The sequence below is a fragment of the Schistocerca nitens genome, chromosome 1 (assembly GCF_023898315.1).
Source record: "Schistocerca nitens isolate TAMUIC-IGC-003100 chromosome 1, iqSchNite1.1, whole genome shotgun sequence".
Taxonomy (NCBI): Eukaryota; Metazoa; Arthropoda; class Insecta; order Orthoptera; family Acrididae; genus Schistocerca; species Schistocerca nitens.
Window position 1 is genome coordinate 1,169,324,964 of NC_064614.1, and position 288,358 is coordinate 1,169,613,321.

Genomic DNA, 288,358 nt, shown 5'->3' on the forward strand with positions numbered 1-288,358 from the left:
GTCAATCATTTCGGCGGCTGAGGCTGCCATCCCCCGCTCTATTGGACTCCCTGGAAGGAAGGCTGTACCTTGGTGGTCGTCGGAGATTGCTAAGGCTATTCGCGACCGTAGAGACCCTCATCGCCTTTAAGAGGTTCCGTGCCTTGGCCCATCATCTTATTGCATGGCGTAAGCAGGAGTGCTGGGAGAGGTATGTCTCATGCTTGGGCTCCCGTGTCTCCCCCTCGCTCGTGTGGTCCAGGATCCGGCGGGTTTATGGATACCAGACCCCTATGAGTGTCCCTGGGATCTCCTTGGACGGCACTGTCTGCACGGACGCTGCCGCCATTGCTGAACACCTTGCTGCGCACTTTGCTAAGAGCTCTGCGACTGCAACTTATCCCCCCGCCTTTTGCTCTCTAAAGGAGCGAGCCGAGCAGACGCCGATATCATTCCACACGCGTCGTTCTGAAAAATACAATGCTCCTTTCAGCGAGAGGGAATTCCTCGCTGATCTCGCCGATTGCCCTGATACAGCACCAGGACCAGACTGCATCCACGCACAGATGCTGAAGCATCTCTCCAGGGACTACCAGAGACACATCCTCACCATCTTTAACCGCATTTGGAGCGAGGGCGTGTTCCCGTCGCAATGGCGAGAGGGTGTTATTGTCCCCATCTTGAAGCCCGGTGCGGACCCACTGGCGGTGGACAGCTATCGTCCCATTACCCTCACCAACGTTTTGTGCAAATTGCTCGAACGTATGGTGGGGCGGCCTTTGTGTTGGGTCCTTGAGTCACGCGGTCTCCTCGCTCCATCGCAGGGTGGCTTCCGTTTGGGCCGGTCTGCAGCGGACAATTTGGTGTGGCTGGAATCTGCTATCCGTATGGCCTTTGCCCGACGTCAGCATCTCGTTGCTGTATTTTTTGATCTGCGGAAGGCGTATGACACCACATGGAGGCGTAACATCCGTGCTACGTTGCATGAGTGGGGTCTTCGTGGTCAGCTCCTGGCTTTTCTTCAAACCTTTTTATTGCGCCGCTCTTTCCGGGTGCAAGTGGGTGCCGCCTCTAGTTCATCTTACATACAGGAAAATGGGTTCCCGCAGGGCTCGGTGTTGAGCGTCTCCTTATTTCTAGTGGCCATTAATGGTCTGGCTGCAGCCGTGGGGTCGTTGGTGTCTCCTTCTTTGTATGCCGACGACTTCTGCATTTCATTTAACTCCACGACTACGGGAGTCGCCGAACGCAGGCTGCAAGTAGCAGTTCGCAAGGCAGCATCATGGGCTCTGACACATGGTTTTCAGTTCTCTGCAGCCAAGACTCGAGTTATGCACTTCTGCAGGCGTCGGACGGTCCACCCTCATCCTGAACTTTACCTCGACGGTCTCCTGCTTGAAGTGGTGGACACTTGCCGCTTCTTCAGAGTCGTCTTTGATGCCCGGCTCACATGGGTTCGTCATATTACTCAGCTGAAGCAAAAGTGCTGGCGGCACCACAGCGCCCACCGCTACCTCAGCCACACATCTTGGGGTGCGGATCGCTGCACGCTGTTGCGATTATACAGAGCCCTTGTGCAGTCAAGGCTTGATTATGGGAGCCTGGCCTATGGGTCTGCATCACCCGCAGTGTTGAAGTTGTTAGACCCCATACACCACTGTGGGGTTCGGCTTGCAACTGGCGTTTTTTGTACAAGCCCCGTGGGTAGTCTACTGGTGGAGGCCGGGGTTCCCCCGCTGCGTATTCGCCGCCATCGACTGCTCGCCGACTATGCTGTCCACGTGCATTGCTCGCCGGGCCATCCCAATCGTCGCCTGCTTTTCCCTGCCATGGTCCTCCATATGCCCGAAAGGCGACCTCGGTCTGGGCTTTCCATAGCTGTCCGTGTCCAGTCCCTGCTGTCGGAACTGGGGTCATACCCTCTTCGGCCTCCCTTCCGGGTCCGTGCACCTACGCCTCCCTGGTGTTTGCCCCGGCCGTCCGTTTGTCTGGACTTGGCACAGGGACCCAAGGACTCATTTCCGCCTGTGGCCCTCCGTCGCCGTTTTCTTGCGCTCCTCGCCTCATTTTCGGGCTGTGAGACTGTCTACACTGATGGTTGCCTGGTTGATGGTCGCACTGCCTACGCTTTCGCTCACGCTGCCCATGTTGAGCAGCGGTCCTTGCTGGCTGGCTGCAGTATTTTTACTGCAGAGCTGGTGGCCATATTGCGCGCTCTTGAGCATATGCGCTCCTGCTCAGGTACGTCCATCGTCATCTGCAGTGACTCCCTGAGCAGCCTCCAGGCCATCGACCGCTGCTATGCCTCTTCTCCTCCGGTGTCCCCTATTCGGGAGTCTGTTTTCGCCATTACCCGCTCTGGTCGTTCGGTGTCTTTATTTGGACGCCAGGTCACGTTGGCATCCCGGTGAGCGAACGTGTTGACAGGCTGGCCAAAGGGGCGATCGACGCCCCAGCTTTGGAGATCGGCCTCACGCCTCGCAATCAGCAGTTGGTGTTGCGCCGCAAGGTGCTTGGGATGTGGGCTGATGAGTGGCGTGGCCTGACATCCCTGAATAAGCTGCGGGCTGTTAAGGAGACGACTGATGTGTGGCGGTCCTCCTTACGGGTCTCTCGTAAGGAGTCTGTTGTCCTGTGCCGGCTGCGCATTGGGCACACATGGATGACGCACGGCCACCTATTGCGACGTGAGGGCACACCTTTATGTCGCTGCGGCTCCGTTTTGACAGTGGTCCACATTTTATTAGACTGTCCACTTTTAGTTGTGCTCAGGCAGTCGTTCCCACTGCCTGACTCGCTCCCTGCCCTTTTAACAGATGACTCTGCTATGGCTGACTTAGTTTTACGTTTTCTTCGGGCAGGGGTCTTTTATCATTTCATCTGAGTGTTTCTGTTTTATTTGTTTGTTTTGTGTTGATTCTGGCCTTTGGCCTACGGTTTTAAACTCAGTTTTTAATGTGTTTTCGGTGGTTGGCTTTTCCTGTTTTTGTTGTTCCTATGGTCGGCCAACCACCGTCGCACTCTGTGTGATTTTATTTTGTTTTGTCTGGTCCTTATCTACGTTTCTTTTGTTCTGTGTAATCTGTCTCCTATTCTGTTGAACATATTTTATTCTCTGTGGGTATTTTTTTAGCATTTTGAAAAAAGGGACCGATGACATCTGCAGTTTGGTCCCTTTCATCCCTAAACCAACCAACCAACCAACCAACCAACAGGGTCCGTGCACCTACGCCTCCCTGGTGTTTGCCCCGGCCGTCCATTTGTCTGGACTTGGCACAGGGACCCAAGGACTTGGTTCCCCCTGTGGCCCTCTGTCGCCGTTTTCTTGCGCTCCTCGCCTCATTTTCGGGCTGTGAGACTGATTGCCGGCTGGCTTCAGTATTTTTACTGCAGAGCTGGTGGCCATATTGCGCGCTCTTGAGCATATGCGTTTCTGCTCAGGTACGTCCATCGTCATCTGCAGTGACTCCCTGAGGAGCCTCCAGGCCATCGACCGCTGCTATACCTCTTCTCCTCTGGTGTCCTCTATTCAGGAGTCTGTTCCTGCCATTACCCGTTCTGGTCGTTCGGTGGTCTTTGGACGCCAGGTCACGTTGGCATCCCGGGGAACGAACGTGTTGACAGGCTGGCCAAAGGGGCGATCGACGCCCCAGCTTTGGAGATCGGCCTCACGGCTCGCGATCAGCAGCTGGTATTGTGCCGTCATGTGCTTGGGATGTGGACTGCTGACTGGCGTGGCATGACATCCCCGAATAAACTGCGGGCTGTCAAGGAGACGACCGATGTGTAGCGCTCCTCCCTGCGGGCTTGTCGCAGGGACTCTGTCATCCTATGTCGGCTCCGCATCGACCATACCTACCTGACGCACGGCCATCTTTTGCGTCAGGAGGATCCCCCCCTGTGTCGGTGTGGGTCCCGGCTGATGGTCGCCCACATTTTGTTGGAGTGACCCCGACTGCACACCCTCCGGCAGTCTTTTAATCTCCCGGGCACTTTGCCTTTGGTTTTAAGCGACGATGCCTCCATGGCTGATGACGTTTTAAATTTTATTCATGGTAGTCCTTTTTATGGTTCCATTTAGGGAAGTCCAGCACCTTTCCCTTTCTGTGTCTTTTGTCCTTGTGTCTGTCAATATTTGTTGCTGTTTTGGTGTGTCGTCGGATGGTTGACTCTTTCCCTTTTCTTTGTTCTCGTGGTCAGTCAACCAGTCTCCCCCCCCCCCTGCGGGTTCGGGGATAAGAATAGGCCCGCGGTATTCCTGCCTGTCGTAAGAGGCGACTAAAAGGAGTCTCAAATGTTTCGGCCTTAACGTGATGGTCCCCTCTCGGGTTTGACCTCCATCTTTCTAAATTATTCCGAAGAGTGAGCCAATTGGGGAAGGGCGCCTTACATGGTGCACTGTATCCGTCGTGCAATTAGACCTTTAGCCGGCTTTCTCGTCGTTGCAATGGTGTCCCGCTCGTTTTCGATCTCTTGGGCGATTACCATGCAGCACTCTGCAGTGTTTCTTTTAACTGCGACGACGAACTTGGACAGTTTTGCACCTAAGATCCAGCACGGTAGCCAGTCCGTTGTGGTGGGGCCGCCATGTACCCTCTTGGTTGTAGCCCCCTGACAACACAGGGATCGCTCTACTGAAGCCTGCGCCGTTAACTCCCCACGTATGCCAAGGAGTAGATGCCCATCTCCTTGGGGCATCAGGACTCCCGGAAATGGCCGTCCTGCCAGGAGGCTATTGCTGCGGCTGGGTGGCGCCCGTGGGGAAGGCCCTTGGTCGGAGTAGGTGGCATCAGGGCGGATGACCCGCAATGAAGCGTGGTACATCATCTCTCGCTGGTGGGCCTCCACCAGCAGTCTCTAAGCGATCGAGGTCTAACCTCAACGGGAAGAAATTTGATCAGAGATCGTTTCCCTCCCTAGCTACTCCATGGGAGGAACGTCTTGCTAAAGAAGGCAGTGGAGAATATTCACCCCGGTACCTCGTGTGTACGCGGGTTGATGGAGAATCGTTTATGTCAACCAAGCCCCAGTTTTTTGTGGAGCATTTAGAGGACAAGTTCGGGGAGGTGGAGGGCTTGTCCAAAATGCGCTCTGGGTCGGTTCTCATCAAAACAGCATCCTCTGCCCAGTCACGGAGGTTGCTCACTTGTGACAAGTTGGGTGATGTTTCCGTCACCATCACTCCCCATAAAAGTTTAAACATGGTCCAGGGTATTATATTCCACAGGGATCTTCTTCTGCAGTCCGACGACGAACTACGCGCCAACCTAGAACGACGAGGTGTTCACTTCATCCGGCGCGTCCATCGGGGTCCGAGGGATAACCAGGTAGCCACCGGTGCCTTCATCTTGGCCTTTGAGGGTGATGTCTTACCCGAAAAGGTTAAGGTGATGTTTTACCGTTGTGATGTGAAGCCGTATATCCCTCCTCCGATGCGGTGTTTTAAATGTTGGAAGTTCGGGCACATGTCATCTCGGTGTACTTCCAGCATCACGTGTCGGGATTGTGGACGTCCTTCGCATCCTGATACTCCATGTGCCCCGCCTCCTATCTGTGTTAACTGCGGAGAACACCATTCCCCCTGCTCGCCGGACTGTAGTATCTTCCAGAAAGAACGGAAGATAATGGAATATAAAACCCTGGACCGCCTGACGTACTCTGAGGCTCGGCGGAAATATGAGAGATTCCATCTTGTGCCAATGACGTCAACGTACGCCTCTGCTGCTACGACGGTACTTCCATCTCCTGTATCGTCCCATACGGTTGGTTCTATGACTGGTCAGCATCCAAAACCCCCCTTGCTTGTGGGGGGCACTTGACACCCTGTTGCTCCTGCTCCATCTTCTCCAGGAGCAACACCCTCAAAACCATCGGGGACATCAGCTCCCCCTTCCCAGCCGGAGAAGCGTAAGACTTCTTCGGCTACTCTCGCCAGGAAGGGATCCCTTGGGGACCTCCCTTCGCAAGTCCCGACCAGTGGAAAAGTGGACGCCCGCAAGGGCTTGAAACAACCGCCATTCCCTGGTCGTCGGGCCTCGCGGTCGTCGTCTGTCCCTGAGACTGACCCAGTGTAGCCTATGAAGCCTGAGCCACCGAAGGCACAGCGCGACAAGCTGAAAAAGAAGAAAGTCCCCAAGACCAACGATGTTGCGGTGGCACCCATCCCACCGCTTCCTACAAGCTCTGCCTCTGAAGACGAGGTGGAGATTCTGGCGTCCGCTGAGGACCTCGCTCTTGCCGGTCCCTCGGACGCAATGGATGGCATTTGCACGGGTGCTCCATCGGAGGCAGCAGGTGACCCAGCGGCGTAATCTGCCTTCCCAGTCCCGTCACGTCTTTCCCAGCCATGGACAACACCATCCTCCAGTGGAACTGCAGTGGTTTCTTCCACCATCTAGCTGAGCTCCGCCAACTTATCAGCCTTCACCCTTTCTTTTGCATTGCTCTCCAGGAAACTTGGTTTCCAGCAATGCGAACCCCCGCCCTCCGTGGCTATCGGGGTTATTATAAGAACCGAGCAGCTTATGAAAGGGTGTCTGGTGGCGTCTGCATATATGTCCTTCACACTCTGCACAGCGAGTCTGTCCCTCTCCAGTCGCCTTTAGAGGCTGTCGCTGTACGCGTGTGGACGCCACTGGCTGTTACCGTCTGCAGTCTTTACATTCCACCGGATGGTGATGTCTCGCAGCAAGGCCTGGCTGCACTGGTCGCCCAATTGCCGCCACCTTTCTTGCTATTGGGCGACTTCAACGCCCATAACCCTCTGTGGGGTGGGTCAGTGGCAACAGGTCGAGGCGCCATCGTTGAGCATTTATTGTCGCAGCTCGATCTCTCGCTGTTAAATGATGGTGCCTTCACACACTTCAGTGTGGCGCATGGCACCTACTCCGCCATTGACCTTTCCATCTGTAGCCCTCGCCTCTTACCGTCTGTCCAATGGAGTGTGCATGACGACCTGTGTGGTAGTGACCACTTTCCGATCTTTTTGTCACTACCACAGCGCCACTCTTCTGGGCGCCCTAGCAGATGGGCTATGAATAAGGCTGACTGGGACTTGTTCTCCTCCACTGCCGCTTTTGAGCCTCTCTCTACTGATGACATTGATGCGGTGGTTCAATCGGTTACCACCGGCATCGCTACTGCCGCCGAAGAAGCCATTCCCCGTTCCTCTGGGTCCCCTCGGCGGCGGACTGTGCCTTGGTGGTCGCCTGAGATCGCTGAAGCGATTAAAGGTCGCCGGCGGGTGCTCCAGCGTCACAAGCGACATCCCTCCATCGACCACCTTATCGCCTTCAAACGGTTGCGTGCGCGGGACCGCCTCCTTATCCGCCAAGGCAAGAAGGAGTGCTGGGAGCGGTATGTATCCACCATTGGCCTCCATGTCAGTCCATCGCAGGTCTGGGCCAAGATTCGACGCGTCTACGGCCATCGGAACCCTGCCAGCGTCCCTGCGCTCTCACTGAATGGAGCAGTTTGTACTGACTCCGACGTCATTGCAAATCGCTTAGCAGAGCATTTTGCTATGAGTTCCGCCTCTGCGAATTACCCCCAGGCCTTCCGCTCCATTAAAGAGCGGATGGAACGTCGGAGCCTTTCGTTTCGCACCAACCACCCAGAATCTTACAATGTTCAATTTAGTGAGTGGGAATTTCGCAGTGCCCTAGCTGCTTGCCCTGATACCGCTCCTGGGCCAGATGGCATCCACTGTCAGATGCTGAAACACCTTTCAGTGGACTGCCAGCGGCGCCTTCTCAATCTTTACAACCGTCTTTGGGTCGAGGGGGAGTTTCCGTCGCAATGGCGGGAAGGCATTGTCATCCCCGTTTTGAAACCTGGAACGAACCCTCTGGTGGTGGACAGCTACCGTCCCATTAGCCTCACCAACGTTCTTTGCAAGTTGCTTGAACGGATGGTGAGCCGGCGCTTGAATTGGGTACTGGAGTCTCGGGGCCTTCTGGCTCCGTCCCAGGGTGGGTTCCGTAAAGGCCGCTCCGCCACCGACAATATGGTGAGCCTGGAGTCGGACATCCGTACTGCCTTTGGCCGCCGTCTGCACCTGGTCGCTGTCTTTTTCGTCATGCGGAAGGCGTACGATACGACATGGCGTCATCACATCCTTTCTACACTTCGTGGATAGGGTCTTCAGGGTCCTCTGCCGATTTTTATCCGTAATTTTCTGTCGTGTCGTACCTTCCGCGTGCAAGTCGCGGCCTCGTATAGTTCCTCCCACGTCCAGAAGAACGGTGTGCCACATGGTTCTGTTTTAAGTGTCTGTCTGTTTTTAATAGCCATTAACGGGCTTGCTGCGGCCGTGGGAACTTCTGTCTCCGCTTCCCTGTATGCTGACGACTTTTGCCTTTACTACAGCTCTACTGGCATTGTAGCTGTTGAACGTCAGCTACAGGGCGCTATCCGTAAGGCGCAGTCTTGGGCTGTAGCGCATGGGTTTCAGTTTTCGGCAGCCAAGACCAGCGTTATGCATTTCTGCCGGCGCCGAACAGTCCATCCTGACCCGCAGCTTTATCTTGCCGACGAACTGCTTGCTGTGGTGGAGACCCACAGGTTTTTGGGGGTGGTTTTCGATGCCCGGTTGACTTGGCTGCCTCATATCCGGCAGCTCAAACAGGCATGTTGGCGGCATCTCAATGCTCTGCGCTGTTTGAGCCACACCCGCTGGGGCGCCGACCGCTCTACCCTGTTACGGCTCTACCAGGCGCTCATCCAGTCCCGCCTGGATTATGGGAGCCTGGCTTATGGCTCAGCATCCCCATCTGCGTTACGGGTGCTGGACCCAATTCTCCACAGCGGGATATGCCTTGCCACTGGTGCTTTCCGCACCAGCCCTGTGGACAGCGTACTAGTGGGGGCAGGTGTACCTCAACTGCGGTTCCGACGCCAACGTTTGCTGGCCGCTTATACTGCCCATGTTCTAAGCTCGCCCGGGCATCCTAACTATCCTCTCCTGTTCCCGCGATCGGTCGTCTGTCTGCCAGAACGTCGGCCCCGGTCTGGTTGTACAATAGCGGTCCGCGTCAAAGAGCTTCTCTCTGGGCTTCGGGTTTTCACTGTTCCACCTCCTTTCCGGGCTACTTTGCATACACCCCCATGGTGTGTTCGTCGCCCTTGCCTTCGGCTCGACTTGGCACAGTGCCCGAAGGACTCAGTCCCTCCAGAGGCCTTCCGCCGCCGCTTTCATTCCATCCTGGCCAGGTATCAGGGCTCTGGCATTGTTTACACCGACGGCTCGATGGTTGCTGGTCGAGTCGGTTATGCGCTATCTCTAGGGGACCATTCCGAACAACGTTCCTTGCCGGATGGCTGCAGCGTTTACACTGCTGAGCTGGTCGCCATCTTTCGTGCCCTAGAGCATATCCGCTCCTGCTCAGGTGAGTCCTTCGTTATCTGTAGCGATTCCATGAGCGGTTTACGAGCTCTCGACCAGTGTTTTCCTCGTTCTCGTCTGGTGCTGGCTATCCATGAGTTTCTGCATACTCTTGCCCGTAGCGGCCGCTCTGTGGTCTTTGTGTGGACCCCCGGTCATGTCGGTATCCCGGGTAACGAACATGTTGACCGCCTGGCGAAAGAGGCCACCAGTAAGCCATCTCTGGACGTTGGCCTCCCAGAGACTGATTTGCGGGCAGTCTTCCGCCGCAAAATCTTGGCGCTATGGGACGATGAATGGCGCGAACTGACAACGCGCAATAAACTCCGTGATGTCAAGGAGACGACGGCTGTGTGGCGGTCATCCCTGCGAGCCACTCACAGGGACTCAGTAGTTCTTTGCCGGCTCCGCATTGGCCACTCCCGGCTGACACACAGTTATTTACTGCGCCGGGAGGACCCTCCTCTATGTCGATGTGGGGCTGCTTTGACAGTGGCCCACATTTTGATGGCCTGCCCCCTTTTAGCTGTGGTCAGGCAGACATTTGCGCTGCCTGATACGCTCCCTGCCCTTTTAACAGACGACTCCACTATGGCTGACTTAGTTTTACGTTTTATTCGAGCAGGGGGATTTTATCATTTGATCTGAGTGTTTCTGTTTTATTTTATTGTTTTGTGTTGATTCTGGCCTTTGGCCTATGATTTTAAACTGAGTTTTTTAATGTGTTTCTCAGTGGTTGACTTTTCCTTTTTTATTTCTATGGTCGGCCAACCACCGTCACAATCTGTGTGGTTTTAGTTCGTTTTGTCTTGTCTTTGTCTGAGTTTCTCTTGTTCTGTTTCGTCTGTGTTCTATTCTGTTCCTCGTTTTTATTCTCTGTGGGTGTTCTTTGTCTTTGGAAAAAGGGACCGATGACCGTAGCAGTCTGGTCCCTTTGATCCCCCAAAACAACCAACCAATCACACAGGTTTTGGGGGGTGGTTTTCGATGCCCGGTTGACTTGGCGGCCTCATATTCGGCAGCTCAAACAGGCGTGTTGGCGGCATCTCAATGCACTGCGATGTTTGAGCCACACCCGCTGGGGTGCCGACCGCTCTACCCTGTTACGGCTCTACCAGGCGTTAATCCAGTCCCGTCTGGATTATGGGTGCCTGGCATATGGCTCAGCATCCCCGTCTGCGTTGCGGGTGCTGGACCCAATTCTCCACAGCGGGATACGCCTTGCCACTGGTGCTTTCCGCACCAGCCCTGTGGACAGCTTACTAGTGGAGGCAGGTGTCCCTCCACTGCGGTTCCGACGCCAACAATTACTGGCTGCCTATGCTGCCCATGTTTTTAGCTTGCCCGGGCATCCAAATTACCGTGTCCTGTTCCCGCAGTCAGTCGTCCATCTGCCAGAACGTCGGCCCCGGTCGGGTTGTCCGATCGCCGTACGCGTCAAGGAGCTTCTCTCCGGGCTTGGGCTTGTCCCTGTTCCACCTCCTTTCCGGGCACCTCTGCGTACACCCCCGTGCTGCGTTCCTCGCCCTTGGCTTCGGCTAGACTTGGCACAGGGCTCGAAGGACTCAGTCCCTCCAGAGGCCTTCCGCCGCCGCTTTTATTCCATCCTGGCCACGTATCAGGGCTCCGGCATTGTTTACACCGACGGCTCGATGGTTGCTGGTCGAATCGGTTATGCGCTCACTCTAGGGGACCATTCCGCATAACATTCCTTGCCGGCTGGCTGCAGCGTTTACACTGCTGAGCTGGTCGCCATCTTTCGAGCCCTATATACGCTCCTGCTCAGGTGAGACCTTCGTTATCTGTAGCGATTCCCTGAGCAGTTTACGAGCTCTCGACCAGTGTTTTCCTCGTTCCCGTCTGGTGGTGGCTATCCAGGAGTCCCTGTATACTCTTGGCCGTTGCGGCCGCTCTGTGGTCTTTGTTTCGACCCCAGGCCATGTTGGGATCCCCGGGAATGAGAATGTTGACCGTCTGGCGAAAGAGGCCACAAATACATCATCTCTTGATGTTGGCCTCCCAGAGACTGATTTGCGGGCAGTCTTCCGCCGCAAAATTTTGGCGCTATGGGCCGATGAATGGCGCGACCTGACGACGCGCAATAAAGTCCGTGCTGTCAAGGAGTCGACGGCTGTGTGGCGGTCATCCCTGCGAGCCACTCGCAGGGACTCAGTAGTTCTTTGCCGGCTCTGCATTGGCCACTCCCGGCTGACACACAGTTATTTACTGCGCCGGGAGGACCCTCCTCTATGTCGCTGTGGGGCGGCTTTGACAGTGGCTCACATTTTGATGGTCTGCCCCCTATTAGCTGTGGTCAGGCAGACATTTAGGCTGCCTGATACGCTCCCTGCCCTTTTAACAGACGACTCCGCAATGGCTGACTTAGTTTTACGTTTTATTCGGGCAGGGGGCTTTTATCATTTAATCTGAATGTTTCTATTTTATGTTATTGTTTTGTGTTTATTCTGGCCTTTGGCCTATGTTTTTAAACTGATTTTTAACGTGTTTCTAAGTGGTTGGCTTTTCCTTTTTTTATTTCTATGGTCGGTCAACCACCGTTACACTCTGTGTGGTTTTAGTTCGATTTGTCTTGTCTTTGTCTCAGTTTCTCTTGTTCTGTATCGTCTGTGTTCTATTCTGTTCCTCGTTTTTATTCTCTGTGGCTGTTCTTTGTCTTTGGAAAAAGGGACCGATGACCGTAGCAGTCTGGTCCCTTTGATCCCCCAAACCAACCAACCACGAGGACGCCATTAGTCAGAATTCCACGTTCATATCAAGTATACCCAAATAGAAGCTTCCATTGTGTAGCGCGCGCCTGTCCTGTTGAGTAGACCCTCAGAAATCCACAGTCCAGCAGTTTGTCCTCAGAACTCATGATATATGCTACAAGGACAGCCTACCCACTGATATGCAGCACCTGAAGGAAACCTTCCAGAAGAATGGCTACACTGAAACGTTGATTACATGGGCTCTCACGATGAGCAAGAAGGAGCAGAAGGACCTTGAGGAAGAAGAGGATAACAAGGACTTGGCGTTCGTCCCATATGCAGGGCCACCCACGGCAAAGATTGCCAGGATACTGTAGAAGAACAAGGTCAACACCATCTTCCATCCTCCAGTAAAAATCACGAAAAACCTGGGCTCAATGAAGGACAACTTGCGTCTAAGAAGACCGGATGTCTACAGCATTTCCTCTGAATCTGGAGGAAGATATATCTGTCAGACGCAGCGTTAAATCACACAACGCATCTCTGAACATGTGAGAAGTGTTCACCTCGGACAAAAGGAAACATCCGCGATAGTGAAGCGCAGCCTCAATGAAGAACATACGTTTTAATTTCAACAAACCAAGATGTTGTGTAGAACTAAGCGTTTCTGGAAGTCTATTATTTAATCATTAAGGAGGCAGTGGAGATACGAGTCAGAGGGACGCAGCATTAGGAAAAATACGACTAGAGCGCATCGATGGAGGCAGAACGATGGCGGGTGTTGGAGTAAGCAGGCCGCACCGAGACGAGACGCCATGACCCAGGGGCCGACCCCCTCCCCCACACCCCCCGTTCCCCGCACCGCCGAACACCTAATTGTCCCGGCAGGTGCCGACGATGCTAGGAAGCCCATTGGTCCAGCGTCTATAAAAACGCGGACGAGACGTGAACCCGATACTTCGCCTGATGATGGCAAGTAAGAATGTTGCTGAAACGTTACTAGAAAACGACACATTAACTCGGCTAACAACCCGAAAAGATTTTATCATGCATATTGATCTACCTTCATAGCTACTGGCAGTTTTCATAATGGCTAATAAATGTCATTTTTTTCCTCCACTGCTGTTGGTATGAACATCAGATTATTTATGAAGAATTTCTTTAGCGAATATGTGCATTGTGTTGGTGCCGTTAAAATGTCTAAATTCTTGAAGAGGTGGCTAAATTGTGACATACCGTTTCCACAAACCGCTTTTCGGAAGCCGATACTTTTTTTCGGAGAGATGAGTTAACCGATTAAGGAATCACTTACAACAGTATTGTGACAAAATATGAAAAGATTGTCAGGAGGTTGATTTGTTTGTTTCCAAGATTACAATTATACGAAGAGCAAAAGTAGCTGAATATATACTCCTGGAAATGGAAAAAAGAACACATTGACACCGGTGTGTCAGACCCACCATACTTGCTCCGGACACTGCGAGAGGGCTGTACAAGCGATGATCACACGCACGGCACAGCGGACACACCAGGAACCGCGGTGTTGGCCGTCGAATGGCGCTAGCTGCGCAGCATTTGTGCACCGCCGCCGTCAGTGTCAGCCAGTTTGCCGTGGCATACGGAGCTCCATCGCAGTCTTTAGCACTGGTAGCATGCCGCGACAGCGTGGACGTGAACCGTATGTGCAGTTGACGGACTTTGAGCGAGGGCGTATAGTGGGCATGCGGGAGGCCGGGTGGACGTACCGCCGAATTGCTCAACACGTGGGGCGTGAGGTCTCCACAGTACATCGATGTTGTCGCCAGTGGTCGGCGGAAGGTGCACGTGCCCGTCGACCTGGGACCGGACCGCAGCGACGCACGGATGCACGCCAAGACCGTAGGATCCTACGCAGTGCCGTAGGGGACCGCACCGCCACTTCCCAGCAAATTAGGGACACTGTTGCTCCTGGGGTATCGGCGAGGACCATTCGCAACCGTCTCCATGAAGCTGGGCTACGGTCCCGCACACCGTTAGGCCGTCTTCCGCTCACGCCCCAACATCGTGCAGCCCGCCTCCAGTGGTGTCGCGACAGGCGTGAATGGAGGGACGAATGGAGACGTGTCGTCTTCAGCGATGAGAGTCGCTTCTGCCTTGGTGCCAATGATGGTCGTATGCGTGTTTGGCGCCGTGCAGGTGAGCGCCACAATCAGGACTGCATACGACCGAGGCACACAGGGCCAACACCCGGCATCATGGTGTGGGGAGCGATCTCCTACACTGGCCGTACACCACTAGTGATCGTCGAGGGGACACTGAATAGTGCACGGTACATCCAAACCGTCATCGAACCCATCGTTCTACCATTCCTAGACCGGCAAGGGAACTTGCTGTTCCAACAGGACAATGCACGTCCGCCTGTATCCCGTGCCACCCAACGTGCTCTGGAAGGTGTATATCAACTACCCTGGCCAGCAAGATCTCCGGATCTGTCCCCCATTGAGCATGTTTCGGACTGGATGAAGCGTCGTCTCACGCGGTCTGCACGTCCAGCACGAACGCTGGTCCAACTGAGGCGCCAGGTGGAAATGGCATGGCAAGCCGTTCCACAGGACTACATCCAGCATCTCTACGATCGTCTCCATGGGAGAATAGCAGCCCGCATTGCTGCGAAAGGTGGATATACACTGCACTAGTGCCGACATTGTGCATGCTCTGTTGCCTGTGTCTATGTGCCTGTGGTTCTGTCAGTGTGATCATGTGATGTATCTGACCCCAGGAATGTGTCAATAAAGTTTCCCCTTCCTGGGACAATGAATTCACGGTGTTCTTATTTCAATTTCCAGGAGTGTAGTTGTTTGAGCAGTCAGTAACATGTTCCATCCAGTCAAAATTCTCATCTGTGTGTACACCCAAATATTTGTAACATTCTTACTGACTCCGTGTGCTACATCAGTTGTTTGTACGAATCTATTAATATATAGTACTAAGTAGAGCATGTTTGCTGAAGATTTAGGGAGAGCTTGTAACCTCTTCCTTCATAATCGCCCTAATGGTTTGCGATACAACTAACAGTGATCGCATATGTCTGACGAAATTTTCCAGTGAGTACGGCTATCGTTACCGAAGGAAAATAACACCAGTCAGTTGGAGGAAACCTTACTACAGATTCTTCTGAAGGAAGAATCTATTGTAAACTTAAACTAAATTTTGATGATAATTTTGAAATGGTTGGAATATAGTGCAATTGCTCACATACCAACAAAAAGGGGAAAAGGATACAACGTGGTATGTAATACAAAACATGTTGATAATACAGAGAAAACACTGATCATTTAAAAAAGGGGTAATTACGCGGTCGCCTGCCCTCTAGGGTAATGAATCTCCAGAATCTTAAGAATGGAAACGGCAAATAAATTCAAGCAAATAATCACTGGCGTGTCATTAGAAGGTTCTCACGCTTTTCCTCAACACAACAGTTCATGAGAAAAAACATGAGTAAGAAAACATTGGCTCTGGAGTTACTTATTCTGAAATACTAAATTTGAAAAGTAAAGTTAAATGGAGTTAGTAATAAATAAGTGGCTTATCTTAAACTTTGTAAGGAAAAAAATTACTTTTAGTACACTCAGAGTAACGTAACGCAAAATTTAGAAAAAGGCAAGGAATTTTCTTTTTAGTATTGAAAGATTGAAGTGAATTTACGTCAAGCAAATGAACAACTGAATTTACTTTGAAAATAACAACAATTAGATACACACCAACACGCCAATGTCACTCGCTAAGCATATTACAGAATAACTGAAATTGCGCACTCTTAATTTGTGCTGTATCTTTAGTTATTAGTTTTGCCAGTGAAATTTTACGTTACTTTAAGTGAATGAAGTTGCTTCCAGAAGATTTACGCTTTAATCTCAATTTCTCGTTATAGTCGTACTTCTTCAAATTAGTTGACGACAGTCTGATCAAAGAAATAAATTTGGAATAAATTTTGAAAATTGTACTAATAATTAAGTCTTAACTGGAAGTTCTGCCTCAGGTTAATCAGTTCTTCATTGATACTACTTCAGGTCAACAAATTTACGTACACCTAACAGCTGGTTGGAATTAGGAAAAGCTAAACAGTAAGCGTTGGTGTGATGTATGCTAACTATCTTAAATGGTCCATTATAAATTAATTTAAATTTTGAACTTTTATTGTCAGTCTCGCTTGTTTTCTCGTTGGCTTCAACGAGAACGAGGTCGCCAGTAGCAAATTTAGCAAACAGCCCTTCCCGTCATGATGCCGTATTCGCTCATCATCTTTCTTTTTCATTAGATTTCGTAAACGTTCTTTCATGACCTCAGTGTCAATACTAACTCGCGGAGGTAAATCAGTTATAGCTTCCACCAAACTCTTACACTTGTGGTCTAATACGATTTCCTCCAGTGTGAATCCTGTAGATTCGTGCATCAAACCGTTCACAATATTTTCAAATGCGTTTATCTATTTGCCTTTTGTGGTGACAATACGTTCCCATATTTCTGTTAAACGAATCTCATCAGGAAAAGTAACTGTGTGAATGAGTTGGTACCGACTACTCACATCACCGTCTGTTTCATTAAAACTCACACTAATTTCAGCTTTATCTTTGGAAATAAACATCATTGTTTTATTGTTGCAGTCAGTTACTGCGTGGTATTTCAATAACCAGTCTAAGCCCATTATTATCTCGGTGCTAAAATCTGGCATGACGATAAATTCATGTTCAAATTGTTCCCCTTGAATTTCGGAACAGCCAAATATTTGATTGGCTATAGGTTTGCTGCTCTTTCCGGTTGCACCGATTATTTTAACTCACATTACGTGCCTTACTACTACTCCTGGTCTTTCCTTTAACAAATCGAAAGATTTTCGGAACATAGCACTTATCCTTGCCCCGGTATCTATTAAAATGTGCATTTTTAGGCCTTGCACGTTGATGGGCAGCTTAATTTGCCTACACTTATGTGTGTCTAATTCACAGTTTTCAAATAACGAGTCCTTGTACACGTCAAGGTCGTTCCATAAAAACCTGTCCGGCTGCGATACCAATAGTGGTTTATCTTGTGGTTTTTCACTTTTCTGTTCTCTGACATTCATTATTTCTGTCCTCTTGTCCTGCGATTGTTGAAGCTCTTTTGACCCCAGCACTAAAAACCCTTTTATCAGTTTCATCGAATAACGAACTTTGTGTTACCAACAATTTGCTAACTGTCAAGACAGTTAAATTTTCTTCAGAAAGGTGGCTATCATCTTCGAAATTGCTTGGAGGAATGGGCTCTGTTTCTGCTTCTAATTCTTCTCCTGCGCTCACTCAAACCATACCACTTTCTATTGACTGTATGACGTCAGCCTTAAACACATAGATGTCGTAGGGTGGCGGTCAATTAGTCCTATCCCGTCATCATCAGCAAACTCGTCTTGCCTCTCTTCAGATATTTCGCCTGTGTTTTCTTTAGGACCAGCATCGTTGGGGTTGGCTACTTCAATTATTACATTTGGGCAAGCTTGCCTCTTCGGTACAGAGCTTTCATGCAGGTTGAAGAGGGAGAAATTTTGTTCGCTCTCCCATCAGCACATCTCCCATATAATCGTCTGTAGTTCTTCAGGTCGTCGCGTATACGACCGAACTGACCTAGCCACACCTCCTCGCGTTCCACGTTGCCCTGCGCGATAGCGGAAGTTTTATCCAATATCGGCTTCTTTAATTCTGCTGGCGAATCACGGTGCACTGGAGCCTGCATAGGTCAGCGTCCGCCTCTTCCTCGTTGACTGGTATTATACTTTCATCATTATTATAGACAGTGGTCACTTAGTCGACTGCTTGTTCATCTTCAATTATTGTTATTGCGGGTGCGTTAGTCAAAAAAATGGTTCAAATGGCTCTGAGCACTATGGGACTCAACTGCTGAGGTCATTAGTCCCCTAGAACTTAGAACTAGTTAAACCTAACTAACCTAAGGACATCACAAACATCCATGCCCGAGGCAGGATTCGAACCTGCAACCGTAGCGGTCGTGCGGTTCCAGACTGCAGCGCGTTTAACCGCACGGCCACTTCGGCCGGCGATTAAGTACGACAGACCCATTTCTATCCAGATGTCGCAACTGCTGATTTTGCTCCTGCCTGCAACCAGTCTGCTGAGAACCACGTACCACTTTAAAATGATACTGGCGTCTGTCATTTGCACTATTGTTGTTCCCCCTATAACTGTTTCTGTTATAATGGTGTGAGTTATTAATACCATGGTGGTCGTTACCATTATTGCCGTGGTTATTGTTATTATAGATTTTGGTGTTATGGTAATTGTTGCTATTAACACAACTCTTAAAATTTCCGCGATTATTCCGCCAATTCTCCTCATCTTCCACCTTTTCTAAGAATGCGGTAATTGTTCTGTAACTACTCCCTCTGCACCTCTTGGAGTCATCTGGAAGCTTCTTCCACAATTCCCAGACAATGTCCGATTCAGTTCGTTGATTACTCAAATATACTAATTTGTGGATACAGTTTTTACAAAATTCTTTCTTTGATTGGTGTGATTTCGTAGCGTCAAAACACTATGGCACGAACTCTCGCGGCTCGATCTCCTATTTCTACCCTTGCCAATATTCTTTCAAGAACGCGTTGTTAAATTCTTGAAAGCACATGTTCACAATAACAAGGTTTCAGCACCATCACTTAGCCTTGCCTTCTTGCACGTCGGTTACAGCGTTAATTTTACTCTTGTCCATCTAAGATTCCGGCAATACCCTTTCGAATTTTGAATGAAGTTGGTAGCGTGCAATCCATCCTGTTTTTTGAGGGGACCGAACAATCCCCTTCGCTAAGATTTCAGTGTTATGTGCATGGCATGACACATAGTGCTGTTTTATAGTTCGGTAACTTTTGTAACTACTTGACAAGTGGCAGTGGAAAACATTTCCACTTCCCATTTCTCCTGTTCACATTTAGTCAGCTGTTTCTTCACTGTAGTATCTATGTCTGATACTAAAAGTTAGGAAATTCGTAGCCTTTTCCCTATCGTCTTTACGCGCTAATTCTACCTTTTCAATTAATTTATTTTCAGTAACTGAATGAACAGTGTGTTTCAGTTTCTGTTCAATTCTCTGTACCTCCATCTCGAAACGCCTATTTATGCTTCCTATTTTTAACTGTACCTTTGTCATATCCTACTTTAGATTACTGATTTCTTTATTCATGGCAATTATATCTTTCTTGATTTCACCTACTTTCGTGTTAACAACTTCAGTACCACTGCTCACGATATTGATTGCTTTGGATTGCACATTAATTAATTCGAATTGAGGTTTTATTGATTCTGATTGAGCTTTAATTGATTCGGACTGAGCACCAATTTTAGGAGTAATTGATTTGGACAGAGCATTAATTGTACTGATCAATATGTTCAACAAATGGTTTATATTTCCAGCTATTTTTGGTTTTGACTCTAACTATGGCTCTTTCTTAACAGTTTCGTCCTATCCACCGTCACTGGATTAAGTTTTGATATTTATTCCGACTTCTGTAGCATCTGTCAATGTCAGGGATTCCATTATCCTGTTTTCATGTCTCTCAGCAGTAACGTCTGTGATGCTAGCCACTGGTTCCTCATCAATGGGTTCTGCTGCCAGTGTTCCCCTTTACTCTACCGACTGTTCCCTAGTAATTACAACCTAATTATAATTTCATTAGTATCCATCATGTTGCCTGTTTTACTGATTAATGCAAATTTAGATATTTTGTGGCTTATTTCCCCTATTTACAGCTGCTCTGCATGAGCATCTTTATTCGTAATGGAAGGATTTAATTCGCTACGAATCTGCCCAGAGCAAAATTCGTGCCAAGAACATAACCAAATTCATACTGTCCCGTCACTAACATAGCCATGGGTAACATCCCTTTTCCGAATCGGCCTAGTGGGCTGCGATGTAACTGACCATGATTGCATATGTATAATGAAATTATGTAGAGTGTAAGACCATCGTTACCGAAAGAAAATGACACTGATTAGTTGGAGGAAGATGTAGAACTGAGCCATTAAAGGAATAATCTATTCTAAACATAAGCTAAATACTAATGATAATTTTCAAATGTGTGAGATTACTCACTTACCACACAGGGGGGAAAAGAGTACCACATAATATTTAATACAACAAATATCGATAATACAAAGAAAACACTGCTTAAATAGGAGGGAGATAATCAAACTGCGCCAGTCTGCTACAGCAATGAATCTCCAGGATCTTAAGAAAGGTAACGGCAAAGAAAGATCCTAGACTGGCGCGAACGTACCAGCGCACCGTGTCTGCGGGAGCGCCCAACAAACACCTCCGCACTCTTCCATGACTCAAGCTGCTCTCCTTCCTCTCTGCTCTCAACGTGACAGAGACTCTCCGTACACAAAGATAAACAATGGCAAAGGTACTGCCATTTCGTCGTTGCTATCGATACACTAAATAAAGTTCCATTATCTCTTACACAGCAATTTACAATATTTTCATTGCAATGACAATTATATACAGTCTGAAATAAATACTCTAATATATCGATTACATGTTAAATAGAATTTCTATAATAAAGCCTACAGAATTAAAAGTACAGTACAAGTTATCATCGGATATTAAACGGCGAAAATTTTGGATAGCGCAGAAGGTATTTTATCTGCATTTTCGGTGTTACAAGATCATTTTCAGAAAATCAGTTAATAATTCTTTCAAAAAGATCATTAACAATCTCTTCTTTTGCTTTCTCCGTAATGAAATTGGTTATAACACTGGTAATGTCTTAAGAAGTACAAATTCTGTTTCATGACTGTCAAGTGGAAGGTGATTCACATATATAGGATGTAGGAATCACCCAAAACTGAAGATAAGGGGACTTATTTCGTGATCTCTCTCCAGTAGATAAAATTTTCTCTCCTTCCAACAATTGTTGTTTTCTGTTTGTTAAGTATGATTCAAAACAGTTATTGGTAAAACCATTACTTCCGTAAAACTCAACTAATGTACACAATTAAACACATTGGAAAGTTCACTGAAGATACCGACTCAGGTTACTTTACTATTTAAGGCCTTTAATATTTACTGAGTGAGTGTATAGACAGAATTCCCTACTTGAATCCAAACTGTAATGTACTGCTACTAGTTTAATGAGAAAAATGTCTTGAGTACGCTAATTCTTCAAATATGTTTGGAACAGACGTCAGTAAGGAAATTGTCCAGTTATTATTTAAGGGTTGTTGTAAAGAGGTTCGGCATTTGCATATTTTAATCTGTCTGCACAAATTTCCTGTATCAGTGTTTGATTACATGCTTCACAAAGGACATTACTTATCCTGTTCAAACATTTTTCGTTTAAAATTTTATCGACGCCATATGAGATTTTCCTTTTTTGGAATTTTTTGTCTTCTGTTCTTTTCAGTGAAGGATGTTGGTTTTATTTCCAGTTTCTTATAGTTTTGAGGAATGGCATTTTTAATGCATTCTCTTGCTTCTTCAAATGAAACATTTACCCCTATTTTAGTTGCTATATGTTGAAATCGATGTCATTTAGATTAATTTTTATGGTGTCTTGTACACTGACTTGTTCCTTGTCTCCCGTTTCACAATATGGCATATAGTTTTAATCTAATTATCTGTGCTATTAGTTTTTGTCAGGACGTGCGTATTTATGGACATAACAAGAAGAAATGAGAATAGTGAGAGAGCAAACAGGGCATGCATTGCTTACATCAAGATGTCTACTGGTATCAAACATTGCAAACGTTGGCCTTAATCTGAGGAATACATTTATGAGAATGTACGTTTGGAGCACACGTTTAATGGAGATATATGATGGAAACCGAAAAACAGAATCAATGCATCTGAGGTGTGGTGCTATAGAAGAAAGTTCAAAATTCGTTAGCGTGATAAGGTAAGGTAACAGAAGATTCTGCACAGAATCTCCAAGGAGAGGAAAATATGGAGACCTTTACAAAAATAATAGACAGGATGATGGGTTATATATTAAGATTGAAATAATAACATTTATGTTACCTGATGGAGCTATAGAGAATGTAAACTATGGGATGAAAGAAATTGGAATATATGCAACAATTATTGAGGACATTGGTTGCAGGCCCTTCTTAGAGACAAACATTTGGCACCGAAGAGGAAATTTTGGCTCACTGCAATAAAACCACGGAGAAGACTGATGACCAAAAAACAAAAATGCATAGATGCCTTTTTAAAGACTTGTTGCCTTCCAGTAACTATCTTCGCCTACTTCAGTGAATACAATATGTATGTGATATAAACCTGCCAGGAAAAGAAAGTTATCACTACAGAAAGTATTTAGATGCATATTTCTGTTTATCTTTGCAATCCAAGGCCGCTACACAAGTTGTACTGAAGGACTGCTTTACTTTTGTCTTCTGGTACTGGTCAATGATACAGGTTACCCCAAAATTTTGGGAAAAAAAAACAAGAACCTCTTCCTTAATGTACAGGGTGGTCTAAAATTTCCGTTACAAACTACTTGGTCTTGTAGAGGGAAGTGAGTACATAACATTTTGAATAAGAATACTTGTACGGAAACCTACTGTTTTCATTCCACGACGGTTTAAGTTGAGATGTTTAACTTATCCACTTCTGCTTAAAGACCTGAACTAGGACCGAGCGAGGTGGCGCAGTGGCTAGCACAATGGACTCGCATTCAGGACGACGGTTCAATCCCGTGTCCGGCCATCCTGATTTGGGTTTTCCGTAATTTCCCTAAATCGCTACAGGCAAATTCCGGGATGGTTCCTAATCCGATGAGACCGATGACTTCGCTGTCTCGTCTCCTCCCCACCCCCTCCCTCCCGAAACAACCAAACCAACTAAACTAGGCGTAACGCACTACAGATATTAGGTAAAAATTCGAAAGGAAACACAAGGAAACATCCATTTATCGTGAAGCACAACTATTTGTATTAACACTTCAACATTACGTGTTTACATTACTCCAACACAAAAAAGAACCCAGCATACCGTACGTAGAGAACAATACTGATGCGTTTCAACAGCGCCTCGATTTCGCGACCATGCTCGTTGTTAACACACACTGTACCTACTAAGCGTCTTCTGGTACTCACTTCCCATCCCAAGTGGGGTCTCTTCAGTTTCTAGTGCAGCGGCTAGTACCCGTGTCAGCAGATCTTCCTCTGTCTCTACAGGAGACTCGTAAATTAAACTTCGCAAGGCAGACGGTAGGTGACGTCATGTGGCCGCCTCACGTAATACACGTCATCCAGTGTACCATATCGCATGCCAGGACAAGCAACTCTGCGACTTTTATCTTGCCCTCAGCAGAGGTGGATGCATTACACGTCTGAATTGAAACCGTCGTAGAACGGTTCCTATTCAACATATTATGTACTCACTCCCCTCTACAAGTCCTGGAAGTTTGTAACGGGAATTTCCGTACACCTGCCCCCAGGGGCTCAGCATTCATTTGCTGGGTACGGGCTTGGCGACCCCGGGGTGCCTGAGCTGGGGACTGGTAAGCGCCGCCAGTCCCCTGTCACCGTAACCTCTGAGCATACTTCAGCGACCACCGTGCGGCGCGGCGGTGGAACGTTGTGTGTCTCAGGGAATGGGGATCTTGGCTTGACCGCCCGGATCGCGAGGATGGAATAAACCTCTATAAAAAACCCCTCAACCTCACGGTGTGCTGCTCGCCGATGAGATGCATGGCTGTTGAGGTGGAACAGTCGATAGCGGGCAACCTCTGGGGAACCTGCCGCACCTCAGTTGTATAAGGCTTACCTAGGCACGCGAGGCTCTGTCTAGGTGGACTTGTAGTTCCCTAGCTGCTCGTGGGACCGCGATGGATCCTTCGAAATCTTCTTTTCTTCCTCCCAGCGGAAAGGGTGGGCCGCTGGAAGGTTCTGACACCCAGTCTCGTAAGAGGGCCCGTGCAGTCAGTCCCCGTGACTCCGGCGCTTCTTTACAAAGTCCAGTCTTAGGTAACAGAATGCATTCTTGTGATCCGAATGTGTTTCTCATTGTGAAACGGAAGGAGGGTAGTTTCGAGAAGGTTTCGCCCTTCTATATACAAAAGGGATTGGAGGGAATCTGTGGCTCCTTAAAAAATGTGAAGCGCTTACGTAATGGGACCTTGCTAGTGGAAACTTCCACTTCCCAGCAAGCGACTAAACTTCAGTCAGCTGAATGCCTTGGAGAGTATGCCATAGACACTGAACTGCACAGCACCTTGAACTACAGCAAAGGTGTTGTGACGTGCCGGGATCTAGTTGACATTCCCAAGGAAGAACTGCAACGTGAGTGGGCTCCGGCAGGTATCGTTGATGTTCAACATATCATGAGGAGGGTTGATGGCAATCTTGTCAAATCCGACTCCTTTATTCTAACCTTCAGTAGCACGAAACTTCCTGAACATGTGAAAGCTGGCTTTCTTCGCCTTAGTGTGAGGTCGTATTTCCCGACCCCAATGCGCTGTTTCAAATGCCAGCGTTTTGGGCATACCACCTTAGGATGCAAAGGCGACGCGACTTGTGGCAACTGCGGTAAAGCTGCTCATGACGGAGTTGGTTGTTCCTCTCCAGCCAAATGTATCAATTGCTCTGGGAACCACCCTGTTTGGAGTAGGGACTGCCGAATATTTTTAGAGGAACGCAAAGTCCAGGAAATTAAAACGACTAAGCGTATCCCCTATGGTGAGGCCAAGAAGATCTTTAAGTCGATGCAACCTCCCAAATTTGCTACAGCTTTTGCCTCCCTGGTTCAGAAGCCTACTCCAAAAGTCGATGCCTCCATGCAGACAGAGGTGGTGAGTGTTGGCACTAATACATGCAGCTGTCAGTGCACTTGCAACGCAGCCAGTGTTTCAGAGCCAGTAGCCCCTATTTGAATGGCAGACAAAGGTACAGTGGCGAACTTGGGCCAGCCACTGACGCCTCCGACAGCTGAGGATGTTCCGAAGACCAGTACAGCAATTCCCCCTCCCACATCAGCTCCCCCAAAGCCCACCAAACCGCAGAAAGCTCCCATACAGCAGCAACAGCGGGTCAAATCCCGTACTAAACCATCTGACCATGCAGATGTGGTTTTCCGTGAGGCTTCCTCTGACTCTTCCCCAGAGTTGATGGAATCCGATGTATGTGTGGGGAAATCATCTCGCCCCACGCCTGCCCCTCCACCTGCTGCAGTCTCCCCGCCCCGTCGGAGAGACAGGATGAAGGTGCTACCCCCATCATAGATGGCTCCCATACTTCAGTGGAACTTGCAAGGGTTCACGACGCATGTGGAGGAACTTCGTCTACTATCGCAGGGTAGACCACTGTGTCTCTGTCACCAGGAGACGTATTTCCATCCATCATACTCCCCTGAGATACGAGGCTATACACTCCACAAAAAGGACGACCTGCGTGGAGAGAGAGCTAGAGGAGGCGTCGGTATTTTCGTCGGGACGGACTACCACTCCTCGCCTCTCTCACTTACGACGACTCTACAGGCCGTCGCTGTGTCTGTGCACGTGCGTCATCCATTGACTGTCTGTTCACTTTACTTGCCCCCACATGATGCTCTTGATGACGCGGCCCTCACCGACCATCTTACACAGCTCCCCCAGCCATTCATTATTTGTGGTGATTTTAATGCCCACAATGTGCTTTGGGGCTCTGCAATTACCTGCCCCAGGGGTAGAGCGATTGAGAGGCTTCTCCTGTCCTCCTGTGCCAACTTGCTCAATGGAGGACGGAGTACTCATTTCTGCACGGCGACCGGATCGTTCTCTGTCATTGATCTCTCGCTTTGCTCTCCAGCTCTTGCCGCCAGTGCTCACTGGGAAGTGGTTGCTGACTTGCACGGCAGTGATCATTTCCCAATCTGGATTCACCTGCCAGATGGCGTGGGGCCCGAAAGGAGACCACCACGATGGTTGCTCAGTGGAGCTGACTGGACACTTTATAGCCAGTTGGCCCAATTCGAACACTGTGCGAATGTTGAGGTGTGGGTGGATCATACTACCAAAACGGTCCACCACGCCGCTGCAGCATCCATTCCACAGTCCATAGGCCACCGGAAAAGGCCACCTGTGCCTTGGGGGAGTGACGAATGCCGCTCTGCAATCAGGACCAGGCGTGCGGCTCTGCGTCGGTTCAAATGTCGGACGACTGCTGAAAATCTTGCAGCCTTTCGGGTGGCGAGGGCAAGATGTGGCCGCATTATTCGTGAGAGTAAGAAGAGGTCGTGGCAAAAGTTCCTGAACACCATTAATCGTTCCACCAAAAGTTCCATTGTGTGGGAGACCATCAGGAGAATTTCTGGCAGAGGAGGGAGGTGCCCCATAGCTGCTGTAATGAATAACGGCACTCTCCACACAGATCCGCGAGACATTGCCCAGACTATGGCAGCATATTTTGCGGCAGTTACTGCCACAACCAGTCAGGATCCAGGTTTCCAGCGCCATAGAGCGGTTGCTGAGAGGTGTAGTCTGAACTTCCAGTCCACCTCTCATGAAGTTTACAACTGCCCTTTTTCTATGTGGGAGCTGGATTCTGCATTGTCTGGAGCTCGTGACACATCCCTGGTCACGACAGGATCCATTACAGTATGCTATGGCACCTCACAATGCGCAACAGAGAACTCCTCCTCGCACTTTTTAATGACATTTGGGCGTCGAGTCACTTTCCTGACGCGTGGCGTGAGGCAGTTTTAATCCCTTTTTTAAAACCTGGGAAAGACCGCACGAGCCCAAGTAGCTACCGTAGTATTGCCCTCACTAGTTGCATAGGGAAGACCTTGGAGCGGATGGTCAACCGCCGCCTTGTCTGGATGTTAGAATCCCGGCAACTCCTTAGTCGCTTTCAGTGTGGGTTCAGGAGGTTTCGTTCCACCTTCGATAACCTTGCCCTCCTGGAGGCGGCTATACAACAAGCTTTCCTTCGCCGTCATCACCTTATAGGTGTATTTTTCGACATCGAGAAGGCCTACGATACCACTTGGAGGCGTCTCATCCTGGAGCAGCTTCACGAATGGGGTTTTCGTGGTTGTCTTCCTCTTTTTATTCAGTCTTTCCTCTCGCCACGATATTTTAGATACCGAATTGGTGACGTCCTGTCTGATCGCTTTGAGCAGGAGAATGGTGTCCCTCAGGGTAGCGTTTTAAGTGTGACTCTCCTTGCCATCGCTATTAATAGCATTACGTCCATAGTGAAACGTCCTGTCCAGTGTTCTTTGTTTGTGGATGATTTCTCTTTGTTCTGCTCTTCTTCAAGCCTTGCAACGACAACTCGTCAGTTGCAACTTACGATTAGGCGTTTGGATGACTGGGCGCTGAAGAGTGGATTTAAGTTTTCCACCGAGAAGTCTGTATGTGTTCTTTTTAACCGTTCTCGTTCGATTTTCACCTTTCCTGAGTTGCGCTTGGGGGACACTATTCTATCTTTTAAAGACACGGTGAGATTTCTGGGGCTCATTTTTGATTCGAGGCTCACGTGGTTACCTCATCTTAAAGACCTGAAACGGCGGTCGCTTCAGGCTTTAAGTATTTTAAAATGTCTTAGACACAGTACATGGGGAGCTGACAGGACTTGTCTGCTCCAGTTTTACAGGGCGTTTGTGCGATCTCGGCTCGATTATGGGTGCACGGTGTATGGGTCCGCGAGGCCTTCTTACTTAAAGATTTTGGACGTGGTGCACCATGAAGGGCTTCGGTTGGCCACTGGGGCATTCCGAACTAGCCCCATACCAATCCTCTATGCAGAGGCTGGTGAACCGCCACTTCATATGCGGCGACGGCTACTTACGGTACGCCAGGCGTATAAAACTTTGTCCACACCATACACCCCTGCATACCATACCGTTGCTCAGCCTTCTCTGGCACGGTTATTTCATAACCGGCAACGTGCGACTTGGCCCTATGGGATTCGCGCACAGGATGGCCTCGCTGCAATGTCTATGGCTGGTCTTCGTGTTTTACGTCGCGGTTGGAGCAGATCTCCCCCTTGGCTCCTCCGGAGACCCAAACTTATTTTAGATTTGACTCGTTTTAAGAAGGATGGCACGCCAGATTTTACATTCCAGTCACTGTTTTTTAATATTTTAGATGTGCATCACGGTTTCACTGTCGTTTACACTGATGGCTCCAAACAGGAGAATTTCCTTGGCTGTTCTGTGGTGTTCCCTGATAATGTTACCCGGATTCGCCTCCCTGCTGAATATACCGTTTTCGCAGCGGAGCTCCACGCGATCCTGAAGGCACTGGAGCAGATGAATCGTGTTCGGGGCGATCGATTTCTTCTCTGCTCCGATTCTCTTAGTGCCTTACAATCACTGCAGAACCTATACCCGACTGAGGAGATGGTCCAGCTGATACATGGCCAACTGTACTTGCTCCACCAGCGGGGTAAAGAGGTATCCTTCTGCTGGGTGCCTGGTCATGTCGGCATATGGGGCAATGAACAGGCTGATCGGGCTGCCAAGGAGGCCTGCAGAGAGCAGGATGTGGTCCAGTGTCCTATCCCCTTGCAGTCAGTCATTGCTGCACTCCACAGGAAGAGCATGGAGTTGTGGGAGGACGAATGGCTGGCGGTGACGGCCAATAAACTGCGGTCGGTAAAGTCAACCACTCGGCCGTGGCGTTCCTCCTGCCGGTTGCTCAGGCCGGACGAGGTGGCCCTCACCCGTCTTCGGATCGGGCACTGTCCTCTGACGCATAGCTATTTATTACGGCGGGAGGATCCTCCGTTTTGTGATGCCTGTGGTGTGCACATCTCTGTCTGGCACATTTTAACAGACTGCATTTTATACCGTGATGCAAGGGCAGAAGCACAAGTTGATGGGGATCTGCCTTGGGTTTTAGCAAACGATGAGACGTGTGTGTCTAGGGTTTTTAAGTTTTGTGATGTGTCTGGACTCCGGCCTAAACCTTTAGGCTGGAGGTTTTAGTGTATTGCAGAGTGGCTGACTCCTCCCTTTTTTTCCTTGCGGTCAGCCAGCCACTTCCATCTGCTACATTGTTTTAGCTCCCTCTCTCATTTTCTTCCTGTGTTGTCCATGTTTTACTGCTGACGCCCTGCTTCATCCCACGCTTCGGTGTGGGTGAGCACATATTTTCCGATGATTGTTCCCCGTGTTTTATGTTCCGTTTTATGTAAATGTTCTGAGCTTTTTTCCTTGACACCCGTCTCACTATGACACTGCACGGGCGCTGAAGACCTTGCTGTCGTGCGCCCACACAACCCCTCTACTACTACTACTACTTCCGTACACCCTCTGTAGGCCCCTCCTTTCTCCATGTTATTTTATAGGGGGTAGTCAAATCAAAACGTGGCTGATGAAGGAAAATAAACCGTTTATTATTTCAAAGTTATCACTACAACTGTTGATACATGCATCCCACTGTCATACCAGACGCTCAGGGCCTTCGTGGAAATATGTCGACAATTGCCTACGGAAACATGATTGTCCCAATTGTGAACCTCTCCGTCTGAAGGAAATCAACAGCCACATATGTGTTTCTTCGAGGCTCCAAAAATTTGGCAAACGCACGGGGAGATATCGAGGCTTTCTGAGATGGTACAGAAGAGTAGATGTATCGATGTGAGGGTAACGGACCCTCGTCTGTAAACGACCAAGTCGATAGTTATAACCAATAACTCTGCTTCCCATATCTTGGGGTGAAGTAAGATGGACTAAACACAAACAATTGTAAAGTATACATGGGCTCTAAAATGCTTACTTTAACAGCTATGAGCACCTGTTCAGTAGAAAAGATGTGTTTCACAAACTCGATGATGCACACGTGTTCATAGCTCTTAAGGTATGCACTTCAGAGCTCATGTTTACTGGACATTTTTTTCTCGATTTGGACCATGCTACAGCCGCTCAAAGTATGGAAACCAAAGAGCTTGCAGTAGAAGAGATTCACTGTCAAAGATATCACATGGATTTACACATGACACTTTCGGCTCAGATTGATACATTTACCCTTCTCCATCATCCCTGGAAGTTTTTAACATCATCACGGAAATACTCTGTATAGAAGGATCACATACAGCTATCAACGGAGAACACGCGTATGGAGATTACTAAGTACAAATTTTCTGTATTTGCTCCTTGACTGCACTCTGTAATAATGCTCGCTTTTTAAGAACTTTTCAGTGTTTCCTTCTGCAGTTTTCAGCCTGTAGTCCTTGTCCATGACCGTATTGTATTAATGAGCTTCAAAGCTATTTAATACGTTGTTTTTTTTTTTTCAAACCAGCCAAGTCTGTCAGAAGAAAACATGTAGTCTGATCGTTGTTTCATAAGCATTTGTAACAAAATTGCCTTAGAAAAGCTGTTGATATTTTACTCAAAGATGTGATTTCATATACAAACATACCAGGAATTTTGATTAAGTTAAATGTGTTGATTAATGGTTTGCATCACTGCCAATTGTTTGTTCCCTTTATATGAATTACGATTTTTTTTTCTGCAGCTTCAGAACACTGAGAAAATATAGTTTTCATCATCCAAACAGAATATGCGAAAACTGATATAATATATCCGTGATAAACAATTTTCTTAACAAATAGATCAGTTACATCATTTAGAACTCTCATTGTAACGGCAACCCAGCGAAAAATCTACAGTGTACCCAAAATAACCTTTCTATACGAGGCTGGGCCCACATATCTTCCATATGGTCCCAGTCTCTCCCCATGCATTTCCATAGTTCTAAAGCCCTTGATTTAGATGAAGAGGTACAATAATGTTTCCGTACACAACTTCAGAGATTTTTCGAAGAAGGCACTGATAGCCTTGTCTCACAATGGGATAAGTGCTTTACAGTACTTCTGAAATAATAATTCGGTTTACTTACTTTTTTCCGTCAGCCTCGTTTTCATTTGAATGCACGTTACAGATATCGAGTTAGCGAAGGTTTATGAGAAAACGATGTCTCTGAAGGTAGTGTTTTAAGTATAATCTCTTTTTAATAGCTATAGGTATCATTTCGTCTACAGTAAATAGTCCTGCTAACTGCTTTTTCTTTGTGAACGACTTTTCAGTTTTCATTTCATATTCCACTCTTGAGGCAAGTATCCACCAGTTGCAGATGCCTATTAAGAGACAGGGAGAGTGGAAACAAAATACAGATATCAGTTCCCGTCAGAATATAATGTATGTGTGTTGTTTGTTAATCTATATCGTATTCTTGTCCATCTTCCAGAACTTAAATTGAGAGAGTCCGTTTTACACATTTCAAATTGCCGGTGAGTTAATTGAGCCTCAATCTCGATCAGAAGTGCCACTATTGAGAGACTTAAGACCTGCAACCTTCAAAGCTCTTAATATTTTAAAGCGTGGTATACAACCAATATGCGGAACAGACTGAAATGTCTGCTCCAGTTTCGTAGAGTATTTAATTAGTCCCGCTTTACTGTGAATCTACAGTGTACAGGTCTGCTAGACCATTATACCGTAAGGTATTGACTCTATCATGAGGGCATGTGGTTTTCAAGACTAGCGCCAAAGCTGCCGAGCCACCACGTCCAACCAGATGGCAGCTGTCATTGTCTGACAAGCATACAAACGTATAAAAGTGTTCCACACCCTGTGCGCCAACATATTATACCCATCCTCTTCCACCAATGGAGCCTTTTTCAATAGTCGTAAGCGAGCAACGAGACCATCTGAGACGCGTATAAAGAAGCCAGTGTGGGCAATATTAAAGCTTTTCGCCACGGGTGGAGTAAATCATCACCTGGCTTGTTTAGGGATCCCACAGCTCTTCGTAATTACTCTACTTTTGTTAAACAAGGAACACTCTGCAAGTGATTTTTAGATATATGTTTAGTAAAGTTTTAAACGAGCAGAACAGTATTGTGACTGTGTACACAAATGGGCCACATCAAACAGAAGCCTTCGGTGGCTAAAACCACCTACCAGATGTGTTCATAGTCTACCATACTGAGCTGTGCGGGTTTCTAAAGGCATTGAAGCAGATAAGACGCGTAGAGGTGAACGTGTTTTCCTGTCTGCTCCGGTTCCCATAACATTCTGTAGGTTCTACAAAAATTTGTCATTACTGAAGAGGCTTCCCAGAAAATACAAGGGGCTTTTCAGTCGCTACTACAACGTGGAAAAGTGGTGGTAAGCTGCTGGGTGCACGTGCATGTGGGAGTAAAGTGAAACGAGATAGCTGATATAGTATTGAAGAAGACCTGTTGGAGTGACAGAGTTGAACAATGGGCCTTTCTCCTACAGTCTGTGAACTTGCTCTTGGACCAGAAGATCATGTATAAACGGCTGGAAGAGTGGCTGGAGATGAATAACAACAAACTGTGAGCTAGGGAGCCTGCTATCTGCGTGTGGCGTTCCTCTTCCCAGTCACAAAGTTTGAACGAAGTCCTGCACACTCGTCTTCATGTATGACACAGCCCATATGCATGACTTTTTGCTCCAGCCAGAGAAACTCTCCATTTGTGAAATTCTTCTGAGTTGTCCACAGTATAACCTTCTGATGAAGTTATAATGCGTTCCACAGTGGCGATCGGCCAACCTCAGTTTCTGCTATGTCATTTCACACTGATGACTGCACAGCAGAAATAAAATAAGAGAAATTGTGTCCACTATATAGGGTTATTTTAATTAAAGTTGAACTTTCAAACCGCTGTAGAGATGCACCGTTGGTAAGAATGACGTCAAATTGCAACGGAACATTTTTGGAGTAGGGGGAAAACGTATGGTAGAAGAAAAATAAAGAGTTACAAAATGTAGCAATAGACGGCGTTTGTGACGTCTCGTTTGGTCTCGGCTCGATGGTGATTGTTGTCCCAGAATAGATGACGTGGAACGGAGGTCCGTCGATCACCATAACACCAATCTGTAACTATTATAAAAACAAACTACTCGCGTGGTTTGGTTGTTTTCCAGATACTATCTGTCAAAACTGATATCAACGTCTCGATGGAGCAGCATGCCGGAGTCTGAGCGCCGCCCTTGCTTGTAATTAAAGCAATGGTGTTCGATGTCTGTCGATCTTCTCCACTTATAAATATACCGACTGCACCATTCCATAACGCGATGCCTCCCTTGATCTAAAACGATAACCAAAAGTCCTTTGGTTGTTCGCGACAGACTTTTCAGTTCACGCGAACTTGCTGACTTTAGTTATAATGCCCAGTTTGAGAACGGGTATTCAAACGATGAAAATATAAAGTCTTGAATCATCAATCGATCACCCAAGCCCATGTCGCATCATGATTTTTGCGAAGATATTGAGTTGTTAATTATTCTTCCGTCGTCAGGGCGTCGGTACGTCGCGTATTCTACAACTACACGACGTAATTCCAGAGATAACATATCCTTGAGCAATATTCAGAATGCGTTGTATTTCGGTGTAAACTTATTGCTGTTTACAATTAAATTGTGACTGAATCACTTTTCACTTTTATGTTATCCGAAGAATCAGTTAATTCCACAAATACATTTTAAATGTCAATTAAATGATGTATGCGACACGAAGAATTAAAGTTGAATTAAAGTTTATTGTTCTATTTATTTTACACTGAACACACACACCGATTTTTCATTCAGGGAATTGCGTCTGTTAACATCAGCAATTCTGACTTTGTCGATAGCTTCTGACAACACGGCGCAATTGTAAGTTCTTCGTGATTGCGTTTATCTGTTGCCTACTCAAGTCTAATAATTCAGCTTATGTCGGCGATCAGTCTCTTTCTGTGTCCTTTCATGTTTGTGACTATTAAGTATCACGAAGGCTACGTCCTATAAAAAATCAGCTATCACACGAGTTATTTTAATGTCACATATATCAACTATCCCGTAATCTGTCTAAACGGTATGGATGGTTTTACTTCAGTCCGACTTCTAATACTTCAAACCGTAAAACTTTTAAACCTCAGATCGGTTTTAAAACAATCTAGTAGCGCTTAACATGCGTACTACTATTGCAAGAGGACACTAGAGAATTGAAGTTAACATCTCCATTGCCTTGTTACATTGTAGTCACAGCGAACTTAGAGCTCGATACGTCTACAACTCTCTTCTAGGATAAATTATGTCTGGTCAATTTATGATTTGGGCTTTAAGCTTCTCTAAATAAAATTTTTTAAATTATTTCTTTAAAGTTTCTGTTTCTTATCGTGTGGTAATCTTTCATTCAGTCCTTTCTTTGTGATAAGGATTAGTATTTACATAACAACCGTCAAGAGTGTAAACCCCCCTGCGGGTTCGGGGGTAAGAATAGGCCCGCGGTATTCCTGCCTGTCGTAAGAGGCGACTAAAAGGAGTCTCAACTGTTGCGGCCTTTAATGTGATGGTCCCCATTAGAAGTACGAGACTTATGGGGAAGGACACCTTACGTGGTGCACCATCAGTCCTCTGTGCCCTAAGACCTTAGCACTCTTTATCGTCTTGGCGTCGTAACTGCACACTCCATCCCTCATTTTGGGCATACACACCTGATGGATTGTGTAAGTTACGCCCTTAGTGCGTCACCATCTGCACCCAAGATCACTATAGACTACCCATGACACCCAAAATCCAGCACGGTAGCCAGCCCATTGTGGTGGGGTCGTCATGTACCCTCTAGGTTGTAGCCCCCTGACAACACAGGGATCGTACTGCCGATGCCTGAGCTGACACCTCCCCATGTAAGCCAAGGAGTAGATGCCCGTCTCTCTGGGGCATCAGGACTCCCGGCAACGGCCATGCTGCCAGGTGGCCTTTGCTGTGGCTGGGTGGCGCCCATGGGGAGAGCCCCTGGTCGGAGTGGATGGCATCGGGGCGGATGCCCCGCAATGAAGCGGGTGAAATCTCAATCTGGTGGTCGCCCGGCCGCCAATGTCTCTAAGCATGGTAAGGTGGAATTTAACGCTGTGACATATAACCCGAAATAGTTCCCTTCCCTAGCCACACCATGGGTGGAACGTAGGGCTGCAGACAGACAGGAGCCATATTCGCTGCGATACCTTGTGTGCAGCAGAACCGATGGGGATTCGTTTTTGGGGACTAAGCCTCTTTTCTTTGTGCACAATCTCGAAGATAAGTTTGGGGAAGTGGCGTCTCTTTCCAAAATGAGGAGCGGGGCCATTCTGATACAAGCAGCTTCATCTGCACAGTCCCAGGCATTACTCGCCTGTGTGAAGCTAGGTAACATTCCCGTTACTGTCACTCCCCATGTCCTTAAATTTGGACCAGGGGATTATTTTTCATAAAGATCTTCTGCTACAGTCTGATGACGAGCTACGTGAGAACCTGGCACGGCGAGGTGTACACTTTGTCCGTCGTGTCTTTAGGGGGCCAAAGGAAAATAGGGTCGCTACCGGTGCCTTCATCCTGGCCTTTGAGGGCGACTTCTTGCCTGAGAAAGTCAAGATCATGATCTACCGGTGCAATGTCAAGCCCTATGTCCCGCCCCCTATGCGATGCTTCCATTGCTGGAAATTCGGACACATGTCCAGGTGCACTGCCGGCCCCACGTGTCGTGATTGTGGACGACCTCTGCATCCTAATGCTCCATGTGCTCCGCCTCCCACCTGTGTTAACTGAAGGGAGCATCCTTCTCCCTGCTCACCAGACTGTGCAGTCTATCAACGAGAGCGGAAGACATAAGAAATTAAGACCTTTGACTGTCTAACTTACCAAGAGGCAAAGAAGAAGCTAGAACGACTCAACCCCACACCTATGTTGAGGAGTTATGCTACCGTCACACTGCCCCACCGGCTCCTGCAAAGACTCCCTTCTCTGTTGGCCCACAGAGAAATCAAGTAACGTCTGCCCCACCGCTGGGACAGGCCACTCTCTCTTCCACTACTCCCGAAACACCCAATTTGGGAGCAGTGCGTCCCAAGCAACCGGGGACGTCAGTCCCCACCTCTCAGCCGGAGCGGCGACAGCCCTCTCCGGCTCCTCAGCCAGGGAAGCGACAGCTCTCTCCGGCTGCTCAGCCGGAGACGCAACAGCCTACTCCGGCCTCACTTGTTTGGAAGGGATCCCTTGGGGGAGTCCCTTCCAAGGAATTTCCCAGTGTCTCAGAAGACACTAGCCAGTGGCTGAAGAAGCCACCGGCTGCTGGTCGAAGGGCTTCACGCTCTTCCTCTGTTCCTGATAATGCGTCAGGAAAGCCCTCCCAGCATGCCTACCCTCCTCCCAAAGACAAGAGAGAGAAGAGGAAGCTCTCCAAGGAGGATAAGGACCCAGTGGTTCCCGCACCAACGCTTCCTGTCAGCTCAGCCTCTGAGGATGAGGTCGAGCTCTTTGCGTCCCCTGATGACCTGGATCTCGCCGTCTCCTCAGAAACGATGGCCGTAGCGATGTCCGTCACTCAGTCGGTGGCAGCATGTGACCCTGCAAAGTAATTTGCCTTTTCAGTGCCTGAATGCCCCTACAGGACACGCTCTGTACAATCCTCCAGTGGAATTGTGGCGGTTATTTTAGCCATCTACCTGCGCTACGTCAGCTTCTAAGCATGACACCTGCTTTATGGATTGCTCTCCAGGAAACCTGGTTCCCGGCAATGTGGACCCCTGTCCTCCGTGGATACAGGGGTTATTACTGCAACCGTAGCACTTACAATTGTGTGTCAGGTGGAGCCTGCGTGTATGTCCTTACCTCTGTATATAGTGCTCCTGTGCCCCTTCAAACATCATTGGAAGCTGTGGCTGTCCGCGTAAGGACTACCCAGGACATAACCGTCTGCAGTATCTATCTCCCTCCAGGTGGTACAGTCTCCCTGACCGAATTGGCTGCACTTGTCGCCCAACTTCCCACGCCTTTTCTTCTCCTTGGGGATTTTAACGCCCACAACCCCCTGTGGGGTGGATCGAAGATTACTGGCCGAGGCAGAGATGTCGAGAATCTCATCTCCCAACTCGACCTCTGCCTCTTAAACACTGGCGCCGCCACACATTTCAGTGTGGCGCATGGCACGTTCTCGGCCATAGATCTGTCATTGTGCAGCCCAGGGCTTGTCTCATCGGTCCACTGGAGAGTCCACGAGGACTTGTGTGGTAGTGACCATTTTCCGATCTTCCTTTCACTACCACAGTGTCGCTCCCTTGCACGCTCGCCTAGATGGGCATTTAGCAAGGCAAACTGGGAAACATTCTCCTCTGCTGCCACTGTTGAATCTCTCCCCCACGGTACTATCGATGTGGCGGTTGAGACACTGACTGCAGCGATTGTTTCCGCTGCGGAACGTACCATTCCTCGTTCATTAGGGTGCCCCCGGCGAAAGTCAGTGCCTTGGTAGTCTCCGGAGGTCGCTGAAGCCATTATAGAACGTCGGAGGGCTCTTCAGCGACAGAAGCGGCACCCGCCTTTGGAGAACCTCATTTTCTTCAAACGTCTCAGTGCTCAGGCACGCCGGCTCATCAAGAGGCGGAAACAGGAGTGCTGGGAGAGGTATGTTTCCACCATTGGTTCCCGTACTTCACCCTCCCAGGTGTGGATGAAGATTCGGCGCATCTTTGGATTGCAGCACTGTACAGGTGTCCCAGGACTTACCATCAACGGGGCGCTATCCACCGATGCCGATGCAATCGCCGAGCATTTCGCACGGCACTACGTTCGGGCCTCTGCGTCGGGGAATCATCCGCCCGCGTTTCGCGCGCTAAAACGCCGGGAGGAACGCAAACGGCTTTCTTTTGCTTCTCGCCACCCTGAGGCGTATAACGCCCCATTTAGTTTGTGGGAACTCCAAAGCGCCCTTTCACAGTGCTCCGATACAGCCTCTGGGCCAGATGGCACCCACAATCAGATGCTCAAACATCTGTCCCGGACTGTCAGTGATGTGTTCTTGCCATCTTCAACCGCATATGGGGCGATGGTGTCTTTCCGTCGCAGTGGCAAGAGAGTACCATCGTTCCGGTGCTGAAGCCTGGTAAGGACCCACTTAATATGGATAGCTATCGGCCCATCAGCTTGACAAACTGTGCAAGCTCTTGGAACGTATGGTGAGTCGACGGCTGTGTTGGCTGCTCGAGTCTCGGGGTCATCTGGCTCCGTGCCAGAGCGGCTTCCATCAGGGCTGTTCCACCGCCGATACTTTGGTCTTCCTTGAGTCTGCAACCCGCACTGCTTTTTCCAGACGCCAACACCTCGTCTCCGTCTTTTTCGATCTCTCCAGAGCATATGACACGACGTGGCGGCACCATATTCTCGCCACGTTGCATGGGTGGGGTCGCCGGGGCTCTCTCCCAATTTTAATTCAGAATTTTTTATCTGTTCGTACATTCCGCGTTTTAATTGGCACATCCCATAGTTCACTTCATATCCAGGAGAACGGCGTTCCACAGAGATCCGTATTGAGCGTGCCTCTTTTCCTTGTGGCCATTAATGGCCTTGCAGCGGCAGTAGGTTCGTCTGTCTCACCCACGTTATATGCTGACGATTTCTGCATCTTTTTCAGCTCCTCCACCATTGGTGTTGCAGAACGTCGGTTGCAGGGAGCCATACGCAAGGCGCAGGCGTGGGTCCTCGCCCATGGGTTTCAGTTTTACCCTGAGAAGACTTGTGTTATGCACTTTTGTCGGCGTCGAACTGCCCATCCCCACCCTGAGCTCTATCTTCAGGATGCCATGCTCAGGGTTGTTGACACTTACCGTTTTCTGGGATTGCCGTTCGATGCCCAGCTTACTGGGCTTCCACATATTCGTCAGCTCAAGCGTCAGTGCTGGCAGCATCTGAATGCCCTCCGCGAACACAACTTGGGGTGCAGATCGTAACACGCTGCTGCAGCTCTACAAAGCCCTTGTGCTGTCCCGACTGGATTATGGGAGTGTGGCGCATGGCTCAGCGTCGCCCTCAGCGTTGCAACTGCTGGACCCCGTTCACCACTGTGGGGTTCGACAGGCGACAGGAGCATTTCGCACCAGTCATGTTAATAGCCTGCTTGCTGAGGCTGACATTCCTCCGCTTCGCGTTCGGCGTCAACAACTGTTAGCCCTCTATGCTGCTCACGTCCGTTGTTCGCCCTGTCACCCTAACTACCGTCTCCTTTTCGCTAATGCAGCAGTCCATACCCCACATCGGCGGCCGCGGTCAGGCCATACAATTGGGATCCGCGTTAGGTCACTCCTTAGTGAACTCGAGTGTTTGCCTCTTCCATCTGCTTTTCAGGTCCACCCACATACACCACCTTGGTGTATTCGTCGGCCGCAACTTCGGCTGGACCTCTCACGATGGCAAAAGTATTCAGTTCCTTCTGCAGTCTTGCGCCGCCATTTTCTTGCTCTCCTCGACGCATCCCGAGACTTGGAGGCTATCTATACAGATGGCTCGATGGTTGATGGCCGTGTGGGGTACGCTTACGCTCATGCGGACTATGTCGACCAGCGCTCCTTGCCGGACGGCTGCAGTGTTTACACCGCAGAGCTAACAGCCATTTTTCGTGCCCTTGAGCGTATTCGTACCAGCACTGGAGAGTCTTTTGTCATTTGCAGTGACTCTGTCAGTAGTCTACAGGCTCTTGACCAGTGCTACCCACGCCATCCCATTGTTGTTGCCATCCAGGAGTCCGTTCATGCTCTTGAACAGCGGGGACGTTCGGTGGTGTTCATATGGACCCCGGGACACGTTGGGATAGCGGGAAACGAACTCGCCGACAAGTTAGCTAAAGAAGCTACCCGCAAACTGCCGTTGGAGATCGGCCTCCCGGCCACTGATCTCCGATCGGTGTTACGCCGTCGGGTCCTTGGGATGTGGGCAGACGAATGGCGCACTCTGTCTGTCCCGAACAAGCTGCGGCGCGTCAAGGAGACCACGACCGTGTGGGGTTCCTCGATGCGGGCCTCTCGCAGGGATTCTGTTATTCTCTGTAGGCTCCGCATTGGTCACTCTTGGCTGATGCATGGTCATCTGCTGCGTCGAGAGGACCCCCCTCATTGTCGCTGTGGTGCAACCATGACGGTGACCCATCTGTTGTTGGAATGTCCTCTTTCAACCGCTCTCAGACGTGCTTTTAATCTCCAGGGTGATTTATCCTCTCTTTTAGGTGACAATGTCTCTATGGAAGATCGGGTTTTAAGTTTTATTCGCGCAAGCGGCTTTTATAGGTCCATTTAATTTTATTACATCACCCTCTTTTGAGCTGTATCTTTTAATTAGTTTTGTGTTGTAATTCGACTCCATCCATATCTTTTATGCTGGAGGTTTTAACGTGTTGCAGAGTGGCTGGCTCTTCCTATTATTTTCGTGGTCAGCCAGCCACAGTCCTCTGCTGTGCAGTTTTAATTCCTTCTGCCTTTGTTCTCTTTGTTGGTTTTGTTGCTGTGCTCCATTTTCCGTGTTGTTTTACCATTGACCATGGGGCTTTTCTTCCCCCGGAATTTTTATTTCAGTGCTTCGCCTGACTGGTGGAAAGTTTCACTGTGCTCTGTGTTTTTATGAAACAAGGGACCGATGACCTATGCAGTTTGGTCCCTTTAATTCTCAAACCAACCAACCATCAAGAGGGTAAATTTTGTTGTCAGTAGCTGTCATCACTATCTATGACTGATTTTTCTATTTCTTTTTACAACAAAAGGGTGTTAATTATGGGTTCTATAATTGGGTTGTTACACGTTGTAAGCATCATAATTTAATAGTGGTCGGCTTCAAATGACAAATGAATTATACAACAATGCCTAATGTGTACGTTTGACGTTAAACAAACTGTTCTACTCAGTGTAGATGGGTGTACACGTGTGATACGGTTAATTACGTAAGCCAATCCATCACGCAAGGTCACATCACATCGGATGGGAAAAAATGTTTTTCCTTTTTTTTCGTCCTGAGGTCAAATGCCGCATATAAATCATGACTCACCTCGGTTTTGAAACGTCCTAAGGCCAAAACCCGCATAAAAAGCATCAGTCACGTCGGTTTTTAATTGTCCTGAGGTCAAAAACCGCCTAAAAAGCATCAATGATATCGGTTTTTAAATGTCTTGAGTCCTGAAACCACATAAAATGCATGAGTCAAAATCAAATCGGATTATTAATTGGCCCAAAACATGTTTAATATTCTGTCCACTGCTTCCTGCAAGAAGTTGATATTGAGAAACAGCATCTTCCACAACTGGTCGAAGTGTTTCCGGGGTCACAATCAGAATGTGTTGCGCAATGGCTGCCTTCAGTGTACCTAAGTTTGCAATCGGAACACTGAAAAAAACATCTTTCAGATAGTCCCACAGCCAGAGGTCTCACGGATTAAGATCAGGTGATCGGGATGGCCAGGCTGTAGAGAAATGGCGGCTGATAATTCTAACATTTCCGAAATTGTACTTAACTGGATTTTCAGTGTGTGGAGGTGCGCCATCGTGCAAAAAAATGAGCCCACCCACTCATCCACGCTGTTTGAGAGCTGGAACGACGTGGTAGCGCCAAAGAGATTCATAGCGCTTACCAGTGACTGTACAGGTAACAGGACCGGAAGCACCTGTCTCCTCGAAAAAATATGGCCCTATGATAAATGTTGCCGTAAACCTGCACCACACAGAGACCTTTTCTGGATAATCTGGTACTGGTTGATTTGAGTGTGGATTTTCCATTGCCCATATTAGACAGTTCTGTGCATTGACATACCATATCAGATGGAAGTGGGCTTGGTCTGTCCACAAAATCTTCCAATGCCATTCATTGTCCACTTCCTACGAGCAAGAAATTCTAAACCAAAGCTCTCTCTTACTGGCGGGACAACAGTAGGTCAACAGCAAGCAACTCGTGCTCATGGGTTATTTCTAATGGATAGCAAAGATGGTTGTTTCGTAGGATGTTACCTACCGTGCTCATGGGTATGTCAATGTTCGGGCAAATCTCCGTGCACTACACGTTTGCACATCACCACTCGTCTCCTCCTGCATTGCTGTAGCCACTGCTTGCACTGACGTTGAATCAATTCGTTTCCTCCCTCTACCAGGTTGCACACCAAAGAAAAAAAAACTTTTCGAATTCCCGCAGACCCACGGCAGTCATCGGAACAACGCCTTTTTTCAAGCACTTCAGTGTCCAGAACTTCTGCAGAGCGATGTGTAATACACATCTCCAAGCAGAGTGCGATCCTGTATTGAGACAGTCGTAGCGAACGTCGCAGACGTGAAAGGAGGAAAAGCCGTGTACCCAGCGTGTCTATATCAACTTCAATGTCTCCTGCGCATGATAAGTGTTTTCACTGACGCATTCAGACACATACAGAGCCATGTATTGATCAGTTTTCCCACTTTCCCCCTTTTCCCCTTTCCCCCTTCTCTTATTATATTCTTTAGCAATTTGACGTCATTCTGAGCATGGGGTTATTTTTACAAAGTTTTAAAAGCTTAACTTAATTATAATCACCCTGTACATACACCTGTCGTTCTAAGTGATATTAATAACACTCACAAAGAAGCCTAGTGACAAAATTTCCACTCGACTTCTTTCTCTTCATTCATACGCAGAGTAGTGTCAATAGCATGTATTAATGGGGCCAAATGTGGTTGTTGGTGAGGTAGTATAATCTTCTGGAAACCAAACAGCGGAGTTACTCAATTAGAGAATCAGTCAACTCATCAACAGGTGGGAGACATACGTCTTTTATATTCTTGTAGTGGTAATAATTTTAACTTTATGAGCAATAGCCACATGCAGTGAGGCCTGGAAGTTTATTAAATAAAACAGCAGTGTGAAGATTAATGGTTTCAATTAGAAATTGCTTAAATCTTGCATCCTTTCATAATCGTTGGTAAATTTGTGCATTTTTAAGAACAACCATGTATGTACACAAGTACTCTTGAAAATTGTAGATCCTGTTAGAATTTCTTGGAAACTGTTGCCTCATTATTGTTGTATAATCTTTGAATCCTAAGCTGTGGAGTTCTTGCTGAAGATTTCTTCTTCACATTGTATGCACCTATGAGCAAGAACTGGAAGAAGACCTCACCAGGAGGCAGAAAAAACACAGCTGAACATTGTGCAATAATATTTCAGTAGCAAGACACAAAAACTCTTAACATTAATTGTTATATGACATACACATAGGTATTGTATTTTGGTACTACATCTCATATAATAACAGACACTCCTTAGATTGTGTTGTATAATTTAGGACACATACTTAGTACATTTTAAAACAAGGAGTCCATTGATAATACATACTTTTAAAAGAGTTGCTTCAATCCCATTCCTGAAAAAATAAGGAAAGCAATATACATATATAAAGTCAACAACTTGTGTATTAAGTAAATATGAACATACAAACATAAATGGTAAATGTACATGAGAATAATATACACTGCCGACTAAAATGGAGAATCCAAAGGACATGATATGACGTGGGTATTAAGTAAATATCAATATAAAAACATAAATGGTAAATGAACGTGAGAATAATATACACTGCCCAACAAAAGTCCAGGATCCAGAAAACATGATATGATGTCCCTGTAACTGTGTAGAGTACACAACAACAGTAGCTATGTACATCATTTAGAGTTGCAATTTTCTGTGGCAGGTAGAATGGTCAACAGAGTTCATTAGTGTTGTTCGTGTTTGGTGTTGTTACCTGTTGTGGGAGGTATACAAGGGGCGAGAAAAGCGTCAGACGTCGAGTGGCCACTGTGTTTGCAACAACACACCATTGTCCAGGCATAACAACCCGTGAACATGCAGGCGAGCAAGCTACCTATGAGATACTGCTGACAGGTCTGGAGTATTACTCCCCCCAGGGGCTCAGCATTCATTTGCTGAGTACGGGCATGGCGACCCCGGGGTCCTGAGCTGGGGACTGGTCGGCGCCGCCAGTCTCCTGTCCCCGTAACCCCCGGACATGCTTCAGCGACCACCGTATGGCGCGGCGGTGGAATGTTGTGTGCTGCGGGGAATGGTAATCTTGGCTTGACCGCCTGGATTGCGAGGAAGGACAACCTCTATAAAAACCCCTCAATCTTCCGGTGTGCTCCGCGCCTATGAGATGCATGGCTGTTGAGGTGGAACAGTCGCAAGCGGGAAACCTCTGGGGCACCTGCCACACCCCAGTTGTATAAGGCTTACTCAGGCACGCGGGGCTCTGTCTGAGCGGACCTTTAGTTCCCTAGCTGCTCGTGGGACCGCAATGGACCCTTCGACCTCTACATTTCCCCCTACCAGTGGCTTGGGTGGGCCACTGGTAGGAAAACACACACCATCGAAGAAGCGACTTCGTGCTGCGAGTCCTCCAGCGCCTAGTGTTGATCGAGATTTATCAGACTGTCGTAACAGAGCACATGCTGATAATCAGAATGTGTTTTTGATTATTAAACGGAAGGAGGGTAGCTTTGAGAGGGTTTCTCCCTTTTACATCCACAAGCGTCTTGAGGGAATTGCAGGAACACTTAAATCTGTGAAGCGACTGCGCAATGGGACTCTGTTAGTTGAGACATCTAGTTCCCGTCAAGTCACTTCTCTTCGGAAGGCAACCTGTCTCGGTGAGTACGCTGTCGAGACCGAGCTCCACTCCACTCTGAACTACAGTAAGGGTGTTGTGACATGTCGGGACTTGGTGGATATCCCCACAGACGAGTTAAAATCTGAATGGGCTGATGAAGGTATTGTTGACGTGCAGCACATTATGAAACGAGTCGATGGGAACCTAATCAAATCCGACTCGTTTATTCTCACGTTCAGTTGCCCACGACTCCCAGAGCATGTTAAAGCGGGGTTCTTACGTGTACCAGTAAGGCCATATTTCCCCAACCCAATGCGCTGTTTTAAATGTCAGCGCTTTGGGCATATTACGTTGGGGTGCAATGGGATAGCCACTTGTGGTAAATGTGGTCAGCCTGCCCATGAAGGAGCCGATTGTTCATCGCCTGTGAAGTGCGTGAATTGCTCTGGGAGTCACCCTGTCTGGAGCCGGGTCTGCCCCATCTATCTCGACGAACGGAAGATCCAGGAGATCAAAACATCTAAGCGTATCCCCTATGGTGAGGCCAAGAAGCTCTTTAAGGCCATGCAACCTCCTGTGTTTACGACATCTTTCGCTTCCGCTCTGAAAAAACCGGTACAAATGGCCACTGTTGCTACGCAAACGGAGGTTGCTAGTGTTAGCACTAATACCTGCGTTTGCCAGTGCACTTGTGCTGCTGCGGTTGTTTTGCAACCTGCGGCTCTCCCCGCAACGTCGGACAAGGCCGTGGTTGCTGACATTGGGGTACTTCCTGCCTCTTCCCATATCGCGCCTTCTGCCCAGGCGGGTACAGCTCCACCTGCTGCCAAGGCTCTGCCTTCTAAGCCCCCCAAGACAAAGACGTCGAAGGTGAAGGTTTTGCCACCTGAGGAGACTGGTCAGGGTCGGTCCGATGACGAGGCCATCGTACTGTCTGACATCTCCCGTGGGTCGTCATCGGAGCTGATGGACATTGATGTCGACCGGGGGGGGATCTTCTCGCCCCAGGAATAAATCTCTGGCCAGTACGGGCTCTCCTCCAAAACACGGAGGCAGGGTGAAAGTTCAGCCACCCTGATCACTGGCTCCCATATTACAGTGGAACCTGAATGGGTTCAGGACGCATGTGGCCGAATTACACCTCCTTGTACGAGAGTGCCCTTTGTGCTTATGCCTCCAAGAGACACATTTTCGGGCCACTGATGCTCCTTCTTTACGGGGCTATTCCGTATATCGGAAAGATGATCTGATGAGGGAAAGGGCAAAGGGTGGTGTAGCGGTTTTTGTCCGTGACGTGCACCCCTCATCTGAGCTCCCTCTCGTTACAGACTTGCAAGCAGTTGCAGTTGATGTTCTTGTGGGTCGGAAGCTCACAGTCTGTTCACTTTACTTACCACCTCAGGATGCGATAGACTCTGAGGCTCTCACAGACCTTATTAGCCAACTCCCCCGCCCATTTCTTCTTCTGGGGGACTTCAATGCTCATAATGTCTTATGGGGCTCTTCGACTACTTGCCCCAGGGGTCGCATTCTGGAAAACCTCATGATGTCTGAAGAACTGTGCATCCTCAACTCTGGTGCTCCCACTCATTTCTGTACTGCTTCTGGGTCATCATCAGCTATTGACCTTTCCTTTTGCTCTCCAGCACTCGTGGATTCTGCTCTGTGGGAGGTTGCTGCAGACCTCCATTCTAGTGACCACTTCCCCCTTTGGATTCGCCTCCTGGCTGAGGCTGTGGCATTATCAGTGCCGCCCCGGTGGCACCTCTGCAGAGCTGACTGGACATTCAGCCAACTGGCTGTTTTGGAACATCGTGCCAGCGTCCACGAATGGGTAGATCATGTTACAGCCGTGATCTCCCATGCTACTGAATTGTCAATCCCACGGTCATTCGGTCATCCCAAGAGGCGTCCTGTCCCTTGGTGGACCACTGAGTGCCGCTCAGCCATCCGAGCCCGCCGTGCAGCTCTGCGCCGCTTCAAGTGCCGTCCCTCAGCTGACAATCTTGCGGCCTTTCGGGTGGCAAGGGCCCAAGCGCGGCGAGTGATTAAAGAGAGCAAACGACGGTCATGGCAGTCGTTCTTGAACTCCATCTCCCGTTCCACTAATTCTACGAAAGTATGGGAAGCCATCAGGAGGCTTTCCGGGAAACTCGGCCAGCTACCTGTCACAGCATTGCTGCATCAGGGAAGTCTCCTCACGGCGCCGAAAGACATTGCCCAGACACTGGCTATGCATTTTGCGGAATCTACCGCTACTGTTAACTGTGATCCAGCTTTCTGCCGCTACCGCACTGCCATCGAGAGGGGTCACTTGGACTTCCGGTCTCCAAATTCTGAACCCTACAACTGCCCCTTCACAATGTGGGAACTGGATTCGGCGCTGTCTGAGGCTCATGATACTGCGCCTGGCCATGATCAAATCCGGTACAGCATGCTGCAGCACTTGTTACTGCCTTCCAAGGAAGTTCTCCTGATTTTTTTAAATATGATATGGTTATCTGGCACGTACCCTGACTCGTGGAGGGAGGCGATTTTGATCCCCCTCCTCAAACCGGGGAAGGACCGAACGCATCCCAGTAGTTATCGGAGTATTGCTTTGACGAGCTGTGTCGGGAAGACGTTGGAACGCATGGTCAACCGTCGCCTGGTTTGGCTGATCGAGACCAGGCAGCTCCTTAGCCCCTCTCAGTGTGGCTTTCGGAGATGTCGTTCCACTATCGACAACTTGACCCTGCTTGAGGCGGCCATCCAGCAGGCCTTCCTGCGTAACCAGCATTGTCTAGGTGTCTTCTTTGACATTCATAAGGCGTATGACACTACTTGGCGCCGCCATATCCTCCATCAACTCCATGAGTGGGGCTTTCGTGGCCGTCTCCCCATCTTCATTCGGTCCTTTCTTTCCCACCGCCTCTTTCGATATAGGGTTGGCAATGTGCTATCTGATTTGTATGTGCAGGAGAATGGTGTTCCTCAGGGAAGCGTTTTAAGTGTCACCCTCTTTGCCGTCGCCATTAACAGTATCACGTCCACTGTCCGGAGTCCTGCCCAATGCTCCTTGTTTGTGGACGATTTTGCTGTTTTCTGTTCTTCCTCCAGTCTTGTCACTGCTAGTCGGCAGTTGCAGCTTACGATACAGCGATTAGAGGCATGGACTGCGAAGACGGGTTTTACCTTTTCTGCAGACAAATGTGTGTGTGTTCACTTTAATTGTTCTCGACGTCTTTTTACCTCCCCTGAATTGCGTCTGAGGGACACCATTCTTCCTTTTAGAGACACTGTGAGGTTCCAGGGCCTCACTTTTGATTCCAAGTTGTCGTGGTTGCCACACCTTAAAGACCTCAAGGTGCGGGCCCTGAAAGCACTGAATATTTTGAAGTGTCTGAGCCATCGGTCCTGGGGAGCAGATCGGGCGCGTCTGCTGCAGTTTTATAGGGCTTTCGTCCGATCGCGTCTTGACTATGGTTGCACCGTGTATGGGTCAGCAAGGCCTTCGTATCTGAAGATTCTTGACGCAGTACACCATGAGGGTATCAGGCTGGCCACTGGTGCCTTCCGTACCAGTCCCATCCCCAGCCTGTGTGCTGAGGCAGGGGAACCGCCGCTCGCCATGCGGCGGAAACTCCTCATAGTGCGACGGGTGTGTCACTTCCTTGCCTGTCCTACCTCCCCTGCGTACCCTATCGTTGCCCGACCGCCTATGGAACGTCTCTTTTCCAGTCGTCCCAGGGCAACGAGACCATTTGGGATTCGTGCCAAGCATTTGCTTGCGTTCCTTGGTGTCGAGCGTGTGGCCCCGCAACGACAAGGTTTTACTCGCCTGCCTCCCTGGTTGCTCCAGAGGCCCAGCGTCCTTTTAGAATTGTCGGAGTACCAGAGGAGCTGCACTCATGCGTTTGTTTTTACCTCCTTATTTTATGATATTTTAACCCAGCATCCCGACCATGTACCAGTATTTACGGATGGCTCTAAACAGGGGGACTCTGTTGGTTGTGCTGTTGTTTTTCCTCATCGAGTCGTCAAGTTACGGCTTCCTGCGGCGTTTACAATCTTTGATGCCGAATTGTTTGCAATCTTGCGGGCATTGGAGCAGATGAGATGTGTTCCCAGTCTTAAGTTCCTCATCTGTTCTGACTCCCTGAGTGCCCTTCAGACCATGCAACACTTGTACCCAGCGGATACGGTCGTCCACAACATCCATGATGTCCTACTCCACCTGCAACGGCAGGGGAAGGAGGTTTCCTTCTGCTGGGTGCCGGGGCACGTGGGTATTAGGGGAAACGAACTGGCGGATGTGGCTGCCAAAGATGCATGTTCCCTCCCTCACGTGGTTGCATGTGCCGTCCCCCTCCGTGCTGTTACCTCCCTCCTGCGTTTTCGCGTTCTGCGTCAGTGGGAAGAGGAGTGGCTGGCAGTCGGTGAAAATAAGCTGCGTCTGGTCAAGGCCACCACGCGGCCATGGCGTACGTCCTACCAGTCATGCAGGCGGGATGAGGTTCTCCTCACTCGCCTCCGCATCGGGCACAGTCCCTTCACGCATGGTTTTTTACTCTGGCGGAAGGACACCCCAATCTGCAGTGCTTGTGGCGTCCAGATTACTGTCCGCCACATTTTACTTGACTGTGTTTTATTCTCTGACCAGAGGGCGGCGGTTTCTTTGCCCCCGGATTTGCCCTCTATTTTACAAGATGACGCAACGACCGTAGTTAAGGTCTTACGGTTTTGTGTCCTGTCCAATTTGTTGCCTCGGATTTTAGGGAGAGGGTTTTAATGTGCTGCTAGGTGACTGGCTCACTCAGGTTTTAGGTAAGAGGTCAGCCAGTCACGATTACCTCTGTATGTGAGGATTTGAAACTGCGTCACATCTGTGTCTTTTAGCAGTTCTCCTTGTTCGCTGTCCGTCTTAGTCCCTTCACTGCATGTGTTCCTGTTTTTATGCGTTTGGGCGCTGATGACCCCGCTGTTTAGCGCCCGTAAACCTCAAACACACATACTCTGGAGTATTACTGCCACGTCAGTTCACCACAGTAGCCAGTTTATATTGTTGATTCCATGGCCCTTCACTGCACTTTCTTTGCAACAGTGACTGAAGGTGGGAGCCTGTCACAAAGAACTGGGCAGAGCAAGCACAAATACTCGCCAGTCCTCGACAATTGCTGACATCAGCACTTAGTCAGCACCATCTGAAAGTTACATTTGGGCTGCGCAGCTTCAGTATGTAGCTGCATCAACTGCCACTGGTAGTTCACAAGCCACTGCTAGGCATAATAGTTTCAGGGCTACAACCAATGCCACTAAGAGGGGTCCAACTTACGGACGACTACAAGGAGTCCCAGGTTCAAAACCTGTTGATACCACATGGCTGACCTAATGCTGGAGTTTGTGGCTGCCCACCAAAGGTGCCTCCCGGCTGCCAGATGTACGATATCTTTCATCTGCAAAGCCATACCGGACACAGTCACTTCACTGAAACAGCCACCAGCCACACCCCTGAAAGTCCACACTCCCAAAAGCAGAGCTCCCCATTATTTGCTGGACTGACGTAGCAACTACTGTCTGGGAGTCTACAAGCACTAGTGGACGATGCCCTCATCCTCTGTACCAGTGTCGCACTGAATAGAGAATGTTATTCTGCATGCTAGGAGCTAAAGCGCATTTTAATTCTCGAAACGAGGGCAAATCTCGTCTCAACCTGCTGCACTGACACGATGTCTGGCTTTAAACACCATGTCTCAGACATCTCGTCCTCAGTGTACCGTCATTCCGTGCACGTCACCGATACCGGTGGAATGATGGTCTCACTGGTCACAGGTTAACTGTGTTGGTGAACGGTGATGTGCTGTTTGCTGCCTGTTTGAGCACTACATCCGCATGCTAGCTGTGGGTGGACCTCATACGTCTATGGTGCCGCCACCGACGAGTCACCGCCGTGACTGGTTGGTAGAAGATGCTGTCCTACTGGGTCTGGTTTGAACTGACTGATTGCACACTGCCATCTCCCACTTGCCTGCTGGACGTCTGAATACCACCTCCTGGCTCTACATGCACTGGGTTCCTCTTCTGCTTTCATGAATGTTGCAATGAGGAAGACGCCGTGTTTGCAGGTCTAAGCACACGCCTGCCCTCAGGGGCGCTGAGGCCTGCCACATCCCAAGAGTCACGCGTCCAGCCACCACCCACTGCTGTCCACTACCGCAACCCGTGCTGCCTCTCCGTCAACCAGTGCACCTGACCTGGCACAAGCTATGCAAGCTACCAGACTTTTGTGTCTAGCATTCCTCACTGAGACCTGAGCGAGCAGCCTACTTTGCATCCTGGTGCTCCACAAGACAATATACAATGTAGTGATCACATTGTAAGATGTCGTGGTCTCCTGACCTTTATTATTTACATATTCTGCCCACACAATCATATTCCGCTCATCCCCCCTGCGGGTTCGGGGGTTAGAATAGGCCCGCGGTATTCCTGCCTGTCGTAAGAGGCGACTAAAAGGAGTCTCACATGTTTCGGCGTTATATGATGGTCCCCTCTCGGGTTTGACCTCCATCTTTCTAAATTATTCCGAAGAGCGAGCCAATTGGGGAAGGGCGCCTTACATGGTGCGCTGTATCCGTCGTGCGTTTAGACCTTTAGCCGGCTTTTTCGTCGTTGCACTGGTGTCCCGCTCGTTTTCCATCTCTTGGGCGAGGATACGTCCCTGGGTGCGATTCCCACGCTGCAATCTGCAGTGTTTCTTTTACCTGCGACGACGACCTTGGACAGTTTTGCACCTAAGATCCAGCACGGTAGCCAGCCCGTTGTGGTGGGGCCGCCATGTACCCTCTTGGTTGTAGCCCCCTGACAACACAGGGATCGCTCTACTGATGCCTGCGCCGTTAACTCCCCACGTATGCCAAGGAGTAGATGCCCATCTCCTTGGGGCATCAGGACTCCCGGCAATGGCCGTCCTGCCAGTTGGCTATTGCTGCGGCTGGGTGGCGCCCGTGGGGAGGGCCCTTGGTCGGAGTAGGTGGCATCAGGGCGGATGACCCGCAATGAAGCGTGGTGCATCATCTCTCGCTGGTGGGCCTCCACCAGCAGTCTCTAAGCGATCGAGGTCTAACCTCAACGGCAGGAAGTACGAACCACGATCATTTCCCTCCCTGGCCACTCCATGGGAGGAACGTATGGCAAAAGAAGTCGGTGGAGACTATTCCCCCCGGTTCCTTGTGTGTACGCGAGTTGATGGGGAATCGTTTATGTCAACCAAGCCCCAGTTTTTTGTGGAGCATTTAGAGGACAAGATCGGGGAGGTGGAGGGCTTGTCCAAGATGCGCTGTGGGTCTGTGCTCATCCAAACGGCATCCTCTGCCCAGTCACGGCGGTTGCTCAATTGTGACAAGTTGGGGGATATTTCAGTTAGCATCACGCCGCATAAGAGTCTCAACATGGTCCAGGGTATTATATTCCACAGGGATCTTCTTCTGCAGGCCGACGATGAATTACGCGCCAACCTCGAACGACGAGGTGTTCACTTCGTCCGGCGCGTCCATCGGGGTCCGAGGGATAATCAGGTAGCCACCGGTGCCTTCATCTTGGCCTTTGAGGGTGATGTATTACCCAAAAAGGTTTAGGTGATGGTTTACCGTTGTGATGTGAAGCCATATCCCTCCTCCGATGCGGTGTTTTAAATGCTGGAAGTTCGGGCACATGTCATCTCGCTGTACTTCCAGCATCACGTGTCGGGATTGTGGACGTCCTTCGCATCCTGATACTCCATGTGCCCCGCCTCCCATCTGTGTTAACTGCGGAGAACACCATTCCCCCTGCTCGCCGGACTGTCGGATCTTCCAGAAGGAAAGGAAGATAATGGGATATAAGACCCTGGACCGCCTGACCTACACCGAGGCAAGGCGGAAGTTTGAACGGCTACATCCTGTGCCCATGCCGTCCACCTATGCTGCTGCTGCAACTCCTGTTCGAACCTCTTCAGTGTCGTCCCCAACAGTTCGGACTCAGCTCTGTCAGAATTCACCGGCCCCCTTGGTTGTGGGGGGCACTTCACTCCCTGTTGCTCCTGCTCCATCTACTTCAGGAGCAACACCACCACAATCACCAGGGACATCTGTTCCCCCTTCCAGCGTCACAAGCGACATCCCTCCATAGACCACCTTATCGCCTTCAAACGGCTGCGTGCGCGGGCCCGCCTCCTTATCCGCCAAGGCAAGAAGGATTGCTGGGAGCAGTATATGTCCACCATTGGTCCCCATGTCACTCCATCGCAGGTCTGGGCCAAGATTCGACGCGTCTTCGGCTATCGGACCTCTGCCAGCGTCCTTGCGCTCTCCCTGAATGGAGCAGTTTGTACTGACTCCGACGTCATTGCAAACCGCTTAGCAGAGCATTTCGCTATGAGTTCCGATTCTGCGAATTACCCCCAGGCCTTCCGCTCCATTAAAGGGCGGATGGAACGTCGGAGCCTTTCTTTTCTTACCCACACTTCTGAATCCTACAATGCTCCATTCAGTGAGTGGGAAATTTCACACTGCCCTTGCCGCTTGCCCTGATACCGCTCCCGGGCCAGATCGCATCCACTGTCAGAAGCTGAAACACCTTTCAGTGGACTGCAAGCGACGCCTCCTCGACCTTTACAACCGTCTCTGGGTCGAGGGTGAGTTTCCGTTGCAATGGCGGGAAAGCATTGTCATCTCCGTTTTGAAACCGGGCAAGAGCCGTTTGGAGGGGGACAGCTACCGCCCCATTAGCCTCACCAACGTTCTTTCCAAGCTTCTCGAACGGATGGTGAGCCAGCGCTTCAATTGGGTACTTGAGTCTCGGGGCTTTCTGGCTCCGTCTCAGGGTGTGTTCCGTAAAGGCCGCTCCGCCGCCGACAATCTGGTGAGCCTGGAGTCGGCCATCCGTACTGCCTTTGCCCGCCGTCAGCACATGGTCGCTGTCTTTTTCGACATGCGTAAGGCGTACGATACGACATGGCGTCATCACATCCTTTCTACGCTTCATGAATGGGGTCTTCGGGGCCCTCTGCCGATCTTTATCCGCAATTTCCTGTCGTATCGTACCTTCCGCGTGCAAGTCGCGGCCTCGTATAGTTAGTTCCTCCCACGTCCAGGAGAACGGCGTGCCACAGGGTTCTGTTTTAAGTGTCTGCCTGTTTTTAATAGCCACTAACGGGCTCGCTGAGGCCGTAGGAAATTCTGTCTCCGATTCCCTGTTTGCTGACGACTTCTGCCTTTACTACACCTCTACTGGCATTCCAGCTGTTGAACGTCAGTTACAGGGCGCTATCCGCAAGGCGCAGTCTTGGGCTGTAGCTCATGGGTTCCATTTTTCGGCAGCCAAGACCTGCGTTATGCATTTCTGCCGCCGACGTACTGTCCACCCGGAGCCGCGGCTTTATCTTGCCGGCGAACTTCTTTCAGTAGTTGAATCACACAGGTTTTTGGGGGTGGTTTTCAATGCCCGGTTGACTTGGCTGCCTCACATTCGGCAGCTTAAACAGGCGTGTTGGCGGCATCTAAACGCTCTGAGATGCTTGGGCCACACCCGCTGGGGCGCCGACCGATCTACCGTGTTGCGGCTCTACCAGGCGTTAATTCAGTCTCGTCTGGAATATGGGAGCCTGGCTTATGGCTCAGCATCCCCATCTGCGTTGCGGGTGCTGACCCAATTCTCCACAGCGGGATACGCCTTGCCACTGGTTCTTTCCGCACCAGCCCTGTGGACAGCATACTAGTGGAGGCAGATGTCCCTCCACTGCAGTTCCGACACCAACAATTACTGGCTGCTTGTGCTGCCCATGTTTTTAGCTTGCCTGGGCATTCAAATTACCGTGTCCTGTTCCCGCAGTCAGTCGACCATCTGCCAGAACGTCGGCCCCGGTCGGGTTGTCCGATCGCCGTACGCGTCAAAGATTTCCTCTCTGGGCTTGGGTTTTTCCCTGTTCCACCTCCTTCCCGGGCACCTCTGCGCACGCCCCCATGGTGTTTTCCTCGCCCTTGCCTTCGGCTAGACTTGGCACAGGGCCCAAAGTACTCAGTCCCTCCAGAGGCCTTCCGCCGCCGCTTTTATTCCATCCTGGCCACGTATCACGGCTCTGGCATTGTTTACACTGACGGCTCGATGGTTGCTGGTCGAGTCGGTTATGCGCTCACTCTTGGGGACCATTCCGAACAACGTTCCTTGCCGGCTGGCTGCAGCGTTTACATTGCTGAGCTGGTCGCCATCTTTCGTGCCCTAGAGTATATCCGCTCCTGCTCAGGTGAGTCCTTCGGTATCTGTAGCGATTCCCTGAGCGGTTTACGAGCTCTCGGCCAGTGTTTTCCTCGTTCTCTGCTGGTGATGGCTATCCATGAGTCCCTGCATATCTTGCGCGTTGCGGCCGCTCTGTGTGTGGACCCCTGGTCATGTCTCCCCCTGCGGGTTCGGGGGTAAGAATAGGCCCGCGGTATTCCTGCCTGTCGTAAGAGGCGACTAAAAGGAGTCTCAAATGTTTCGGCCTTAATGTGATGGTCCCCATTAGGGTTTGACCTCCATTTTTCCAAATTCCACAGAAGTACGAGCCTTTTGGGGAAGGACACCTTACGTGGTGCACCATCAGTCCTCTGTGCCCTACGGCCTTGGCACTCTTGATCGTCTTGGCGTCGTCACTGCACCTTCCATTCGTCATTTTGTGGATACCCCCCTGATGGATTGTGTACGTAACGCCCTTAGTGCGCCACCATCAGCACCCACGATCACTATGGACTACCCATGGCACCCAAAATCCAGCACGGTAGCCAGCCCGTTGTGGTGGGGTCGTCATGTACCCTCTAGGTTGTAGCCCCCTGACAACACAGGGATCGTACTGCCGATGCCTGAGCTGACACCTCCCCACGTAAGCCAAGGAGTCTATGCTCGTCTCTCTGGGGCATCAGGACTCCCGGCAACGGCCATCCTGCCAGGTGGCCTTTGCTGTGGCTGGGTGGCGCCCGTGGGGAGAGCCCCTGGTCGGAGTGGGTGGCATCGGGGCGGATGCCCCGCAATGAAGCGGGTGAAATCTCAATCTGGTGGTCGCCCGTCCGCCAATGTCTCTAAGCGTGGTAAGACAGACTTTAATGCTGTGACCTATAACCCGAAATCGTTCCCTTCCCTAGCCACACCATGGGAGGAACGTCGGGCTGCAGACAGACAGGAGCCGTATTCGCCACGATACCTTGTATGCAGCAGAACTGATGGGGATTCGTTTTTGGGAACTAAGCCTCTTTTCTTTGTGCACAATCTCGAAGATAAGTTCGGGGAAGTGGCGTCTCTTTCCAAAATGAGGAGCGGGGCCATTCTGATACAAGCAGCTTCATCTGCACAGTCCCAGGCATTACTCGCCTGTGAGAAGCTTGGTGACATCCCCGTTACTGTCACTCCCCATAAGTCCTTAAATTTGGTCCAGGAGATTATTTTTCATAAAGATCTTCTGCTACAGTCTGATGACGAGCTACGGGAGAACCTGGCACGACGAGGTGTGCACTTTGTCCGTCGTGTCTTTAGGGGGCCCAAGGATAATAGGGTCGCTACCGGTGCCTTCATCTTGGCCTTTGAGGGTGACTGCTTGCTGAGAAGGTCAAGGTCATGATCTACCGGTGCGATGTCAAGCCCTATGTCCCGCCCTCTATGCGATGCCTCCAGTGTTGGAAGTTCGGACATATGTCCTCCAGATGCACTGCCAGCCCCACGTGTCGTGATTGTGGACGACCTTCCCATCCTAATGCTCCATGTGCTCCGCCTCCCACCTGCGTTAACTGTGGGGAGCATCATTCTCCCTGCTCGCCAGACTGTGCAGTCTATCAACGAGAGCGGAAGATCCAAGAAATTAAGACCTTGGACCGTTTAACTTACCAAGAGGCAAAGAAGAAGCTGGAACGACTCAACCCCACACCTCTGTTGAGGAGTTATGCTACCGTCACACTGCCGCCACCAGCTCCTGCACAGACTCCCTTCTCCGTTGGCCCACAGAGAAATCCAGTAACGTCTGCCCCACCGCTGGGACAGGCCACTCTCTCTTCCACTGCTCCCAAAGCTCCCAGTTTTGGAGCAGTGCGCCCCAAGCAACCGGGGACGTCAGTCCCCACCTCTCAGCCGGAGCGGCGACAGCCCTCTCCGGCTCCTCAGCCGGGGAAGAGACAGCTCTCTCCGGCTGCTCAGCCAGAGACGCAACAGCCTCCTCCGGCCTCACTTGTTCGGAAGGGATCCCTTGGGGGAGTCCCTTCCACGGACTTCTCCAGTGTCTCACAAGACACTAGCCAGTGGCTGAAGCAGCCACCAGCTGCTGGTCGAAGGGCTTCACGCTCTTCCTCTGTTCCTGATAATGCATCAGGAAAGCCCTCCCAGCATGCCAACCCTCCTCCCAAAGACAAGAGAGAGAAGAGGAAGCTCTCCAAGAAGGATAAGGACCCAGTGGTTCCCGCACCAACGCTTCCTGTCAGCTCAGCCTCTGAGGATGAGGTCGAGCTCTTTGCGTCCCCTGATGACCTGGATCTCGCCGTCTCCTCAGAAACGATGGCCGTAGTGATGTCCGTCACTCAGTCGGTGGCAGCATGTGACCCTGCAAAGTAATTTGCCTTTTCAGTGCCTGAATGCCCCTACAGGACACGCTCTGTACAATCCTCCAGTGGAATTGTGGCGGTTATTTTAGCCATCTACCTGAGCTACGTCAGCTTCTAAGCATGACACCTGCTTTATGCATTGCCCTCCAGGAAACCTGGTTCCCGGCAATGCGGACCCCTGTCCTCCGTGGATACCGGCGTATTACTGCAACCGTAGCACTTACAATTGTGTGTCAGGTGGAGCCTGCGTGTATGTCCTTACCTCTGTATATAGTGCTCCTGTGCCCCTTCAAACATCATTGGAAGCTGTGGCTGTCCAGCCAGGTGGTACAGTCTCCCTGACCGAATTGGCTGCACTTGTCGCCCAACTTCCCACGCCTTTTCTTCTCCTTGGGGGTTTTAACGCCCACAATCCCCTGTGGGGTGGATCGAAGATTACTGGCCGAGGCAGAGATGTCGAGAATCTCATCTCCCAACTCGACCTCTGCCTCTTAAACACTGGCGCCGCCACACATTTCAGTGTGGCGCATGGCACGTTCTCGGCCATAGATCTGTCATTGTGCAGCCCAGGGCTTGTCTCATCGGTCCACTGGAGAGTCCACGAGGACTTGTGTGGTAGTGACCATTTTCCGATCTTCCTTTCACTACCACAGCGTCGCTCCCTTGCACGCTCGCCTAGATGGGCATTTAGCAAGGCAAACTGGGACACGTTCTCCTCTGCTGCCACTGTTGAATCTCTCTCCCATGGTACCATCGATGTGGCGGTTGAGACACTGACTGCAGCGATTGTTTCCGCTGCGGAAAGTACCATTCCTCGTTCGGTAGGGTGCCCCCGGCGAAAGTCGGTGCCTTGGTGGTCTCCAGAGGTCGCTGACGCCATTAAAGAACGTCGGCGAGCTCTTCAGCGACATAAGCGGCACCCGTCTTTGGAGAACCTCATTTTATTCAAACGTCTCCGTGCTCAGGTACGGAGGCTTATCAAACGGCGGAAACAGGAGTGCTGGGAGAGGTACGTTTCCAACATTGGTTCCCGTACTTCCCCCTCCCAGGTGTGGATGAAGATTCGGCGCATCTTTGGATTGCAGTACTCTACAGGTGTCCCAGGGCTTACCATCAACGGGGCGATATCCACCGATGCCGATGCAATCGCCGAGCATTTCGCACAGCACTATGTTCGGGCCTCTGCGTCGGGGAATTACCCGCCTGCGTTTCGCGCGCTCAAACGCCGGGAGGAAGGCAAACGGCTTTCTTTCACTTCTCGCCACCCTGAGGCGTACAACGCCCCATTTAGTTTGTGGGAACTCCAGAGCGCCCTGGCACAGTGCCCCGATACAGCCTCTGGGCCAGATGGCATCCACAATCAGATGCTCAAACACCTTTCCCCGGACTGTCAGCGGTGTGTTCTTGCCCTCTTCAACCGCATGTGGGGCGATGGTGTCTTTCCGTCGCAGTGGCGGGAGAGTACCGTCATTCCGGTGCTGAAGCCTGGTAAGGACCCGCTTACTGTGGATAGTTATCGGCCCATCAGCTTAACAAATACTCTGTGCAAGCTGCTGGAACGCATGGTGAGTCGACGGCTGTGTTGGCTGCTCGAGTCTCAGGGTCTTCTGGCTCCGTGCCAGAGCGGCTTCCGTCAGGGCCGTTCCACCGCCGATACTTTGGTCTTCCTTGAGTCTGCAACCCGCACTGCTTTTTCCAGGCGCCAACACCTCGTCTCCGTCTTTTTCGATCTCTCCAGAGTATATGACACGACGTGGCGGCACCATATTCTCGCCACGTTGCACGGGTGGGGTCTCCGGAGGTCTCTCCCCATTTTTATTCAGAATTTTTTATCCGTTCGGACATTCCGCGTTTAGAACGTCGGTTGCAGGGAGCCATCCGCAAGGCGCAGGCGTGGGTCCTCGCCCATGGGTTTCAGTTTTCCCCTGCGAAGACTTGTGTTATGCACTTTTGTCGGCGTCGAACTGTCCATCCCCACCCTGAGCTGTATCTTCGGGATGCCCTCCGCTGCCTGAGCAACACAACTTGGGGTGCAGATCGTAACACGCTGCTGCAGCCCTACAAAGCCCTTGTGCTGTCCCGGCTTGATTATGGGAGTGTGGCGTATAGCTCGGCGTCGCCCTCGGCGTTGCAACTGCTGGACCCCGTTCACCACTGTGAGGTTCGACAGGCGACAGGAGCATTGCGCACCAGTTCTGTTAATAGCCTACTTGCTGAGGCTGGGGTTCCTCCGCTCCACATTCGGCGTCAACAACTCTTAGCCAACTATGCTGCCCACGTCCGTTGTTCTCCCCGTCACCCTAACTACCGTCTCCTTTTCGCCGATGCGGCAGTCCATATCCCACACCGGCGACCTTGATCGGGCCTCACAATTGGGATCCGTGTTCGGTCACTCCTTAGTGAACTCGAGTGTTTGCCTCTTCCATCTGCTTTTCAGGTCCACCCACATACACCACCTTGGTGTCTTCGTCGGCCACAGCTTCGGCTGGAACTTTCCCGATGGCCAAAAGATTCAGTTCCTCCTGCGGTCTTGCGCCGCCAATTCCTTGCTCTCCTAGGCGCTTTCCATGACTCGGAGGTTCTCTATACCGATGGCTCGATGGTTGATGGCCGTGTGGGGTACGCTTATGCTCATGCGGACTATGTAGACCAGCGCTCCTTGCCGGAAGGCTGCAGTGTTTACACCGCAGCGCTAACAGCCATTTTTCGTGCCCTTGAGCATATTCCTACCAGCACTGGCGAGTCTTTTGTCATTTGCAGTGACTCTCTCAGTAGTCTACAGGCTCTTGACCAGTGCTACCCACGCCATCCCATTGTTGTTGCCATCCAGGAGTCCGTTCATGGTCTTGAACAGCGTGGACGTTCAGTGGTGTTCATATGCACCCCGGGACACGTTGGGATAGCGGGAAACGAACACGCCGACAAGTTAGCTAAAGACGCTACCCGCAAACTGCCGTTGGAGATCGGCCTCCCGGCAACTGATCTCCGATCGGTGTTATGCCGTCGGGTCCTTGGGATGTGGGCAGTCGAATGGCGCACTCTGTCTGCCCCCAACAAGTTGCGCCAGGTCAAGGAGACAACGACTGTGTGGGGTTCCTCCATGCGGGCCTCTCGCAGGGATTCTGTTGTTCTGTGTAGGCTCCGCATTGGCCACTCTTGGCTGACGCATGGTCATCTGCTGCGTCGAGAGGACCCCCCTCCTTGTCGCTGTGGTGCAAATATGACGGTGGCCCACATATTGTTGGACTGTCCTCTTTTAACCGCCATCAGGCGATCTTTTAATCTCCTGGGTGATTTAACATCTCTTTTGGGTGACGATGTCTCTATGGCAGATCGTGTTTTAAGTTTTATTCGAGCAAGTGGCTTTTATAGGTCCCTCTAATTTTATTGCGTGACCCTCTTGTGTACTGTATCTTTTACTTCGTTTTGTGTTGTAATTCGACTCCACCCTAATCTTTTAGGCTGGTGGTTTTAACGTGTTGCAGAGTGGCTGGCTCATCCTATTATTTTCGTGATCAGCCAGCCACAGTCCTCTGCTGTGCAGTTTTAATTCCTTCTGCCTTTCTTCTCTATGTTGTTTTTGTTGCTGTGCTCCGTTTTCCATGTTTCTTTATTATTGACCTTGGGGATTTTCTTCCCCTGGGATTTTTATCTTCTGCTTCGAATGCTTATGGATGGTTTCCCTGTGCTCTGTGTGTTTATGAAACAAGGGACCGATGACCTTTGTAGTTTGGTCCCTTTAATCCTCAAACCAGCCAACCAACCAACCAACCTGGTCATGTCGGTATCCCGGGCAATGAACGTGTTGACCGCCTGGCCAAACATGCCACCAGTGAACCCACCCTGGACATTGGCCTCCCGGAGACTGATTTGCGGGCAGTCTTCCGCCGCGAACTTCTCTCGCTTTGGGACACTGAATGGCGCAATCTGCCCACGGCCAACAAACTCCGTTCTCTCAAGGCGACGACTCGTGTTCGGCAGTCATCCATGCGAGCCACTCGCAGAGATTCAGTTGCTCTTTGTCGGCTCCGCATTGGCCACACCCGACTGTCTCACAGTTATTTATTGCGTCTTGAGGACCCGCCTCTCTGTCGCTATCTGGCGGCTTTGACGGTGGTGCACATTTTATTAACTTGTCCGCTTTTAACTGTGCTCAGGCAGACATTTGCGCTGCCTGATACGCTCCCTGCCCGTTTACTAGATGACTCTGCTATGGTGGACTTAGTTTTGTGTTTTATTCGGGCAGGGGGTTTTTATAGTTCAATCTGAGTGTTTATGTTTTTTAGTGTTGATTCTGGCTTTTAGCCTCTGATTTTAAACTGAGTTTTTAATGTGTTCTTGGTGGTTGGCTTTTCCTCTTTTTTTCTCTATGGTCGGCCAACCACCGTCACTCTCTGTGTGTTTTAATTTGTTTTGTCTGATCTCTGTCGGAGTCTTTCTCGTCCTGTGTCGTCTGACGTCTTTTCTGCTGTTCGTTTTTATTCTCTTTGGGCGGTTTTAATTTTTTGGAAAAAGGGACCAATGATCATCGCAGTCTGGTCCCTTTAAGCCCACAAACCAACCAACCAACCTTCTTTGTTTTGTGGTATTATATTTGTATTGGACTTTGGTGGTTTATCAGATATTATTGTGAGTCATAGTTTATTTTTGATATGTAGGGAACATTTTTTGTAGAAGGAAGAGGTATTGGCGGGCATTCCTTCCCACTAGCTGCCGTATATACAGGGAACCCTCAAAGAATAATTCTGTCGGTGAAGCTACTTCACGTCATCGGAGAAGTGCGAATTGCAGTCTTCAACCAGCCAATGAACTCCCGAGTGTTGTCTTCCAAACAAACACATGTATTGCTGACAAGTCGTCACTAGACACTGTGACTAACCTACAAGGTACGGAAAGTTAGACACGGGATTTATGGCTGCAAGAACTATTCAGGGAGTCATACACGAAGGCACAGAAAGAAGAGAATAACAGCAAACTGCATGATCTGCAACTTTCGCATGCCAAGTTCAGAGCTCATTTGATTCTATTGACGGACGTAGTACTTAAAAGGAGGAAACGGATCAACCCACGTGGGACCTTGTTAAAAAACTTAATTGGGACCGCGAACGAAGAAGATTTGCAGGAACTGAATAATGTGATAAGTGAAGTGCAAGAAAAAGTAGAAGAAGTGGAAACCTCGGTGGAGTGGGATACCACTCAGTTAATGAACCTGGAAAGTAACCTGCTGAAAAATACTAGTCATACGGGAGGTGGGTGAAGAACGCACAGAATATGTGCGCAATACAGTAGCGAAAGCCAATTATAACCCGGCAGTCATTCAGAGACGTTTGAGTACCTGAGACGAGAAGATGACTATCGCTAGAATGTTACGGATACCGTCAGGTAGTATTATCGACCTTTGACTTCAGAATGTTGGAGTATGAAAAGCTCAGAACAGTGAACAATTAAGGTCGGCGTTGATGGCTTCTGAACCATTACGTAAACTTTAACATGCAGTCTAAGTGACATAAAGGAGTTTAGTGCTGTTTTATAGTATAGGCACCGTCGAGGGTATAACACGTAAGGCGAGATTACTGATAGCAATCCGAATTCCGTTAGTAAATCGAAACACATCAATACTACATCATTAATCCATGCCCGATGAAGTGGGAAACCATACGTAAATGGGTGAATCTATTGAACGAAGACTAATTAATAATTACGGAATGAGACGATAATGGATTTGCAGGAGTGTAAAATAGGGAGTGTTACCATTCGTCCAACTATGACAGTGCGAAAAGATACACGTTCACGCGAAGTATAACTGTTCAGAGGTGAACATGACACCGCGAAAAGGCACTGAGAAGTATCGGAACCTACACCACTTTTCCAGCAAGTAGGAACCCACTAAATTTATTCAGTCTGTTCGCTAGAATCTGTTGTTGTCAGTTGTTACGCAAATGAGAAACCTAGGGACAGGGACAGGATGGAACTAGAGAACAGTGGTCTATTGATCGAGGGCACGACTTGTGATGCAGCAGAGAGTAATAATTGCTTACCTTTATCCGTTTTAGGCACGGGCATTATTAAGTTGTCAACACCAATGCTGTAGTCGCCAGAAACAACTTTCAGTATCCTCCATATTAAGAATCTAACTTTATTTAATGACTCCGGAATTCAGGACTTCTACACTCTATCGATGAGCTAATTCCATATGAAAAAGGGACGTATTACTACGGAACCGATGTTCACTTATATTCAGAATTTTGAAGATCAGCTTCGTCTAAACGTTATTACTAACAGTGTTTCTGCTACTAGAATGGCCGTGTTTCCTATAGCGACTTGTATGCTGTATCTACGTTTGAGGCGTAAAGCTCCATTCCTTCACTGCTATCTTCATATCAGATCCGCATAGCATGCCTTGACAACATATGTAAACAATAAGAACTAGATTACCTTGCCGAAATACGTTTTATCAGATTATACTAATTGCACCGTAAAATTAGATTTTATGGAACAGAGTGATTACAAGCAGTAAAAACCACTCTCGTGAGTTTATAAACAACAGTTGCTAAATATAAACTCAAAATTTCGGGCGAATTTTTTGAAGAAGGCAGATTGTTGCACAGCAGTCCTAATAATATTCGTAGCTTTTGCTCTACGCAGACGGTAAATAAACCGAGACCAGCTCAGACTGTGCGTGACAATCATAATCGAGAGCACGCAAAGAGTAACAGTACTTCAAAATCAGGGCACTCCCCGTACCTGATTGTAGCACAGCAAGCATATCTGTACCATCGAGAGCAAGCGCTGCTGTATGACAGCGCACTGAACGAACTTCCGAGAACTGTACCAGTAGTAACATCCAACATACGAGCTCCACCGCTCCAAGGCGTTCTAGTACTGACGAGAAACGCAGAGGCAGGGAAAACCGTCCGCACTTGAAACACTATGGTGTTGACAGGACCACTGACTCCTCGGGTTTTGCGAGGGAAAATGGACTCTTAGCTTGCTACAGTTACTGGTCATCTAGTCTGCATCACTGACTACGACGGAAAGGCCGACTCGCTAGTTACTGGTGAACTCTGCTGGAGAACTGTGATGTGCTCCTTGCACCCCGTTTGAATACTTTAACCCTGAGCCTGCAACCTGCTGCCTGCAGGTAAGCCTCACCGCTCCGTGCTGCCACTGACGACGGGTCACCGGGATGCCGGAATGCCGGGATGCCGACCTGCTGAGCCTTCCTCTTGCACAACTTCTAACCGACTGACTGCAAACTGCCAGCTTCAGCTTGCTCGGAGGGCGCCTGAGTGCCGCCTCCCTAACTGTACATGTATCGGCTTCCTGGTTGTACGCTGTGTGTGCTGAGGTAGCCCTGGACTTCTTGCAGGAAGATGCTGTCCTATCTCTAGTGTTCAAGGCGTTCTGTTTTTCTCGGAATGTGGGTGTATTATTTCTTGATTATAACTCTACCCCTGTTAGCTGAAGGCGTTTCCTAAATGTCGGGGACCCGTCCAACGTCCCACCCAAATGTTTGAGGTGTCAACAAAACTGCAGATTTTGGTCGTGGAAGATTACCTTCAGTTCTTTGGTTTCTGTTCTGTTGGTTAGGTGGAACAAACTGACTTTTATTTTGTTAGCGTTTACGCAGTCTTTTTATTTCGTATTAATGGGCAAACTTTTATACATGGTTCTCTAGCGTTTGTTCACCTTCTTCAGACGTGTTGCTTTGAGTCTCTATCGCAAGATCGTCCACGTATCTGAGCTATACAGATTCATTGGTGACTATTTCGCTGGTGTAAAACTTAAATAAAACTTGGTCGAAACCGAGCCCTGTCTATGATGTAAGATTTACTTGTAGTTTCTATGTTAACCTTAAAAGAACGGTGTTTCAACATGTTTTCCATTATTGCTGTGATCGTTGATCTTGGAGCGTTATGATTTAGCTGATACAATCGTCCATTGTCAGACGGGGATGCTGTTTTGAGGCAGCGATCAGTTCTCCCTGTTTTTGACATTTGTATGCGAAGCTGATGAGCTAAGGATATCCAACTCTCAAACGTTCACCCTTGATGTCAGGGTAATTTATATGGATGCCATTTTGGGGGACAACGCATTATGGGAGATTGTAACCGAGTGGGAGAAAGACGACTGGAGACAGAGGAGGTGATTGTGGCGTCCCTTCGCATTGGCAGTACTTTTCCTGAACTGGACACCATATTATACATTACATGTGAAGATTATGAATTCATTTTGATGTTTTGTATACATCTTGTTAGATGATAGGTACAGTAAATAAATGTTACACAGATTTGTTGCACCATCAAAATTGTTGGCAACTTGCAAATTTGGAGGGGGCGAGAAACTCATGACTCATTTATTCATAAATGTTGCCGATAACCACTGTTCTCGCGACAGGTACAGTATTTGACTTAAACGTGTTGAACATGGTGCCATCTTCGATTACAATTGGGGTGGCTCTAGGCTTCACCTTCGACAACGTCAACCCGCAACGCATCAGGTTTTCGTCAGCTAAACCCCTGTGTTCAGGCTGGTTTCCTCAGTGTCCGGCTCAGCCTCCAGTGAGTCATGCAATAACCAACCAGAGGGCGCAGAAGACAGCAACAGGGTCGCCCCAGATATGCATCTCTTGCTGCATCCACCGCAACTTCCATAGCGAATAGGAAAATTGAAACATTCCACCGCGCGAGTATATCTGCCCACGTAGAGCCGGCTAGAGCCAGTTCCGGTTTCGCCAGCCAGTGACTGATGTAACATCTCCGTTTGGACACTACCTTGGATCACTTTCATCACCGGGAAGGCTGCACTCCTGCGACCTGTGTTCGAAGCCTTGGTGTTCAGCGCCATGAACAATTCACGCTGCTTGTGAGATGTGTTTTGAAGATAAGCCTTTTCATTGATCAAAAGAACTTAATCTACGCTCTCAAGAATCTATTATCATTTCGATGAAGAACAAGTATTTGTGACGAACTTTTCCTTCACATTACTAAGAAGAATTTCTGGAGAACGTTTATTTTCTTTTGTTGTACTGTGCCAGAAACAGCCGACTATTCATATTAGGAGGTTACATGTTCAAATAAACAAAGTTTAATTACATGTACCTGTGAACTTGCGGAAGTATTCAGTGTGAGGAATACCTCAGCTGGCGATGGGGTATTTCAAAGACATTCATGCGACCGTTCCAGATACTGGTTTAGTGTCTTCGTCACAGTAGCTACTGACGAGTTGGTAGACATTAATCACCCAACGCTGTGTACCAACGAACTGCTCCTGGAGAATCTCACGCGAGTCTCACATTCAGCGCTGGAATTTGAAGTACGTGTGGATCTGAGTCACTTCTCAGCCCTCAGCTTCCAGTCGCCGCCACCGTCGTTTCGTGAGTTTGGCCGCAACGTGGGACCTTGGTCCTGTTACATAGCATGGATGAAGTGACATATCCTTGTGTGCAGAATAACAGGTGATACGCAGCATTGCTCCTGTCTCCTGGTAAATGCTGTCCCTCTATCTATCAGTTGATCCAGCAATTATATCCAGAGACTGACCCAGACTCTCTTTCCTATGCGGTGATAAAATCCAACCTTTAGGACTATTTTGCATTTCAGGTTCATGTGGCAGTCACGCACCCATAGTTATTTCAATGTCACAAACTGCCCAGTGAGTCTTATATGGATTGGATCACGCAGCTGCAGGGGCTATCAAGTGACAGTCGCTTCTAGTGCGCAAACGCTCATTGCAAACATTCCTGTGCCTCTTCACTGGTGTGGGACATAGTGTTAATACACTCCATTCATTCGTGTGGAACGTCTAACTGATTTTATGTCAAATACTCTCAATGCAGCACAACAGCATTATAGTCAGATCAAAAAGGGAGTTTTAGCTATCATCTTTGGCATAAAGAAATTTCATAACTAAGTCTATGACCGGGCATTCACTCTCGTAATGCATCATAAGCCCCTATCATTCTGCTCAAGTCTTCAGCACCAGTTCCCACAAATATGGCAAACTAGCGGCAATACTTGTCTCTCTTTCATTCCAGTTACTCTTACAGGATAAAATTTCAGCCAACCACGCAGGATGTTAATGCGGTCCCACATTCCTGGTTACCAGTACTGCAAGATCCAATGTTTCCCACTCATCCTAAAGTGTGCTTCCACCTGAACTCTAACACAGAAACTGCCATCTCACAGCTCTCTTTGAATTTGGACCTCATCCAATGGCAATATTCAGCAGCCCTATCTCTGACACGTATTGTGGCACAGCCAGTGGGGCTGGCTAAACAAAAGCACAGCCTTGGTACACACAGATCTACTGGTATTCTGGGCACGTTGGCAGGGCTTCTCTTCATGGGATGGCATATTTCTGGTACAGGGAAACAATGGTCGCACTTAGGTGGTCATTCCTGGGGACCTCCACACTTTAGTTGTTACACAGGCACTACTGGGGGTCTTCCTGACAAAGCGATTGGTCAGGCCACGTGTATACTGGTGGGTCATGTGTGCCACCATCAGTGGCACGGTTACAGCCTTCCCTAGTTGTCAATGCAAGCAAGCGACTCCAATGTGCTAATGCTTTCCTAAGCCAAGACATTCGCCCCTCGTCCTGTCTCCAACTCCACTTTTCCGGATTCTTCCTCAGTTGCTGGCATGAGGCTTTCGTTTGTCTCCCATATTCAGACCGTTAAGGCTCTGACACACAGTTTGGCCCTGAAAGGACTCCCAAAAACCATTATAACCGACAATGTCCCACAGTTTATGTCCTCCGGTATTTCCTTCTTTTGGGCTTACCATGATAATTCTTTGATCCCTTTGCTCCTTTTCGCACAGCTTTAACTAGTGTGGCCAAACGTTTTGTTCAGGCTTTTAAAAAGAAGTGTCCAAAATCTGCCATCACCACTCCTTGTATGTGGTGCTCACCCAGTCCCTAATATCATACAGAGCCACCCCACAGGATAGGTCTTCACCTGTGGAGAGCTTTCATGGCTGACCTTTTCAATCTTTGCTGCTCATCCTTCACTCTCACTACATCGCACAGGTTCACGCCCCAAGATCCTAACTGGGCTATGAATTTTGTCCATGGACAATCATGGGGGCTTTCCACTACCTTCCTCTGCCTACTTGGCTGTGACATGCTCCTGGTTACTCTACTGGATGGCACCCAGTGCCACAAGCAACCCAAACATATCTGCCTTAACCGTAGTTCCATTCCTCCACCACAGTCTCTTACAACAATCTATGCTCCAGATACATAGTAGTGAGAGTGCGTTAGTAACGTTAGAAGTGAGAGGATTAGAAACGATAAATAGGCTGCGTCCGCCTCCTTGTAATTTTTTTAAATGTCTGATTTCTACCAACTTAGATATTTTCAAATTTGCACCTTGGATTTCGGTGATTGCAGCACCACCGCTATCTCGGATTTGTGTGTTCACCACAATGGCCATCTTGCAGTTTTCAATTTTCCATGAGCGCTATCTTGACTTTTTCGCAACTGTATTGCAAACTAGTGGCGGGAGATAGAACTATGGTCTGGCGTATCCGTAGCATACTAATGTCATCGTACTACTTTTGCCAATGAATTCTTACAGGAATTGTCTCCGCCGCACTTTGTACAAATCTAATTCCCACGACTGTGATCACATTTCCTTCAGTTGTCATGCGTGTAGACTTTTGCCACTTTGAATAAGCAGAGTGCTGTCCACATTGTACCATCATGGAGACTGTCTACAGTTAGCAGCTATGTGGCTATGACGTGGTTTGGTATCTGACTATGTAAGTGTCAGGCCACAGACGCAAATGTCAGCGATTTGGCCCCAGTCAGGACTCTCAACTCTGTCTCATACTACTTATTTTCCCACTAGAAGTAATGTGATCAGGTAGATAAAGCTAAGCTTCAACTTGATTTGGAATCCATGTTAACCGCAAGGTGCCCCATAAGTGGTTGGCTAACTCAGAGGAAGGCAGCTCCAGAATGGTGCTAAGGGCTGTGCTATTCAAACCAAGCTACAAGTAGAGGAGAGCATTGTACAAGCGAGTGAAACACAGATAATAGAAAATTACGATTCAAAATAATCATTCTGCAAAAGTCAGTCGCCTATTGTACCTCTATTTCAGAACTGCAGTCCTGCTAACTGGACCATAGATTTAAGCAAAGTAGGCGAGCTCTAGGAATTCTGGATAAGTGTTATTAACGTTTAAAAACCTCCAGAGAGGCGGAGATAATGCTGAGACAAGCGATTCAATATGAGACCCATGGGGCTGCCAGTGTAAGGAAATATCTCAAAAGTGGATGACAAATGTTTAACTTTTGACGTTAAAAGACGGTGATGCCTTTTAGGCAGGCCACTGCTGTGCTTATACCCGTCAGGCCATCCTGGCGGCCGGCCTTATTCCGCTAGAGGCCAAGCAAGAGGGTGGGAGTGCCGTGGCTGAATGCGAAATGACACTTCTTTATAAACTGATGGCGCCGGGCATCCTGGCATCGGCCTAACCGCTTTATTAGTGAGTGGACGTGGTGTGTGGGAGCCTGGTGTCCTTATCCCGTGTGTGGGTCCAGGTAGAGTGGCGTTGCTCTGGTGCCTGGCTGTTGTGTTTATTACAAGAACAGCGTACCCTACCCGACGGAAATACGAATATCTCCGCATGTGACGTCTCTTAGATGCCACTGCGCCTCGCCAGAACGGCACCGACCAAATCGTTTTATGAACGAGATTGAGCTTGTTTTCACCATGAAGTTTCCCTCATCCTGTGAAATGCGCCGGGGGTTTCGTTACAGGACATCCAGGCATTGTTTACTGTTTGTTTCGGAGAGGTGAAAGTGTACTGCACTGCACCGATTGGTTGAGGAAGATCGGGTCTCTTGCTAGAAAACATGATTGGCGTGGTAACCACTGGTGGACCATGATAGTTTTATTCTACAATATTGGGGGGAACGGCTGTTTTTTTGGAAGGTTTTGAGTAAAAGAGAGAAGCAGGGACTTGCTTCTCGATGGTTGCTTAGTACAGTCCCTAGAGCTCTTCCGTTTATAGGGAGAGAGCACTTTGTTGTAAAGACGTCCGTACACCTGGGCGAAACTTTATATTTTCGTGGATGTGAGACAATCACCGGCTGACATGGAGTCATCTTCCACGGTACGACACTTCAGCAGTGCCCGCATGCAGACGACAGTGTCTCGTCTTTCACTGATTTTGTCGGTAACGTTGCGCATCTTTGGCAAATTCAGAAGCTTATCAATCATTTTTACGACTATCTTTCTTCATACCAGCATTGTACTCGCAGTAGTCACCTGTCAGATTTAGTTGGGGCTTACATGCAGGTCTTCCGCATGTGGGCTCAATTTTCAAATCTTGCGTTTTGTGGGTGGCATTTCTTTGCAATGCTTTAGACAATTACGTGTTTACCCTGAGACCAAATTTATTATTTTATGTGTCGGTCTCATAGTGTCCGCTGATTCATTGTAAAATACAGTAGAGCAGAGAGCTAACATATTGAATCACAAGTAAATTAGTGTAAGCTTCCTAAGTATGCCGCTACCAGTAAGTAACTCACAATTTCCGTACTAAATAAAGTCTTTCAACAACAAAAATAAGGAATAAAAGGAAATGAATATAAACAGTTTTACCTTGGTTACAGGGAGGACCATAATTTTGTAGCTTCTACTTTTACAACAGGTCACAACAACAAAAGGTGTTCGAAATTTTCATCGCTCCCTCGGATGCAAGTATTATTACATTGCTCAATCCTCCCTTCACACACACGCCCAAAAATACCCTACGTCATCTGGCGACGTCACATGTTTTACATTTGTCATCTGTTTTTGGTTTATTTGCCGACATTTGCGGCACTATGTTTCTTACTGTAAACCACTTGTCGTAGGGTCATCTGCGCCGCCTCGGGGACTTTTTTAAACGTTAATGAGACTCTGGAGCTACATGGACCTTGAACCCTAAAATGAATGACTTTTAACTCTGCATACACATGACCAATTTTATGATCACTTCTAGAGCCTCCAGCCTGCTAAAGATTGTGGGTGGCAATTTCCTGTTTACATTAATACATGTACAATATACTGACTTCTCAAGGGTGCCTCATTCACTCATAGAAGCAGTACTAGCCTTATGACCAGAAATAATCATTAAATTTGAACTCAAGTTGCAAATTCAGACAAAAGGTGAAATTACAAACCCAATGACCGCAGTCACGGTCGATTGAGTCGAGAAACGTAAAACGCGAATTTGCCCTGTTAAATCAATTTTTCTGGACATTGTAGACCCCAAGGATAAGTTGAAAAAGTATAGGACTGTGGGATGGTGATGTCAGAATAATTTTATGATTCCCATAAAGTAAATAATTAAGACACTTTCAAGATGACGTAGACTGTTAAAAGACGACAAAAGCTTTTATTTCTCAAATTTTCTCCATGGTCACGCTGACACAGAAGGACACAGTTTTTTTCTCTGCCCTCGAGTTGGCGCCACAATCTAATACCCAGTCTCAGAGCTGAGATGGCGCTCTGTCCGCCACCCACCATAAGGAGGAGCGGCAGAGGTCAGCGCAGTCCAGTCTCCCCGTGAGGTTTGCTGCACAACTGTGTTTCAGGTGTGCAGGCCGTCCAGCCAGGTATCGAAGCTAGCGGAGATCTGATCACCAGCCCGCCGTTTGGCAGTTTCTCGGCACGTCCGCTCCATGTTGACGATCGCGAAGCCTGGAGCGGAAATCTGCTGCCGTCTTAACCTACGGGATATTATGAACTCCCTTACCTTGCAGTCAGCCACACTGATCTTAACTGCGGTATCCATTTGGTCGCACGGTGAGAACACATACCTGATTACCGCGGGTACCGTGACAACGTGCACCCTTTGAAGTCTGCGCTTCGACCTGAGAACAAACAGCACTCAGTGGCGACGTAGCCAATCTTTCCACGCGTTTCATTCTTTGCAGCGAGTTTCGGTTACTCTCACAGTCGACCAATTTTACGCCGATGCACCCACAGACAGACATCAGTAGTGATCTCTATGTTTGCTGGACGTAAACTATCTGTCCTACACAAAAGACCATATTATATTTTTCAGTGAGCTAATTATTCAAGTGTCGTTTTCCTAAGCCACTTAATTTGAACACTAGAATGATTTTCTCAAAAATAGTCTGTCCCATTTATTTCTCTGTTTTTCATAGAGCTGATCACTCACTTTCATTGGTATTGACGTTTATGGGAGCCTACACCGTAACCTGCATCGGTTTTAATTCTCTGGAGTTCAGCAAGGGGTTTGTCTTGAATTTCATATGTAATTACTTTCAATGTGATATAAAGTGTGAACGTAGAATTGAGCTTTCGACATACCGCTGTGGATCTCACAATGGTCCGCATCGATCCGACACCATGCGTGCTCACATTTTTTTGCTTTTTGTTTTTGAGTCATTGGTTTTCTGACTGGTTTTGTGCGGCCACCACGAATTCCTCTCCTCTGCCAACCCCTTCGCCCCAGACTAGCACTTGAAACCTACTTCCTCAATTATTTGCTGGATGTATTAAAATATCTGTGTTCCTTTACCGTTTTTGCCCACTACAGCTGCCTCTAGTACCGTAGAAGCCATTTCCTCATGTCTTCACAGATGCCCTATCATGCTGCTCCTTCTCCTTGTCAGTCTTTTCCACATGTTCCTTTCCTCTCCGATTTTTGCGCAATAGGTCTTCATTCCTTGACTTATCAGTCGTAGTAATGAGAACAGTGAGAAACGTAGCATCAAAACTGGTTGACACGAAGTAGCTAATTTTCTACATTCCTCTTTAGCACACCTCAGTTGCTTCGAATCTCTTCTGTTGAGGTTTTCCCACAGTCCATGTTTCACTATCATACAATTCTGTGCACTAAACATACATTATCCGAAATTTCTTGCTCAGATTGAAGCCTATGTCTAATACACTCCTGGAAATGGAAAAAAGAACACATTGACACCGGTGTGTCAGTCCCACCATACTTGCTCGGGACACTGCGAGAGGGCTGTACAAGCAATGATCACACACACGGCACAGCGGACACACCAGGAACCGCGGTGTTGGCCGTCGAATGGCGCTAGCTGCGCAGCATTTGTGCACCGCCGCCGTCAGTGTCAGCCAGTTTGCCGTGGCATACGGAGCTCCATCGCAGTCTTTAACACTGGTAGCATGCCGCGACAGCGTGGACGTGAACCGTATGTGCAGTTTACGGACTTTTAGCGAGGGCGTATAGTGGGCATGCGGGAGGCCGGGTGGACGTACCGCCGAATTGCTCAACACGTGGGCGTGCGGTCTCCACAGTACATCGATGTTGTCGCCAGTGGTCGGCGGAAGGTGCACGTGCCCGTCGACCTGGGACCGGACCGCAGCGACGCACGGATGCACGCCAAGACCGTAGGATCCTACGCAGTGCCGTAGGGGACCGCACCGCCACTTCCCAGCAAATTAGGGACACTGTTGCTCCTGGGGTATCGGCGAGGACCATTCGCAACCGTCTCCATGAAGCTGGGCTACGGTCCCGCACACCGTTAGGCCGTCTTCCGCTCACGCCCCAACATCGTGCAGCCCACCTCCAGTGGTGTCGCGACAGGCGTGAATGGAGGGACGAATGGAGACGTGTCGTCTTCAGCGATGAGAGTCGCTTCTGCCTTGGTGCCAATGATGGTCGTATGAGTGTTTGGCGCCGTGCAGGTGAGCGCCACAATCAGGACTGCATACGACCGAGGCACACAGGGCCAACACCCGGCATCATGGTGTGGGGAGCGATCTCCTACACTGGCCGTACACCACTAGTGATCGTCGAGGGGACACTGAATAGTGCACGGTACATCCAAACCGTCATCGAACCCATCGTTCTACCATTCCTAGACCGGCAAGGGAACTTGCTGTTCCAACAGGACAATGCACGTCCGCATGTATCCCGTGCCACCCAACGTGCTCTAGAAGGTGTAAGTCAACTACCCTGGCCAGCAAGATCTCCGGATCTGTCCCCCATTGAGCATGTTTGGGACTGGATGAAGCGTCGTCTCACGCGGTCTGCACGTCCAGCACGAACGCTGGTCCAACTGAGGCGCCAGGTGGAAATGGCATGGCAAGCCGTTCCACAGGACTACATCCAGCATCTCTACGATCGTCTCCATGGGAGAATAGCAGCCTGCATTGCTGCGAAAGGTGGATATACACTGTACTAGTGCCGACATTGTGCATGCTCTGTTGCCTGTGTCTATGTGCCTGTGGTTCTGTCAGTGTGATCATGTGATGTATCTGACCCCAGGAATGTGTCAATAAAGTTTCCCCTTCCTGGGAATTCACGGTGTTCTTATTTCAATATCCAGGAGTGTACTATCACACTTCTCTTGGACAGGAATGCCTTTTTTTCCAGTGCTAGTCTGCCTTTCGTGTCCTCCTTGTTCCATCCGATATTGTTTATTTTGCTGCCTACGTAGCAGAATTCCTTAACTTCATGTACTTCGTGTCCATCAGTTTTGATGCCAAGTTTCTCACTGTTCTCATTTCTACTACTTCTCATTACTTTCCTCTTCCTTCGATTTCTCTCAATCCATATTCCGTATCCATTAGATTATTCATTCCAACCAGCATATCATTAATTCTTCTTCCCTTTCACTTAGAATAGCAATATCGTCGGTGAGTCGTATCATTAATATCCTTCCCCCTTAAATTTTAATCCTACTCCGGAACCTTTCTTTTATTTCCATCATTGCTTCTTCTAAGTACAGATTGAACAGTAGGCGCGAGAGGCTGCATCCCTGTCTTACACCCTTTTTAATCCGAGCACTTTGTTCTTCGCCACCCCCGTTTGTTATTCTCTTTTGGCTCTTGTACATATTATATATTACCCGTCTCCCTCTGTTGTTTACCCGTACCTTTATCACAATTTCGAACATCTTTTAGCGTTTCACATTGCCGAATGCCGTTTCCAGGTTGAGAAATCCTATGAACATGTCTTGATTTTTCTTTAGTCTTCCCTCCATTATCAACAGCAACGTCAGAATTCCCTCTCTTGTGTCGTCACCTTTCCTTAATCAAACCGATGATCATCTAAGAGATCCTCAATGTCTCTTCCATTCTTCTCTACATTATTCGAGTCATCTACATGTCTGCATGAGCTGTTAAGCTGATTGTGTTATAATTCTCGTATTTGTCAGCTCTTGTAGTCTAAGGGAATGAGTGGATGACATTTTTCAAAATGTCAGATTGTATGTTGCCAGACTCGTCCAATCCACACACCAACGTGAATAGACGTTTCGTTGCCACTTCGCCCTTTGATTTTAGAAATTCTGATAGAATGTTATCTATCCTTTCTGCCTTATTAAGTCCTTAAAAGCTCTTGTAAATACTGGATCCCCCATCTCTTCGCTATCTACTCATGTTTCTTCTTCTATCACGTCAGACGAATTTTCTCCCTCATAGAGGCCTTCACTATACTCTTTCCTCCTACCTGCTCTCTCCTCTGCATTCAACAGTGGAATTCCCGTTGCACTCTTAATGTTACGACCCTTGCTTTTAATTTCACGGAAGGTGTTCTTCACTTGCCTTTTTGCTGAATCAGTCCTCTCGACTACGAATTTTTTTCGATTTCTTCACATTTTTCATGCAGCCATTTCATTGTAGCTTCCCTGCACTTCCTATTCATTTCATTCTCAGTGACTTGTATTTCTATACTCCTGATTTTCCTTGAACATTTTTGTAGTTCCTTCTTTCATCGATCAACTGGAGTATTTCTTCTGTTACTCACGGTTCCTTCGCAGTTACCTTCTTTGTACCTATGTTTCTCTTTTGAAATTCTGTGATTGCACTTTTTATAAATGTCCATTCCTCCTCAACTGTACTGCCTATTGAGCTATTCCTCAGTGCTGTATCTACAGCCTTAGAGAACTTCAAGAGTATATCTCGTCAGTTCGTAGTATCAATCCGTTGTACTTCTGTATCCCACTTCTTTGCGTATTAACTTTTCCTGACTATTTTATTGAACTTCAGCCTACTCTTCATCGCTACTACCTTGTGAGCTGAGTCTATATCAGTCATGGGTAAGCCTTACTATCCAGTATCTGATTTCGGAATCTCTGTCTGACCATGATGTAATCTAACTGAAACTTCCCATATCGATTTCCAAGAATATCTCCTGCTCTTGTGGTTCTTAAACAGAGTATTCATATACATATAATAAAAGGTGCCGTGAAGTGGAAACTAATAGGATTGGGGTGGTGCTAAGAATAAGTGACATGGAAATTGCACCTCACCAAACATTGTGAACAGGATTATAATCTACCTACGAAATGAAACAATAGGCAGATTAATTCCTCTCATTTTTAAATTTCCCTGAAGATATGTCCATAAATAAGAGATTTTGAAATGAGGTATGTGATCTCAGTAAGTGCAGTGAATCGAAAACTATTACTGACGAGGGACAGTACTAACGTAATACACGAACGTCCCAGCAAAGGCTGGATAATTTAGGTGAGTGTGATAAATCCGCAATCTACTAACGATTTGTGGACAGAGAAATTAAAGGTGGACATACAGCAATTGCTTGAATTCACCAGAAGAATGGAAAAGTACAACGTGCAAATAACGTCACTGGCCGATTCAAAAATGAGCCTTCAGTCACTCGAGAAAAGCATAAAAGCCTACAGACGTTCTGTAATTGTCATACCTTCCTTTCCCAGGCTGCCATTTCTCACCATATTCTGCTCTCAGCTGATTGTAATGTTGCGAGTACGTGTCAACTGGTGGCGTATGTCTCCCCCACAACTGCATGTACGGTTCCCTCCCCTGTTTCCTTACGTGTCTCCAGTCGAAGCGTTCGCTACCAGCACTGAGTTGTCTCTCATCTCTCTACATAACGGCTCTAGTCTATGTGCCCGCATCTCGTGGTCGTGCGGTAGCGTTCTTGCTTCCCACGCCCGGGTTCTCGGGTTCGATTCCCGGCGGGGTCAGGGATTTTCACTGCCTCGTGATGGCTGGGTGTTGTGTGCTGTCCTTAGGTTAGTTAGGTTTAAGTAGTTCTAAGTTCTAGGGGACTTATGACCACAGCAGTTGAGTCCCATAGTGCTCAGAGCCGTTTGAACCATTTTTTCTAGTCTATGTCTCCTGTCAATGGTATTTTGTCCCCTCTAAGCCAAAGTTTTACAGAGCCAACCTACCGTTTCATTCCCTCCCAGGTACATATTTCGTACACAGTTATGATAAATCAGTCCCACTCTTCGCGAAAGTTATACATTTTACGCAAGACGCAGGTCTCCACGTCTTCATTTCTCGGAGACTGCCGTTCTCGTCTATTTTTCTAAGTTTGACCAATGATGACCCGTCTCACAACTTTTTACACAATAGGGTGTTCACCCGAGCCAAAGCAGTGCCAAAAAGTTGGCCCAGTGCTTTACAAGGAAATAATTTTTAACACTATGCAGCTTCATTGAATCTCATAATACACAGACTACTCCTTGCACAGCGTTCTCAAAAGGCGAACATTTCGCTCAAAACCAGGTTCCTTTGAAATGTGTTTGTTTAGATGTCACTGCTTGTAAAAACTATTATTCTGCTCAAGCATATTAGACGACTTCGGTGGAGCAGTCCAGTAGCCCATATGGCACAGGGCGCAAAGATGACAGAACGCAGCGCCCAGAGGCCAAGCTAGAACAATACTTAGGTTGTGGCGTGTGCCTGCCATCATCAGACGCTTCGCCTCACCCCACTCTTTCAGTCTGGAATCGAGCGACCGCTACGGTCGCAGGTTCGATTCCTGCTTCGGGCATGGATGTGTGTGAGGTCCTTAGGTTAGTTAGGTTTAAGTAGTTCTGATTTCTAGGGGACTGATGACCTCAGATGTTAAGTACCATAGTGCGCAGAGCCATTTGAACCATTTCACGCCACTCTCTTGCTCTTCTCTGAGAGGAGCCTGACTGGACATCAAGTCACTGCTGCCCCCCTCTCTCCAGACCATGGCTCATCTTGGACCCAGTTAACCTATAGGAAATATCAGATGAAATAAAACCACAAGGATAGATAAGGAATTCATGTGAAAGTCGATGGATAATTTTGTACATCATTGCCTTTATTTACTACAAGCGTTATATATTCTAACAACTTGTACGAATATAATGCAATTAGTAACGTTAAATAAATTATGAACTGATGCTTATCAAAGGCAACCTCAAATATTGGAAAGAATCACTTAAAACCCCCGAGCCTTAGAAAAACATACCACTCAGTATATGTTAAATTAATTTTCAGTTTAGATTTGAGGTAACAAGCCAGTCCATTAAACGTCAACACAGCTCACACCATCATGGACCCATCATCAGCTTGCACAGTTGACAACTTGGATCCATGGCTTCGTGAGGTCTGCACCACATTCGAACCCTAACATCAGCTCATCGGTACTCTTGTGGCCAGGCTACGGTTTTCCGGTCTCGGAGGGTCAGACCGATATGGCCAAGAGCCCAGGAGAGATGCAGCAGGCGATGTTGTGCTGTTACCAAAGGCACTCGCGTCCGTCGTAGCCCTTAACACCATATATCTCTACAGTGCCCTAACGCATACGTTCATCCCACGTCCCAAACTGATGCATATCTACGGTTACTTCACGCAGTGTTGCTTGTCTGTTAGCACTGACGACGCTACGCAAACGCCACTGGTGTCGGTCGTTAAGTGAAGGCAGCTGGAGGCTGCGTTGTCCGTAGTGAGAGGTAAGGCCTGAAATTTCACGCTTGGGATCTCAGAATATTGAATTCCCTAACGATTTCCGAGATGGAGTGACCCATGCGACTAGCTCCAACTAGCATACTTACGCCATCTGCACATGTGCATATCCCCTATCCCATGACTTTCGTCACATCAGTGAAGAGTACAGCTATGTATTCAGATTTATTTTTCGTCTTTTGTTGACTTTAACTATGCTCACATATATAACTTAATCAGATTTAGTTAAATTAACTACCTGTACTTGGCATAAAAGTGTAATCGTCTCCTTTCTAGACACACTATATGTCATCATTTTCGATGTAACCAGTACCTGTTGTTATGTGTGTTAGCGTCATTCATTTTCCACGAGATGCTGAAAGCCGTTTCATGAGCAAGTGAATAATGATTTGGAGAATTTGAAGGAGGTGCTTCCTGTTTAGTAGTTTGCAAAATTAAGCTGTTGAATGCAGAAGCAGTAAGAACATTCAGAATTTAGTGACAAGTGAGTTATATTTTCCACAAACTGTGAACGAAGTGTGCTCTTGGGATCACAAGTGCGTCAGAAATTAGTTTCTCACCTTAGATATATCCAGCTTCGTTGACACTGCCAATCGCCATTACACAGATCACTTTTTCTCCATCCTTCACACTCTTTAAATATGCTTTGTACTTCCCGTAAGAAAGCATGACGAAGTGTTTTAATCTGATACCTCGTGGCATTAATCCATGGAAGTAGTAGGTCCCCTGAGAACAGAAAAAGTTCTATAATTACACGACACAAATTTCCTGACTCATTCAAAATTTTGAGACGTATTAAAACTCCATGTAGGAGTATTTAATGACGGGAAGAGAAATGCTACAGTCGAAGCAGAAAAATTCGCATACGTTCCTCATCCAGAGTCCAACAGGAAAGCGGGAAACCAGGTGCCTCAGTCCTCATTCCTCCTCCCTCATCAAAAATGTAGGCATAAGAACATATTCGAGCTCTTTTAACACAGAACATTGTAATTCCTTTTCCCGGTTCCTCTTTATAGTTAAGCTTTCATACTCAGCATCTCCCTCTGACTGCTGCTGTCTTTTTTATGCCTCTCTCCCACCGCATTCTTATTCTCTTTTTCATTGACAGTTTATCCCACTGCCAGTGCCCCTCTCTCACTTACACTGTCTCCTTTTGTCGGTTTCTTCCCACTTCCATTCACCACACCTCAACAGGTAAAAAATTCCGGGGCTCCAACTTACTTCTCTCGTATTTCCATGTGGTTAAAATTTCGGTCTAAAATGCTCCCTCTCCTATACCAAAGTGTTAAAATTCGCCGGTCTGTCAGGGCGCAGACCCTCAAAGGCTATGTATGATGTCCACTCATCCGTGTTTTTCAGCTACATTGACTCCTATCTCTTTTACTCCCACTGTTTCTATCTCTTTCTCTTTTACTTCCACTGTCTCTCACTGTCCATCAACATCTTCTCTCTCTCTCTTTGACTTGCACTGCAATCCATATCTCTTTTCGAAACTTCGTGGCAGATTAAAACTGTGTGCCGGACCGAGACTCGAACTCGGGACCTACTCCTTTCGCTGGCAAGTGCTCTACCAACTGAGCTACCCAAGGACGATCACGCCCCGTCATCACAGCTCTACTCCTGCCAGTACCTCGTCTCCTACCTTCCAAACTTTATAGAAGCTCTCCTGCGAGGGTTTCAGGCTTTACCGTTCGTTCAAAAGAAATCACTGTCACTTAGCTGATAATGTCTCGAGTAAAGTATTACATATATGATACGGGTTCAGTCACGTATGCAATATATCACTATCGAAAGCTGTATTCCCAAATGTTATTTTCAAACCATTTTAGAAGCACCTCGAAAGCGCTAGAAAGGATTATGTACGCAGAAAGCATAACAAACCATTTTCAAATTACTAAAGTAACGCTTAATTTATGTTTCGATGTGCTCTCTGAGAGAACTTGCTCTTTTTCAATTCATTAATCAGAATATATAAAATAAAAATGGAAAAAGAAAACAAATTTTGAACTGATTTTGACTGCGCCTTGTCAAAAACATTTGACTGTGCAGGCCATAGCACTCCCGGTCTTCCATCATCTCTACTTCAAAGGATGCAGAGTGATGCATTAAGAGACCCAGGATACGTCCTGAACTATACAGCATCTGGAGAATGGGTAGCGTTCAGCAGAGGTGAACCACAGAGATCTGCATTGGGTACACACTTATTCTTGCTGCAAAGAATGTTCCGTCATTATATACGCAAGAAACAGAAACGGTTATCTCCGACAATACAAGTATTATAATCGAGTCTAGAGAAAAAAACTCACTATCCGCAAGGTAAACAAAATTTTTCTCTCAACTTAATAAAAATTGTCAGTAAAGAGAATGTCACATAAGTTAGATAAATACAGCACATGCAATTTTGTGTGTAGAAGACCTGACCTTGCCCTTAGAATTTAATACATGAGGGTAAATCAGTAACTAGAAGAGACTGTTCTTAATTCGTAAGTATTTAAATTGACAAAGACCTGTACTGGAAGTTACTTGCTGCAGACCTGCTTAATCGTCTAAGCTATGGAAGTTATAAGTTACAGTTAAAGAATAATACTACTTACAAAAACATAAAACTAGAAGGAGAAATGTCTTACACTACCTATCACTCAGCCTTATTATAACACAGAAGGGAGTAAAGTATTCCACAGCAAAAATCTTTCATCACCTGCCCAGTAACGTAAAGAAGTCAACAGATTATAAAATTAGCTTCAGACACAAACTTAAATTACATCTGTTTGAAAAATTCTTCTCTCTCTCTCTCTCTCTCTCTCTCTGCGCGCGCACGCGTGTGTGTGTGTGGGGGGGGGGGGTGGGGGGTGTTTGTATGTGTGTGTGTATGCATATGAGAGATAGAAAGAGAGAGAGAGAGAGAGAGAGATAAACAGAATGCAAAAAAGTGTGAATATCCTAAGACAATAATGTACGTCGTCAGCATGTTCTCGTGGTCTTCAATGAGAAAATGTAAAACAATTATAAATATTATAATTATAAATATATGTTATATAATGACTTCATGGCTAGAGGGCGCACTTATGAATCACAGGGAGTTAAAATAATTACACTAAACTCTGATGACTAGATTTTGTTACGTTGAATTCAAGACAGGTGACACGAACTTCAGATGGTACAAACAGGCTTTGAGTGAAAGTGCTTTTTTCTGTTGGTATCCCTTCTCTACTTTAAAGTTGTCACCAACAATTTAGTAATTTGTATTTGTTTGTGACGCAAGTGGCATACTGGAGTTACTTAGTCCTCGTACAATTCCACAAAGTATACTATTAAATAAAATTACGTGCAGCTTTTCTATATGTGATAGTATGCTACATTCTATGAAATAATATGTTGCTTCCCTCATATTTTTCAAGCTTGTGTAAAGACTCTCAGTTCAGTGTACTGCTGTAATACTTGCCGGAGACACTGGCTTCTGTTTGATACCTATTTTCTCGAAAGTATATTCAAAGACATTGGGCAAGTTAGTCTTCAGGTATTCGAATGGTTTGGAGAATTGCAGGCGGTAGTCAAAATTCCATCCACCAGTACTGCCCCATTTGTATGTCGTCACCTCCATCTGCAACAATAACACAGCAAATCATCAGAGAATGTTACATGAACACTTTCTGGAAGTAGGCCACTACGAGACAGTTTTCGAGAAAATTTAGTGGAATCGTGTAGAACAATTGGTGTGCTTCTAAACGTACAACAGTTTGTGTGAAATCAAAAAGAAAGTAGTGGATTTCCAGGTGTTGTATCTGTCACTTAGCGATCAGAAATGATTTCTATTTCAATCATACATTTTTAACCATTGCAAAGAAAATTGTACACTATTCTGCAATTTCTATTATTTCTAGGCATTCATCAGAATGATAAAGTTGGAATGATAATTACCAGATTTCGAGCTCGAAGTTGCAGAGAAAACCTATTTTACTCTGTACAGATATACAATTCAATAATATAAAGCCCCTCCCCAACTGACAGCAGCATTTGTTAAATGCCTAAAGAAATAAAGATCTATTGACTTCGTACTGCAGGAGATGATAAGGGGTAGCGTTATTTCTGCAGGTACAGAGCTCAGGGAAATGGAGAACGGTTGTATTATACATCATTCAATAATATCCAACAGGTCGATTACATATGAGTCAGCTCGTATATAGAAAGAAGTTTAAGCGAAATAAAACAGATGACTAAATTCGACAATAATGTCTATTTAATCAATATTAGACTGTAACAATACCAGAAATTTTGTATTATATACAAATGTATTACTTTTCGTAATCCTTGCGAAAATTTGCAGAACGAACCGTTGAGCAATAAAAATGTTCTTTAAGCTAACGTACAGGTCACACACATCACATGTATAGCATTTGCGATGTACTTTTAAAGAAATTTCGTCATTTCTTTGATTCTTTCCGTTTTATTACATACAAATACATCATATCTTATTGTTAGATGCTTTAATACCGTACTAGAATTATAGACATTTCAATGGTTACCGCTCTAAAGTCCAATATGTATTGTTTGTTAGGATTGGGGAGAATTTCGTACGTCGATGAGGTTAACATTACAGGGAAACAGCTGCCTAAGCAGTCTGCCACTGTGTCAGCGAAAGATATTTACCAGGATATATTTCACACATTCTTTTGAGTCCTTTAATACATGTTCCGCTAAGCCTTCTCATACTGTACTACTTCTAATTATTTATTTCTGTCAACCTTCACCATTTTGCATGTGGGTATCTGAACATGACTGTCTGAGAGATGATTAAGTTTCCGATATAGAATGTCATTTTTCATTAGGAATGTTCGTATAAAAATACCAGCTGAACACCTGGGACTGATGCCCTCAGAAGTTAATTCCCATAGTGTTCAGAGCCATTTCAACCATTTGACCTCCTGGAATCAGCCAGCTACGTGTTTATTACAGTTCTGTTACTCCATGCCCTCTTTCTTCCTCTCTCTGTTGAGCTCTTCCTTCGCCTTCACTGTGTCCATACCCCCGGCCCCTCCCTGTATCCAACTGCTACTCCCATGTCTCTCTCTCTGCCTGCCCCCCCCCCTCCCCCAATCTGTTCATGTGTTACCGCCCCATCTTTCTGACCATTTGCTTCTCCCCCTCTATCGATACTTGCTTTCCGCTCCTCCCATATCTTCCTCCCTTCTCTAAGTACAGCTCCTCCTGCCCCTCTGTCTCCTCCTCAACCCACCTCTAGTCAAAATCCTCCTGTCCGTCTCTCTGTCCATTATCTCCTCTGTTTCTCTGTCCATCTCCTCCTCTTTCCTTTCACTCTCCATCTCCTCCTCCCCCTCTCTCTAGCCTACTCCTCCTCCACAGTCTTCATCCAACTCCTTCCTTTCTCTGTCCACCACCCCATTACCCTCTCTCTACCCATCTCTTCATCTCCCTTTATCCATATTCCCCTCACCTTCTCACTGACCATCTCCGCCTCGCCCATATCTATGATCATCTTCCAGCTTTCCCCTCTCTTTCTGGCCATCTCTTCCACCCCCTTTTCTTTGAACGTTATCCTCACATTATTCCTGCCCAGATAGTAAGTTTGGCTCATTCAGTCCAAGGGGTTAGCAGCAAAAATTTTTACCTGCAGCTTTGCCTGCATCCTTAAATGTCACATATTTAACAAATTTAAAACATGCAGGGTGACCCAAAAATCCGTTAACATTCGAAAATTCAATATTTCATGGAATAACGCATGTGGGGATGTAATAGTTGATACATAAGCTTGAAATGACGTGGGGTCTCATTGAAACCAAGAAAAGTGCGCAAGATGACCAACAGACCGCGCTTCATATGATGCAAAAGAAGTTCAATAAGTCACCTGTCGTTCATTAAGGATACCTGTAGTCGAAGAACAAAGTTGTGAACAGCACTGTACAACATATCCATTAAGTATGGTGAGAGACTGCCGTCGGATGTTGTCTGCTGGCATCCCTAACGAGGTTGACCGATCGCTGTAGACTTGAGGCCTCAGGTAATCCCACTATCAATAATCACACGGATTGAGGTTTGGGGAACTGGGAGACCAAGCACGATGGAAGTTGCGACTCAGCACGCGATCCCCGCCAAACGACGTGAGCAAGTTGTGTTTCATATGTGTATCAATAAGGGATGCCCCAGCCTGCATATATGTCGTATCTTCCAGCTAGCCTTTATCAGCCTATCTATGGATGACGCAATTTTACAACATACTGGCGTACCTCGCACACATCACGCTGACATTTAAAAGTAACATCACACATTTCCTAGAAGAAAAAGGGTCCGATCACCATTTATGTGGTAAATCCACACCACAGCGTGACTTTTTCGTCACTCAGTGGGTTTCCATGACAATTCTAGGATTTTCCGTCGCCCGGATTCTATAGTTCTGATTGTTGCCTGACCCTCGGTGTATGAAAGAAGTTTCGCCGGTCCATTACACGTCAGACTACCAATCGTCAACGTCCCCCTTTTCTTGAAGCGTTCACATCGCAAATACTCGCTGCTTCACAAAATAGTTGACTAAAGAGTTCATGATGACGCTACATTTTGTACGAATAGCAGCGGATGGTATGCCTCAGTGTTCTCCAAACAGTAGTGCGTGGAATGCCGGTGTTAATCCACTAGAGTCTCCACTTCTTTCTAATCGAGCAGCAGTAGTGACAGCGTCTGATCGCCCGTTACGGGGCCGATCGTCTTAACAGCTCGAATTCTCGAGCTTCTTGATCATTTTCTTCGCTACGACACTTCTCATGCGACCTTTACCAGTTCGAAAATCTTCTTATGGCGATAGAATTATAAAGCTGCAGTTGCGTATTCTCCATTCTGATAGTAAACCTTCACTAACAGTGCCTTTTCTGGTGAGGTCAACATGTCGCATTTGCTGGCACGTCTGACCCCCTCTCTCACTACAGCTTATATTATACACGCATTTCTTGCGGTGTCACTGACATGTTACTCTGCAGCGCCATGCGTTGGCCGGTTTTAGCACTCGTCTTCAGTTTTAATAAAACCTCATGTCATTTTACGCATGTGTGACAAGTTTCACCACTCTACCTAAGTTATTCCATAAATTTGTGCACTTTCAAATTAACGGACTTTCTGGTCACTCTGTATATGTACACATATTTCACATATATTTAACATATTTCATTATATATTTATACATATATTTCACTCATATCTCTAACGAATTTTACCATGCAGTTTCGTTTGAATGCAGCTCAAGGTTTATGGCTTCACATCTTCAGAACAGTGTGTCGGACAACGACAGTATTTTCCAGATTAAGTCCTGTGGCACTTGTGGACGCTGTCTGTGAAATGTTCCGTGAATCGAGTGAGTGGTAAAGCAGTAACAAATCGAATTATCAGCATGATTGGGAAATTTTTGATTTATCTGAGTGTTAATGACTTCATATATACTGAACTATGTGTTATTTTGCAGTTATGTTGAGTGGTATATGTGAAAATAGTGTTGGCAATAGAGTTGTTGGTCAAGAAACAAGAAATTAAAAGCTCATGCCAGATGAAGCAGTTTTACTGCATTAATAAAATAATGTATACGCGATAAACTTTTTTTCCTTTCATCAGTTTTTTGGGGGACGAGTGAGCGAGAAAACATCTCGGAAAGGTTTGAAGGTATGTACAATGATTGTTTAAAGTCAGCGAGTGCACCCATTCTCAAATGATGGCTGAATATAATCAGGCTATTCATAAGTTATGAATTATGCTTCTTTTACACCCCCTCCCCGATCCCACAGCTTTGAGAGACAAGAGGTTGTTAAGCACACAGTGGTTCTTCATAGTCTGTAATGGATATGTGTAAGAAGTTTGAATAAAACTGATACAGTGGTTTGGAAGGACATGTGTACACGCACATATACATACATACAGTTTTATAATACTCTCTAAGACAAAGAAAAGGACGCTCCAGGTACCACAAAGGAATTATTCGAATAGGAGGGAAATCGGTAGATGTTATTTACATGTACAGAAATACAAACAATTGCTATTTGACAATAAATGTATAATTTATTCAACTGAACGTGTTTCACAAATTGAAAAAGTCAATAATGCGTTGGTCCACCTCTGGACTTTGTGAATTCAGTTATTCGGTATGGCATCGATTGATAGAGTTGTTGGGTGTCCTCCTGAGGAATATGGTCCCAGATTCTGTTCGACTGACTCGTTAAATCGTCAAAATCGTGAAATGGTTGGAGGCCCCTGAACGTAATGTTCCAGACGTTCTCATTTGAGGAGAGACACGACGACCTTGCTGGGCAAGGAAGGGTCTGGCAAGCACTGAGAAAAGAAGTAGATACTCTCACTGTGTTAATATGTAGGCACTGGATAACTTTCCATGAAGAGCGACAAAACGGGACGTAGAAAGTCGTCGACGTACCGCTGCGCTGTAATAGTGTAGCGCGTGACAACCGAAGAGGTCCTGCTGTGAAAACAAATGACATCCTAGACCATCACTCCTGGTTGTCGGGTCATATGGAGCGCGACAGTAAGGCTGGTGTCCCACTACTGTGTGGGGCTTCTCCAGGGACATCTTCGGACTGGAGTCTCAGTGACTGGAGCAGAATTGTCTTCAGTGACTGATTGCCTCTGTCGATATCTTTTATGGCACAGTAGGTCAACTTGAAGAACAGATAGCTTCAGCTGTGCTGACCCCGTTAACTAGCGACTGGACAGTGTTGGGATACCAACCTGATTGTTGCCTATGATATGGACCGACAATAAGGAACGATGGTCTGAGGTGGCAACCCTTCCATAGCAGGACCTGTTGGGCTGTCACTGGCGGCATACTTACAGCTAATCGGTATGTGGACGATATTCTACGCCCTGTTCTGTTGCCCCACTAGCAATCCATACTAGGCTTATATTTCAGCAAAATAATGCCCGACCCCACATGGCTAGAGCTTCTATTGCTTTTCTTCATGCTTGCTAAACCCTATTTGGGCTGTCAAGGTTGCTAGATCTTTCCCCAACTGAGATCGTTTGGAACATTATGAGCATGGACCTCCAAACACCTAAGGATTTTGACGATCTACCACGTCTTTTGGACAATTTAGCGAGAAATCCCTCAGGAGGACATCCAACAAACGTATCAGTGTTAGGGAAGCTGAATAACTGCTTGCAGAAGGGCCACAGGCGGACCAGTGCATCTGTGAAGCTCTTTTTCTTGAATTAATCAACAATTTTTTTTCTGAAATTGGAATCATTTGGTTATTTGTATATGTGCGACGTATCAATTTATGTCCTATTCGGATATCCTTCTTCGTTTCTTTTTTGTCTGGCTTCTCTTTTTCCGTTTTCCAAGAGATATGCTGCTGCTGACAAATCTGGTTTCGTATTACTGCGGCCAGTTAGATGATATGTTATAGCAACGGACTCTAGTATAACGCTGGATTGCATGAATTCTAAAAAGTTTAACCTCTGTTTAGTGTTACCTCACTGTGTTTGCGACAATAACTGCATATCCAATTATCGCAGCCCAGCCAACAGATTCACACGGAATGAATTACTGTGAAGTGTGTCTAAATGAGCCTCTTCATCATTTTGTTTTACATTTGTCTGGCCACAAGGTATATTACCTTTATTTTATCAAACATCTTACTAAGAATTTTGGTAATTATCGGAGTCCCACGCGCATATTCAGTTATTCAGTACATCTACTTGCAATATGTTAGTATATACATCCTTTCCTCCTCTCATTTAATGAATGAAAAGCGTGAATGAGAGTGTAGAAGATAAATTTTACTATCTAGTCTGCTATGTGGCAGAATAGCCAACCCTATAAAGCACGTATCAGGTAGCAAAGAGATTTCTGTTCGCCTTGGACAAAGTTCTTGTAGAGTTTGGCACCACACAGTAGGGAGCCGTCTGGTGGTGGTGGTGGTGGTGGTGATTAGTGTTTAACGTCCCGTCGACAACGAGGTCATTAGAGACGGAGCGCAAGCTCGGGTTAGGGAAGGATTGGGAAGGAAATCGGCCGTGCCCTTTCAAAGGAACCATCCCGACATTTGCCTGAAACGATTTAGGGAAATCACGGAAAACCTAAATCAGGATGGCCGGAGACAGGATTGAACCGTCGTCCTCCCGAATGCGAGTCCAGTGTGCTAACCACTGCGCCACCTCGCTCGGTAGCCCTCTGGGCACTTCCGGAAGAATGGAACGCGTGGGATCCAAAAGAATTCCCTTGACAGTGTTCTGGGAGACGCGAGACGAGCCAATCCAACTAAGTGTAAGTGTGTTGATTCAGTATCTTATTTTTGTAGATTTCAGCTAAAGTCAAAATTACCGTCTTGCTCTCATCGCTTATCGCCTCTTTAGAGGTATACGGAATTTTCCTTGCTAATTTCGGAACATTATGAGCAGTTGCATTTAGCCACGCATGCAAGCCATTGTTCTGCTCTACCTCTGTTCAGACATGTGGAGTCGTGATGCATCTTCTTAGTTCAGTCTGATTTACTTCGTTGTTGATCTCGCGAGAGTACAGATTTCTGAAACTTCGCTAATTTAGATTTCAGTTCGTTGTCTAGTTTCCATGTGTCTTTGTCGTCTCGGTACATGTTAAATACGGATCTGACAGCCTTAAATTCGCAGATCGTGTCTCACAGTAACACACCTCTTCAATTAGCTTCACTATTCTGAATTCTAGCACTCATTTTACCCAGAATTTGCGTATGTGACGATCACGTGTTCGAGGTTTATGAGACTCGGTAAAGGTCATTTTTACTCAATCTCCTGGTAAAACTTCCAAATTAGTTTCAGAACCTCTTCTATGGTGCAACTAATAAGAATTTATTTTTATCGGTGAATTCTTGTTCACTTCCTTTGTGCATTCAAGCCTAGGGAACGACCGTTTCCCAACCACTATCATACTAGTGAAGTTTTTCATTACTCTTATATTTGTCCTGAATTTCTATTACATTGTCGCCGATGAAAGATTCCTCTGGCACCCCCATAATTAATAATTAATGACAAATTGTAGTGGGTTCACGAAGACGCAGTTGTAAATGTTTCTTTGTAGTTCAGCCGAGAGTGTTATGGAGAACAGCAACCATCACTCATTTATTAGTTGTTTAGCTTATTGTTTTGTTCAGCTGTCCTTGAATACAGGTGATGTTTTTGCCAGAGCGCATGCTTACGTATTCCCACGCAGACGTCGGTTTTAGTCCTCCTGCTATCCATTCTGCAACAGATAAATATGGCCAATTTATTTATTTAATATTTATTTAACTGTCTTAATTATGCAGAACACACAGCTGTGGTACTGACGCTCTGCCGCTGTCGACAAATTTTGTGGCTGCGTCGTTAATGAATGTATCGAGAATCATGTAAGGGATCCGTCGACAAGTCGTGATTGCAGCTTCAGGCATATTAGGCAATGATAGCCCGATTTCTGATTAAGAAGACGAACGAGATAAGCTGCTCTCATGGCGGGGAAGCTGCGGCGCACATCTCCACCACGAACTGAGCACGAATACAGCTAGCCGTAGGGCTGGGGAGAGCAGGCGTGTAGTGCAAGACCGCCACGCATACGACTGCGGAAAGCATGTGTGGTCCACTCTTCAAGCTGACCAGCTGTCTCACAAATAAGTTTCAACGGAGAACACAGGACACTGCGCAGCTTTGGTGTTCTTATACATCGAACTTGTCTTCGATAAATTATGGTAAAATGACCTACACCACAAGCTTGCTACCATGGGCCTACGAACCAAAACGGTCACAATAATTAAACTGCAAAACACAAATCATACATACAGTGTTGATGTCGATGACCAAAAGAATCCTGCACAACTCAGGAAGCAGTCTCCCAAGATACTATAGTTTTACTTCGTTCATTATATGTAGCACATTTAGCCAATTGACAACGAACAGCACACTGGACTCGCTCGGGAGGACGACGGTTCAATCCCGCGTCCGGCCATCCTGATTTAGGTTTTCCGTGATTTCCCTAAATCGTTCCTGGCTAATGCCGAAATGGTTCCTTTGAAAGGGCACGGCCGACTTCCTTCCCCGTCCTTCCTTAATGCGATGAGACCGATGACCTCGCTGTCTCGTCTCCTCCACCAAACAACCAAACCAAACCACCAACGAACGCAGCGCCGTTATCCTTAGAAGCGATAGAAATAGCAAACGGCAGCTGGGAATTGGCCTCGATCTCGTAAAAACTTGAAAAATGCCCTCAGGGGCGCAGCATTCGTTAGCTGGGAACAGGCTAAGCGACCTGGAATTCCTCAGCTGGTACTGGTGAGCGCCGCCAGTACTCTGTCACCATAAGCTCTGGAAGTGCTTCAGCGACCAGGATGCAGCACATTGGTGGAACGTCGGGTGTCACAGGGAATGAGGACCTTGGCTTAACCGCACAGATAGCGACCACGGTAAAACTTCTATAAAAAAACTTCAGTCTGAAGATGTGCTGTGTGTCGGTGAGAAGCAAGGCTGTTACGATGGAACATTCATTAGCGGCCAACCTTGTGGGGATCCCCCTGCGGGTTCGGGGGTTAGAATAGGCCCGCGGTATTCCTGCCTGTCGTAAGAGGCGACTAAAAGGAGTCTCACATGTTTCGGCCTTATGTGATGGTCCCCTCTCGGGTTCGACCTCCATCTTTCTAAATTTTTCCGAAGAGCGAGCCAATTGGGGAAGGGCGCCTTACGTGGTGCACTGTATCCGTCATGCATTGAGACCTTTAGCCGGCTTTTTCGTCGTTGCAATGGTGTCCCGCTCGTTTTCCATCTCTTGGGCGAGGATACGTCCCTGGGTACGATTACCACGCTGCACACTGCAGTGTTGCTTTTAACTGCGACGACGACCTTGGACAGTTTTGCACCTAACATCCAGCATGGTAGCCAGTCCGTTGTGGTGGGGCCGCCGTGTACCCTCTTGATTGTAGCCCACTGACAACACAGGGATCGCTCTACTGATGCCTGCGCCGTTAACTCCCCACATATGCCAAGGACTAGATGCCCATCTCCTTGGGGCATCAGGACTCCCGGCAATGGCCGTCCTGCCAGGTGGCTATTGCTGCGGCTGGGTGGCGCCCGTGGGGAGGGCCCTTGGTCGGAGTAGGTGGCATCAGGGCGGATGACCAGCAATGAAGCGTGGTACATCATCTCTCGCTGGTGGTCCTCCACCAGCAGTCTCTAAGCGATCGAGGTCTAACCTCAACGGCAGGAAATACGAACCACGATCATTTCCCTCCCTGGCCACTCCATGGGAGGAATGTATGGCAAAAGAAGGCAGTGGAGACTACTCACCCCGGTTCCTTGTGTGTACGCGAGTTGATGGGGAATCGTTTATGTCAATCAAGCCCCAATTTTTTTGTGGAGCATTTAGAGGACAAGTTCGGGGAGGTGGAGGGCTTGTCCAAGATGCGCTCTGGTTCTGTGCTCATCCAAACGGCATCCTATGCCCAGTCACGGAGGTTGCTCAATTGTGACAAGTTGGGGGATGTTTCAGTTAGCATCACGCCGCATAAGAGTCTCAACATGGTCCAGGGTATTATATTCCACAGGGATTTCTTCTGCAGTCCGACGATGAATTACGCGCCAACCTCGAACGACGAGGTGTTCACTTCGTCCGGCGCGTCCATCGGGGTCCGAGGGATAATCAGGTGGCCACCGGTGCCTTCATCTTGGCCTTTGAAGGTGATGTCTTACCCGAAAAGGTTAAGGTGATGGTGTACCTTTGTGATGTGAAGCCATATATCCCTTCTCCGATGCGGTGTTTTAAATGCTGGAAGTACGGGCACATGTCATCTCGCTGTACTTCCAGCATCACATGTCGGGATTGTGGACGTCCTTCACATCCTGATACTCCAAGTGCCCCGCCTCCTATCTGTGTTAACTGCGGAGACCACCATTCCCCCTGCTCGCCGGACTGTAGGATCTTCCAGAAAGAAAGGAAGATAATGGAATATAAGACTCTGGACCGCCTGACCTACACCGAGGCAAGGCGGAAATATGAGCGGCTACATCCCGTGCCCATGACATCCACCTATGCCGCTGCTGCAACAGCGGTTCGATCCTCTCCCGTGTCGTCACGTACTGTTGCCTCTCAGCTATGTCACAATGAACCGGCCCCCTTGGTTGTGGAGGGCACTTCCCCCTCTGTTGCTCCATCTACTCCAGGAGCAACACCACCCCAACCATCGGGGACATTCGTCCCCCCTTCCCAGCCGGAGACGCGTGAGGCTTCTTCGGCAACTCTAGCCAGGAAGGGGTCCCTTGGGGCCCTCCCTTCCCAGGCTTTGCCCACTGTCAAAGCGGACACCCGCAAAGTTTTGAAACAACAACCGGTCGCTGGTCATAGGTCATCACGGTCGTCGTCCATCCCTGAGACTGATCCAGTGGGGCCCTCCCAGCCAGACCCTCGAAAGGCACAGCGTGCGAAGCAGTTGAAAAAAAAAGGCTCCCAAGCATCCTGCCATTGCGGTGGCACCTGTCCCACTGCCACCTTCAAACTCTGCGTCTGAGGTGGAGATACTGGCGTCCGCTGAGGACCTCGATCTCGCCAGTCCCTCCGACGCCATGGAAAGCACTAGCACAGGTGCTCAATTGGAGGCAGCAGGTGACCCAGCGGCGTAATCTGCCTTCCCCGTCCCGTCACGCCTTTCCCAGCCATGGCCAATACCATCCTCCAGTGGAACTGCAGCGGTTTCTTCCACCATCTAGCTGAGCTCCGACAACTTATCAGCCTTCACCCTTTCTTCTGCATTGCTCTCCAGGAAACTCGGTTTCCAGCAATGCGAACCCCCGCCCTCCGTGGCTATCGGGGTTATTATAAGAACCGAGCAGCTTATGAAAGGGTGTCTGGTGGCATCTGCATATATGTCCTTCACACTATGCACAGCGAGTCTGTCCCTCTCCAGACGCCTTTAGAGGCTGTCGCTGTACGGGTGTGGACGCCACAGGCTGTTACCGTCTGCAGTCTTTACCTTCCACCGGATGGTGATGTCTCGCAGCATGTCCTGGCTGCACTGGTTGCCCAATTGCCGCCACCTTTCTTGCTATTGGGCGACTTCAACGCCCATAACCCTCTGTGGGGTGGGTCAGTGGCAACAGGTCGAGGCGCCATCGTTGAGCATTTATTGTCGCAGCTCGATCTCTCGCTGTTAAATGATGGTGCCTTCACACACTTCAGTGTGGCGCATGGCACCTACTCCGCCATTGACCTTTCCATCTGTAGCCCTCGCCTCTTACCGTCTCTCCAATGGAGTGTGCATGACGACCTATGTGGTAGTGACCACTTTCCGATCTTTCTGTCACTACCACAGCGTCACTCTTCTGGGCGCCCTAGCAGATAAGCTATGAATAAGGCTGATTGGGACTTGTTCTCCTCCACTGCCGCTATTGAGCCTCTCTCTACTGATGACATTGATGCGGTGGTTACATCGGTCACCACCGGCATCGTTACTGCCGCCGAATCTGCCATTCCCCGTTCTTCTGGGTCCCCTCGGCGGAGGGCTGTGCCTTGGTGGTCGCCTGAGATCGCTCAAGCGATTAAAGATCGCCGGCGGGCGCTCCAGCGTCACAAGCGACATCCCTCCACAGACCACCTTATCGCCCTCAAGCGGCTGCGTGCGCGGGCCCGCCTCCTTATCCGCCAGGGCAAGAAGGAGTGCTGGGAGCGGTATGTGTCCACCATTGGCCTCCATGTCACTCCATCGCAGGTCTGGGCCAAGATTCGACGCGTCTACGGCTATCGGACCCCTGTCAGCGTCCCTGCGCTCTCACTGAATGGCGCAGTTTGTACTAACTCCGACGTCATTGCAAACCGCTTGGCAGAGCATTTTGCTATGAGTTCCGCTTCTGCGAATTACCCCCAGGCCTTCCGCTCCATTAAAGAGCGGATGGAACGTCGGAACCTTTCTTTTCTCACAAACACTTCTGAATCCTACAATGCTCCATTCAGTGAGTGGGAATTTCACAGTGCCCTTGCCGCTTGCCCTGATACCGCTCCCGGGCCCGATCGCATCCACTGTCAGATGCTGGAACATCTTTCAGTGTACTGCAAGCGACGCCTCCTCGACCTTTTCAACCGTCTCTGGGTCGAGGGTGAGTTTCCGTCGCAATGGCGGGAGGGCATTGTCATCCCCGTTTTGAAACCGGGCAAGAGCCCTTTGGAGGTGGACAGCTACTGCCCCATTAGCCTCACCAACGTTCTTTGCAAGCTTCTCGAACGGATGGTGAGCCGGCGCTTGAATTGGGTACTGGAGACTCGGGGCCTTCTGGCTCCGTCTCAGGGTGGGTTCCGTAAAGGCCGCTCGGCCGCCGACAATCTGGTGAGCCTAGAGTCGGCCATCCGTACTGCCTTTGCCCGCCGTCAGCACCTGGTCGCTGTCTTTTTCGACATGCGGAAGGCATACGATACGAAATAGCGTCATCACATCCTTTCTACGCTTCATGGATGGGGTCTTCGGGGCCCTCTGCCGATTTTTATCTGCAATTTCCCGTCGTATCGTACCTTCCGCGTGCAAGTCGCAGCCTCCTATAGTTCCTCCCACGTCCAGGAGAACGGCGTGCCACAGGGTTCTGTTTTAAGTGTCTGCCTGTTTTTAATAGCCATTAACGGGCTCGCTGCGGCCGTGGGAAATTCTGTCTCCGCTTCTCTGTATGCTGACGACTTCTGCCTTTACTACAGCTCTATTGGCATTGCAGCTGCTGAACGTCAGCTACCGGGCGCAATCCGCAAGGCGCAGTCTTGGGCTGCAGCGCATTGTATTCAGTTTTCGGCTGCCAAAACCCGCGTTATACATTTCTGCCGGCGCTGAATGGTCCATCCTGAGCCGCGGCTTTCTCTTCACAACGAACGTCTTGCTGTGGTGGAGACCCACAGGTTTTTGGGGGTGGTTTTCGATGCCCGGTTGACTTGGCTGCCTCATATCCGGCAGCTCAAACAGGCGTGTTGGCGGCATCTAAACGCTCTGAGATGCTTGAGCCACACCCGCTGGGGCGCCGACCGATCTACCCTGTTGCGGCTCTACCAGGCGTTAATCCAGTCCCGTCTGGATTATGGGAGCCTGGCTTATGGCTCAGCATCCCCATCTGCGTTACGGGTGCTGGACCCAATTCTCCACAGCGGGATACGCCTTGCCACTGGTGCTTTCCGCACCAGCCCTGTGGACAGCGTACTAGTGGAGGCAGGTGTCCCTCCACTGCGGTTACGACGCCAGCGTTTGCTGGCCGCTTATGCTGCCCATGTTCTATGCTTGCCCGGGCATCCAAACTATCGTCTCCTGTTCCCGCGATCGGTCGTCCATCTGCCAGAACGTCGGCCCCGGTCTGGTAGTACAATCGTGGTCCGCGTCAAAGAGCTTCTCTCTGGGCTTCAGGTTTTCACTGTTCCACCTCCTTTCCGGGCCACTTTGCATACACCCCGATGGTGTGTTCCTCGCCCTTGCCTTCGGCTCGGCACAGGGCCCGAAGGACTCAGTCCCTCCAGAGGCCTTCCGCCGCCGCTTTTATTCCATCCTGGCCACGTATCAGGGCTCTGGCATTGTTTACACTGACGGTTCGATGGTTGCTGGTCGTGTCGTGTATGCGTTCACTCTAGGGGACCATTCCGAACAACGTTCCTTGCAGGATGGCTGCAGCGTTTACACTGCTGAGCTGGTCGCCATCTTTCGTGCCCTAAAGTATATCCGCTCCTGCTCAGGTGAGTCCTTCGTTATCTGTAGCGATTCCCTGAGCGGTTTACGAGCTCTCGACCAGTGTTTCCCTCGTTCTTGTCTGGTGATGGCTATCCAAGAGTCCCTGCATACTCTTGCCCGTTGCGGCCGCTCTGTGGTCTTTGTGTGGTTCGCCGGTCATGTTGGTATCCCGGGCAATGAACATGCTGACCGCCTGGCGAAAGAGGCCACGAGTAAATCATCTCTGGATGTTGGCCTCCCAGAGACTGATTTGCGGGCAGTCCTCCGCCGAAAAGTTGTTGCGCTTTGGGACGCTGAATGGCGCAATCTGACCACGCCCAACAAACTCCGTCCAATCAAGGCGACGACGACTGTGTGGCGGTCGTCCATGCGGGTCTCCCGCAAGGAGACTATTGTCCTCTGCCGGCTGCGCATTGGGCACAGTCGGCTGACGCACGGCCACTTATTACGCCGTGAGGACGCACCTCTATGTCGCTGCTGCTCCGTTTTATCTGTGGTCCATATTTTATTGGAGTGACCGCTTTTTGATGTGCTCAGGCAGTCGTTCGCACTGCCTGACACGGTCCCTGCCCTTTTATCTGATGACTCTGCTATGGCTGACTTAGTTTTACGTTTTATTCGGGCAGGGGGTTTTTATCATTTAATCTAAGTGTTTCTGTTTTATCTTATTGTTTTGTGTTGATTCTGGCCTTTGGCCTCCGGTTTTAAACTGATTTTTTAATGTGTTTTAAGTGGTTGGCTTTTCCTTTTTTTATTTCTATGGTCGGCCAACCACCGTCACACTCTGTGTGATTTTAGTTCGTTTTGTCTGGTCTTTGTCTCAGTTTCTCTTGTTCTGTTTCGTCTGTGCTCTATACTGTTACTCGTTTTTCTTCTCTGTGGGTGTTTTTAGTACTTGGAAAAAGGGACCGATGACCGTAGCAGTCTGGTCCCTTTAATCCCACAAACCAACCAACCAACCTTGTGGGGAGCTGCCGCATCATAGATGTGTAAGGCTTAGCTAGGCACCTGCTGCTCTATCCGGGTTGACCACCTAGTTGCTCATGGGACTAAGTTCGACACTTTGAAATTTTCCGCTTCTCCGAGGGCAATGGGTGGACCCTTGGTAGGTACCAACAAGCTTGTTACGTCCAGAAGGGTTTAGAGGGAATTTCATGTACGTTAATATCTGTTTAGGTATTGCATAATGGGACACTGTTGGTTGAAACCCTGAGTTCCCAACAAAAGAAAAACCTACAGAAACTCACCAAAATCCATGGTGAATGTGTCACTGAAACTGAACTCCATGACACCTTCAAATACAGTGTTGTGATGTGCAGGGATATGGTGGACATTCCCAAAAACGGATGTAAAGTTGAATGGGTCCAAGAATGCAGCGTTGACTTCCAAAACCCAATGAAAAATGTGGATGTGGATCTAGTTAATTGAGGCTCGCTTATACTTACTTTTAACAGTACAAAATTTCCAGAGCATGTCAAAACAGGTTTCCCTAACCTAAGCATGCGGCCTTGTGTCCCCAACCTCATGCGATGTTTCAAATGCCAGCGTTTTTGGCGTACTACTTTTGTGTGTCAGGAAGAGGCCACTTGTGCCAATATGGTGAGGCTGCCCACGAAGGAGTCGCTTGTTCACCTCCTTTGAAGTGTGTGAATTGCTATGGGATCACCCTGCCAAGAGTAGGGACTGCAGAGTATGTCTTGACGAATGGAAGATGTAAGAGCTTGAATGGTGAGGCGAAAAATATTTATGAAATCACGCTGCTTTCAACATTCGCTACCCGTTTTGCTCCTGCTCTTGAACAGCCTGTTCAGACGGAGGTTGCTGGTGTCAGAACTACAGTCTACACTTTTATGTCTCCAGCCTTGTCATCAAATACGGAGTGTCTATGAATCCTTCGTACTCGGTTTGCTAGACAATCAAATCGAACAAGTCATGTTAATGAGTTTTATTGCAAAATTCAAAGAGACAATACTTAACTTTTCAATCACACTGATGTGTCGCAAGAAAAGGGCGACATACAAAATAAGCAACTTTCTTCATCATAAACAATTCCAAGCCTGTGCTACTTAGGTAGTACAAGCAAAGTAACTAGTGTCGATGCTGCTATAGAACTCGCTAATCTTGAAACTACTGTTCAACTGGAGCGTCAACAGTAGGTCGCGACGCTTATGTCCTCTTCACGTAGGGGCCGCTGCTGTTGCGTTGTCGTCCTGGGGAGGGGTCTGTCTGTGTGCCATTGGCTGACATCTTCTCACAGCCATCTCTTCTCTATCGTTCGCGACTGGTGTGCCGGTGCTTGACTGTACACTGCAGCATAAACAGCATAAGAAGGTCTTTGACAGCCTGCAGCAATGTTTCCAGCTTGCAACTACAGAGTGCCATCACCTGCAAGCGAAAACAGTAGCCATCTACAGAGCTGACATCACTAAGACGTTTCCATAGAGACATTTACAAAATTATGCTACCTGGTCTGCTGCAGTTACTTCAAAGCGCATACCTTCCATATGATCAATAGAGAAACCCATGATTACCAATGTTGCAGAGCTCTGTCGCTCTCCAAAGGTTCAGTGTGGGTCACTATCTAGTACTGCCACTACGACTTCAGTTGTTGTGGCTCCAAAAACTCCTCATGCAAAAAGATGCTAAGCCAAAAGCAAAACATAAATCGCTGACAAGTTATCTGACGACGTCAGCTTCAATCTGTCTGATGTTCTCACAATCCTTATTTAGAGCCGATGGACCTCGATGTTGACCTCATTTCGCGTCAAGACTGAGACTACACCCACTACAGGCTCCTCTCCCAAGGTGGGAAGACTGGATTAAAATGCTACCCAAGTGATAAATGGCTCCTATACTACAGTGGAACATTAATGGATCCAGGACATATGTGTGAAAAACTGAAACTCCGAGCACATGAACGCCCTCTGTGTTCGTAGCAAATGCAGTTTAAAGCGTCTAATGCCCCTTTACTGCAGCCTTATAGCCTTCATTAAGATGACCTGATTGGGGAGATGGCCGACGGGTTTCTATGTTTGTCAATAATACACACACGTCCTATGCACTCGCCCTGGTTGTTAACCTGCAAGCAATTTTGGAGGATCACTGTTTATACGATCTATTTACTTCAACAAAATGCAACAGACTCTACAGTTCTACTAGAACAACTCCCCTACAATTCCTCCTACTGGGAGGCTTCAATGCCCATATTGTATAGTGATGTTCGACCTCTTCTCTCCCCCTGGGTCTATTTTTAGAGAGCCTCATGACATCTCACAAGTTGTGCATCCTCAACACAGGCATTCCCACTATTTCTATGCTGTTAATGGGTCCTACTCAGCCATCAGCCTCTCTGCCTGTTCTCCAACTCATGGCCTATGTTCAGTGGGAAGTCACTGGTGACTATAATTCCAGTGACCATACTGGATGGATCTCTCTCTGAAAGGACCCAGTCATGATCGATAATCAGCAGAGCTGACTGGACGCTGTTCAGCTCGCTGACTGTGTTTAAATGGGGCAACAGCATCCAGGAGCGGGTCGATCCCATCACATGAGTGACCTACCATACAGCTAACGTCTCCACCCCAAAGTCTTCAGGTCACCATCGGAGGCAACCAGCTGCTTGGTGGATTGTGATGTGTGCCCTTTAGTAGTCTGGCTCAAAGTGTGGCTCTGCCATGGTTTAAATGCCGCCCAACGGCCCAAAATCTCGCAGCCTTTCGAGTGGGAAGGGACAAGGCTCAATGCATCATCAAGGAGAACCAGAAAAGTTTATGCAAAGAGTTCCTGGGTCCTATAAAGCGTTCCACTTGATCTAAAAACGTATGAGAAACCATCAGGACGATTTACACTTAAACACAGTCGTATACTAATACCAGTAGTAATGAAACAAGGTTGTCTCGAAACAACACCCACAGAGAAAGGCCACTTCCCAAACTCGTAGATAGAGGCAGGTTTGATAACTACTCCTTACATCAGATAAGGATTCACAGCAGTGGATGGAGCTCACCTTAATGAGCTGTATAGCTATCCATAATCCAGTCTGGATGTCGGAGATCAGGCAACTTCTTAGTCGCTCTCAGTATGGATTCATAGTTAGATCCACTGCTGACGATCTGCACTGATAGAGATGGTTGTCCAGCAGGCTTTCCTACGTAGACATCACTATCTCGGTGCATTTTTTGTCAGTAAGGCGTAAAATGTACAACACTACTTGGAGACACAGTATTCTAGGTCATCTCCAACTATGGAGCTTCCATAATCACCTCTCTATCTTTATCTGGTCCTTCCCGTCTAACTGATTTTTTTGTGTCCTGAGAGGGTGACGAGCTGTCATGTGTTTTTGAGCAGAAGAATGGTGTTCCTCAATTCAGTGTTTTAAGTGTTACCGTCTTTACAGTAGCTATAAACGCCATCACATCTACGGTAGAGAGTCCTGTACAATGCTGCTCATTTTTGGACAATTTTGCGGTTTTCTGTTGATCCTCCAGTGATGCAACGGCGACTAGTCAGTTGCGTAATAGGATGACCGGAGCGGGTGACATGGTCGGGGCGACATGCTGATACGCGCAGCCCAGGGAACGCGACGCCTTGCTCGATCAGCGGCAGGTGGTAGGAGGTTAGCAGGACGAGGCCTGGCCTATCTTGCCTCCTGCAGACGCTGCGGCTCGTGATGACGCCAGGAGTCGCCGGTGCAGCAGCGGGCACCGCCCTCTGCCGGCTGGTCCTCGGGGACAGCGTCACTGATGACGACGACGTAACAGCGACTGAACGCCCAATCGGTCGAACCGATGCCAACGCCCATCTCTGATGCGCTTAAATAGTGCAGACCGCTGCTGAATCTGCCGGTTACGCGGCGCTGTGTTTATTAGAATGTTCTCGATGAGTTGGCTAACGCAACCGCGCCACACGTGGCCCGCGCCTGCGTAATTCTGCTAATGCTGCTTTCTGGCTGTTGATGGCTGCTGCGCACGTACACACATACCGACGCTCGTTGCCAAACTGTGTCACCTGCAGAACGCGACGGCCAGCCTTCGTCCGCCGTCTGCCGTGAGGCTGGCACATCGCGCACTGAAACACACTAAATCCAATTTCGCACCATATTTCCTTAAAATAACCCCTTGTCCTCTACAGTTGCTCCCTCGTACGAAAAGAATTCGTCCCCGAATTCAACCAAAAAGTCAAAACAACTACAGTTCACTTCACAAACACCACAAAATGCGATTGATTCACTATTTACACTGATTTCATTCACCCCTATGCTCCGTTTAACCTTTGTTCATAAACATTACTCAGTGTTCTGCTGCAGTGCCTCACAACTATTCAGTGATTTTGTCTGGACCCTTAGGATAAAGGTTGGAAGTGGCGGGATTTGGGCTACCTTCCTGTTGAGCCGATAGTACACTAATCCTATGACAAAGATAAAAATACAGGTGGCGGTGGTTGATGATCCAATAACTAGAGAGCGTTGCTTATGCTCATTACGGTACTCATGCACTAGTTGAAAAAGATGTTCCATAGTTATACGTCCATCCTGAGCTGCTAGCATCCGGTCCAAAGAGGCGAGCAAAGTCGGGTCTAACGCGCTATTCAAAAGAGTGACATTATCTTTCGTGACGAATAGCACCGGTTGGTTGGGCACATAGATCAATGTGCGTGTTATATTCATGATAGTAGCTCCAGTAACCATGGCTGGTAAACGGAAAGTTGGCCCTGAAATGTCACACTGTGTGCCGTTAATTAATAGTCCCTGCCCCTGCAATTCTATCCTTTGCGTACTCCCTTGCTTACCTGCTCGTAACAAACGCAAATAACGACTGTGTTTTCCATTGCTGAAGATACCGAATGTGGAACCACTTGCTGAAAGAACTGCACCGTGCCTGCTATAATTTCCTGAGGGCACTCCGCGACTGGTTCTTGAGAGCGGAATAGAGAATAGTCAGAAGATTTGGGAACAGCGTGTAACAATTTCGCGGGGCGGATGGTAACTGGAACTGTTCAACAACGCAGCAAGTCTTGTGCAGTGAGGAACACATGAGCTTGTCTGTTACATGCCACTAACAGTATTTCCCGTACGGTTAATTGTACGAATTTCTGCAAAATTTCCCACTTCACTGGATACGTATGCAAGGCGTAACATTCAAATTTACAATCCTTACATGTTAATGGTATTATGATATGAATTCTCAGCAGGGCCCCCGTCCGCGTACTGGTAACAGTGGCCATTTTGTAGTACAGAGATAAGTGTTCGTCAGTAGTTCCATGGATGCTGGCAATTCCGATTGAACTCTCCGTAATCCTTCCCAAAGTTGTTCCAAAGGTAACAGTACCGGGGATAGGTACCCACACATTGCGTGCAACAAAGCCTCCTGTAGTTTCGTGGCTTCTATGCATGCTTCCGTAATACTATCAGCAAGAAAACGGAGCAGCTTAGCGATTATCAGCTGTGAATCGATGTTATCCAACCGGTACTTGATTATACTCAAGTCGTGATTGGTTGTGTCGGCTGTGGCCTTAATGTGGGACATCAAGGTCGCGGCCAAAGCTCGTATTGTTAACTACATCTTTCTAAAAGCTCTCTAATTGGGTTGTGTGAAGATATAGCATTCCCTGGTTGCTATTCACATTATCCTGTACCTGCCGTAGCGTATCATTAATACTTTTAATATCTTCCGCGTCAGCGGTGCCAAAAACAGTCTTCAGGATACCGCCACCAGCGTCTAACCGTCCTCTTTTCCTATGAATGTGCGGGATTAGCCCTGCACTTAGCCGCAACTGAGCTTGAAAGCGTGCAAAAGCTGATCGTAGTAGGTGATATTCCCCCTGTGTCATTAAACCTTGACTGATTAGCCACCATGGAATGAAGCTCATTAAATGTATCCTCTAATTTACAGATTTCGTCTTCAGCCGCCCAAATATTACAGTCCACCCTTAAGGTCTATTGGTGTCCCGACATAATTACGTCCACTTGCCGCGAAAACAAAACACCACTTGATATAGGACGTACCTTCAAGGCTTACCAGAACGTCACGCCTCCTGAGAAACACAAGGAAAACAACTCACATTAGCTCTTCCATTTTATGCGTGGCCTAAGAGCATAATAGCATGTCTGATCACTTCCACAATTAACTTGGTTCTCTTGTTTATCTACTCCTTTCTTATTATTTTTCTTATATTCATCTTTCTCTCCACTAGAAGTTACTGCAGACAATGAATGAAGTTCCTCAAAATTCCCTTGAAAGGCCTGATTCGGCTCACATGCACAATAGTAGGGCGAGTTGGAAGCTGTAATTTTACGTTCACCTGCGATGTCATCTCGATCACCTGGAAAGGACCTTGATAACGGGATACACATTTTTTCGTTTTGCCTTTTGGCACACACAGATTATTCATCATCACCCATTGTCCTACATGATATTTGGGTAAAGCCGCCTTTCTATTGTGAGCTTTGTCCTGTCTCTCTAACGCTTTAGTGTTCATTTTTTTCACCTGCCAGCAGACTGTTTTCAACTTTGTGGATAAATCTTTAACAGCCGAAATATCTGTTCCTGTTGAGGCATCTTCTGACCGAACAGTGCTTCATACGGAGACAATCCTGTACTTTCATGCACTTTTGAGTTACACGCCACGGTTACAAACGCCAATAGGGTATCACACTTGTTGTGTTGTGAATTTACATAATAACTTAACATCTTACCTATTGTGCGATGAACTCTCTCGGTCCGACCATTAGCCTGTGGGTGTAACGTGTTCATTCTCAATTTCTTTACATGCAACAACTTGCATAGCTGTTTCGTCAAATCAGACATAAAGTTTGTCCCCTGATCTCTAATTATAGTTTCAGGTGTACCGAATTTTAATATCCATTGATGTACCATGGCGTTAGCCACTGTTTCAGCTCACTGGTACGGAATAGCTGTCATAGACACATAGCGCGGAAAATTAACTATTATTGTTAAAACATAGCGATTGCCCACTGGTGTTCGCAGAAATGGTCCTAAGACGTCTAAGCCAAGTAATTGAAAATGTCTATCTGCATCCTGTAGTCGTCGCAACACAATTTTCTGGTGATTCATTCCGCCCGTTGAGCACACAGAATGCAATTCTTTATGTACTGATAGACATCTTGACTACGCGTTGACCACCAATAACTCTGTGCTACCCTCCTTTCCATTGCTCATCGACCCGAATGACCAGAAAACGTTGAATCATTTGCTTGCCTTATAATGCCGCTTCGCAATTTTTCTGGTACGACTATGCGTGGACTGTTCCTACTTTTATGGTACAATATCCCGTCTTCCACGATGAACTGTCGCTGCGAGGTGAATCATTGACAGTCTGTGTCAGCGGTTTGTGCCTCCTCCCATTCGTTCTCATTTATTCTTGTGCATTCCATGGCGCATACTTTACGACTCGGACCATCCACGTTTCCGTGCGATTTACCCAGTCGATGAATCACTTCAAAATCGTATTCACTAAGACGCAAAGCCCACTTAATTAATCTACTGGTTGGGTCTTTGAGCCCTAACAGCCACTTAAGTGCTGCATGGTCAGTAATCACCTTGAAACATCGTCCATACAAATAACACCGGAAATAGGTTATTCCGAAAATTTATGCCAATAACTCCTTCTCAGTTGATGAGTAATTTTTTTCTGCATTGTTTAGCTGTCTGGAAGCATATGCTATCGGTTGTTCCTTCCCATCTATTACCTGGGATAATAAAATACCCAAAGCAAAATTGCTAGAGTCACAAGATAATATAAGCTGTTTACTAAAATCTGGTAAACCCAAAACTGGACTAGATGTTAAGAAATATTTTAACTTTTGAAAAGCCTCTTCGCATTCTGCTGACCAGTGAAATTTTGCTCCCTCCTTCAACAACTGTGTGAGGGGTCTTCCAATTTCCGCAAATTTTGGAATATACCTCCTGTAAAATTTGCCGAGACCTAAATAAGACTGCAACTCTTATATTTTTGTAGGTGTCGAAAAATTCATTACCACCTCTACAAGTTTTGGATCCGTGCGGACACCCCCCTGTCCTATAATATGACCTAAATAACGGACTTCTTGCAACAAAAAATGACATTTTTCCATACGAAGAGTTAACTGCGCTGCTTTCAGACGATCGAAAACTTCGCGCAAACGGCGCACATCTTCTTGCACTTCCTTTGAGAAAACAATTATGTTGTCCAAATATACCATACACTGATTAGGTTTCAGCCCTCGTGACACGCTATGTAGTAACCGGAGCATTTTTGAGTCCGAAAGGCAGTCGCCAATACTGAAAATGACCTGTCTTTGGTCGGTCTTCTGGGGCGACCTCCAACTGGTGGTACCCACCTCGGAGATCCAAGGTCGTGAAGTACCGACACTGACCCAAATTATCCAGAGATTCAGTGATATTAGGCATTGGGTATGCATCCAATACAGTTTCTTGATTCAGAAAATCATGATCACAACAAAAACGATATGCCTTACCCCCATCTGGTGAATTTTTACCCACTATTACTACAGGAGCGGACCAGGGACTACTGCTGGTTTCTATTATCCCATCCCTAAGCAGTTGATTAGTAAATTCTTCCATGACAGGCTGTAAACTTTGTGGAACACGATATGGACGTTTATACACCGGTGCTTCATTCCCAGCGGGGATGTAATGCTGAACTAACGGTGATGTGTCGGCAGCTGGGCCAACACCTTGTAGATAGAGGTGGCTAAAAAGGCACGCTAGACTAACGCAGACGGGCGTGAAGTACTGGAACAGGATACGTAATTAATGCTATGAAGAAAAGTACGTAGCTGGTATAATACTTATCTTTAATCAATCATTGTGGTACATCGCACAAAGGAGACTTTAATTACAATCACTGTAAGGCTAATGGCGCCTTGCTAGTTCGTAGCCATTAACTTAGCTGAAGGCTATTCTGTCTCTCGGCTAATGAGAGAGAAAGGCTTCGTACGTCTAGTCGCTAGCTCTGTCGTCCGTACAACTGGGCTGAGTTCTAGTCAGTCTCTCGAGACCTGCCTTGTGGTGGCGATAGGTTTGCGATCACACAGTGGCGACACGGGGGTCCGACATGTACTACAGGACCGCGGCCGATTTAAGCTACCACCTAGCACGTGTGGTGTCTGGCTGTGACACCAAATTCCTCCCCCGCAAATCGGCGAACGGTCGTGAGATAAGGCTTCCGTCCGCCGTGGGGAGGACCCCATGTTGACGTATGTGATGAGGTGGGGAGCCTAACAACAGGCGAGGCTGTGCCACCCACACCCAGCCATTCGGTCCGAGGGGAGCTAGGAAACGCCTGAAAACCTAGTCCAGGGTGCACGTCAACATGCGGTGTATGCGCCCGTAAAGAGACAGGAGGGGCCGAAGGGTCGACCTCCATGTGGTCGGAGAATCCGACGCGCGATGACGACATCTGGTCCGGAGCTGGCAAGAGTTCCATGGCGGAGGACAGCTGGTCACGGGAAGCGATCGGCGGCGCGTGACCCAGGGAGGCGCGTGGCGGCTGCAGCGAAGCGTCCACTGCGGGCGGCGCCGGAGGCGGCTGCGGCGGCTGCGGCGGCTGCGGCGGCTGTGGCGGCTGCGGCGGCGGCGCGACGCCATGAGGCAAAACGGAAGGCAGCGTCGGTAACACCTGGGGATGAGGCGAGCCAGTAGATGGGTCCCCAGGGTGCTGACCTGACGGCTCCGTCGCGGAAAGCAGACGGGGAGCGGCAGAACCCGGGCGACGACAGAGGCGCAGCTGATTGAGATGCCGACGCACCTCACCAGAGGCCCCCAAAACCAAATACATCGCGCGGCCGAGGCAGCGAAGAATGCGCCCTGCGAGCCAACGCCGTGAACCGCGATAGGTGCGATAGAAGACAACGTCGCCAGGAGCAAAAGCAGGAGTCTGCCGCTGCACAGGAACCTGATGCGGCGGATGCAGCAAAGCCATCAAGGTACGATGAGAACGACCATGGAGCAACTCAGCCGGCGAGCGACCATCGCGGGGCTGAGAGCGATACGAGGACAAAAAGAGCAATAATGCGTCCTCCTGAGAATGTGACTCTTTCAATTTCAACATCTGTGACTTGAAAGTCCGGACCAATCGTTCCGCGGCACCGTTTGACTGAGGCGAAAACGGCGCGGACGTCAGATGTTGAATACCATTGGCCTTGCAGAAGGACTGAAATTCTGCGGACATGAATTGTGGGCCATTGTCGGAAACAATAGTCTGCGGAAGACCTTCAATGCAAAAGATAGCAGACAAGGCTTGGATTGCGGCAGAAGACGTCGTGGAAGACATCCGGACAACAAAAGGAAAATTACTGAAAGCATCGACCACAACCAACCATCGAGCATTCCAGAATGGACCAGCAAAATCGATGTGCAAGCGTTGCCAAGGGGAAGTGGCTTTCGGCCATGCAAGGAATTTCCGCGGCGGTGCGGATTGTTGTTCGGCACACGCCACGCAAGAGGAGCACATATTCGTAATCGCAGCATCGATTCCGAACCAAGTACAGTGCTGACGAGCAAGTTGTTTCGTACACACTATACCCCAATGTCCGTGGTGAAGAAGCCGTAAGACAGAGGACTGTAACGAACGTGGGACCACGACTCGGGACTGATCATTATCAGAACGCAACAACAAAACACCACGTCGTACAAAAAGTCTCTCCTTGTGAGCAAAAAATGGGCGAACCAGCGGATCCTCGATCCGTGACTTGGACAAGGGCCATTGCGTAGCAACAAAACGCAAAACGGGAGCAAGGACAGGGTCAGCAGCCGTGGCTGCAGCGACACGACGAAAATCAATCGGAAACGATGCGACCACGTCATCGGTTTCCGCATCAATGAACATGCAAGCAAGTTCGGAAGAATCGAATGCTTTATCCTCAGCAACAGGCAAACGGGACAACGCATCAGCGTTTCCGTGCTTAGCAGTGGACCGATACAAGATATCGTAGCGGTACTGCGAGAGGAAAAGAGACCAGCGAATGAATTTCTGCGCCGTACGCGGAGGTACCGGCTTGTTCGGATGAAAAAGCGATGTCAAAGGTTTGTGGTCCGTGATGATGGTAAAGTGACGACCATACAAGAAATCGTGAAACTTAGTAACACCAAACACGAGAGCTAAAGCCTCTTTCTCTATCTGTGAATAATTTCTTTGCGCAGATGAGAGCAATTTTGACGCAAAGGCAATAGGGCGATCATGCGATCCATCTTTGTGCGCAAGCACAGCACCGATCCCGAAATCCGATGCATCTACCATCAACAAAAGGGGTTTCTGGGGATCGAACGGCGTAAGGCAAGTATGTGAAAGCAACGCCGAATTCAACTGGCGAAAGGCGCGTTCGCATTCCGTCGTCCAGACGAACGGAACACCTTTACGGCGTAAGCGATGAAGCGGAGCTGAAATGGAAGAGGCATGGGGAACATATTTATGGTAGTAATTAATTTTCCCCAACGCACTTTGCAGCTGTTTCAAGTTCTGCGGTGACGGCAAATCCTGTATGGCACGGAGGTGCTCTGGACTCGGATGTATTCCTTGGGCATTGAGGACATGGCCCAGGTAGGGTAAATCCCGAGCAAAAAACACACATTTGTCCTTCCTCAAGCGAAGACCATTTTGTCGCAAGACCTGAAATAATGTTCGGAGATTTTGCAAATGTTCGGCTTCTGTCTTTCCGGAGATCACAATATCGTCCAGATAGTTCGCAGCAGTAGGGACCGACGCACAAATACTTTGTAAATATTGCTGAAACAATGCAGGGGCGGATGCACACCCGAAAGGCAGTCTTTTGAAGCGATACAAGCCAAGATGCGTGTTTACCACCAAGACGCGCTGGGATTCTTCGTCCACAGGTATTTGCAAGTACGCATCTGCTAGGTCCAACTTTGAAAAATATTTTCCCGGGCACAGTTTGTCAAAAATATCTTCCGGGCGGGGCAAAGGAAAAGTAGCAGTTACTAGTTGTGGATTCACAGTTGCTTTGAAGTCCACACAAAGTCTCAATTTTCTGGAAGGTTTTGGCAAAATTACTAAGGGTGAGGCCCAGAGAGAAGCCTGCACACGTTCAATTACACCTTGAGATTCTAATTCGTTTAATGTTCTTGCGATCTCAGCACGCAATGCGTGGGGAACATTGCGAGCCCTGAAAAACTTCGGTTGCGTGTTTGCGTTCAGTTCCAAATGTGCTTCATAGTTCTTAGCGCAACCAAGGCCCGGTGCAAAAATTTCCACAAATTCTTCACATAGACTAGAAACACTGGCGGAAGGCACAGTCTGAATCACTGAGAGGACCTGATTTACTATAGACAAATTAAACAACTGAAATAAATCAAAACCAAACAAGTTCACTGCAGTAGAAGAACGAAGAACGTAAAATGACACAAGTTTTGTTTGTCCCTTGTATGTTGCAAGAAGGCTGCACTGTCCTAACACTGGTATTTTCTGGCCTGAGTAACTATTGAGCTGAACATTTGCGGCACGCAACGGAGGTTTGCCCAGTTGGTTGTACGTGTCGTGATTGAGCAATGAAACTGCAGCTCCGGTATCGAGCTGGAATGGTATCACTTTGCCTGCAAAGTCTAAGTCGACAAAAAGTTTATTGTCCTGCTGACGACAAAAGCGACTGTGTTGTGCAACTGGAACAGACACTGGGACAGAATCACGTGCGACGTGAAGGGACTTCCGTCGACGTCGACGCACACTTTTTGGGGAATGAACACTGTCACCGGACGGGGTGGAATGAACTACATGAATATCCATGGGCGAAGGTTCACGAGCCTGAGTTTCCTTGGTTCGATTCCGGCGCGAAGCAAAGGGCCTGGAATTGGTGTGAGTGTCTGATCTGAGCTTTTTCTGGCAAACACTTTGGACATGTCCTTTCTTATGACAGTAAAAGCAAATAGCTTGGCGTGACGGGCAATTTTCACGCGAATGTCGAGTTGCACACCGCGGGCACGATTTCACTGCATTAGCTTGCTTACGCGGCGCACGTGTGTGCGAGCTAGGCGGCCGCCGCGCTGACGGGCGCGAGGGACGCTGAGCGTCCCGTGCAGCGGGCCCGGCGGGCCGGTTAATGTGCCACACTGCCAGCGAAGTTGCAAATGAGTCCTGAGCAAAGTCAAGTGTGTCTTGCCTATCCAATATGTCTATCACTTGTTGAAGGGAGGGATTAACTAGTTTCAAAATCTGTTCCCGTATGCGAACATCAGAAACGTTCTGTGCTATTGCATCACGCACCATAGTATCTGAATAAGGAAGTCTACATTCGCATTCAAATGCACACTCCCTAGTAAGTCCTTGCAATGTCGCAACCCACTCCCTATTAGTCTGACCGGCCGTACGTTTTGTACGAAAGAACGTATACCTTTTTGCAACGACATTTACTGTTTCCTTGAAATAGGCATCTAAAGCAGACAAAAGTTCTTCGTAGGACAGAATTGCTACATCGCGCCGGGGAAACAACTTCACTATCACACGGTAGGTGGACACACCGACACAAGAAAGCAAAAACGGCTGCCACTCATTACCTTGAATTCTGTAGGCGGCGAGGTGGAAGGCGAATTGACGGGACCACTCTTGCCAGGACTCGTGGGTTGCATCAAAGGGTCTGAATTGAGATGCAACAGCATGTTGTGGCTGCGGTAGTGATGAAGCGGCGGCGGCCGCATCGGTGTGCAGCGCACGTTGACCCTGGACGAGCTGTCCAAGAGCATCCAATAACGCCTGCGTCTGCTGATTCTGCAAGCGATAAATTTCGGACAGTACATCTGGAGATTGTGGCGAAGGCATGACACATATAAATTAGGGCAAAGGAAAACACAAGATCCTTTGTAGACTCGTCGCCATGTGATGTGTCGGCAGCTGGGCCAACACCTTGTAGATAGAGGTGGCTAAAAAGGCACGCTAGACTAACGCAGACGGGCGTGAAGTACTGGAACAGGATACGTAATTAATGCTATGAAGAAAAGTACGTAGCTGGTATAATACTTATCTTTAATCAATCATTGTGGTACATCGCACAAAGGAGACTTTAATTACAATCACTGTAAGGCTAATGGCGCCTTGCTAGTTCGTAGCCATTAACTTAGCTGAAGGCTATTCTGTCTCTCCGCTAATGAGAGAGAAAGGCTTCGTACGTCTAGTCGCTAGCTCTGTCGTCCGTACAACTGGGCTGAGTTCGAGTCAGTCTCTCGAGACCTGCCTTGTGGTGGCGCTAGGTTTGCGATCACACAGTGGCGACACGGGGGTCCGACATGTACTACAGGACCGCGGCCGATTTAAGCTACCACCTAGCACGTGTGGTATCTGGCTGTGACACCACAAACGGTGTGGCGGGCAGTGGACCATGAGAATTAAATAAGTCTTTATATTCACTTAATTTTATCCAGCGGCTCATTCTCAGACAAGGGTTTAACGACACACAACGAATTTACCGGCACGTTATCTCAAACATCTGTCCAGATTATTTTCCATGTACCCTTCGGTATAGTATCCTGCGTGTTAACCCTAAGGACCTTGTAGGAAGTTTAGGTGGCCCACGCGACGTCTGGGCGGTTCCTTGCGACAATAATGGTTTTTCGGCCGCAGAACCTACGCGAAATTGTATTCCATCCAGTTCTACTGTACGCCGTTCCAGGTTAACTTTTGCGTGATGCGTAGCCAGGAACTCCAATCCGAGTACGACATCATAGCTGCTGCCAACAACTGGGAGAACTTCTACCTTCACCTGGAAGTTCCTCATTTCCACTTGGAAGTTTAACAGGGCTGATCCGAGTGACTTCACCTGTCCCCCACCCACGCCAATTAACGCCCAGCGTGGTGGTTTTAATTTTACTTTACCAAGTACATTTCTACTCGCCGTGGATACCTGAGACCCGGTATCCAATAAAAATTTGCACGGTCTGCCCCTCACCAAGCTGACCAGAAAAAAGTTTGCCACTGATTCTGCACTAGCATTAATGCTTAGCAGGGGTGTTGCACAGTGGACACACCACCCCTGCCTCGTTTAACTGAGGGGAGTGAGGCCCATCTTATGGTTTCCTATCATGTTTCTGCCAGGAGCCATTGCAATTACGCTCCCGATGACCCCAACATCTGCATTTCCTGCACTGCACTTCCTTGCAATCGCATCTGATGTGTCCCATCTGACCACATCTGAATCATTTTATTTCTGCATTAAATACTGCTTTCCTTTCAGATGTCTTTGTTACTGCTTCAACATCCTCTTACGCCACAGCGATTCCGACTGCCTCATTGAGAGTCGTAGGGAATTCCATCGTAATCTTGAGGGAGGTTTCGGGTTGTATTCCCCACAAAAATGCGTCTAGTGCCCTCTGCTCAGCTTCCTGCAGAATGGCTTCATTGACCCTATCGGAATCCATTAGCTCATAGGTATTAACATTAATTTTTCGAATTCGATCTACAAATGCTTCTATTGATTCCCTATTCCTTTGATACACTCGATTCAATTGTTCCCGATAATATCTAGATATATTTTTCCTCCGATACCTTTCCAGCAACCCTTTTTTGAATACTTCAACTGTCCGAGCATTCCTTAATTCTTCATGGCATGTAACGTACGCTCTGGCATCCCCAGTTACTTTCAACTTAGCCACATGCAAAAGTGTTTCTGCACCCCAATTTCCCAATTTAGCGGTCGTGCTAAGGTTCTCAATAAAATCATAACATCCTCCCCAGCTTTTCCTGAGAAAGGGGTGACCAAAGACGCAGCGTTAGTGTCAAGAATTATTGCATTAACATGAAACCGTTCCTTGCTCGCTTCTTTAAACCGAGCAAGATCTATCTTTAATTCAGACACTCACTCAAGTAGCTGCTGAATAGCCACCTCGGCTGACACAGCCTGCTCCATCACTACCAGCTATCGAATCAAGACTACAGTAAGCCCAGAAAGAAGAACAGGTTCAGACAAACCACCAAACGAAAAATTGGCACTTACTAGTCATGTTGCAGAAGTGGCTGATCCATTGTTGCCCTTCTCATGTGCCACATATCCTCGTCGATTACCAGCCATAATTTCCTCCAAATCCAGGGAGAAGACCATTACTGTCACCAATTGTAACAGGAGTGTGTGATGCACATGTTGCCCGACTGACACCACTTGTAATAGGATGATCGGAGCGGGTGTCGTGGTCGGGGTTGTAGGGCGTGGCTGGGTAGAAGAAGGAGGCTGTTTTTAGCAGTCTTCCTCTTTATTGTTGGTTCTTCCAATACATTTTCCGGTAGCTCAGCCCCACCGCTTGTGTCGTGGTGGAGATGTACGGATGCGGGCAGCCCAGGGAACAAAACGCCATGCTCAGTCAATGGCTGCGCAGGCAGTAGGAGGTTAGCAGCACGACATCCAGCCTAGCTCGCCTCCTGCAGACGCTGCGGCTCGTGAAGACGCCGCGAGTCTCTGGTGCAGCAGCAGTCAACGCCCTCTGGCATGTGGTCCTCAGGGACAGCGTCAATGATGACGACGACGTAACAGCGACCGAACGCCCAATTGGTCCAACCGATGCCAATGCCCACCTCTGATGCCCTTAAATATTGCAGACCGATGTTGAATCCGCTGGTTACGCGGCGCCCTGTTTATTAGAATGTTCTCGATGAGTTGGCTAACGCAACCGCACCACACGCAGGCCGCGCCTGCGTAATTCTGTTAATGCTGCATTCTGGCTGTTGATGGCTACCACGCACATACACACATAACGATGCTCGTTGCAAAACTGTCACACCGGCCAGCCTTCATGTGCCATCTACCGTGAGGCTGGCGCATCGCGCACTAAAACATACTAAATCTAATTTCGCACCATATTTCCTAAAAAGAACCCCTTATCCTCTACAGCTGCAACTTACAATGTAGAGCCAATCATTTTACCTCGAAACTCTTCCATTGGTCTGTGTTTGCATGACAACTATAAATGGGTAGTTAATCTACCTTGAGACGAAACATTTTTGTTTTTATTCATTGTATTCTGATTCCAGACTAGTTTCAGCGAAAATACCGCTACCATAATGGTTTTTTTTTCTTATTTAAAGATATGCAAAAATTTCTTCGTTATAAACATTTAAAACTTTATGACACATGCTTCGTTTAGTTTCAGATATAGTGTTCTGTGAATAGTTTCATAATATCTCATTTAATTTTTACCACAAAATGGTTATTACATTTGTCGCCGTTATTTACGGCACATTTTATTAATGCTTTTGTGCAAACATGGACTAGTGGACGAGTTTCGAGATAAAATGATTGTTTCTATGCCATGCCAGTCATCGCCAGTGAAGTTTTTCAACAAGCGTAAGGGAACAACGTGCAAACTGCATCAGGCATGAAAATCATGAACAACAGAATCTGCTCAGGGAAAGCATTGTTCGTTATAATACTGTAACAGTTCTGACGCTAAATGTAACACTTCTGTCACTAAATGTAACTGAGTTTTCTCTTTTGATGCTAGTCAGTTGTCAGGATGAGCATTACTGCAATGGGCATTTAATTCTAAAGCATTATGTCAGGGTGAGAATCCTAAATAAATTAAGTTTTCTCTCTTAACAACATGTGGGCAGGGTGGGTTCTTCCTTGGCTCGGGTATGAGGTAGAATGAAACAGTATTTTTACATAAGATAACTTTTATTGAAAGTTTGTACAACTGCTTCCTTACTCGATGTTCTGGCTCAGAGAGCGGCAGCTGTGTCGTTTGCGAAGCCTTTTGCTGCAGCAGCGGCGGCGTCTGATTACGCCTGGCGGTGTGTATCTCATGTCGCCGTCTCACCCAGTTGACTGGAGACGCGCCTCGTGCGGTGGCCCGTTTAATTATTGAGACCGAAGTCGTGCATCGGATGGTGATACCTTGGATGTGACGTCCCTCCCCCTACGGGTTCGGGGGTTAGAAATGGCCCGCGGTATTCCTGCCTGTCGTAAGAGGCGACTAAAAGGTGCCTCAAACGTTTCGGCCTAATGTGATGGTCCCCTAAGGGGTTTGACCACTACCTTTCCAAATTTTCTGTTAGTGCGTACCATTTGAGGAACGACACCTTACGTGGTGTATTATACACTCCCGGAAATTGTAATAAGAACACCGTGAATTCATTGTCCCAGGAAGGGGAAACTTTATTGACACATTCCTGGGGTCAGATACATCACATGATCACACTGACAGAACCACAGGCACATAGACACAGGCAACAGAGCATGCACAATGTCGGCACTAGTACAGTGTATATCCACCTTTCGCAGCAATGCGGGCTGCTATTCTCCCATGGAGACGATCGTAGAGATGCTGGATGTAGTCCTGTGGAACGGCGTACCATGCCATTTCCACCTGGCGCCTCGGTTGGACCAGCGTTCGTGCTGGACGTGCAGACCGCGTGAGACGACGCTTCATCCAGTCCCAAACATGCTCAATGTGGGATAGATCCGGAGATCTTGCTGGCCAGGGTAGTTGACTTACACCTTCTAGAGCACGTTGGGTGGCACGGGATACATGCGGACGTGCATTGTCCTGTTGGAACAGCAAGTTCCCTTGCCGGTCTAGGAATGGTAGAACGATGGGTTCGATGACGGTTTGGATGTACCGTGCACTATTCAGTGTCCCCTCGACGATCACCAGTGGTGTACGGCCAGTGTAGGAGATCGCTCCCCACACCATGATGCCGGGTGTTGGCCCTGTGTGCCTCGGTCGTATGCAGTCCTGATTGTGGCGCTCACCTGCACGGCGCCAAACAAGCATACGACCATCATTGGCACCAAGGCAGAAGCGACTCTCATCGCTGAAGACTACACGTCTCCATTCGTCCCTCCATTCACGCCTGTCGCGACACCAGTGGAGGCGGGCTGCACGATGTTGGGGCGTGAGCGGAAGACGGCCTAACGGTGTGCGGGACCGTAGCCCAGCTTCATGGAGACGGTTGCGAATGGTCCTCGCCGATACCCCAGGAGCAACAGTGTCCCTAATTTGCTGGGAAGTTGCGGTGCGGTCCCCTACGGCACTGCGTAGGATCCTACGGTCTTGGCGTGCATCCGTGCGTCGCTGCGATCCGGTCCCAGGTCGACGGGCACGTGCACCTTCCGCCGACCACTGGCGACAACATCGATGTACTGTGGAGACCTCACGCCCCACGTGTTGAGCAATTCGGCGGTACGTCCACCCGGCCTCCTGCATGCCCACTATACGCCCTCGCTCAAAGTCCGTCAACTGCACATACGGTTCACGTCCACGCTGTCGCGGCATGCTACCAGTGTTAAAGACTGCGATGGAGCTCCGTATGCCACGGCAAACTGGCTGACACTGACGGCGACGGTGCACAAATGCTGCGCAGCTAGCGCCATTCGACGGCCAACACCGCGGTTGCTGGTGTATCCGCTGTGCCTTGCGTGTGATCATTGCTTGTACAGCCCTCTCGCAGTGTCCGGAGCAAGTATGGTGGGTCTGACACACCGGTGTCAATGTGTTCTTTTTTCCATTTCCAGGAGTGTATATCCATCTTGCCGTAAGATCTGGCACAAACGATATTGTCATGGAGTTGGACTTCCATCGAGCTTCCGGCCACATCGGCTGCAGTGTGTTCCGGGTAGCATACATTCCCTCCATTGTGCACTTCCATCTTTGCCCTCGTGATGCACATGGATATATCGACACACGACATCCAGCACGGTAGCCAGTCCGTTGTGGTGGGGTCGTCATGTACCCTCTTGGTGGTAGCCCCCTGACTACACAGGGATCGCACTGCTGATGCCTGAGCTGCTACCTCCTCACATATGCCGAGGAGTAGATGCCTATCCCTCTGGGGCATCGGGACTCCCAGCAAAGGCCATCCTGCCAGGTGGTCTTTGCTATGGCTGTGTGGCGCCCGTGGGGAGAGCCCCTGGTCAGAGTGAGTGGCATCAGGGCGGATGACCCGCAATGAAGCGTGGTACATCATCTCTCGCTGGTGGGCCTCCACCAGCAGTCTCTAAGCGATCGAGGTCTAACCTCAACGGCAAGCAATTCAATCCAAGATCATTTCCCTCCCTGGCTACTCCATGGGAGGAACGCATGGCTAAAGGCAGCAGTGGAGATTATTCACCCCGGTACCTTGTCTGTACACAGGTTGATGGTGAATCTTTTATGCCATTCAAGCCTCAGTTTTTTGTGGAGTATTTAGAGGACAAGTTCGGGGAGGTGGAGGGCTTGTCCAAAATGCGCTCTGGGTCTTCTCTCATCAAAACAGCATCCTCTGCCCAGTCGCGGATGTTGCTCACTTGTGACAAGTTGGGCGATGTTTCCGTCACCATCATTCCCCATAAAAATTTAAACATGGTCCAGGGTATTATCTTCCACAGGGATCTTCTTCTATGGTCCGACAATGGACTACGCACCAACCTAGAACGACGAGGTGTTAACTTCGTCCGGCGCGTCCATCGGGGTCCGAGGGATAATTAGGGGGCCACCGGTGCCTTCATCTATGCTTTTGATGTTGATGTCTTACCCGAAAAGGTTAAGGTGATGGTTTACTGCTGTGACGTGAAACCATATATCCCTCCTCCGATGCGGTGTTTAAAACGCTGGAAGCTCGGGCACATGTCACCCCGCTGTACTTCCGGCATCACGTGTAGAGATTGTGGACGTCTTTCGCTTCCCAATACACCATGTGCCCCGCCTCCTATCTGTGTTAACTGTGGAGAACACCATTTCCCCAGCTTGCCGGACTGTAGGATATTCCAGAAAGAAAGGAAGATAATGGAATATAAGACCCTGGACCGACAGACCTACCCCAAGGCTAGGCGGAAATATGAGCGGTTACATCCTGTGCCAATGCCGACAAGTTATACCGCTGCTGCAACACCAGTACAATCCACTTCCATGTCGTCACGTACAGTTTCCTCTCAGCTATGTCAGACTTCACCGGCCCCCTTGATTGTGGGGGGAACTTCACTCCCTGTTGCTCCGGCTCCATCTACTTCCGGAGCACCACCACCCCAATCTTCGGGGATATCTGTTCCCCCTTTCCCGCCAGAGAAGCGTGGGCCTTCTTCAGCTCCTCTAGCCTGGAAGGGGTCCCTTGGGGCCCTCCCATCCCAGGCTTTGCCCAGTGCCAAAGCGGACACTCGCAAATTTCTGAAGGATCCACCGGTCGCTGGTCGTAGGGCCTCCTGGTCGTCGTCCGTCCCTGAGACTGACCCAGTGAGGCCCTCCCAGCCAGATCCACGAAAGGCACAGCGCGCAACGCAGACGAAGAAAAAGGCTCCCAAGCGTCCTGATCTTGCGGTGGCACCTGTCCCACCTCAACCTTCCAACTCTATGTCTGGGGATGAGGTGGAGATTCTGGTGTCCGCTGAGGACCTGGATCTCGCCAGTCCCTGAGACGCGATGGATAGCTGTTGCACAGGTAGTGACTCGGTAGCAGCAGGGGCCCAGGAGGCGTAATCTACCTCCCCAGTCCCTTCATGCCTTCCTCAGCCTGTGGAACTGCAGCGGTTTCTTCCACCATCTAGCTGAGCTCTGACAACTTATCAGCCCTCAATCTTTCTTCTGCATTGCTATTCAGGAAACTTCGTTTCCAGCAATGCAAACCCCCACCCTTCGTGGCTATCGGGGTTATTATAAGAACCGGGCAGCTTATGAAAGGGTGTCTGGTGGCGTCTGCATATATGTCCTTAACTCTCTTCACAGCGAGTCTGTCCCTCTACAAACACATTTAGAGGAGTGTGCATGACGACCTGTGTGGTAGTGACCACTTTCCGATCTTTCTGTCACTGCCACACCGTTTTTCCTCTGGGCAGCCTTGCGTGTAGCCACTGAATAAGGCTGACTGGGACTTGTTTTCCTCCACTCCACAGTCTTGGGCTGTAGCGCATGGTTTTCAGTTTTCGGCTGTCAAGACCCACGTTATGCATTTCTGCCGGCGCCGAACGGTCCATCCTGAGCCGCGGCTTTATCTTGACGACGAACTTCTTGCTGTGATGGAGACCCACAGGTTTTTGGGTGTAGTTTTTGATGCCCAGTTGACTTGGCTGCCTCATATTTGGCAGCTTAAACAGGCGTCTTGGAGGCATCTAAATGCTCTGAGATGCTTGAGCCACACCAGCTGCTGCGCCGACCGATCTACCCTGTTACGGCTCTACCAGGCGTTATTCCAGTCCTATCTGGATAATGGGAGCCTGGCTTATGACTCAGATTCCCCATCTGCGTTGTGGGTGCTGGACCCAATACGACACAGCGGGATACGACTTGCCATTGGTCCCTACCGGACCAGCCCTGTGGACAGCATACTTGTGGAGGCAGATGTCCCTCCACTGCGATTAAGGCACCAACATTTACTGGCCGCTTATGCTGCCCATGTTTTTAGCTTGCCCAGGCATCCTAACTATCGTCTACTATTCCCAGAGTCGCACGTCCATCTTCCAGAACATCGGCGCAGGGCTGTATGTACGATCGCGGACCGCGTCCAGGAGCTTCCCTCCAGGCTTGGGGCTTTACCTCTTCCGCCTCCTCCTTTCAGGGCACCTCTGCGTACACCCCCGTGGTGTGTGACTCCCCTCGCCTTCAGCTGGTATTGGCACAGGGCCCAAAGGACTCATTCCCTCCGGAGGCCTTCCGCCGCCGCTTTCCTTCCCTCCTCGCAACGTATCAGGGCTCTGGAATTGTTTACACTGATAGCTCGATGGTTGCTCGTCGTGTCGGTTATGCGCTAACTCTAGGGGACCATTCCGAACAACGTTCATTGCAGGCTGGCTGCAGCGTTTACACTGCTGAGCTGGTCGCCATCTATCGTACCCTAGAGTATCTCCACTCCTGCTCAGGTGAGTCCTTCGTAATCTGTAGCGATTCCCTGAGCGGTTTACGAGCTCTCGACCAGTGTTTCCCGCGTTCTCGTCTGGTGTGGCTGTCGACGAGTCCCTGCATACTTTTGCCCATTGCGGCCGCTCTGTGGTCTTTGTGTGGACCCCCGGTCTTGTTGGTATCCCGGGCAATGAACATGTTGACCGCCTGGCGAAAGAGGCCACCAGCAAACCACCTCTAGACATTGGCCTCCCAGATACCGATTTGCGAGCAGTCCTCCGCCGACAAATTTTCTCGCTTTGGACGCTGAGTGACGCGATCTACCCACGCCCAATAAACTCCGTGTTATAAAGGAGACAACGTCTGTGTGGCATTCCTCCATGCGAGCTCCTCGCAGCGACTCCATTGTCCTTTGTCGGCTCCATATTGGCCACACCCGGCTGACCCACGGGTATTTACAGCGTCGTGAGGACCCGCCTCTATGTCGATGCGGGTCTGCTTTGACAGTGGTCCACATTTTGTTGGAATGTCCACTTTTAAGTGTGCTCAGGCAGACGTTTGCGCTGCCTGATACGTTCCCTGCCCTTTTAACTGATAACTCTGCCATGGCATGCTTAGTTTTACGTTTTATTCGGGCGGGGGTTTTTATAGTTTAATCTGAGTGTTTGTTATGTTCTTTTGTGTTGATTCTGGCCTTTGACCTACGATTTTAATCTGAGTTGTGTTTCTCGGTGGTTGGCTTTTCCTTTTTTGTTCCTATGGTCGGCCAACCGCCGTCACACTCTGTGTGATTTTAGTTCGTCTTGTCTGGTCTTTGTCTAAGTTTCTCTTGTTCTGTGTCGTCTGTGATCTATTCTGTTAATCGTTTTTATTCTCTGTGGGTGTTTTTAGTATTTGGAAAAAGGGATGGATGACCGTAGCAGTCTGGTCCCTTTAATCCCACAAACCAACCAACCAATTTGGTGCCTCTGTGTATGATGTAGTCTCTTCTTGAATGACGGTCTTCAGCACCGAAACTGACTGAAAACAACTGCTACTCTTCTCTTCTTTCTTCGTCTGTCGGGCCCACTGCGTCTCGCGTATTTATTCACTTCAGTTCACTAGAGGTGAACGACTTCACGGTCATTGCCTCTTCTGTCACGTTGTAAAGCTTCTTGAAGAATCTTCTTAACGTCGGTCATTGGCTCTTGGAATGTAGGTGATGGCCTATGCTGACATGTGCCAACTGAGAAACACGTGAGCCAGTCGGCCGATGCCATGAGGGCTGAATCGACAGCGTCCGCTTATGTGGGGAGGGCGATGGCTTCTGAACTTGCTGACTGCACGGTCATTGTCTCTTCTGCTCTGCTGCTCTGCCCACTCTTCTAAACTAAGTTTTTCATTTATTTTCTAATTTCTACTTCACTTTGATTTCACTAATTTCTTTACTTATCTTAAGTACCACTCAACATTCCTCCACTCTTCAGAGAAATTCACCCTCGAATTTACCACTCAACGTTCCTCCACTCTTCACACAGCTAAAACACTACCACAAGCAATGAAAACTCTCGACTTAGACGATTACGCATGCTTCACATTAAGTATGTTGAAAATACTTTATCACTTTACTAAAGCACTGTACGCTCATGAATCACATAGTTCACACATAAATCGTTGTAATAAGTGTACCAAATCTTGATGACAATGATTAAACAAAATACATTTTTCACTTAGAAAATTACTTAGCAACACCTGTTTAATCTACCCTGTATTAATGCAAGAATATCTATTCTACAGTATTGTTTATTTTAACATGAGACTGTTTAATAAATACTGAAGTACAATAAACAAAATTAATTCACTAATGCTCAAAACTAGCCACTGAAGTACACCAAGTAAGAGTGTTGTATCCAGTTAACAGGGATTTGATGAAATGGTATATTATTATTTGGTTTATTTTTTCTTCTTAAATAAAACAAAACTGTACAAAGCAGAAACATGAACACAAAGGTTCCAGATAAACCCGTTCGTAGCATTATTATTTTAGTTTTGTGTTCACTTTTTAATTTTAAGACATGTTGCAGCGTAAAATTGGCATCGATTTTGCCTTGCTGTGAGTTTATGGACATATCTAATGACTTCAGAACGGAACTGTCAAAGGAGTATGTAGGTAATGCTTCCATGGCGTTTTCTGAAAAAAGCAAACAACATGGTTATGGGCCTACCAACCTAGAAAAAACAAAGAAAAGAAGGAAAACATTGTTAACTACAAGATCTACATGTTTCTACATTCAACTTTTTTTTCTTAAAAAATAAACCTTTATCATTTATTTTTTATTTACATTTGTGTAATATCCACAGGCTACTATCATTAAACTAGGACATTCGCACCCTTGGTCGAAGATTGTATGGTGCCACGTCTGTATGTTGTGCTGACGTGGCCACTCTTTTTCCTTTTTGGGTGCTTCCTCCACCCTTCGGAAAAGCAGACACTGTAGTTGAAGGAATTACATCTGGAGCGCCCTTAAAAGTTTTTAAACGACTTGCATGGACAATAGTAGTTCGGGTGGGCAGTTGCAGTTTAACGTTGACTGGTGACGTGATCTCAATAATTTGATAAGGACCTCTGTAGTTTGTTACAAATGTCTTCGTTTTTCCTTTTGCAATGTATGGGGTTGACAGCATCACCCACTGACCGATTTTGTAATTTGGATATTTAGCTTGGGCATTAGCTTATCTTCCTGGCGTTCCAAAGCCTTTGTATTGGATTTTTGAACCTTTTTCCATACATCCTTCATCATTCGACAGAAATTTTTTACTGTTTCTCCGACTTTTCCGTGTTTCTGCCTGATTACATCAAAAGGGGACGGCATTTTTCTCCCGTAGACCACTTCATAAGGTGACATGCCAGTTGATTCATGCGTTTTGGCATTGTATACCGACACGATTATTGCTAAATACGTATCCCAATTAGAATGTAGTTCGTTAATATAATAACTAAGCATCTTGCCAATTGTCCGATGAACTCTTTCTGTGCGTCCGAGGCTCTGAGGGTGTAACGGAGTTGTGCGTAATTTACGTATTTTTAGTTAGTGGCATAGCTGTTTCATTAATTCAGACCTAAAATTAGATCTCTGATCTGTGGTAATACACTCCTGGAATTTGAAATAAGAACGCCGTGAATTCATTGTCCCAGGAAGGGGAAACTTTATTGACACATTCCTGGGGTCAGATACATCACATGATCACACTGACAGAACCACAGGCACATAGACACAGGCAACAGAGCATGCACAATGTCGGCACTAGTACAGTGTATATCCACCTTTCGCAGCAATGCAGGCTGCTATTCTCCCATGGAGACGATCGTAGAGGTGCTGGATGTAGTCCTGTGGAACGGCGTACCATGCCATTTCCACCTGGCACCTCAGTTGGACCAGCGTTCGTGCTGGACGTGCAGACCGCCTGAGGCGACGCTTCATCGAGTCCCAAACATGCCCAATGGGGGACAGATCCGTAGATCTTGCTGGCCAGGGTAGTTGACTTACACCTTCTAGAGCACGTTGGGTGGCACGGGATACCTGCGGACGTGCATTGTCCTGTTGGAACAGCAAGTTCCCTTGCCGGTCTAGGAATGGTAGAACGATGGGTTCGATGACGGTTTGGATGTTCCGTGCACTATTCAGTGTCCCCTCGACGATCACCAGTGGTGTACGGCCAGTGTAGGAGATCGCTCCCCACACCATGATGCCGGGTGTTGGCCCTGTGTGCCTCGGTCGTATGCAGTCCTGATTGTGGCGCTCACCTGCACGGCGCCAAACACGCATACGACCATCATTGGCACCAAGGCAGAAGCGACTCTCATCGCTGAAGACGACACGTCTCCATTCTTCCCTCCATTCACGCCTGTCGCGACACCACTGGAGGCGGGCTGCACGATGTTGGGGCGTGAGCGGAAGACGGCCTAACGGTGCGCGGGACCGTAGCCCAGCTTCATGGAGACGGTTGCGAATGGTCCTCGCTGATACCCCAGGAGCAACAGTGTCCCTAATTTGCTGGGAAGTGGCGGTGCAGTCCCCTACAGCACTGCGTAGGATCCTACGGTCTTGGCGTGCATCCGTGCGTCGCTGCGGTCCGGTCCCAGGTCGACGGGCACGTGCACCTTCCGCCGACCACTGGCGACAACATCGATGTACTGTGGAGACCTCACGCCCCACGTGTTGAGCAATTCGGCGGTACGTCCACCCGGCCTCCCGCATGCCCACTATACGCCCTCGCTCAAAGTCCGTCAACTGCACATACGGTTCACGTCCACGCTGTCGCGGCATGCTACCAGTGTTAAAGACTGCGATGGAGCTCCGTATGCCACGGCAAACTGGCTGACACTGACGGCGGCGGTGCACAAATGCTGCGCAGCTAGCGCCATTCGCCGGCCAACACCGCGGTTCCTGGTGTGTCCGCTGTGCCGTGCGTGTGATCATTGCTTGTACAGCCCTCTCGCAGTGTCCGGAGCAAGTATGGTGGGTCTGACACACCGGTGTCAATGTGTTCTTTTTTCCATTTCCAGGAGTGTAGTTTCAGGTACGCCAAATTTAAGTAACCAGTTGTTAACTAAAGCTTGGGCAACTGCATTGGCTTGCTGATCTGGGAGTCTCACCACAGCTAGATAGAGTGAAAAGTGATCTATAATCGAAAGAACATACTTATTACCAGCAGGTGTTTTATGAATGGCCCGTATAGATCCACTCCACAGATTTGAAATGGAAATGACGCGTCGGGGAGCCTCTGTAACGGTATTTTTAAACGAGAAAGTTCAGCTCGTTGTGCGCACGCAATGCAATTACGAACGTACTGCGCAACATCCTGCTTTCTAGTTTGCCACCAAAATCGCTCTGCTACGCGTCTTTCGGTTGTCCGCTGTCCACCGTGTCCTGCAGGGATATGATCGTGGGCCTCTGCCATTATTTCTTGTCTAAGGTGTTGGGGAACAACAATTCCCGGTCCAAGTTTTGTTTTATGGCATAATAAACCATCTTCAAAGCAAAATTGTTTTTGAGTTACATATTTTTTGCATTCGGTATCCTCATCTTGTGCCTTTCTCCAGTCCTCAGTATCTTGGCCTGTTGCTTCCAAAAGTGCTATTTTCCGACTTAGGCAATCAGCATTCGTGTGTTTTTTGCCTGGTTTATGGGTAACTTCGAAATCCATTTCGAAAAGACATAGGGCCCAACGGGTGAGACGACTAGATGGATCCTTTAACCAAAATCAAAAATGGTTCAAATGGCTCTGAGCACTATGGGACTCAACTGCTGTGGTCATAAGTCCCCTAGAACTTAGAACTACTTAAACCTAACTAACCTAAGGACAGCACACAACACCCAGCCATCACGAGGCAGAGAAAATCCCTGACCCCGCCGGGAATCGAACCCGGGAACCCGGGCGTGGGAAGCGAGAACGCTACCGCACGACTACGAGATGCGGGCGATCCTTTAACCCAAGCAACCATTTTAAATCTGCGTGGTCTTTAAAAACCCTGAATTTCGTACCATACAAGTAGCATTTAAAGTACTTGATGCCATAAATAACACTTAACAATTCTTTCTCCGTTGTGGAATAATTTCTTTCTGCCATTGTTAGTTGTCTCGAAGCGTAGGCTATGGGGTGTTTCGCGCCATTAATATTCTGACTCAAAACAACTCCTACTGAATGACCACTTGCATCACAGGATAAAATAAATTCTTTATTATAATCTGGGTAGGCTAATACTGGACTGTGTGTTAACTTATCTTTAAGGGTTTGAAATGCTGATTCACAATATTCAGACAAATGGAATTTTGCACCCTTTTTCAATAATTGGGTTAAGGGTCGGGCAATTTCAGCAAAATTTTGAACATATTTTCGGTAATATGTTGCGAGACCAATGAAACTTTGTACATCCTTAACGCGTTGTGGTGTTGGGAAGTCTTGAACTGCCGAAATTAATCGAGGATCTGGTTTAATTCTTTTTTCACTAATGACATGCTCTAGGTATGTAACATCTGTCAACGCAAAACTACATTTTTCCATATTTAATGTTAATTTAGCTTTTCTAAATCTCTGAAAAACGTTACGCAGACGCACAGCATGTTCATTAATGTCCTTGGAGAATACAATAATATCGTCTAGATATACACAACATTGCTGATTTTTGGGTCCTCGCAGTACTCCATCGAGTAGTCTTTGAAAAGTTGCTGGTGCATTTTTCAAACCGAAAGGCATTCTTTTAAATTGCCAGTGGCCTCCAGGGGTAGAAAATGTTGTTTCATGCCTATCTTCAGGTGCTACTTTCAGTTGATGATATCCGCTACGTAAATCGATTGTTGAAAAGTATTTACTGTTACCCAAACTGTCAATGATATCTGTATTGTTTGGAAGAGGATAAACATCTGAGATAGTTTGTTCGTTAAGGTGTCTGCAGTCACAACAAAATCTATATCGTTTCGTACCCTCGGAAGACTTCTTTGGAATAATGCTGTTTTAAAAGTCCATCCAGTACTGGCTGTAAGTGACGCGGAACTCTATAAGGCTTCCTATAAACTGGAGGGGTATTTCCTGTTGGGATCCTATGCTGTGTGATATCTGTCGCTGGTAGTGGACCTTCTGCACTAAATAAATCTTGGAACTCAACTAAAACTGCTTCTATCGTGTCTCTGTCATTTCCTTTCAAATGCTCAATCTTCTGGCGTAATGCGGTTTTATAGGCGTCTGGTTTCTGACCATCATCAATATCTGACCAAATGAAATCTTCTTCTTCAAAAGTACTGACTGTAGCTACTAATATTCCCTTATGCAACTCTTTGTCCTCCACTCCGAAATTGTCAATATGTACTGGTAATTTTCTTTGTCCCTCAAAGTCTTGAACCCGTACAACACTTCTACGTACAAAACAATGTGATACATCTAATTCCTCATTTTCCTCTAGTGGCTCCATTAGACACACTGTATCTGTAGGTACCTCGGGGTCAACGGTCATCCAGAAAAGTTTTACTGAGCCAAATGGTATCTTATCCCGCGAATCAACCTTCAAGGACGTTGCACGTAATGTAGTTGATTTCGCCTTCCGGTTAGGAAAATCTTGCGGCAGCGGGACCTTTGCAGCGGTGTCACCTAGTTGAAACACTATTCCGCTAAGTTCTACAGTTTTCTGTCTGAGGTCGATTTTAGCGTGATGTTTATTCAGGAAATCCAGCCCTAGGATCGCGTCGTACCCGTCAGTTACCTTTGTTTCCACTTCTACATCTTCTTGAAATTGTACACCATGAATATAGAAAATCAATTATGTACATCCTAATGACTTCACTGTACCTCCTCCTACCCCACTCAATCTATACCTTGGAGGGTCACATTTCTTTTCTCCAATGCATTCATTACTCACTATTGCCGGCCGTGGTGGCCGAGCGGTTCCAAGCGCTTCAGTCCGGAACCGCGCGACTGCTGCGGTCGCCGGTTCAAATCCTGCCTCGGGCATGGATGTGTGTGGTGTCCTTAGGTTAGTTAGGTTTAAGTAGTTCTAAGTTCTAGGGGACTGATGACCTGAGATGTTAAGTCCCATAGTGCTCAGAGCCATTTGAACCATTTGAACTCACTATTGATACGTTTGCGCCTGTATCCACCAGTATCCTTGCCTCTTTATCCTGTATGGTAGCAGATAACCAACATTCCGCCTTCACATTCACCTTAATGGCATGAAATTTTATTGGGAACGCCTGGCGGTGGCTCCGACATTCCCGTTTGAGTTTAGCTGATTTCTATTTCCAAAAACTTTCATAGACCTGCATTCCTTGAATGTGTGACCTATTCTTTGACAATTAGTGCATTGAGGTTGTCTGCAGTTTTTTGCTATATTTCCCTGTCGATCGCACCTAAAACATCGTACTCCTGCTGAAAATACATTTCGCTTCTCCTTGTATCTGGTGGCAATGTCAATTTCTTCGAAAGCCGTCGCCACAGATACAGCTTCCGCTAAATTTTTAGGAAACTCTGCCCTGACACGACGGGATGTTTCAGGAGGTAACCCACGTAAAAATGTATCCAGAGCTCTATCTTCTGCCTCTTGTAAAATAACTTTATTTGCTTCATCATTAGTTGTCAACTGATAGGTGTTAATATTAACTTTTCTAATCCTATCTACAAAGCTTTCTAACGACTCGTTTCGCCTCTGAGTGATAGTGTTTAATTTTTCCCTATAAAATCTACAGCTGTTCTGTTTTTGAAAACGTTTAAGTAAACCTTTCTTCAATTCCTCAAATTTTGGAGCATTCCGTAATTCTTCATGGTATAATACGTGCGCTTTAGCCTCTCCTAGCAATCTTAACTTCGTCATTTGTAAGAGCTGTTCATCTGACCATGATCCTAACTTTGCAGCTGCTACTAAATCATCAGAAAAGGCTGTTATGTCTTCGCCAGGTTTACCTGAGAAAGGAGTTACCAAGGCTGCTGCTGAGGAATCTAGGGTGGGAGGGCTTGAACTGGTTTGCCTAACCTCACACAACTGTTTCAATAATGCATTATTATCATTTTTTAGCTGTGCTATTTGATTAACTAAGCCCTGAGTAGCTTCCTCGGTAGAAACCGCTTGTGGTGCTCGCTCTGACTTTGCACGATTTCGTGTCATCATTTTACAAAATATTAGTTACACAATCTTACTACACTGAATTAAAAAGATGTTTAAATAGTTTCGACAACCTCTTCAAATTATGAGAGAAAATACACTTCTAAATAAAGAAAATATTACGACTGCTATGCTTACATCTAGCCTTTCACACATTAAACAATACTAAGTGGGACCTTTAGGGACTGTCATTCACACCTCATATTGAGCCAAGGGTTTTTTCTCTGACACCGAATGTAACACTTCTGTCACTAAATGTAACACTTCTGTCACTAAATGTAATTGAGTTTTCTCTTTTGATGCTAGACGGTTGTCAGGATGAGCATTACTGCAATGGGCATTTAATTCTAAAGCATTATGTCAGGGTGAAAATCCTAAATAAATTAATTTTTCTCTCATAACAACATGAGGGTAGGGTGGGTTCTTCCTTGGCTCGGGTATGAGGTAGAATGAAACAGCATTTTTACATAAGATAACTTTTATTGAAAGTTGGTACAACTGTTTCCTTACTCGATGTTCTGGCTCGGAGAGCGGCAACTGTGTCGTTTGCGAAGCCTTCTGCGGCGGCAGCGGCGGCGTCTGATGACGCCTGGCGGTGTGTATCTCGTCTCGCCGTCTCGCCCAGTTGACTGGAGACGCGCCTCGTGCGGTGACCCGTTTAATTATTGAGAGCGAAGTCGTGCATCGGATGGTGATACCTTGGATGTGGCGTCCCAGTGTTCCCCTTCTCTAAGCGGCCGCGTGTGTTGTGCGTCGGCCAGCAGAGCGGCGCGGCGGGGGAAGGCCAGTGTCCCGGACTCGAACAACGGACTCCTGCTTGCCAGTCTTCGGCTGTCAGATCTTCATCCCAGCTCACAGGTGACTGCCGATGTGAGGCCGTCTCCTTCCCGTCCTCACGAGTCAGCCGGGTATGTAAAAATCAGACTTCAAATAACTTTTAACTTCTGTCTTCTGGCGCCGAGGCTGCTGATTGCTATTCCATTACAGCGGCGGACTTGGTGCGTCTGTGTATGATGTAATCTCTTCTTGAATGATGGTCTTCAGCACCGAAACTGACGGAAAACAACTGCTACTCTTCTCTTCTTTCTTCGTCTGTCGGGCCCACTGCGTCTCGCGTATTTAATCACTTCAGTTTACTGGAGGTGAATGACTTCACGGTCATTGCCTCTTCTGTCACATTCAAAAGCTTCTCGAAAAATCTTCTTAACGTCGGTCATTGGCCCTTGGAACGTAGGCGAGGGCCTTTGCTCACATGTGACAAGTGAGAAACACGTGAGCCGGTCGGGCGATGCCCTGACGGCTGAATCGACAGCGTCCGCTTATGTGGGGAGGGCGATGGCTTCTGAACTTGCTGACTTCACTGTCATTGTCTCTTCTGCTCTGCTGCTTTGCCCGCTGTTTGCCAGTGTGTAATTGTACTAAACTAAACTAAGTTTTTCATTTATTTTCTAATTTCTACTTCACTTTGATTTCACTAATTTCTTTACTTATCTTAAGTAACACTCAACAATACTAAAATCAATGTAAGCAACGTGTAACCTGCAGCACACATGCTAAACAAACCGCTGAATGTGTTTAACTGAAGAATTATATTTGTATCTGTAGTCAGAAAAGAAAGATTTTAATGTGAGATTCAAATTACTCTTTGGACTAGCAAACAATGTCACTTGTTCTTCGATGCTATGTGACACTATAGAAAGTATAAATAAAAACGCAGTATCTACAATGAGAAACAAATTTCAGAAACAGGAGCAGAGATAAAATAATGAACAAAAACACGTCTGAAATTAAGACACACGCACAACGCACATTACATGATGGCTTGATTAATTTTACTAACGTAACACTCACAAAACAAGAAGAATAGCAGTTACTTTAAAAAGTTCTCAAAAACAATTTGAGCCCCCACATAACACACAAGACTACAGGAAATTTTATTACTGAGACTGAGTACATCAGAGGACAAATTGAAAAGAAACTAACACACCAGACTTCAATTCAAGTCTAACTAGAGAACTAGTAACAGAGGAAACGAAATAAATAATCAGAAAGAACAAACCTTCTGTAAATATAAATCCAAAACATCTGATGAGAAAATCATAAACAGTATACACACAAAAACAAGACCACATAATGCACTCGTTACCTTGGTGGACAAAGGGGACTTCTAATCTTAATAACTGAGGCAGAATACAATGAGAAAATCCAATAATTTAGATCCATAAACCCCTTATCCAGGATCCACGCCAGATTAGGGCTTGATTTCAGAAAAGCCCTATCTTACGTACTAGAGAGGCACATGAAGACATCCCTACAGAAAGCATAGACATACGCAAACAATGTAACCTTCAGAAACACAGGAGACATAATACATAAAATCGAGAACACAGACGTACCCCCAACAAGAAAACTGGCACTTTTTCAAATTAAATTCACGTACATACATATAAACACAAAAGAAACTACAAACATTCTAGAACAATGCCTAAAAAGCAAGAAATTCGTAGACATGCAAGTAAATGGAATCCATCCATCCTTGCGCCAATCACAGAACAAAATTACTTCACTTTCAGCAAGGACCTTTATTTGGAATGAGAAGGGCTATACATGCTGTCGCTCACCTGTGGAACTTTAGCCAACAGTTCCTTGGATCATATAGAGGATGTAATATTCAACCACATTGTACAACAAGAGGGTAAAAAATAATGAACTGCTATCCATATGTGAATAACATAATCTGTCTCAGAGACGAGACACAAAGTAGGGTAGATGAGCCACACAGCAACATCAGCACAGCACACCTAAAAATGCACTTCGCAATTGAGATTGTAGAAAACAATAAACTAAGTCTCTTCGATCTTACAATTACAAGAAACAACAACGAATACGAATTTTCAATCTACAGGAAATCGATATCCACAAACACACATCCATAGCTCATCCAACCACCTAACAGTCCCAAAGTGCGCCAGTTTCACACACATGCTACACAGGGTTAACAGAGGATATTTTAAACCCGAAAACCACGTAGGGGCTACAGGAACTAAATATAATCGAACAATTTGTTGCTGAAAATAGACAGAGAAGAGGCACCAAAAAACAAGCTCAATAACAAGGTAAAAAAGAAAGATCATCAAAGTAGCCACCAACTCTGGACCATAGCCAAAAAATCTGAAAACAGAGAGCCAGAACACACAAACAATGCAGCAGACCATAGCACATCAGGAAAAAGAAACAGATGGTACACACTATCATAAAAGAATAAAATAACACATAGAACACGAAACATTGAAAAAGCAAGGGACCCCAGTAACACTCAGAACAAATAACACAGTTCAACGAAGGCTAAAATGAGACTGAAGATTCTCAGACGAATTCAGCAGTGCAAGAATATATCATCTCACATGCAACTCCTGTCAAGCCCTGTATGTAGTACAATCAGTCAGAAACTTCTGAACAAGATTTACAGGACACGAGAACTCTGATGAGTAACAACACACACTCCACTTTCGCAGAACAGCTAATGAATAAAAACAGATCGAAAATGGTCAACACACCTCGAAACACAGCGACAGTTTACATCAAAAACTAACAATAAAAGAAAATTATTTTACACAAATGGCTGTAACGGAACGGAAAAACGTGATAAGTGAAAATTCAACATTGCAACAACACATTGTTCACGCATCTAAGAGAAATGAGACACACACATATACACACAATCACCACGCATCAGACACAGGGCCATAATTTGTGTGGTCAGAACTCACGCTACAATTTTTAAAACTTTCTCGGAATATGCAATGCATTGTTGCGAGACACGCGAACAGCAGGTTGGCGTAATGTTTCGATTGCGAGCAAGCTGCAAATGTTATGTTATCCTGTGTTTAAAAGCAACTGCAAGCCGACCAGCGAACGTGAGTACATTACAGATTATGTAACAACTTAGTGCGCAACAAAACTGTATGTACAACACTACTGCCATTCCCAATATGACTTATGTGAGATCACTTTTTCATACTTGTTAATAACAGCCACTGATACAGTTGCAAATGACATGTTGTATGCCGAAGGAATGGCAGCAAAAACAGAGAACATACGCCATAAATAACGGCAACAAACTTAAAACCTTGCTCTGAATGAAGTAAATAAGGTATTAAGAAACTGTTCACAGAATACAGTGTTTGGAACTAAATAGTACACACGTCTTAATGTTTTATATTGTTCATAACGACGCTATTTTTGCGTGCTTTAGAGTAAAGAAAGGAATACACTGACGATGGCGATACTGCCGCTGTAGTTGGTTTGATAAATATAACAAAATAAATAAAAACCGTTGTTCTGCATCAAGGCAGACGCACAATCCCATTTAGCTGCAGTGCAGAAGTTAAAGGAGTGGGCTGCCTAAACGAATTTTAATTTTTCAGTGGAGAAGTGTGTGTGTGTATTCATTTTATTCACTTACGTCTTATTTTAATGTTCCTCAGTTGTGTATGTGGAATTCCGTTCTCCCTTTTAAAGACTTAGTGACGTTTCTGGGTCTCACTGTTGACTCCATACTGTCGATGTTTACCCCACCTAATGGTCCTGAAGGCAAGGACCTAGAAGGCACTGAACATCTTTAAGTGCCTCCGCCACAAGTGCTGGCAGCGAACAAGGCGCGTCCGCTCCATTTTATAGGACTTTGGTAGCACGGTGTGTGGATCAGTAAGACCCTCTTATCTGAATATTTTTTACATTATCCACAATGAGGGGCTTAGGCTCGCCAAGGGCGCTTGCAGGAGCAGCACCATACCCAGTGTCTGTGCTCAGGCTGGGGAACTGCCCCTCACCATCGGGCAGTAGCTCCTCATGGTATGTAAGTTTCTCACAACTTCCAATTCACCAGAATACCGCAACGTTCCTCGTCAAGCTACGTAACACATCTTTATCAATCGACAAAGCTCAACGAGCTCGTTTTGGATCCGTGCGAAGTATGAACTGGCGCCACTTGGTGTGATTCTATCCCGAATCCTGGTACCGGCTGGAGTGGCCGTGCGGTTCTAGGTGCTCCAGTCTAGAGCCGAGCGACCGCTACGGTCGCAGGTTCGAATCCTGCCTCGGCCATGGATGTGTGTGATGTCCTTCGGTTAGTTAGGTTTAATTAGTTCTAAGTTCTAGGCGACTGATGACCTCAGACGTTAAGTCGCATAGTGCTCAGAGCCATTTGAACCATTTGAACCAAATCCAGGTATTTAGCCGCTTGCCACCCTAGGTACCGCAGAGGGCTTAGAGTGACCCACCGCAACTGGTGGGTCTAAAACCAGGGGACTCCGCTGCTCTGTTGTTTCCCCAGGATGTGTCCTCAGGATGTGTTGGATTGCTTCATGTGTTCTCAGTTATAGGCGATCTTGCAGACACTGGAGAAGGCGAAATGTATTGCAGTTGCAATATTTTTTATCTGCACCGATTTCCTGGATGCCCTTCGCTCTCTGCAACACTTGTAACCAGCAGCTAAAGTAATTCAGAATATCCAGGAGGCCCTCCTTCGGCTATAAGAAGGTATCAAGGCATGTGGGTATTGCGTGGAATGAAAGGGCGGATTAAAAGCCAATGTGGCGGTTCGAGTTTGTTGCGTGTGCCGTCCCCCTGCATGCAATCACCTCGGTTTTAAGGTATAGTCATACGTCGATTGGAGGATCAGTGCCTGGAAGTGACAGGAAACAAGCTCCGTCTCGTAAAGCCCAAAACGCGGCCGTAGCGTACCTCTTCCCAGCCATGCCGTTTTCGCGTTAGGCCACAGCCAGATGATGCTTCTTGCTCTAGCGAGAGGACCCTCCAATGTGTGCTGCTTGTGGCGTACCAAATTTCATTAGACAGCCTTTTATTTTCAGACCAGAGGGCAGCTACAGATTTGCCGATAGATGTGCCCTCTGTTATAAGTGATGTTCAAACGAATGGGGTCAGAGATTTTGTGATATGTCTAACTTGTTTCGGAATATATTAAGGACATGTGTTAACAAGGCGACGGCTTCACTTGCATTTTTGTAAGTGGTCAGCCAGTCACATTTTCCTTCGCCATTATTTTAGCTCTGTAGTTTTACTTATTTTTTAATGCCGCTGTAACATTTTTCACACTTTCTCAGTTCTTTTACGGTGAGTGTGACAGAGTAATATTACAGGTCAACTCGAGTGTGATGGGAGTGAATGGGCAAGTGTCATTTTGCAGGTTTACTTATCATTGTGTGACAGTCCTTTTAACCATTTTACCCACATTTGTCTATTTCATAATTTGTAAGGGTGCTGATAACCTCGCCGATGAGCACCTGTGAACTCCAAACACACACACTTATTTTTGTTGATTCACAGATACCTCAACGCAAAAGCCCGAACAAGAAGAATAAGATATACAAGTAATCCTCTGTGATACGCCACTTAGGCTTCAAGGTACAGTCAACTATTCCGGTGTGTATCTAGATAAATATGTGAACTGGTGCTCACGGTTTCTCGACCTTCTCAACAAAGCTTGAAAACGTGGATTACGCACTAGATAGGAAATGGGCCGTGTCCACTTGTCCTCAACCAGGAGAGCCATCCTCCCTTACAAAGAATTCACTGGCCCTGTTTCCGAGCACTTCTATGTACAACTAATCGGCGGGCCGAAATCGTACAATGACAGGCCGTTGGCATCGGAAGACGGACCTTTCTTTTGAGTAATCAGTTTTCTGAATAGTTTGATGCGGCCAGCCACAAATTCCTCTCCTGTGCGAACCTCTTCCTCTCAGAGTAGCACTTGCAACCTACATCCTCAATTATTTGCTGCATGTATTCCAATCTCTGTCTTCCTCTGCAGTTTTTGCCGTCTACAACTCCCCCTAGTACAGTGGTGTTTGTTAACTACTATTCTGGATGATCCAAATTGCTAAAGGAAAGTGTAAAACACAATTATTGTTAGTAGTGACAGGATTAGAAAGTTCTCGTGGGACATCATTGTACTGCAGGCATATCAACACTGGGAACATTCCCTATACATCCCAGTGGAGGTTATCGCAAGTTGTTACAAGGGAGGGCAATGTAGGGAAACAGAATGATTGGAGGTAGCAGTGTATTAATAAGCTGTATTTTGTGTGACATTTTGGGACCAACTTTTGGCCTACCAGCAACAGTAACAGGGGCTATGATTCAGAACCTGACATATCCAGCAGTGTATTTGCCTGATAAATCTTTGGAAATGCTGTCTCACCTTATTGAATAGTACCTTCGATCCGATACTAATCAGTTCTCTGGAGAAGTTGGTAGCATCACTGTTGTGACATTTGGAGCAAATGTTTATGCAAATACAGCAATATCTTAGAAGATACAAAAAAGAATCAACTTGAATGACGTCTCAGCTTCAAGTACCACTTTGCTTCTGGTTCTAGTTTGTGCAGCTTACATCTGTCTACTGCAGGAAACCGATTACCTTCCTGAGCTCCTTCTACACCACATTGCAAGTGGGTCACCCCGAGAAAATAGGTCGAGGGTGGGCAAGCATTCAGTTCATGAGCCATGCCTTGTCATGAGTGCCATAGCAATAGTAGCTAGAAAGTGTAAGTTTTAACACAGTTGCAGCTCACCATCTCACTCATACATCATGAGCTATCTGAGTAGATGTTACCTACTATGTACACCTTCTAGCTACTATTATCCCATTTTCAGGTCTAACTCACATAATTTAATTTAAAAATTCTATTTTAAATTAAACTGATTAGAAAATTAATAAAAATAAACATTTTTGTATCGCTTTCAACAATTTTCACGATAATTATTTTTTCATTCAAAAACTAACCTAACAACATAAATTTATTATTTTTTATAAAATTTGAATGCAAGAAAATAAATAAAATGAACTATGGCGAATGTAAAAAAGTATCAAAAAGTCCAAAATTATCACAGACTGAATTCAATATCATGAAATTAATTTAAAAATTCATTTTCAAAAAGTGAAAAACGTTGACTATCGAAAACCTTCCACCCAGTTATTCCTATAGACAGCGTTTCTGGCCTCCAGACATTTCTTACATAAACGCATCACGAAGGCCTGTCTCTGATGTAACAGAGTCCTCCTATATTTTAGGCTGAAACACTCAATCCACTCTTAAGCCCACCTGCGGCATGGTGAGGAGTCATACAGAAGCGATAATAAAAAGTTTTCTCAAATGGCTATCTCTCCTCTACATTACTGACGCTTTGATAACTTCGTGAGGTAATGTCTAAAATCCTTCAGTCTACATACTCGGTAAAGAGGTTTGACATTGTTACATACATTAAAATATCTGTAGGAAATTTTTCATTAAAAGTTACACAAAGTTTCATAGTCGTTTTCTGGACGATGCAGCATTCTTTCTCCAAGTCATGTTAGTCTCAGAATAGTTCGTTATGGAGTTACATAATGTCAGTAACTGATATGAGTCACGTAACTCGTTTAAAATCAAGACTGCATCATATGCTTTGAGAAAATTTTGTGAAGCATTAATATTCCACATTTCCATTGGAAAATTTCATTTCTTCAAATGTTCAGGTATATATATTGTAGCTTAATGTGTTCGAATAATGAAGAGCCTAGTAACTGATTATTTTTACGATTTGTCTGAAATGTAAGACACACGAAATAAAGCATATCCAATTCTGCAGAGTTATGGTAACTTGTGATATAAAGTCCAAAATTTTTCTTACTACTCAATCCTGCAACTTCTACATTCTGTAGTTCATAAAAAGGTATCAGAAATTTTGGACATTTTAGAATATTTTCTAGTTGTTCTGACTCATAAGATGGTTCATGTTTAGGTTCAAAACACTGGGGATTTTAACTACTCCATGTGAATACATTTACCAGTCAGTTGTACTTATCAAAAGTAACATTGGTAATTACTGCAGAAACGGCTCTGCCCATGACCATGGAACAAGAGTTAGACTCAACTTACATTTGTCAAGAAAAAATAAACATAAAACTCAAAACAGCGTTTTCTAGCAAGGGATAAAACTGCGCAATTAATTACCAAAAGAGATTAAAGAAATTGCTAAAGTACACTTATTTATAAAGGCATCAAAAAGTACCTGCTATGCAACACTTTTTATACATTTTCTAGCAAGGGATAAAATTGTGCAATAAATTACCAAATGAGATTAAATAAATTTCAGAAATACACTTATTTAAAAAGGCATGTAAAAGGTACCTGCTATGCAATACATTTTCTACATTAGTGAATTACTTAGACCTGAGTAGGGATTTGGCTAAAAATGTTGAACAAATAAATAATAATAATGATTATAAAACATTCAACATTCTACATAACACCTTCACACTATGTGTTTTCCTTCTTTTTTCCTTTTCTAGAGAAACTTAACCCCAAGCTATGCATAGCACAATACTAACACCTCTTTTTCTTTCTGATCTCAACAGCTACTTCATTAAGGAGGTATGCTGACTCAGTTTTTCAGGATCGCGAATCGGAGGTTCGGTACAGAAAATGGCCAAGACATCGCCAGTGTGCGTTTGTGTGTGTGTGTGCATGTAAGTGTGTGTTCGTATGTGTAGTTAATAAAATGCTATGAAAGAATGTGTGTATAGCGTGTGCAGTGACTGACAGTGAGATATGAGTGAACAGTGTGGCATTACGTATTTAATAAGTTATTTGTAAAAAGAGTACTGTATACTAGGAGTAAATATAATGATTGTCTCTAACTAGAAGTCTGTAAAGGTATGTGTGTACGAATTAGCTTATTTTAAATAGGTCTAAACTTGTAAATACTTTGACATGTGCTATATACTTGTAAAAAGAGATCTAAAGATAAATAAGAATACTACTACTACTACTACTACTACCACTACTACTAACAACTGGTACACGATTCTATTACAATATCTGTTTCCTTAGGAAGTGTATCTACAGTCTCCAACTCTGGCATTGATATAATCAGGCTATCTAAGAATTGCATATCCAGAGCTACACAACGTAGACAAAATTACTGATAAATCTCTTTTGCACCTAATTTCTCTATAAACTGTAAAAAATTACCTCAGTTTTCTTACTCCTTATTTTTCCATTATTAAGAATCTGTCCTTCCTAGCTTATTTCATCAGTAACAGCTTTAGTCAAATATAACACAGCTGGTTATGAAATAAAATTATGTTTGGTTATAGATAAAATATAATTTCCGTTCTTGATGTTCAAAATCAAACGATTTTGCCACATAATTACCAATCAATTTTTTAATAAATTTTATGTCGTTTGTTGAAAATCTGATGCTGATCCATCTGGATTAGGTATAATAATTCTAAAGTTTGAGTATAATTGTGCATGATTCGTATGAAGCTATCCATTACCAATACTTATTTAAATCTCTGTATCATTTTTGGGCGCATTTGAAGTATTTTTTTGTTTTCTCATAGAGAGGTAACGGGCGAGTTGTGGCGCCCTGGAAATATTTTAAGTTTGGTGTTGGCGTGGCCGTGCTGGGGTCTCTCTGTGGGCTGCGGCCCAGCTGCAACCACGTGGTGTCGAACGTTAGCTGAGCATGAGGGACAACCCCAGCACTTGGTCCACCTGTGTGGCTGGGAATTCCCTGCTGACGTTGTGTCTATGAAGGAGACGCGCTGGGAGTGCCAAAGATGGTGGACTTTGTGAAACCTTAAGGGCAAACATTTCACAGTTTGTATAGAAATTAGTAGTAGCCACATGAATCATGATACCTCGAAAAGAAACATGTATTACCATTATTTGCACGATGATTCTGAAGGTATAATCAGATTTTCAAAATCTTCATTAATTTAAAGTTTCGTATCTGACTGTAAGTTATACAAGTAATACCCAGCAACGAACTTCCCAAATCTAAACAATTCATCCGATTGCGTCGAGCGACATTTCTTTAGAAAGCTGTTAGTGTAAACCTAAAAAGGGATAAATTACAGGCAAGTAACATAAATAGTACGTGAGTTATTGGAGGTGAAAGTGGCCAACTACAATAGATCACGTCAGGCCATAAGTACTCCACAGGTACACGAAAAAACGGTAGCAGCATGATTAAAAATATATTTGTTCAGCTGCGTCTTTGCTTATATCCGATGTATACTATTCAAAAAGAAATTGGTCAAATACTTGGCGTGTTTTAGGAAGCACAGAGACACTAGGCTACTGGCCTAATTTTGCTTGCTTTTCCTTTGATATATATGTTTATTGAATTTGTTTATGTATTTAGTAATATATCTTAGTGGGTGTTTATAATCCAGCAGTAGTAATATTGATTTAATTTCAAGTTATTTAAATGCAAATCCAGTATTTCGAATGTGTTTCATTCTGTTTGTGAATATGTGTTGGCTTGAAGACATGTGGGAGCGCTCTAGCCAATCACAGCGCTCTTGAATGGGGAGACTTGATGGAAGTGGGAGAAGAGTACAGCACAGTACATGGGGGAGTCTGGGACAGGATGGTGTGACAGACGCACAGTGGCGAGAGAGAGTTTGAGTGTGAAGCAGTTTGCGCATGGTCGCGGGAGATATAAATACTTGAGAGTGTGGACTTGTAAACTTGTGTGATTTCCGAGGTTTCAAAAAAACATGGTTCAAATCGCTCTGAGCACTATGGAACTTAACATCAGAGGTCATCAGTCATCTAGAACTTAGAACTACCTAAACCTAACTAACCTAAGGACATCACACACATCCATGGCCGAGGCAGGATTCGAACCTGCGACCGTAGCAGTCACGCGGTTCCGGACTGAAGCACCTAGAACCGCTCGGCCACCGCGGCCGGCCTCCGAGGTTTCTGCACTGAAGAAGTAATCTGGTGAGCTACATTGCCGTTCATAACTAATTACGTGCAGTACGAATCTATTGTTTCCTTGTAATTCAACATATATTTTATTTAATTGCTGGACCATCGACACCAATAAGTGTTTTACAGTAAAGGAAACAAAAGAAAAATATGGAGTAGATATTAAAAATTCATGGAGAAGAAATAAAAGCTTTGAGGTTCGCTGATGACATTGTAATTCTGTCAGAGACAGCAAAGGACCCGGAAAAGCAGTTGAACGGAATGGACAATGTCTTGAAAGGAGGATGTAAGATGAACAACAACGAAAGCAAAACGAGGATAATGAATGTAGTCGAATTAAATCAGTTGATGCTGCCGTTATCACATTAGGAAATGAGACACTTAAAGTAGTAAAGGAGTTTTGCTATTTGAGGAGCAAAATATCTGATGATGGTCGAAGTAGAGAGGATATAAAATTTAGCCTGGCAATGGCAAGGAAAGCGTTTCTGAAGAAGAGAAATTGGTTAACATCGAGTTTAGATTGAAGTGTCAGGAAATCGTTTCTGAAAGTATTTCTATGGAGTGTACCCATGTATGGAAGTGAAACATGGATGATAAATAGTTTAGACAAGAAGAGAATAGAAGCTTCCGAAATGTGGTGCTACAGAAGGATGCTGAAGATCAGATGGGTAGATCACATTACTAATGAGGAGGTATTGAATAGAATTATACAGAAAAGAAATTTGTGGCTCAACTTGACTAGAAGAAGGGATCGGTTGGTAGGGCATATTCTGAGGCATCAAGGGATCGCCAATTTAGTACTGGAGGGCAGTGTGGAGGGTAAAATATCGTAGAGGAAGGCCAAGGGATGAGTAGACTAAACTGATTTAGAAGGATGTAGGTTTCAGCAGGTACTGGGAGATGAAGAAGCTCGCACAGGATAGAGCAGCATGGAGAGCTGCATAAAACCAGTCTCTGGACTGAAGACCACAACAACAACAGAAAAATAGTACCTGCAGATTTTATTTATTGAAATCTTTTATTTATAAATTTTTACGTTACATTCACGATTTCCGAGTGATAGTAACCTTTGACCATTCGATTCATGTGTATATTCATATTGTTCACTGTAGACTCAGCAGTATTTGGCTTGTAATGCGGCAGCTACGTATCCCCGCCCCTAGACAACGAAATCAGCAAAAACTTTTAATATTTCAACTTTGAGTTGGAGGGTATGTCGCTAAGGGCACACCCCATCACAACATCTTTAATTTTATTTGAAATCCCACATCATTCACAGGAAATGAGTAAAGCTGATAACTCTCGGTTTAGTTCAAGATTTAGTAAGGATAGAATTTATTAAGACATTTTTAAAATAACTGTTACACAAGCACCATTAAAGTAAGTCAGATAGTCATTTTCATCAGTTATTGCAAGTTCTAAATCTTGAAGAGGGTGAAAAATACTAATACCTACAGGATAATGTTGTTAATAAAATATTGGGCTTCCAAAATCAGTGTTTGGTTTAAATGAAGTAATTATATTAGTTTCTGTATGAAAAGATTCATATGTTGAAGAAACATTAAATCGTTCAAATTCAAATTTATATTAATCAACTGAAAAAGAATAATTTTACGACCTTCTTTAGCAACGCTGTTTTCTTTAGCTTCAACGACCTGGTCACTAAATCCTAATATACTAACAATACCATCTATGTAGGCATGTATAATTTTACATCACTTTTGATAACAGTTCCGTTTTAAATTTTGTTTGCTTAAATATGGAATTTGGATTTTTGAAATGAATAATTTTGATTAATTTCTTAAACTGTACTGACCGATAGGAATTTCTTTCATTTCTCCATTGCAACACAGTGTAGAATTCTTCAATATAATATTTGGAGAAGAATAAAAGAAATTTAACATAATGTTTATCAGCTACTCTTATTGCAACAGATATCCTTTTCTAAGAATAGAGGACTTATCAATTAACTGAAATAATCTACTGCGGTAGATGAAGGAATCTTGACTGCATTCCATGTGTATTAATAAAAATTTATTTAAAGAAATGACAGATCCGAGACAAAAAATATAAACTCGATAAAAGGAATCAAAGCAGTAAGCATTGTAAACTTTCACCAAATTCTATTTGATGTGCAGTTATATGATCAAGCTGTTGTGGAAAAACGACATTATTGATTGACAAATGTATTCTAGTTCCAAGGGTAGTTAATTAGAGTAAATGTGATCATTCTGGCACTCACGGTATTTATTATAAGAATAAAGATATAAAATTTATTTTTGATTCATTTGGTGGTAATATACCATAATTACCGATCAAATATTTGGGAAAAATGACCTCTGTCACAATAATGAGAGGATAAAAAATTTTGATGAAGTAATTTGTGGTCAATTTTGTTTATTTGTTTGGAAACTATTATGCATGAATTATAATTTTAATTGTATTTTAAATTTAATAAATGTCATATTTGGAATTATGGCACAGCCTAAAGGTGGCTTGATTAATAGTCAGGTAAATTTAGAAAAAATAAAAAGTTAAGTGGAAGCAAAAATTTATCTAAGAAACAGAAGCTTTAACTAAACAATTTAATAATTAATTAAATAAGACTCTTAAAGAAACTAAATGCTACATTCAGTGTAAGGGTATAAGAATAGTAGATACAAAAGGTCTGATGCTGTCACTAGTCAATAATAAAAAAAATTATATAGGACAAAACATGACTATGTGAGTATTTTAACACAATTCGATAATTATGTCACAAAAACACATTCAATGTAAAATTTACACAGATTCATCCAAATATTTAATGTAAAAAATTACAATCAGAAATGTTTTCTGTGGTCTATAAAGCCTGTTTATATCCTCTAGGTAAAAATTCTGAAACAGTAGCAAAACATAAAAATGTTTGTGTTGATCTTGATCACAAACTTGAAAATATTGAGTTTCCTGTAGTGGTTGACCATATTCCAAAAACTGGAAACAAAGCAAATGTATCTGTCAACGTCTAGAGTGATGAAAAATATCAAGGGAACGCACTAAAAGTAACGAGAAGTAAGACAGAGAAACATGTAAATATTCTTTATTTCAAGGAAGGAATTTATTCACACAATTGTTGTATAAAATATTTATATAGGCTTGTTTCAAGTCAAATTAATAAACATGAAGGAATAAAATTTATTTTTGATTGATGTACACTCCATTTCTCTAATAAATAAGGTTTAAATAATCACACAATGAGCCTTTTACTTATCAAACCATTAAAAGTAGGAATGTCAGAGGAATATTGCTATTAAAGTTTCAAAAATTATCAGCATGTACAGAAAGTTCTATTCATTATTAATGCTGATGCTGAGACTTTACTATTGAAATGGACAGCTGTTAACCAAATCCAGATAATTCATATACAATGCAATATCAACAGTTTGATCAAGTGGATTCTGTTATTATATAAATGTATAAATGGAGATTATAAAGATGTTGTTATTTATAGAGACCCAAATTGTCATAGGAGATTTATTGAATGTATAGAAAAAGAAGTTACAGAAATTGGAAGGATTTATTCTGAAGCTGAAGAAATGAAACCATTAAGTCCTGAAGAACAATCATGATATGCAAGGTCGAAAACATGTACATTGTTTCACTGTCATTATTCACCAAAAAATAAAAAGGTTTGACATCATGGTCATTTGACTGGAAAGTATGAACTCCATTATGTAATAAATGAAAGTTGCATTTAAAACATCTAAATTCTGTAGTAATTAATTTACACAAATAATCAGGATATGATTCGAGTCTGTTTGTGAAATAATGTGGTTATGATAAAATGAAACAAATTTAATATCAAACAATGAAGACAGACACATTAGTTTTGGTAAGACAACAATAAATTTTAAAATGAAATTTATTGACAAATTTAAATAAATGGCTTCTTGACATGGCAGACTTTCATGAAATCTGAAGAGAGATCAAATGGAAAATATTGAAACATTTTTCCCAGAAGAGTAATTCGATATAATGATCAGAAAAAGTGTATATCCATATGAGTACAAGGATACTTGGACCAAATTTGAAGATGCACAATTACCAGCAAAGGTAGAATTTTACAGTAAACTGAATGACTTTGAAATAAGTGATGGAAATTATAAACGTCCAATATTAGTTAGCGAAAAATTTAGGAAATACAGAAGCGTCCGATCTTACCCGTCGGCTTTGACCCATGACGTCACAAATACCGCGGAAATGACCATAAACAACAATTCCAATATGGCGGATATAAAAACATCGAATACGTATTGTAAACACTGAAATACACAAGTTTCACAAAAAGCCTAATGACTGTAACGGGACAAGCGTAGGAAATTGGGGGTTTTTGGGTGGGGAGAAACTAAATATGTCGTTATGCGGTGGGGGGAGTCTGCAGTGCCCCCCCCCATCCCCCCACAGGCTTCATTAGTGTCAAATCAATATTTTCGAATCATAGGCGGCCGCTGCCGCGGCCGCATTCCAAAAAAAAACTCCCAACCTAACCTCAAGTGGGCTACGCTACAGATCAATATGTTCATCAAATTGCTTCATATTACGTATACATGTTCTTTAAACAAGAGTACATCAAACCATGTATTAGGTTTTCCGCGCCGTAATGACGTCACACACCACAACACGCTTACGTCACGGGTCAAAGCCGACGAGTAAGATCGGACCTTTCTGTTGACCCAAAATTTAATATTAAAAATCTGGATGAATATCATTATCTATATTTTAAATCAGATGTCTTGTTATTGTCTTTTGTATTGGAAAACTTTTGAAGAACTTGTATAAAGCATATGATCTTGACCCATTTTGGTATTTTACTGCACCAGTATGATCTTGGGATGAAATGTTGAAAATTACTAAACAACCACTTGATTTATTACATTATTATATTAGGATTTTAATGTTTGAAAAATTAATAAGAAGAAGAACATCACAGCATTGTAAAAGATGCATTAAAGCAAACAAAAATACAAAAAGGGTATTCATAGTAAAAAGATAACAAATTATCTAGCATAGTTAGATGCAAATTATTTATATACTTATGCTATAAGTCAATACTTACTATTTGGTGGATTTGAATGGGAAGAACAGAATCGTTTTGACTGTACAAAAATGAATGAAATATCAGATACTGTTAAAAGTGGATATATTTTTGAAGCAGATATAGTATTTCCAAAAGAATTACATGATTTACGTATAGATCTACCATTAGCTCTTCAGAATGAACTAGCTCAGGTGGTATGAGTGAGCTAGTGAGCTATAACTAAGCTAGAGCCTGCGCTCTCTAGCTACAAACGCTCAGCTGGGCTGTACATTTGCCCCACTACCGCCCCACATTGTCTTTGTGTCAGGAGGAGGAAACGGCAAACACGCTGCATTTAAATGACGATTAAGTCGTACAGCAAATGACTTCGTTTTATACCTAACATTTCTCAGTATAACAGTTCACAAACAAAACAGATTTTCAGTGTTATTTAATTATTTATGGTCGAGTGAAGAATATTATCATACCGACAGATGCAGACAATTTGTCAGAGTTTCACACTGTGTTTCCTATGTAATCGTGAGTTATTTAGTTTCACACATATGATGGTCGAAATATTGTAGCTGTAGCACGTTTGCAACTTCACGATGGGGATACAGAAACCCTACCTGAGGGAAACAATGCACACATCCTGTACAGTTTTAACATCAAAGGAATTGCCTTTAAACAGGAAATACGTGTATCAATCAGTTACTTCCGGACATGCACAGGTGCACTTTCAACTGAAATGGAAAACAATGAAGAAAACAGATCGAAAACAGATGTGGGATGGAAAATTCCTCAAAACATTTAGAGAACTATTTTTCCAATTCTTTCAAGGCCACAAAGAATTATTCAAACCTCACACATTCTTTAATATCAGTGAAGTTAGTGATATATACTTTGTTTTTGTCACGATTTGTTCCTCCTACAATGCGCTGCAATACGATTTTCTTTTTAAGTGCGTCCCCATGAAAGCAAATACAAGTTATCTCTCACATTATAGTTTCTTATTGTGGACACTGTGCAGTCACGTGCACTTAAAATGCAAGGTCGGCAATCCTTTCGGGATGTTCTAATTTTCGTTCCTAACACTCATTTTTCCTTCATATATTCAATAAAAACGGGTTTTAAATCGCAAAATATTCCAGTCATGCCCCTTGACCTGGGCAACGTACTCTATAGTAATATATAAGTTCTCCATATTCTTTGTGCAGCTCCATCGAAAACTGTTGCAACCGAAAATGAAACACTGAGAGCGATTTCAAAAAATTTAATATTCATAACACGACTGCTACCAAGTGATCCACGCCTACAAATTTAGCACGGAGTGCTTCTTGATGTGCACAAACATGGAACTGTCTGTCGATCTTTGTAATTCCTTGTTCTACCATTGTCAACTAAATCTTTAGATACTTTCTGCTTGTTGTTGTAATGTTCCATAGAAAAATTTTAGTAATCGTCCTTTATGCGACAGCATAATACATGCTGATTATTCTCATCTCTCTCTACTGTAATTCTCATTCAATTTTTAAGGCTTATGAGGATAGATCTTTAGACTGCTTCTTTTTGTGCAAACGATCCGACGACCTGTGAATGACCTTCATACGACGAATATACAGCTAAGAGTAAACAGTGCTGACCCTATGAATCTGCTGAACTGAAGAGAGTTATGCCAACCGTAAAATGCCACATCGCAATAGTAATTGAAATGTCGTTTTGTACTGGGTACTTCCGAGATCAACCGAGCAAACCCGAGGAACGACGATGTCTGTATCACAAGAAGTATGCTCTTCCAGACCACACGCAGTTTGACACGCTGTGGCTGGCCATGGGGTATCGAGTCGTTGCTCATTGAGACCTGGACTGGATTCGTTCCAGAGGAGTTGGAACGAAAATCTTATAAAAATTGAAAACAATTGTAGATGTACCATGAAATACTCAAGTCATCAGAGATATGACAGAAGCTGGTGGATCTGTGGACCAAATGATCTAAATAGATGAGGAGTCTTACAGCCATCAGCTAACCAAGCTCGTTCCTCAACTTGCAGTCCGCTGCCTTTTAAATCCCGCTGGCGGAGCCAGAAAGGTGCTTAGTCAGCATGGCAGAAACTTTCACTCTGTGCTGTGGAGAGCATGGTTACCACACACTGGGCCCTAGGGCTTGCTGCCTGTGCCCTACACATGACTGAAAGGAGTGACTTTTCGTAATAACACCGAGGGAAGCTGGTAAAAATGTAGCCCTTCGAGACTCTGCAGTATCTGTCATTGACATTTGCCAATTCCATGAAGGCCTCCATTGCCCAATGTGAGTCAGCCAATCTGATATACAACTAGCCACCCCTCTGCTAGCCGTTGCTCTGCTCCTAGTTCGCATGCTGCTGGGTCCTGCACTGGTGCTTTCCACCTACTTTCTACTGCAGGTTGTCACCTGCATGGGAGTCAGCTGTATATTAGCGGTCTGTACTTCGGTGCCTCCAGTACTTGACTCATAGCTACAGGATAATCTTTGCATTTATACGAAACAGGCTGGTGCACAACTGAGATTGCTGCCACTGTGCACCTGGTGCCAGTGAGACTGATGTAGTTGTGGGCTGACACTGCTGCTCTGTCGTGGCCACTTGCTGGCCTGTCGTCCCCCTGCTGCCTCAAGCTCCTGCGTGCTTCACCAACACATAAGGTCATCATAGGCCACTGGGCAAGCCGTGCAGTCTAACTCACTGCTTACCGAGCAGCAAGGAATGCCAGTCCCCCAAACGAATCCACCCAGTGGATTTCTGTCGAGGTCTGGTGTGCCAGGCAGCCTGTGGATTTTTAAGGGGGTTTTCCTTCTGCCTCGGCGAATGGAAGGCTGGTTCTCCTTATTCCGCCTCAGTTACACTATGTCGGCGATTGATGCGCAAATACTGTCTCCGCGTATGCAAACACCATAATTACCACGCCAACATTTGGGGTTATACTCGTCTGGTATGAGACGTTCCTGGTGTGGGTCCACTGGAGGCCGAACCGCCCAATAGCTCTGACCTCGGTGTGGTGCGGCGGTGTGGTGGGTGAACTGATGTGGTCTCCTGTGGGGTTGTGGACTACAGAGGGCTACGGCAAGAGTCGTTTCTAGGTCCCCGGTTCAATATATAAAATACACACAGTAGGGTCATCACACGCCACAGGGACGTGGTGCTAAACAGTTTTATGAATGCTGCTGAATAAACATGCTTTTGTTACCACTCCATTTATGATTTCATGATAGCCAAGGAACTGGTTCTTCATTCCTAGATCTCCGCTATCCAGCTTGCAACATCACATTACTCGGTCACTGAAGTAACGATCAATCACATTCATGTCGTCGTTATGGTCTTCTATCTGAAGACATGATACATGCCACTCTCTATACTATTTCATCTCCAAATAACTACTACAACCAGCATTCTCTTCCAACTGCGCAATCTATTCATCTCCCTCTACAATCTTACCCACCATAGCGTTCTGTGATGCAAAATCTCATAAAAAAGTGCGACGGACTATTAATATGACGATAAATGTAAAATACCTGCGCGAAAAGTAAGTACGCTGTGGAATATAAGCATTTCTCTACAGACACCATAACAAAGACATACAGACTGTATTAAGCTACGCCGAAGGCACAATTAATCCATGATGGACATTGGAAGAGAGATGTTCTATGTCGGGTTAAGTTCAGATTGTTGGAAGCCGCCATTAAGGTAGTAATTATATTTTATGGTATTGAAGAAAATAAATACATATAAAAGGACAAAAAGAGTATCAGATGTGTAGAGTCCATAACCCTTAATCATTTCTAAGGAAACATTCAGTGATTAGAAGGACGCAAGTCGTTCGGAAGTGTTGTGTCGTTTGGTGGTGCGAACCTGCAGTTATACACGGTTTTGGGATTCGTCGAGAATATTTCTCCGAAGACCTAAATAATTTCATGAGCTTAAAGTGGATGCCACATTCCATACACATTACACAGCATAGCACTTGGCTGTACCGACCGATTTCCGTAGAGCGATAAATTATCTTTAGCGATTTCAGGTGGAGAAGTTCCAGCAAGGAGGCTCAACGTGATCTGTTGCTGCGAAACGCATATAGCATTACTGTATTCTTTAACTTATGGAGAACAGTGAGCAATATAGACTTCTTAACCACCGCAAACATAATTAAAAGGACTCAAATAAAGGCAGCAAGCAGTGAAAAGGAATCGCTAGAGCAAACCATAAACAAAAATCAAATAATAATAATACTCAAGCACAGTAATAAAACGCTCATTAAATAAAAGAGAAAATAAAAATAAGAACTTTAAATTTGCGACCGTGTCACGACGGCCAACAATTAACAACTGTTGTTGTATATTGTGTGTATGTGCTAATTGTTTCGTTGTGTGTGTTCCATGTACGCTGAGCTTTGATGGAGTTTGGTACGGTGAGCAGAGCAGTCACGATCCCCTCCGCAGAACTCCACACCGCTGAGAGCTGAATGAGGCAGACACACAAAAATTTCACAACCTTTACTCAATCTGGTCTATATTTATAAAGAAATTACAGTTCTCAGAATAAGAAGAGGTAATTAATTTTTATCATTTTTTTCAGTATTGCAGAAGTAGATATAGAGAAATATATTTTCATTCTTGTGAGGTGTAGCTTCATGTTATAGTGTATTTAAGAGTGAAACCTGTCGGGTATTGTGTGTGTTTTTTGATTTGTTATGGTAAAAACTACAACCCAAGTAAAGATGGGTCATGAAAAATTTCCATACGTTCATGAAATAAGTGATAATTCTGCTGTAGATGAAATAGTAGCTTCGTCTCAGCAAGAGACCAACCCCATCGTTCAAATTTTAGAGCAACTAAAACTTTTGTCTGGAGTGGTGCTGGCTGTATCCCAGAAGCAGGAGGATATGTCACAGAAGCAAACTGACATGTCAACTCTAGTGGAATCCATGTTACAAAAGCAAACAGACATGGCACAAAAGCAGTCTGATTTACGTCAGAAGCAGACAGGTATGTAAGTGGTTATTCAATCGTTAGTGACGCAACAACAACAGATCTTAAAGGAGATAACAGAGTTACGCGAGGCCCAAAAAGGTGACACAGGAAATGCATACTATAAAGTCGAAACAGGAGGAACTGGGGAATTTCGTAAGTCAAGTTGACAGAAACAATAACAAATATAGTTTCTAATTGTGATAAAGTCACACGCGAAAATTTCCTCGAACAACAACAGGAATTTTCCAGTAAGCTAGACGAATGGGCATCTGCGAAAGAGAATCAAGTGACGCTATGTGTGGATGCTAGTATTCAAGAAGTGGTAAGCAAATTGCCGATCGAAAGTTTAACAATTACTGAGAGTATTAAAGAAGACTTAAAAGATGTTACAGATCAATTACGAACGAACTTTAAGCAATAGACGAAATAGTCCATTCTGTGGAAAATATTTTCAAAAATCTCGAACGAATGCAGTAAATGAGTGCTGGAATGAACTGCCTGAGGTTGAACGTACGCAGAATTCAACACCAGAATCTTGTTAAGGGAATGGACATGCTTCGCATCCTATGAAATTAAGTTATAACAGAATGGAAGCAGCGCCGCCGAACAACAATGTTTACGCTGTGGTACTGATGGAAGAGAAATTGCTTAAGCGCGGACAATTTCAACCGTTCTCACCCGACAGGAAGACACTAAACCCTGTAGTGTTTATACGTAGATTTCTAGGTATATTACCAGGGCATGGACGGAAGGACAGAAAATAAGTTGTGTGTCAGGATACATTCAGGGTAATGGTCAATTGTGGACCACAGATATGGTGGAGACATGTGAGACCTACGAAGAGATTGAAAAGGCATTTTTGGCGAAGTAATGGTCGCTAGGCGTACAGGAACGTTTACGTAAGGAAGTATTTAATCCTGAACCGTTCTGTAGAAAGACAGGCAGCCTACGCAGATACTTCGAGAAGTATCTAAATAAAGCCAAATATTGGGACGAGCCCATCACACATACAGATATCTTACGCATTCTGAAGGCAAAACTTCTCGCAGAAACCAGGAAAAAATTAATTCATGCTTCAGAAGAGAATCTTGAAGAATCTATGTCGGCATTACATTCAATAGTACTTTAATCCAATTCTGTAAATTACTGGGTGGAAACATAAGGTTAAATGAACCTTGTTCCGGAATTTCCTTAGGAACCCTCGACCTAATGAGAAGGCTTAGTTGATTTAAAGTCCATGGCCACATTAGCCGTTAACAGTTCCTCAAACTGCTAATGTCAAAAATTTAACCTTATGACCAGTAGCGAGTGATTATGAATGATAGACAGTTAATAAGTGGCAAACTTTGTCAGCTGCAAGTACATTCTGCTTAGAAATATGCTACGGGAAGGTAATGTCATGTTGTCAATGTTTTGGTCGAGTATTGTCTTACACACAAAATCCCCGCCCGAACAGGTGATTCTGGAGCGTTTCGTGATGCAGTACGCGGCCAAAGTTGTTCTCGGCCGCCAGTATATTCCGGTCAGTAATATGCTACGGAAAGGTAGAGCCACGTTGTGGGTGTATTGATCCAGTATGCTACGGAAAGGTAGAGTCACGTTGTGAATGTATTGATCCAGTATTCTTTTATACAGAAAATCACGCTCAAAAACGTACTGTTGTAGCGTTACGTAAAGCATCAACCACCAACAGTAGTGCGACGAACTATTAATATGACGAGAAATGTAATATACCTGCGTGAGAGATAGATACTCTGTGGAATATAAGCATCTCCCTGCGAGCACGATAACAAAGAAACACAGACTGTATTAAGCTTCGGATAAGAGATAATTATTCCATGTTGTTGGAAGAGAGATGTTCTATGTCGGATTAAGAGGAGATTGTTGGAAGCCGCCATTAGGGCAGTAATCTATATTTTATGGTATTGAAGAAAATAAATACACATAAAAGGACGAGAGGGGTATCAGGTGTGTAGATTCATAACCCTAAACCATTTCTAAGTAAATATTCAGTGCTTATAAAGACGCATGTCGTTCAGAAGTGTTGTGTGGTTTGATGGTGCGAACCTGCAGTCTTACACAGTATTGGGATACGTCGAGAATATTTCTCCGAAGACCTAAATAATAACATGAAATATAGTTGGACGCCACATTCCATACACATGACACAGCATAGCACTTGGCCGTACCTATCGATTCCCGTAGAGCGATAAGTTATCTTTAACGACTGCAGCAAGGAGACTGAACGAGATCTACAGCTTCGGAACGCATTTGGTATTACCGTATTCTTTAACATAAGGAGAACAGTATGCAATACAGGCTTCATAACCACTGCAAACATAATTAAAAGGACTCAAATAAAAGGAGGGAACAGTGGAAAGGAATCACTAAACCAAACCATAAATAAAAATCAATAATAATGCGCATTCACACTAATAAAGCACTCGTTAAATAATAGAGAGAATAAAAATGAGACTGCTGCCACTGTGCACGTGGTGCCAGCGAGTAGTTGTGCGCTGACACTGGTGATCTGTCGTGGCCACCTGCTGGCCTGCCGTCCCCTCGCTGCTTCAAGCTCCTGTGTGCTTCATCACCACTTAAGGTCATCATAGCCCACCCGGCTAGCCGCGCAGTCCAACTCACCGCTTCCCGAGCGGCAAGGCGTGCAGGTCCCCTACACGACCCCACCCAGTGCATCTGTGTCGAGGTCCGGTGTACTGGCCAGCCTTTAAGGCAGTTTTCATTCTGCTTCGGCGAATACGAGCTGGTTCTCCTTACTCCGCCTCAGTTACGCTATTTCGGTGATCGTTGTGCAAACCCTGTCTTCACGTACGTGTACACCATAATTACTCTACCACGCCAGCATTTAGGGTTATATTCGTCTATTATGAGATGATCCCGGGGTGGGTCCACTGGTGGCCGAACCGCAACAACTCTGGGTTCGGTGTGGGGCGGCCGTGAGCCGGGTGGGCTGCTGTGGTCTGCTGTGGGATTGTGGACCTCTGAGAGCTACGGCGGGACCAAGTCTCTCGTCGTTTGTAGGTCCCCGCTTCAATACACACAATAGGGTCATCGCACGCCACAGGGACGTTGTGCAAAACAGTTGTATGAATTCTGCTGAATAAATATCCTTTTGTTACTGCTGTATTTATGATTCCATGAGGGCCAAGGAACTGGTTTACATTCCTAGACCTCCTCCATCCATCTTGCAACATCACATTACTCTGTCAGTGGAGCTTAGACTATCCTCTCCTGTAATAAATCATTAAGGAACCTTCACTGAAGTAACGACCAATCACATTTTTGTCGTTGTTGTGGTCTTCTACCTAAAGACATGTTACATGCCACTCTCCATGCGATTTCATCTCCAAGTAGCTACTGCAACCCGCATTCTTTTCCAACTGCTTTCTCTATTCATCTGTTCATCTCCCTCTACAATTTTACTCACTTCACTTGCGTTCAGCACTAAACTGGTGATTCCTTCATGACTCAGAGTGTGTTCTATCAACTTATCGCATATTTTAGCAAAGTTGTTTCACAAAATCCTTTTCTCCCCTACTCTGTTCAGTACCTCCTCATTTGTTACACGGTCTAACCATCCTGTATTCAGCATTCTTCTGTAACACCACGTTCCCAACGTTTGTACACTCTCCTTATCTGAACCGTTCATCGTCCATGTTTGACATTCATACAAGGCTATAATCAGCACAAACACCTCCAGAAAAACACCTCCTAACTCTTAAATTGACATTAGCCGTCCAAAATTTCTCTTATTCAGAAACTTTTTTCTTGTCATCACCAATCTACATTTTATATCACATCTATTTCGTTCGTTACCCTAAAGAGCACAACTCATCTACTATTTTCAGTGTCTTGTTTCCTAATCTAATTCCTTCACTGTAATTTGATTAAATTTATCTACATTCCATTATCTTTCTTTTTTGCTTTTGTTGATGTTTATCTTGTATCCTCCTTTCAACACACTGGCCACTCCGTCCAACTGCTCTTAAAAGTCCTTTCCTGTCTGTCACAGAATTGCAATGTCATTGGCAATCTCAAAGTTTTTCCTTGTTCCCCCTGAATCTTAAATACCTCTCTACATTTTTCTTTGGTTTCGTTTACCGCTTTCTCAATGTACAGATTCAATAATAGTGAGGATAATCTACAATACCACCTCACCCAATTCTCCTTCCCTTTCACGCCCCTCGACGCTTAGAATTGCCGTCTGGTGTCTGTACACACCCTGCCTTTTACCAGTGCAACCTTTACAGTTTCAAAGAGAGTAACCCAATCACTTAGTCTCAAATAAATCTTTACTGAGTACAGCTCAGTTACTCTCATCAAGTAGCTTCTACATTCTCTGCGAAATTTTAACGTATTTTGTTTTTCTTGTATTGTGAAAGACATTTCTTTTTTCGATATAGCCAGCACTCGGCATACGTGCATGACATGGACAGAACGAAAGCTACATTTCATCTGTGCTCCTGGGTGCTCATATTGCTATACTGAAACTAGTTGTTTTCTCACTGTCCGACGAAAAGAATTTCCGTAATTGTGTATGGAATCGATAAAGTCCGCATATGACAGTAACCCATTTCATGAGCGAAACAGGCAAATCCTATGTTTCAAAAATTAATTACTCTTAAATAAATCTTCGGTTTTGGAAACATGAAATGCCAATGAGCTGTCTCTGTTAGCTCTGCAATACTATCAGCAGTAAATGCCACATGTCCATTTTAACCGTCGTGTGGTCGCATCGATTTTTGTAATACCAGTGGTCGCGTGGTTGACTCTGTCAACCATCCATTATTTTCACTAAAGATGTGAAAAGTTATACCATTGTATGCTTCCTACTGAAAACTAATAAGTTTATTTTGGTTTTTTAATTAACAGAAATACAAATTTTAATATTTCACCTTTATTGTTTCTAAAGATACAATTAAAATCTAATTAAGGAATCTAGTTTTTCATTTAACAATGCACTCCTAACGTACAGGATCTAGTTAAATAACATTTGACCTTCATTCTTTCTCAGTATATGTTACTCATACAGCTTTTATTGGATTATACTCTCTTTATTGAACATGACTATATTGTTTCTACGTAAAAACAGAGTTTACTCATCCTGTTCCTCTACCTCATCCGTAGTGTTACGCGCACACCTCTCACACACAACTGCCGCATGCTTCTTGCATACAGACATCTTACACTAACTACAACGAAGTGTGGTGACAACATTGTTTTCTCTGCCAAACACATCGCAGCGACTCTTCTTTTTGTTTGGAGGTTCTTCTGGTTCTTGAGGTTCTTGCAATTTATAAGGCAGCGAAAATATTTTGAGATCATTTGGAAGCATCGAAATGTTGGATCTTGTAACTAAATTATCTTTAATAAGTTGTTGGGATAACTGTTTCACAAACAGCCCCGTTGGTGTTGTTGGGTTTTCTGCATTGCAGTGAAACAGTATTTGGGCTATGATACCAGCGATGTTTAGTACAGCGAACCATTCAGCCAGTGTCCACCGCCTTGTTACTAGCGCAACTGAATGTCTACTGTACGTTGGTCGACAGTGTCAACCCCTCCTTTTGTCTGTTATAGTCCATGATAATGTGCGGTTTATTGGTATTCTCATCGAATGCGCCTTCACTGTGCATGGTGTTAAGCAGAACATCACATTTGTTTCTTTTGGGCACATATGACATCAGTGTGATATCTTTCTGGTATCCAAACAGTGAAGACCTAATCTTCCTGGATTTCAGAGGTAGGAATTCCGGGGGAATTTCCGTTTTATCTTTCTTCAGAGTTCCAATCCATGTGACGTTTCTCTGCAAAAGTGAGGCTGACAGTGGATAACTGGTATACCAAATATAAAAAGTAATATTCCGATTTCATCCCAGCACCGGTTCTGCCAGGCGATGCGTGATATCGTAGGGTTTATTTGGCACTCTGTTAGGGCCAAATATAAAAAGTAATATTCCGATTTCATCCCAGCACAGGTTCTGCCAGGCGATGCGTGATATCGTAGGGTTTATTTGGCACTCTGTTAGGGCCATTTGGTTGCGTTCCACGGTACAGCTCAACACATTCTGTATGGAATGTTTTTGGCATCGCAAATAGCAAAGAATTTCGGGCTGTACTTTGCTGGTTTTTTCGGTATGTACTGAACATATTAATATCGCCCTCTAAAACGTGTGAGCATCTCGTCAATGGTTACAAACTCTTGCAAATTATATCTTTCCTTACAATTGGTGACAAATTTATCTAAATATGATCTGATTGCTGAAAATTTGTCTCTCTCGCGTCTTTGTGTTCTTGTCAATTTGTCGTCAAATCTCACGCTCCTGAGGAGAATAAGAACCGTCTGTATGATATACAAACTATTGATATTCATACCAGTGCCATCTTTACTCCAAAGTTCTTCAACATTTGTTTTATTCCCACCCTTCAAGCCAGTCAGTATAAAGATTGCAAGGAGAGCATATATCTCTTCCCTAGAAGTTTCCTTCATCTCTCTCTCTCTCCTGTGATACTGCGTTGCTGATTGATGTATTCCAGAAGTTAATTAATCATATCTGCACTAACAATTTTACTCAATGCTGTCACTTATTGTATAATGCCCTTAGCAGACCTCTTCAGACCCGGTAGAATTTATTTACATTTTTTGAGGGCGTTTTCGCCGTTTTGGCTCTTACACTTTCCTTGGACGACTTAGTTTAGCCATTTTTACCAACAAAATACCCACACATAAAATCAAAATTATCGTCACAATTTTCTTCATCTTCATTAAGTTGTATTTCGTCTTCGATATATGTATGTCCTCCTCCCTCTAAAGGAACTACTTCTGCTTCTGATTCACTGTTGTGATCACTAACTACTATTTGTTCTTCTTCCTTGTCAGACCAGTCAAATTCAGAACACTTGCTGTCGTCCAAGTCTTCTTTCAGAAGCCTTTCAATCTCCTCCTCTGGTAACCCCTTTTTGAAAAAGCCCCTAAAAGTATAAATAAAAATAAAATATAGTTGCTAGTGAAAGATTTTAATCTTAAATAAATACAGTATTCACAGTTACCATAAAAAAATACTTACATCACAGGTCGCGTGGTTGACTCTGCGCACCAAACACAGCCAGGACTAAAATAAGCTGCAGTTGCTGTCAATGTGTGAGCGCTACAATCACAGCAACAATTCAATTGACAGAGGTCAAACTTGAAGATAGGCGGAGCCGCCAATACTGCAACAATGCGTATTTTGGCTTCAAAGCGAAAAACGAACACTGGTTGACTCAGTCAACCAATGCGAGCGCCCGAGGGCTAAAAAGAGGAGGTAATGCCCATGCCTTTGTAGTTAGTGTAGCTATGAAACAGGACTGTATCATATGTTGGGTACTGTCTCGCAGTTGACATAGGTGTAAACAGTATTACCATATATTACATGATTCGGCAGGTATTAGAGGTGCACGGATTAACTGACTCAGAGTTTGTATCAAAACAGAAGTGTACTCCCGAGCTCGATTCCTCAATATGCGGAGGCCCGGAACGTCACAAACCAGGAATCGCTGGCAAGGAGCGTGGGCGTCACCTCTCACATACCTGGTTTGTTCCAGAGTTGAGGAATACAACGCGGAGAGCGCATGAACGAGGCGAGCTGCCACTGAACCCTCACCTCAAAGTCGTCCGCAAAAATGTCGTAGTACAAAGTGAGGCTTCCTTTGTACGTGGTTTCCTTGGTTTCCTCGTCTACAGTCTGTGAAATGTTGACCAAAATGCCTGGGTATTCCCCATCATCGCAGGCGCCAAGCTCTAATATGTCTATAGTGTATGGACCCTGCCGAACAAAAAAAAAAAAAAAAAAAAAAAAACACATTATAAGAGCGCTTCACTAGAGTACCAAGGATACATCTCAAAACAACACCAGTGCTACTGAGACTAACTGGAAATTGAAAAGCTTTCTTACTACCGGCTGTACAAAAATTCAGCAATTAAAATTCATAAATACATTTCTTACATAGATTAAAAATCGGTTATTTTTAGAGCACACATCGCAACATGAATAACCATAGGATTATTTGAGTGTTTACCAGTTTGTGCATGCCTGCACTCCGTAACAGCAGGAAGGCTGCTTCGATTCTTGAGCAAAAGAACTTTGCAGAGCTGAATAGACGGATAAAACTAGTAAAGTTCATAACAGACCAATGTAATTCTTTGTAAATTTAGCAGTCACTGCGCCAGTCAAATATTTAAAGAACTACAGTACGGAACAACATAATAAAATTGTTCTCGGCATAGATTATTGCTATTAAAATTCCGAGAGCCCAGAATGAATGTACAATTATAAGATAAGAGCTAATGTGTGTGAAATGCAGCGTGCTGAGTTTCAGTTCCTGATCCCGAACACTGTTTTAATCTCCCAGGAAGTTTCAAAGCCGTACTTGCTAGGTCCACAGAGAAACACCCATTGTTCAAACAACTGCTGAGCTATGAGACAGCCTTTTCCCAGCAATATCGTTTCTTTTAGGAATGCCACTGGATATCCGTGTGTAACTTGCAAACTACGTAGGAAGCAAGCCTACTTGGAGGAGTGAAGCCATGAGGGCAACTTATGGGTCACGAAAGCAAATGTTTTGGGAAAGGATTCCAGATGCGTCACAGAGCTTTGATATGTCAAGAAGTTCTCTCACCATAATGATCATGACGATAAAATTACATAAATTTGGGTTCATACAGATATTTACCAACAACAGCTAGTAGTGATATGCTCTATGGGTTTCTGGAACATCTGAACTCACTCCACTCAAGAATGAAGTCCAGCCTGGCACTGTAAAAGGATGGCCAGTTGTTGTTGCCGGATGTGGTTACCAAAAGAATGGCCAGATACCGTTGCTGATGTAGTTATCAAAAGGAGAGCAGACGGCTCGTTTGACCCCAGTGTGTTCCTCAAACATACATACATGGATTTATACCCGCCAGTCAGCAATTGTCACCACCCAGTGCAGAGTTCTGAAGTCATTGGTCCACAGAGCACACACCTCGTCAGATCCAGATATCCAGGCACTGAGCCTTTATGATCACTGTTCTGCAAGAATGGATGCACTACCAAACAGAATCGGAAGAACTTTCAACTAGTCATCCTTCCACACGATCCAAAAGTAGAGAACGTTGAGGCAAAGACTGTGGCATAACTGGCCTATGCCGGATCCCTTTCTGCCAAAACCAGCAACATTATGAGGAAGCACGATTTTAAGTATATGTTCAGTCCACCTACCGAAACAAGACAGCTACTGGTAAATGTCAAGCAGCCTGGGTCTACAAAAACCGGGAAGCTATTATACATCTTGCCAATGTGGCATGCTGTACATTGGCCAAACAACTAGGACAGTGGACATCATATGACAGAACGTCAGAGGCACACCACTAAGACAGGCAACAAAGTCAGCCATTGCATTGTGAGCCCTGTCTAGAACTTAGTCTACGAACTGTGATTAAACGAGGGATCTGGCACAGGCCCTAGATACTGGGACAGTATTATAAGAATGGCTACAGAGGTACAGGTGACTAATAACCTGATAAATCGTGACACGGGGTTCCTACTCAGCAGAACATGGGATCTGCCACTGCAACTGCTGAAAACGCAATGGGAGCAGCAGCAGAAAGGCACAAAGAGAAGGAGAGAGTGTGTGGACGTCTGAAACGAACCCCAGATGCAGCATCAGGTGCACCGAACCTAACATGGAACGTAGCGGGGCGCTTCTAGCGGCAGCGATCTGCAGAGAGAACAGCTGGAACCACAGCGGAACCTGGAACTGCACGGGCCCGAAGACGGAATCCAATCACATAGACGGGTGAATGGGACCGAAGACGAAATAACAGCGCTCGGCCTGACACACGAGGCTCAAGAAGGACCGCCTGAGAACGTTTCTAACGGGAGAGAACTGCAGAGAAAGCAGGTGGCACCGCAGCCGTTTCCCAGTCCACTGACCAGCGGATTACCTGAGGTCCACGCCGACGAGTAGAATCTCGTGGCGAAATCGCGGATGCGTCAATTCAGCGTCGGGAGTCTCGAGTTCATTGTAAAGCTACATCGTACTGAAATATCGTGGCTGATGCATATCCAGAGAGATTAGTTCTGCACTGTTTGCAGCCTCTTCATTTGCTTTACTGCCCCAGTGGAGCGAAAACGCATCTCCAACCCACAGAGAGGAACTCCGGACCGAAGAGGGAATGCGCAACAACGCGGACCGCTGACGGGACGAATGGACACGACTATGAAGGAGGAAGAGAGTAGATATAAATACTGGATCCGTAAAGGAGGAGATCGTTGAATTTACGTAATAATAAACCTATAATGAGCTTCATACTTAAAAGCATACATCAAGGCACATCGGACGACTCAGAAAACTGCTTCCACGGTGCCTTAACGTAAACAAAGCATAGCGCAGAGATGACAGGAAAATAAACGACTAAACTGCGTAGCACAACAACCAAGCGACCCGACCACCCGCCCCCCCCCCCCTCACCCCATCCTCCTAAACCAGCGCAGTGTGGTAGGTGCCTTTCACATACACACACAACAAATACGTGCATGAAACAAAGTGTCGAAGATGGTATGGACAGCATGACCTCTTCAGCTGCAACCAAAAAGAAGAATAAAGATGCTCCAATCGTAAGGGTCCCAACTACGCCCTCTTCTACAAATGCCTCGAAAGACCCAAGGAGGCCACAGCGGTCGAGACACTACCCCATAGATATCATATACGAGCTAGCGTGTCTTACGAACAGCGACGACGACCTATGCCACCACGTAGAGCTCAAAGAAGACCTCATACGGGTCACAGCCACATTACCGTTCCACCTACTTCGAGATCGCAAAGAGGCAGTCAAAGTTCTTTGGTACACGTGCGAGGTGCCGGGGCTAGTAGTGTATTTATCACTAAATTCTACTAGAATCCACATGTGTAAATCATGCTCTAAGCCCCCCCTATTCTAACTCCGACTTTTGCTGTTGCACAAGGATAAAAAAAAATACGCGAACTGACTCTAATCAACCCTGCTAGTGGAGTAGAAGAGAGTTTGGCACCTGCAATAATTTAATTTGATACATAAGTTAAATAAACAAAGGTTTCATTAGCATAGTGAGGAATGATAGGGTTGCTCTATCGATTAACAGAATGAAAGTTCTGTTCAAAATAACAATATGATTTATTAAGCTTAAACACAGAATAGTAAAAGAAACACAGGAAATTTATAAATCATCAAATTGGCTAAAATTGGAGATTCATACAAACACTATAAAGGTGAAGTTGTCCCTAACTTAGATCCTGAGGTTTAAGACGAAGTGGTATGTGGAGCCAATTCCTTTCCACTCAAATCTCAAGAGAGACACACAGCTAACCCAATAGTAATTGCTGTTACTCGAAACTGAACACAGTTAGAAAAGGATGAACAGGCGCGCTCTGCTGAGCTCTGATTATCACCTAGGAAAAATCCCTATCTGCCGGTGCTGCGGACGTACATTACCAACAGTCTTCTTATCTCCCAGAACACGATCTGGCGTACCGCAGGCGAGGGCTGGCTGTTTCGATGTCCTCGACCGAAAGGCGACTGCCGACTACTCAGAGCACCCGTACAGGCCGAACACCGAACATTCCCGCCCCCACGACAGTGGCCGTGGTTACGTTCCAATCAGCAACTCGAAAACCGGCGGAAATTCCACTCCATTGCCGGAGCACTACCATTCCACCAATGGAGATTCTTGGCGCCAATTTCTGTGCTGATTTTGCAGAAAGTGCGGGAATTTTCCCGCCACAACTGCGTGGGTACACAAGTCATTCCCACGCCTCGCTGGTAGCCCGCCAGAAAGTGTTTTCGCAAAGTTTCTCTGAAGTAACGGAACCTCTAGCCCAGCCGCTACTTCACACCCCAGCGGGCGTGTCTCTTGACAATGTCGGCGTCTGAAAAGCATTCACTCGACTGCCTCACACACGTCGGCTTAACTCTCTCCAGTTCCACCGAGCCCGCCTGTCACCGGCCCACCCGGGTGACGAGAGACGCTGCGTGGGAAGTACGCGTGTTAAGGAAAAGCAACCCTCCACCGCATGCAACTAGAGAGGAGAATCGTAAGATAGAAATATGAGAGGGGGCTCATGCCACCTCTCATTGCCCCTACGCCATTTTAGATTGTAATTGGTGAGCGGTTGGCTCACTTAGGAGCAAGGTAGTGAGTCAATCGCCCAAGAACAATCTTACAAAGTGACTCCACATACCGCACTCTATAAAAAAGATCATTGCAACTGAAAAATGCAACTCATAGAGGGAGGATTATTTATGATGTAGCCAACTTCACCTTCTTAATATGGAACACTAACACTCACATCACACATCCATACCCAGGGAGCCCCTTCCAAACACCGATTCACGCAGACATTCACGCTCTAAACATGGCCCGGGCATCTGAGCCAAATATGGAGCAGTTTATTCTTTACAATCAGAGTTGGAGTGCTCCGCAATTAAATGCCCAAGATGTTACAACAGTTTTAATCATTAAACTAACCTGACCTCACTCACACATGATAATATTTAAGTTAACAATCTCTTTGTGAGTTTTCAGAATCTAGTTACAACCTCCGATTCATTCTGTCTCCCTGCAGCAAGAATAACCTTTACAAAATGTTCCCTGAACTGATGGTCCATTCACAATGACAGTGGTGGTATCTGCTTCAGTTTATGGGGACTTCAGGCACACTGTTAGCATACACACAACAATAAACACAAAATACAAAAAAAACATGATGTGGAGAACAATACAGTAATCTGTAATAAGAATTACAGTGTAAAACACAAACGCATACAAGGTATAACATACATTACAGAAACAACATAAGAGAAAGAAATTTAAGAAAAACAAAAAAAAAAAGGTTCATGGGGCATCAAATTGTGCGTGCACATTGCACAAAGTTCACGACTGTGCTGAGAATGAGGCACTAAATCACATTGTTAGAAATATCCGTGGCACTTCACTGATTCCACTGTACTGACATCACATAAGGCTAAACGTCGGTTGTAGTTGCTACGTTGTGGCAACAGCAATAGGGAGTTCTGGAGTGTCTGCAGTACGCTGTTGAGATTGTAGTCAGACCCACGCATATGATCACGGCCGTATGGTAGGAAGACACAGTGATAGGCTCTCCTCACGTCGATTAATTGTCTCTGAGGTCTACTCGTTGGGATACATCACTAGTCTAGGTCTCTTCTCTCGCTGGACAGAACTTTATGTTTCCCAATATTGCAGTTCGACGAGGGATGATGGCACGTGGAGTGACTCCACAAGTGTGTGAGGTCATCCATACAGGATCGAACTAGGAGCGACTATTGTTAAAAACTGCTCTCTAATAGAGAGGAGAAGTAAGACATGAGACCAGACATTTGTTAGTGTGGCACGATACTGCTTTGTGTATGCAGATCGGCCAATGCTAGTGAGTTGTAAAAACCCAAACAGGTGAGTATAGAGCGTCCCTTTCTGTCCTGAGGCACATGAGGCGCAGGTTCTGACACGATATGTGATGTTCTTCGTGTACTCACGACAACGTGGTCTGCCGCAGGGAATCCCTCCAAGCGGCTGCCGCGTCCGGAGAGCTAGCAGGCTGTCGCGTGTCAGGGTCAACGGCCAGCCCCACTTTCGCTTGTGGCGGGGCGAGGGTCCCGTGTAATCCCTCAGGTAGGCAGCCGGGTGACTGTCAGCGTGTAGGACGGGACGCTCGCCCTCTAGCAGGTAGCCGAAGACCTCTTGTTTTTGCGCTGGCTGGCCTCTGCATTGCCACGTTCCTCGTCATCTGTACAATTCTTACAAAAGTCTTATGCCTAACTTTTTCCCATGACCTTCTATGTTATAATAAATTTACATAATGAAACATTGATGGTCTGTCATTTCAGACACTCTTATTTTACTTTTATAGTTATTAATCTATGGCAATCATTATAACATCTAATCTAGACATGGAAATAATTTATTTTGATATATGTGTAGAGACCGATCTCAGTATGTACATGGTGTGTGATAACTGATGCTTTGTAATGGATGAACAACTAAATGTGCGGGCCCGCACTAATATTACTATTAATTATATAGATCGACAGTAGACATGCTTCAAGAATTAACTACCATATCCCAACGATCTACATTCTACGTCTTTTAATTAAATTATGTTGTTATGCAGGTCTAAGTTTTACTGTGCTATAAAGAACATGCAACTACGCTACTTTCGCTCGCCCGTCGTCCCTCCATCTCGGGTCTGTGGTTTGGTGACCTGAAAAATAGCAACTCAACAGGCGCGCGCCACACTTGTGGTAGAAAACCCCCACAATATTAATCTAGTTATTGTTAAATCCTACAGTTTAACTTATCCTAGTATCGTACTTTCCCTTTATTTATTTATTTATTTTTATTTTATTTATTTATTTATTTATTTATTTATTTATTTTTTTTTATTTACCTTATACAATACCCTTACATAGTTCCTGTTACGCTGAGATGTCTTGCTGCTCGCCGCTATTGACGACAGTGATGTGCGCGCCGTACGACATGACCTCCGAGTTTTCATTACGCCTCACTGAAACTCCAGAGACTGGGTTAGCCATGGCTATACACGACAATAAATTTATAGTTGCAACTTCCTTCTCTATGTGAAGCGGTTTTCGCGATCGAAGTACACCTTTCCAGAAGCAATGTAATATGACCAAGCCAGGACTGGTTCCTGTTGAGGATTCAGACACCCAACACACGCCAGCTACACAGTATGTCACGAATATCCAAGTACAATTCCTTGGTGATTCATCTGTGACAAAAACGAGCAGCACGCTAAATCCCCAACTAGCATATTAGCATGGTAGGCTTTTATGCCCTCATTTCTCTCGTCTAGGGCACCATTAGAGTCAAATGCTCACAGGTTCACCCCGACTTGCAAGACAACGATACCGGCGCAGCTCTGCAAAAACTATACTGCCCATATTCACCCTCGAAATCCCGCAATATACCACAATCGTGCAGTGCACTGACGCGTGCCTGCAAGCATTGGTATGAACGTCTCACGAACTGGTTGTGGCCGCTATGGAGCGTATCACGACCTCTCAGAACGCTTCTAAGAGCACGTTCTTGTATGCGCCCGTTTGTGCGACGTCTCGTCACTCATCCTTATCCCTTAACATGGACACCAGATAGGAAAGGACAAAAACATTGCTCATGAAAAGGTAGTGTCTCCTACTCCATCGACATTGGAGATCGCAAACATAAACAAAAAGAGGATAGCAGCAGTAAATTCTTATGCAAGACAACGCAGCGTGTTAATACTTTAGCAATCTTAATCTATTAATGTAACGATTATTGTTCCCCGAACAAAGGTTCATATATTTGCCTATTCTACTATGTACATTTCTTACACTACTACTATTCTACGAACTCCTTTATGTGAGATATGTGGTGGAGTCCTATGGACTTCTTTCCTTTCAGCGTCTCCAATTCATAAGCATTGTGGTGAGCTGCTCTCCTTATACGGTACGGGCCGTTGTAAACAGAATAGAATTTTTGGCATTTCATTTTTTGTTTGTTCGAAAGTCGGAAAGACTTAACGAGCACCTTTTGTCCAATTTGGAAGTGTCGTAGACGAGCTCCCCTGTCGGCACGTCTCTTCCTGACCTCTGCTGCAGCCCGTATCCTCTTGAGAGCCAAATCCACTATGGCTTGGTGCTGCGTTCGCGCCCTTGGTGGGAAGTTTACGACCTTGGTTATCAAGTCCTTAGGAATCCGGTTTTTCAGTACTGTAATGGGTGCCAATCTTGTTATCCCATGGGGTGCCTCATTGATCACCTCCTGGAAGTCTTTAAGGAAAACGTCCCATGTCGTGTGCTGTTTGTTACAGTACAACCGGCACAAGTTTCCGAGTTCTTTAATAACCCGTTCTGCAGCATTCGAGCTCGGATGGTGTGAAGATATAAAAATGGGATCAATTTTACATCGACGCAACGTCTCCTTCCATGTTTTTGACTTAAACTGTGGCCCGTTATCAGAAATGATTCTACTCACATGACCAACCTGTGGTAGGAAATCCCGGATTAGGGCTCGTGATACAGTTCGTCCTGTCGCCCTCTTCAGTGGCGTAAAGGTAACGTATTTGGACGTTAGTTCAACAAACACTAATACGTAAGTATATCCTCTTCTTGTTCTTGGCAAAGGTCCCATTAAATCTGTTGCTGCTAATTGTCTTAATTTGGTCGGTACGATTGGGTATAATGGTGCCTGCATGCTCACAGTGGTGTGCTTAGCCTTTTGGCAGTCTTTACACACCGACAGTACCCTCCGAATTCGACGCTCCATGTTTCGAAAGTAACACATGGTCCTTAGTTTGAGATTGCACTTGCGTGGTCCGAAGTGTCCATAGCTGAGGTGAGTATGCCATATAACCTTGTTTATTAGGTGTTCAGGGATGCATACCCCCCATTCAGTGTCATTGGCATAATTTCGGTGGAAAATTATGCCTTTCCGCGAGAGGTAGAACTGCCTGACGGTGGCGTGTCTTCTGTCTATCCATTTCTGTTTCAATAACACTAGGGCAGGGTCCTTGTCTTGCTCCTTCTTGATGTCCTGCATACTACAGGTAATAAAATTTTCAAAGGCTACTTTCTGCATATAGTAAAGGCAGTAGTGATTTTCCTCCAGATCTTCTTCCATGTTGTGCTCAAATCCGATCGGTGACCGTGATAAGGCGTCTGCAATAATGTTCTGACTGCCGGGGATATATTCTATCGAAAAGTTGTACTGCTGTAGATATGATGCCCACCTAATGAGCCGCCTGTGATTAAGCTTTGCAGTCATCAAGAACTCGAGTGCCTTGTGGTCTGTGTAGACCCTCGTCTTGCGACCAAACAGAAGGTATCTGAATTTTTCAAACGCCCATACAATAGCCAGCGCCTCTAACTCGGTTACTGAGTAATTCCTCTCACTCTTGGCTAGTACTCTGCTAGCAAACGCAATTGTCTTCCACACCCTGTTTCCTTCATGTACATAGTCTTGGAACACCATGACACCCAGACCGGAGTATGAACTGTCCGTTACTATGCAAAGCTCTTCAGCTAAATTAGGGTGTGATAGGATGGGTGCTTGTAATAATGCGAATTTTAATGTTTTCCATTCGGATTCGGCCGCCTCATCCCATTCCCAAGGAATCTTCTTTCCTGTAAGTTGATGCAACCGAGGACTGCTCTGAGTTTTGACATGTATAAAGCGGTTGTAAAAATTTATGATCCCCAAGAACCCCCTTAACTGCTTCTTTGTCGTAGGAATGGGAAACTTTTCAATCGCTTCGATCTTTTCGGGATTTGGCGCAATGCCCTCACCCGTGATGATATGTCCTAGAAATTTCACAGAGGACGTCCCAAAATTCGATTTTTCGATATTGATAGTCACACCGTATTCCTTGAATGTCGCTAGGAGTTCACCGAGGACCGCATTGTGCTCTCCCCAAGATTTCTCCGCGATCAGCAAATCGTCCACATAGCTGGTGACATGACGTTTCAAATTATCGCTTAGTATGCCGTCCAGCCCCCGAATGAATGCGGCAGATGAAACGTTCAAACCAAATGGTAGACGACGAAACCGGTAACATCTTCCAAATGCTAAAAAGGCTGTGTACTGTCTGCAATTTGGATGGAGCTCGATCTGCCAGAAACTCGATTTTAGATCAACTGATGAGAAGATTGATATTCCATGGAAGTTTTGTAAGAGTTCCTCTAATCGTTCCGGTCTGTCTGTTTCGGGTTCTATTATGGTATTAATTTGTCGCGAGTCCAAGACTAAACGAATACTACCATCTGCCTTCTCGACTACTCTTAACGGGTTATTATAGGCTGAAGCCGTAGGTTCTATTATTCCTTCACTCAGCATTCGCGTAATTTCAGCTGCTACTTTCTGTCGATATGCCAAGGGGATTGGATAGGGTGGCACACGAAACTGGTTGTGCGGACGTACACGAAATTCATATTGGAAGTTCTTTATTGATCCTGTCTTGGGAAGGAAGACCTCCGCATGTTCTACTAGTAATTTATGAAGTTCTTTGCGGTGTTCGCCCCTTATATTCTTTATTGCTTCCACTTTTTCTCCTATTTTCTCCTTTATTTCTCCCATTATTCCGACTTCATTCTCATCCGTGTCCTCTCCCCTATCCGCAACGTCGTCCTGTTCTTCCTTTCTGTCTTTCAGACACGCATAGTTTATCCGAACACAGTTAGACGGTAGTTGAGCTGGGATCAGCTGATCGTCGAACTTAATGTGGACGGGATTCCCTTTCCTCAAAACCACTTCACCTCGTCCTAGATCAACTATCGCTTCATGTTCATTTAGGAAGTCCGTTCCTATTATCATGTCGATCGCCAGATTTGGCACGATCCAGAAGTTAGACTCTATTTTGTGTCCTTGGCAGGAGAATTCCAGTCTTGTTTGTTGGGTGACCTCCGTACATTTACCCGCTAATGCCCCTTTTATTTTGGTTTTCTTAACCGATAGGACAGGCCAGTCCATCTCCTGAGAGCACCTCTTGTATGCTGCCTCAGATATTGCTGTTATGTAGCTTCCACTATCTATTATCGCATTCAGACTCTTTTCAGCTATTGCTACTGTGATAAGAGGCTGCCGATCATGTCGAGGAGTTGCTTTATGTTCCTCGAGCAGGATTTCTGATAAATCTTCGTAATGTATCATCCGTAGTTGGCCAGGTCCGAGATTACGTGCGAAATTCCGGCGGCCTGTGTTCGCACTAGTCTGGCGTCAATCCCTAGTTAGGCTCCCCCTCCTCTGACGTGCATTAGGATTTGCGGGTCTGGTTTCAATCTCCTGGTTCCACCGTTGTCCTTGGTTTCGCTCTCTCCAATTACGGTCGCTTTGCCGTTCGTTATTCCTTCTATCCCAGATTCCTTGTCTAGATTGACCCTGCTCCCTGACGTTCTGGTTTCCGTGTCTTTGGTTTCCATAACCTTGAATAGCGTAACCTTGACTTCCGTAACCCTGGTTTCCTAACTGACCAGTGCGATTATGCAATCTGCTGTCGTCTTCTGTTCCTGGCCGGTGGTATTTGTTACTTTGCCCCTTCTTCCTGTCCTTTGCGTCTTGTTTATCAAAGACTACTTCGAGTTCGCGCAATAGAATCTTGAATGCTTCTATGTCAGCTCCACACTTGCCGACAAGTGTCTGTTGGTACCTAACTGGCAATTTGGAAAAGCAAAATTTAATGATTTCTCCGTTACTATATGGACTATCTAAAAATTGATTCTTCTTGAGTAAATCATCAAGAAATTTGGTTGCGCTCCTATGCCCGGACACTTCCAGTTCAGGACAAAATATTATTTCCTCTTTAATCCTATCTTGCGTTTCCTTTGACCAGTAGGTCCGCAGGAATGCACCAACAAATTCCTGATAAGTCCGACACGTCACTGCCACACCCCGCATCTTTTCCGCGGCTTGGCCTTCGATGTGTCCACACATGAATTCTAATTTTGCCTGGGTTGGCCATGATGCCGGTAATGAATTTGTAAACTGCATCACCCAGCTCTTCGGATGCATCGACCCTCCATTTTCTTTGAACTTCTGGAATTTCAGTATCGACAGGAAGTGATTGTGATCAAAATCCTGTCTGATCCTCGCACTGGTGTTGTCACTCGTTTCCGATACTTGCACGTCTGCTGAGTGTCCTGTTCTATCTTGCTGATAACTGTGATGTGCAACCTCTGTATCACAGTGGAAGTGGCACTCAGAATTCACTCTCCTAAGTGGGCTATAATTATTGGAGCTATTACTTGCTGTTTCTGCGTGTGCATTGTTAGTTCCGCACTCTGTCACTGGGCTAGAGCACGGCGGGCTTTTCCTCGGAGACACAATTCTGTGTACTCCATCATGGGTATCCGAACGCGCAGTGCTCGTGTGCCCGTTTTGCTCTAGTTTTGCTATCCGACTCTCTACTTCTTCCATTCGTTTCGTGGAGTTCGCAACCGCGATATTACCTTGAGTTTTTAAGAATGCTAGGGATTTTGAGTGGGATTGTGTTGTACGTCGCAAGCGCCCTGCGAGTTTAGAAGTTGCTTCCGCGACTTTCATTGCCCCTGTTGCTGCAGTTTTGGCAAGGCCTGCTACTTTTTGTGCTACCGTTGACATTTGTTTTGCTTCTTCACATTCTTTCTTTATTGTTAATAATTCCCCACGAATTTCCCCTATATGCGAAATTATTGCCTCCGTGTCCTTCTTACGCTGTTCGTCAGCTTCTTCCTTCTCCTTCTTACGTTGTTTCTCCTCTTCTTCCTTCTCCTTCTTACGTTGTTTCTCCTCTTCTTCCTTCTCCTTCTTACGCTGTTCGTCAGCTTCTTCCTTCTCCTTCTTACGTTGTTTCTCCTCTTCTTCCTTCTCCCTCTTACGCTGTTCGTCAGCTTCTTCCTTCTCCTTCTTACGTTGTTTCTCCTCTTCTTCCTTCTCCCTCTTACGCTGTTCGTCAGCTTCTTCCTTCTCCTTCTTACGTTGTTTCTCCTCTTCTTCCTTCTCCCTCTTACGCTGTTCGTCAGCTTCTTCCTGCTTCTTACGCTGTTCGTCAGCTTCTTCTTTCATTGATCGTAGGAAGCTCAGTATTGGGTTTACGTCATCTTCTTGATCCTCTTCAAACATGGGCGATGTAACTCTGGACACCTGGGCGCTAGAGCTCTGACGTGACCGAGCTGGCCTCTGTCTGCACTCGTTCGTTTGACTATAAACTTCTGCTACCGTCTCGACCTGTGTGCCTGTCTCTGTTTCATCCTCTACTTCACTATCATAATCACGGCCGCAACGCTGCTCTGAGATCGCGTCCAAATCACCTTCCTCATCAATGCCCCTGGCGTCCTGTCCTGCTAAAAATGTGCCCATCTCATCTCCGAACCTATTCCCGTCAGTAAACTGCCCCTTATCCATTATGCTATCCTCTTTTGTTTTAGCTTCGCCCGATAATAGTCGTGCCTTACTTCTCGTTATCATTCATAAAACAAATTCATCTAAAATGCACAATAAAATTAATCTACTCCATATATTTTTTACACATAAACATAAAATTTCAACAACGCTGTTCCAACGCTGTAATCACAAACACAATTTGATGTGGTACCGAAACCACACACAAATCCGACAAAGTGCGATGCGGTACAGACACCACATCAGCGAAACACAAAAAAAACAATGAACAAAAAATATATACACTGAAAACAAAAACTGTAGTCATGCGCCGCTACTTAAAACTAAACGCGGAACTACCAAAAAAAACTTGGGTATTAATCATTAAAAAAAATAGAGAGAAAAAAAATTGAATGTTCCTACTAAGAATCCTGTTTGTTTATCAGAGATTCACAGGAAAGATCCTGGCAGGGTCGCCATATTATGCGAGGTGCCGGGGCTAGTAGTGTATTTATCACTAAATTCTACTAGAATCCACATGTGTAAATCATGCTCTAAGCCCCCCCTATTCTAACTCCGACTTTTGCTGTTGCACAAGGATAAAAAAAAATACGCGAACTGACTCTAATCAACCCTGCTAGTGGAGTAGAAGAGAGTTTGGCACCTGCAATAATTTAATTTGATACATAAGTTAAATAAACAAAGGTTTCATTAGCATAGTGAGGAATGATAGGGTTGCTCTATCGATTAACAGAATGAAAGTTCTGTTCAAAATAACAATATGATTTATTAAGCTTAAACACAGAATAGTAAAAGAAACACAGGAAATTTATAAATCATCAAATTGGCTAAAATTGGAGATTCATACAAACACTATAAAGGTGAAGTTGTCCCTAACTTAGATCCTGAGGTTTAAGACGAAGTGGTATGTGGAGCCAATTCCTTTCCACTCAAATCTCAAGAGAGACACACAGCTAACCCAATAGTAATTGCTGTTACTCGAAACTGAACACAGTTAGAAAAGGATGAACAGGCGCGCTCTGCTGAGCTCTGATTATCACCTAGGAAAAATCCCTATCTGCCGGTGCTGCGGACGTACATTACCAACAGTCTTCTTATCTCCCAGAACACGATCTGGCGTACCGCAGGCGAGGGCTGGCTGTTTCGATGTCCTCGACCGAAAGGCGACTGCCGACTACTCAGAGCACCCGTACAGGCCGAACACCGAACATTCCCGCCCCCACGACAGTGGCCGTGGTTACGTTCCAATCAGCAACTCGAAAACCGGCGGAAATTCCACTCCATTGCCGGAGCACTACCATTCCACCAATGGAGATTCTTGGCGCCAATTTCTGTGCTGATTTTGCAGAAAGTGCGGGAATTTTCCCGCCACAACTGCGTGGGTACACAAGTCATTCCCACGCCTCGCTGGTAGCCCGCCAGAAAGTGTTTTCGCAAAGTTTCTCTGAAGTAACGGAACCTCTAGCCCAGCCGCTACTTCACACCCCAGCGGGCGTGTCTCTTGACAATGTCGGCGTCTGAAAAGCATTCACTCGACTGCCTCACACACGTCGGCTTAACTCTCTCCAGTTCCACCGAGCCCGCCTGTCACCGGCCCACCCGGGTGACGAGAGACGCTGCGTGGGAAGTACGCGTGTTAAGGAAAAGCAACCTTCCACCGCATGCAACTAGAGAGGAGAATCGTAAGATAGAAATATGAGAGGGGGCTCATGCCACCTCTCACACGCAACATGGCCGATACTGGGAAAATACTTCGAAGTTGGGCAAACACGAAATAAAATACACATACGATAAGGGCACAACAGCACCCTGAATCACGAATGCACACACACACACACACACACACACACACACATATACACACACACACACGCGACAGTGACACAACCTACAGAAACTAAACAACCCCGTCAACACCTCTAAACCAACTTCCCCCTTTATCACTATCGCAATGGCTAATGCACAACGTCTAAACTTCGTCTACACCTACATCTACATGGATACTCTGCAAATCACATTTAAGTCCCTGGCAGAGGGTTCATCGAACCACCTTCACAATTCTCTATTGTTCCCATCTCTTATAGCGGGCGGAAAGAGTGAACACCTATATCTTTCCGTACGAGCTCTGATTTCCCTTATTTCATCGTGGTGATCGTTCCTCCCTATGAAGGTCGGTGTCAACAAAATATTTTCGCATTCGGAGGAGAAAGTTGGTGATCGGAATTTCGTGAGAAGATTTCGTCGCAACGTAAAACACCTTTCTTCTAATGATGTCCATCCCAAATCCTGTATCACTTCTGTGACATTCTCTCCCATATTTCGCGATAGTACAAAACGTGCTGCCTTTCTTTGAACGTTTTCGATGTGCTCCGTTAGTCATACCTGGTAAGGATCCCACACCGCGCAGCAGTATTCTGAAAGAGGACGGGCAAGAGTAGTCTAGGCAGTCTCCTTAGTAGGTCTGTTACATTTTCTAAGAGTCCTGCCAATAAAACGCATTTTTTGGTTAGCCTTCCCCACAACATTTTCTATGTGTTCCTTCCAATTAAAGTTGCTCGTGATTGTAATACCTAGGTATTTAGTTGAATTTACGGCTTTTATATTAGACTGATTTATCGTGTAACCGAAGTTTAACGAGTTCATTTTAGCACTCATGTGGATGACCTCACACTTTTCGATATTTAGGGTCAACTGCCAATTTTCACACCACTCAGATATCTTTTCTAAATCGTTTTGCAGTTTATTTTGATCTTCTGATGATTTGATTAGTCGACAAACGACAGCGGCATCTGCAAACAACCGAAGACGGCTACTCAAATTGTCTCCAAAATCGTTTATATAGGTAAAGAACAGCAAAGGGTCCATAAAACTACCTTGGGGAACGCCAGAAATCTCATCTGTTTCACTCGATGACTTTCCGTCAGTTACTACGAACTGGGACCTCTCTGACAGGAAATCACAAATCCTGTCACATTACTGAGACGATAATCCATAAGCGCACAATTTTACTACGAGCCGTTTGTGTGGTTTAGTGTCAAAAGCCTTCCGGAAATCCACAAATTCGGAATCGATCTGGTCAATAGCACTCATCAGTTCATGTGAATAAAAAGATAGTTGTGTTTCACAGGAACGATGTTTTCTAAACCCATGTTGACTGTGTATCAATAGACCGTTTCTTCGAAGTAATTCATAATGCTCGAACACAATATATCTGTGAAATCCTGCTGCATATCGACGTTAACGATATGGGCCTGTAATTTAGTGGATTACTCCTACTACCTTTCTTGAATATTGGTGTGACCTGAGCAACTTTCCAGTCTTTGGGTATGGATCTTTCGTCGAACGAACAGTAGTATATGATTGTTAAATACGGAGCTAATGTATCAGCATACTCCGAAAGGAACCTAATTGGTATACAGTCTGAACCAGAGAACTTGCTTTTATTAAGTGATTTAAGTTTCTTCACTACTCCGAGGATATTTACTTCTACGAAACTCATGTTGGCAGCTGTTCTCGATTCGAATTATGGAATATTTACTTCGTCTTCTTTTGTGAAGGCATTTCGGAAGGCTGTGTTTAGTAAATCGGTTTTGGCAGTACTGTCTTCGATAGTATCTCGATTGCTATCGCGCAGAGAAAAGATTGATTCTTTATTGCCGCTAATATACTTCACATACGACCAGAATCTCTTTGGATTTTCTGCCGGGTTTCGAGACAAATTTTCGTTGTGGAAACTGTTGCAAGCATCTCGCATTGAAGTCCGTGCTAAATTTCGAGCTTCTGTAAGAGATCGTCAGTCTTGAGGATTTTGAATCGGTTTTGATGCTCTTTATTAACTGAGGATTATTTGTTGCTAAGAGGTCAAGTGTGTTTTCACAACCGTTTGCTATTCGCGTGTGCTCATGAACTAACTGCTCCTAATAATTATCAGAGAATGCGCTTAGCACAATTTCGGATGATATTTTGTGTGTACCTCCGGAATTAAACATGTGTTTTGACCAACATATGGAGGGTAAATTAAAGTCACCACCAACTATTATCGTATGAGTCGGGTACGTGCTTGAAATCAAACTCAAGTTTTCTTTGAACGTTTCAGCAACTGTATCATCTGATTTGGGAGGTCGGTAAAGGGATCCAATTATTATTTTATTCCGGTTGCTAACAATGACCTCTGGCCATACTAACTCACTGGAAATATCTACTTCAATTTCGCGACAAGTTAAACTACTTCTGACAGCAACAAACACGCCACCGCCAACCGTGTTTAGCCTATGCTTTCTTCGTCTTTGTGAATACGCACAGAGTGAGGACTAAAGGTACAATGCTGATGCAGACACTACATCATGGTGATGTTCATGTTGCTGCAATCATTGAAACGTGGATAAAGGCCAAGAACAAATTCAACTTCCTCAAATAGAACACTTTTCGGAAAGATAGGTAAGACGGCAGCAGTGGAGTGGCCATATGTACACTCGATTCAATAGCAGCGAAAGAAATCCCTCTACAGGCAGTACTTCAGAACACCGAATGTGTCGTACTCCAAATAAGAGACAGGAACAGGCGCACTCTCAACATAGTTTGTATGCAAAATCCACAGGGAGGCTCCTATCAACACAGTGCTTACGATACATAACGGCACTTGATAGAATACTGATTCTGTGTGACTTTAATGCAACACGACAGGTGCTAGCTGAAAGAACAGACAACGGCAGCGGACGCCGACTCTTCGACCTTCAGACAAGAGGACCAGAGACCAGAGACCAGATTCCCAGTATCTCAACTGATCTTCATCTGATTTCATGGATGTTAGACAGTAACCTATATACAGCACAGCCCCAACATCAGCGACGAAATCACGGAACCTAGCATCGGCGATTCCATCACAAGTGACCGCCTTCCCGTTCTCTTCGCGACTAGTGCCACCGAAGTCCCAGACCAGCTGCCCACAAGACGGACAATACTAAAATATGCTGACGGAGGCACGGACAGATACAAAGATGCAGTGAACACATAGTGTGTTGTGGGGCGATCACTCTGTTGTATAAATAATTCAAAAGCCAAAATCGCTTAAACACTGTTTATTATATGACTGGTTTCAACACACTAAAGGTGCCATCATCGGATCTGAACGTAGCTTAACATGCATAAGTCATTTGGATATAACGATACGTGAGGCAGACCAGCTGATATAAAATCACTGTCGCAGAAATAAAAATTAAAAAACAACTGCTCTCATGGTCATCCTGTTCCATCAGCTATATAAAACTCCGACAAACCAAGGACTGACGCGATGCCTCTGCTCGGCGTTATAGGAAAGACATATGATCGATTTTTAACCGAGTGCCTAAAAGACATACTGTACATAGAGCTCAGAGACGTCCTCCCACTGACACAACCGACTTTCTACATGATTAATGACCCGCTGGTTAATCTGACCGACGGCATAATAAAAGACTTCAACAGAGGCCTTTTTAGAGACAGAACGTGCCTTTGAAAAGCTCTGTCAGAACGGACAACACAAATGGGACTCCGAAACAAAACTGTACAATTAAAAAGGGCATATATATCAAACAGCGCAACATCCCGAGAATGCACACCACAGGATGGCCCTTCTGTCCCCGCTACTGTACGCACTGCGTACTGCTGACATGCCAGCTGTAACAACACGCTCTGACACAGTAGGAATTTAAGCTGACGAAACGGCGTAGTGGTACACAGAGCTCAGAACAATCACTACATAACGGAGGACCCAACTTATTTTTAACGACTTGAAGACCGAGTGGCAAGGTGGAGGGTTCGGCCAAACCCACACAAGAGCCAAATAATACTGTTCAGACAAAGACTAAAAAAACGGTAACAGAGCAATGATGACATACAGATGGAACTCTGGGACAGGTCACTAAGACTTAACGGCTCTGATAGGTTCCTTGGCGTGTTTGTGGGCAAACATCTGAACTGAAAAACACACCTAACTTACTTAGTCCAAAAACCTAATAAGGCTGGTTTAAGGAAGACTTTATGTATGTCACTACCAAACAGCCACACAGACATACAAGACGTACGTAACACCACTAATAGAATATCCCGTAGACCCATCAGCAGGCATACAAAAATAAGTAGCGTAACGACTATACTCGACTGAAAGACGGCTTCTACGAAGCGACACCAAATTCCCAACAATTACACCCTCTAAAGACGTATAACACCGCTGCAAACCCGACCAAGGAAACCAAGAGCCAACTAAAGAAGAAATGTTCTTACTAACCGACCAGACATGGAGGAAATTCTGACAACAAGACTATGAATAACCAGCCGACCCAAATATATATATATATATATATATATATATATATATATATATATAGCCTACACGTACAGTAGCCCACAACACCAGCGGAAGGTTCCTGAGCTTGCCTCCACAATGGAACCTCTAATAAGAGAGATACCAGCACCCCCTCATCTAGATCAAACACAGAACCACAAAAAACACACTGGCACATATAGATTACAAATAAATAAAACACATAATAGAACCAAAACTATCTCTCTCTCTCTCTCTCTCTCTCTCACACACACACACACTCTCTCTCTCTCACACACACACACACACACTTAGTAAGCCCATACAATGATAGAAAGGGCATGTTTGTGCTCATTCATTAAAACATGTATGTGACTGAGATCGTCTACTACACTTAACTTATAGTATAATATATGATGTCGGGTGACGGGAACAAGCAAAGCTGTGAAGCAAGCGGTAGAACGGAACGACACAGGAAGCTCGCGCATTCCTTCGGACAACAGAACGGCACAGCCACCTATGTCGCTAATCGGGCGACCCGCCTGTGAGCTGGACCACCTGCAAAACGGGATCACGTGTTCCGCATGCAGGCGTGAGGAAACAGCCTGGCCAGCCAAGAACACATGGCAACAGGTATTCGCGTACATTCCTACGGACATACAGGGTGGCGCACGAAATGTGTTACCAATTGTTTCTTTCACAATTTACGACGCACATTAGATATCCCGCTGGGATCTCTACAGCAGTACCAGAAGAGTTTGGAAAAACAAATGAGTTACGAAATGACGTGTAATTCACGATACTGCCGCTAGGAGACTAGTAAGCAGCAATGACTGACAATGGAAGACTGCCGACACGGCAACGATCGGGAATTGTGTTACTTTTTCATGAAACGAAAAGCCTTTTTGTGACTCAGAGGCGTTTTCGACAACAGTTTAACACACGATGGGTCCCTTGCAAGAAGACCATCCACAGGTTGTACGATAAATTTGTACAGGAAGGAACAGTATTGGAAGCGAAGCGGCCTCGGCCTAAGCCTGTTTGTTCGCCGGAGAATATTGAAGCGGTACGAGTTGCTGTACAGAGAAGTCCTAGGAAGTCGTGTAGAAAGACAGCAGTGCAACTGGGAATATCCAGATGCTCCGTTCAACGCATTCTTAAAAGTGACCTCCATATGTACACATACAAGATTACCTGTGCACAGAAGCTCACTGAAGAACACAAGCAGCAGAGACTACTGTTTGCTCAGTGGGTGGAGGATAGGGAAGAAACTCTCAACAACGTTTGGTTCCCAGACGAGGCGCATTTTCATTTAGGCGGTGTGGTTAACAAACAAAATGTATGCTTTGGTCCACTGAAAACCCACAAGTGCTTCATGAACGACAATATTATGCTCCGAGGATTACAGCGTGGGCAGCAGTTTCCAGTCATGGAGTTGTTGGACCCTTTTTCTTTGAAGAAACTGTGAACAGCCAGCTTTATTTGAGCATGCTTCGCAATAGCTTCATTCCACAGCTTCTTGGTACTGCCTTGCCCTTCAACACGCAGTGGTTCATGCTAGATGGAGCAAGGCCACATACTGCAAACGCTGTGTTGGAGTATTGATACGAGTATTTCGACATGCGGATCATTTCACTCTGGTTTCTAGGTCGCTTAAATGACGGACGAAATTGGCCCCCCAATAGTCAAGACCTCTTTCCATGTGACTTTTTTCTTTGGGGGTACCTAAAGGAAAAATTTTTCCCGAAACGTCCACGTGATTTAATGGAGCTCAGAAGACTTATTCTTCAAGCTTGCAGTGATATTACGGAAGACGTGTGCCGTAGGGTAATCACTAACTTCAGTGTTCGTTTGAAGAAAGTTAGGAAACGAAATGGTGGACATATTGAGCATGTACTGAGTTAGAACAAATCTCCATGGACGGCTCTTCATTGTAGTATATGTTCCTTTCAGATTCTTGTTCTTCTGTAGTGGTCAATCCAAGGATTGGTTTGCAACAGCTACAATGGCCGCTTGTCTCAGCTTTTCTCTTCATTTCTTTATAGGTGTTACATCCCACATCTTTCACGATTTGATCCATGTACCTCAGTCGTGGTCTTCCTCTTGGTCTTTTTCCGTCGACATATCCCTCTATGATTGTGTTCAGGAGTCCTTTATGTCTTAATAGATGGCTGTAAATTGCACTCTTCTTTTATCAATGAAACTCCAGAAGCTTCTCTTCTCACCTGCTCTTTCCAGAACCACTTCGTTTGTGACCTTGTCGATCCATTTTATTTTGAGTATGCGTCTATAGCACCACATTTCAAAAGAATTTAGCTTCTGCTGTTCCTCTGTCCCGAGAGTCCATGTTTCACACCCATAGCATCCCACACTCCACACATATGATTTCAAAAATCTTTTCCTGGTTTGAAGGCTGATGCTCTTAGATGTTAATATGTTTTTCTTCTTGTTAAAAGCAGCCTTTGCTTGAGCTATTCTACTTCTCACTTCTGCCTTGGTTCTTCCATCCCTGGTAATATTACTGCCCAGATAAGTAATTTTATCAACTTTCAGATTGTATTGACAATAAAGTTTATATTCAAAAACAAAATGGTAACACATTTCGTGCGCCACCCTGTAGACAGAACGTCCAGAAACTTCGATCTGGATTCTAAACTGCGATTGGGTGGAATTCAGAAAACAGCGCCTTACGGAAATACGATTCGCCACCCAAATTTAAGGGGAACAAAAGACTTTGAGCAGCGCAAAGATGAGAGAAGTTTTAAGTCGTTGCGGGGTCGTGGAGCAGGAGAGTCGTCTTGGACGTCCACGGCAGTCGACGGACGTCTTCGGCTGTGATTTTGGTGTAGTACAGTTTTGCTATTATCTCGCTGAGGGGAGAAGTTCTGTATTTATAGCTTCTGATCATTATGGTGATCTTGCTTATGCACCCACGTGTAGGAAAGTGAATTTACATTGTTGAATCACGTGTTCTGCCCCGTTCTGCACTGATGTTTCACACTGCTCACTATGACAGTAGTTCCTTCTTCCTATTTAGTGCAACAGGGGATGTCAGTTAATCCGTACCCAATCACTGAAGGGAGTACCTATCCCTGAAGAATTAAAAGAGGGCATTACCGTTCTAGTTCCTAAAAGGAGAAATACGGCACTAAAATACATAACCAAAATGAGGCCAATTACTTTAATGAACGCTGACTATAAAATAATTGCGAGGGTAGTGAAAGACAGACTTAGATCAGTGATGGATACAGTAATTGGTTCCCATCAAACATGTCTTCCTGGTCGGAATATTCTTAAAACGGTCTGTGAGTATAGGGATATAATCCGACTGTTTTCGACTACTTCTGCAACAGCAGGTCCTGCCTTCATTGATTTTTCGAAAGGCTTTGACAGAGTCAACCAAGAATATCTATTCAACACAACGACACACAATGGGTTTTAGATAAAGTTTTATTGTTGTTTTACGAAATCTCCTGCTGGGAATAAAAACAAGAATTTTTATCAATGGTCATAATACGAGACCCATAGAGGTTAAAAATGGCGTCCCATAAGAAGTCCACTGTCAGTGCTTTTATACATCGTAGCTTGAAAACCTTTATTGTGTCGATTGAATAACGAGCTAAAGGGCATAACGATCTCAGGGGAAAGTCGAGTGACCAACGCTTGCGCCGATGACGTCGGAGTAGTTGTTAGAAGTTACGAAGATATCCTAAGACTAAAAAATGGTTCAAATGGCTCTGAGCACTATAGGACTTAACATCTGAGGTCATCAGTCCCCTAGAACTTAGAACTACTTAAACCTAACTAACCTAAGTACATGACACACATCCATGCCCGAGGCAGGATTCGAACCTGCGACCGGAGCAGTCACGCGGTTCCAGACTGAAGCGACTAGAACCACTGGGTCACTGCGGCCGGCTATCCAAAGGCTGACAGCACTTGTTCGGCTCTACTGCAGCGCCACAGGAACGAAAATAAATGATACTAAAAGCTCGTTTTTTTTATAATTTCAACGGTTTTCGACACGTACACATAGAGTGGTCGAATTTGGATGACCAACACAAAGCGTTAGGGATTACGTTTTACAGAGACGTATTAAAAACATCAATCTTCAACTGGAGGAAGGTATTAACGAACATCAGAGGGGCTTTAGTTCTGAATCGTATCAGAGATTTAAACTTGATACAAAATATCAGAGTTATTAACTGTGCTGTGCTCTCCAGAGCTATATATATGGGGAAAATATTTCCAACACCAAAGGAAATACCAAAAAAACATCATGAAAATTATTTGTAAATTCATCTGGCAGGGCGAGATTTTCAGAGTGGCTGTGGGTACGCTCACCCTAAAACCTGAAGAGGGAGGACTAAGGTTGATCGACACATGTCACAAGAACACGGCACTATTTGTTAAACGAATACTTGAGCTGATAGAGAACTATCACAATAATATCCCACCCCAACTATTCAAGATACTCCAGCTGGAAAGTTCAAAACCATCTTTACATACAGGTAGAATAAATTATAAATTAAAGCTAGTATGACAGTTTTACTTAGAGCTCAGTTACTTGGATGGAATCATCGAGGACAAACACAAAAGGGCTGGAGGATATATAATGGACCGTCTTTCAGCTAACGAACGGCGAAATACGATGGAACTCAAGTATCCAAACCAAAATTGGAAAATCATCTGGCGGAATACACATAATGTCTCGTCCACAGATGTGCAAGGCGCGTGGTATAAGGTTGTAAATAACATCGTTTGTTCGAATGACAGACTTTGTTTTATCGGTTTAAGTGACACAAACGTGTCAGACCTGTAATGCAGTTGAGTTATGCAACGGTTACCAGTCTGTCTGGAATAATGTACAAAAACAAATTGCCTTCATAAAAAGGACTGATGGCTCGACGTAACACTTAATACCATACTTTGGCCACAAAATGTCTCATCTCCTCCAGAAATGCACAACGTTATCTTATGACTACTTGGAAATTTCGTCCATTGTGTCAATAAAAAAAATGCCCCCAACGACGTTCTGGAGTATAATTACGATCTAAAAGCACATTACTACCAAATACGCAGTAAAAAGGCTCATCAAAAGCATTTTGGGAAAATGTTACACGTGCTTCTCGAAAATCAGGGAATCGGATTACACATTCTAGGAAACGCTGCATGCATGCTGAAGAAGCGGATTGCTGCCGGTGGTGACGTACGGTGGGGACTTTGTGGGTCCCGTGGCCGCTACGGAAGCCATGAAGGCCTCAGCAGAACCCTGAAAAGGTACTGCATGCAGTGCTTGGAGAGGCTAGTATCTTCTTGTGCGACATCAGAAGGAGATACCTCCGAAATCTTAGAAGATATTTGTATATTTATTTGTCACTATTTTGCGGAATAAGCGCCCTGCCTGCGAAACACAAACACGGTTTCTTATAGAAGGGAACAAATATTTGTTTTAGAATTAGAGAAAAGTTAACAGTAGCAGAAGAAGCTCGTTGGTTTTAGAAGCACTTTTCTTACTATTATGAAGGAACTCACGTCCTAGATTCTGAAGAGGTCTTAATTATTCTTTGGAAGAGCAATACCGTTACGTTTCGGAAGAGACATCTTATTTAAGTTGTTATGAATAGCAGAGGCTTGAAATGATAAAATGACAAAATCCTTATTGTTGAAATCGTAAAGACGAGGCTGCTCTCTTCTAATACAAGATATTTTAATGTTGGACGACCATATGAGCAAATTGTTCTTTTTATTTGTTATATTACTTTAGATTCAGGTAGGGAAGGATGAGAGATCGCATGAAAGTAGTTTAAATTAAGAAGAGGGACATTCATAATCAACTAGGTAAATTATATTTTTGTTTACATTTTTCTTTGGCTGACACGCGTTATTTTGCACCTTAACATTATAACAGTCGTGCTACAAATCAAAAATAATTCAGACTATAAGGCACCGATGAACAAAGAAGTAAATAATTATCATGTTAATAAAATAAATTAAAATATGTAGCATCCCAGGAGTCAATGTTAGGTGAACGGATAAAAGCGTTGGTGTTTGTGTGTCCCTCAGCTCTCGATAGGTTTGATAAGTTGATAAGTGCATAATATAAAAATTTTGTACTGCATGAGACGACACTATATGCGTCATCTAATACTAGTACAAAATTCCTGGGACCGGGGAGGTATTGTAAGGTGGCGTTATTTTACGACTTATATATCGCGTTTGCACCCAATACGACATCAGTAAGCACGTCCAATGATAGAAAAGAACGGTTTGTGCTCGTTCATTAAAAACATGTATGTGACTGACATTGTCTATCACACTTAATTTATTGTATAATGTCTGCATGTTGGGTGACTGGGGAACAAGCAGAGCTGTGAAACTCGTGGTAGAACGGAAGGACACAGGAAGCTCACGCATTCCTTCCTCATGGGACCTGGCCGTGAGCTGGATCACCTGCAAAGCGGGAACACGTGCGCGGCATGCACGCTGAGAAATCGGCCTGGGAAGCCAAAAACACATGGCAGCTGGTACTGGCATACTTTCCTATTGACATTGATATAATTTCCATAAATTTCGATCTGGATCCTAAACTGCGATTTGTTGGCGTTAAGAAACGAGCGCCTTCTGGAAACATGATTCGCCACCCAAATTTAAGGGGAAGAAAAGACTTTGAGAGTCGTTGCGGGGTCGTAAAGCAGGAGAGTCGTCTTGGAGGTCCACGGCAGTCGACGGACGTCTTCGGTTGTATTTTTCGTGAAGTACAGTTTTCCTATTATCTCGCTGAGGCGAGAAGTTCTGTGGTTATAGCTTCTGATCATTATGGTGATCTTGCGTATGCACCGGAGTGTGAATCACGTGTTCTACTCGGTTCTGCCCTGAGGGTGCACACTGCACATGGAGTTAATAGTTCTTTCTTGCTATTTAGTAAAACGGGGAGGTGTCAGTTACTCCGCACCTAATCACAGATCGCGAGAACATTATAGGGCAGAGTCAGAGAGTTTCAGGGCCAACATTAATACTAGGAGAACCTGAAATTTCTAATAATTACTTAGTTTCTTTAAATTGTTTTTTTGTAATGAATAAACACGGCATTTATCCTTTAGTAGATTATAATTTCCTGTACCAATTATTCTTGTCTCTTGTGTACATTTTATAACTTATTCGTTAAAAGGGGGACTGGATTTTGTCGGCTTATCCTGACATTCTATCGTATCTACAGGATAAGATAAGAAAATGGGTAGATTATCGCATGACAATTTATTTAATTAATGAGAATAACGTACTCCTACTGGGGGACGTATAAGTGTCACGGCGACTCCAGTAGCGTTAAAATAAGCATTGCGCAAATTATCACTTGTACGTACTCATGGCAAGTCTTCGGCATCAATAGCTAGTAGAAGAAGTGGAGGTACGTTAGAATACAAACAATAGTATACTAGATTTAAGCACAATGAAACTAAGACAACTATAGAACGAAGTATAGGCTTATAAGTGCCCCAATACCGTTCCTCACAAGTTGTTATGGTGAATGAAAACTAGACTCACCTAATAGACATTAGCAGCTAACAACTATAGAAGATCATTTTGTAAGAAACTAAGACTGTATTCCCTAATATGTCGTCAGCATCCAAAGATGCCAACACTCACACAGTCTCATGGAAAGACCGACATATTACAAGCAGATCTGTTTCAGATAATAGGCAACCTAATTTACGCGATTATCAGGAATTTGTTCCACCCATGTCTCAAAAGTGTAGTGGCATAAGACTGTCCAGACTGAAATAAAAGATGCCACTAAATATTTCCTTCCACTACTACTAAATACTTGCGTCTCTGCCACTAAAGGTGCGTTTACACCTGCCCGCCTTGCGTCCAGTCGCCGTGCGACTGTGCTTGTCTCACACGCAAGCAGATGCGCGTAGGTTCGTGCGTCTTCCTCAACACTGTGCATGCGAGTGATTCCATTCAGGTCAGTGTTCACACTGGCGCCTCTACTCCGTTGTGTGGCGAGTTACAGCCGCACGACGACTCCGCAAACACCACAGGCGTAAGTAAACACCCCTTAACGATATTTGTATGTGACAGAAAGAGGACGAGGAAATCTGATTTTATTTCCTACTCATTATTTTTGTAACAAAGCATCACGTCCAACAACAGGTCAGTTCATACCACTTAGTTTCTTGAACACAGAAGATCTCTGGTTTATTGAGCTTCAACTACAATTTCACCATAGTTTATGTTTATCTCGACTAAGATTATCTAACAGTAAGTGGCTTACAGACGACTGATTGATGATCAGTATTTTTCTCTAGTAGGAACTTGTGTCGAAAAATAAGAAACACGTAATAAGTAGATATTGCCCTAGATGAAAGAGAATCACGCTTATTGTAATCACAATGTACGTGACTTGCGATTATGACAATGTTGCCTTAGGAGGGAGAAACAACGTAAATTCGAAACGGAGGGATGACGTAGGTGCATCGCGTAGTGGAATAAAGCAGGATGGTGGAGACTCACTGCGAGGGCGAGGTTTGCAGAGGCGAAGTTGGCGGCGGAGCTGACCGCCGCGACCAATGCGAGCATCGCCCGAGCCTCCATGCTGGACGCGACTGGAGCTCGTATTCCCCGCTCTGCTGTGGCCGCAGCCTCGCGTGATCACGTGGCCGCCTGCTCTGCTAAACGCGCCAAAGCTCACCACACGCTACCTGTGAACCGCACGCTCGAGCGCCTCGGTTAACTAACGTCCAGTCCTTGAAGCTCATATCTGTACGACGTGGTCTTTCTCCTCTTCCTGTTTTCCAGCAATTGTCAGCTGAGCGAATAGCAAATGTGGTCCATAATGTTTTATAATATGAAATTTGTCGTGCTAACTGTTTGGAATCCTTAGATGATGTATGTCCACAAATTTTTACAGAACTATAATGCAAAGTAATATTATTTCACAACAGACAGCTGAACAGGGCACAGATGAATACAAGATGGGAGACATGATACTGCGAGGAGAATTTGACGTAACAATGAGAAACGGAAGACTAAACAAAGGACCTGAGACTAGAAGTTCCATCTGAACTACTGGCAGCCTTGTCATAGCTAGTCATAAAAGAGCTCTTGCACCTGCTGTGCAAGATCTATGAGACGTGCGTAATACCCTCAGACTTCGAGAAGAATATAACAATTCCAATTTCAATGAAGAAGGCGCTAATAAGTGTCAATGTAACCGACCTATTAATTTAATAAGTCATGGTTGCAAAATACTAATACGAATATCTTACACTGGAATGGAAGATCTGTAAAAGCCGACCAACAGGAAGATCAGTTTGGAATGTAGGACCACGTGAGGAAATACTGACCCTACGACTTGTCATAGCAGATAGGTTAAGAAAAGGCAAATCTAAGTTTATACTATTTGTAGACTTAAAGAAAGAAAGCTCTTGACTATGTACACTGGTAGAGTCTCTTTGATATTCTGAAGGTAGCGGGGTAAAACACATGGGGCGAAATGTTATTTACAACTATTACAGAAACCAGACGGCATTTATAAAAGTCGAGGTGCATGAAAGGGAAGCAGGAGTTGAGAAGGGACTGATACCGGATTGTAGTGTATCTCAGACGTCATTCATTTTGTACAATGAACAAGTAATAAAGGAAACCAAAGAAAAATTTGGAATAGGAATTAATGTCCAGAGAGTGCAAATAAAAACTTTGAGGCCTCCCAGTATCACTGTAATTATGTCAAAGGCAGTGAAGGCCTTCCAAGAGCAGTTGCACGAAATGGAGAGTGTCTTAAACCGAAATATGAGTTGAAGATCAACAAAGCCAAAACGAGGATAATGGAATGTGGTCGAATTAAATCGGGCGATGTTGAGGAAATTAGATGGGGAAACGATACACTTCAAGTATTAGACGAGTTCTGTTATCTGGGCAGCAAAATAACTAACGATTACTGAAGTTCAAATGTTCAAATGTGTGTGAAATCTTATGGGGCTTAACTGCTAAGGTCATCAGTCCCTAAGCTTACACACTGCTTAACCTAAATTATCCTATGGACAAACACACACACCCCGGGACCAGCCACACAGTCCATGACTGCAGCGGATGGCTGAGGTAAAGAGGATATAAAATGCATGCTGCCAATGACCAGGAAAGCGTTTCTACAGAAGAGAATATACATTTATGTTTAGGAGGTCTTTCCTGAAATTATTTATATGGAGTGTAACCGCGTATGGAAATGAAACATAGACAATGAGCAGTTTAGACAAGAGGAATAGAAGCTTTTGAATGTAGTGCTGCAGGAGAAAGTTGGGGACTAGATGGGCAGATCATGTAACTAATGAGAAGCTGTAGAATTGGGGATAAAAAAAATGTGTGCACAACCTGACTAGAAAAAGCGATCAGTTGGTAGGATACATTCTGAGACATCTACAGATCACCATTTTAGTACTAGAGGGGGGCTGTGTGGGTAAATATCGTAGAATGAGATCAACAGATGAACAAAGTAAACAAATGTAGGTTGCAATAGTTATTCAGCTATGAATAGGCTTGCACAGGCTAGAGAAGCATGGAGAACTGCATGAGACCAGTCTTCGGACTGAAGTCCAAAACAATAGATAGGTGGCAGATGGCTCCTGTACGCCATATGATCGTCAATTTCATCTAGACGTAAGTGAAATAGTTATTTATGAAAATAACGTTACTGACACTAAGTTAGACGTAAATAAGAGTCACAGTTCACTTGAAAATAGCATTGCAAGCGAAAACAGCCAAGTTTGTTGTCGTTGTTTTGCTGTTGTGTCCAAAGACAGGTTAGATGCGCCTCTCCACGTTACTATATCTTGTGCAACCCTCCTTATCACGGACTAATTACTGCAACCTACATCCTCCTGAATCTGTTTAGTGTATTCAGCTATTGGTGTCAGTATATGATTATTCCTCACCACCCTTCCCTCCAATATTAAACTGGTGATTTCTTGAAGCCTCAGAACATGTCTTAACAACCGATCCATTCTTCTAGTCAAGTTGTGCCCCATATATTTCTTCTCCCCAATTCCATTCAGTACCTCCTCATTAGTTATGTGATCTACCGATCTAATCTTCATCATTCTTCTGTAGCACCACATTTCAAAAGCTTCTATTCTCTTCTTGTCTAAACCATCTATCATCCATGTTTCACTTCCATACATAGCCACACTCTATACAGACACTTTCAGAAAAGACTTCATAACCGTTAAATTGTGCAGAAATATCTAAATACTAGCAAATAAAGATTACATTGCGGCTACTGGAATTGACTTCTGATAAAATGTACAGAAAGTTCTGCTTGCGAATAACGAGTTATTCAGGAATAAAGGAGACGACTCACTGAAAAGCAGAAGTGGTGCGTCGTCGACAAATACACAACGAAAGGTACAGAGACTTAGTTTACCAGCTTTTAGGAGAAATTCCTTTCTCAGTCTGTAGGAGATATAGACACACACACACACACACACACACACACACACACACACACACACACTATTACGTGGGGGCGGGCGGGGTGGGTGTAATAGCGAGTTGCTTTAGGTTTATGCCATGGAGGTTACAGGAACAACGAAAGTGTACTGTAAGGTTAGTTACAATCTGCACAGGCCGGCCGCTGTGACCAAGCGGTTCTAGCCGCTTCAGTCGGGAACCGCGCGCCTGCTACGGTCGCGGGTTCGAATCCTGCCTCGGACATGGATGTGTGTGATGTCCTTAGGTTAGTTAGGTTTAAGTAGTTCTAAGTCTAGGGGACTGATGACCTCAGATGTTAAGTGCTATAGTGCTTAGAGCCATTTGACCCATTTTCACAGCTCAGAACTGGTGGCGGTGGTGGCGAGGAACCAGATGGCACGGGTTGTGAAGCAGCATTGAAATGTCACATTTATGCTCTGCTGCATGTTCTGCTACTGCACCTTGTTTTTGGCAACAGTTTGACGGTGGCCAGTCACACCTCAGTACATATGAAACCCACCAATCACTAACAGTACCTGCACATTGACAACTGCCTTCTCTTCCACACGAGAAAATCCTTCCATACAGCCCAGCAACCTGTTGCAGATGCATCTGCAGTGAGGAGAACTCCCTCACCCTGTATTGTGAAGACCTCACAAAGGCCTTGGCGGGTAGGCAATACTCCCCAGACTAAGCACACAATAAGATCTCCTGTGCCATACCCATACACACAACTGAGCCTCACATCCACCCCAAGAAACAACCACAAATATGCGCCTCCCTTGTTACCCAATACCACCTGGTACTGGAATGACTGAACCACATTCTTTGTCAGGGCTATTATAATCTGTAATCGTACTTCCATGCTTACCAAAGTGGTGTTCTGCCACCCACCCAAGATCGAAAACATCCATTTCCATCCCAATGCCACTCCCCCACAACCCCCTGCCACCCTTGTGGAAGGCTCAGATGCAAGGCCTACCCTATCCAACCACACAACACGTCCTGTCTCATCGCAGGCTTATATTACCCCATGAGAGGCTGGGTACCCTGTGAAAGCAGCCACATTATATACCAGCTCTGTTGCAACCACTGCACAGTGTTTCACATTGGTTTGACAACCAACCAGCTGTCAACCAGAATGGCCACCGTCAAACTGTTGCCAAAAGCAACGTGGACCAGCCAGTGGCACAACATGCAGCAGAGTTCAACATGTGAGACGGCAATGGCTGCTTCACAACCCATGCCATCTGGATCCTCCCCACCACCACCTACTTTTCTGAGCTGCGCATATGAGAGCTAACCTTACACCATATTCTTCGCTCACGTAACCTCCCTGGCCTAAACCCAAGGTAACTCGCTGTCGCTCAACCCCCCCCCCCCACCCAATAGTGTGTGTGTGTTTGTGCGTATGTTTCTCTTATAGCTTCAGAAATAAATTTCATTCCACAAGCTAGCAAAGTAAGGCTCTGTACCTATTGTTTGTCTAGTTATTGAAGACGCAGCGCTTCTACCTTTCGGTAAGTCGTCTCCTTTATTTCTAATGATTCTTATATGGTCCACTTGGTAACAAATAATCGTGTACGTAGTTCATATGCACACAAAAGAAACGACTTTGTGTAAAGTAATCAGACTTCGTGGACAGATGCACGTTCGACTTTCAAAATGTAAAGGGTTCAATACGTACAGAGTTAACTATAAAGCGCTTATGGCACTCGATTGTTGGTTGCCATGCAAGTCGCCTCCAACTGAAATTAAATGGTCAAAATACAAACTGAACAAAAGTGCGGAAAGGGAGATTGTTTTAAAAACTAAAACACATTTTTGAATTACATTGTCCAATTATTATTAGCAAAAAGACGACAAATAACGCAATCACATCTGTATCGTGCCGCTGCCAAGAGAGACAGAAATAGACGAAAACAGAAGACATTTTACCCAGGAAAGATATTTGTGCATTCATAGTGTGGTGTCGACGCCAGACACCACACTTGCTAGGTGGTAGCTTTAAATCGGCCGCGGTCCATTAGTACATGTCGGACCCGCGTGTCGCCACTGTCAGTGATCGCAGACCGAGCGCCACCACACGGCAGGTCTCGAGAGACGGACTAGCACTCGCCCCAGTTGTATGGACGACGTAGTTAGCGATGCACACTGACGAAGCCTCGCTCATTTGCAGAGCAGATAGTTAGAATAGCCTTCAGCTAAGTCAATGGCTACGACCTAGCAAGGTGCCATTAGCATTACATAGCTTGTATCTAAAGAGTCTCACTTGTATCGTCAAGAGCGATGTACCAAAAGGATGGATTAAAGTTAAGTATTCCAGGAGCTACGTACTTTTCTTTATAGCATTCATTACGTATCCTGTTTCAGACCTATCTCTGGCCTACGTGAGTTAGCGCGTGCCTTTCGGCTACTTCCGAGTGGCGTGGCTGTCTTGTTACGCCACAACAGTTGGCGACGAGGCTTAAAAGAGGATTTCGCGTTCGTATTGCTCTAATTTGCTTGTGTCATGGCTTCGCCACAATCTCCAGATGTACTGTCCGAGTTTTATCGCTTGCAGAATGTAACACGGCCTTTTAGTTATTTTAGTTATCCGCTCGTTCGCGGACCTAAGTAGCAGCCCAAAATTAGATAATTAATTAATGTGACCGTGTACCTAATGGGCTAGCAATCGGATTGGACTGCTCAGGAGGTGTTACATTCCGTACTGTCCTCCCAAATATGGTAATAAGTATGGTTTGGTAGTAATGAGGACAGCAAACACAGTTTCACAAACAAAGCTTATATTCTTAGTAAAGCACAAAAATAAGGAGACAGCCACTGCCTTCGTCAATACACTGTTAATGACGGCTAATCTCATCACAGGTCTCTATAATTATCGTTAATCTTCACACGCAATATCCAATCACTGTAATCCAATTAATGCCGGCGCGGTAGACGCGGAAGTATAACAGCGGCACTCAATCTCACTGAAATCACTTTATAATAAAATTTTCTCACTTTCCCGCATAATATTGATACAAAGGGGTTAAACCACGGCGTTGGCCACTCCCTTTGCCGGTAATTTGTATTAATTTCTGCTGGCTTTTGCACAGCTATGCCCGCCTCGCGGGAACCTAACACACCCTCACGGCATCCTCCACACAACTAACTTCGCACTGCTCTCTGCCCAGTTATTCCCGCCTCGCGGGGATCTACCCAAGCCGTCCACTCGGCACTCCGGGGAATCCCCTCTAGCTCGCGCGTCCTGCACACACTACTCGAAATTTGCCCTGCCGACCTGTGTGAGCGCAAATTCTAATAGGAAGGGCCTGCGGACCCCTTACATCCCCGCCCTCAAAAACTTCTTTTGAACCACAGGTGAAAAAGAATCGGCTAGGGATTTAAAAACATAGTTACATTTGAATCAAAACATGCAATACAAATCATTAATGAATTTACAATTTGTTAAAATAATCCTGGACTCCGGTAGTGGGCTGCCTCCACAACAATTTCTACAAAAAGGTTATTACATCACATAAATGGCATTGTTCAAATTACAAATTTTCATTTTAACCAGCAACATTCGTCTGTAGTCCAATATCAAAATGAAAACATACAACATATATACTCAAAAATTCATACCTAAATACAGAACATATGGATTATTACTACAACATAGTTATTATAAGTTTTCTATGCATTCTGAGATAGTCTTTGACATGAAATATGCAACTCTAATTGTAATATACCACAAAACACAATTTAAACAAACCCTTCCCTCTTTCAAAAGTCCATTTTATAGCTAATTGTCCTAATATATTCTACGCCACTACTTCAAGGAGTTTAGACACTCTCAGTTCATTCATTCATTTGCCCCAGTCGAGTTCCTCCTCCTCACCTGGGTTATTTCTACTCTCGTGCGAGTAGTACCTTTTTATGTTTTCCACATGCTCTTTGCCATGCACTCTCTTTGTCCGTGCATATTCCAATTCCACAGTGTTAGGATGACTAATTTTTATAATCCTGTATGGTCCTTTATAAATATGGTTAAACTTATGTATTTCAGAGTTTATTTTCTTTGATTTAGCATGAACCTTTACTAATACCAGATCTCCTACTCGGTAAGTTATTGGTTTCACTAGTTTGTTGTGTCTTTCCTGTCTTTTCCTGGCCTTCTCCTTCATACTTAATTCCACCAGCTCCAATTTCCTCTCCCAGGTCAATGAACTCCCTGGTGGGTAGACTACCAACTCACGAAAAATACTATCGGGTTCCTGATTGAGCAATACTTCACATGGTGCAAAACCTGTAGAATCATGTGGGAGGTGATTCCTAACCCGCTCAAATTCTTCCAGATATTCCTTCCATGAACCATGCTTCCGATGACAGTAGGTTCGGCATAAACGGTTCAATTCTTTCATCGTTCGTTCCGCTGGGTTAGAAGCGGGCCTATATCTAGAAATGGCAATTTGTTCTATTCCGTGCTCCCTTAGCATCTCTGTCCATTCCTTTGACCTGAATTGTGACCCATTATCACTCAATATTCGCTTAGGAATACACACCTTTTGAAAATAGTCTTTTTCAAATTGGTTAATGATGGCTCTACTAGTAGCTTTCTTCAACGGGTAAAATTTTATGTACTTGGAAACCAGTTCTTCCGCTACTAAGATTTGTGTGTAATTCCCTCGTGAGGCAGGAAGTGGCCCAAATAGATCCACTGCAACTATGTCCTTAATTGCTGTTGGTACAATTGGATGCATATATCCTTTGTGCTGTACTGTGGTCGTCTTAGATTTCTGACAGGTGTCACATGTACTCAGTATTTTACGTATACGCCTTCCCATGTTGTTGAAAGCACAATCCAATTTCAACTTTTCCAAACACTTCTTCGGTCCATAATGCGCATTACTATAGTGCGTATACCAAATTAATTTTTCTACCACATGCTCCGGCACACAGAGTTTCCAGTTCTCCTCACTCTCCTTGTTTCTTTTATAAAGTATCCCATTGTGAATATAATAAAATGTGCGAATTCTTTCCTCTCCTGCACACCTGTATTTATTTTTAATTGTCTTTAATTTCTCGTCCTCATTCTGCTCTCTGCGCACATTCCTTAGGAATTTTCTTACAAACTCTTCATATTGTACTCCCTTCATCAGGTTAATTCTAACTCCTTCTCCTTCCGGCCTGTCCAACAATATTCCTCTTGAGTCAGCTGGTAATCTTGACAAAGCATCAGGTATTATGTGTGTTGCTCCTGGTTCATAAATTATTTCGAAATCATAGTCTTGTAATGCTAGGGCCCATCGCGTTAGTCTACTATGCCTTAATTTGCTCGTAGTCGGAAATGTAAGGGCCTTGTGGTCAGTCCCCACACAATTGCCAGTGCTTCCCTTTCAGTAATTGATTACTTTCTCTCCCAAGCATTTAAACTCCTGCTACCGAATGCTATTGTTCTTACTCTCTCCCCTTTTTCACTCCACTCTACTTGGTATAAATGTATTCCTAGTCCATAGTCCGAGCTGTCTGCTCCTAAATAAAAATCCTTGGAAAAATCTGGGTGGTACAAGATATCTGCATTATATAGCGCGTCCTTAATATTCTCAAATTCGGTTTGACATTCCACACTCCAATGCCACGGCATCCTTGCCTTGGTTAATTCTCTCATATTCGGTGCATTAAGCATGGGCCCTTTGATAAATTTCCTATAAAATTCACAGACCCCAAAGAATGCTCGCAACTGTTTCTTACTATGGGGAGCCGGAAAATTCCTAATAGCCTCCAATTTACTAGGATCAGGATAGATACCCTCCTCGGATATTATATGGCCCAGAAATTTTATCCTTGATTTGCCAAATTCCGACTTATCCAGGTTTACAGTTACTCTCGCGGTTTCAAAAGCTGCCAAGATTGCATCCAGTCTATCCAAATGCTCTTCCCATGATTCGCTTGCTATTAAGAGATCATCCACGTAGACAGTGACTTTTTTAAGTAACTCTTCACCTAGTATCTTATCCATCGCTCTTATAAACTCAGACACTGATATGTTAAGTCCAAATGGCAACACTCTAAATTGATAGCACCTTCCTCCATAAGTAAATGCTGTATACTGGCGAGACTCTGTGGCTAATGGTATCTGCCAGTACCCAGCAGTCAAATCGATACTACTCAGCACCTTTGCTCCTCGGAATTTTTGAATCAGTTCTTCTATGGTTTCTGGTTTGTCCCTCTCCGGTTCGATGATTTTGTTCACCGTCCGGGCATCCAAAACTATCCTTACTTTTCCATCTTTCTTATCAACAACAAATAGGGGGTTGTTGTATTGACTATTGGCCCGTTCGATAACCCCAAGGTCCATCATCCTCTGTATTTCTTCATCTACTGCTTTTCGTTTTGCCTGGGGAATGGGATACTGTTTTATATTGAATGGTTTATGGTTCCTTATTTTTAATTTACATTCCACTCCTTGCATGATACCTGGCCGTTGAGAAAATACTCTACAATGCTTATATAATATTGCAGCTAATTTCTTCTTAGCCCCCTCATCTAGGTGCGTCATTTCCTCCAATTTTTTTCTGATCTTGTCCTCTTTATGTCTATCTTCTCGTGCTAGTCCCTCAAGGTATATCAATACTTCTGCTACTGGTTCCTCTTCCCCGTATCCCGTGGTGGGTTCCTCTTCGTGACACAAATTTATTCTTCTGAATTCTTCCTCTTCTTCGATCGCATTCCCCTCAGCAAATTTCAACCTCTTTTCTTCGCCCTTTCTTCCTTTAACTTTGATAGTACCTTCATCAAAACTCACTACTGCATCAACTTAATTTAACCAATCTATCCCTAAAATAATCGATGTGTTCAATCCGGTAACTACCAAAAATGTTGCTTCATATTCTTCTTCCTCTATCTCGAATGTAATTAATACTTGTTCTTTAATAGGTTTACTCTTTGCACCTACTGCGTTCACGATCCTCACCCCACTCACTGGGAAACTAGGCAAGTTAACCTTCGCTTTTAGTATCTGTTCATACAATCTTTTGGATATTGCACATGCTTCACTTCCTGTATCAACTAATGCTTCGATGTTCAGCCCACATAACTTGATTCCTATCATGGGTAACCTGGGTTCTTTGGGAATCTCACTTCTTTCCTCTAGTAGATCTTCTCTGAGGTCTCCACCATCGTCATGTCTCAGTAGGTTTATTCTGGTCCTCGTAGCTCTCACTCCCGATCGGACCTCATCTGGAGTGTCATTCAGTTTTCCGGTCTCTGCTCTTCTTCTATATGCACCGTGTCATTCATTCGCCTATCCCATCTTCTCTCGTGATCTCTTGGTTCTTCATTTCCTCTCCAATCATTTCTCCATTGCCGTCCACCACCACGGTTCCGGTATCCATAACCGCCACCTCTTCCTCTATAATTAGACGAATTATTAAAATGATTCCTTGGATCATTGCTGCCCCCTTGGTTTTGATCATTATGTTGATTATGCCCTTGTGATCGAACAGATTCCAATTGTTCCAGTATCTTCATCAGCGCCTCCCTATCTTCAATCAGGCTCCCGGATATAGTTTCTTGTATTCTGTGATTCAATCTTCTTTTTATTGCCTATATCATTACGTCATCACTCAGGGGTTGTTCCAGGGTCTCGTTCAATTCCCACAAATGTTCAGCAAACTCTCTCAACGTTTCCCTCCATGTACTAAGTGATTTGCGATGGAGTAGGTCCTCAATTGCTGCACATTGATGGCTTTTAGACCAGTATTTCTTTAAGAATTCCTCCTCAAATTGGTCATAACTTGTAGTCCCTTCCTTCTTCCTGACTCCCCAAGTGAAAGCCTCACCTTCCATCCTATCTATTGCAAATTGAATCTTGTCTGAGTCCTTAAGATGTGCTGGAAAAACTCCTTTTAGCCATTTCGTAAATATCATTGGGTGCAACCCTCCTTTCGGTCTAAATTTCTGCCCTGTATTACTTTGGATGCACCGATTATCACTGCTCATCACTGTAATGACCTTACCTTCCCCAAAGGCTAGGGTGGCATTGATAATTCTTCTATCAATTTCTTCTGTTTTGCTTTCCAATTGCTGCACTCTCTTGTTATCCTCTTCTCGTTGCACGGCTGTAGCATTTCTCAGATTGACAGCTAATTGGTTCTGCCTATCTCCTATCCCCTTAACCGCCTCATTGCATTGTTTCTGCATCTGCGTCACCTTGGCGATTCGATGATTGCAATTTGTTTCCACTTCGTTGATTCTTTCTCCCAATTCGGCTTTCGTTTCTTCAATATTGTATTCTATTTTTTTTGTTAATTTTCCTTCCACCTTCTCCACGTCTCCCTGGACTTGGTCTATACTCTTCTGTAGCTTCTTCTCTTTCTCGTTGACGTCCATCTTCAGTCGCTCTTGTAGTTCCTGCATTTCCTTCTTCAGATTACATTCCATCTTCATCTGCGAGGTTTTGATCTCTTGCGCTATAGTCTCTTGTAAGCGCTTCTCTAACGACGCGTTATTTTCTTGTATACTTTTTTCTACTGAGTCTCTCGTTTCTTGTGAATTCCTCTCTAACGCTGCGTTAGTTTCTTGTAAACCTTTCTTAGTTTCTTGTGAATTCTTCTCTACTGATTCGTTAGTCTTCTTTATCAAGTCTATCAACATCGACCACATATCTGCATCCTCTGAAACTGGCCTAGCTCTCATCGCTTGTCCCGGTGTCTCAGGGTAACTAGTTGAATGTGCTGATGGGCTTCCTAACGACAATCCACACTCACTGATTCCTGAATCATCTCTGTCTCCCTGTTCTACCCCTTTCCTTTCAACTACTGCCTCACAGACCTGCTTATTTTCAGAAGACATGTTTGGTTTATATTTTATGCCCAGGCAAGTAATACAAAATAACCTCCAATAACCCAAAACACTCCTAATTACCATGAACCTACTCAAACAGTACCTGCAATCCCTTCAGTTAATTCCCAAAATGATATAACATGCATGAATACTGAATATGACTGTTCTCACAAACCTAAATTTCTAAAAAACAATTTTCACATACACAATTTATGTAACAATATTTTAAACAAGATAATCACAACTCTCACAAAATCTAAAAATGCAAATTCCTCAAAACAATTGTCATTTATACAATGCAGTGTGCACCAATAAGCATGCTAGACTTCACAATATGTTTCGCAACTTTTCTGAATTTACTACAATTTAGCATTTTCCCCAACGTGAATATCAGTTAAAACTGTTTATTTATCACGAAGACTGCACACTGCAATTTACTGTTAGGTTAACCCGTCGGCTCCACTCACCAACCGACGTTACCGCGAGTCGCGATGTTTTGACGTTTCAGATGGGCGTGGTCATGCCGCCGCTGGAGCTCGCATGAAGGCGACGTAGTTCCCCGTCGGCCGCTCCGTGGCGCTGTAGGCGGACGTAGTTTGTAGTTCGGCCGCTAGATGCCGGGACTGCGCTCGCTGTCTCGAAGTTGCGTCGCTGTGCGGTAGGATGTCGTGTGGAATCACCTCGCGGGTCGAAGCTCTTTGGTGCGACTGCTACGTGGCTCTGCGTGACGTCACTCCCTAACTGCGTCGCCACAATACGTTATCGTCAGCATACCAGTTTATGGGTCCACACGAAACCGTCCGATTTTCACCGTTCAAAGGGCAATTTCGGTCAACATTTTATCACAAAATACCTTTCTGACAACTTTTGTGACGAAATCTTGGCTCGTCTCACTATTTTAATGTTCACACGTGTCTCTCTTTAGCGTCCACTTTTCACGGTTTTTTTTTGCGCGGATTTTTGCATTTGTACTTTACAACATAGTTTAATATAGCCAGCAAAACAATTTAGTCACAATCTTGCGATATTATTACTTTGTATTGTTCAAAAATTACACTGTTCCTTATCGCGATTTTAACGTTCATGCACTGTCCCGATTCCACATTGAAAATTTTGTTTTCTCGTCCGAAAATTGCACTTGTTCTTTTCACGGTAAGCCAACTGTGTTAACACGATTCGTCCGAAAATTGCAGTTGTCCTTTCACGGCTCGCCAACGGTGTAACATTTCGGATCCGAAGATTGCACTAGTCCGGGTCACGGTAAGCCAAGGGTGTAACACGGCCTTTTAGTTATTTTAGTTATCCGCTCGTTCGCGGACCTAAGTAGCAGCCCAAAATTAGATAATTAATTAATGTGACCGTGTACCTAATGGGCTAGCAATCGGATTGGACTGCTCAGGAGGTGTTACATTCCGTACTGTCCTCCCAAATATGGTAATAAGTATGGTTTGGTAGTAATGAGGACAGCAAACACAGTTTCACAAACAAAGCTTATATTCTTAGTAAAGCACAAAAATAAGGAGACAGCCACTGCCTTCGTCAATACACTGTTAATGACGGCTAATCTCATCACAGGTCTCTATAATTATCGTTAATCTTCACACGCAATATCCAATCACTGTAATCCAATTAATGCCGGCGCGGTAGACGCGGAAGTATAACAGCGGCACTCAATCTCACTGAAATCACTTTATAATAAAATTTTCTCACTTTCCCGCATAATATTGATACAAAGGGGTTAAACCACAGCGTTGGCCACTCCCTTTGCCGGTAATTTGTATTAATTTCTGCTGGCTTTTGCACAGCTATGCCCGCCTCGCGGGAACCTAACACACCCTCACGGCATCCTCCACACAACTAACTTCGCACTGCTCTCTGCCCAGTTATTCCCGCCTCGCGGGGATCTACCCAAGCCGTCCACTCGGCACTCCGGAGAATCCCCTCTAGCTCGCGCGTCCTGCACGCACTACTCGAAATTTGCCCTGTCGACCTGTGTGAGCGCAAATTCTAATAGTAAGGGCCTGCGGACCCCTTACAAGAATCAGCAGACTCAGGCGTTATTGGATGCGCTTGGACAGCTTGTCCAGGGTCAGCGTGCAATTCAAACTGATGCGGCAGCCGCCGCTTCCCCGCTACCGCAGCCACAACATGCTGTTGCACCCCCGTTCTGGCCGTTTGAGCCGGCCATGGAATCCTGGACGTATTGGTCACGCCAATTTGGATTTCATCTCGCCGCCTACAGAATTCAAGGTAATGAGCGGCAGCCTCACTTCTTGTCGTGTGTCGGGGTGCAGACGTACCGTGTGATAGTGAAATTGTTTCCCCGACGCGACGTTGCAACTCTGTCCTACGAAGAAATTTTGTCGGCATTAGATGCCTATTTCAAAGAAACAGTCAATGTCGTTGCAAAAAGGTATACGTTCTTTCGTACAAAACGTACGGCCGGTCAGACTAATAGGGAGTGGGTTGCAACATTGCAAGGCCTTACTAGGGACTGTGCTTTTGAGTGTGAATGTGGCCTCCCTTATTCAGATACAATGGTCCGTGATGCAATAGCACAGAATGTTTCTGATGTTCGTATACGGGAACAGATTTTGAAACTAGTTAATCCCTCCCTTCAACAAGTGATAGACATATTGGATAGGCAAGACACACTTATCTTTGTTCAGGAATCATTTGCAACTTCGCCAGCCGTGTGTCACATTACCCGGCCCGCCGGGCGCGCTGCCTCGAACGATATACAGCCCTCGCGCTCGTCCGTGCAACTAGACATTCGCGTGACAATTGCCCGTCACGCCAAGCTATTTGCTTTTACTGTCATAAGAAAGGACATGTTCAAAGTGTTGGCCAGAAAAAGCTCAGATCAGACAGTCACAACCATTCCAGGCCCTTTGCTTTGCGCCGGAATCTAACCATGGACAATCGGGCTCGTGCACCTTCGCCCATGGACATTCATGTAGTTAATTCCACTCCGCCCAGTGCCACTTTCTCTAACAGTGACTGTGTTCGTCCCACAAAAAGTGTGTGTCGACATCGCCGGAAATCTCGTCAGGTCGCAAGTGCTTCTGTACCTGTATCAGTTCACATTGCACGCGACAGTCGCTCTTGTCGTCAGCAGGACAATGAACTTTTTGTAGACTTTAAAGGCAAAGTGAAACCATTCCAGCTCAATACCGGAGCTGCAGTTTCATTGATCAATCACGACACGTACTAAAAACTGGGCAACCCTCCATTGCGTGCCGCAAATGTTCAGCTCACTAGTTATTCAGGACAGCATATCCCTGTGTTAGGACAGTGCACTCTTCTTGCAACATGTAAGGGACAAACAAAACTTGTGTCATTTTACGTTCTTCGTTCTTCTACTGCCGTGAAGTTGTTTGGTTTAGATTTAATTCAGTTGTTTAACTTGTCAATAGTCAATTAGGGTCCTATCAGTGAACCAGACTGTGCCTTCAGCCAGTGTTTCTAGTCTATGTGAAGAATTTGCAGACATTTTTGCACCAGGCCTTGGTTGCGCTCAGAACTATGAAGCACAATGGGAACTGAAAGTAAACGCGCAACCGACATTTTTCAGAGCGCGCAATGTTTCCCACGCATTGCGTGGTGAGGTCGCAAGAACATTCCATGATTTGGAATGCTCGATGGTTGGTTGTGGTCGATTCATTCAGTAATTTTCCTTTTGTTGTCCGGATGTCTTCCACGACGTCATCTGCCGCCATCCAAGCCTTATCCGCTATTTTTTGCATTGAAGGTCTTCCACAGACTATTGTTTCCGACAATGGCCCACAATTCATGTCCGCAGAATTTCAGTCATTCTGCACGGCCAATGGTATTCAACATCTGACATCCGCGCCATTTTCGCCTCAGTCAAACGGTGCCGCTGAAAGATTGGTCCGGACTTTCAAGTCACAGATGCTGAAGTTGAAAGAGTCGCATTCGTGGGAGGACGCGTTATTGCTCTTTTTGTCTTCGTATCGCTCTCAGCCCCGAGATGGTCGCTCGCCGGCTGAGTTGATCCACGGTCGTCCTCATCGAACCTTGATGTCTTTGCTGCTTCCGCCGCATCACGTTCCTGTGCAGCGGCAGACTCCTGCTTTTGCTCCAGGCGACGTTGTATTCTATCGCAACTATCACGGTTCACGGCGTTGGCTCGCAGGGCGCATTCTTCGCTGCCTCGGCCACGCGATGTATTTGGTTTTGGGGGCCTCTGGCGAGGTGCGTCGGCATCTCAATCAGCTGCGCCTCTGTCGTCGCCTGGGTTCTGCCGCTCCCCGTCTGCTTTCAGCGACGGTGCCGTCCGGTCAGCGCACTGGGGACCCATCTACTGGCTCGCCTCATCCCCAGGTGTTACCGACGCTGCGGTCCATTTTGCCCCATGGCGACGCGCCACCGCCGCCGTCGGTCCTCCCGCCGCCGCCGCCGCCGCCGCCGCCGCCCGCAGTGGACGCTTCGCTGCTGCCGCCGGGCGCCTCCCTGGGTCACGCGCCGCCGATCGCTTCCCGTGACCAGCTGTCCTCAGACTTGGAACTCTTGCCGGCTCCGGACCAGATGTCGTCTTCGCGCGTCGGGTACCCCGACGCAATGGAGGTCGACCCTTCGGCACCTCCTGTCTCTCTACGGGCGCATACGCCGCATGTTGACGTGCACCCTGGACTAGGTTTTCAGGCGTTTCCTAGCTCCCCTCGGACCGAATGGCAGGGTGCGGGTGGCACAGCCTCGCCTGTTGTTAGGCTCCCCACCTCATCGCATATGTCAACATGGGGTCCTCCCCACGGCGGGCGGAAGCCTTATAACACGACCGTCCGCCTATTTCCGGGGGAGGAATGTGGTGTCACCGCCAGACACCACACTTGCTAGGTGGTAGCTTTAAATCGGCCGCGGTCCATTAGTACATGTCGGACCCGCGTGTCGCCACTGTCAGTGATCGCAGACCGAGCGCCACCACACGGCAGGTCTCGAGAGACGGACTAGCACTCGCCCCAGTTGTACGGACGACGTAGCTAGCGATGCACACTGACGAAGCCTCGCTCATTTGCAGAGCAGATAGTTAGAATAGTCTTCAGCTAAGTCAATGGCTACGACCTAGCAAGGCGCCATTAGCATTACATAGCTTGTATCTAAAGAGTCTCACTTGTATCGTCAAGAGCGATGTACCAAAAGGATGGATTAAAGTTAAGTATTCCAGGAGCTACGTACTTTTCTTTATAGCATTCATTACGTATCCTGTTTCAGACCTATCTCTGGCCTACGTGAGTTAGCGCGTGCCTTTCGGCTACTTCCAAATGGCGTGGCTGTCTTGTTACGCCGCAATACATAGGACGAGATTAACGTAATATCGACGATTTATAAAGACTACTTTTCAAAACACACATTGAATTGTAACGAGTATAATTGTATACTTTACATTTATTGAAGTTTACGTTCAAAAACACAATAAAAAGTAACCGAAAAGAGTTCGAACACCAACATGTCCGATGAAGTCTCAATTCAGTTTATCTGTTCCAACGAGAATTAAGGAAGCGCCGAAACTAAATAAAAAATTACCTGCACCAGTATCCTGCTGATGTTAGTGATGTGAATGAATTAACGCGTCCAGTCGTACTTTAGGGTTTCGAGATTAGCCGTTGGTACCTGAATGAAGTGTTTATCAGGCCGTTAATGTCGTCACTTTTTCTTGCCTTGCCAATCAAAGTATGTCAGCTCTCAGAACATACGCCACTGCCCAACAGAAAATCTTCCCCTATACTCTGAAGAGAAGGTTGTGTAACTGAAGAATGACATTTCGTCTGAGATGGGCAGGTTTGCGTAAAGCAGTATGCCCAGGAACTGTTTAATTCGTACGTGGGTCAACTTACGGAAGACGAATCACTATATAGGTGCTACTCCTCAGGCAGAGGTCCTATGCGTGTCTCGCAATCTGACAAATCGTGCACAAGGCTACATCGACGTCAGCGGCGGCCATTCCCAGTATTTTCTGTGGTGTTATTTAACAATGGCCAGTATTATTGTAAATCCAAATGTTTTCCGAGAGAGATTCATTTTGGCCGCCTTGTCTTCCCGTCAGATACATTCACCCAAATGAATTCTGAAAACATCAGCGCTAAATGACCTACAGTCTCTCTGCAAAGCTACATTAATTACACAGACAGCAGTATCAATTTAGTTAGCTTGACGCAGCTAAGCGTGTCTGCGTACAAACGCGGAATAGTAGAAAGCGTTTGATTTAAAACTGATACTAATCACTCTCGGCTACTTGTGGTTGAACAGACACACCAGGTAATGCACGTAGTATCTAAGTATTATTCGGCTGTTAACTACGGTAATAATTCTTGTCTTCTTGTCTTGTTCTTGTCAGAGACCTGAAAGAAAGGATCGCGTCAAAAACTGAATCGATTTCTAAAACAGGAAATCGTGGTGTAAATATTTCTAAGTAATAACTTTGTGTCATCAATTTCTCAAAATAAACACGCCCATCACAAAAAATAAATCACAATAGCGTGTGGTCATAAACGTATCATTAAAATTCTGTTTGTATTATAAAAACTAATATAAACTAAACTCCTTCCGAACAGGTCATGATGGCCCAATGGCACCGACCGGCCGCCATGTCATCCTCTCAGCCCATAGGTGTCGCTGGATGCGGATGTGGTGGGGCATGTGGTCAGCACACCACACTTTCTGCCGTATTTTAGTTTCCGAGACCGGAGCCGATACTTCTCAATCGAGTAGCTCCTCAGTTTGCCTCCCAAGGTCTGAGTGCATCCCGCTTGCTAACAGTGGTACGCTGACCGCATGGCCACCCATCCAACTGCTAGCCCAGCCCGACAGTGGTCAACTTCAGTGCTCTGACAGGAACAGGTTTCATCACTGCGGTAAGGCCGTTGGTTGTTTATGTCAAAAACGGCTTGAAATGCTCACCGTCTACTATAATATACGTTTGCAGTCGGTGGTGCACGTATTTCTCCATAGGTTGAGGAGATTCCTTTGAATATACACTGCCAAAAAACCAAATACCACATACTTTTAGAGGTTCCCTATTCACTCAACATTTATTGTGGCAACATTGCATATGGGATACATAAAATGATTATTTTTACTGATCAGTAACGCAAGAGGTGATGAGGAAGCAGGTATCGACCCATGCTGAAACACCCATCTTAGTACACAGCATGGCCTCCACAGGCAGCAATGCAGACTCAGACTCTGTCATCCAGTCCATCGTACAGCTGGCGAATATTGCCTTTGAAACGCTATGCCACGCTTACTCGGCTTGTTCACATACTTCTGTAAGAGTTGTTGGTTCACAAGTCGTATGAGTCACTTCTCTCCACATCACATCTTATACGTGCACGACTGGAGACTTGTCCTGAGATCGCGCTAGACAGAGAAGTTGCTGCATGTCTTGCTGAGCACGTTGAGTGTCACGGGATAGCATTATCCTTTTGGAATAACACATCACCTTGGTGTTGCAAGAATGGCAAAGGAACGAGTCTAACAACAGCGCTGATTAGCGTCGCCTCCAGAAACACAAAAGGTGAACCATAGTTTTAGCTTATCAGATCCTATACCATAAGGTATGGGGTGGGAGCAGTGTATCTCATCCAGTAATAAGCCATGTTGTGGGAGGTGGAGATACCATAATTCTGTACCTGAAGATTTTTAGTGATTGGTTGCGTTATTGTGCTGTACATCTCTCTAGTGGAATCCTGACTGGATTTCACTATACGAGATAGTCGGTCTTGGTTTTCTGCTACTTAATCACTCTAGATGTCGTGTCTAAGCTATAATTGCGTTAGAGTTCATGATTAGAAAATTGGCAGATTTGCATGCATTTTTGGAGCAGATCGAGGCAGTTTTTTGAGTTTATTGCTATACAAATGCTGATAGAGTTTGTAATGTTCGAAAGGGAACTTCATAAAGATTTATTAGCTCTGGTACCAGACAAGGTTCTTTGAGACGGTGACTGGTTAACTAAGAAATAGATGTTAGGTAATTTCTTCATTAGTGGTGATGCCACAACCACTCATTGCCTATTCTGGTCACTGCACTAATTTAAACCTAAGGATAAAATTATCGTCTGACATTTTCCTTTCTTTGATATATCAAATTGAATTTTCATATCAAAATATTTACAGTAAAGTTAGTGGTTGCAAATAAGTTAAGATGACAGAAGTTTAAGGATTCATGACATGAAACAATATATGGAAGATCTTTGAGGCTGAGAAATGGACCTCCACTTGTGTAGGCGTAAATTGGAGATAAGATATTCTAGTATGGGAACTTACGATTGTCAGTTGTATTTAGCATATTATTCCGTGTTTATTGTTTATAATTAAAAGGTCCTCAACTGCGACTCGTAACTGGATGTCAAGGGGCACTTTGTGGCCGTCAGCCTGCCCTGCCCCTTCTGCAGAAAAGGTCGGAGGGAAGGCGGCGGAATCATCGCCCGGTCGTGGCCGAGGGCAGTTCACGCCAACTGCTCATGCCAGGTTGTCAGCACACAGTTGGTTGGTCACAGATGGAACCTGCCACTTGGCGTGAAAGACGGGAGGGTCATGGAAGGCATTCTGGAGGCGTGTGCATTTACACATCTGTGACGGAAAGCAAAGCCGAGTTCATGCCCAGGGTGGAATGGGAGGATCAATACTGAGCAGAAACACTGTAACTCGATGTTTAGCGCCATGAAGTGGATATAGTTAATGGAAGGTGACAATGGTGATGGAGTGAGATATTTAAGCGTATGGACAATGTAGGGTTATAAATACAAAATCAAATAGGGATAATGCAGGAGTAGGTTTAATAATGAATAAAAAAAATTGGAGTACCGGTAAGCTACTACAAACAGCTTAGTGAACGCATTACTGTGGCCAAGATAGACACGATGCCCACGTCTACTACTGTAGTACAAGTTTATATGCCAACTAGCTCTGCAGATGATGAAGAAATTGATGAGATGTATGATGAGATAAAAGAAATTATTCGGGTAGTGAAGGGAGAAGAAAATTTAATTGTCATGGGTGACTGGAATTCGAGAGTAGGAAAAGGGAGAGAAGGAAACATTGTAGGTGAATATGGATTGGGCTAAGAAATGAAAGAGGAAGCCGGCTGGTAGAATTTTGTGCAGAGCATAAATTAATCATAGCTAACACTAAGTTCAAGAATCATGAAAGAAGGTTGTATACATGGAAGAAGCCTGGAGATACTGACAGATTCCAGATAGATTATATAATGGTAAGACAGAGATTTAGGAAAAAGGTTTTAAATTGTAAGACATTTCCAGGTCCAGATGTGGACTCTGACCACAATCTGTTGGTTATGGACTGTAGATTAAAACTGAAGAAACTGCAAAAAGGTGGGAATTTAAGGAGCTGGGACCTGGATAAACTGACAGAACCAAAGGTTGTAGAGTGTTTCAGGGAGAGCATAAGGGAACAATTGACAGGAATGGGGGCAAGAAATACAGTAGACGAAGAATGGGTGGCTTTGAGAGATGAAGTAGTGAAGGCAGCAGAGGATCAAGTAGGTAAAAAGACAAGGGCTAGTAGAAATCCTTGGATAACAGAAGAAATATTGAATTTAATTGATGAAAGGGGAAAATATAAAAATGTAGTAAATGAAGCAGGCAAAAAGGAATACAAACGTCTCAAAAATGAGATCGACAGCAAGTGCAAAATGGCTAAGCAGAGATGGCTAGAGGACAAATGTAAGGATGTAAAGGCTTATCTCACTAGAGGTAAGATAGATACTGCCTACAGGAAAATTAAAGAGACCTTTAGAGAAAAGAGAACCACTTGTATGAATATCAAGAGCTCAGATGGAAACCCAGTTCTAAGCAAAGAAGGGGAAGCAGAAAGATGGAAGGAGTATATAGAGGGTCTATACAAGGGCGATGTACTTGAGGACAATATTACGGAAATGGAAGAGGATGTAGATGAAGATGAAATGGGAGATATGATACTGCGTGAAGAGTTTGACAGACCACTGAATGACCTGAGTCGAAACAAGGCCCCTGGAGTAGACAACATTCCATTAGAACTACTGAGACCCTTGGGAGAGCCAGTTCTGACAAAACACTACCTTCTAGTGAGGAAGATGTGTGAGACAGGTGAAATACCCTCAGACTTCAAGAAGGATATAATAATTCCAATCCCAAAGAAAGCAGGTGTTGACAGACGTGAAAATTACCGAACTATCGGTTTAATAAGTTACAGCTGCAAAATACTAACGCGAATCCTTTACAGACGGATGGAAAAACTGGTAGAAGCCGACCTTGGGGAAGATCAGTTTGGATTCCGTAGAAATGTTGGAACACGTGAGGCAATACTGACCCTACGACTTATCCTAGAAGAAAGATTAAGGAAAGGCAAACCTACGTTTCTAGCATTTGTAGACTTAGAGAAAGCATTTGACAATGTTGACTGGAGTACTCTCTTTCAAATTCTGAAGGTGGCAGGGGTAAAATACAGGGAGCGAAAGGCTATTTAAAATTTGTACAGAAAGCAGATGGCAGTTATGAGAGTCGAGGGGTATGAAAGGGAAGCAGTGGTTGGGAAGGGAGTGAGACAGGGTTGTAGTCTATCCCCGATGTTAGTCAATGTGTATATTGAGCAAGCAATAAAGGAAACAAAAGAAAAATTCGGAGTAGGTATTAAAATCCATAGGGAAGTAACAAAAACGTTGAAGTTCGCTAATGACATTGTTATTTTGTCACAGACAGCAAGGGACTTGGAAGAGCAATTGAATGGAATGGACAGTGTCGTGAAAGGAGGGTATAAGATGAACATCAACAAAAGAAAACGAGGATAATGGAATGTAGTCGAATTTAGTCTGGTGATGCTGAGGGAAGTAGATTAGGAAATGAGACACTTAAAGTAGTAAAGGAGTTTTGCTATTTGGGGAGCAAAATAACTGATGATGGTCGAAGTAGAGAGGATATAAAATGTAGACTGGCAATGGCAAGGAAAGCGTTTCTGAAGAAGACAAATTTGTTAACACCGAGTATAGATTTAAATGTCAGGAAGTCGTTTCTTAAAGTATTTGTATGGAGTGTAGCCATGTATGGAAGTAAAACGTGGACGATAAATAGTTTAGACAAAAAGAGAATAGAAACTTTCGAAATGTGGTGCTACAGAAGAATGCTGAAGATTATATGGGTAGATCACATAACTAATGAGGACGTATTGAATAAAACTGGGGAAAAGAGGAGCTTGTGGCACAACGTGACCAGAAGAAGGGATCGGTTGGTAGGACATGTTCTGAGACATCGAGGGATCACCAATTTAGTATTGGAGGGCAGCGTGGAGGGTAAAAATCGTAGAGAGAGACCAAGAGATGAATACATTAAGCAGATTCAGAAGGATGTAGGCTGCAGTAGGTACTGGGAAATGAAGAAGCTTGCATTGGATAGGGTAGCATGGAGAGCTGCATTAAACCAGTCTCAGGACTGAAGACCACAACAACAGCAACATGGACAATGTCACTACAGTTGATGTTAATCAAATTTTTGTGAACCTAATTGAATGAAAGTCGATATTCAGTATGGTTTATTATTATTATTATTTTTCTCGTGTCAGAAACACACATAAAACACAGTTTAACAATTAAAAACAGATCAACACAGGTGTATAATATTTGACCAATATTTTCCGTTGCCGGGTGAAGGTCATTTTCCGCGCAGGTGGCTGGAGACAGTCGACACTGAAGCATATGTTGAACAGTCTGTTCTTCGCAGCAAGTCATGTACGTTTTTGTTTTCTTCAGTGTTTCTCCATTTGGCCAGGTTAGCCTAGGATTCACCCACACCTGAGCTCAGCCTGTTCAAGGACTTCCAGGTTGGCCAGTTCTCTTCATGAGCAGGTGGTAATGATTCTGTAAATCATCAAAATATCCACGGGTGTACTGCCGGTCTACAGTGTCCAACGGGCACAATATTTCGGCGATCATACATGTCGCCATCATCAGGTGAACTGACGGACTGAGCTCCTGTGAACGTGCCGGCACGGAGATCCGTACACTATGGCTGCTCAGGTGGAACTGGGTTCGGTCGCGGCGGCGGCGGATTTAAATACCCTCCGCCCGCGGCGCGCTCACTCCGCCGTCCGCGCCCCGCGCCACGGTCGCGCGGTGGGACAGATTGCGACGGCGTCTGAGATGACGTCGGTGTGATGGCTCCGTCCGCCGTGGTCGTCACAACTATACATTTGCTCGATTTACTCTTGATTAACCCAATCGCTGGTTCCCAAGCCTTGCTAAGATTATAGCCACAGTCACGATTTATGAGGTCGTCATTGGTGCGAATTTCGATGGCCTCTCTAACAACGCTGTCCCAGTATCTCGACGTCTGTACCAGAATCCTCGTGCGTTCATACTCCATAGCGTGATTTTCCGACAAACAATGTTCAGCGACCGCCGACTTGCTCGGATACATCAGTCGAGTGTGCCTCTGGTGTTCACGGCATCGATCCTCGACGGTACGCATCGTCTGACCAATATACGACTTGCCACATTGACACGGAATCTGGTACACGCCGGCCTTCCTCAAACCGAGGTCATCTTTGGCGCTCCCCACCAGTGCACGAGTTTTATTCGGAGGACAAAACACCGTTCCGACCCGGTGTTTCTTCAAAATGCGGGCGATCTTTCCCGAGAGTGCGCCTGTATATGGGATAAACGCAGTGCCTACCTCCTCCCTCGTGATTTCATCCATATCCACAGGTTGTGCTGTAGTGGTTGGGCGGAGAGCACGTTGAATCTGCCACTCTGAGTACCCATTTTTTCGAAATACGGTTCTCAGATGTTCCAATTCCTGCGGTAGACTCTCTGCGTCAGAGATAGTGCGCGCCCTATGTACTAGAGTTTTAAGTACCCCATTCCTCTGTGAAGGGTGGTGGCAGCTGTCTGCGTGCAAATACAGATCAGTGTGCGTTGTCTTCCGATACACCCCATGACCTAGGGTGCCGTCAGGCCTTCTCTTGACCAAGACGTCAAGAAAAGGTAGTTTACCCTCCGTTTCAGTCTCCATAGTGAATTTGATGTTGGGGTGTATGGAGTTTAGATGTGTAAGGAAGTCAAGGAGTTTATCCATACCATGTGGCCAGATGACGAAAGTGTCGTCCACGTAACGGAAAAAGCAAGTAGGTTTCCATTCGGAAGACGACAGGGCTTCCTCCTCGAAGTTCTCCATGTACAAATTCGCTACCACCGGTGAGAGTGGGCTACCCATGGCGACTCCCTCCGTCTGTTCGTAGTATTCTCCATTAAAAAGAAAATACGTGGAAGTCAAGACATGCCTAAAAAGTTCAGTGGTCTTCTCGTCAAACTTCTGACTAATCAATTCTAGTGACTCTCGCAGGGGTACCCTCGTGAACAAGGAAACGACGTCAAAACTCACCATGATATCTGACTCACCCAACGTGAAGCTATCAAGGCGTTTAACAAAATCCACGGAATTACGGATGTGATGAGGGCATTTACCCACGTAAGGACTTAATATTCCCGTCAGGTATTTGGCCAACAAATATGTAGGTGCCCTGATGTTGCTGACAATGGGGCGTAATGGTACCCCCTCTTTGTGAACCTTCGGGAGTCCATATAGTCTAGGCGGTACCGGACCTTGGGGTAACAATTTCTTAGCGTCACCCTCCGGTAAATCTGCGTCCTTGAGAAGCGACCTCGTCTTGTTGTCCACCTTCTTTGTAGGGTCAACGCTGATCTTCCGGTAGGAATCGTCATTTAGCAGGCTCTGCATCTTATCAGTGTAGTCCTTATGGGAGACAACAACTGTAGCATTGCCTTTGTCGGCCGGTAAGACAACAATTTCAGAGCGCTCCCTCAGATCACGAATGGCCGCCCTCTCTTTACTAGTGATATTTGACTTCATCGGCTTGGATTTCGTCAACGCACGACAAGTTTCACGACGTATTTCCTCAGCTGATTCAGGCGGAAGTCGAGCTGCAACCTGTTCAACAGCACTAACAATTTCTGCGACCGGAGTGAACTTGGGGGTGGGAGCGAAGTTGAGACCTTTCTGCAAAACCGAGACCGCATCATCACTCAACACCATGCCACTCAAATTGATGACAGTCTTGCCCGGAACCTGCAGTGATGGTTTGTCAAGGAGACGTGAGAACTTAGCTGTTTGACGTCCCGTTGCCTTCTTATGGGCGGAATCAGCTGCAACCCAGGTGACACCATCAATCCAATCCCAGGAAAAAGAAGTGAAATTACTAGCCAGTTGCAAATGTAGTTTGAGTAATTCCTGTGAGATAAACTCAAGGCTCCGGCGGGTGAATTGCACTCTCTCACGTACCAATGCGAGGCTGGCTCGTTTCTTGATTCTCTTAGCTGCTGCAGAATCGATGTGATGCATAACCTTAGCAAAATTTGGAACAACGTTCTCGGAACGACATCTCTTTAGAAAGGCAAGAGTACTTAGCAAACGACATCTACGGTGGCGCAACTTTTCAAATTTCTTCATGCTGCGATACATCTCCTCCCCGTAAAGGTGTATGATGTGATTCTTGAGTTTCTCCCGGCGTATTTGATAATCAAAATATCCACGGGTGTACTGCCGGTCTACAGTGTAGTGCCCGTTGGACACTGTAGACCGGCAGTACACCCGTGGATATTTTGATTATCAAATACGCCGGGAGAAACTCAAGAATCACATTCTGTAAATCGTTCACAACCAGGAGGGTGGGACATCGCAGTCCTCCATAGTTGCAGCATGTCTTTTTAGTCAGTAGTTGTTAGTTTCTCCGATGTTCTTAGGATACTTTCCCTTGACGTTAGTCGTTTCGGGTTGGGTTGCTGCCTATGCATGGGATGCGTTTCTTCCTGCTCTAATTTCGTTCTTTCAGTATTTCATGCTATTTCTCTTCGAACATTAGGTGGTGCAATTCCTACAAACTGATACAGCCAGTCGACTGGAGCTGACTACCAGCAGCCTGTTCTAAGTTGCATGTGTCGTTTATGGCAATATCCACCTGTTTGTGATGTGCTGACGGATACCAAATGGGAAAGGATGCTCTACAGCGGAGTAGCATAATGCCATTGCAAAAGTTTGGATGGCTTTAGCTTGGCTTCCACACTGTCATACGGCCAGTTTCCCCAGTAGGTTGTTTGTGGTGGAGAATTTTGATTTGAAATTCATACAGTATTTTTTAAATGGTAGAGATCTGTTGAGTATTATACCTAGTCATTTTGGACTGTCAAAGTGTGTCAATTTAACCCCTGACCATTTCATCTTTAACTTGTTGGTTGTTTAACTATTTCTGAGATGGAAAGCACACGCTTGTGTCTTTGATGGGTGTGTGTTAAGCTAGTTTATTCTGTAGGATTTTGGGAGATTTTCAAGAGCACTCTTTAGGCTGATTTATATTGAATAGAAGTTTATGCTTTGGGTTGCCAGAGGGAGATAATCAGCATGCAAGAAAGTCGTCAAGACTATGGGTTTGTCTTTAGCATATATACTGAGCAGTACTGGAGCCAACAAACTTCGATGGGGGACGACTGTTTTCTGTAGCCTCCATCGGATGTGCTGCCCTTGGAATTCAACGAAGAATTTTCGATTCTGCAGAAGATTGGCGACGAGCCTGGTGAGGCTGAGATCCTTGGTTGGGCAGTAGACCTTGTTTATTAGTCTTTACTGTCAACTCTGAACTTACATATTTTCTTTTGGAAGTATTTCCAGAATAATGTGATGATTGGGATGGGATCACTTGAGCTATGAGATACGGAGGCTTCTTACCAGATCCTGAATTATCAGAGAGACCTCTCTGATCCCTATGTGGGGAAGCAATGTGAATCCTATGCTGCTGTGGTCTGTCGATCTTTCCCTTTTTATGCCATGAAGACCAGAGAATGCTTGCTTACAAGCAACTACTTCCTTTGCACCAACATGAACCTAAAATAAATAAATAAATAAATAAAACAATGTAGAACTGGTATTATATAAAAAAGGGTGTGAGTGCCAAGGTACTCACGAAAATATTGATGTGTAACCATGTGAGCTCATATCAGTTTATTTTGAGGAAATAATATTTGAGGTCGTGCACTGGTTTTGATCATAATCATGTGTTGATCAAAATTTATTTTCTAATAAAACTATGCGAAAATAGCTTAAAGAATTTAATAATATTATTAAAACAGGACGGTAGTGGCAAGCCCCAACAGAGGCTGCACCACACTCATTCTTAATAAAAAAAGGTAAATATTAAAACTTAAAATAATAGCATTTGCGTAAATCATACGGAACTGTATTAATATTCGTATATACAGGGTACACGAAAGCAATGAAATGAGAACTAACTATGGTATCAAAGAACTCTTATATGGAATATTAAGCCAATCAGCAAAACAAATGTAAATTTACAATAATTTCACGGGAATTATTTACGCATCTGGTGCTCGAAGTCTCAGCTAGTCCCTACCGGGAACCGAGCACTAATATGTTTACACATCAATAAAAATGTAATGCAATATTTTCAAGTACATGCCTTGTGGTAAAATGAACCCTTTCTGTGCTTTGGAGGAAGGACTCGGTTTGGCTGCCCTGTTTTACCTTTTTTCTTCTCTGTATTAAATCAGGCCGTTTCCTAAAATATTATATTGAAATTTTTTTAATTCATACAATATATGAAACACACTTTCATTTGGAAATCTGTAATAGCTAAATAATTAATTAACAATCTATATCATACCATTGAATAACCATGTTATTTAAGAATTCCAAAACCTTCAGTCATCATACCATGCGATATAAGACATACTGTCAAAACGAACTGCAACAAATACTTAAATAACTACATAGCATCTCTTAACTAACAGAAAATATATAAACTTCATCACTATTTTCATCTGCAAAGAAAAACTTCATTATCCATATCAACATAACTCCATTATTATCATCACCTGTAAAGAAAAACTTCATTATCCATAGTAGCATATTCTTCACCATTATTCATCACCATTCATTATCATCTGCAAAAAAGTCACTTCATTATTCATTATACAACTATTCCTTATTTCTAGCACATTTCATCACTAAAACTAATATGTGCAATTCTGTCTGACAGCCTGCATCAATCGCCTCGTATTCTGAAAGAAAAAATTAGTTAAGACTGCTACATACGATGTGTACAGTATATTCTTGTTAATGCTTGTTAATTCTGATCCATTTACTCTTCATCACGAGGTATTACATCCTCTTTCATTCATTCCGAAGGTGAAATTCCCATTTCTGTTTAATTTATTTCGTTTACACGCTATTTCTTTCTGAAAATGATGAACAAAGATTAATTTCTTCCATTTAATTCATATACCCATTAGATAAAAACTGGTTTATAGTAACATAATTGAACATACAGCATAGCATGACAGAAAACGCAATATGTCAAAAACATTGACAGTGTTCAGAAGCAAAAATGTACACAGTGTATCACAATGTAGTAGCAAAAAAAAAAAAGTATAGTAGTCACGATGTTGAGATATCATGAGGCAAAAATGTCAAAGTCATCTGGTGTTTGTTATATCTTAACTATTTCATAGTGCATACAAACAAAACAGGAAAACAATCTTACATACATAAAAATGGAAAATATGCACGGTCTAGTGTGTATAACGACAAGAAATGTGATCTTGTTTGTGTACAGCTTGTATGTTGTGTAGTTAATAGAGGCGAGAATTGAAGACTTTAATAGAGAGAAAATTTGATAAAATAAATATATCACTAGATAGAATTGCATAATTATTCGTAAGATACGTAATTTTATCTGGAAAATGTGCACTGTCTAATGTGTAACGACAGAAAAGCGACCTGTTAACCTTACCTTGCCGGGCACTTGCCAAGAAAAAAATGCGATAATCATCAGTAAGTAGTCACATAAATACAATTGCATAAGTGGTCATAAAATGTATAAGTTCATCTGGAAAAATATGCACAGTCTGATGTGTAACGACAAGAAGAGCGACCTGCTAACCTTACCTTGCCGCGCACTCGCCAAGAAAGAATTACGATAATCATCAGTAGGTGTTCATGTGAATATAATTGCATAAGCGGTCATAAAAAAATTAGGAAATGGCATTACTGTGTGATAAATCATAAAGTATTTTCATTCAATAAAAGGTTTGACGTTCGACACGTGGTGGTTCCCTTTGGTTTTTCTGGTTCTCAAAGTTTCGACGTGTACTACATTAGGGTGAGGAATGCTGCGAATTCGATATGGACCTGCGTATAGAAGCTCAAATTTACTGCATCTATTCTTTCCTTTATTTGATAAATACTGTGTACGTACTAATATCTTCCGCCCACTGTGAAAGTCACGGCGTATACAAACCTGTTTTTGCTGTCTTCTCCGGCGCTCTGCGGCACGTTTGATGTTGTTCAGCGCAATGTCAATTATTTCATGGTGTCGTAGTCGACGAGACGTAGGAAATGTTACTAATTCTTTAATTTTGTTAGGTGGTTCAACATTTTTCAGTATAACAGATGGAGGTAGCATAGTAGATTCATTCGGTATGGAATTAATTACATCTTGGAATGAGAGTATGTGTGTGTCCCAATCAATATGTTTTTATGGCAGTATATTCTACACAGTTTACCAATTTCTTTCATTAATCGTTCACAAGGGTTCGAAGAAGCACGGTACCTGGATATATATATCGGAGAAATGTTTGTAGCTCGTAACATACGTGTCCATATAGCAGATCGAAACTGTGATCCATTGTCGGAAATTACTTTCAACACATGCCCTACATGAAATAAAAAATGTTTTACATATGCTTTCGATACAGTTTTAGCAGTAGCTTTGCGTAACGGAGGGAAGGTAACAAATTTTGAAGTGAGTTCAACAGCGACAAAGATGTAGCAAAAACCTCTATTAGTTCTGGGAATCGGACAAAAATGTCTACAGCAGCCATATGTCTCAATTTAACAGGTACAATGGGATGTAATGGAGGAATATGTGAAGTCGTATCTGATTTAGCTTTCTGGCAGATTTTACATGACGCTAAAACTCGTCGTATACGTTTCTCCATGTTGGTAAAATAACAGTTCTGTCTCAGTATAAGAAAACATTTTCTGGCTCCGTAATGTGCGTAACTTAAATGAGTATACCAGATTAATTTGTTAACAAGTTCGTCAGGAATGCATAATAACCAATTGTTGCTGTCAGGATGAGAGCGGCGAAACAGAATGTCATTGTGTACAGTGTAATGGTTTCTGATGGTAACATTATTCCTATCTTGCCAAAGGTGTTTTATCTCTTTCCATACGTTGTCTCTATTCTGCTCTTGTGCTATGTCTTGTAATGACGACGAAATGAAATTTTCAAATGCAACTTGTTGAATGTACATGACGCTGAAATTTGCTTTGCAGAAGTTGGTTGCGATGTCTTGCTGATTGTTGCTGAGAGAACGGGATAGTGCATCTGCTACAATATTTTTTGTGCCGGGAATGTGAACAATTGTAAAATTAAATTCCTGCAAATAAGGTTTCCATCTACTTAATCTGTCGTGTGTAAATTTAGCCGAAAGTAAAAATTGTATCGCTCTATGATCTGTGTAAACGGTAGTGTGTCTTCCATAAAGAAAATGCCTAAATCTGGTAAAAGCCCATACAACACATAATGTTTCAAGTTCAGTAACAGAATAATTTCGTTCAGCAAGTGACAGAATGCGACTTGCAAAAGCGATGTTTTTAATTTCTGTGCAACCATCTTCTTCAATTTCTTGAAAAATGTGTACTCCTAAAGCAGTGTTAAAACTGTCGGTGGCAATGGAAAAGTTTCTGGTAAGATCTGGGTGCGATAAATGTGGTGCATTCAACAAAGCATGTTTCAAATAACATTCTCGTGAACAAGATTCTGCGTGTCAAAAGTATTGCTTGCGTTACTGGAATATGCTACCTGTACCGTATCTAGTCAAATTCCATCTGACGTGTTATTATTTTCAGGAGGATGCTGTGGCATTTCGACTATTTGAACTGTTCTGTTATTTCTTCCTGACGTATTACGCTCTGGATGATACCTACTGTCTGGTTCATTCATGATTATATGTTGTGTCGGATGTTCTTGCTGCTGATAAGACCGACTGTTATTAAATGTACGCTGAAAATTGTGCTCATTACTTTTACGTCTGTCATTTCTATACGGCGCATTGCGATAGGAATTGAAATAGCGTGTTTTCTGTACGTACTGATTTCCTTGTTGCTGTGCGTTACTATTTGTTGGAGCTGAGACTATACGTGCAGGCGGCGAAACATTAAAGCTTGGTTGACCTTGAACATTACATTGTTGGTTAGGTATGCTAACCGGTTGGTTTTGTTGCTATTGCGGAGAAAAAAACCTCTATTGTTACCAAAATGTGTTTGCCACTGCTGGAAATTTAGCACATACTGATGATTACAATTTTATCTGTTATTAAAGTTACGGCGATAGTTGTCATTTCGGGAGTGTTTAAAGAGAACTGTCACATTCGGTAAAAACTTGTCATATCGGGTTTTCTTTACACTTTTCTTAATACTAGGTAGAGCAATAGTTGAAGAGCCGTTTTGATAGATATAAAGGATAGTAGAAGAGAAGGCAGCAGTGCAGAAAACTAACGATGAAACAGCACTACCACGGCTCGGGGCCCTGTGCACGCTACGGCACATACTCATTAAAGCGTAATGAATCCCCTGAGGTCTTTACGCGCTGCAAATACATTTTAGCTTTTGCGTTACAGGCAATGCCATTGAAAATTCAAAAACAAATTGCTGTATCCATGCTAATTGTAGTTTCTGCATTACAGGCAATGCTGATGAAAGTACAAAAATAAATCGACGTATCCAATTCAAAGCGTGTACCTGTGCTCTGTCATTTTTAAATACTTTAAATTTTCTTACAGATACAAATTACTTATAATCAACGTTCTCGTCACTGAATGTGTGAACAGGTTCACGATTACATAAGAATCTGTTTGTCTGTATCTTTTCGGATTTTAACTCCCATAGCTTTTCGAATTTTAAGTCACGTAGTCTCTGTAAATTGCCTAAGTTACACTGGCTGTGTGAATGTGACAAATGTTCGGAATGTGGCGTCTGCTGTGACGTGTTAGTGACTGAAACATCTTCCATCTCTGTTACCTTGATACTTTCGTCAATTTGACTGATCTGTTGTCCAAATTTCTTATCAACTTCCGTATCCAGACTGTGTGAAAGTTCGGGTGACTTTAAATTAAACTCGTCGCGTATCTGTGTTGCGTTTTCCGAACATTGTTCAGTGACTGCACTAGTTTCATCTCTAACTGATTCTGTTGTCGCTGCATCTGTATTACTTAATTCACGTGCAACAGATCTAATTTCTTCACTACTGTTACTCGCACAAACCTTAATTTCGTCACGTAATTGTTCTTTAGTATCATGACGTTCCACGGTAACAACTGTAATCTGTTCACTAAGTCGTTTGTTCTGTTCGTTAAGATTGTCGTGTTTTTCATTTGACAGTTTGAAACTTTCATTAATTAGTTCGATCGACCTGTCATATTTTTCATTGAGTTGTTTGTGATTGCTGTCTTGCTTATCATTCGACTGTTTAAGACTGTCACTAAGTTGTTTGTAATTGTTGTCCTGTTTTTCATTAATTTCATCAAGTTGTTGTTTGAGATTTTCGTTAAGTTGTAGCATTAATGCTATGACTCGATCCATGCCAAAATTAGCTACTGTATTCTCTGTGCTGTGTGATGGTGTATCTGCTTTTGTCGCGTTTTCTATAATCATTTGATCATTCTGTAATTCTTGAAAAGGTTTGCCAATCGGATGTGCACTGTTAGTCACTAGACCGGAATTAAATAAATCTGTCGTATTTTGAGTACTCTGTTCATTTTCGTTAGAAAAATTTGTCTATTCATTAAGTAAATTTTGCAAACCGGGTGTGTCAAGCTGAGCAGCGTTCATTGTAACAGAACGTCCCACGTCATCAATTGTCCTCAAATTAACAGAGGACACAATTGAATTCGTCTGTTTATCACTAGGATCGAAATCAACATTAATAATCCGCACACTCTGATTGTCTGTAAATAGAGGACTCTAATTAAGACACTGAGTGTCGCAAGTACTATCGGTCAAGTTATTTAAGTCGGCTATTTCACTCTTTATACATCGCGATGTACTGTTAACAGTTTTTCGCAGCATTTTTCACAAATCAAAATTATTCACAAATGAAACAAGCACAATGCAAAATGCCACAAACACAAATACAACAAAGAGCAAAAAATTGCCGATGATCTGTGAAAGAAAGAGCGACAAATTAGTAAATGCGTTGCGCCAGATGCAAACTACATTTAAGTAAATAAGAGCAGATATATGACTACTTATCAGAAGATTCACAAAGAAAGACGATCCTGGCCGGATGTCGCCAAGTGTAACCTCCCCACACGAAAATGTTGAATGATAAATGGAAATGGAACCATCCGTAAACTCCCCACAAAATTGATAAATGGAAATTGACCATAAACCCACACAATAATATTAATTAAATAATGAACCATGAACGAAATGTAACCTCCTAACAGAAATAATAATATCTGGTAAATTTTATAAGGACAGCAGCGCTGACCTTCGGCCCTGTATTCTGAATAAGCAAAAATTCTTACCTCAATAAAAACTGCAACTATTTATCTGCTCTTATGTATACATTCTTCGACACAGCTTCGTGCAATGCTGGCGTATATTTTTTTTGGATTCTAGGAAGCAATGATAATACATTGGAAAAATTCTTTAAATTGAAATTAATACTTTTCTTTAAAAACAAGGTTACTTTATATTGTAAAAATTATTATTGGGGCATTTTTTGAACAAATTAAATTACAATTAACATACATAATTAATTATGCGCAAGGCTGCTTCTTTACCTTCTACAACAATACTCATCCTCCAGAGTCCTGACTAGAGTCGCGACCAGAGCACACAGCCGACGCATGCCGACTCCCGCCAACTACTACTGTCCACTCGCTACTAAAGCCGACCGACTACTGTATCCGACTGACTACTACTGCAGACTCGCGCAGACAAGCGCAGACTAGCGACAAGTAACAACTAACAATAAACTACTCTCTGGTCAGAGATTCTGTCATGCCTCGCCCATCGCCGGCGATGCATACACCTTACAACGTTCCTAGCAACACTGTCATCAACGCTGCGTGGCATTTTGATCACTCATCCACTCCGCCACACTAATTGATACCAGATTCCGTTCTGTTGATAAAAGCTATAAGGCGTAGTTCCGTAACTATCCGCTGAAATTAATTTTCAGGCAAGAGATTCAGAACATTAGCTCACAATTCCCTGTCTCTGGCACCAGTTTGGATCGCATGACTTCCCAGTTGTATAGATAGATAATTAAGGTCTTCCTCTACAATGAAGGCAAGGTCAGGAAACTTCCACGTATTTCGCAAGTTCTCACAATCGTTCTGCCCTTAAAGCCCCTGAAAATAAAATGAAAATGATCGAATGGCATTGATGGCTACGAGTCCACAACTGGGCAGATTCGCCCGCCGAGTCACAAGCTCCCTCATTTGACACAACATTGGGCTACATGTGTGTCAATTATGATGAGGACAACACTGCACCTACTCCACCAGCGACGGAGACTCTGAGCCCACCTGGAATCGAACGTGGCCCGCAACATGAGAGTCAGACGCGCCGACCACCCAGCTAGGAGGTCGAACACAGCTCATGAAGCAAATTGTTATAAAAGCATCCGATTTAGCATCGTTCACCTACCTTTTACGCATGACGTCACCTACATTATTTCACTTAAAAAAACATTCTTTATTTCATAAGACAATAATAATCATACAATATAAACCCACCTCCTAAGATGATTAGTGGGTCATAAAATGATACATGGATTAGATTACAATGCAGCTTTTACAATTATGTTAGTGAGCTACAGTTTAACTACTACAATATGTTAGTTTCAGTTTTCTACGACAATGGGCAATTTGATCTAACTACTTGTAACTTAACTAATCTACTACGACTATTACCTGCAGCGTCACAGGTGTGCCGGTTGTATATAAACCTACTTAGAATAGCCAGGCTCAACGAGCTAAACCCGAGGAGCATGCCCCTGGCACTGGGCTGGCCAAGGCAAGTAATCGCTGCAGTTTCCTAAATCAGTGTCCTAGTCTAAGTCCTACAAAACTAACTTAACCTACGTCGTATCCGGTGCTTGTCTTGATCGGTGGTGTTGACCCTACCCCCGCTAGTCCTGTACGTGGCGGATTTCAACTATGATGGAATTGGCCAGCCCACGCACAGGCAATATGGGAATGGGATCTGGTCTCAACTTGTTTGATCTACGAGTTGATACCTAATCTAGGTCCGTCAGGTATTCTAGTAACACTTTTCGTGATACCCCATCTGCCAATGCATTCTAAGTGTGAAAAGTGTCTTCTTGCCTGAGTAGGTGGTATGTGTCGTTATTTGGAAGTCTGTCCCGGAGTGTTGTCGTGACATCATTGAAGAGAGGGCACTCTTAAACCACATGGTTGGGAGTACCCTCTGCCGCGCCACAGTTACACGCGGGAGTTGCCCTCTTCCCAAACCGACATAAGTATGTCGGATAGGGTCCATGGCCAGTGAGCAATTGAATGAGTCCTCGTGTAGGTTCAAAGTATTTCATGCCACCAAGCTCTATTACATCTGATAAAAACTGGAATGTCCTTCTCCCAGTTTCTTCTTCCTCCCAAGACGTCTGCCAAAGTTCCTCCCTTCTATTTCTTATTTCTCTCTTATCCTCCACTCTCACACCCATGATTTCTATTATTTTCTCTATATTCCCCTTTTTGGCCCGGTACCACGCCGCTTGTTCTCGTATTTTGATGTCTAACGGGCAAAGCCCCATTATGACTAACAGAGCTCGCCTCGGAGATGTTCTGTAGGCCCCCACAGATCTCAGAATCATGCTTCTCTGGACCCTTCTCACTGTCATGGCGGGCACGAACCTCGTGAGCCTGTGCGCCCAGACTCCCGAGCCGTAACCCACTGCTGTAGTTAGAATACTGTTTTGATAGAGTTTTATGAAGTGAGGAGGGAGATGAAAACTTTTATGTTCTATGGAGATGAGATTGTTTAGTAATTGGAGAGCTCTCTGGGTTATGGTGTCAATGTGTTTCCCAAAGTTCCTTCTCTCATCAATGATGACTCCCAAGTATCGTGTCTCCCGTCGCCGAAGAACTGGTGAGCCATCGATTCTAACAGTAGGATTCCTGATTAACTATCCTTTTAATAGCAGGTATGTGGATTTACTAGGAGATATCGTCATTTTGGTATTGTGGCACCATTGATGCTGTTTCTCTATGGCCCTTTCAATCTTTGGTTCTATGTCTTCTCGGCTGCGACCGCCGACCAACAGGAGGAGGTCATCCGCGTAGGCTATAGCAATTCTTCACTTTGCTGTAAGTTGTCTAATAACGGTTCCATATGGATGTCCCAGAAAAGGGGTCCCAAAACGGAGCCTTGGGGACATCCTTTGGTGATTGCTTTCCCAACTCCCTCACTAGGGGATGATAGCCAGACCTCCCGATCCTTACAATAGCTCCTCAGACACCCATATAGCAGCCCTGGACACTCTATCTCCCGCAGACAGGAGAAGAGCGAAGGCTACCACCGGTTGTCGAAGGCACCACTGATATCCACCATGATGCTAACTATGTGCTTGTGCGGGATTGAGCTACAGACCTCAGCCGCCTGAGCGATAGCGTCAGATTGCGTCCGCCCCGGCCTGAAGCCGAACTACCTGCTGTTCATCCTGCACAGCATCTGGTGAGCTGTCAGCCAACAGTTTTTCTAGTAGCTTCCAAAACAGGTCCAATAGGCCTGTATGATTTAACCTCGGCCTGGTCTTTTTCAGGTCCTTTTTTGATTATCACCACGTTTGCAGTTTTCCACCTCTTAAGAAACTTCCTTTGTCTCAGGCACTGATTGAAGAGATGACTTAGTGGCGCAATTAACTGGGGGTGGGGGGGTAGGGGCAGGAATTTCACCACCTCAGCCACAATGCCGTCTGGTATCGGAGTTTTCCCTCTTTTTAAAGATATTATATGTGCAGCCACCTCCTCTTCCGAAAAGGGGTAGACTGCCGTATCGTTGTTATATTCACCTGAATCCACATTTCGCAGTTGCTGTTGCCCTTCAGTTTCTCCATCCGCACTGTCGTCAGGCAGCATGGACCGGAGGAGGACCTCTGCAGTCTCCTGCCAAGACTCTGTCATCCTGTATCCCTGCCTGACTGTCGATAACTCCATGGGAGAGCGGATTTTCTCTCTCACTAACTTATAGGGGGTCCAAGACCAACTGGTTTAAACGTAACTCTCTCAGCTACGCATCCTTACTTCCCGCAGTTCCTTTTGAAATTTCTGCTTGGCCTCACTATATTGCATTTGTCATCTTTGCCTTTCGAGCCAGACGACACTGCAGTGGTAGTTCCTCCTTAGCCTCCTGACAGATTGACGTAGTTCCTCTAATTCGGCCGACCATGGTGACGGTGAAGCCGCCATGGCCCTCCTCCTGGTCGGTACAGAGGCCCGCACCGCTCTGTGTACTGCGCCCACCAGTTCCTCAGCTCTTTCGTCCACGTCTATGTTCTGATATATGTCACCTTCCGGTAAGACAGGAATGTCGCACTCCCTTGCTAGGCGTTCCCAGTTTGCTCTATTGTAATTGTACTTCCCACCCCATGGCCCAACGGCACTCCCTTTCACCTAGAGTGAAAGTTATTAACTTGTGGTCGCTTGTGGTGGCATTGCTCACGACCATCCCACACTGTATAAGATTTGCTGCATTCGGTGTTGTTAATGTTACGTCAATGTTCGTGCCCTGTCCTCCTCCTGCTGCGTAGGTAGAAGGGTTGCCAGGGTTGTTGGCCACCACCAGTTGCGAAGCCATAATAAATTCTTCCACTTTTTCCGAATTTGTATCTCTTGTGCCGCTGTACCACAGGGGGGATTTTGCGTTGATGTCAGCAGTTATGACTACCTTCCGTCCCTGCAACGCCGTGGTAACTCTTGCCAGATGTTCTAGATGTTGTTCAATGTCATCTCCGTATTGGAAATACGTGTTTATTAGAATGATTGCTCACACTGGAGATTGAAGCTCCACGACGTTGCAGTGACTAGTCGTGAACTGCGAGAGTATAGTGACCCTCAGAAGTTTGTTTGTGATAAGTATTGTCGCTCTTGGGTCATCTCCTCTGCTGAAAATTTGCCATGTTGCGGCAGCAAAAGCTATTTTCCCAACTTGGGAGTACGGCTCCTGTAGGCAGAGAACATCCAGTCTCCTCCACCTCCCTACGGAGCTCCTGCATCACAAGTCGGTTATTGTGAGTGTTTAGCTGTCCAATAGTTATTTCAGTCATCAAGGAACGTACGTGTGCATGTGATCGTCTGGCCAGGTCTTACTCCAGTCGCCATTTGCCAGTACAGCCTGTTCATAGATGTCCTTGAGGTCAAACTTCTCACCTCATCTCTCAAAAACTTTCTTTAGCAGGTCCCACAGGGGTCCGAAGTCAGTGGGGAGATTCACTGATTTTAGCTGAATTCTGTCCACAGCCTCCATTACCGAGAAGGTGACCCTCCTACCCTCTTCGTGTCCTACACGGACCAAATGTCGTAAGGCAGTGGCCAGGGTAATCGGCTCTTCCAGCCTAGCCAGTTGCATCATGTACTCGATATTGGGGTACACCCTCACCGGGTCAACAGGTGGCAATCTGACTACTGGAGTGCTCTGTGTGGTGGAATTTGGACTTGTACTGGTGACTGTGTTTTCTCGAATCGGTTGAGTTACTTTGTTTTGATTATCTGTTGAGATTGTCACAGCCACAGGATGCCCTTGCCGCTTCTGATGTGCTGTCGGCTTCGTTCCCCGGCTTTGAGGAGTGGGGTCTATGCCCATTGAGGGGACATCTGTTAGCGTGCTTTTATCCATCGTATAGGACTCTGTTTGGATGGTCTTATCCAATGTTTCCGTCTTAGTGGCACCCGAGAGTGACATCAAGAATTTATTAAATCTATTTGCCCTCATTGCATCCCTCCTCCTCTTGCTCGGGGATTTACACTTTGGCATCCTGTTCCGTAGGCTGTAATCAGCCATAGTCGATTCTGGAAATTAACCGCTGTTCCAGCATCCGGTATGTTGGGCAATTACGTCCTGTGGCTCCGCATGACTTTTTGCCACGGCTTTAGCAAGGGATGCAGACTGCTGCTGCCTTGTAATCTTTACGATTGTGACGCCGCACTTCATGCAAGCCGATTCCCTGGTGCAAAGCCTTAGAATGTGGTCCAGGACACCACAGTTGTGGCAACGAGGTACCACGATATAGTCCCTAATATTGACCGAGTGTTAGCCAACGTACAATATGCCCATTGCCGTAATCCTCATCCACATTGGTGCCGTGACCTCGGCAACGTGATGAACAACATCACGCCCCTGAGGCCCCGTCTTGAACCTTAGTTTGAAGCAGTTTTTGAATTCCTCCTCATTTATGTCTTCAAAATTTTGTTCTCGTATTGTCTCAGTAAGCTCTTCATTGGTCATTACAGTGGGTACATCATAGAGGATAACTAGGGGCTTCCTTTTCCTCGGTGGTTCGCATTTTACTACTGAGTTTAACTTTTGGTTATTCAAAAGCTTTTCTTTATCCTCCTCCTACGCAACTTCCAGAATTACTGAATTTTTGCGCGGTTTGATTCTCTTTATCTTAATCTTGCCTTTTGCTGGGTTTATAGTTGTGGCAAGCAACTCTTTAATTTACTTGACATTGGTGCCTTGCCCAGGCAGAGTCCTGTGAAAGACCGCAGTGTCTGATCTCTTAGTTACTTTGTCTATTGTTTCCTTGGTGGTATTTGGCTTGGTAGGCGCTTGCGCAGCTTACCACCGTCCAGGTCTTAACAGGTTGCTTTCGTAGTCTGCTGTTCTCCTTCTCCAGCTCTTCCACACGGCCTTCAAACTTTGCATGAGCAATGGCCCATGCAGTTAGTTCATTTTTTATTACGGACAGAGCCGCCTGACTTATTTTGCCATTTTTTACATTCTGCTCCAAGAGTAGTGATATTCTGGCATGCCTCTGTGTAACTGTCTCACCCTCTGCCTGTCCCAGCTCGTCCTGGGGAGAGGGATCAGACGCAAAGGAAGCGCGGTTTGACGCACTCGAATCACTCGTTTCTGTTGTAGCCATCTTTGGTTTAACGAGTGGTAAAAGGAGGAGCCCGTCTCTTACCCCGGATTATTTCACATTTGGAATCTGCGATAACCTAACTACATATTTCTACACTGAATAGCCAAAGAAACTGGCACACCTGCCTAAAATCGTGTAGGTCCTCCACGGGCATGCTGAAATGCCGCAAACGGCGTGGAATGGATTCGACTAATGTCTGATTTCCTGCTGGAGGGAACTGACACCATGATACTGGACTGTCCTTAAATCCGTAAGAGTATGAGGAGGTGGAGATCTCTTCTGAAGAACACGTTGCCAGGCACCCCAGACATGCTTAGTAACTTTCATATCTGCGGAGTTTGGTGGCCAGCGGGATTATTTACACTTATAAGTGTGTTTCTGGAGCCAATCTGTATAATTCTGGACGTGTGAGAGGTCGCATTGCCCTGCTGCAATTGCCCAAGTCCGCCGGAATGCGCAATGTACATGCATGCATGAAGGTCATCATACAGGATAATTATGTACGTGTCAGCTGTCAGAGTCGTATCTAAACGTATCAGGGGGTCCATATTACTCCAACTGCACACGCCCCACACCATTGCAGAGCCTCCACCAGCTTAAATAGTCCCCTTTGATATGCAGGGCCCATGCATGCATGAGATAGCCTCAATCCCCTTACACGTCCATCTGCTCGACACAATTTCAAACGAGACTCGTCCGACCAGGCAACATGTTTCCAGTCGCCGACAGTCCAATGTCAGTGCTGACGCGTCCAGGCGAGGCATAAAGATCTGTGACGTGCTGTCATCAAGCGCACACGAGTGGGCCTTTGTCTCTGAAGGCCTATATCGATGGTGTTTCGCTGAAGGGTCGCACACTGACACTTACTGATGGCCCACCACTGAAATATGCAGCAATTTGCGGAAGATTGCACTTCAGTCACGTTGAACGATTCTCTTCAGTTGTTGTTGATGCCGTTCTTGCAGATCGTTTTCCTGCTGCAGCGATGTCGGAGATTTGATGTTTTACCGGATACCTTATATTCACCCCTCTTCATAGCTTCCCTCGGAGATATTGTTTGCCATCGGTCGTACGCCGGCTATAACACCACGTTCAAACTCACTTAAATCTTGATAAAGAGATACAGAAATAACGGAAGTGGGGACAGTTGAAAGACTTGCATCACAGCATCCAGTTACACGAAACTATTATTGTTAGTTATTTGTTAGGTATACTTTAATCTCTACCTTCCCCTACATTTGTTGTTCTTTACGGTTCCCTCTAGTGCCATGTAAGCTGTTCTCTGATTTCTTAACGTACGTCCTATCGTCCTGCCGCTTCTTGTCAGTGCTCTCCTCACGTCCCTTTCCACGCCCAATCTGCGGAGAACCTCCTCATGCCTCATCTTGCCAGACCACCTAATTTTCAATACCTATAGCACCACACCCCTAACGCTTCGATTCTCATTTTTTTTTCAGTTTCCACACAGTCCGTATTCCGCTACCATATAATGATATGTTCCGAACGTAGGTACCCTGACATTTTCTCATTCGGTATGATGCGAGGAATGCCGAGGAAAGTTTGTTCCTCACGTGCGTTACTATCTCCGTTACCAATGTAGCCTACCTCGTAAAAGAACCGTGAACGACCTCAGTACCCAAGCGTCAAGCGTCATTCGTGCCGGCATGATCTGTGATTTGGCACAGTTTTCTCCCAGAGAGTTCAACAATCGCTCGTATGGTCACCTCCACATCTCGTACGAGACATGACTGCCCAGAAATCGCATTGAGTGACCACACTGATGTGTGTGGCTGCATTACGCATCTAACGCAGGCAGGGGCGCCCGCTGGGGCGGGGGTGAGGGGGGGGGGGCAATGGGGGCAGTTGCCCCTAGTGAGAATTCTTTCAGTTTACGAATATAAAAAATACCTGTAGCTTTAGGTCAAAGTTATGTATGATTTAAAATACCTGTGTTGCGGAAAATATCGATAAAATGACGTATAAATGATATAAAACGTATGTAAACAGAATTACTGGATGAACTAGAGCAATGAAAAACTTTAAAGGAGAATCGAGCTAAAATTAAAAAATGATGATAAATTTAAAAATTGTGTGTTTTTCTTTAAGAAATCTCGTTCGTTGAAGATATGCAAAATTGTTATATATCCGTCTTAGAGCTATTGCCTACGAAGAATCTTTAGTTTTATTTCTACACCCACACGTGGTAGAAATTAACAACTGCAAGGGAGGCAATAATGGGAATAATCTGATGAAACAGCAGTTTATTGTTAACTTTTACAAATGCATTCTTGAGCAACATTGAAGCGTTTCTCCTGAAGGCATGCCCACTGTTCGTTCTCTACATATTAAAAGAATCAGTTGTGTCATAAAGGGACGTTAAACACATACGTAAAAAAATGATATCTTCCTTGAAAAATAATCTATGATACAGTATCTATATGACGAAAAATACAAAATTAAAGATAGATATCTATAGCCGGAATATTCGAGATTTTAGTAACAGTAAACAATGCATATCTGATAAGGAAAGACCGTTTACATGTTAACAAACTCTGGGCATTACTAATAAGCTGTAATAAAATAAAGCGAATCTGCCGATAGACAAACTACTACATTTCTACGTGGTCCCATTAAGAATGGTACCCATGGTGAGAGTTCTATCTCGAAAATGTTGACTTATAGGGTGCTACAATGTCACCCTCTCTGTTCCCACCTCACTAGGTACAAACCTCTTCATAAACTTCAACTGGCAACACAATACAGTTGCACAATAAAACACACTCTGCAAAATTTTATTCTTTCACATTTCAAATAATGGTTAACAATTGTCAGTCGCTAATTCAAATTAGCGTATTGTATTATGTCCCTTTTCGTTTGCTGAAGAAGTGTTCGAGCGTACTGTGTGGCCACTAATATCGTTACTTGTCTGTAGAAGTAGGCAGTATTCGTCATTGGAACTATTGTCAACGAACGTGATCTAGCAGCGTGTGGCGTGAGCTAGCTTCATTTCCGGAACGTTCTAGATGAGTCTTGCTATGTTCTAATAGGAACATATCGCATAAGTATTTCCACATCCATCGCAAGAAACCGCTCCAAACGACCGCGCGAAACTCGAAGTCGCTGGCTTGCGGTCTAATGGATACCGCGCTGTTTCATTGTTGAACCAAAACCCCTCCCTCCCTCCCTCCACTGTGATACGATGTCAGCTTCTGTTCTTTAGTCATCGCTCAGCTGGGTTCGGCATCGCATCGCGTTAAGGGTTGTGTAAATTGATTGTGAGTTGTAAGTGAACAGTGGTGCATGACTGTGTTTTTCATAGACGTATGTGCGTTGTGAATGTAAAAGCGCAGTGTATACAGTGCCAAAATGACCGATGGAAGTAAGTTTTTTGTACCTCATAAGCGAATGAAAACTACAAATGAAAGTGGAGGTGTCGAAGAAGATACCGTCTATGATGAGGTATCACAGGAAAAGGGTGAGTCAAAGGCAACCATCACTATTAAAATTCCAGTAGTTGTGCTGCTAGAGAAAATAAAGACGAAGCCAGTACCGCTGCTGGCTTCAAGTGCGTTGATGGAAAGGGTAGTAGTATACTGGTCAGTATTCCCGATGTCGGAAATTACGTTGAAAAAAAGGATATTGACACTTGCCTAAAGTTTAAGGTTTTATTGAATCCATGGCAACCTGAAAAAAGTTATAATTTTAAGAATGACATAGACAGCACAAAAAGAAAATTTCGACCAGACTGGCTATCATTATATCCGTGGATGGTCTGTTCTACAGCATTTAAAGGAGCCCTTCGCAAGTTTTATTTGCTTTTCCGCCCACGCATAACGCATGGTAGTCATCATGGCGCATTCATAAGCCGCCCATTCACAAATTTCAAAAAGTTTCATGAATGTGCAAAAACGCATATGAATTCCGAGTGTCATAATGATGCAATAGAAAAGTTAAATAATTTCATTAGTGTTGTGACAAACAAAACTAAAAGTGTGGAAGAACTCGCCAACGAGAATCTTGCGAATTTAGTACAAACTAATCGTGTGAAGTTAAAATCAATTGTTTCTTGTGTATTGTTTTGTGCAGTACAGGACTGACCTTTAAGAGGAAAAACAAATTCAAATGCTGTATTTGATGATTTGTTACAATTTAGAGTACAGTTAGGTGACGAAACATTTTGAGGGTGCGCCTAAAAATGCTACATATGTTTCTCATAGAACCCAAAATGATTTAATTGATGTATGAGCCGAAGTGCTAAGAAATAATTTGATTAATACCATCAATAACAGCGAATCATTTTCAGTTTTGGCAGACGAAACAATGGATATTGCAGGCACAGAACAACCTTCTCTTTCTGCACGTTATTTTGACCTTGCAACTAATGTTGTCAGAGAAGACTTCCTTGGATATACACTATTAGCAAGGTTACATGCAAAACGTATCTCCAGCACAATAATATCTACTTTATCTGCTTGGGGTTTAAATCTAGATAAAATGGTAGGAAAAGGCTATGACGGGTGCAGTATGATGGCCGGTAAAATTGGCGGAGTAAAGAAGATAATTGCTGAGAAATATTCCAAGGCTCACTTCTATCATTGTGCTAGCCATAGACTTAATTTAAGTGTGAATGATTTGAACACCTTACCAGAGGTTAGAAATGCCATTGGTACTATCAAAGAAGGAACGTCTTTTTCCCGGGGGAGCACGCAAAGGAGAATCCTAGTTGGGAACCTTCAAAAACTGTGTGAGACACGCTGGTCTGAGAAGCATAAGTCTACAAGGAAATTTAATGATAAGTTTTTAGAAAATGTTGAAGGATTAACAATTTTACATAAAGAAGGAGATCGTGAAACTAGGCAGAAGGCCTGGCAACTTTACTGCATACTTACTTCTCCTACATTTATTGTTACATTGAAAGTCATAGCAAAATATTCAGTCAAACTTGAACCTGTCACCAATATCCTACAATCAGTAAACATTAACTTGTTAGAAGTTTCAGAACACATTCAAGGAATTGTAAAAATGTTACAGGATGACAGAGAAAATGTGGAAGCCGAATTTGAAATGATAATGAAAAGTGCTGAAAGCAACTACAGTGCACTTGGAACAGATGTCACTGGCATTCGACAACCGCGAGTTGTTGGACGGCAAATGTATCGTTCAAATCATCCATCAGTTTCTGTCACTGAGTACTACAGAAAATCTCACTTCATTCCATAATTGGAATCCCTAGTCCAGTCCTTGCAAGAACGGTTTTCAGAAGAAAACAAGGCATCTTTTGAGATTTTCTGCTTGCACCCAAAGGTAATGATATCCCAAAGCGACCTAGATATGAAAAGAATAATTGAAAGTATCAAAAGATTTTATGGCGATCTTTTAGATAACTTCACTGAAGAAGTATGTGGAAACGCGATAAAGTAACTGAAGGAGATATTGCTGAATTAAGCCTGACTGATCTACTGGACAAAGCCAAATTCTTGCCCGCCGTAGCTTCAGCCTTGAAGATAGCCCTTATTTTACCGGCAACCACCCGCTCTTCGGAAAGATCGTTCAGGTACTTAATTACCACAGTAACATTTTTCCAATTGTAATTACTTAATTAGAAAGACTTCGAAGCAATTTCTTAAGTCAGATGAAACAGTTATTCTAATTATTTTTAAATCTTCTTTGAAATATTATCACAATAGAGTAATTGAAGAAGGTTACACTGTATGAATTAGTATAAGCCTACGTGATGTTTGTTTCCAGCACTGCCAGGCGCGTGAAAACGTCTGTAAGAACTATCATGGCAGATAATCGACTCAGTTGTTTGTGTATGGTGTCAGTTCATCGTGATAAGATAAAATCCGAGGAGGAGTCCTTTATCGAAAAAGTGGTAGATAGTTATGGGAAGGACCCGAGACGAATTCAATTTCTGTCTACGTAATGCAGGTATGTGAGTAGTCAAGTTTTTTACATTATTAGTAACGGAACCGATTTCCACAATCGTATGCCTTCTTTTTTTCTTAATATTAAATTTACAGCAGTATTTCAAACAACATTAATATGTTTCTAACAATAGAACAGTCACATCATCCTTCCAACCAAAGTTCGCAAAATTTGTTAAGACATGAAACTGTTATGGGTTGTGCAAACTATTGTGTACATTTAGTTTTTACTTTACAAAATAGAAAGTAAAGCCCTGTTTTTTTCAGTTTTCAGGGGACTAACGGAGAAAAGTGTAAATAGCAAGAAAATGTATTAAGGAAGGCGAAAATGAACGATTTATTCTTACTTAAAAAGAGAAACTAATTTATTTTTACCTATTTAACAATTGAAAGGTGGCTACACTGAACCACAGCGCCAGAGATTGCGCCAAAGAGTATTATTCAGCCGCCTCCACAGGCAGTTCTTGTCGAGAAGTCGTAGTAGGCAGTGCTTGTTGAGATGTGGTAGTGGAGAGTTCTTGTCGAGAAGTCGTGGTGGAAAGTGCTTGTTTAGATGTTGTCATATTGTTTTGGTGGGCTAGACACCAGATATTGTTGGATTGGGGATGCTGTAATGATCAGAGTGTGCTTTTTGTCAATATATATGAAGGTAAAAAAATTCCTTTTTTTTATTATTTCAATGTCTTAAACAATAATGCCTCTTGGTCACAGGTTCAGTCAACAAAGCATCTGGCTCGTGTTCTTGTATTAGACTGTATTTCTGGTTCCTATGTGGAATTATAGTATTTCTGGTTTTTTTTAATTACTTCAGTATAAATGGTTTTTAAAATATCTGGTCTTATTGAGGAAGAACCGTGCCAGATGTGTACGTTGAATCACACTTCCACACACAGAACAGCGACACCTGTGCCTTGTTGTTTCGTAGCTTTCATAGTTGTTGGGGACTTAAGTAATTAATTGTGTTAACAGAAATTTCGTTTCATTCTTTGTTGTTGTTCTAAGCAGTCAGATTGCGTACTAATACCAGTCAGGGCCAACCGGTTACGAGACTGAGTAACCGGACAGACAGCGACAAAAATTAAAATTATTTGCATAACAAAATTTAATTAAGCCCCATGCACGTGGCGACCGCTGCTTCGTATCGTCCCTTGGAATTCTTCTGATTGTAAAAATAGCAGACAGTGGTATTGTTGTAGTAATTTGTAGTTTAGTAGTTGTAGTCTATACTGCATTTGTAGATTTGGTAATTGTCATTCTTCTAATGGTATTTTTTGCAGAATTTTATTTTTGTTGTCTTGTATACGGGTTTGACAATTTTGTGCAATTATGAAGATTTCAATTGTTCGTTAATCGTGTTTGAGGGAAGCATTTCGTGTGAATGATATTGTTGGTGATAAAGTGTCATTGGGTGTAATTTTCATATGGTGACGAGTTTTGTATGTTTTGTAAATGATTATGCGATCGATGAAAAAGGCAAAAATGATGAATAGTGAGAATGACGAAATTGTTAACATGGCAAATTCGCCAACACAGGAGAACAGGATGATGAGTAATGAAGTTGAAAACAATTTAATAAGTCGGGAAAATAGTCCGGAACCAGTTCAAAATTTTTCACAACCAAAAAATTTTCAGAATATGAGATTAACGACAGACGATTCTGGAATAGTATCGAACACGGATAGCTTTACAGCTTTGACAGAAGAAGTTGGTTTTGCGGGAAATGTTAGGGGTGAAAGGAATTTCGAACCAGTTAATATGGAGCAGTTGATGAGTGCAATATTTAATTTGGGATCTGAATTAAAAACAGTGGGATCACAGTTACGATCTGAAATTCAAACTGATATGGGAATAATGGAAACACGGTTAGACTCACTGGGATCACAAATAGGAACAATTAAAACAGAGATAGGAACAATTAAAACTGATATGGGAACAATTAAAACAGAGATGGAAACAATGGAAACACGGTTAGACTCACGAATAGGGACATGTTTCAAAAACATGAAAGATGAATTAAAGAAAGAAATTAGAGAAGAAGTACAACCGATTTTGAATTCTCACAATAATAGATTAATTGCAGTAGAGATCAGACAAAAGGAACCGGGTAGAGAACAGGGAGAAAGAGATCGCGTGATAGAACAAAAATTTTCAGAGTTAAATTTACAACGTGCACACGATAAGGAAGAAATATTTGAAAGAATCGAGGAATCCGCACCAAATGACAGAATAAATAACCTAACACAACAGTATGAACAGTTAACTACTAAATGTGTCAATACTGAAACCCGAGTCGCGACACTTACGGAAGACGTAAATAAACAGAAAGAACAAATAGGCGACTTATCGGAAAGAGTCGAGGAGATTTCAGATAAACTGACAAGTTTTAGTTTAAATGGGGACAGAGTTCAGATGATACAGCTCCATTGCCATTTGCAGAAATCGAAGAGTACCAGAACATTAATAAACATGTTGAAAATCAAGGAAAATTTAATGAACGCGTCAAAAGGGAATTTGAGGCATTACGAAAGCAAGTCAAACAAATTGAAGGTGAAATCGTACGAAAAGACAGTAGAAGAAATTTAGAATCACAGATAGCAGAGGGGTTTGAAGAAAGTAATTTATTTCATTTACGAGAAGCAACAAGACAGAGCCAGGCGCGCGAACTTGACAATAATCGACATTCGGAATGGGACAGACGCGGTAGGTCTTTGTCGCCACGAGGAGAAAACTTTGACTATAAACACATCTTAACTGTTAGGAAATTTAAGACCTTTCGCAATTCTAAGAATGACATACATCCATGTTCATGGTTAGATCAATTTATGTACGCACTTCCACCAAATTGGCCACTAAGTCACAAACTGGGATTTATGTGTGGATATTTAGAAAACGAACCGGCGACGCGGATGCGCGCACTTATTAGAGATTGTAATAATCTAAATGATTTTTATCATGCATTTCTATCGGCATATTGGTCCGAAAACACGCAAGACAGAGTCAAACATAGTTTTATTATGCAGCGTAATTTTAAACAGTCTGAGTTCCGCACGCCGGCAGAATACTTTGAAGACATGATTCGAAAGAATCAATTCCTGTCCAACCCCTATAGCCCGACTGAATTGATTCGCATTTGCTTAACTAAGCTGCTACAATCCATAAGACAAATTGCTTTAGCCGGAAGATGTAAAGACGACATTGAGACTTTTAAGACTTTGCTACAAGAACTTGAGTATGACAACGACGACGGGACTTCTTGTAATTTTTTCAGTAACAGTAATTACAATAGATTTTCAGAGAAAAGGGATAGTGATCGGAACCGACGTTATAGCGGCAATTTTGAAAATGACAGACGTGACAGACAGGACAATAGATACCAGCCTTATGACAATAACAGACGGTCTAACAAAAAATTACACAGACAATTATAATAACGGAAATTCCTACCGGAACGATCAATCATTCGGAAACGGTAATCGGTATCATCAAGACAGAAATTATTCATACAATAGTAGAAATTCTTAGTACAGAAATAACCAGGATAGTAGATCTAACAGTAATTTCAAAAGTGACAGTCGAAATTATACAAGAAGCAGTCATGCAGATAGACAGGAAAATAGAGATTTTAATAACAGACACAACCAAGAATTTGCATCTAACAGACAGGAGGGACCTAATTGGCATCCTCCACGTGACAGAACTTCAGAGAGACAAGTGCAAATCGTAGAAATTGATCCGCGAAATGACGCGAATAATCAAAGACGTGAAGCAGGCATTCGACAATGACTTGTAGCTTCGGCTTCTGGCAGCAATATAGACGGTTCAGAAAGTAATGACACTACGACTTTACACTACGTACGCCTGGAAGACATGAGAGACATTTTGCTAGACGAAAAGGAAAATAATGTAGACGCATTTTTACATCCTGTTATTGAAGTATGTGTGGGTAAGAATAAGTTCACTGCGGTTTTAGATTCTGGGAGCCCATTGAATGTTATTAGTGAATCAGTTTTTCGTATATGTGTAAGAACTATTGCTTGTCGTGTGTTACCTGCTTCTAAAACTACAATTCGAGGAGATATTTCTGGAAAAAGTGTGGAAGTCAAACAACAGACCAACTTAAATTTCATTTGTCAAGGATACGAATTTTCTGCTAATTTTATTATTGTTCCATTACTTAGTACACAAATTATATTAGGTATGAGTTTCTTAACACACATAAGGCAATTTTGAACTTTAAAGAAGGAAGTGTGAATTTGACTGTTGCCGGAATGCCGAAATGTTTGAAATTTTTCGAGTGTTTAACAAGATTTGAATCAGCTACAAAATGTTTAAGGTTTCTTACTTCTGATGTTTTCGCTGAGTATTATGGCGACAATGTGTTCATTCATGACAACGACAATAGATACAGAGACGCGATGGATGATGTAACAAATAGCGAAGAATTAATTAATGAAAAGGTTAAGAAAGCTGAAGTGCCAGATGACGTTGCAAGAGAAGAACTGCACCACATTTTGACTTCACATGTTGCAGTATTTAGTCATCACACAGAAACTATACAAGGCTTACAATATTTATTTAAAGTAAAAGAACACACACCATTTCGGGGGAAAACGTATGCTATTCCTTTGGCTTACAGAGACAAGGTTAAGAGTGAACTACAATACATGTTAGATCAAGGTATTATTGAGCCAGCAGTCAGTCCTTATACCAGCCCATTACACGTCGTTCTTAAAAAGGATGGGTCAATTCCTTTGGTTCTGGGTTCCAGACAGATAAATAATATCATCATTCCTGAAATTGACCGTCCACAAAATTTGGATGAACTTCTTCAACATTTCCGTGGAATTAAAGTTTTATCCACGATTGATATGCGCGCAAGTTTTTGGCAAATAGAACTCCACCCTGCTTGTAGAAAATACACTGTCTTTTTAGCCTTTGGTAACTGTTACCAGTTTCGGAAATTACCGTTTGGACATACTGTATCCTCTGCAGCATTCATTCGTAGTTTAAACGAAATTTTACCTGTATATCTTCGTGACAATATTACTTCATATGTTGACGATATTCTTATTGCTAAACGTTCTTGGAGTGAGCATAACAAATTTTGGATTCATTATTACCTATTTTTGCAAGAGTTGGCATTACAGTGAACTTGGAAAAATCTTAATTTGGTCGTTCTCAGGTGAAATTTATTGGTCATATTATTTCTACAGAAGGTATTCTTCCTGATTCAGAGAAACTAGACGCTGTTCGTAATTATGCTGTTCCTACTACAAAACGTGATGTTCGTAGTTTCCTTGGTGTCTCTAATTTTCTTAGACGCTTTGTTAGATTGGACAATTTGGCCACACCTCGTTTTTGCGATCTATCTGGAAAGTTCTTTTTAAACGAAAATCGGTCAGCAACTCTGTTTGGTTAGTTTGTATTCCTGACGAGTGGGTCAATAAATTGATTTGGTACACACATTTCAGTTATGCACACTTTGGTCCCAGAAAATGCTTTCATAAATTACGAGAAAATTGCTACTTCAGTAATATGGAAAAACGTATTCGATCTGTTCTTGCAAATGCAAATTATGTCAAAAGGCTAAGCCGCCAACTATTTCTCACAGAGCACCGTTGTTTCCTATCATTCCAGCGAAATTAAAGGAGATGGCTGCAGTCGATTTGTTCGGTCCAGTGGTTCGTTCTACTAATGGTTTCGCGTACATTTTGGTAGCAGTGGAATTGACATCAAAATATGTGTGTTTTACACCTTTACGCAAAGCAACAGCTCGTTCAGTATCTAATGCTTTCATCAAACATTTTCTTAAAGAAGTGGGTCATGTTGATAAGGTTATATCAGATAATGGATCACAATTTCGCTCTTAAATTTGGCTTCGTACTCTACGGCGTCGTAAGATTAAACCAATTTTCATTTCACTTTTTCACCCTCAATCTAACGCTTCAGAGAGATGGATGAAGGAAATAAATAGATTGTGTCGTCTTTATTGTCATCAGAATCACAGAACGTGGGATCAGTATCTTCATATTTTTCAAAACATTCTGAATGAACTCCCTAATGATTCAACTTCTTTACCGCCCATATTGATATTAAAAAATAAAGCACCGACAAATCGCAGTTCTGAAATCGTTCCTTTTCCGCCTTCACGAAAACTGCGGCATTTTGAAGTTGTCAACCTGGCTCTACAAAATATTGCATCGGCGGCTGCTAGAAGAGAGAAATCAGCTAAACGTCCTGGTCGTTTAAAGACCTTGTCAGTTGGTCAAAAGGTGTTAATTAAGTCTCACCGTTTGTCTCACAAAGGAAAAGGCTTGTGTCGCAAATTTTTTCTGCTTTATAACGGTCATATAGGGTTCGCAAAATTATTCATGATAACACTGTTGAAGTAGAAACTCTTAAATCTCGACGCTCTAAGGGAATACATCATATATCTAACGTTAAAATTTTTGTGGAATGACATACTTTTGAGAAACTAACAGTTATACGTAAACACACGGAGAATGCAAGGATACCGCGCCGTGTTCCGGCGGCGGCACATACTCAAAGCAACAGTCAAGTCTGCGCGCCGCACAAGGCAGTCGTTGACCGCAAACAATTACTTCCTACGTCACGCATACTTGCAGCTGATCGAGCGCTCAGAGCCAACGCACTGACAGCCGTAAACAAATACACAGTCTAATTTCTCCGATTAATTTCAGTATAAAGCTATAGTGACTTGATAAATTATGTTATTAACGTTGAGTATTTTTCAGGATACGGTTGTACAAAATATTTAAGACCTTCAGGTAAATTCTGTGCTTGTCCGACATTAAGAGGACTTGCTGTCGAGAAAATTTCAGGAAGAATGTAATTTCGAAGAAGAAACTAATAAACTAAAAAGGTAACTATTAATTGAGTTTATTTGTCAGGTAATATATTTCCACTTGCTACGTACTTTAGACGTAATTTGCTGCTCGCGATTACGTGATTTATACTTCATGTTAACTGATATTGACAATGATTGATTAATGAACAGGGTTGTTACTTGTGTATATTATGCATCGCTTGGCTGTACTGCTTTTTCACTGATGTCATATATTTTTATTATGTGCCTGCTGTGCTTATTAATTTAAATTATAATTGTCCCCTGATTAATTGTGCCGATATGGTTATGTATGTAGGTTATACTTTGTGATTTATCTGCTTGCGCCTTCATGTTTACTTATTAAGATTGCATATGAACATTTAATTGCTTATGCTGATATGATGCTAATGACCTGTTTATTATGTAAGATATATATTTGCTGCATTGCGTATGGATTGCATATTTACACATTTCTGTTTTGTTGTCATAACTACTCTTCAATTTAGAATATAGCAATGCTGATGTATACTGTACGAACATAGAGTTTAGGTCACACTATGGTATTAATTATAGATTGTTCGCTTGGCAGAGCCTCGTTGTAGGAATTGTGCTGCATCCACTTGTTGACATTCTGTTCTCTACTGGCATATTTACTCGCTATTGCATGTTTTGCTTACGCTCAGTGCCTTATATTTTTAAGATAAGAAAATGAACTGCTATAATTCGACGAACGACATTAGTATAAGAAACTTCATTGGAGTCACATGAGCTGGAGGTTTTATGGAAGCTGTATAAATTTATGCTAATAGGAAGGAAGCTAATGACATGACATACCAACACTAGGTTTAGACCATTGACAGTTATTACACTGCATTCTTCGTGAGCAATTGAAATAGCAAGTGACACTTGACACAAGAAATACTCCACATGTTTGCTTCTGTTTTGCCATGATTCTTGAAGTGGTGTACATACCGTGAAATATTACGATTTATTCATTCAAAGTCTTATGTGATCTTTCATACTATGTACTCCCACCTACTTACTGAAAGTTATTCAAACTGAAGGCTGTTAGAGGTCATGTATGCATTTCTTTTATTTAATGATGGACAAGGTAACCAAAATGTATTTTATAATTCATAATGAGTAGAAGATTTGGCTCAGGTGGACTACACAGAGGTTGTGTGTGGACATTGTGTCTTCGGATTGCATGGGATGATAGATTGAAGTTTGCACTAGGATTTTATCTGTACTTGTTCGAGGAGACTGACTAGAGGAAAGAGTTCATATGGAAGTGAAATGATATTGGTAATAAGGTTTATATGTATCGACGTATTGAGGAGGTATTATTAAGGTATTGAGATTATGTGAAGTTGATGATTATTGGAGTTTTGGTGGACAAGAGGTAAGGTAAATGATATTGATGATAAGGCTTATATGTATCGACGTAAAAGGTATTATTGAAGTATTGCGTTTATGTGATGCTGATGATTATTGGAGTTTTGGTGGATAAGAGGTTAAGTAAGTGAGGAGCATATTTTCTTTTTTGTTGGTTTATATGGAACAAGGAGGATGAAGATAACAGACTAGAACACTCAAGTGGAAAGAAGATTGTCTACACACACACTTTGTTAAATCACTAAGCAGTATATACTTTTTTTGGAGAGAGGAAGTATTTGCATATCTTGGCACACTGACAGTTGTTTAGCAACCGTACATTTTGATTTGGCTTGGCAAACATTGGTCTTGACATGATGACTATGACGTTGACTAACTATTATTGACTGTTATACACTGTTGCCATTACTACTTGATACACATGTCGAACATCAAATCTTTGACAGAATTGCATTTACACAGTTAACACTATTCAACTACACAGCAGCACTTAATGTGGATGAAAGAGGAGTGAGTGTGTTTTGTGTGTTTTCCTTTCCTAATCTCAAATAATTGGTACCGACCTATCTCCTAAATATTATTTTACTTGCTTGTTGTGGCTTGCACTGACACCCATAAATATTATAGGTTTACTGTTATTTGTGTATTGTAATAGTTAATATGACATTTGTGTGTTTATTACAATTTGTATGTTTAGTGTAAGAGCATTGATAATAATTTTGTAAAAGCAATTGTGTGTGCCTTCAAACTGTTGTTCGTGCTTGCACCTATTCAACATTGCTGGGTGCCACTTGGAAATGTTTAATTTCTGCTGATAAACTCTGATGAACTGTCTAATTAGTGGTAGTGAATATTATGGACTGTTACTTGCACCTGCTCAACATTACTGGATGCCACTGATGGACTGCTTCTACTGAAATGATGTCACTTGTTGGTGTCTGCACCTGCTCAACATTACTGGGTGTCTGGGTGACTTGTGGTGTCACCGCCAGACACCACACTTGCTAGGTGGTAGCCTTTAAATCGGCCGCGGTCCGGTAGTATACGTCGGACCCGCGTGTCGCCACTGTCAGTGATTGCAGACCGAGCGCCGCCACACGGCAGGTCTAGAGAGACCTCCTAGCACTCGCCCCAGTTGTACAGCAGACTTTCCTAGCGATGATATACTGACAAATACGCTCTCATTTGCCGAGACGATAGTTAGAATAGCCTTCAGCTACGTCATTTGCTACGACCTAGCAAGGCGCCATTACCAGTTTATATTGAGATTGTAATTATGTATCATCAAGAGCGATGTTCTCCAATTATGGATTAAAGTTAAGTATTCCAGAAGCTATGTACTATTTTTGGCCACTATAATTACTTTACCTTGTTCCAGACCTCACGCCAGTCTGCGTGAGATTAAACGCGTGCATTTCGGCCTCCCCTAGCAACACGGTGTTGGTTCTTCTGACAACACATCAGGACTGTGGTGAATAGTTGCCGATCCCAGAAAGCTACATCAAAAACAAAATTCAGAAAGTCACTGGGAAGTGAAGCGGGGAACTTCACGTTCCTAGCAAACGACGTTAACTAGTAAGCGTGTTGTCATACCGCTGGCTTGGTTGCGGAATGTCTTTGCGAGAGGCTGCATTGCAGAGTCGAGCACGGGACACGGAGCTGCTATGTTGTGTTGCGAGTAGTTCTGCATGGAAGTTCAATTGTGGCTGCAACTACTCTTATTGTGTAGTAATAAGATATGGAAGTGGATTCAGTGAAAAGTGCGTAAAGAAGTAATTAAGTATGAGCACTGCCGGCGATAACTTATTTGAGTATCCGCCAGATTTGCGTGTCGTGCCGTACAACATCAATCATCAGCGTCGTGTTCAGCCTCCCAGAATGAAACTAATGTGAATCAGTAAAACAGTTACCACAGAGGAGAGCAATAGAGGGCCAGTGTCTTGTAGCGAGCGTGAGAAGATGCAATGCGTTCGGTCATCGCGTTTCCGCATCATCAACAATCATCCGCGTCGCGACGGTTACGCGCACTCTGGTAGAAGTGAGAACTGAGAACTGTAAATTAACTTTATGAACAGTGTGAAACGTCCCCTTAGAAAAATTTATACAATGACTGTGCTTACACTGACACACAATATTTATATCGCAACGCAATCTGACTTTCAAAATTCCCTACAAAAGAATGGCCCTGACTAACATTAAACTATACCTTTCACAAATCACTTACCTCACAAAAATCTTCGCTGCTCAAGCTACTGCAATACAGCGAGCGCCACTACTGCCAGCTAAATAAAGGATTCAAACTATGGAAGGCACTAACTACTGATAGGGATAGTTAGCAAATGAAAGATATTAATAGAGAACAAGGAATGTATTTACCTTGATATCATCATATATATAGTAGTTCATGACAAATTACAAAACTCCGCCATCTCTCTCCCCACATCCACCTCTGCTGGCGGCTGACCTCCAACTGCGCAACGCTACGTGCTGTTAACAGCCCAGCTGCCTAACACTACAATGGCGAGTATTACAACAATCCAAAGCAGCCACAGACTGCACACAGCACAGCCAGTGATTTTCATACAGAGGTGGCGTTACCAATAAAAAAACCTAAACAGCCTACTTACAAGTGTTACAGTACTACAAGTGTTAAGAAGGACTTGTACCAGATATCTGTGTGTACGTGACGAATGTAAGAACTTTCGTTCAGCCTTCGGTTTCCGCATCATGAACAATCACCCGCGTCGTGTCGGTTAAGTACAGATAATTATCATCATTGCCTGTGTATCTATCACTGAAGGTTCGGCCAGAGAAAGACTGTGTAATACATGTGACGGCGTGAAGTACAATAGTGACAGACATTAACATCGGGAAGAATAGTGTACAATAATAAGGGAATGATAATTATGACCTCTCAGCAAATTAGCAAGAATGTTAATTGGCATCAACACTTACGACTTAGTGTGGAAACAGTGCAACCAGCGATTTTCTGATCGTCTCAGAATATAATGTTTCATATCAGACGTAGGACAGTGTTGTGTTTAGTGTTGAGTGGCTTCCCTAAACCCACTTGAATATTTATTACATAATTTCATGCAAGCCAGCAGCAGTGTGGAGCAGAGAATAATACGACCGCTGCGGAAGTATCAGGTACGTGGCGTTGGATAGGGCGCACGGTCAAAGTAAGAACAGCTTAAGGCTCCTCCACGACTTGTACCCCCGGTCGTGTTACATAGTGAACCTCAAATAAAATAAACTTACCAGAAGTTAAAAATACCGCTACAGTTGCATGGTTCATTTATTATCACATGACTGATTTCGGGCTCTCATACGCCCATCTTCAGTTGTCGTACCTTGGTGCTGCGACCGATGAGCACCGCGGTGGGCGAGTACAAGGCGCGGTGTGCTACCTACGAGCGCAGTGCGTGGATCTCTCAACTGGAATTTCTTTGTACTGGAAAGACATCAGCACCAAATGAGATACCTTTGAGATTCACAGAGATTTTGCTATACAACTTGTAGCAATTTATCTTAGGTCGCTTGACCGCCAAGAAAAAAGGGCAGTCATTCCCGTATTGAAAAACTGTCTTAGGACAGACACACATAATTATACGCATATTAGCTGACGAACAAGATTGAATAATCAACGAAAGGAATATGTACATTTAGCAAGCGGTGAACGAAACCAAAGAAAAATGTAGAGAGGTATTTAAGTTTCAGGGGGAACAAAAAAAAAAAACTTTGAGATTTGCCAATGACATTGCAATTCTGTGACAGACAACAAAGGACTTTTAAAAGCAGTTGAACGGAGTGGCCAGTGAGTTGAAAGGAGGATACAAGATAAACATCAACAAAAGCAAAAAAGATAGATAATGGAATGTAGATAAATTAAATCAAATTACAGTGAAGGAATTAGATTAGGAAACAAGACACTGAAAATAGTAGGTGAGTTGTGCTATGTAGGGTGACGAACTAAATAGATATGATATAAAATGTAGACCGGTGATGACAACAAAAAAGTTTCTGAATAAGAGAAATTTTGGACGGCTAATGTCTGTTTAAGAGTTAGGAGGTCTTTTTCTGGAGGTGTTTGTGTGGATTGTAGCCTGCTATGAGTGGTACCCGTGGTCTAGGGGTAGCGTCTTTGATTCATAATGAAAATGTCTTCGGTTCCGGGTTCGATCCCCGCAACTGCCTAAATTTTGATAAATATTCAGCACTGGTGGCCGAACACTTCCGGCATAAGAAGTCAGCCTCATTCTGCCAACGGCCTTGTCAAAGAGGGCGGAGGAGCGGATAGAAGTTCAGGGCACTATCTTGTCCTAGGGGTGGGAAATTGCCCCTAAAGGCGGAAGAATCAGCAATGATCAACTACACGAGGATGCAGAAGACTGCAATAAAGACATGTAACGTGTATCCACAGGACATATGGCCTGTAATTGAAGAAGTGTCATGATGATCTCTCCATTGGCAAAAGATTCCGGAATAGTCCCCCATTCGGATCTCCGGGACGGGACTGCCCAGGGGGAGGTTACCATGAGAAAAATATTGAATAATCAACGAAAGGATAACGTTCTACGAGTCGGGGCGTGGAATGTCAGAAGCTTGAACGTGGTAGGGAAACTAGAAAATCTGAAAAGGGAAATGCAAAAGCTCAATCTAGATATAGTAGGGGTCAGTGAAGTGAAGTGGAAGGAAGACAAGGATTTCTGGTCAGATGAGTATCGGGTAATATCAACAGCAGCAGAAAATGGTATAACAGGTGTAGGATTTGTTATGAATAGGAAGGGAGGGCAGAGGGTGTCTTACTGTGAACAGTTCAGTGACTGGGTTGTTCTAACCAGAGTCGACAGCAGACCAGCACCGACAACGATAGTTCACGTATACATGCCGACGTCGCAAGCTGAAGATGAACAGATAGAAAAAGTGTATGAGGATATTGAAAGGGTAATGCAGTATGTAAAGGGGGACGAAAATCTAATAGTCATGGGCGACTGGAATGCAGTTGAAGGGGAAGGAGTAGAAGAAAAGGTTACAGGAGAATATGGGCTAGGGACGAGGAATGAAAGAGGAGAAAGATTAATTGAGTTCTGTAACAAGTTTTAGCTAGTAATAGCGAATACCCTGTTCAAGAATCACAAGAGGAGGAGGTATACTTGGAAAAGGCCGGGAGATGCGGGAAGATTTCAATTACATTACATCATGGTCAGACAGAGATTCCGAAATCAGATACTGGACTGTAAGGCGTACCCAGGAGCAGATATAGACTCAGATCACAATATAGTAGTGATGAAGAGTAGGCTGAAGTTCAAGACATTAGTCAGGAAGAATCAATATGCAAAGAAGTGGGATACGGAAGTACTAAGGAATGACGAGATACGTTTGAAGTTCTCTAACGCTATAGATACAGCAATAAGGAATAGCGCAATAGGCAGTACAGTTGAAGAGGAATGGACATCTCTAAAAAGGGCCATCACAGAAGTTGGGAAGGAAAACATAGGTACAAAAAAGGTAGCTGCGAAGAACCCATGGGTAACAGAAGAAATACTTCAGTTGATTGATGAAAGGAGGAAGTACAAACATGTTCCGGAAAAATCAGGAATACAGAAATACAAGTCGCTGAGGAATGAAATAAATAGGAAGTGCAGGGAAGCTAAGACGAAATGGCTGCAGGAAAAATGTGAAGACATCGAAAAAGATATGATTGTCGGAAGGCAGACTCTGCATTCAGGAAAGTCAAAACAACCTTTGGTGACATTAAATGCAACGGTTGTAACATTAAAGAGTGCAACAGGAATTCCACTGTTAAATGCAGAGGAGAGAGCAGATAGGTGGAAAGAATACATTGAAAACCTCTATGAGGGTGAAGATTTGTCTGATGTGATAGAAGAAGAAACAGGAGTCGATTTAGAAGAGATAGGGGATCCAGTATTAGAATCGGATTTTAAAAGAGCTTTGGAGGACTTACGGTCAAATAAGGCAGAAGGGATAGATAATATTCCATCAGAATTTCTAAAATCATTGGGGGAAGTAGCAACAAAACGACTATTCACGTTGGTGTGTAGAATATATGAGTCTGGCGACATACCATCTGACTTTCGGAAAAGCATCATCCACACAATCCCGAAGACGGAAAGAGCTGACAAGTGCGAGAATTATCGCACAATCAGCTTAACAGCTCATGCATCGAAGCTGCTTACAAGAATAATATACAGAAGAATGGAAAAGAAAATTGAGAATGCGCTAGGTGACGATCAGTTTGGCTTAGGAAAAGTAAAGGGACGAGAGAGGCAATTCTGACGTTACGGCTAATAATGGAAGCAAGGCTAAAGAAAAATCAAGACACTTTCATAGGATTTGTCGACCTGGAAAAAGCGTTCGACAATATAAAATGGTGCAAGCTGTTCGAGATTCTGAAAAAAGTAGGGGTAAGCTATAGGTAGAGACGGGTCATATACAATATGTACAACAACCAAGAGGAAATAATAAGAGTGGACGATCAAGAACGAAGTGCTCGTATTAAGAAGGGTGTAAGACAAGGCTGTAGCCTTTCGCCCCTACTCTTCAATCTGTACATCGAGGAAGCAATGATGAAAATAAAAGAAAGGTTCAGGAGTGGAATTAAAATACAAGGTGAAAGGAAATCAATGATACGATTCGCTGATGACATTGCTATCCTGAGTGAAAGTGAAGAAGAATTAAATGATTTGCTGAACGGAATGAACAGTCTATTGAGTAGACAGTATGGTTTGAGAGTAAATCGGAGAAAGACGAAGGTAATGAGAATTAGTAGAAATAAGAACAGCGAGAAACTTAACATCAGGATTGATGGTCACGAAGTCAATGAAGTTAAGGAAAACTGCTACCTAGGCAGTAAAATATCCTATGACGGACGGAGCAAGGAGGACATCACAAGCAGACTCGCTATGGCAAAAAAGGCATTTCAGGCCAAGAGAAGTCTACTAATATCAAATACCGGCCTTAATTTGAGGAAGAAATTTCTGAGGATGTACGTCTGGAGTACAGCATTGTATGGTAGTGAAACATGGACTGTGGGAAAACCGGAACAGAAGAGAATCGAGGCATTTGAGATGTGGTGCTGTAGACGAATGTTGAAAATTAGGTGGACTGATAAGGATAGGAATGAGGAGGTTCTATGCAGAATCGAAGAGGAAAGGAATATGTGGAAAACACTGATAAGGAGAAGGGACAGGATGATAGGACATCTGCTAAGACATGAGTGAATGACTTCCATGGTACTAGAGGGAGCTGTAGAGGGCAAAAACTGTAGAGGAAGACAGAGATTGGAATACGTCAAGCAAATAATTGAGGACGTAGATTGCAAGTGCTACTCCGAGATGAAGAGGTTAGCACAGGAAAGGAATTCGTGACGGGCCGCATCAAACCAGTCAGTAGACTTATGACCAAAAAAAAAGCTGACGAATGCCACATTGCCCGGGTACTTCTCCTGCCAATTTTCTATTGGAAACGAAAACCACAAATGAACTGTGTTTGTAGTGACGCATCGAAGAAATTTCTTTTCCATGTATTCATCAAGACACCTTTGAAGTAATGAGACGGCCACATAAGGAAATATGTACAATGTACAGATGTTTAATTACGGTGCCCCCAACAGTCTCTGTATGCCGGGCGCAGCTGCTTCGCGTGTCTACAAGGCGATCCTGTAAACGTCTGTATCGTAACGCCGTTTCATAGCTCTATCGTTGACTGCACCAGCCGTTTGCGCTTTGGAGCTGAAAGCTGTCGAAGGCGCTGCCAGATGTAATGGATATCCATAAGTTAACTCGACTGCAGTTGTGTCTTAGTAGTAAAGAATAAATGCATTAAAACTTCATATGTGACGCGGAGTTTTTTCATGTATCTGAATGTTTTTGATGTCATATCTCTTGAACTATGTGTCGTAAAGAGAAACAATTGTGTAGGAACATCAGCGGCATATGTGGATACAGCCTGCAAAATGTGCTGCGAATAGAGTTAGTAAAAAAGAAGTGATGAATTTATACGTTTTTCGCGCGTCTCAGTGTTTGTAATGTTCATATGTACTGAACTGTTTGCGGTACCCTGATATAACTGTGTAAGTGCATTTCCAGTATATATGGATACAGCCCACGAAATTTATTGTCAATACAATTTATAGTACAGTATTGACACATTTCAACGTCACATACGTATAATCGGACAGTTTTTCAAGCATCCCATTATCTACGACGTCATATCTCTTGAACTGTGATAGGTGTGTGGTTCTTACTCCCACAGGGATTGTTACCTGACAGTACCCAATATATGTAACAAGTTTGGTTGGAATTGATGCAGTACTTGAGGAGGACATGCGCAATGTAGGTAGACACAGAGAAACTTACAGAGAAAAGGGCACACATTTTGTAATGTGTATGGATATCGTTGATGTTAACATGTCGTAGAATTAAGGGAAACGTTACATATTCATGTTTTATGAGGTTTTGGAGAATAAACATCTCCCCTATAAAATCAGTAAGGGTTCTGCAGACAGAGACCTTGTGGAGCCCAGCTCGGTCTGTTCCTCCATGAGGTCCACGGCGCTGTAGTCTACAGTGCTGAGGTTGATGCCGTGTTCCTTGACTGTAGGGACGCATTTGACACTGTCTAGCACTCAACACGTAGCTCTTAACGGAACAAAATCTCCAAGGAAGTGTGATAGGGCCTTTAATGTTTATAATGTATATTAAATAATGTAGCAGAATGGGTCGAAAGCTCTCCAAGGCTCTTATCAAATAATGCAGTTGTCTACAAGAAGGCAGCAATCCCAGAAGACAGTAACGATCCGTTGAATGACGTACAGACAATTGATGAATGGTGCTGGCTCTGGCAGTTATCCCTGGATACAAATAAATGTAACACATTTTGCATACATAGGAAAAGCAATCCACTACGTAGAACTGCAGTAGTTAGGACATACTGCTGAAAATAGCAGCCACGGTAAAATATTTAGGAATATTTATCCGGAGCGAATTTAAATGCAACGATCACACAAACAAATACTAGGAAAATCAGTTGAGAGCCAGAGATTCATAGCATGAATATTAAGGAAACGTATTTCATCCACTAAAGAAATGGCTTACAACGCGCTTGTTCGACCGATTCTTGAGAACTGTTAATCATTGTGGTGTCTTCACCAGGTAGGACTGACAGAAGAGATACAGAAGATCCAACTGAGAGCGGCGCGTTAAGTCGGTGGCAGAGATTTACAGAGATGCTCAACAAACTATAGTGGCTAGCACTACAGGAGACATGTTGTGCATCAAGTACCCTCCACCACATAACGTCCAGTGGCTTGCGCAGTTGCTTAGTTAACATATGACGCAAAACGGGAAGAGGAGGACGACCGCATCGTACAGATAGGATCGACACCGACTGAGCGTGACGTACCCGCGCTGCACGGGCGTGCAGTGCAGAGGCGGCGTTTTGTGCGAATTTGCGCTTTTAGCAGAGCGAGACATACTGATCATTATTATTGCTTCAATTAAATCAAATGCTGAATTTGGAAGACCAATAATTTATGTACCACATATTCTGTATATAATCCTGTTTTTTATTTTATTTAAGATTTAAAAATCACTATAACTGATGAAAAAGATGATTATTGATTGTCTATAATTGTGCTTATGTAACAGGTGTTTTAAAATGTCTTAGTAACAGATCTAAGTCTGCTTTTGCTGACGCTAGTAAATTTATTCCTTAATCAATGAGGAAAAAAATCGAGGTTTATCAGTTTTACTCATTCCCTCTGGATGGGAAAACAGAAAGTAATTTAAATGCTCCCAGAAGAGATACAGAGATTTAAATAAGTATTAGAGATGGATGGCTTCATCTGAATCATGGACAATCTTACATGAACTTTAGAAGTGTTATGGCTAATTCAAATGGATCACAATCAGATTATCCAACATATAATAGAAAATCCAATAAAAAATTAATCAATAATAATGTGGGAAGACAGTTTGCTTTGGTGACAACATGGAAAGAAAGTAATATTTTATCTACAATGGAATGTCTTTTTATTTCATCAATAGCTATGTTATATTTGAGTTCAGCTGTTACTGATAACATAAGCTGGAAAGAACACATTCTTAATAATGAAAAATAAACAGTAAGAAAAGTTAAATATTTTATCCATTCTCAAAGCTTGGTGGGTTTTTTAAAGATTACAAAGAAATTATATGGGAAGAAGAATTAACGGTAATTTTTTAGTAGGTCTTCTAATTCTGAAGATGAAATTCTTACATGGCAAGATTATAATGATCCTTGAGTGGAAATGAAAGGAAGAACTGTAACATTATCAGTGGAAATTCATGTACCATTTGTTAAACATGACCGAAATTACGAGATAGTACGACGAGAAAATATTCTGTATAATCCGAAAATTACGATATCTTTTTTATAAACTATAAACTGTAGAAGCTGCATGATTGAGTGAAAAGAAAAATTTGAAACTATATATCACGAATTTCTATAGGTCAGCAGAATCTGGTATAAGATATTTCGCATTTCTTACATTTCAGACAAATCGTAAAATTAATCAGTTACTTGACTCTTTAATGGTCGATCACGTTTATCTACAGAATATATACTTGAAAATTGGAAGAAAGGAAATTTTCCTACAGGAGATGTGGAATATTAATCCAGCAAATAATTTTTCCAAAGCATACGATGCATGTCTCGATTATAAACGAGTTACACTACTCAAATCAGACACTGACACAACTCCATATAATTTCATAACGAACAATCCCATCTATGTGGTTAACATGACTCATAAGAAGAATACTGTAAGTTCACAGAAAACGACTATGAAACTTCGTGCATCTTTTAATGAAAAAATTCCTACAGATGCTTTAGTCTATGTAACGATGTGTGGTAAGAAAAATTTAACATACGAGTCACAGCACAGAATACTTACTGAATATTTTTAACTATAAATGAATAAAAAATTTAAAAATGTTACAGCAATCTTTGTAGGTGTCTTGCATTTCATTTTGAAGTATCTTTAGAAAGAAAGAGAAAATGAGAAATGAAAAATTTAATTTGACAATTAGAAAATGGATCCACTTCTCATTTTTATGAATAGCTTTTATACAGATTAATTTAGTATTTCTTACGTTCTCCATAATTCATTTTATTTATTTTCTTACGTTCACCTTTTATAAAAATTATTAAAATTCATTTTCTTATGTTCACATTTTGTGAGAAAAAAGTGAGTTAGACCTGCAAATTGTATTATAGTAAATTGCTTTGATATCTGCTGGGTACGTTTTGGCTCGAAAGCGATGGAACTACGCAAGTGAGCTAGTGAGCCAGGACTGAGCAAGAACCTACCAACGCAATCTACTTTTGTCGTCGCGTGGTGGTCTCTCATATACTTTCGACAACAATGTCAACGTTGTTAGTTGTGCCGTAGATATGAAGAACTGTAACTTCTCGCTGGTTACAGCCATTACTTACAGTTTTCATTGTCAGTAATGATAACCTTCTTGATGTGTTTTTATTGGTGTTTCGACACTCTGTTACCTCTGCTTTGGCCAACCTTTGAATGCTGGCGTGTGTGGAAACTCGCGCTGGACTCCAATAGTCGCCCCAGCTGATTCTCTGCGTCGATATTCGCGGCAGCAGTGTGCGAACGGTTAGTAACAGATTGAAACCTGTTGCGGTCGGCCATCTTGCCGGTGGCTGTGTTTCAGTCACAGTATTTATCTGTTTAAATGTTTATGAAGGATGTATAGAATTCTATAACACTTTCTAAGGTGCCTGAGATAACTCATCTAAAAGTCATCAAAATACCTCCTGATCTCTACGAATGTTGACCCGCTAAACTACTGTTACAGCGTTATCTGATCTGATTTGATGTTACATCGCGCAGTGGTTATATTGTGCGTAAGGGGCGGTTACTCCACTTTAATGACTAATCTTCCTCATTCGACATATACCACCTGGTAGGCAAAACATGTGCACTGAGCTTGCCTGAGCTATAGACATGATCTTAAGTATTCTTCTAGAAGAACTTGGAAATAGTGAATACTCCAAAATATTGTGCGCGGGCGTAGCAGATGCTGCAAGGAAGATCTCGACGAAAGGTTACTTTCTGGAACCAGTAAGATTACTAATAACAATTGTGCAATTAATCTCGCATTGGTTGAATAAATTCTTCAAATGATAAATAATTGTTACGTAGCAAGTAGCTATGCTGAAGGTTTATGATCACAGTAGAAACACTATTACTGAATAATTTATTTGACCACAGCCACATGAATTGTTGAAAAGGTCTGTTATGTGTACGTAGTCACAAATAAGTAATGGGAAGGTGCATGAGTAATATAGAAAGACATAAAATTATTGGTGTCCAAAATACAAAAAATTCGCATGAAAGATCATAATTAATTTTACAAGAACCATGTGAGAATCAGACAAAAATGTGGATCACAACATCTTCACGAAAATGAAACACATCATTAGCTGAATGGAGAACGAATTTGTAGAAGTCTGTAACGAATCGAATACACCACATGGATAACAGATTCCGGCCCACGTTAATCGAATTTGCGTGTCCCATATCACTACTCACAAACTCTGAGAACAGACCTGACCATCTTGCATCAGTACGACACGCGAAGATACGCATTTGCACCCAGTAATAACTTATCTTCCGATGCTCGTACGCCGAGAAGTACAGGTCGCATTTCTAAAAAGTTTTCTTATACACTCCTGGAAACGGACAAAGAACACATTGACACCGGTGTGTCAGACCCACCATACTTGCTCCGGACACTGCGAGAGGGCTGTACAAGCAATGATCACACGCACGGCACAGCGGACACACCAGGAACCGCGGTGTTGGCCGTCGAATGGCGCTAGCTGCGCAGCATTTGTGCACCGCCGCCGTCAGTGTCAGCCAGTTTGCCGTGGCATACGGAGCTCCATCGCAGTCTTTAACACTCGTAGCATGCCGCGACAGCGTGGACGTGAACCGTATGTGCAGTTGACGGACTTTGAGCGAGGGCGTATAGTGGGCATGCGGGAGGCCGGGTGGACGTACCGCCGAATTGCTCAACACGTGGGGCGTGAGGTCTCCACAGTACATCGATGTTGCCGCCAGTGGTCGGCGGAAGGTGCACGTGCCCGTCGACCTGGGACCGGACCGCAGCGACGCACTGATGCACGCCAAGACCGTAGGATCCTACGCAGTGCCGTAGGGGACCGCACCGCCACTTCCCAGCAAATTAGGGACACTGTTGCTCCTGGGGTATCGGCGAGGACCATTCGCAACCGTCTCCATGAAGCTGGGCTACGGTCCCGCACACCGTTAGGCCGTCTTCCGCTCACGCCCCAACATCGTGCAGCCCGCCTCCAGTGGTGTCGCGACAGGCGTGAATGGAGGGACGAATGGAGACGTGTCGTCTTCAGCGATGAGAGTCGCTTCTGCCTTGGTGCCAATGATGGTCGTATGCGTGTTTGGCGCCGTGCAGGTGAGCGCCACAATCAGGACTGCATACGACCGAGGCACACAGGGCCAACACCCGGCATCATGGTGTGGGGAGCGATCTCCTACACTGGCAGTACACCACTGGTGATCGTCGAGGGGACACTGAATAGTGCACGGTACATCCAAACCGTCATCGAACCCATCGTTCTACCATTCCTAGACCGGCAAGGGAACTTGCTGTTCCAACAGGACAATGCACGTCCGCATGTATCCCGTGCCACCCAACGTGCTCTAGAAGGTGTAAGTCAACTACCCTGGCCAGCAAGATCTCCGGATCCGTCCCCCATTGAGCATGTTTGGGACTGGATGAAGCGTCGTCTCACGCGGGCTGCACGTCCAGCACGAACGCTGGTCCAACTGAGGCGCCAGGTGGAAATGGCATGGCAAGCCGTTCCACAGGACTACATCCAGCATCTCTACGATCGTCTCCATGGGAGAATAGCAGCCTGCATTGCTGCGAAAGGTGGATATACACTGTACTAGTGCCGACATTGTGCATGCTCTGTTGCCTGTGTCTATGTGCCTGTGGTTCTGTCAGTGTGATCATGTGATGTATCTGACCCCAGGAATGTGTCAATAAAGTTTCCCCTTCCTGGGACAATGAATTCACGGTGTTCTTATTTCAATTTCCAGGAGTGTACAAACCCAGACCGTAATCACCAATATCACATTTGCCTCTCTCTCTCTCAGCTTATGTGGAGCAGCCAGAATTCCACACCGCAGCAGAGACAAAAACGGAATAGATTTCCGCAGAACGTTTGTTCCTTCTTCAGATCAGTCCATGCTTCTCAAACGAGCCGCGTTAAATTCCTATTGGTCAAGCCGCCGCCCTCCCCAAGTAGCGTCGCTAAGAGAAACCACTGCATCTGAGCCAGGAGTGGTTACTCCACAGTATCGAGCAGTGGGCACAGATTGTCACAGAAAAAACTGATCTCGAGTTTACAGAACAGCAATACACGAGAAAATGAAAACAGACAGTCCTAACAGGTAACTTCAAACGTAGCCCTATGTGTTTACAGTGCTTTGGGGTACAAAGTAGAAAACGACAAACTGAGTATCTCTGAATGACAGATGACATTGTTTCAGAAGAAAGAAAATCGAAAAGATCATAGCAATAGGTAAAAGGGTACATATATCAAAGGCCGAGTCAGGAGATAATGTTGAAGCTATAGATTCTGCAGCAATGGGACCATCCAAAGATAAGCGATAAGTGCACATAGATAAAACTATAATAGCCATTACACCCACAAAGCTAAAATATAGTGAAACATTCCTGCAACAAGTATTTATTTTTTCTACTCCGCTTTATTTCGGCGATGACGGACACAAATCTACACATAGAGCTATTGCGTCAGAAAAAGCGGTCACAAGTGTTGATCTAAGGCAGATACATGCTGTTGTGCCTGAGTTGGTGTAAGAAGGACTGTTGTTAGCGTGACACAAGAGCTCAACTGGTCAGGTCGAACTCGCTGGGGTTGACCCGTAGTGGGCCGCCTGCTGATTCCCCGATAGCGGCTGAAAAGCAAGCTTTGAGTGATACGGAGCACGGAATGCGGTAGGACTGCTAACGGAGAAGGGTAGAAATATCTATCGGTGTGATTCTATTACGTGGAAGTACCCCTGGCACGTTTCGTTATATACAAGACCCAAACTAAGATGTCCTAACTCAACATTCTCTAAGTCCAAAATGCGTTCCAACACGGTCGAGGGTAGCTAAATAAACTAAGTCCTAATCACAATGTCGTGGAGACGGCGTTATATGCTCGTAACTCGTCCCGCTCTTTCTAGTAGCACAAGAGAGTCCTAGTTATATTTCATTTGCACTCAGTACTACTATTGGAAGGTACGATGAAACTGCCCGGTGTCCTGTGCGTGGTTGATCACGCGATTAACGTGTGATGCCCTCCATGTTTGGTACACCTGCTACTTTCTCGCCATACATCTTTGGATCCTACAACCGAGAGGCTATTCACTTGCCGCTGTTGAGCGTCCCAGGCTCGTTGTCGAGTTCGAATATTAGCTCGCCCCTTCTGGAGTCATCCCAAGCACGGGCCGTCTCTTGGTCGAGAACTTCTTGTGGCTGAGTTAATGGATTGGTTGGAATTTTCCTAACATTTGCGACACTTCCCTCCCCCTAGGGAAAATTTTATATGGAGAGATCCCCGATGTTATAAAATTTTGGTTGCCTAAATGAGCGTGTCTGTGGACTGCACCATCGCTTTATTTCCAACACATAATTACATATTACAGGCGCCTTAGTGCAGTTCCATCATAAAACCGTCTGCATACTATAACCTCTTCCGCTTTGTTCCATTAACGTCAACAATATAGAACTATAGTTTTCAGTAGTATGCGCCGTATAAGATACCTGTGTAGTATACAGCAGCGGTAAAAAGTATTTTGACAAACAAATTAGACGCATTAATTAAAAGTAAATTTGGAACATGAAAATCAGTAATTTATTTCATTGATAGACGTTCAGTGTTATAAAGGCTAATGACCAATTAGCCCTTGTTCGCAACATAATAAAGTGTAATTTTTTTAATGAGAACAATGGTGGTGCCAAAGTATTACGACTTTGTTAAAAAAGCCTATTTTATCCTACAATTATCGTCTACCGTAATGACAAAATCAATATTTCGTTGGATATCCCTTGGCTTTCATGACAGCCTCACACCGCGCCGGTACTGATTCGATCAACTTTTGGAACTAATCAATCGGAATAACGATATATAGTATCGAAGGAAATTGACGATCCGAAATGTGAAATAATTTGGGTGAAAGTCACGGTTAAAGCAGGCTCAAACATGGTAATTGGATGTTTCTATCGGCCCCCTGGCTCAGCAGCTGTTTTGGCAGAACACCTGAAGGAAAATTTAGAAAATATTTCGAGTTGATTTCCCGACCATGTTATAGTTTTGGGTGGAGATTTTAATTTACCAGATATACACTGAGAGACTCAAACGTTTATAACGGGTGGCAGGAACAAAGAATGTAGTGACATTTTTTTAAGTGCATTATCTGAAAACTATCTTGAGCAGTTAAATAGAGAACCGACTCATAAAGCGGTTACAGCATCGGTGATTTCTGCCGTAAATAGAAATATTAAAAAAGGTGGGAAGATTTTTCTGTTTAGCAAAAGTGACAAAAAGCATATTTCAGAGCACTTGACGGCTCAACCCAAAAGTTTTATCTCAAGTACTGATAGTGTTGAGGACCAGTGGACAAAGTTCAAAACAATCGTACAATATGCGTTAGATGAGTATGTGCCAAGCAAGATCATAAGAGATGGAAAAGAGCCACTATGGTATAACAACCAAGTTAGAAAAAATTTGCTACGGAAGCAAAGGGAGCATCACAGCAAACATAAACATTGCCAAAGCCTTGCTGACAAACAAAAATTACACGAAGCGAAATGTAGTGTGAGGAGGGATATACGAGAGGCGTTCAACGAATTCGAAAGTAAGGTTCTATGTACTGGCAGAAAATCATAAGAAATTTTGGTATTATGTCAAAGCGGTAGGTGGATCAAATCAAAACGTCCACACATTCTGTGATCAAAATGGTACTGAAATAGAGGATGGCAGACTAAAGGCCGAAATACTACATGTCTTTTTCAAAAGCTGTTTCACAGAGGAAGACTGTACTACAGTTCAGTAGTAAATGGATATGTTGAGCGCACTTACAGATAATTTAATATGTTTTTTACTTTCTTATAAACAGGTAGACTGAGCACACTAGCCACCAACTTACCAACATTTTTTTTATAAACAGATGCAAGCAAACACACCCATAAAAATAAAAATTTTCAGTCATAGAAAAGCTACACGAAGAACTCGAGATCATGAAATTCGTTATCATTACTTTTAGTCTTTTTCATTCTTTTATATTTTAGTTTAATACCACCATCTTTAAAAAACTGAACTCCCAATTAGTTTTTATTTTATTAAACCTTTATGGCAAAATAATTTTAATTTTATTATCGAGCTCGAGAGAAATTTTATCTCCATATCTAGTTTTTAAACATTCACAATCAGTAATGTAACACCACTCATTTACCTCAAGCTCACTAATCTTTCTAAACAGATTAGAATTGCTTGCATTATTGAGCTTCTTCAGTAGAGTGTCCATTTATATAGAACAAAATTTTAATAACCTTTTAAATTTGTAGTGGACTGACAAGGCAGCCAGTCCACAGAGACGGGTAGCCGATGGGCACACGTACACACACGCCGACTGGCGCGAAGTCTGGGACAGGATACGTGATGAATGTGATAAAGAAAAGAACGTAGCGACTAGAACACTTGACTTTTATATCGTCCTTTGGTATACAGCATTCTTGATGATACAAGTGACTTTAGATTCATGAAGTAACTAATGGCGCCTTGCTAGGTCGTAGCCATGGACTTAGCTGAAGGCTATTCTAACTGTCTCTCGGCAAATGAGAGAAAGGCTTCGTCAGTGTAGTCGCTAGCAAAGTCGTCGTACAACTGGGGCGAGTGCTAGTACGTCTCTCGAGATCTGCCTTGTGGTGGCGCTAGGTCTGCAATCCTGCCAGTGGCGACACGCGGGTCCGACATGTACTAATGGACCGCGGCCGATTTAAGCTACCACCTAGCAAGTGTGGTGCCTGGCGGTGACACCACATTCCTCCCCGCAAATCGGCGAACGGTCGTGTGATAAGGCTTCCGCCCGCCGTGGGGAGGACCCCATGTTGACGTATGCGATGAGGTGGGGAGCCTAACAACAGGCGAGGCTGTGCCACCCGCACCCTGCCATTCGGTCCGAGGGGAGCTAGGAAACGCCTGAAAACCTAGTCCAGGGTGCACGTCAACAAGCGGTGTATGCGCTCGTAATGAGACAGGAGGGGCCGAAGGGTCGACCTCCATTGCGTCGGGGGATCCGACGCGCGATGACGACATCTGGGCCGGAGCGGGCAAGAGTTCCATGGCGGAGGACAGCTGGTCACGGGAAGCGATCGGCGGCGCGTGACCCAGGGAGGCACTGGGCGGCTGCAGCGAAGCGTCCACTGCGGGCGGCGCCGACGGGAGAACATGCGGTGGCGGCGGCGGCGGCGGCGGCGGCGGCGGCATGTCGCCACTAGGCAATAGGGAAGGCAGCGTCGGTAACACCCGGGGATGAGGCGAGCCAGTAGATGGGTCCCCAGGGCGCTGACCGGACGGCACCGTCGCTGAAAGCAGACGGGGAGCGGCAGAACCCAGGCGACGACAGAGGCGCAGCTGATTGAGATGCCGACGCACCTCGCCAGAGGCCCCCAAAACCAAATACATCGCGCGGCCGAGGCAGCGAAGAATGCGCCCTGCGAGCCAACGCCGTGAACCTCGATAGTTGCGATAGAAGACAACGTCGCCAGGAACAAAAGCAGGAGTCTGCTGCTGCACAGGAACCTGATGCGGCGGATGCAGCAAAGACATCAAGGTTCGATGAGGACGACCGTGGAGCAACTCAGCCGGCGAGCGACCATCGCGGGGCTGAGAGCGATACGAAGACAAAAAGAGCAATAACGCGTCCTCCCGAGAATGCGACTCTTTCAACTTCAACATCTGTGACTTGAAAGTCCGGAACAATCGTTCAGCGGCACCGTTTGACTGAGGCGAAAATGGCGCGGAGGTCAGATGTTGAATACCATTGGCCTTGCAGAATGACTGAAATTCTGTGGACATGAATTGTGGGCCATTGTCGGAAACAATAGTCCGCAGAAGACCTTCAATGCAAAAGACAGCAGACAACGCGTGGATTGTGGCAGAAGACGTCGTGGAAGACATCCGGACAACAAAAGGAAAATTACTGAAAGAATCGACCACAACCAACCATCGAGCATTCCAGAATGGACCAGCAAAATCTATGTGCAAGCGTTGCCAAGGGGAAGTGGCTTTCGGCTATGCAAAGAATTTCCGCAGCGGTGCGGATTGTTGTTCGTCACACGCCATGCAAGAAGAGCACATATTCGTAATCGCAGCATCGATTCCGAACCAAGTACAGTGCTGACGAGCAAATTGTTTTGTACGCACGATACCCCAATGTCCTTGGTGGAGAAGCTTTAAGACAGAGGACTGTAACGAACGTGGGACCACGACTCTGGACTGATCATTATCAGAACGCAACTAGTACGTCTCTCGAGACCTGCCTTGTGGTGGCGCTAGGTCTGCGATCCTGACAGTGGCGACACGCGGGTCCGACATGTACTAATGGACCGCGGCCGATTTAAGCTACCACCTAGCAAGTGTGGTGTCTGGCGGTGACACCACAAAATTTTTAATCTTTATAAATGTGACTGATGTGTGGGATGAATTTCAGTTTCACGTCTTTATCGAAACGAGAGCGAAACAAGTTGAAGGTAATAGTTTAAAAGAATACCTTAAACCATCATTAATTATCGAACACTTGAGACGTCAGGATCATACTGAACGTGTTAGCGTATTAAAGAGAATTTACGGAGAAGAATACAAAAAATACTTTGATAGCTATGAGGAAACTGATATAGAAATATGGGAGGAAATTGAAAACTCCAATTCTCTCTTTTCTATGGCCATAAAGCAAGTAGTAGAATTTGCCATTTAATAATTTACCTACAAAATTACAAACCATTAAAGTCTATTCGTTATATTTAAAAATTTGATACTAAAATGTAAACTTTCACGGCCGGATATATCATGTCCATTATAATTATCCGGGCTGTTATGCCGTGGTCGGTTGATGAATTCCGTATTGTTCCCTCACATTCCTGTCTCGTTGCAGAGCTGTCGGCGTTATACCGAAGTTTCTGAAGATAAAGCGACTGTTCTATTCGGGAAAGGCACAACGCATTTTCAAACGGACTGAGGAGGCCTTACTACGAGAGCGCATTCAGCAGACCCGACGGGACTTGGCAAGCACAAACTGTAAGTTAATGTCTCTCCATATTACGATCAGTAATAGACTGTGCAGCGGTGACTGGGATAAAGTTGATAGACTACTGCATGATACCATGGGGAAGCGTATGTTGACGACGTCTAGTAGACAGAAGAAGAAGTTTGATAATTTGCTACCTAATCAGACTGATCGTCATTTAGACGTTTCCCGGACCGTTATCAATTTGTCCGAACGTTCGTTATCTGACGATGAGACATCTGTGCTTGCCAAGGGAGGAAATTTTGCTGTTAGTCCGCGTTTTGTGCCCACGGAAGAAATTATAGCCAATGTAGAAGCAGGAATTCGCAGTGTAGATTCTGTAACAGCTGAAGAAATCCGTATAGAAACAGTGAGAATATTAGCCAATGCAAAACCGCCGAAAAGTAATATAACTGTGGGTGAGAGAAGAGCTTTAAAACTCCTGAATGACGACGATAGTATTTTGGTTCTCCCAGCTGACAAAGGAAGCGCAACGGTGGTTATGGATGTGGCCGACTATCAGAGAAAAATTACGGATCTACTGGATCCGCAAGCATATAGGAGGCTGAATAAGGACCCCACTAACAACGTTCTCAGAACTGTGTCGCGGTTAACAAAAAAGTCCTCCATTGAAGAGAGAGTACAGAAAGGTCTCTGCAGTTCGGTTGCGCTACCACCGAGGCTTTATGGATTGCCCAAAATTCATAAAGAAAATGTTCCGTTAAGACCGATACTAAGTGCCATTGGTTCGCCCACCTACTCGTTAGCCAAGTTTTTGACTACGCTGTTAAAACCACATGTGGGCCGTTCGGACTCTTATATAAAGAATTCGACACATTTCATCAGCGGATTGAATGGCATAGTGGTCCAGCCGGAGGACATATTGGTCAGCTTCGATGTGGTATCGCTGTTTACCATGGTTCCACTTAATGATGTATTGGAACAGCTGGATCGAATTTTTCCTGCCGATATTTTAGAGCTGTTTAAGTGTTGTTTGACGACCACATACTTCAAGTGGAATGAACAGTTTTATGAACAAACGGATGGCGTGGCTATGGGAAGCCCCCTAAGTCCCGTAATTGCAAACTTCTTTATGGAGAAATTCGAAGAACAGGCCTTAGGTACTGCTAGCAAGAAACCAAATGTATGGTTCCGATACGTGGATGACACGTTTGTGTTGTGGAGACATGGTAGGGAGGAACTAAGCTGGTTCCACGAACATCTGAACAGTATAAACTCAAGAATTCAGTTTACAATGGAGGAGGAGGTAGACGGCAAACTACATTTCCTCGATGTGCTTGTGTTTAGAAACGAAAATGGTAGTTTGGGCCACTCAGTGTACCGCAAACCCACGCACACGGACCGTTATTTGCACCGGGATTCGAACCACCACCCACAACAGAAGCGGGGTGTTATCAAGACGTTAGCGGACAGAGCTAGAAATATTTGTGAACCTGAGTTGCTCGACGCTGAGATGGAACATCTCCACAATGCACTAACGAAGAACGGATATTCGTCCGCCGAACTAAAACGTGAGTTGAGGCAGCCACGCAGAAATCATACTGACGTACAGGCTACTGCAAAATCTAAGGGTTTCCTGCCGTTTGTTAAAAATGTAACGGAAAGAATAGGGAGGATCTTGACGAAGCGGAATATTACCGTAATTTACAAGCCCACCAGGAAGATACAGGAATACCTTAGGCCTGCCAAGGACGCTCGCAAACCATTGGAAAAATCTGAAGTGTATAGGATCCCATGCAGCTGTGGTGATGTTTATGTGGGTACCACCAAAAGAACTGTTTCTAAACGTTTGGAAGAGCACAAGGGAAATTGTAGAAGAGGAGAAACGGAACGATCAGCTGTTGCGGAGCAAGCTTTCCAGCCAGGGAACCACAATATTCGTTTCGAGGAGACGCAAGTACTAGCGGCCACGAGCGGATACTACGATAGGCTCTACAGGGAGGCAATCGAAATCGCTAAACACCCAAATAATTTCAACCGAAAGGAGGAGGGCGTCAAATTAAACGGTATATGGATGCCGGTGTTAAAGAAGATGTGTACCACTCGTCCACTACTGGGTGATGGCAACGGCGATCGACGGCGGCGGACAGCGGTCAATTGCACTGACGTTTTCAAAACACGTGACGTCACGCCGCGGCGCGGGGGCGCGTGGACGCGGAATTTAGCGGCAGTCAGTAGCGAGCCAGTGTGTGTGTTGGACCTTCCATCAAGCTACGGACCCCCTTGAAGATGTCTCCCGCAGTCGGAGACGAAACGTTGGGAAACAATACGGAATTAATTAACCGACCACGGCATAACAGCCCGGATAATTATAATGGACATTTTAAAAGTTTATCACTCAATAACAAAAAACTTAGACAACATAGAATGCAACAAAATGCAAGAAACTAATTTATTCTATTTGTATAAGGAATGTGGTATGAATGTTTTGTTTCATTAGATGATATAGATAAATTAATTAAATTTTAAAATGCATGAGGCACTGTATCATAATTTTCTAGAACAACTATTTTATCATACTGAAATGAATGTTCTTTCTTAACCTGTTTGTTAACCAGATTTTTAGTATCAATAAATCTGGTTATCTGATTGTAATCTAACTGTATGTTTTGTTTCACTTCACTTTCTATTAGCATTATCATAGATCTACCATTCAACTTTTGAATATTTCTGTAATTTAGACTGAATCGTTTCATCTTCATTTCTGTTTTTCCGTCATTTTTCTCATAATAGTAACTTTTGCGGCCTATCGAAACTCAATCTGTAATCAATTATTTCCTAATTCATTAGTCCATTCACCTAACATACAACCTGTTTCGACAGCATTTTTACCATTATCAATATATACGAAAGAATCAGTGTCAAAATATGCAACAGATTCTCCTAGTTTATTTAACATATCATACAATCTAAGCCTTGCATTTGATGTAGTGAATGCTGCTATAAAAATATTTGTAGCTGCGTTAATTTCCATTTAGTAATCCTTGAAATTGTAACTCATCTGAGCCATTTGCACTCTAATAAAATTAACATCTAAATTATCTAATTTGTCATCTAAATGGTTCAAATGGCTCTGAGCACTATGGGACTCAACTGCTGAGGTCATTAGTCCCCTAGAACTTAGAACTAGTTAAACCTAACTAACCTAAGGACATCACAAACATCCATGCCCGAGGCAGGATTCGAACCTGCGACCGTAGCGGTCTTGCGGTTCCAGACTGCAGCGCCTTTAACCGCACGGCCACTTCGGCCGGCTAATTTGTCATCTAACAGTATGTCATAAAAATGCTGTCAATTGGTTACATATTCTGTTTAACTCATATTTAGCCTTTGCCCAAATTTGCCCCATAATGAATTCAGACAAATCTTAGCAACAGCTCGCTTTCCTGGATTTTCCTTTATTCTGTCACGATCTAAGTCAATGTCCAATTTCTCTTTAACTGCTTTGATATATTCTTCATCACTTTCAGAACTATGTGCACTAGTTTCTAATTTTATCTTCAGAAAATCTTTCACTTAATTTTTAAACAGCACATTGCTTTTATTTTTAAAATCCCAAACTTCATAGTCTTTGAAAACTTTATATCCTTTTTCTAAGGCTTTCTTTACTTCATCTGTCACCCAAGTTCCAATAAAACATCTTTCTTCATCACTGTGATTCCATTTACTTATTTGTTCTCCTGCACGTTTGGCACACAAAGGAAACAATAGTTTTTCGTTTTTATCGATTTGCTTGTGTACAGGCAAAACAGAGTGATACAATCGTCTAGGAGCCAATACTTTACGTTTTATTAAACTATAACAGTTTATAAAATAATATCTTGGTCTTCATATTTTTCTTTCATGTCGCTCGGGATAAAATCATAATATTGTAGACGATTAATCACAGACATAGAGTCGCTAATAAATAGTAAATGAACAATTCAGACTTCTGTCCCAGCGAGTAACGTGGCTACGGTCTACGTGTAGACTTCTCCTTCGGGTCATGTATCTTTTTTCCGGTGCACCACTGCCAATCTACTGTATCCATCGCACCCTCACATTAACGATTTAACACAGAGATTGCTTCACTATTCAAAACTAGAGCATCGAAGGCGACTTCTTCCTGAGCGAATAACGTGGCCATGCTCAACATTCGCTTCTCCTTCTGGGAGTCGTGTACTTTTTCTGGTACTCCACTGCTAGTTCACTGTATCCCTCGCACCATCACATTGACGGTTTATCATAGAAATAGCGTCGCTATTCAATTCTAAAGGATCGACGCCGACTTCTCCCTGGACGAGTAACGTGGCTATGGTCTACGTATGGTTCTTCTCCTCGGAGTTTTGTACCTCTTTTCCGGTGGACAACAGACAGTTTACTGTAGCGCTAGAACCCTTACACTGACGATTTAACACAGATATTTCGTCTCGTTTCAATAGTAAAGGGTCGATGCAGACTTCGACCTGAGCATGGCTACAGTCCACGTATGGATTACATCCGGGGAGTCATGTACCTTTTTTCCGGTGCACCACAGCCAGTTTACTGTATCCCTGGCACCCTCACATTCTCGATTAAACACAGAATTGCGTCGCTCTTCAATACTAAAGGATCGATGCCGACTTCTCACCGAGCGATAATGCGGCTACGGTCTAAGCATGGAACATCCCTTGGGAGTCATGTACCGTTTTTCCGGTGCACCACTGCCAGTTTACCGTATTCCTCGCACCCTCACATTAACGATTTAACACAGAGGTTGTTTCCCTATTCAATACTAAATAATCGAAGGCGACTTATCCCTGAGCGAATAACGTGGCCATTCTCGACATATTTATCTTTTCCTGGGAGTCATGCACTTTTTCCGATGCTCCACTGCCAGTTTACCGTATCCCACACATCCTCACATTTACGATTTAACACAGAAATTGCGTCGGCACTCAACACTAAAGGATCGATGCAAACTTATCACCAAGCGAGAACCGCGGCTACGGTCGATGTATGGATCTTCTCCTGGAATTCATGTTGTTTTTGCGGTGCACCAGTCCTAGTTACTGCAATCCTCGCACCCTCACATTGATCATGTAACACAGATATTGCGTCTCTATTCAATTCTAAAGGATCGATGCTTACTTCTCTCTGAGCGAATGAAACAGCTACGAGCAATGTGTGGATCTTCGCCTGGGAGGCATGTATTTTTTTTCCGGTGCACCACTGGTAGTTTACTGTATCCCTCGCACCCTCACATTCTCGATTTAACAAAGAAATTGCGACTTCTCACCGAGCGAGTAACGTGGCTACGGTCTAAGTATGGAACATCCCTTGGGCGTCATATACCGTTTTTCCACTGCACCACTGTTCGTTTACTGTATGCCTCGTCACCTCACATTGACGATGTAACACACTAATTGTGTCGCTATACAACACTAAAGGATCGATGTCGACTTCTACCCGAAAAGTTAACATGGCTATGTTCAAGTATGGATGTTCTCATGCGAGTCACGTAGCAATTTTATGGTTCACCACTGCCAGTTTACTGTATCCCTTTCAGTCTCACATTGAGGATACAACACAGAAATTGCGTCGCTATTCAATACTTAAGGATCGATGCCGACGTCTCCCCGAGTGAGTAAAGCGGCTATGGTCAAAGTATGGATCTTCTGCTGGGAGACATGTAACTTTTTCCCGGTGCACCACTGCCAGTTTACTGTATCCTTCGCACCCACACATTGATGATTTATCACAGAAATTGGGTAGCTGTTCAATGGTGAAGGGATGTTGCCGACATATTCCAAGCGAGAAACGCGGCTATGGTCATCGTATGGATCTTCTCCTGGGGGTCATGAAGCTGCTTTCCGCTGTACCACTGCCAGTTTACTGTATCCCTCGTACCCCCCCCCCCCTCCCCCCCATTGACGATGTAATGCAGAAATTGTGTCGCTATTCGGTACTAAAGGATCGATTCAGATTTCTCACCAATCAAGTAACGCGACTGAGGTCTTTCTGTGGATTATATAGTGGGAGTAATGTGCCTTCTCTCCGGTACAGAACTGTCAGTTTACTGTATCCCCCGAAACCTCTCATTGATGATTTAACATAGAAATTGTGTCTCATTTCATTACTAACGGTTCGATGCCGACCTCTCTCGGCGCAAGTTCCGCGGTTTACGGTCGAAGTATGGATCTTCTCCTGGGAGACAGGTACCTTTTTTCTGGTGCACCACTAACAGTTTACTGTATTCCTTGAACTCCTGCATTGACAATTTAACACAGAAATTGAGTGGCTATTAAATTCTATAGGATCAATGCCGACAGCTCCAATAGCGAGGAATGCGGTAAAGGTCAACGTATTGATCTTCTCCTGACAGTCGTGTATTTCTTTTATGGTGCTCCACTTCAAGTTCACAGTATCCCTCGCATCCCCACACTGACGATTTACACAGAAATTGCGTCGCTATAAAATTCTAAATGATCTATGCCGACTGCTCCCCGATCGAGTAATGTGATTGCGGTCTACAAATGGATCTTCCCTGATACTCATGTAGCTATTTTCGGGTGCACCACTGTCAGTTTACTGTAGGCCTCGCACACTCCAATTGACGATTTAACACATAAATTTCATCGCTATTATATACTAAAGGATCAATTCAGACCTCCCCCCAGCTAGTTACGCAGCTACGGTCAATGTATTGATCTGCTTGTTTGGGTCATGTACCATTTTTCCAGTCCACAACTGCCACTTTACTGTATCCTTCGGATCCTCACGTTGACGATTTAACAAAGAGATTGCGTTGCTGTTCAACCCTAAAGGATCGATGGAGACTTATCTCCGAGAAAGAACGGCGGCTCCTGTCAACGTATGGATCTTGTCCTGGGTGCCATGTACATATTTCTGGTGCACCACTCCTAGGTTACTGTATCCCTTCCACTCTCACTTTGACGATGTAACACAGATATTGTGTCGCTATTCAATACTATAGGATCGATGCCGACTTCTCCACGAGCGAGTAATTCTGCTTGGATCAATGTAAGGATCTTCACCTGGGAGTCAAGCATTTTTCTTTCGGTGCACCACTGCCGGTTTACTGTACCACCATACACTCACATTGACAATTTAACTCAAAAAGTGCGTCGCTATTCAATACTAAAGGATCGATGCCGAATTATCACCGAGCGATAACGGCGGCAATGGGCAACGTATGTAGCTTCACCTGGGATTCATATAACTTATTTCCGGTTCCACCACTGCCAGTTAACTGTAGCCATAGCACAATCACATTGGCAATTTAACACAGAAATTGCGCCGCTATTAAATACGAAAGGATCCATGCTGACTTCTCCCCAAGCGATTAAAGTAGCTACGATCAATGTATGGATCTTCTCCTGGGAGTGATGTAGTTTTTTCCGGTGAACCACTGCACTTTTACTGTGCCACCGCACACTCACATTGTCGATTTAATACAGAAATTGCGTCGCTATTCAATACTAAAGCATCGACGCCGTCTTCTACCCGAGTGCGTAACGCGGCTACGATCTACGTATGGATCTTCTATTGGGGGTCATGAAGCTTTTTTCCGACTGACCAGTGCCAGTTTACTGCACACCACGCCTCATCACACTGACGATTTAAAACCGAGATAGCTTAGCTATTGAATAATAAACGATCGATGCCAACTTCTCACAGAGCGAATGACGTGGCTTTAGTGAACGCATGGATCTTCTCCTGGGAATCATGTTCCGTTTTTCCGGTGCAACACAGCCAGTTTACTATATCCCCCACACCATCACGCTGACGATTTAACACAGAAATTGCGTCGCTATCCATTAAAAAGGGAAAGGTGCTGACGTGTCCAATAGAGAGAAATGCGGTAATGGTCAACTTATTGGTGCACCACTGCCAGTTTATTGTATCCCACTTACCTCTCATTAACGATCTGACACAGAAATAGCACCGCTATTCATTACTAAAAGATCGGTGACGACATCTCCCTCAGAGCGGAAACCCAGCAATAGGCAAAGTATTAATCTTCGCCTGGGAGTCATTTAGCTCTTTTCCAATGCACCACTGCCAGTTTATTGTACCCCACGCATCATCACATTGCAGATTTAACACAGAAATTGCGTATTCAATACTAAACAATTGATGCTCACTTCGCCGCAAGCGAGTAACATGTTTTCGTTCTACGTATGGATCTTATACTGGGAGTCATTTACCTTTTTTTTTGGTGCACCACTAACAGTTTACTGTACCCTCGTACCCTCACATTGGCGATGTAAACCAGAAATTGCACCGCATTTCAGTACTAAGGAATCGATGCTAACTCCTCCACGATGATTTAACACGGCTGCGTTCAACGTATGAATCTTCCATGTGAGTCTTGTAGCTTTTTTCCAATGCCCCACTGCCAGTTTACTGTAGGTTTTGCACACTCACATTGACAACTTAACACACTAAACGTGTCGCTATTAAATACTTAAGGTTTGATGCTGACTTCTCACTGATCGAGATACGTGGTTCCGACCAACGTATGGTACTTCCATGTGAGTCATGTGGGTTTCTTCCGTTGCACCACTGCCAGTTTACTGCATCCCTCGCACACCCACATTTACAGTTCAACACAGAAATTGTGTCGTTATCGATACTAACCGATCGACGCTGACTTCTAACCGATCGAGTAGGGCGGCTGGGGGCCACCTACGGATCTTCACTGTGTGTCATGTTGCTATTTTCCGGTGCACCACTGCCACTTTGCTGTAGGCCTAGCACCCTCACAGTGACTATTTAATACACAATTGGCGTCGCTATTCAGTACAAGGGTCGATGCCGTCTTCTCGCTGAGCGAGTAACGTGGCTACAGTCAACCTAAGACCTACCATGTGAGTCATGTACCGTCTTTCCTGTACCCCAATGCCTGTTTACTGTATCCATCACACCCTCACAATGGCGATATAACACAGAATTGGCTTCGCTATTCAGTACTAAAGGATCAATGACAACCTCTCCCCAGGCGAGTAATGTGGCTACAGTCTATGTGTGGATCTTCTCCAGCGAGTCATGAAGCTCTTTTTCCAGTGTACCACTGCCAGTTTACTGTATCCCCTGCAACCTCACATGGACGATTTAACACGGAAATTGCGTCGCTATTCAATAGTGAAGGATAGATGGCGATTTTTCCTCGAGCGAGTAACGTGGCCACGGTCTACATATGGCTCTTCTTCTGGGAGTCCGGTAGTTCTTTTCCCGAGCACCACTGCCAGTTAACTGCATCCCTCGTAGCCTCACACTGACGATTTAACACGATAATTGCGTTATTATTCAATACATAAGGATCGATTCCGACTTCTCCGCGAACGAATTACATGGCTGCAGTCAATGTATGGATGTTCGATGTAAGTCATGTACTCTTTTTCCCATGCACCACTGCCAGTTTACGGTATCCCTCGCACCATTACATTGATGATTTATCACAGAAATTGAGTTGTTATTAAATACTTGCGGATCAATTCAAACATCTGCCTCAGCGAGTAATGCGGCTACGGTCTACGTATGGATCTTCCCTTCTGGGTCATGTACCTTTTTCTCCGGTTCACCACTGCCAATTTACTGTATCCCTCACACCCTCACTTTGACGATTTAACACAGAGATTGCTTCGCTTTCAATACTGAAGGATCGAAGGCGACTTCTCCCTGAGCGAATAACGTGGCAACGTTCTACATATGGATCTCCTCCAGCGAGTAATGTACTTTTTCTGCTGCTCCACCGCCAGTTTGCTGTATCCCGCGCATCCTCACATTTACGATTTAACATAGAAATTGCGTAGCTATTCAACACTAGAGGACCGATGCAAAATTATTACCAAGCGATTACCACAGCTACGGTCAACATATGGCTCCACAGCTGGGGGTCATGGAAGGTTTTTCCGGTGCACCGCTCCTAGTTTACTGTATCACTCGTAAACTCACATTGGCGATATAACACAGATATTGCGTCGCTATTCAATACTGAAGGATCGATGCAGACTTCTCCCCGAGTGAGTGCCGTGGTACAGTCAGTGTATGGATCTACCTTGAGAGTCATGTAGCATTTTTCCGCTGCTGCGCTGCCAGTTTACTGTATCCCTCTCCTTCTGACACTGACGATATAACACAGAAATTATGTCGCTATACTTATCCCTGAGCGAGAACCGCGCCAACGGGGTCATGTACTTTTCTTCTGGTGTACCACTCCCAGTGAACTACACTCCTGGAAATGGAAAAAAGAACACATTGACACCGGTGTGTCAGACCCACCATACTTGCTCCGGACACTGCGAGAGGGCTGTACAAGCAATGATCACACGCACGGCACAGCGGACACACCAGGAACCGCGGTGTTGGCCGTCGAATGGCGCTAGCTGCGCAGCATTTGTGCACCGCCGCCGTCAGTGTCAGCCAGTTTGCCGTGGCATACGGAGCTCCATCGCAGTCTTTAACACTGGCAGCATGCCGCGACAGCGTGGACGTGAACCGTATGTGCAGTTGACGGACTTTGAGCGAGGGCGTATAGTGGGCATGCGGGAGGCCGGGTGGACGTACCGCCCAATTGCTCAACACGTGGGGCGTGAGGTCTCCACAGTACATCGATGTTGTCGCCAGTGGTCGGCGGAAGGTGCACGTGCCCGTCGACCTGGGACCGGACCGCAGCGACGCACTGATGCACGCCAAGACCGTAGGATCCTACGCAGTGCCGTAGGGGACCGCACCGCCACTTCCCAGCAAATTAGGGACATTGTTACTCCTGGGGTATCGGCGAGGACCATTCGCAACCGTCTCCATGAAGCTGGGCTACGATCCCGCACACCGTTAGGCCGTCTTCCGCTCACGCCCCAACATCGTGCAGCCCGCCTCCAGTGGTGTCGCGACAGGCGTGAATGGAGGGACGAGTGGAGACGTGTCGTCTTCAGCGATGAGAGTCGCTTCTGCCTTGGTGCCAATGATGGTCGTATGCGTGTTTGGCGCCGTGCAGGTGAGCGCCACAATCAGGACTGCATACGACCGAGGCACACAGGGCCAACACCCGGCATCATGGTGTGGGGAGCAATCTCCTACACTGGCCGTACACCACTGGTGATCGTCGAGGGGACACTGAATAGTGCACGGTACATCCAAACCGTCATCGAACCCATCGTTCTACCATTCCTAGACCGGCAAGGGAACTTGCTGTTCCAACAGGACAATGCACGTCCGCATGTATCCCGTGCCACCCAACGTGCTCTAGAAGGTGTAAGTCAACTACCCTGGCCAGCAAGATCTCCGGATCCGTCCCCCATTGAGCATGTTTGGGACTGGATGAAGCGTCGTCTCACGCGGTCTGCACGCCCAGCACGAACGCTGGTCCAACTGAGGCGCCAGGTGGAAATGGCATGGCAAGCCGTTCCACAGGACTACATCCAGCATCTCTACGATCGTCTCCATGGGAGAATAGCAGCCTGCATTGCTGCGAAAGGTGGATATACACTGTACTAGTGCCGACATTATGCATGCTCTGTTGCCTGTGTCTATGTGCCTGTGGTTCTGTCAGTGTGATCATGTGATGCATCTGACCCCAGGAATGTGTCAATAAAGTTTCCCCTTCCTGGGACAATGAATTCACGGTGTTCTTATTTCAATTTCCAGGAGTGTATTTACCTTGCACCCTCACACTGACGACGGTATCCGCGTTACTCTTTCGGTGAGGAGTCGGTATCGATCATTTTGTATTCAATAGCGATGCCATTTCCGTGTGTCTTGTCTATCCAATATGTCTATCACTTGTTGAAGGGAGGGATTGACGAGTTTCAAAATCTGTTCCCTTATGCGAACATCAGAAACGTTCTGTGCAATTGCATCACGCACCATAGTGTCTGAATAAGGGAGTCCACAGTCACATTCAAATGCACAATCCCTAGTAAGTCCTTGCAAAGTTGCAACCCACTCCCGATTAGTTTGACCGGCCGTACGTTTTGTACGAAAGAACGCATACCTTTTTGCAACGACATTTACTGTTTCCTTGAAATAGGCATCTAAAGCAGACAAAATTTCTTCGTATGATTTTGTTGCTACGTCGCGTCGGGGAAACAATTTCACTATCACACGGTAGGTGGACACACCTACACACGAAAGCAAAAACGTCTAAGTATGGAACATCACTTGGGAGTCATGTATCGTTTTTCCAGTGTACCAATGCCAGTTTACTGTATGCCTCGTAACTACACATTGACGATTTAACACAATAATTGTGTCGCTATACAACACTAAAGGATCGATGTTGCGTCCTACCCGTGAATGTAATGCGGCTATGTTCAAGTACTGATCTTCTCCTTCCAGTCACGTAGCAGTTGTACTGTTCACCACCACCAATTTACTGTATTTTTTGCAACCTCACACCTCACATTGACGATTTAACACAGAAAGTGCGTCGCAATCCAGTACTAAATGATAGATACCGACTTCTCCCCGTGAGAGCAAAGCAGCTACCGTCAATGTATGGATCTTCTCCTGGGAGTCATTTAGGTTTCCGGTACAGGACTGTCAGGATACTGTATCCCTTGAAACCTCACATTGAAGATTTAACACAGAAATTGTGTCGCTGTTCATTACTAAAGGATCGATGCCAACTTCTCCGGAGTGAGTACCACAGAAACGGTCAACGTGTGGATCATCTCTTGGGAGTCATGTAACTTTTTTGTGGTGAATCACTGTAAGTTTACTGTATCCCTCGCACTCCCACATTGAAGATTTAACTCAGAAATTGCGTGGCTATTCAATTCTAAAGGATTGATGATGACTTCTCCAATAGCGCTAAATGGTTCAAAATTGCTCTGAGCACTATGGGACTTAACTTCTTTGGTCATCGGTCCCCTAGAACTAAGAACTACTGAAACCTAACTAACCTAAGGGTTATCACACACATCCATGCCCGAGGCAGGATTCGAACCTGCGACCATAGCTGTCACGGGGTTCCAGACTGTAGTGCCTGGAACCGCACGGCCACACCGGCCGGCAATAGCGCTAAATTCGATAATGGTCAACGTATTGATGTTATCCTGACAGTCGTGTGGATCTTTTCTGGTGCTTCACTTCAAGTTTACTTTATCCGTCGCACCCTTGCATAGACGACGTAACACAGATATCGCGTCGCTGCTCAATACTATAAGATCGATACCGACATTTCCCCGAGCGAGTAAAGCAGCAACGAGCAATGTATCGATATTCTCCTGGGAGTCATGTAGGTGTTTTCCGGTGTATGAATCGCACCCTCACATTGACGATTTAACTCAAAAATTGCAACGCTATTAAATACTAAAGGATCGATGCCGACTACTCCACGAGCGAGTATCGCGGCTACAGTCCATGAATGGATCTACCATGAGAGTTATGAACCTGTTTTCAGATGCAGAACTGGCAGTTTACTGTATCCCTCGCAATCTCACATTAACGATTTACCAAAGAAATTGCTTCGCTGTTCAGTACTAAAAGATCGATGGCGACTTATCACCGAGCGAGAACTGCTGCAACGGTCAATGTATGTATTTTCTCCTGGGGGTCATATACCTTTTTTCCGGTGCACCAATCCCAGTTATCAGTAGCCCTAGCCCAATCACATTGATGATTTAACACAGAAATTGCGTAGCTATTCAATAGTAAAGGATCGATGGCGACATCTCCCCAAGCGCCCCAAGCGAGTAACGCTTCTACGATCAACGTGTGGATCTTCATTGTGAGACATGTAGCGTTCTTCCGGTGCACACTTCCAGTTTTCTGTATCCCTCGAACCCTCATATTGGCGATTTAACACAGATATTGTGACGCTATTCAACACTAAAGGATCGATGTCGAATTCAACCCGACAAAGTAACGCGGCTATGGTCAAGTATATACCTTCTCCTGCGAGTCACGTAGCAATTTTCACGTTGACCACTGACAGTATACTCTATCCCTCGCAACAACACATTGAGGATCTAACACAGAAATAGCGTCACCATTCAATAATAATGGAACGATGCCGTCTTCTCATCGAGCAAGTAGTGCGGGTACGGTCTACGTATAGATCTTCTCCTGGGAATCATGTACCTTTTTTTCCAGTGGACAACTGAAAGTTCGATATATCCCTCGAACCCATCCATTGACGATTTCCCACAGAAAATGCGTCGCTATGGAATACTAAAGGATCAATGCCGGCTTCTCTCTGAGCGAGATACCTTCCAATTAAGTCATGTACCGTTTTTCTTGTTTACAACTGCCAGTTTACTGTATCCCTCGCACCATCACATTGAGGATTTATCACAGACATAGCGTCGCCATTCAATACTAATGGAACGATGCTGACTTCTCACCGAGCAAGTAACGCGGGTACGGTCTACGTATAGATCTTCTGCTGGGAGTCACGTACCTTTTTTTCCGGTAGACAACTGAAAGTTTGATATATCCCTCGTACCCTCACATTGACAATTTCACACAGAAATTACGTCGCTATGCAATACTAAAGGATCTATGCCGACTTCTCACTTGGCTACAGTCTACATATGAATCTTACCCTGGGCGTCATGAACCTTTTTCCCGGTGCACCACTACCAGTTCACTGTATCCCTCGCACTCTCGCATTGACGATCTAACACAGAAATTGCGTCGCTATTCAATACTAAAGGATTGATAACGACTTCTTCCCGGAGCGAGGAAAGCAGCTACTATCAATGTATGGATCTTCTCCTGGGAGTCATGTTGCTTTTTTCCTTTGCACCACTGGCAGATTACTGTGTCCCTCGTAGTCCCACACTAACGACTGAACAGAGTAATTGCGTCGCTATCCAATACTAAATGATCGATGCTGTCTTCTCCCTGAGCAAGTAACGTGGCTATGGCCAACGAATGGATCTTCCATGTGAGTCATGTAGCTTTCTTCCGGTGCACCACTGCCATCATATTGATGATTTAACACAGGAACTGCGTCGCTATTCAATACTAAAGATCGATGCCGACTTCTCCCCGAGCGAGTAACGCTGCTCTGGTCTACGTACGGATCTTCTCCTGGGAGTCATGTAGCTTTCTCCGCTGCACAACTGCCAGTTTTCTGTATACCTCGTAACCTCAAAATGACGATTTAACACAGAAATTGCGTCGTTATTCAGTACTAAATGATCGATGCCGACTTCTCCCCGAGCGAGTGTTGCCGCTACGGTCAACGTATGTATCTTCCATGTGAGTCATGTAGCTTTTTTCCGGTGCACCACTGCTGCTTTATTGTATCCCTCGTACCCTGACACTGACGATTTAACAGAGAAATTGCGTTGCTACTCAATACTATAGGATCGATGCCGACTCCCCGTAGCGAATTTCGCCGCTACTGTCAAAGTACGGATCTTGACCTGGGAGGTTTTTTGTTTTTTTCCTCTGAAACACTGCCAGCTTACTGTATTCCTGGCACCCTCACGATTTAACACTGAAATTTCGTCGCTATTCAATACTAAAGGATCGATGCCGACTTCTCACCAATCGAGTAACGCGGCTATGGTCAACGTACGGATCTTCCATGTGAATCATGTAGCTTCTTTCCGGTGCCCGCTGACAGTTTACTGTATCCCTCACCCCTCACATTGACGAATTAACACAGCAATTTCGTCGCTATTCAATACTAAAGATCGATGCCGACTCCTCCCCGAGCGAGTAACGCAGTTACAGTCAAGTTGTGATTCTTCTATTGGGAGTCATGTACCTATTTTCCGGTGCACCACTGCCAGTTTACTATATACCTCATACCCTCACATTGACATTTTAACACAGGATTTGTGTCGCTATTGTACACTAAAGGATCGATGACGACTTCTCACCGAGCAAGTAACGCGGCTACGGTCTATATATGGATTTTCTCCTGGGAGTCATGTACCTTTTTTCCTGTTCACAACTGCCCGTTTACTCTATCCCTCCAACTCTCACACTGACGTTTAAACACAGAAATTGCCTCGCTATTCATTAGTAAACGATCGATGCTGACTTCTCCTCAAGCGCGTAACGTGACTACGGTCTACGTATGGATTTTCGCTTTGGATTCTTGTACCTTTTTACCGGTGCAGCACTGCCAGTTTCCTGTATGCCTCCCACCCTTACAATGATGTTTTAACACACAAATTGCGCCACTATTCAGTGCTAAAAGATCGATGCCGACTCATCCCCGAGCGAGTAACGCGGCTACTGGCAAAGTATGGGTCTTTAACTGGGAGTCTTTTAGTTTTTTTCCTGTGAACCACTGCCTGCTTACTGTATTCCTCGCACCCTCACATTGACGAATTAACACTGATATTGCGTCGCTATTCAGTACTGAAGATCGATGCCGAGCGAGTAACGCAGCTACAGTTAACTTATGCTTGTTCTAGTGGGAGTCATCTACCTATTTTCCGGTGCACAATTGCCAGTTTACTGTATCTCTCATACCTTCTTATTGACCATTTAACACAGAAATTGCGTCGCTATTCAATACTATAAGATCGATGCCGACTTCTCTCCAGTACGTTCTTTCATGTCCCATTAGCAGTTCTCCTCACTTTACAGCTATTTCATTTTCATTTTCTTTCTTTCTTTTTTTTTCAAGGTATCGAATATATGTCGTTCATCTCATAGGTTGCAATAAGGTTTAGCCTTGGACTGATGTCTTACTCCTTAATTTTTAGTGTTTCAGTTGATTTAACTCGTGTTTCTCTTTTTATTAGTATTGTGTGTACACTGAAAGCTGTTACATTTTGATCTTTGTTTTGAATGATATTAATCGTATTTACACGGAATCCTACGGGAACTTTTTAGAAGTTCTGCCGAAGTCACAATTGTCTTATGAAGGAAATTCACTGATATTTCACTTGCAGCTAGCAGAGGACACAAACTATGATTGTATAATTGCTAAGTGATACAACATTTAGACATCCTTACACCTCACTTCTTATGTAGAACGTGATCTCATCATCGCCTAATAGAACCTAATAAAATCTGGAAAGCTATGTAAAACTAATTTACACGGACAGTTTGTGGTGCTAACAGTCTTTATACGGGTGAGAACAGAGTTGCAGCAGCTTAAAAATTACACATGGTATGAAATATTTTTAGAGGTTACACGTATTTTAAAACTTCTGAAATGTGTGGCTACTAATACGAGCAGTAGACGAGGGCAATAAAGAAATTCTTAGGTTGAACTAAGATGCTGCAAGCTTCCATAGTGATGCACGACGATGGAGTTATTAGCTGATAAAGAATTCACTGAGAAATTATTCCTGCATTTTTACCGATTTCTTCGTCGATTTAGGCGTACTGATAGATCTGAAACTAACATGATATCGATCTCACAGTCATAAGCGTACGCCGCCTGGTACAATTTTGGACAGGGCATAATTTAAATATCGCCAATAATAGACTTAAGATCATGAAAGAATGTCGTACTTGTGGAAGAGACTAGAAAACACCAGAAGGTTTCAGTTTGATTCTGTAATGTAGAGACAGAGATTTTGGAACCAGATTTTAAGTAGTAAGGCATTTCCAGGAGCTGGTGTGGAGCCTAATCACAATTTATTGGCTATGAATTATAGATTAAATCTAAAGAAGTTCCAAAAAGGTCGGAAATTAAGGAGTGTACGTTGAATGAACCTGAGGCCTTCGCGAGTTTCAGAGGGAGCATAGAGCAACTATTGCCTAGAACAGGGGAAAGGATTACAGTAGAAGACGAATAGATAGCTTTAAGAGGTGAAATAGCGAAGGCAGCAGAGAATCAAATACGGAAAAGGATAAAGCCTAGTAGAAATATTTGGATAACACAGTATATCTTAAATTCAACTGATGAGAGGAGAAAACATAAAAATGCAGCAAATGAAGCAGGCGAAAGGAAATACAAACGTCTAAAAGATCAGACTGACAGCAAGTATAAAATGGCTAGGCAGGGAAAGCTAACGGAAAAATGTAAGGATTTGGTAGCATATATCACTAGGTAAAAGACAGATACTGCCTACAGGGAAATTAAAGAGACCTTTGGAGAACCTAAAAGCAGCTGTCTGAATGTCAAGAGGTCCAAGGGAAAACTAGTCCTAAGCAAAAAAGGGAAGGCAGAATGGTTCTAGGAGTACATGGACGTTCTATACGAGGAAAATGATCTTGAAGGCAGTGTTATGGAAATGGAAGAGGATGTAAATGAAGAGGAGATGGGAGACATGATACTGCCAGAACAATTTGAGAGAGCAACGAAGGACCTAAGCCGAAACGATGTCCCAGGAGTAGATGACTTTTCGTCGGACCTAGTGATAGCGTTAGGAGAGCCATGACAAAACTCTTCCATCTTCAGTGCAAGATATATGAGACAGGGGAAATACCTACAGACTTGAAGAGAAACGTAACAATTCCAATACCGAGGAAAGCAGGTGCTCATGGTGGGAATATCACCGAACTATCAGTTTAGTAAATCATGATCGCGATCTACTAACACTAATTCTTTACAAACGAATGAAAAAACTGGCAAAAGCTGACCGCGGTGAAAATCAGTTCGGATTCTGGAGAAATTTGGGTACACGTAAGTCAATACTGACGCCACAACTTCTCTTAAAGGATAGGCTTAGAGAACACTTTTGACAAAGTTGACTTGAATACTCTCTTTGAAATTCTGAAGGGCTCTTGTTTTTTTCAGTCATCTGACTGATATGATGCAGCCCGCCACGAATTCGTCTCCTGTGTCAACCACTTCATCTGAGGGTAGCAATTGCTACCCACATCCTCAATGATTTTCTGGGTGTATTCCAATCTCTGTCTTCCTCTACACATTTTGCCTCTACAGCTCCCTCTAGTAGCATGGAGGTCATCACCTAATGTCTTAATCGATGTCCTAACATCCTGTCCCTTTCCCCTGTCAGTGTTTTCCACATATTCCTTTCCTTTCCTATTCTATTCAGAAAGTCCTCGTTTCTTACCTTATCACTCCACTTAATTTTCAAAATTCGTCTGTAGCACCACAACTCAAATACTTCGAGTTCATTCTGTTCTGGTTTTCTCACACTCCATGTTTCACTACCATACAATGCTGTGCTCCAAATGTACATTCTCAGAAACTTCTTCCTCAAATTAAGCCAACCACAAAATGAGAATTTAACACAGAAATTGCGTCGCTATTCAATACTAAAGTATCGATGCCGACTTTTCCCTGAGCGAATAACGAAGCAACGGTCTACGTATGGATTTTCTCCTGGGAGTCATGAACCTTTTATCCGGTTCACCACTGCCAGTTTACTGTATCCCTCACACCCTAATATTGGCCATGTAACACAGAATTTGAGTCGCTATTCAATACTAACGGAACTATGCTGTCTCCTCCCCTAGTAAGTAACTCGGTTATGGTCAATGTACGGATCTTCCTGTGAGTCTTGTACATTTTACCGGTGCACCAATGCAACTATACTGTACCCCTCACACCCTCACATTGGCGATTGAACACAAGTTGCGCCGCTATTCAATACTAAAGATCGATACCGACTTCTATCTGAGCGAGTAACGTGGCTACGGTGAACACATGGATCACCTCCTGGTAGTCATGTACCTTTTATCCGGTGCATCACTGTCAGGTTACTGTATCCCTCGCAACCTCACACTGACAACACAGAAACTGCGTCGCCAGTCAATAGTAAAGCATCGATGCCGATTTCTCCCCGAGCGAGTAACACGGCTATTGGCCACGCATCTATCCTCCCTGTGAGTCATGTAGCTCTTTTCCGGTGCACAACTGCCAGTTTAGTGTATGCCCCACCCTCTCATTAGCGATTTAACACAGGAATTGCGTCGCTATTCAATACTAAAGGATTGAAGCCTACTTCTCCCCGAGCGAGTAACGCGGCAACGGTCAACGTATGGATCATCCCTGTGAGTCATATTGGCAACTGTCGTAGTGGAGGACTTTCATTTTCGGCAGCTCGGTTCCGCGCATGCTCGATTCTTTACAGGTGTGTTCTTTTGTGCTTGCCGTGAGCCGATCGAATTGACGAGGATGCTGGCTCTTACTGTGCAGTTGAGAACCTTGTGCCTGATAATTGCAACTAGAGAGCTGGTACTCACGGAGGTACAATAAGAGCTGTAATTATCGTATGGCAGCGAAAGTTGGTAAATATGCCAATAAATTAAATTGGCTGCGATGTTCACTGGAAAAAAAATTATTCCAGTTTTGGCCAACAGGTGCAAATCTCGCACTGTGTAGCAACTCTTTGATGTCTCGGGTGTTTATAATGAACATATTGTAAAAGCAACGGGTAATAATGAAGTCAACATTATGACATTCTCACCATTTTCACTTGTTTGACGCTCGATGCTCACATCCCGCTCCTAATCCAACACACATGAAAACTTTTCTATACGTCTTTCTTGTATTCACAGCACCAGATTTACACCTGGTGGCCAAATTTTGAACAATTTTTTTCAGCATAAATCGGTTCGGCATTAACGCATTAGTATATAGGCCACGTTTCACGACCATACGATAAGTACAGCTCACACTGGCTTCTGTGAGTAGCTGCACCTTAATTAAAACCACCCGGTTGTCCCCGCCTCAACTCTACAGTGCTCGTCTTGCGTTTGATGTCGCCGCGTGCTGCATCCTCCTGGCTGGCTTCAGCAGTCAACGCTGCGCTACTTCGGGCAGCCATGACTTGCTCATCAGTTGTGTAGTGAAATTCCTTTATTCGGTCGATTACACTGGCAACATGTGTGGTGTAAGACAAGCTTTATTTTGCGACTGTTGCTAAACTGTGAATGAATCTTCGAAAGTGAGTTTTCTCACTTCCAAAGTGTGGATGAGATTATCACTTTGCAATACAGTACCATCTTGTTCTTGAAAATTCCATTATGTGACGAATACTCTTTGAGAGAGTGTGGTTTGGAGGCTCAAAACTCTTCCTTGACACTCAATGACTCGTAAGAAGATCACTCAGTTATGTCATCCGGTGAGATAAAATCCGCTGTATTGAGAAGCCCAATCTTCTCCGTGCAAGTTATCTGCTACAGGTTTGGTGCATTGTTGAGCATTACTCATAATTACGTGAAGCATTTCAAAGTACACTGAATAAATTTTTTGCAGCTTTGAGCATAAGTTAAAGATAATGATGTCTATTTTCAAATGTATTCGGGTCTACTCTGGGATATATTTACCATTCATTGGATCAAACATAATGGTTCAACATACTGCAGCAAACGTTTCAACAAATGATAGTATATATTTAGTGCTTTCATCGCGGCATGTGACTAATATCCTTGGCTCGTTTTTATGATCTGAAATCTAACTATCGTGTCTTTATCTTCTTGTCAGCATATCTTTAATTATGTTCACGAGCCGTAAAAATGGCGAGTACAACTAGCAGACATAATAGTAGGTGATAAATCTGCGAACATTTAAATTGGGGACACAGTGACATTAAATTTTTCAGTGCCGTTAATAGAAGATTCAATCAACTACTTAAACCTTGTTATTAATATTAGCAAGCAAAACCATTTACTTAAAACGTACAGGAAAGTAGTTTGCAGACAATGTAGTATTTGGCAATAACAAGCGCCATGTAACACAACCATAGGCGTAGACTTTACCGTGCTATCTATTCCACTAAACAATTCATGTTTCGTAAATAAATTAAAACTAGAAAGGATATTGCGTATATTAATGGCTTCAGTTGTCCACCAATTGATAACATACTTAGTAGAAAGAGACACAGAAGGAAACAGTACCTCTGAAACCTCCACAGTGGGTATGAACTCACACAGACCACAATTGGGTCCCCATGTTGTATAGTGTAGGACTTCATCGGTACTTGCCGGAAAATTAAAGCCCTGGAAATATGCATCAGCTTTTTCTAGCGGATAACTGTTCGCCATGTTCTTACAACAGTAAAGACGAGATTCGAACTTATAAAGAGAGTTCCCGAAAATTTGTATGGCAAATAAGTAACAGCTATAGCTACTAGATTGAATGGACATGAAAGGAGTCGGAGACAAGAAAGAGACCAGATTTGCTAAATATAATCTGGATGAATATAATTTTTACGATATTAATGTGATGTCCTCCATGTAGTAAATTCTTCAAACTCTGTCTCTCGGTAAACAGCAATCACAGAATTCTGAGTTACTCGTTAATGCAGTTCCATAATTCACAAATGATAAATTAGCAGAAGCCGGTTGACATTTCTCTCCATAATATATTATTTTATCACATTCACCAGCTATTTATTCCATATATCAAACCGTCTATGCAGTAGTCACTTGCATACTGATATGACCTGTACGATTTTATAATGTAATGTAAGGCTCACTTGCTCATACCTTTCTGGTGTTTTTAATTGTGACTGTGTGCTCCATATAGATATACAGGATGTTGCGACAAAGTTCGAAAGAATGTAGAGGGTATTTTAATCCTTTGTGCGTCACATTAAAAAAAATGGCGAAAATTTTTTTGTGATGAATATTTACTGTATATGTTGCACATATGCCATATTCATTGCAAAAGTTCTTTTGAAGCTATTGTTTAATAAATAAAATAATGATTCCAAATGGAATCATTAGAAATTACATAATAATTGCTCCAAAAAATGCATACATAACTGTATCGTAAACTTACCGTATTTCTTTCCCTTGCCCTTGAGGAACTACGTAAAGTTGGTTCCATAACCAAGAATTTCACTATACACAGAATAAAACTAAACACAAGAATTATTGTTTACTCACAAATACAGTAGCACAACTCACGACACTTCTCTGTTGTGCACTTCAAACAAACGGCGAATCACGAAAGCAAACGCCACTGTGATCTGTTGGCCAAACTTGGAACTACGTGAAGCGATGCCAAACGGTATCATTGAAGCATTGGGAAGCTCAAAAAATCAAGTAATACTTAATGATGCCATTTGGACTCGCAGACGCAGAAAAGGTTAAATAGTAAATCGAGGATACGACGAAGTGACCGAAAACATTATCCAAGCATGAAGCTACAGACGCCGCCCACCGCCACTATGCCACACCTTTGGCAGCAATTCTAACTTTGTACGCTGACGGACCACTGGAAGAACATCTCGTGATGTTGTTTGTTATTCGGTAAACACGACTGATTGCCGCGATGGTCAGTCGAGAAGATGGAGTTAGCCGCTGTGTAGACAGGCCTTGACTTCTACCAGTGCGATGCCATGTTGGGTGAAGGTTTCGGATACGGGTTTCCATGCACAGTTTATTTTTCTCATGTAGACCAAAGACACTGGAGGTTTTAGAGGCTTGCAGGAGAAAAATACACGTCGAGTGGATTCCCACATCCGAAACCGTCATACACCGAGGCAGCAGATCATGGCATTTGTAGGAAACATGGGTTGTCTACGTAGCAGTTGGCTCCAGCTTCAGTACTGGCGATCGTGCCAACCAGTCGCGATCATTAAAAATTAATAACGAGCACTATTACGAGACGTTCCGCCTGCCTACGGTCCGTGAACGTACAAAGTCACGTTTCCTTCCCAACGGGTTGCCTAATGGTAGGCGCCGGCGTCTGTAACTTCGACGCTCTGTAGCGTCGTTAGATGACGTTTCCCGACACTGGTTCGCCGACCACAACCGGCGACAACGAACAGGGTGTAATTGCAGGAGCACAATATTGCCAATTGCTGCTCCAGCCGCGAATTGCTGTAGCTCACACAGACATTCTGCAGCAGGCGGTTGATCACGCAGATCGAGCCCAAAGTGCTGTCAACGGAGAAGGGCGAGGCGATGCAGAGCCAACTGCCTCAGCTCACCCGCCGCTACCCACCGCTGCCCTCCGCAGGTCGCCGCCTCCTCCAGTTCCGCCTCCCTGCGCAGCGGTGACCGCACACTCCTCAGCAGCTGTGAGCAGAATGGCGCCCATCCGGTCTAGCACAATCAGCACAATGCCGAAGAACTGCAGTTACCAAACAAAGCTGAACAGTACTTCGAAACACACAGTCTTCTCCTCCATTTCCCCACGCACTTTGTAAGTAGGCTGCATAGGTTTTTATGTTGGTAACGCCACGTAGCGCTCTGTATGAAAATCACTGACTGTGCTGTGTGCAATCTGTGGCTGGTTGGTATTGTTGGAATATTCACTATTGTAGTGTCAGGCAGTTGCATGTGAACAGCACGTAGCGTTGCGCAGTTGGCGGTGAGCCGCCAGCCGTGGTGGATGTGGGGAGAGAGATGGAGAGATGGATGAGTTTTGAGAGCGGGCGATCTGGACGTGTGTCCTTAACAAAAAGGATATTAGTAAGATAGGATGTCATGAACTGATATATATATGTATATATATATATATAATGACTTTGAACACTATTAAGGTAAGTTCATTGTTTGTTCTCCATCAAAATCTTTCATTTGTTAACCATGCCTATCAGTAGTTAGAGCCTTCAGTCGTTAGAATCATTTATTTAGCTGGCAGTATTGGCGCCGCTGTATTGCAGTAGTTTGAGTAGTGAAGATTTTTGTGAGGTAAGTAATTCATGAAAGGTATAGGTTATTGTTAATCTTTTGTAGGGATTATTGAAAGCCAGACTGCGCTGCGCTAAAAAAAATATTATGTGTCGGTTTACTGTTGATCACAATATGTAAACAGAGAAATGTCTGTGTACGTTCAGTTTTGCTCAGCTGTTTGAAAATAAGAGGTTTACCAGCACTGTCATTCATAATTTTTCTAAGGGGATGTTTCATATGTCGACTCATAGCCGAGGATACCTCACTGGAATCTTCTGGTTTTTTCATGTATTTTGTGTAATTAGTGTAGCTATTGTATATTGCTAGCGCTTAATTCTAGAGAGAATCTTCTTTGTAGTCATAGTTTTTCATTATTGTACAGTAATACAGATGTGGAATGCATGTAGATTTGCACCAAATATTTCGCAGCTGTGCTTGCAATTAATTAGATATTATTTTCAGTGCTATTTTAATGTGTTTTCTTATTTTCTTTTCAAATTGTGCTTTTCTGTGTTATCGTGTGAAATATATTATGGCGTGTGAAACACGTAATACTAGGCTCCAAAGGAAACTGAGAAAGGACAGTGAAGACGAGAGTAGTGTGTTAGCGCCACTGTGTAATGAATTAATTAAAGTTTAACATAGTAATTTGGTAATTGTGCATAGGGAAATGGACCATGCGGCTAATAATGGTTTAGACATTTAAACAATTGGTGATCATGGAAGCATTGTCGATCTATCGGTCAGCAACAGCCGCCTCAGGATTCCGAAATTACAGAACAAAATTTTGCAAAAACTGTAGATTCAGGTTTTGTGTCCTCACATTTTTCTCAGTGAAGTCAAGACACATCTTCTGATTTTCCAAATCGAATGTCGTCGGTGCAAATGCACTGCCGAAAAGCATAGGGGAACAGATTCCAGACACTAATACATTATTATTGCAATTAATGCAACAAATTAAACAAAATCAGATACAAACACAGCAACAGCTCCAAATTTCAACAAATGGAACAAAATCAAAAACAAATTAAAGAAACACTTCAATAAACACGCGAAGATTGAACTACTGAGTTACAAAACATCGAATCGATATGTCAAAAAGTCTGTAATGACGTAAAAACACAAATTTGTGAGCATTTTCAACCTATTTTTCCGCGGCATGAAAATGCATTCCAGAATCACGAAGCAGCCATAAAAGAACTGCAAACTATAGTTCATGAAAATCACGACACCTTGCGGGCTAAAATTGACTCAGTTGCATCTACCGATTCTGTTACGCAACTTGCAAACACTCAGAAAAACTTAAAGGACACAGTAGATACTCTGAAAATTGGTTCAGAAAGACACATGGAGGATATTAGTTCATTATCAGATAAAGTAGTCGAACTTTCGTATCAGCTAAATAATTTATCTAAGAAGGTAGATGATAATCTGAATGACACAACACCAGTAGTCTTATAATAACATATAAGAGTACGAACAAATTACGAAATTTAAACAAAATCCGAATCAAATTAATACGCAACACAAAAGAGAAATACGGGAAGTGCAAGATCAGTTGGCACAAGTAATACAAGAATTACATATTTCAGAGGACACTCTCCCTCCAGCATGGGGAGAGGGGCTTAGAAATACGGAAAAGCTACAAAATAGTAACACAGGGCATTTCGGAAATTATGAAAGAAATTGGCAAGGTTCACCGAATTTTGAGATGGAACCGCGGACACGACGTAACAATGACCGATATGCGACTCGCCGACACGATGACTTTGACTATAAGCTGTTCATAACTACACGTAAATTCAAAACATTTAAGAGTTCTGGCAACGACATTCATCCACAAGCGTGGCTTCATCAATTCTCTCATTGTTTT

General features: G+C 44.7%; 1 protein-coding gene across 1 annotated transcript; it reads right to left on the reverse strand.

Annotated features, from left to right (window-relative positions):
* Positions 1–43,081: 43,081 nt before the first annotated feature.
* Positions 43,082–186,525, reverse strand: LOC126238921 (uncharacterized). Its single transcript, XM_049947821.1, has 5 exons — positions 186,430–186,525; positions 158,307–158,468; positions 82,172–82,330; positions 79,290–79,455; positions 43,082–43,206 (listed from the first exon to the last, which is right to left on the reverse strand). The coding sequence occupies exons 1-4, from the start codon at positions 186,508–186,510 to the stop codon at positions 79,291–79,293; spliced, it is 567 nt and encodes a 188-aa protein (XP_049803778.1). The 5' UTR covers positions 186,511–186,525; the 3' UTR covers positions 43,082–43,206; position 79,290.
* Between the last annotated feature and the right edge of the window lie 101,833 nt (positions 186,526–288,358).

Coding starts and splice junctions, on each gene's coding strand:
- LOC126238921 (XM_049947821.1), bottom strand. CDS start 186,510: ATGGAGGCTCGGGCGATGCTCGCATTGGTCGCGGCGGTCAGCTCCGCC. Junction 158,469..186,429: donor CTGCAAACCTCGCCCTCGCA/GTGAGTCTCCAC, acceptor TTTGTTCGGCAG/GGTCCATACACTATAGACAT. Junction 82,331..158,306: donor TTTTTGCGGACGACTTTGAG/GTGAGGGTTCAG, acceptor TTATTGTTGCAG/ATGGAGGTGACGACATACAA.